The sequence below is a fragment of the Triplophysa rosa genome, linkage group LG22 (assembly GCF_024868665.1).
Source record: "Triplophysa rosa linkage group LG22, Trosa_1v2, whole genome shotgun sequence".
In the NCBI taxonomy this organism is placed as follows: Eukaryota; Metazoa; Chordata; class Actinopteri; order Cypriniformes; family Nemacheilidae; genus Triplophysa; species Triplophysa rosa.
The window spans coordinates 7,924,844-8,213,201 of NC_079911.1; the positions used below are offsets into that span (position 1 = coordinate 7,924,844).

Sequence of the window (288,358 nt, forward strand, 5' to 3'; positions counted from 1 at the left end):
CATCTGTACACCTAAAACATTGAGGCATAATGATACTGGAATATAATAGCAAAGACCCCAAAGGTAGGCTAATGTAAGTAATGTTAAACTTAACAGTACCAAAGTTATAAAACGGAAGCTTATTTTTTATTATCAGTACCAAGTTTATGAAACTGAAGCTTATTTTTATTACAGAAATATAATCCAGGAACGTTATTTTTAAAACCAGCTAAGTAATATGTTGTGTATTATAATATATTAAAATTGCAAAGATATTTGCGGATGTTTAATTAAACATACTTTCTTGCTTGCTTAATTAACTAGCCAGCTAACTTTAACTTGCAATATAGTTTACTAGGCTAACTAGGTTAAGGCTAACTAGGTTTTCTCAATTTACCTTTATCTTGCTGTTGTTTCTCTTCCTCGGTTTTCTTCCTTTTTCTTTTCTCTGCACCAGAAGGATATGTCCTTTTTTGTGACATTATGGAGTTGAAATTCTTCAATCAACTTTGAATTACGTCAGTCAGTCATATTCTAGCTGTGCATGCATCCTGCTGCAGCAGCCCGTTAACATAATATTGCGTTGTGTTTTTTTATTTTTATTGAATAATGCATTTTGTATCATTACCCATATCCATTGAAATATTATATAAAAAAACGATGTCAAGAAATGGCCCAAGAGTACATGAAATTACTTTTTTTTTTTAAGAGTCTTGGGGGCCCCCTGGTGGCCACGGGGCCCTAAGCAGCCGCTTAGTTCGCTTATGCCTTGGGCTGGCTCTGGTTCAATGTTAAATGCTTTGTTATTTGCTATTAGCACCAATACTTTAGGATTGATTTTTCAAAAAATAGAAAACAAACTTTGTACAGTAGTTCTCATTCGCAGGCCATTTAGGCTATTTACACCCTGTCTACAATGGACGCGGGAACGCACGAACCTATTAGAACCCATTATAATTTTACATTTTGTCCGCACCGGACATGGCGAGACAATCCCATTAGAACAAGCCGTGTGTCACGCCGCGCCGTCCGGTGTAGACAAAGTGTTAGGCTAACACTGGAATGGTTATCTTTAAGTTTGTTGAACAGTTTTCTTCTGTGTAACCTATCGTCCAACTGTATGCATGTTTTGTCAGAAAACTTTTGAACAACGTATTTAGCATAAAATGCACATAATTTTGTCGTTGTTCACAAGCTTTGCTCATAATAAGACGTTTGACCTAACATAACACAATTCGTCTTGACAACAAAACAAAACATCAACATTAGTAGGTGTGTACATTTTTATGCATCCTATCACGAATTGAAGGAGAAGATTAGCTGGATCTTTTAAGCGGGTGTGAAGCCCAGAGCAGAGTTCCCATCCAACAAGTTCAGTCACTTTTAATGATGTCTGTCCTCATGATCCTATTAGCCTTCATATAACAAATGAGAAATAACTCTTTCTTAATGCTTTTACATAATTAGTGTGTATGTGTATTTGCACCGAACTGAGCTTACGTGCATGGTTTTGGTGACGTGACCTACACTGTAAAAACTGGCAGCAGAGTTTCCAGACAAATTCTGTAAAATTATTTCACAAAATTACATGAAATAAACTGTAAAAACACAGAGTCGATTTTACAGTCAAAGTTTGTTAAATTACAGTATAGCACTGTTGATAATTGCTCATTAAACTGTCTAAAAACAGATAAATTATATCAAAATAGCAACTATCTCTGTAAATTTAGGAATTTTTAAGTTATTTTATAAAGCCTCTGTCTATCTACACATTTTAAATGTATAATAACCAATAAACTACTAATAAAAATCAAATGTCTGTACATTTACGGTTTTAACCAGTTATAATACAGATATATATTATTAAAATATAACAAATGTAGCTTTAAAACCTACATTACTGTAAATTAAAAGTAGCAGTTATTTACTCTCAGGTCCCAATAATTTCCTGTTAAGTTCTTTACATGTAAAATAAAAACTCTATTAAATACCAGTTCTTTACTTTGTACCTTCAATGAAACAGAAAAAGACATTTGGGGAAATGCAAAAATATTTATTTTTGAAAATGTTCATCTGACAGTGGGAATACAAGATGAGTATATGAGATTCAGAACACGAAAAATAGCTCTGTACATGCAAGGTATTTGGTAATTATCTAGACATTAATTGAGCAATGGAGTCATATAGATTACTTGGATTGTCAGAGTTTTGGTCCCGCTCACTGTCATTATATGCCTTCCAAAAATCCTGAAGTTATCTGAAGAAAGAAAAACATACATCTTAGATGGCATCAGGTTAACTTTTTTCATAAACATATTCAGTTTACTTATAGCAAAACCTCCTAAGAGTTACTTTTGCAATAACAAATCTTGCACAGTCACAGCGGACCCACAAGGACCAAACAAATTAATAATAATGGATGTTATAGGAAAATGATACAGTGTAGATCCAATTTAATTTATTGCCACTGTCAAAGCAATCGTATGGTATCAAATTACTTGTCCATCTTCTGCAATGTAGATTTTAGATTTTAAACAGTCCGAACACCTGGATTGTCATGTTAATCTGCGGTAGATTATCACAAGTAGTAGATCCACAGAACCTGAAAATAAGATATTTAAAATAAATTGTATTACATTCACACAATGTAGATTTTAGATTATAAACAGTCCAATTTTTCCCATACCTCGATTGCCATGGTCACCTGCTGTAGATTATGACAAGCATTAGAAAAGATCCACAGAACCTGAAAGTAAAATATTTAAATTGTATTACATTCCCACATACAAAGCACACATTCCACAGACAGACATACAAAACATCAACAGTAAAATTAAGATATATATATATACTGTATATATATATATATATATACAGAACCTGAAAGTAAAATATTTAAATTGTATTACATTCCCACATACAAAGCACACATTCCACAGACAGACATACAAAACATCAACAGTAAAATTAAGATATATATATATACTGTATATATATATATATATATATATATATATGTGTGTGTGTTGCTATGAAATTATAACAACATTTATAGGAAAAACTTTACATACAGGTGTAATAATCATCTATCTGGATCAGAAAATACATTTCAATAACCAACAAACTTTCATAAAAACGTCTCTGATAAAAACGTTTCATCCTCAGAACACAAATTACTGTATTAACTGTTATCTGTACTAACATTACTCCTTAGCTAACCAGAGCTAACATTACAGTAGAAGTTTATCAGGAGAATGCTAACATTTAGCTTTAAGACAAAAGGTGCAGCACATGACATGACAGAATAAAGTCATCGTTTAAATGAGAATTACTAATAATTTCTGCATTTTTACTGGGAAAATCTGTAAATTATTACTTAATTACATTTTTGGAACTGTAGAAATACTATAAGTTGCTTTAAAAAAACAATAATTCTGTAATATTAAATTATGGTTAATTTTTTGTAATTTTAATAATCATCTTTTTTATTTCAGCAAAAATCCGTAAAATAACAGGCATTAATTGTTAAAAAAAAATACAGACCATTACCTGTAAAATATATTTTTTTTCTAACAGTTAGTCATCATTTTTTTTACTTGTTTAATTCAGTGCGGAGTTTATACCGGCCGATGCGTCTCCTTCCTGCAGCACTCTTTAAGAAAAATATAGCACAGGAACTCACACAAAATCGAAGCGGTAATTGGCTGTGCAGCCGTCAGTGAATCTATCATTTTAGTCTGTAAAACCACTGCATGCCCACTGATTGAATAGAATCAATAGGAATTGCCTCAGCAAACTCGGGTGATCAATTCTGCTCAACAGGTAGAGCGTTATCTGGGAATTTTCATTTATTGGAAAGGCAGCGCTGGCAAAGCAAATGTCACCATCTCTGCTCTCCAATTCCACTGCTAATCTCTGCATTGATCTGTGCAGGTGCCGAACCTTTGTGCACACTTTGATTGTTTTCACATTTCCAGTTAGGCTGCAGGAGAGACATGAGAAGGTTAATGCTGTCCATCGAGTTCATGCCGTGGCACTGAAATGACAAACATATTAGTGTGACTTCAGCACGGCTCTCAGCGGCCTTCGTTTCACATACAGCGTTTTAACAGCAAATAGAACTACTCCAGACACAAGCAGATGCGATGACAGTAAATTGGAGATGTTAGGTTGCTGTGTGAGTGTATGGAAGATCTCAAAAAACACGTGAAAAATAAGAGCATACTACAAAATGCTTTCTGTAGAGCAGTTTATCCGTTTAGGGCTACTGTAGAAACAACATGGTGAATTCCGCTGTGTATGAAGATAGAAATAGCTCATTCTAAGATAATAAAAACAGTGCTTCATTACTGTAAGTAAGGTCTTTATAAACCTCTGAAGACATTATGTATATGATATTGCATTTCTGCCAATAGACCCTCCACAAAATTACAAACGACACCTTTAAAGGGGTCATATGACACTGCTAAAATCAATATTACTGTACATCAGGTTCCAAAGCAATTGTACTGACAGGTACGCCCATCTTACTTGCTTATACATTTGGGGCGGTCTTAGTCAAATACCACGAACTGACATTAATTTGTGGGGGTGTGGTTACACGAGGCGTTTCAGGCAGGTCTGGGTGAGCATTTGCTTTTAGATAGAATGCATCTTTTGTTCCGACACTTTCATTTTTGCAATTGTACGTGTCTGATACACACACCAAAGACACATAAAATCACGTGTTCGCGCCATATGACCCCTTTAAAGTGTAAAATGTGCATGTTTATTTTCTACTGCCTGGCATCACTGTCTTGCACTACATTTTCTCAAACAAGTCCTCATAAACTTTCCCAGTGATATACCAGTTTTTTTCTGTAACAAGAAATTGTACAGAGAAGTATGTAGCCTACTTTAAATAATTGACTCATTAATTCTTGCTTTATCACTCCTAAATATGGAATGTGCTTTGTGGATGAGAGATCGTCTTGGATTAAGTTTTAGGTCCGATTATGCAACCTCTTTGTTTCCTATAGCAAACATTATTCCACCCAACCTTTTTAAATGAATCCGTGGATCTGCGTCATTCACATCTAAAACATACACCCGTGTGTAACCATGTGATGGCAGCAAAGCATCAGGTAAGCAAAAGCATCACTTTCAATCTGCACTGCAGCATAGGAAGCATTTGAAACGTGTAAGATCATACAGTACATGCTTGTTTACTTCCCAGCACGTTTGCTTGATAATGATTGGTCAGTCGTGGCATTCTTTGTTTAATGACCTCTTACTGACTGTTGTCCCATGCAGCCAATTTTCTTACCGATGGGCTACTTTCATGTCTTGGAAATAACATAGTGTCTTATAAAATCATTTGAACTAAAAACAGTCCATTTATTTATTTGGTGCAGTATATATTGACATGAAATAAGAGGGATTACAACTGGTGATTATTATAAAGGCCCTTTAGATGTTTTTAAATTGCTTTAGCTTTTTTAACTGTAATAGGCAAATTGATCCCTCATCGGAGGATAAACTGTCTTATACTGTAAAATGACTTTTAGACAACAGGTCTGATGAATGAGTTGATTGATTGCAGCATCCTGCGAAAAGTGAATCAGACGTTGTGGTGCAGAATCGGCATCAATATGTTTTCACAGTAACAGCATGAGCTGAATTCAAATGTTCATGGCTGCGCTTGTATAAACAGTAGACAAATGCAAGTTGTACAGCGTTCACCACACAGCTTCAGAAACTTGGGTTGATTTTTATAAAAACTAACGGTTTTCAACAGTTCTGTCTTGTTAACATTTGACTGTCTTTACATATTTTACTGCTGCTGGTTCTCAGCTGTCTTTTATACGTAGTAACTGTTACCTTTCGTCCCAGATTCAGACGTTCAAACTTAAAAATGAAAATACATAGAAACAAATATGAATTTTTAATGTCTAACTATGAAAATCTCTTGTTTTTCCGGGGAAAGATTTAGAAGTTAGTCAGCCTGTTTACATAGCAAGTCAAATAAGATTTTTCCCCCAAAATGTTTAAAATTTAATTTCCATCTTAATGACGTTCAGAGAAAAAAAACCTACACATTCATTATTTTTAACTACTTTCTATTATTTTAACAGGCACTATGACTTCAAAGATATGATATGTTTTTCCAAAATAAATCATGGGATGATCAGGAGCAAAACTGTTTAATTAACTAAATTACTTTGTTAAGAGGATAGTTCACCCAAATATTATTTGGAAAAATGTTCCAAACCTGTATACATTTTGTTGTTCTGTTTAACAAAAAGAAAAATATTTGGAAGAATGTTTGTTACCAAACAGTTCCGGGGCACTGTTGAGTGGCATAGTACACACAAAAAAAACTTCTACTATGGAAGTCAATGGTGCCCCAGAACTGATTGGATGTCCACATTCTTCAAAATATCTTATTTCGTGTTCAGTAGAACAAAGACATTTATGCAGGTTTGGAACAACTTAAGGATGAGTAAATGATGACAGAAATGTCATTTTTGGGTGAACTATAGTCTTCATGGATAGGCCTTTTCTGTAAAGTGTTTCCATTACTCGCTTTCATTTGCAAACCATTTAGAATTTGGCTTTCATTAGCACGTTAGCAGAGCACTCTGGGAAATCACAGCTCATCCTCTCCCACTCTTTACTAAACACTGACAGCTGTCCGCTCGTTTCTCTTTAGAGGAAAGTAATTCTTACATCATTGTATATGGGTTGTTTTGTGTGAAAACAGCACAGGGGATGCCAGCGCAATGTTAGGTCCGAAGATTTAGCAAATTCTTAGCGGTTAATGATCCGGGTGGTTACAGAAGGGTTGTAGGTTCAAACCCTGCGAGAGGAAATCAATGAACCATTGTGCCCTTGAGCAAAGCACTTAACCTCAGTTTGCTTCCTGGGAGTTCCGTGTAATAAGTGTACAGTAAATTACTTCGGATGAAAGCGTCAGCTAAATTATAAATTAGCAAGTAAAGTTTAGCGCTCAGCTGGGAGTCGTGAACTTTCCTTTTTTTATCTATGCAGCTGAAGCTCAGAAGTGTGACAACTTGGTTGTTTCATCCTGTGTTTTCAGCTCGCTTTCATTCGAAGCGATTTTCAAAGGGTTAAAGGAAAAGGTAATGAGATTATTTCAAAACACATTACCTCCAAACCGGAGGGACCCGAGATTTCATCTTGATTTGAAATGATATCATCAAAATTGCATTCCGTCGCTTTTAAATAATGCAGAACTTAATTGCTTGAGAAATGAGAGGGATGTGCGTTGGGAACTGAGATTCGAGGGAAGCTTTCCAGCTGGTTCCTGTAAGCAAACTTCTACTTACAAATGCTGATTGAGATATTATTGGACTGATAATATACATAAACCCGTTTGCATTACAACATATGGGCTTCTGATGAAGTGAGAAATTTCTTAATCAGGCTTTGGCAGCCGTATGGTAGGTACTAACTTTTTATGCGTATTCGGTACCGAGCGCCGGTGGATATGGTGTTTACGATGGTTTTAAACAACTTCTAGACACTCATTGGATTGTGAGGTTGGAACGGAGGAAGGAGAAAGTGAAATTTCACCCATTTGCTGTTGGAAACGTGTGAAAGCACTTTCTATAGGCACTTCTCTTGTTCCTGGTGGGTGACTGCCATTGAGTGCTACCTTGGGCTTTTGTTCAAGGGCTGTGAAAGGTACTGTAGAGGAGAGATTTTCGGACAAAAGGTCCCACACAGCAACAGGAGAGCTACGGAAGGGCCCGTGACTCAGGCACTCAGAGGTAAAAGCTGAGCGTAAAGGACTATAGTGCAGAAATTGGTTTTGACGTGAATTTTTATTCTTTGGTGTAGATGTTTTTCAGTCGTTTTGCTTGCGTTTTGGTTTGTTGTCATTTGCTTCTTCTGTGCACTTTGTATTCATTCATTTTTGTATCTCAATTATATATTTTGTATCTCCTCTCATTAGAAACATCTGCTAAAAATTACACGATTTAAATGATAAACTATTTCATATTTAGGAACAATTAGAAACAACATTTCATCCTAATGAGTAATTAGCTGATAATTTAGACAAATGACAGATTTGTAAAGCAAAACAAACAAAACACCCGTCTAAACTGCACACGTATGTGCCATGGTAAGATATGACATAGACTACTGTAAACCCGACCAGGCATCATGAGTGCCACTTCACCAAAACACACCAAATTTATGATGTAAACCAGCTAAACTGATCCTACTATTCAATATATCACTTAGATGGGCTTTATACAAGGAGTTGGGCGGGGAGTGTATTATACGGTGTCCTCATTACTCCAGGTATATGAACATGACAGATGCAAAAGAATCTAATTGACTTCCTGCTATTTACAAAAGTTTGGCAATCTGGTCAGAGGGCAGGAGACACGGAACGCGAGGATGGGCTTCGCAGCGCTGCACTCGGAGAGCCGAGAGTGAAGACGGGCACTAAGTGATCTAAATGAGGAACTGCTACAGCACAGCTGTTGATCCATTAAGAGTGTCCTAAAGGAGCTCCACAAGGGGCTCCTGTTGGAAACCAAAATGGGGAAGGTGCCAGAGGACCTGACTGTTTTCCAAAGCAAACCGTTTGCTTGTAAATAAAGGAATGTATCCGTTGACGTTGCTCATGGAAAGAAGACTCTTCCCTGTCACCAAAAAGTAACATCAACATTTACATTTAGTCATATAGCAGATGCTTTTATGCAAAGGCAGGACAATAGAAGCAATCTGTTCAACAAAACTTTTAGCACATTATGCTTTATTTTAGCGCAGTATGTTCATTTAGTGTTGTTTGTGTTTTAAATAAATAAAAGGGACAACACAAGGTTGAGTTAAAGGGACAGTTCACCCAAAAATAAAATTTCTGTCATCATTTTGACTACCACAGTAGGAAAAATTTCAATGGTAGTCAAAAGTGCCCCAGAACTGTTTGCTTCCTACATTCTTCAAAATATCTTCTTTTGTGTTCAACAGAATAACGAAATTAGAAAGGACATTAAAGAAAGGACATTTTTCCTACTACGGTAGGCCATGGTGACCAATAAAATCAGAAAAAATACTTTTTGCCCTGGGATCGACTTGCAGTATATCTAAAACATGTAACCTTTTAAAACTAACCAGACGTGATCTATGAACTGAACTGCAGGAGGTGTGTTGTCCTTAACATGCCAATCATGATTGTAGCCGTGCAATCACAGCCGTTGCAGGCAGCGCCCGATCATGCTTTTCCTTCGGGTCGATACACTCTGACAGCCAGGTCAAGACTCGGTAAAGGGAAAAGGAAAGAAAGTCCTTCTTTCTGCTTTTGAAAGCGTGGTATTCATCTCCGAACGTTCTTATGCAGGCACATATCATGCTGAAATGTAACCACAGAACACAAAGAAACTCCTGGTACCCTGGGAACATTTAGAATCAGGTACTTTTCTCTGTTTTACGTCACTGTGTATTATAAGACACTGCCTTTTTGATGGGTGTCTTTTAATGTTAATACGTGGCAAGGTGTTCGAAGCGGTAATGTGTTCTCAAACCTAACCATGTTCCCGCTGGCTAAAGATATATTGGCTATGAGTCATTCTTTTGTTGCTGTTCCCTTTTGGCCTGACCAATTAGGTGTGGACATTATATCTGACAAATGTAGATAAATGTACAGACCATCCAAAGGCCGAACACAATGATTCATATATATATATAAGTGGCAAGACAAGCGTGTCAAGTGATTGTTCACCTCGAGCGATAGTATTCTGTAGCGCTCCAGGCTTAAAAATGCAATTGGCTCAAGGAATGAATATCGTCCACTTTGATTCCACCACAAGCCGGGCTCACTTTCAACCTCTGACCTCCCAAAAGAAAGTATTCTTTGAGTAATTGGATTCGTAAATACGTTTTTTTTCCTTCGCTCCCCGTCATGATGATTGCGGTCATTGCCCAGATAAACCGCGATGGCGGCGGACCTATCCTTATTTGGGGAGTGCGTTTGTGGATGATGAGCCGGATGGAGTCTCCGGGATTGCTTCGGCTGAGACCTGACCTTCCACCACAGGGCTGCTGGCAAAGCGAGATGAGTTTTCGTTCCAATCTCGCAGGCCATTTTCCTTTGAGAAAAAGACTGTGAAATTTGTAGTTCGTCTCTCTTGGGTGCAAAAGAACTCAGTATTCCGTGGATCTGTGTGCTCGTGGCAAAGCCACTGCTGTAGAATCGATAAAAATGGGTTGGGACTTAAGGACCAGTTTTTGGTGAGAGCCAGCTCACTCATTTTGTAAATAAAATAGAGTAACGGTTAAATATTAAATATTCTCTGCTGCTTTATACAGCATCACATAATCTGCTTGAATGACTGATACACTGCAAAAATCAATTTCTTAGTATTTTTGTCTTGTTTTTAACATTCATAACATTCATAAAATTCAAAATATATTTACTTGGGAAGCAAACTAACCTAATGCTGTCTTCCTCACTATATATTACTTACGGCAATAGTTCGTTATTTTGTGCAAGTTACGTTAAAAACATTGCGCATCAGGGAGTGTCTTTACGAGTCTGGAAGTGTCAAACAGTAGGTATTTCTTGCTGGAGTTGAGATATTTCAACTTGCACATAGGACACGATTGATGCACGTCACGATGCGAGTTTGCGTCTATTCACATCTTTATATTGACTTTGTATATAGTTTACTCGTGCAAATTGCTTAATTCGGGTTTGGTGTGAACGTAGCATAAGGTTTTAAGTCTTGTTTGATTAAAAAAACAAAGCAAAAACGTATCAGTTTATGAATGAATCTGCCAAAGTACAAAGAGGTGAAGTTTTCTTCTTAAATTCTTAATTCATTATAAATAAAACAATTTTTTCACTCTATTGGTAGATATAGGCCTGGTTTCACAGACACGGCTTAGTTTAAGTCACGACTATGCCTTAGTTGAATTAAGATATTATGTCGCTTTTATAAAAAATGCCTTGGAAGAATACATTACAGGTGTGCAATGGCACTGATGTATTTTAAGATATTTCTGGTCAAGTTATATTCAGTTAAGCTAAGTCAAACATTCATTTTAGTCTGGGACTAGCCTTAAGCCTTGTCTGTGAAACCGGGCAATATTTTCTCATATTAAGCATAAACCCTTTTTTTTTTTTCAGAAAACAACATTAAGTCATTTTGCTGTTGATTGTAATGTATCTTTATTTAGAATGTTTTTTCTCTTGTTTTCTAGTACAAATTCCTTTTTGTTAGTGTATAAACTGGTTCTTTGTAGTCAATTATTGCCATTTATCAAACATGTAGGACTTTTTCTATAATTTATTTTCTTTCTTTTTAAACAGTGATAGTGAATGGTGACTGAGGCTGTCAACCACTGAGATTCTGCTTGACGCCTCTTTATGTTTCCTGAAAGAATGTATTAAGTAGTAATGCTTTAAGAATCGCTCATGGAGTTGTTTAGGAACAATTAAATTCCTTACGATTCCCATGTCTACTTAGAAACGCTCAAAGAGAACACACTAGTTACTATAACAAAAGAAACAATTCTCCAACCTCTTAACGTGAAGTTCTTTGATTTTTTTTCTGTAAATTCCCAAGTTCTCTTCCTATTAAAACACTGTGGCTTCATCCTGTGCTTGCTTTCTAGCCCATATGAGGAGTTGTGTTCCCCGTGGTGCAATGATAGACATTTAGGAGCTAAGCCAGGCTAACCTAACCCCCGCAAGCACAAAGGCCCCCCACTTCCCCTGGTGATCGTTCATTGCTTCTATCTATTTCGGCCCGTTTTATCGGTATAATATAACACCTCCTGTAGCAAATAATTTTCATTACACCCTCCAGCACCATAGCTGAGCGGTTTACACATGATATGTGTTGACTGGTCCCTTTAACACAAACCACTCTTTGTGGACCGCTGTTGCTAACCGAGACACCAAACGTGTTAATTACAGGGAATGGATTTCCAGACCTCTCTGCTACCCATTACTGTCAAGATTTAACAGAGGGACTTACAGTACGTTGACAATGGTGTCAAAACAAGTGAATGTGATGTTGCATTGCAGCAGCCCGGCTGGTGAGCGTAGGGCCATTTGCTTGCTCTATTTGAGTTTTGTGTTAGCACACAGAGAGCACGGCGCTCCCTCTGGGGGTTTAATGCCTTTTAATGGGGTTTATCCTAGACTAAGGCAACCAGATTGGGAGAAATGCGGTACCTGAGGGGTAAACAGCAAAGCAGAGAATTTTGCAAATAAGCAAGTCTTTGGTTTATCATGCGTAGAGTCGTATGTGCGTTTAACACCCGAGTGTTTTCTCAATTAACCTCAGCGATTGGGTAATTCTTTGTCATATTAAGCGGATGTTCTCTGCAGTCGGGTTTGTCGGTTTAATGGTAAAGCTATTGTCAGCTTTACATTCAGATTGTACATTACTCTGCTGTATCGCTGTTTGTAACCCAGTTTATTACTATATTGTGTTTTTGAGTGAAAGAGGAAGTAAAAAGTAAAAATGTACGATGTAGGGCTGTTGAATATTCGCTATGAATTTTTACGATGCATCGCAATGGTCATGTGAACGATTACTGCATCAATGTATAAAAACGGGAGATGCACCGATACTAAATTTGTCCGCCGATACGATAGCCGATTATTCAGAGTGATATCTGCCGATACCGATAGTTTATTGGTTATATTAACTCACATTAACTAAATTCTAAAGATTAAATGAATATTTCTCAACTCTCTGAATGTTATTAATTCACCAATTTGATGTTCAATATTAATAGTCGTTATATGATGTTTTTTTTAACATTTTATATACACAAAGCACATATTCATAGCATTTTTTGTGTCCTCTTTTGATTGATCTATGTATTGGCCCTGATCATCGGTTGTTTTCAGATTATCGGCCGATTGTGTGAAATATCGCTTTTATCGACCGATACCATTATTGGCCGATATATCGGTGCATCTCTAATATAAACAAATATTTGAAAAATTAAATATGTAAACATCCACTCGTGTTATCAAAGAGTTTTTCGTTTGTTGAGCGTAGTTTTAATGCGGGGCTTTGACAAGAAAGACAAAAAAGACTTGTACAGTAACATTGAAAATTGAGGATGCAACGCATCGTGAAATGGAAAATTATAATTGTGATAATCGTAATCAAATTGAATCGTGAAACCAGTGATGCTTCACATCCCTAATAAGATGAGGTTTGGGTTCATCCATCAAAAATTGATAGAATTGATTTATATTGTCATTTGAAAAAGGAAGTTGTTTTAGACAGAAAATACCTTTCAAGTCCGCATCAGTAGCCAAGAGGGACACGCATCGACATTGCACAATAGTCCTCCCGCATTCGAGTCATGGCTTTTCTTGACTCTTATTCTCATCTCTCTTACCCTGTATGATTTCCTGTCATTTGTCAAAAAAAATTTTTTTTTAGGGGTAATGCGCATGAAGTAAGAAAATAAATAAGGTTTGTTTTGATTTCATGTTGACTATAATGAGATTTGATTACTTTCATTAAAATGAACTGAATAAACTGTTGTTTCTGATTAAATGCAGTAAGCAAATCAGAGAGGGACTTTGCCAGCAAATGAAGAGACCGGCTCTTTTAGTTTCTTGTTTTACTTTGAGATATTCAAACTCCAACACTTCAATTAAATACCAGTCTGTGTACTTGGACTCCACATTGCATTGCTGACTCACAGATGCTGCCGGCTTATTTTGACAGATATTGTATTGGCAGTATCGACCTAGATGTGATTTGATTGGATGTCCTCTAAGAGTCAGTCGACACGTGAGCGTTTAGTGGGCTGTTGCCTATCAGCTGGGTTTCAAGCTCACATCTGGCGCTGTCGAGGAGCAGGCCCGCAAAGCCTTTTAGATTATACTCGGCTAAAGAGGGTCGACACACACCAACACAAACACGGACATACACAGACCTTAGCTTGCCAGGTCTCAGGATTGGATTGTAGAGCGGGCAGTGTGGCAGCAATTTATCGAAGTGTCACTGGCGGACCGGAGTCCTGCCGGACTGTCGTCGCAACCATAGTAGGCTATCCCTGACCCGGGCGCACCTCTCCGCAATTCCCCCGATCTCCAAGCCCCTAAACGGATTAACTCAGCAGCTGGCTCGGGGAACAGTCTCGCAACCATCTCTCCATCACACCCCTCCTCTCTCCTTGCTCTATCCATCCCTCCCATAACTCCCACCCACCCTTCTCCTCCTCCGCCCCACGACGTGCCAGCCCGGCGAGGGATTTACTCGCAATTTCATTTTCTCCTCACCTCTCCGATTTATCCCGTCCTTGCTTCTGACAGAATTCTTTTCTACAGAGCCAGTGACTCATGCATTGTCTGTCTCTCTCTCTATCTGTCTGTCTCCCTTACCTCTGTTTATCTTCTTCCTCTCACATGTCTTCCAGCACAGCATCCAACATAAAGAGAGAGTGCAGAAGGTGGTTTCCCTCAGAAAAATCATTGCCTATTCTTTTTGAAACGGGAGGGCTCTTTGCGTAGCATCTCCCGCGAGGGCACTATAGGTGCGGAATATCATTTCCCATCTTCCCTCTGAGAGATATTTGACATTTCTAAAGATATAAACACTAACCCCTGTGTACGTCTGACGCCGAAATGGATATTGGGTGAAGATAGAATACCTGGGTGAGGTTTACCCCAAAGGGTGTTGCAAATGGGTTGCCATTGCGTTAAATCAAAGCAGCTGCAAATTTGGACTTGAAGATGAAGGAAGTGCCTTGGTGTAGGACAGCGCCAAAATTTTTGCTTCAAAGTTTTGCCTCGAATTGCTCTGTATAAAACTTTTATTCATGTGCTACTTGGCTCACCTTTTGTAGCTTTATTTAGTTTCGGGCCTAAAATTAATTCAACCCTACCACCGGCTACTGGCCTGTTCCAATTAGACTGAAGCAAGTCAGATGAGCTGCTGTATGTGCAGGACAAGAATAAAAGGGCAGGCGATACATTTGAGTATGTGATCTACATATTTTAGAAATATTCTGTTTTGTTTAGAAAATGTGCTTTGCTGTGCAAACTGCTTTAATGCAATGGCTGCCAAATTGTAATGAGTAGTGGTTAGCATGTTGCTGTGTTGCATTTAATGTATAGACCGTTTCATTGGACGCGCGTGCCAGGACTGCAGTTATCTTACGGTCTGTGTTTGGCTAGTGTCTAATATATCTATTTATATTTTATTTAATTTATGTTCATATTAATTTGTATTATTATTTTATTGTATAATAATTGTATTAAAGCGAGGTAATTTACGGCGTTTCTGCCATTCTCATATTAATCTTGAGTACTACCTATAGAGTAGTACTTCGTATCTTCGAAGAGTGTTTAGTTTGAGCAAATTTATAAAAGACAGATACAGCTGTACGGTTATTTCCGAAAACAGGCGACCCCCTGGAGGAGTGCGGGGGGGCGTTTGGAACTACAGCAGGAGCACACAATACATCATCGCATTATCCCTGCATTAGTGTTGGGCCGATAGATGATGTAGATGATGATCCATCGTGATGGCTGACAGACATCACGATGTTGAGCCGGCATCGTGATTCCAATGCCCAAAGTAAACTCCAGTCGTCAGCGTGCGTACAGTACTTTCCCGACACAAATGTTGACAACCGGAGCTGAGTTCACAGTATGACATTCTTTGTATTGGTCGAGATCGTCCATTCGCGCTTATCAGTGGTTGAGTATGATTTGTAAGTTGCACAACGCGTGTGTGCGCGAGACGGACGTAGAAAGTGAAAGCAAATAGTGAATCATAGTAATGCGCTCATGTTGTGTTTGTGTAAACTTGACAATGACGACCTGAACTCGCAGTTGACTAATCACACGCACGCACGCACGCACGCACGCACGTACGCACGCACGCACGCACGCACGCACGCACGCACGCACACACACACACACACACACACACACACACACACAGCCTAAACTGGTGGGCTCACGATCTACTCGTCTTTGACATGAAATAACAACTAGAAGAAATTCCAAATTTGCGTGAGTACTTGTAAAAACCAGCATCGTCTGATGCCAATTTGTTAGATATCGCCCTACCCTACCCTGCATAACTGTTGATTCACTATATGTTCGTGTTGTTTACATAATGCACATACACGCCGATTGCCAACAAAACTCAGACATTTGACTCAGGTTCACTTACCGCGTGCGGTTCATCTCCGACATCTTTTAGCGCTGGGACCGCTCCAATTATCAGTTTCAAACGATCTCCAAATCCAGCGTTATATCCACTATTTATATAACATTCCTCACCGAAATGCAGTGAACAAACAAACACAGCTGAATTAGTTGTGTACTAGACGTATATTGTTACACTTAAAATATACTTAAAAGTTTTCTTTTATAATCTAAAAATTGGATTAAATTGAGTCACAAGTAGTATTTAAATAGTACACTTACAAGTATACTACTAGTAGATTGAATTTGGTATACTTACTACATACATTTAAGTATACTTAAATTATAATCAAACTTTACTCCAGAATACTTAATGAACTTGAAGTATACTTATTTTCTGGTTTAGGACAAAATTAGGACAAAAAGGACTCCCCCTGTATGATATTGTGTAGCCTACTGTAGATCAAGTCCATCCTTCAAGTCTATGAGATTTTTTTGCTTGTTGTATCATCCGGCAGACGATTGAACATTTTTTTGAAAAGCAATAGCAGACCTTTCCTCAACAAGCTGGATGATATTAGCTATCACTCATGTCTGTACTACAGACTATGCAAGATGGGTTACACACCAAGATTGAAGGTTAGGAGGTTTGTTTAAATCCCTAACCCTAGTATGAGCAATACCAATAAAAACACATTTTCTTCTACTATGTTTCTCTCAAACGGCAACATATGATTCTGTTGGACACATAAACAGCCATGAGGAAATAGGGGGTGAGTAGGAGGGTGAGAGAGAAATAAATATGTCCTAACAGTCAGTCGTCTCATCAAACAGATCGACACGCATCACTCACACTCTGTCAGTGGTTGAAACAGGGCGAGCGAGGAAGTGAGAGAGCGAAAGAGAGAGAGATGTATTTGTGTGACGGATCAGTGGATCGCACACCGCTGCCCCAGCTGGTCGGCTTAATGAAATGTGTCCCATGACAAGACGGAGTAAAGTGATTTAAACCAAACCAGCCAGGCTCCTTCCTCCACCTCAAATGAGCCTAGAAATTGTCTATTTTCCCACTTCAACATGTACACCCCGTACTTGATTTTGCATAATATTTATATAAAGTAAATGAAAATTGCTTTTTGTGTTTGACAAGCTGCTGGATGTTTGAATACGCTCCCTAATAAGTCCAAAAAACAACGGTCAACAGTAGCGCAAACGCAGCGTTTGTAAGTACAGCTTTGATATTTTAATTCACCTGAGAAAACGTGAATTCACATAAAGTGGCATCACATTTGGCCCACATTTGAAATTTTATGTCCTCTGCTGTTCTTTCCAATGGCTTGTTCTGTGAATGACAGTCTAGAGAAGAGAAAACGTGAATGATTAAAGTGTCATTGCTTTTCAAGGACGACCAAAAAAAGAAAAGAAATGACCTTAGTTTTGCTACCTACATGCACAGTTGCATATCGTCGCTGTTCTTCCAAAACCACAGATGTTTAAATTCACTGTTTTTAAGGAAATGGAAAAAAGCACTGTACTGTATAAACGAGTGAATGCTGTGTTGTCCAAGGCGACAAGCAATTTTAAATACTTTTGATATTTGCAAAATGTGTGGGAAGGCTGGTTGTCTCTAATGGGGTGAAAGGTGAGAATTATTCTTGGAGCCCACAGAATCCCCATCGGGGCCCAAAAACACTTCGTCTCAGTTTGATGTAGATTCAAATATTTTTCTTTTAATGAAAAAAATAATAGTTACACCACACTGAACTTTGTTTTACGTTTCACTATGATTTGCTGTGGGCCACATGAGCATGTAATTCAGGTAAAATAAGAAATGGTATAAAAATGAGAAATGCCATAAGAAATGAGAGTAAAAATACAGATAAAAAATTATAACACTAGAGAACTAAATGAATAAATCACATAAAGCAAATATTAAGAGATGATAGAATAACACAACTATGATACGATTGATACTGAGAAATATTTAATTTTGGGTGGGTTCCCAAATTAGGATTCAATCCCTGGTCACATCAGGGCAACAAAAACAGGATTTGAATCTACACTGTAAAACTTAGCTGTAGTTTTGCAGCAGGTTTGCCAGTAACTTACTGTAGATTTAAGTTACAACTTTGTTTTAAACATAAACTCATATTTGATGAGTTTGGTTCCAAAATGAGATAACTTTACTTTTTTTAATTTGTCAAAATTCATGTTTTTTATTATGTTATCATGTGTTTGTTTTGTTTTATGGTGTTAGTTAGCTGTATTTTTTTGAGTTATTATGGCTTAAATCAAAACAAACCAACAGCACTTTGATTGATATTAATTGGAGTGCACAATAAAAAAAACGTGATTTTTGAAAAAAAATTAAAAATGGAGTTATCTCACACTAAAAAAATCCGTAAAAATAGTGCACAATATACTGTATTAACATGAAGGAATTTTCCATATTCATTTTTTACAGTTGTTTTACATGTATTTTGCACTGCATTAAATTGCATTTAAGCATTAACAGAAATGTCCGTAAAATAAAGGAAAATGTACTGCTAGAATTTTCTGCTAGTACTTTATTAGTTTTTTTACAGATTTTTTTTACAGTGCATTTTGGAACCAAACTCTTCATTTTATTTCATAAAACAATACTAAATATCTTACGTCACTTTTCTTGTTTTGTAAATTTATCGTAATTTAAGACGTTTTAAATATTTTTACTAGAAAACAAGACAAAAAATGCTTGGGAAGAATGTCATTTTTGCAGTGTTGTTGTGCTAATGCCAGTAATGAGACCAGTCTGTTCTTGCTCATTTTGAATCTCAAAGTATCTCACTTCATTTTGAAGTGTTCTCAAAGTAAAGTTGAACTCAAATGAAAACAGTACTAAAAGGAAAGTAATTCAATCTACAGTAAGTTACTGGCAAACCTGCTTTGACTATATTTTTGTACAGATTTTTATATAAGGGTAAAAAACCCCAAAGCTCCCAGAGCTACAGTATATAAGGTCAGGGGTCATTTTAAGTCAGTGTTTTCTTTTTTGCTTTTACAGAATGATTATTCTCATCTAACCTCTTCATTTCTTTCCTTCTAACCATTTAGGACCTTTTGCTATTCCCCTCTATCTTTCCTTCACTTTGTGTCTCTATTCTTGAGATGATGGGGTCTCTTAGGGGGCCCAAAGGCTCTGTGTGCCCTTGCGGAGGGAGAAAGGGCCAAGGACGACATTTAGGAACACTGGTGCTTACAAATCACCCCAATTCTCTTCCATAGCTCTGTGGCATAAATCCCTACTTTCCTATTTTTCCTTCAAATCTATGCTGCTTGTTTTCTTTCCTGTAGCTGTACACCATGACACACAATACCGTAAACATCACTTTTTCTCAGAAGTCTTCCCTGGTTTAAATATAACCCGGCATTTAACTGTACAGTATGTGTGTGCAAAATGCCCTCGTATTTCCCTCTTGGCATATCTGATTTAGCAGACCTCTGTGCCTGGTTGGAGGAGGAAGTGACAGGGTTTGAGGAAGGGAGTCATGAGCCAGGAGATTAATTAAGCACTTAAGTCTTCTTTATGGAAATGAAACATGTCTTACAAATTATGACCCTGTTTTCTCTAGTTCAGCATCTCAGCTGAATGTGCCCAAGTGGGCAAGGAAAATGCACTACAGAAGTAAACTTTTATGTTGACTAACTTAGGCCCAATTCTATTTTCTACCTCTTCGCCTACCCCTCGGCCCTTCTCCTTGCCCCTTGAAGCAAAGTGGCAAGGGGAAGGGTTACAAATTTTCTGCTAAGAAATGGGACACCACTATGGGATTCCTTTTGTGCCAATAAAAATGAACGCAAACTTTTAAAAAACGAACAAAAATATACAATGAGAAAGAAAAAAAACACTTTGATAATGAAAACAATAAACTCAGTTGCAAGAATGTGACATGATTTTCAAATAAACTGCTATTTTTCTTAACAATTTTCTAAGTTTTGTTTTTGCAAATAATAGTTTTGAATTCGCTGCTAGATTTTTCATTTGCGCTTTCCGAGTTTTCGTTTACGCTTCTCAATTTTTCGTTCGCCTTTCTGGCACAAATCTCACGTGTGGGCGGGACTTATGGCCACTTTACTCTCATTGGTTAGTGAGATTTGGATTGACAGCTCCCTGACCAGGAAGACGATACTGAAGACAGTTCAGCGGATTAGAGAGCAATCTGTTTGCGGTTTTCTGTATTGTATTGTTTTAGTGTTTGTACTTAAATTACTTTCTTATTTTGTTAGTATATTAGCAGGGTTGCCAACTTTCACGCACTTAAAAGTGGGACACGCTTCCAGGCTCTATGACGCCGTAACAACAAGCCAACGTCGAGCAAAAACAGGATAGATAGCCATATTCTCATGCAACTTTATGTGGGTTTAGAGGCCGTCAAGACAGCAGTCTATAATTTATAATTTCAATGATATCAGGAAAACGAGATGCCTAGTGAGTTTTGAGGAGATATACAATAAAGTGTTATGCTTCCAGTTCATATTTATAATTTATAGATTATAATCGTGGTGGCATTTTATGTATCGTTTCTATCTTTAAATGTTTGTTTATAGTTTAAGAAGTCTCTCTTCTGCTTTTCTTTAACCTGTTTTATGTAGGTGTGTAAATACATAATGAAATTGTTGTTTGCAAGAGGCAGACTAAATGAATAAAACATTATAAAGGCCTCTAATTGTGTCACCTTATGAATTTGTTTTGTTGTAGCGTTTAAAAAACATAAATGTCATTTGAATGTATTGGTAGTGTTTTATGAGGTGTAATGTCTGTGAATGTAAAGAAAGGAGTATAACATTGTACAGTCACCATGAGTTTAAAAAGAATGATACAGTACTTAACTTATAAGTGGACTTCATTCTTTGAAAGGAGACTGTATGCAAGAGCGACATAGTCATCCTCCTCCTCAGCTGGACACAAGTCACCCTCAGGTACATTTATGTAACCGAGATAATAAAATCGCTAAAAGTTTCTCTGTACAGTAACTATGCAGCAATGTTTTCATTTAGCACGTTAATTTCTCACAACCCAATAATCTGTGTCTTTATTGGATGTTATAATGCAAGTTGTTTGTTCCTTTTTAAGAAAATTATCTTAATAGACCATTAAATAATACCTGACAAAAAATATAAAGCACACAATGAACGCGCTTAGTAAAGACATAATTGCTACTGTACAGGAATAAAACTTTTAGTGATTTTCTTTATTATCTGAATTACATTAATTTACCTGAGGATGAGGAGGATGCTTGGATCCACACCACGCATGACTTACCTACTTCAAATACCAATTACTAATATACTAACTAAATAAGAAAGTAGTTTTAAGTACAAACAATAAAGATAACAGCATCTTCTCTAAGATTCGTTGCACTGTATTGTCTTCAGTATCGACTTGCTTGTCAGGGAGCAATCAATCAAAAACTCACTAGCCAATCAGCGTAAAGCGGCCATAAGTCCTGCCTACACGTGAGATTTGTGCCAGAAAGGCGAACGAAAAATTGAGAAGCGTAAACGAAAACTCGGAAAGCGCAAATGAAAAATCTAGCAGCGAATTCAAAACTATTATTTGCAAAAACGAAACTTAGAAAATTGTTAAGAAAAATAGCAGTTTATTTGAAAATCAAGTCACATTCTTGCAATTGAGTTTATTGTTTTCATTATCAAAGTGTTTTTTTTCTTTCTCATTGTATAATTTTGTTCGTTTTTTAAAAGTTTGCGTTCATTTTTATTGGCACAAAAGGAATACACCACTGCTACACTGGTATACGTCATCATACGTCGTTGCTAGCTCCTAACGTTACGTCAGAGGACATGTGCCGATGCACCGGGTATATGACATAAAAATATATTTTCTAATATCGTGCAATCAGTGCTGTCCGCTAGCAAACTTTAGCGATTTTTTTTGTAAACTTTTATATAACATCACCGTAAATACAAACACAAGATTGAATGTAACATACATAAAATGAAAAATTGTCATAAAAATCCTTATTAATGGCAAAAATTACTTACATTTGGGTGTGCTTGCTCGAGTGAGCAGCCATGTTGGAAAATTCTCTTAGCCCTTCATTTGAAGAAAAATCTTCGTTTGAAGGGCTATTTGGCCCTTCCCCTTACCCCTACCCCTCCAACCAAAAGAGAATTGAGATACCCCTTCATGTGAACGCGCCAAACGGAGGGGTAGGGGAAAGTGTAGGGGTAAGGGGTAGAATTGGAATTGGGCCTTAGTCTTCATAAGCTTTTTATTGTCTAAAACTTTAGGTCTGATGGTTTGAGAGACAGTGAAGGTTTTTTCAGTGTTTACTAAAATGTTTTTTTAACCTCAGATATTTATTTTATTTCAAGATAAACATGTTTTTTACACTTGTCTTTTTTTATAATTGTGATTTAACACAGGTAAAGAATAAATATGTGAATCCGGTTAAAGTCTCAAAATCTAATCTAAGCATCTAAGTTTTATTTCAAGCATTTATTTCACTGTGATTTCAATCTTTGGCATGGCCTTACTCAGTCAACATTATTTTCACAGAATGTTCTTTACATTATGTAGGATGATTTAATTTAGAAAACAGTAAATCATAAAAAATAATATTTACCCGTATTCTTTCTGTTTTGCTTGTAATTGGGACAAAGTAAAAATCTGTAAAGTATGTTGTTCACATACATTTTTATTGCCGTGTTTGATTTAATAAGCAAATAATGCTGTGGGTCGACCAGACCCCCTGAGTTTTTCAACACCATACAAGGATTAAACTCATAAACTTCTTCCAAAAACGGACACTTCCTCCCAAATCCAGTTTTGAAACCAAACATGCAGCACATCAAGTGAGAAATCTGCACAAACCAGATTACATTAAAGTGTACGCTTGAGTTTGAACCACACGCTCGTGAGCAATGCTCAAACTGGCATTACAGGTGACCCGGGTTAGTTCCGTCTCAAGATTCAAGAGTTTTGACCTTGTTTATCTTTCTCCTCCCCGTCACTTCCTGTCTGTACTGAAATGAAGTGCTGACAGCATTGGCACAATTTACATGCTACACTCATGCATGGGTTGCCTTTCGTGCACAACATTAAGATATGCATGCAAACCAGCGGCACAGCCCAGCCCTACACTGGCATCGTTCGTTTAAGTCACGTACCAAAAAAGGCATTTACGTGACTGTCAACAGGGTGAATTAAGGTTGAGAGAGAGCGAGAGACGCTCGTCTGGTTAAATTTATTACTCTGATCACTCAATGGTCGCTCTCATTGAAGACATCTCGGTGATTGGCTGCACGCTTCAATCCACCGTATTTCACTTATAATTCAAAGCGGATGATTGGAAGCCAAGCTCTTCCTCTTCAGACTTAATCAATAAGCCAAAAGAAATAAATAAATGCTCACTTGCCTGCCTCCTCACAGAGTGATATTTGTTTCCCCTCTTATAAGACGCCTGGCAAACATGAGTCACTCCACAGCGAACATACTCGCACAGGCAAAACACAAAGCAGACTTTCTGTTTTAATAATAGCTTTGCAAAGAAATTTATTTTCAATCTCTGCATTTCCTTTACTTTGTGCATGTGGATTTTTTTTGTGTGAAAAAAATAAAAAGCATCTTTCGCTTTTTAGCATGATCAATACATGCTTAGGGGTCCTGAAAAGATGAGATATAACCAAAGATATTCAACATACACTCTTAAAAAATAAGGTGCTTAAAAGATTCTTCACAGCGATGCCATAGAAGAACCATTTTTGGTTACACAAAGAACCATCTCTTACTTTTTTTATCATCTGAAAAACCTTTTTTTCGCCACAAAGGACATTTTTTTTGTCAGAAAGGTTCTTCAGATGTTAAAGATTCCTTATGGAACTAATAGGTTCTTCTATGGCATCAAAGACCCTTTTGAAGCACCCTTTTTTTAAGAGTGTATGTGTTGGGCGTATTGGTTTAAAGATGCATTTAATGTGCATTATTTTTCAGATTTTCTGAATTGACTATTTATAGGTATGTGTTTAGGTAAAATCATAATTTTTTGTTTCATTCTAACAATATTCCCCCCAAATTTCAAATAAAAATATTGTTTCTATTTGCATTTATTTGTAGAAAATGAAAACTGGAGAAACCGGTCAAAATATCAGAAAAGATGCTCTGTATTTTTTAGACCTCAAATACTGCAAAGAAAACAAGTTCATATTCACTGTTAAGCATAGAACAGTAATATTTGTACATGTATTTAGGAAAATGCAAAAAATATATTTTTTATGTGATAACCTGGATTTCCGTCACAGTTTTCATGTCTTGTCATGCTGTCAGTGTTTCACATTGCTGTTGGATGACTTTGTCACTCCTGAGGTTTGATTTTGTTGAAATTCAACAGACACTGGACTGGAATGGCCACAATACATCTAGAAACGCGTTGGAATTTGGAATGTTCTCTTAATATTTTCCGTGGCTGTGTTTAATTCAATTAAAATCTTTAACACAGTACATTAGGCGTAATATTAAACTCGGTGTTGTTCAAAAGGATTTCTTAATTTTTTATTTGTATAGGGTTAGGTTATCTTGCCAAGGGCACCGTGACCGGCCCCATCAAAAGAAATGGTTATTGGTGATCCCACTCCGTAGGAATAAAATCATGTTCAACAAGTTTGAAATGACATGATGGCAGGTTGACGGTAACAGAATGTTCAGTTAAAGTAAATAATCTGCGATAGGTGAGACTAAAGTTAGCCCCATGAATGGTTGATTTGACAAACGAATGGCGTTTAGACAAACACTTTCTGACTGTCACCTCGACAATTGGTCATTGTGTTACTAAAGCCACGGTCTTGTTCTTGCAGATCTTCAGCTAACTCTCAGGTAGGCGGTCAGACTGTGCATGCAAAGAGCTCTGAGAGATTGATGGAAAGAGAGAGAAAGTGAGCGAGAGACAGAAAGGCGCAAAGCTGACTGAAACTCCACTCACAAACACCTCGCCACGCCATTAATCAATGTCTGCTAGGCCACGACCTCCAAAACCCGGTGTACTTTACATAGAAGAGGACTGTTCTAGAAACTAACAGCCTCTGTCAGTCAGAATTCAGAGGGACAACTGGGTTCCTGTCCTTGCCAGATTCGTCCTTGTGTGAGGACAAGATTACTATATCTATCTTGTCAGCAAAATTACTGTTGAAAATTTCTGCAGACTTTTCGTTTCTAAGGACTAAGAATAAAAGTTGTCAACAATTACATTGTGATAATTCCATAAACGTTAACAAGCAACACACTTTTTTGAGAAAAATAAAGAAATAATTAAGTCAAATAAGCCAATCATAGTATGTCGGGATTACTCGGACGAAAGAGCTAAACACGGTAAATGAAACGGCTTTGCTAGCGGGAAAGTAGCTCGCTTAAATGCTCCCATAAATAGCAGATTAATCAGCTAAATCTTTAACAAACTATATTACAGTTTACATTTGCATAGACGATAAAACAAGAGCAAAGACTTTGTTACAGAACTTGTGTTTGTGAATAAATTCATGTTACAACGAACAAATGTAACTTAAACACAAAAATTCAGTCTCTAAAACCAAAAGAATAAAGCCCATTGCACATTGAGTCTGAAATTTCCGCCCGAAATTTCCGCACGTTAAAAAATAAATACGACCTCACGTTGTGTCAATCACATGTCAAAATTCAGACCGGGTTCGATTTTCTGCGTTTTTCGCATCCGTCAAGCATTTTGAGTGGCCTTTTTTAACAATTCAGAGACACCGTACAAACGAGAGCCAAATACGAAAAAACGCATACGAAAATTTCGTACTGTATGTGCAAAGACCATAAGAGTCATAAAACATAGCCAGTTATATTATATGCACACTATTATAAGCTATTATTTCAGGAACTCTGTGTTTTTTTTTCTTTTAGCAGTACAGTTTTTCACATGCTGTACTCCATAATTTACACGCCTGAGCCGTTCAGATGTTTGATCAATTTAAAATAAATATATTTATTAAAAAAAGGACATTTTGGTCATTGTGCACATATAAAATGTATCATATTATTACACGGCGCTCTCAAATACTTCATTAAACCAAACTGCATGTTCGTCTTGCTTGAATTTCTTGTCTTGTCTTAAAACCGAAAGGAGAAATATTCTGCGATAACAACCGGCTGGCTGTACATTATGCCTTTATTATTACACGGCGCTCTGGAATACTTGATTCTGATTGACCAGTCGCGACATTCCAAGGTATGATATTCCCAGATAACAACCACTCAAAACTAATAACACATGGCAACCCGGATGCTGCAAATAATTTGGACAGGCACAGTTTAAGGGAGCAATGTGGAGAGTTTGCTGTTGACTGGCAGGTGTCTTTTTCCATCTTCGCGGGTCACAGAATCAGTCGGACCCCCCACTCACCTCCATCCCCATTTTCTCTCTTTTCTCATTGATTATTTTTCTCCTCTCTTCTTGTTCTCTTTAAAGTAACGAATTAATCAGCCTAGAATCGTAACTGGACTAAGTAGACGTGCATGTTAACAAGTTCACTCTGGCTCGGAGCAGACCGTGTAAATTTTGAGCTTTTTACACTCCTAAATCATGAGAGGGCGTGTGTTGCTCGGCTCCGGCACTTCTGTCAGCAAGCAAACATGCAGACAGAATCACTTTAAGGTTCACAGTTGCCAAGTAAAATCAACAAAGCGTGAAAAATAAGAGAACAGTCAGTGTCATAAATAAAGCGGGGGTGATGAAAGAAACAAAGAATGTACTTCATGGTCTTTTACTTAGAGCCACGGGTCATCTGAACCATAAAAATGCCACACAATGACAGACCACAAAAACATCATTCATAATTACTTTTCTTTATTCTGTGACATCGGTCCACTTCCTGTAGCTACTGACAGACAACAGCCCTCATAACACTTAATGAAAACAATCCATCTGCTCCAAAAGAAGTTTACTTATCCTAAAGAGTGGTAAAGTTTTTACAATCTTAAAGAAATTGCAACAAATGTCTTTTGGAGGGATGATGTGCTTGCCTTGCCCTCCAGTGTCAGCAATCCTGAATGTGCAGAATTATTCACAAGCAGGGGACTTGCAACCAGAAAAGTGTGGGTTGCTTACCTGAATTTTTGCTGTTGACAGAGCCCGTGGCAGACACAGGCGTGATTTCTCAGGACACCTATTTTAGTGATAACTATCAGGCGATAGGGACATTTTATAGATGGTATTCAAAAAACATGTGACATGTCGAGCTGGACTTTCGAAGGGCTCAATAAGCAATTTTATAATGCACAAAATGTCCCTGCTTTCTGATAGATAATACAATATGAGCAATCACACATCTCTGTGACAGCAATAGACTAAACGGTGAAAAAGGATTATGAAAACTGCACTGAAAAAATAACTTGTAGATTTTACTTAATAAAATCCTCGTTACAATTTGCACAATTTTTTTTAAGTAAAATTTGCTGCTATAATTCAAGTACAACTTACTAACCAGAATTAAGTAAATTCTACTTAAGTACATTTCGTTTTTGTTAAAATATCAAGTAAATGTTACTTAAAGAAAAAAATTACGCTGAACAAAAACACGTGTCTGACTCAAACTTCATGGATTGCTTACTTTCATATTGAAATATACAATTTTTTACAACATAGATGGTCAAGTAAGAAGAGACTGGTGGTTTCTGTACTGCCGTTAGCACAGTTACGGCTCAATAAGTGAAATAGCACTTCATGACTCATATCGTGCCTCCCTCAGCCTAGGCACAAGCACCGCTCTTCTGAACAACGGTAACAACTTAAAAATAATAATATAATCATAATCATTTTTTTCAGTGAGGTTAGCTAACGTATAACATTTGGCAGATACGATCATTTGAAATTCACAATGTTTCTCGTCAACAAAAACACACCAAAAATACTGATGACTTATTTCGTTCTCAGGGTTGTACTTTTGTCCAATACAATACTTAAGTCAAGTCAAGTTTGTTTATATAGTGCTTTATACAATGTTGCTCCAATGATGTATAATTGGAGAAAAAAAAACTTGGCTGGGAGTGCCAGTTCTCCTCTGACGCATTACAGTAAATGTTTATGATTAACATGGAGTAAATACATTTTTTTTATAACAGGGAGTGCCTTTAAGTAGAAATTTATTGAATTAACATTTGTTTAAAACTGTTTAGGTGTTGAGTCTGAAAATAGGAACTGGTTTCTCTTTCAATGTTGCCTTGAAACCAATGTGCAGGGAGTACATTTTGCAATTGACCTCTTCAACGCTGGTGCATATTTTAATTTTATTTTTTATGTGTTTATGCCAGTCCTACATGTTGTAAGCTCACTCTGCTCACATGGACACTATAGATTGTGCGCATCTGCTTCATTTAATTATTTTGCTGTTACGTTACAGCTGAGTGACCCACAAATGTATTGCACACAGTTGCTCTTACATTAAGCAATGCATATTGCTATGACCAAAGAAAACTATTATTAATGATTAACGGGGGAACGTGTGTTCTAACTGGTTACTTTGGGAGACAGATTATTAAAAAACACATTTAAAACCCATTTGGAATGGCCGTGCTAATTTATCTTCCATAACTTTAATAAATGTTCTGTATTTTAAGGAGAAAAACATTTAATAATCTACTCAGCAACCCACAAGGGAGAAACAATGTCGAGTCAATACGATGACATTTTCCTTGTAAAGGGTAAAGACTGACAGTAATTGGAGGTGAATTGACTGGGGTCCACCTCTGGAAAAAGTGCGGGGTGATCCTTTTAATTGTGAACGGACTCACAGACACTCATTCATATGTGCACGCATACATGTGATCTCAACCCTGTTGCTGACTTCCACCTCATTACAGATCTCTTTATAGATTCTCTGCGGGCTAACAAGCTTGTCGAGTTGAGTTCTTGAGAGATGCCTGTTCTCTCTAAAGCAGAGACCTGCATGAACTCTCAAAGCGCCATAACGCTACCCACTTGGGTGGAAAATTCTGTGGGAAGCGCATCCAGCGATTGCTTGCCGTTTACAACCAATAGCCATATGGATGCCATTGTGACGTCTTCAAAACTAATGGACTTGTGACTTGGATGTAAAATTTGTAATACATAATATACAAGTCAACATTTTTTTGTTTTGCACAATTCTTTGTTCTTCACACTGAAATCATAGATCATAAAAAGTATTTCAATCAGTTTCCTAAACATTTGAATGGTACTGTAGTGTATATTTGATGAGAAAGCTTATATAAGGATTATGTATCAGATTCGATGACCAGCTGCAGGTCGCAGGCATCCACGACCTAAACACACATGCTCACAGTTGCATTATGCTCCAAGGCAAGAATAATGCGGCTTTACCCGGGGTATTAACTCGAATAGGGAGGTCTAATGCCACAGGATCAAGCGTTCCGCGTCACTGACAGAGGCGCGGGGACTCCCGCAGGATCATAAATTCTGTCCTGATCTTGTTACACAGTCAGGGACTAGACTTTTCTGTGCTATTCGGCCTTAGTGTGCCTAAGAGGGGCAGACTTGCAGAAGAAGCCAGGCTTATCATCTGCTTTTTGAAAAGCACTTCATTTCAAGGTTTCTGCGCATTTATTTGAGGATCTAAACAGTCCTTGATGCGGAAAAAGTTTCTTTAAACTCTTACGAAGGAACTATTACTCAATGCAGTTTACTAATAATACAACACAGGGCGGGTGTGCCGTTTTCTCCTTAATACATTTCTCTTGGTTATTTTTTATCTGTTAAAGGTCCAGTGTATGAAATTTGGCGGCATCTAGCGGTGAGGTTTTGAATGGCAACCAACGGCTCACCCTAACACTACGGCTGCTGACACAGAACTAAGATGTTGTCGTGTTTTCGCTTCATTGCCGAAGGAGATAACGTATTTACGAAACGCGCTCTGTAGAGCAGTTTGTCCCTTTAGGGCTACTGTAGAAACAATATGGTGAATTCCATGGAAGGGGACCCACTGTGTACCTGTATGTAGATAGAAATAGCTCGTTCTAAAGTAACAAAAACATAACGCTTCATTATGTAAGGTCTTTATACACCTCTGAACACATACAGAAGTTATGCATATTATATATATATATATTATACATTATACTATATTTCTGTCAAAAGATCCTCCAAAAAATGACACATTGGACCTTTAAGTTTCGTCTAACGCAACTTAATTTGTCAATTGCCAATGCTGTTAGCACAGTTAATGTCAATTATAAATGTCACAGTACATGTCAATTATGCCATATACAAATAATATGTGCATTTTAAGTTATAATTAAAGGGGTCAGATCCTCCCCATCATCTTGCACCCTGATGCAGCCGTTCATGTAGCAATTACTGTATCTTTTACATAAGAGGCATACCGTCTTGTAGGCTACAATGAATTAACAAGTTTTCTTCCATTGGTGAAGGTTTTACCAAATTTCTCACTTCAGATTGGTGGTTAGCACGGCAAATGTAAATGGCGCTGCTTTAGCAGGCACTTCACATAGCCTTTTGTCACCTTCCGTTATTAGCCGCCCACTCTCCGTCTGCGTGACTGGCTAGTGTGGACGCTTGGAGTGGCAGGTGTGGAGGCTGCCACATGATGGCTAATAATGCTGCTTTATAAAGAGGCTTTATAAAAGCCCACAAATCCCAGCTAATGCTTTCTCTAAAATAAAATCTCTGAACCCATGCTGTCCCATAATGTTTCATCAATGGCTTAAACACCCACTGATGTGATGCTGTGAAATGCGCAACTTTGTCTGATATGTTGATGTAGGTTCTACTGAAACTTGAAGTAAGGGGGAATATATTGAATGGCTCCTCCCCCTTTATTAATAGCCAATGGTGTTTATTTTACTTCACAGAAACTGTTGACATGCTTTGGTGGAAGTAAGAGATTGCATTTTAGTGCTTATACTGTTTTAAGCACACTAGTGTATAGATAAGCTTAAAGTGATAGTTCACCCAAAATTGAAAGTTCAGTCATCATTTACTCACCCTCTTGTCATTTCAAACCAGTTACCAGCATGCTTCAAAATATCTTCTTTTGTGTTCTGCAGATGAAAAAAAGTTTGAAATGAGAAGAGGGTGAGAAAATAATGACAGAATTTTCATTTTTGGGTGAACTATCACTTTAAGGCTAACAGATTTATGGGTCATTCCACCAAATCTTTGCCAATTCTGTCCCCAGGCCAAATGTATAAAATGCATGAATATTACCTTTAAAATACATTTTATATTACATTTATACTGTATGTCACTTAAAATGTCACGCAAATTAGGCTAACCTCAAATTAAAAATGTTAAATTAAAATGTAAATATAGCTACCTTAACACTGAAAATTAGCTTTTGTTTTATGTCCCTGCTCTATCGCTTTACCCTGGAACATAAAAATTCTTAAGAAATGTATATAATTATATTAGCTTTTTTACACATTTTAGTCATTCCCTGGTTTTTACTTAGTCAAGTTACCCTATAACACATCCCTCCCTTGCTATAGCTTGGTTGTTTCTCAGTTTTGAGGATGCTGGCCCAAAACACCTCTGCATGGTGTCCCCTCATACCTTTTAACAGCTTGTCAGATTTGGCCAGGGCCGGCCCAGCCTCTGTTGGTGCCCTAGGCAAGATTTTAGTTTATACTATACAAAATAAATAAATAAAAATATCCGAAAATTAACTTTTTTTAAAAGCAAAATTCATATTTATTTGAATTTAACATGAATTGTGATTAACATAAATAGGAAGTAAATAAATAACAACTAAAAAATATTTGTAATAAAAATGTTTCTAATTACATACGCATTCTTTGAAAATAACGCTGAAAATAAAATAAAACTTTCTCAATAATACTGTAGTTGAAAATTTGAGCTCATAAAATGAATATTTGATTATTATTATTATTATAATTTAGATAAAGGTCAATGAGAAAGCTTTTTTTTAACATTTTGTAAAGCTCTGCGCAAATGCTGTAGGGACACAAATAAAAGCTTATTGTATTGTTTTGGATTTTCTTAAATAAATGGCATGACCTAGTCACAGTGCCAGTAAACACTTTTTGCAGTTCACTTAGTTGAAAGCAGTCAAAAACAGCATGCAGTGTCAGTGTTACCAGTAAAATGGTTCTCCTTTACACATGCATAATTAATTCGTTAAGATTTTCAATCATAGTTAATTATAATCGTGTCATGATGCAAGAAGCTGTTCACATGTCGCGTTTTCATCTGGTGCCCCTCTGGTCATTTTGCACCCTAGGCAACTGCCTATGTCGCCTATGCCATGGGCCGGCCCTGGATTTGGCGAATCAATTTGGTGGCGTTGACACCCTTCTGTCTCATTTTACCCAAACTCTCCTTGAGCGGCGAGCTATTGTCTGATTAGCACTGTGTGGAGGCTGGGAAGGGGGTTTTAAAGGCAGTTTCCTAGCGGAACGAACCGAACAGGATGGATCTCCAAAAAACCAGAAGCGGATTGTCTAGCAGAACATCTGAAACGAATAAAGCTGCCCCTGTGACTATCAGATACAGTATAACATGCCACGAGCCGCATAATGACAGAAAGCCAGGTGAGTCTTTAAAAGTCGATGACACTGATGGGTCGTCTGCGGCATACAATACAATAAATAAATCAACCATTACAGCCCAAATCCCCTGAAGCTGGTAATAGCCTCTTCGTTTAAAATGAAAGGATTAATTTAGGTTCGGGGGGGGGGTAATTTTGTAAGCATGGATTGAAGTATTCTGTTTAGGCTCATGAGCGAGTATTCATGTGTCTGGTTAAAGATTTTGTTAAAGAGATTTTAATGGCACATAACCCCCCAAACATTCTAATTCCTATCAGCAGAATCCAGAAGCGCCCCATCAATGTCATTACATGTTTTAGGATATCAGTCGAATGTTCACCAGCAAAGCAAAAAGCCTTAGAGTAGAACTGTGTTTTTCATCTCTGATTTTAAAATACCATAATGGACTATTTCATGAATGTAAAAGAAATCAATTGATTATACAGGCCTCACAATAGGCAAAACTATTAACAGGAAAGGAAAAAAAGCAGTTTTCTATAAACAATCTGTCTAAAAGTGGTACACCAACTCTCATTAAAGTGCACAATCCTGGATATTTTGCAATCCTAACTATGCCTGATTACGGGGTTAGCACTGTATTATTATCATTGTTTTTCCCCTGCTGTCCCGGAACTTATCAGAACAGATCTGCGCCCCCTTTTTGCGACCCGCCACTAATGTAACGCGTATAATTATATAATTGCAAAATTGTGAAGAAACTTATGATCATCTGCAGAAAGCTCATCAATTCTCAGCTGATTACTTTCACTTAATAAATCATCATAATTAAGCACACATGGTACTCTGTCAACTACAAGCACAAAAACCAAATTAGTCTCAATCAACTCTAGAAGTTAATTATGTCAAATGTTATACTAATTAAGATCTCCTGAAACAGACAATAAGTTTAACTAGCGATGATGTCCGATGGCGGGTTTGGTGGCAGGCTTTGTCATGTGCCACAGGGCAGCTTTAACTTGAATAATTTGGACGATGTGCCAACACAAATGTAAACATAGGCTGTAATTAACTCATTCTCCACGACAAATATTTTAATGAGGAAACCAGAGCCTCCGAAAATTCTGACTATGACAAAAGATTTCATAATCCTGTTGTGCGAATATGAGTGTGCTATGTTTAAAAGATACAAGAATACAGCATTTGTGTAAAAATAAGATACCTTTTGTGATTGAATTATATTTTTTGTTACGTCAGTTATGGATGATGTAAAGGTATGTTACATTTACGCATTTGGCAGACGTGACTTACATTGCATTGTATTATACATTTTTTATTTCTGACTATGTGCAATCCCCTGGGATCGAACCCATGACCTTGTCATTGCTAGTGCCATGCTCTAACCACTGAGCCACAGAGTTTAAATCGGGAAAAATATAAAATTATAAAAGCATATTATCTTAGCATCTCGGTTATTAGTTCATGCACACATTTCAGCACCACGGACAGCAGCCATAAACTACAGCTGATGATTCTGTTTTTTATCTGTTATCTTGTCTCATTTATATCTCAGTTGCTTCTCCAGGAGATTGATAACAGCAAAATGATACTGTGACAGAACTGTCTTGGCCACCTAGTGATCTAGAGTCACCTTTAGTGTTTTAGCGATCTCAACATTTCACAATGTGCTACTTTTCAAAGACACCAAAGTCTGTAATAAAAAGTCTGATATTTTGAAATGAACAATGATTTATCAAATTCTTCAAAGAACACCTTGAAGCTATCCATATTAGCTCAGAACTCTGCACTGTCTTATGTTTTAATGTCCTTCATACACTAACATACAGAAAAAAACTTTTAAACACCTTTTAGTTGGCTGGGCTATAAAAGAGCATGAGGTCAATATAATTCATATAATTCAGCACTTTTTACAATATTGCATTGTATTAAAGCACTGTAGCAAAATACAGACAAAGACAAAATAAATACTGTACATCAGTAAATAAATAATATAAATAGGTGCATGAAATATATAGGATATATGGTATTATTACAAAATACATGTACATTGGCTGTACCAACCACCTAAAATGTCAAAATTTCAAAAAAGGTTGTAATTCATTAATAAAAAATATTAAATGTCATAAAATGTGTATATTAGTGATGCTTACTGTAAGAATAATTGTCCGTAGGACAGTAATTGGAATAATTGAAATGTATCAATGGGTGCTATTGAGAAAATAATAATACCAATATCATCACAAAATATATATAATGTACGTTTAGCATTATAAGATAAATATAGTTACTGTTAGGTTGTAAGTTAGACCATTATAATCTATAATCAGTTACCATCTTTTCTATTCATCATACATTACCATTCTATTCTATTCTATTCCAGAGTTATTATAGTTTTATAATTAGCTTTTATTTTTGTTAATTTAACTTAGTTTTAGCAATTATGGTATATGCTTTTGTCATTGTATAATTTATTTGTTTCTTTTTTTATGTTGCTGTATAAGATTAATTAATTTATTTTTGTTTTATTTTAGTTTTTGTTTATTATTATAATTTTAGTGCTTTAAACTTATTTCAGTTTATTTTAGAGGCAACATTTCAATTTTTCCTTTAAGTTTTTCCAATGTTTTTTAGGTCAATATTTGATTTGATTTCAATTAACAGAAATGTTTTCAAAGTTTTAATTTTAGTCAACTAAAAAAACCTTGGAGACTTTCCTTCTTGAAACAAACGGCAACAAACGTTGTTTTGCCAAAGCATTAACCTCTTTTTCGCCCCAAGATGGTAATTATTTTTTGACCACCTGCTGGTCTTTGCATATCGATGCTTGAGTCAACGAGTCTAATTTGTATGTAACAAACAGCCAAAGTTCCATACACAGTCACTCACATGCACAACATATCATAAACAGCCAACTCACGGAGACCTTCTTCCTCACAATTATGCTTTTGTGTTCCTCGGTTGCTATTATATTTGTGATTATCATTCTGCCAATGGTTCTTAAAAGCTAGAGCCAGACACAATAAAGCACACACCTACTCCCACATAAGTATTACTTAAATTCAGCACAATATTTCCCATCAAAAATGTTGCAAATCTTGTAATCATGCTATACATACATCTAGAAAAATACAGTACAATGAAATTTCAATATTACCCTTTGGAAAAACTGCTTGAACCAGGCGTTGTAGTTAAATGTTCTTTGGGCCTATCAGTCAGGTTGGCTATAATGACATATTTTTGTCCAGTGTTTGAAGGTTTGATGAAGGACATACACTTTGCATTTTTTTTCACTTTATGGCAACACCTTCCCAGCTTTGGAGGAGTATTAAGAACCTCTGACTAGGGCTGTGCCGATAAACGATATCATATCGAATCGCGATAGAATGTATTTCAAAAACGATGATAAGCTATTGGCATTTTGACTCGATATGGATTAATCTTACAGTCTAACAGAACGCAGAAATAAACGCAACAACAGTCAGTCAGCGTGCAGCTTTTAGCATGCGCGTCAAAGTACAAAGTCCATTTCATACTGCACTTGGCAAAGAAAACTCGACATGAGGAGGAAAACATGACTGGAAGCGGAAACAAAGGTGAAACTAACCTCGAGTTGTCATCACGCGGTTTATCAAGTGTCTTATCTTCTTTTCGCAATCGCCGGTTAAACAAAACAAACTTGAGGCGCAATTGCAAGCGAGTTACTTCGAAACTCAAGCACAAACGTTTTTATATCCGCATCGTTAACAATATCTGCTAACATGAGCTGGTGCATATGAAACAAACCAGCGCCGCCCTGTACAGATCAGAGATGTAATGAAGTGAGTTTGTGTGCACATTCAAATATTGAACCTTGTATGTAAGATGCTTGCATGATTAAAGAAATGTACTACAGTTTATGTGAGATGTCTTTAAGGTTCACTGAATGCATTGAATGAATCCCACCGTACTCGAGCAAGACATTACTGCAGCGTTATGTATCTGCGCAGGTGCTGATCCAATAGCGTTCGAATGTACACAGTAACGGAGCCCTTTCATTGGTTGAATGTACTGAATGAACACTCCCTTTACTTAACGAGTCAATTGAGTCAAAATGAGACTGAATGAACTGGTACATGTTGTTTATGGCCTAATATCCTCTGTGTTGCAACAGTGCATTAATTTAATTGAATTTTAACTGGTTAAAGGTTAACTTTTGTTAATAAACTGTATTTAAAATAGATTATTTTAAATACAGTTTTTTAATTAAATATATATCGAAATAAATATCGTTATCGATCAATATAGAAAAAAACTATCGAGTTTACTTTTTTGCCATATCGCCCAGCCCTACCGCTGACATCACCTTGTTTTATTTTTTTACTGTAGCATTTCTTCAAGGACTATCTGTTGTGTGTCTCGAGGCATTATTAAAAAGCTTATTCAAACATCAATTTAGTCTGTTGTGTAAATTATATGCAACTGAAATAAGAAACAACCTTCAAGCGGATGGTATTAAATTGCATAATAGGTCCGCTCTGACAGATAGATGTCTTGGAAAACATTGTGTACAATAGAGTTTCCGCCAAGAAATGATGCTAACACATTATAATGGATAATTCACCCCAAATTTTTAATTCTGACATCATTTATTCGGCCTCATGTTGCTCTGTATATGACTCATTTTTTCCTGGGCACAAAAGAAGATATTTTGAGAAATGTCCCTGTGGTTTTGTGTTTATACAATGGAAGTCAACGTGGGCCAATTTTGTTTGTTTACCAACGTTCTTCAAAATATCTTCTTTTGTGTTTGGCCATAGAAAGAAGGTCATACAAGTTTTGACTGACGTCAGGATGAATTAATGATGAAAGTATTTTTTTTGGGTGAACGTAAATGTACCTTTAAAGCACTATACTGTGAAAAATGGTTTTGCTGTTTAGTTGTTTCAATGTAATATTTTATGTTGACATGTTAAGATATTAAATGAACATTCTGCAAGTTGAGTCAATTAAAAAAAAACTGCAAAAGCATTTTTTTTGTGTTTAAGTCACTTTGGGGGAAAAAGACATTTGGATGTATTCACAATAAAAAAGGGCTAGCAGATGCCCTAGTGTTGGGTCTGTCAAAGCCGCGTGTGGCGATACAGCTTGCCAGGGAAGAGAGTGCAAGTGACAGCTGGGAATTAGGTAAGGTGTCTGGCCACTATCTCTCAGTGTCAAATGTACTAGGCTTGGTCACTGCGAACATCCCGTGGCCCCTGCTCACACCCCCTGCGGACCATGTGCAGAAAGCAGCTGTGGGACCAGGAGTCACAGCATGATTAATCACCGCCTGCTTTCCAACATAGACGCATACTGGTGCACACACGGTCCCCACAGTTCTGCTACAGCGCAGCTATCAGCCGCAGAAGGGACCTCCCTTGACACCAGAAAAAGCTCATGCCGGGCTTACACAAATTCCTCTCTCTTGCATCCTAACACAAAACAATCCATGCAGAGATCTATACGATAGCGTCACGCTCTTGACGTGGCTTTCTGCGCGATTCCATGTTCTGGAAACTATCCTCGTGCATTGTCACAGGAATAACGAAAAGGGGAAGATAGGGAGATTTCAATTTGCCCGTGCTCTGATCGGCTTTTTTTTCAAGAGCTCAATTTCCTGGCTCGCTGTGTGTGGGAGTACTGAAGCGGCGCTAGTCAGTCAGGAGGTCTTTAAAAAAACGAAGGCAGTTCAAAAGACGTCGTGGATCCTTCCGAGTCCCTTGTCGATCGCGAGCGCTTTAGAGATTTGTGTTGCTTAAGCCCGTCTGCTTAATGAGCTCGCGTTGGCTTAATTAAACCTTGCCCATCAAGATCCTTGTCAATTTGCTCGGCTTCGTTGAAGGGGAGGACTGCGTAATTAGGAAAATGGCCCGGGGTCCAGCTCCAAAAGCGTGCCGCTGACGTCTCCGGGTCCTCCTCATGAACCTTTCATGTTTTCTTGAACTTGCGTTTATCTCCGCGTCTCCTTTCTGTCTGAGTGCCTGGAAACTAATCGTCATAGCAACACAAACTACCACATTAATATCCGCGAGCAGACAGGTTGCGTTTGGAGACAAAACGCCTGGGCTGCCATGGTGATCGCGAGCGCCCTCGCACAGCGGTCACGGCCACACGCATCCACACGACAAGAAAACTCGATGGCTGGAGCTAGAGGGTTTTTTCAGCCTTTTTCTTAAAATGCCTCCGTCCAGCATTCCAGAGAGAATGAATACATTTAGATGCATTAAACCGCGATGCTTGTGGCAATGCAACAAGTAGCCCACTGAGAGGATAACTAGGCCTTTAATTGACAGCTCAGTGTCGCCTCATTATCTCTTTATTGGGTTATTGCTCCTCGGGGGAGAGAGAGAGACGTTAAGAGCCAAAGCCAGGTTAGCTTCACCGGGGTCGCCATTCACACACACGCTCTGATAATGCGATCAATTGCTTTTTCAGTTCCACAAGTTACTCAAAAGCCCCAAGGGGTTTTCGTTGGTACACTGCGGACATCCGCACAATAGCAGTTGCCATGTTATGCAAACCAGGCTTTACAGATTTCTAAAGAACACTAGCCGAAGTGCACAAGAGAAACACATTTGCATAGTTGCATTGAAGAAAAAAGAAATGTACTGTAGTGGCTGTGCTGAATAATTAGGATTGAAGTTGTAAAGGACACTGTAGAGAACATGGCAGTGTGGATAATGAGGGCTGAGATGTACAAATTCTCTTGCTTGTGAGGTGGAGAGCAGAGAGGCCACACAGGTGGGTGTGATGACTGAACACTTAACAAAATCTCGATCGGAATAATTACATATGACATGACTGTATATTCTACTGTAAACATTTGTTCATCTGTCAGGTCTTTGTGTTGCTTTACTTGATGCCTTTCGTAAGCCACTTACAGCAGGTATTCATAGGTGCTGTATAAGAAATAGTAGTTCAAACCACAGATGCTTGCTTTACATTTGTTAAATCTGGAGTATGTTATCATTTTTTGTGCTTTTATGCTAACTGGTACTAAGATTTTTTGGGACTCTGGGATCTTCACTATGATTCATGAACCAAGGCCAAAGTCACCTTGTTTTGAGCTCCAAGCTCTGCAGTAAAAATGAGGTTTATTACCTGGAGAAAGATATCCGGGAGCATTCATCTTAATGCTCAGGATCCCCTAAAAGAACTTAAGAAGCAGTGAATTCTGCCAACTTTACTCATAGGCGCTCTGTTCTGCAGCCAGATTTTATTGCCAGTTGGTTGAGTCGGAATTGGTATGCGAGTAATCCCTCTTGAGCTGCGGGGAAATGACATCATGACGGTGCTGAATTTGTATAGTTCTCCAATAGTGACAGTCTTGAGCTTGAGCTGATAAAACAGATAATAATAATGATATAGATTAGCATGATATAATAAAATAATTATGGTAAATATTTGTTGTAATACACAGTATACACAACATATACATAGATAGTAAGAGAGTTATCATTGTTTTGTTTTATTGTAGTTTTATTATTTTTGAATAAGCTTGTTATGTTTTTATATTTTTAGTTTTATAGTTTAATATGTTTCGTTTTTTATGTTAGTTTTTTTCACATTGATTACTGTAATTAGTTACATTTGTTATGTTAGTTTTAGTTTAGTTCTTACTTATGTCCAGTTCATATTATTATTGGTTAACGTTGATAAAGTACTAATTGTCGGAGACTTTAATATCCACGTAGATAGTGCTAACGATGCATTAGCAGTGGCGTTTACAGAGCTATTACACTCTTTTGGAGTAACACAACACATCAATGGACCCACTCATCGATTTAATCATACACTAGACTTGATTATATCTCACGGAGCCGATCTAACCAATATACAGTAGATATTATACATCAAAGCAACGATGTCACTGATCACTATCTTATAACATGTACACTGCGCACTGCAGAAATCAGCCGTTTAACTCGTTATTGACAGGGTAGAACAATTACCTCAACTACTAAAGATAGTTTCTCAAAGAGCTTGCCAGATCTGACTCCTTTAATAACCATACCAATAAATATAGAATCGCTCGATGACATGACCAGCAAATTGGGCACTATTTTCTCTAATACATTAGAAGCTGTCGCACCTATGAAGTCAAAAAAGATTAATGAGAAAAACGCAGCACCATGGTACAATAGCACCACTAGCGCCCTTAAAAGAGAAACACGTAAACTGGAGCGCAAATGGAAACAAACCCAATTAGAGGTCTTTAAAATTGCGTGGAAAGAGAGTGCAAACTGTTATAAAAAGGCACTAAAAGCAGCAAAGGCTGAGCACCTCCGTAACCTCATAGAAACTAACAAAAACAATCCAAGGTTTTTATTTAGTACAGTTGCTAAACTAACAAATAAACAGACTTCACCTGACCTGGGTATTCCGCCGCACCTTGGTAGCAATGATTTCATGAATTTTTTTACAGAGAAAATCGAAAACATACGAGACAAAATAGTAAAAACTCAACCTCCAAGTCTGTCCTATAAATTAGTACCAACCATCGCCCCAAAAGAAAGGCTACAGTGTTTTTCACCTATAAAACAGGAAGATTTAATTAAACTTATTGCAACATCTAAACCTACAACTTGCTTATTAGACCCCATACCAACTAAATTATTAAAAGAGTTATTACCCGTTGCAATTGAGCCCATTTATAACATTATCAACTCGTCAATTAATCTAGGCCATGTCCCAGGACCCTTTAAACTGGCCGTCATTAAGCCTCTTATCAAGAAACCAAACTTAGACCCCAATGAACTAGGAAACTATAGACCGATTTCAAATCTCCCTTACCTGTCTAAAATACTAGAAAAAGTAGTGTCCACTCAGTTGTGCTCTTTCTTACAAAATAATGACATACACGAAAAATTCCAGTCAGGCTTTAGACCGCATCATAGTACTGAAACTGCGCTCGTTAAAATTACAAACGACCTGCTTATAGCATCAGATAAAGGTAACATCTCACTCCTAGTCCTGCTCGACCTTAGTGCTGCGTTCGATACTGTAGACCATAAAATACTTCTAGATCGCTTACACAATTATACCGGTATTCAGGGACAGGCACTACAATGGTTCAGATCTTACTTATCAGACAGACATCAATTTGTCCATTTAAATGGGGAATCATCAAATCTAACGCAAGTAAATTATGGATTACCTCAGGGATCGGTTTTAGGACCCTTGCTATTCTCCATATACATGCTGCCCCTTGGAAACATTATTAGAAAACATGGAATTAGCTTCCACTGTTATGCAGATGATACTCAGCTATATATCTCATCAAGACCAGATGATTCCTTCCAACTATCCAAATTGGCAGAGTGCATCGACGATATAAAGCATTGGATGACTTGTAATTTCCTTCTTTTAAATTCTAATAAAACAGAAATATTACTTATCGGACCAAAGACACGTGAGCAGAATATTTCGGATTATGACCTGCAAATTGAAGGCTGCACTGTTACTCCAACAAATACAGTTAAAGACCTTGGCGTTATATTAGACAGCAACCTGTCATTTAAAAATCACATCTCAAATGTCACAAAAACAGCCTTCTTCCACCTTAGAAATGTTGCCAAATTGCGAAATATTTTATGTGTGGCTGACGCAGAGAAGCTTATTCATGCATTTGTGACCTCAAGACTTGACTACTGTAATGCACTGCTTAGTGGTTGTCCTGCAGCATCAATAAACAAACTACAGTTAGTTCAGAATGCAGCTGCCAGAGTTCTAACCAGGTCCAGAAAATACGATCACATAACCCCAATGTTATCAACCCTTCACTGGTTACCCATTAAGTATCGTATTGACTTTAAAGTTCTTTTAATTACTTATAAAGCCTTAAACGGTTTAGCCCCTACCTACATAACAGAGCTTCTACCACACTACAACCCATCACGCTCTCTAAGATCTCAAAACTCCAGACTTTTGATAACACCTAGAATAACTAAATCCACCAAAGGGGGTAGAGCTTTCTCATACGTAGCACCTAAACTCTGGAATAGCCTCCCCGATACTATTCGAGGGTCAGACACACTCTCCCAATTTAAATCTAGATTAAAGACACATCTTTTCAGCCAAGCATTCACTAATACATAGCTAATGAACAGCAGCTACGCTAATTATTCTCTTTCTGTTTCTGCCCTCGCCTCGGGATGCCCATCCCGAGGTAGGGAGAGATTCCGCCAGACCCAGATGAACGTCATATGCCCATCCACAACTAGAGATTACGCCAGCTACATCTGAAAATCCCGTGCCATCCTCCTGCGAGAGCCTGCGGACTGACTGACCATCCAGCTCCATCCAAGGCAATTCCATCACCACCCAAGAAAAAGGCGACCATCTGGCCGGCCCAGCTCAGACAATTCCATCCCCAACCGAGAGCAAAGACGGACTACCTGTCACATAAATGCTAAATTTACAATACTTGGTATTTAATGCTAAACTTACATCACACGACAGCAGTTTGAAGTTATGGCTGCACTCAGTGACTTTGATTGGAGGTAGCTGGGTGGGTGTTGTAGGGAGTGGGGGGGCTTGTTGGTTGTGGTTCGGGGCGTTTCATTTGTTGGGACTGTGTGGGTCTGGTCTGGTTGGTCTTGTTTTGTGGTCGATGTCGGACAACAGAGGAATAAAGTTAATTATGCCATTACTACTTTTCCCTGGTTGTCCCTCTGTTGTCTGTTGTTGACCACGGAATGGGACCGGGTTGGACCTGCACGGTTTCGGCGGGTGGGGCTTCCTGGGTCGCGGCTTGTGGGCTCTCCCTGTTCTTCGTGGACGTTGCTCGGTGGCTTTGGTCGGGGTCACTGAGTGCAGCTATGACACGTCAGAGGAGATCTGGCCCTCCCGGCTGAGCCTGGTTTCTCCCGAGGTTTTTTTTTTCTCCATTATTCAGCATTGGAGTTTGGGTTCCTCGCCACAGCAGAGCAGTGCAGTGTTGGCTTGCTCACCGGGAGACTGCATTTATTTATTTATTTATTCATTTATTTATTAAATATTATTTATTATAATGATCTTGCTTGGTCTATAAACACCATGCACTGTGCTGTGTTTTACCTTTCTGTGTTTTTCTTATTTGCTCCTGTAAAGCTGCTTTGGAACAATGCACATTGTGAAAAGCGCTATATAAATAAAATTTAATTGAATTGAATTGAATTTAATATTAGTAATAAACTGGAATACTGAGTTTAAGCTGATGTACTAGGCAACATTTTTAGTTTAGTTTATACTTTTTCAACAATATTGAAGTCAATGATTTCAATTAACAGAATTATTGACAAAGTTAAATATTTCATATATTTAATTATATAAGTTTAATGTTTTCATTTTAATTGATTTTGTAAACTATAATTCCCATGATATGTACACTCTAAAAAATGCTGGGTTATTTTCAAACTAGCGTTGTGTCAAAAAGGAATGAGCCCAACCTGTTGGTTTGTAAATTAGCCTATTGTGGGTTGTTTTAACCAATTGTTGGGTCAAACGTTTTCTTGTTTAATTTAATACATATAAACATAGAAAGTGCACATAAACCACTTCGCAAATGTAAACACTGGTTCAGAAACGTATTATTGTTATTTTAAATGTTACATACAGTATATAATTAAACCTTAAAGATATATGTTTTAAATTGGTTGTAAATATTCTGTTTGTTGTGTTTTGGTCGAACATTTATGTAGTGTTAAAAAACGGAAGCAGGAAGTTCTTCTGGACCAGCGTTAAAGGGATACTTCAGCAAATAATGAAAATTCTGTCATCATTTACTCACCTCCGAGTTGTTGCAAATCTGTATAAATGTCTTTGTTCTGATGAACACAGAGAAAGATATTTGGAAGAATGCTTATAACCAGACAGATTTTGCCTCCCATTGATTACCATAGTAGGAAAAAATACAATGGTAGTCAAAAGTGCCCCAGAACTGTTTGCGGTCCTACATTCTTCAAAATATCTTCTTTTGTGTTCAACAGAACAAAAAAAAGTAATTTTTCCTACCATGGAAGTCAATGGGGGGCAAGAAATGTTTGTTTATAAGCATTCTTCCAAATATCTTTCTCTGTGTTCATCAGAACAAAGAAATTTATACAGATTTGGAACAACAGTAACTGTTGACAGAATTTTCATTTTGGGTGAAGTATTACTTTAAACTAGTGTTGATTACGTCATCTGAAGAGGTCCATATATAGACAGATGATGTAATTAAGTTGCAACGGCAGATATGCATAGATGCCATATTCAACCACTCCAGACCCTTTGACACGTCACCACCTTGGAATAGTCAACATTTCAGTTACTGTTATCACTCACAATAAAAGTCAGTGGGTTCTCCAAGATGCCATAATATTGCCTCTGGTTATACAAAACGCTGACATTTAAATACCAGAAAAATAAGGTAACCTTTAACAGATGAGAATGAGTTGGTTTGTGTTTTTATATGTATTAAGTCAATATTGCCGTTTTTTCAACTAACACATTCGTCTTGTTGTATTGTGTTAGCTTAGCACCGATAAGTTACAATAAGGCAGACTGCTTACATATGGAAACAGATGCTAATGAGTTGAAATCTATGAGTTACGGAACCTACCTGCAGGAGACTGCACTAACCGGCCAAACCTTAAACCATTGATTTCTACTAAGTACAAATTTCCAACGTAATCCAAAATAGCAGGTGAAAGTGCACAAGGGCCTCTAACCCGAAACAAATTGCATCAAGAGCACACCCAGATCTGATTATCTGCTCCCAGACAGGCTACCAGATTGACTATAAATACTTTTTCAATTTAGACGATTAGAAGGGGAATCACACCGATGAGGCCGAGGGCTTTTTGACCACGGCAGGTAATCCCTTTTTCTGCTACAGGCTAAATACCAGGAGGAGAGATCTGTATCTCTGCCCCAGTGTCTGGAGAGAGGAGCCTTATCAGCATAACTCCCAGAATCACCAAAGAACAACTTGTTGTGTTTAGAGCACAAGAGAGGCTCGGGAGAGAGTGTCGTATCAAAGTGACACGTCAAGTTGATATTGAATCCTTGAATCAGATGTCATGGCTGTACAGAGGGACACTTGCGTCTTTTGTATGCTTCAAATAATGGAGCTCCTCTAATTGGCTGTGCACCCTGTAACCTCGTGGATTACAGGATTAAAGTAAGAAAAATTGAAGATCTATCCTGACTTGCAAACAGATGAAAGAAAAGGCCAATACCACATATGAGCCAGACTGATAACATGCATTGACTAATTTCTCATTATGTTCCCAAAATAGCCCGGTATTCCCCAGAGCATTGTGTTACTCCGAAATTGCCTTGTCATACACTCTTTAAAAATGTGCTTCAAAACCTTCTTCGATACCATAAACCTTTTAAGCACCTTTATTTTTAAGTGTATAGATCAGGACATCTAATGCCATTCTAAATTGTTTAATTCATAACATTTTATATAAAAAAAACAAAATGGAAGTGTTACATTTGTCCTAAATGTTTCTCCTAGACACAAATGCAATTGTTGGCATCCTTAAGAGTTTACATCTATCATTGTAAAACATTAGAACATTTGGTATTGGAAAACTTCAATGAGAAATCTTTGAATTCGTATAGTATTGAGATCTGACTCAAGTAAACCTGACCACAGTTTGACATTGTTGAGATTTATTGCCAAATTAAAGGTTTCCTTAAGAAATCTTAAATCATAGTTTGCTTTCATGTCATTTCTGAATAGGAAAGCTAATTCATCTATGAAAGAGATCTCGGTTGCGCTTTTTAGTTTCTGTCTATTGTAAAACTTAGATTCCTAGCTTGCAATGTAAAGGATATGTTTTCATAAACGGCTGCATGAAGAAATTGAAGATTACAGAAATAACAACATAAATTGATGGTCTGGTACAAAGCCCTGTTGTGATCTGCATACCAAATAGAATCTGCATAAAATAAAATTCGGGCTCATAAACCTTACGTTCCCTGGCATCTCTTCAGCTGTCATGTTTGGATAGATGACTGTAATCTGATTCCCTTCAACAAGTTGTAATTAATTAATGATTTGGGGCTATTTCACACTCATTGGAGAATTTACTAAGAATTGGCATGTGCTGTCTGTGGTTTTGTAGCACCCACTTAACCAAAGAAATTCTGCTTTATTATATAAGCAGAACCAAAAATATAGCTGCAAGCAGCGAGGCGGGGCCCCCCCAAAAAAACAACACAAGAAAAGAATGTATGTGGCATAGCAGATGTGTTCTGCTGCATGCATGATTTAAACTTGTGACCTTAAAGTTAGGAAGCATTCATCTTAACACATTATGCCACATAGAGGACATGTTTCAATGTCAAGGACAGACTACAAATTGAGATTAAGCCCACCAAAGCAGAGAAAACAGCAGAGAAAATGTGAGTTACTTGCATGCGTATTTATTTGCAGAAAGAAATGGTGTCAAACTAAACATGGTAAGATACAGTTTTAATGTAATGTGTTGAAAAAAAGAATGTTAAACTGTTAAAGTTATAACCAAACATATATTTATGTGCAGAGGCTTTAGCACCTGATTTAACTCTTGAGCTAGACAATGCATAAAAAACTTTAATCTGACCTCCCATAATAACTATTTTTGTATGAGGTGACGATGTCATATGAATTTGTACAATGTAAATTGTACAGAAACAGGATTAAACAAAGCAATAATTAATTTAACCTAAACCTAAATTAACCTAGAGGTCAGTGGGGTGAAATCATATCGTACTAAAACGTACAAATTAGATTGTACAAATGAATACAAATTTGCCACCTTGTAAAATAGTTATGATCTGCCATGAGATTGTGTTGGAAACTGCCACAACTGTTGCTAATCCGCCCCTTCATGTGGACAAATGAAAATGATTGATTCATGGCTGTATGTTGTGCAGTCAGTATACAGGTCATCAGAGTTATGAGTATAGCGCAGAGATTTTCTAGTGTTTTGCTAATCACCCTTAAGCCGTCCAATCACCTCACCAAGGTGACCAGTCCCCACTCCAGGCGTCCTATACGCTGCCTTTTAAAAAAAGAAGAAAACAGTTATTTGTTTTGCTGACATCATAGCGCCAGTTAATAGAACCAGCAGTCACACACCTCCTTCTGTCAAACAAGCATCAAAATAGGTCCTTTAATCAAACAAGTAACTGTTGTAACTATTACCAGCCGCTGTTGTTTATCACAGCTGACTCCTTGAGATTTCTGGGATCCCAGCTTTGGCTTGTTACAGAAAAGAAGATGGAAAACGGATGAGGAAGACTGTGTAACAATTAAAACCAATCATGGTTTATCACTTTGATAAGCACGGATGAATTAATTCCATGTTGCTGCGCTAATGTGGAACGCATGTATCTACAACCCTGTAATTAAAAGGCTTGCATCACTGAAACTCTTTGTTAGCTGTCATTTGCACTAGTGATTATTTTTCATGAGATGATACAGAACGGGTCGGTGGATTTTGTTCGAATTGTTTACTCGATTTTGTTCGCACACCACTTGTCTTTGTGTGGAATATAAAGATTTCCCATGGTAATTTAGTCTAAGAACTACTTTTCTGAACCAAGAAAAAAGAGCTTTTTAAGATGCATATATAGATATTTTATATTTTTAGGTACACAAAATCTACCAAGAGACCAAGACCAGAGGGTGTCAAGATCAAAACAAGACCAAAACCCAGGCAGGCCGATACCAAGTCAAGTCCAAGACCAGCACTCCTAAAATTCATCTAAAAGATTCACATAACACTAAAAAGTCATAATTACAAAATCATGGGTTCTTAGTGTAATTCCCACAGTTGACCAGTCTTTAAATAAATCCCAAGACAAGACCAAGACCATCAAAAAGTGCTCTTGAGACCGATCTCGATTACTACAACACTAGCGATGACTAATTTGCATATTCATATGGTCCGAGTTGGTGCGATTTAGTGGGGGCAGGGACCAATTATCATATTCATATCTACGGTCCGAGTTGTAGGCAGGGGTGTAGATCATCATCATCAGTTTTATTACAGACTCGAAGTCCAATTAAACAATTATGAACAAACAAATGACATAAAACACATAAATACATAAAAAACCTGATAATACATTGATAAGAAATCAATGTATTACATAAATACGGTGATACCAATGCCTCCACAGCCTGGACTGATACCATGTAGAACTTACACTTATATTAGTTAGGCCCTCAATAATTTCATTTTTTGACTCATTAAGCCGACAGATAAATTTAAACACAAGATTTCGTAAAACAGCCTGAAAAGTATCCCACAAACATTTCACTTGCACTATGCCACCTAGGTCTCCGCAGCAAAATTCTCATTGCATCATTATAGGCTACTTGGAGCATTTGCAAGCTTTGCAGCACTATACTTGGACCATAGGTGAGAGGTATATAATGGTGTGCAATATGCATTAAACATTAATATTTTCACTTCATCTGAACAGAAACCAAACTTACGTAAAATTATGTTAGCCTGTATATACATCATTCGATGTTGCCTCTCTATATTATCATCATCTGTCATGATTTACTTTCACACCCACCATTAGATTCTTATCAGACAGTGTGAAAACAGGGAAATTTAAACTATTTTCCTCCTTAGTGCTACAAATCATAATAGTACTCTTGTTAGCATTATATACAGTATAATATCATGTTCAAAGCTATAAACAGAACATATGTTCAAAAGCTGCTGAAGACCGCACTACTGGGACTGAACACAACAAGATCATCTGCATACATGATGTGATTCACTAAATTATTCCCAATCCTACAACCCGTTTTGCAGGCTTTCAAATATTTAGATAAATCATCCATATAGTGGTTGAACGAGACTGGGGACAAAATTCCTCCTCGTCTCACACCATTACTAACCCCGAAAGGAGCAGAGATTGTATCGCCCCACTTTACTTGCATTGTCTGGTGGGTATACCAATTTTCACTCAAAATTTTCACAATGTATTTAAGCACTCCTCATTGTGTCACTTTAGAAATAGCTTTTCATGATTTACTCTATCAAAAGCCTTTGACGCATCAATGAAACACAAAAACACTGATGAGTTTTTATCTCTGTACTTATTTACTATTTCTTTAAGAGTATATATACACACAAGTCAGTGCCATGTTTTGCTTTAAACCCAAACTGATTATCTGCTGAGTTAATAAGCATACTTATCCTATCCAACAAAATCATTTCTAAAACTTTAGATAAAATACTGGCTAAGGCTATTGGCCTGTAAATATCCAGGCTCCCTACTTTACCAGCTTTATCTTTAATAGCTGGCACTAATAAAACAGACAACATCGAGTCTGGTAAACAAACCATGAGTCATAAAACCAGTAAAACAGACAGCTAAAAGAGGGGCTATCCTCCGACTTCCATCTTTAAGATGTTCAGCAGAGATATGATCTAGACCACTAGCTTTGTCATCAGACAGCTTACTTATGGCATGATACACCTCGTGTGTTGTTATCAATATTGGATCATTTACTTCAATATTCCCAAGTTGCAATAGTACTGCCTCCATAAGTCTGCAATACTATCTGTTCCTGAAACACCGTCTACAGTACGAGGGAGAGATGATCTGCAATTGTTAAGAGATGCTGTACATATACTATTAACATCAATACACATTAATGCACCTTTGTAGAGATACATTCAAGCTATTTTAGGGCATGAAGACATTTTTGTCACAGGAAAAAAACTTTACAAATGCTATTTTAATGCTCAAAGAGGAGTTTTAAGTGATAAGATTTTTGACTACAGGGGGACTTTAAATCTGCACCATACCATTCTCATTTCACTGCTGTACTGTAAGTGTGGCAAAGAGCTCCTTAAAAGAGCAAAAATCAATGTTTGGCTCTGAACTTGCTTTTACTGTAAATCAATGACTAATTACTTTAAATACAGAATGTTGGATAAATATCCAGACATCATAGACTGTTATGATTCAAGGCAACCTACTGTCACAAAAGCACAAAAGATGCAGTACGGTGTGTTGACCTATTGGATATGATCCTCAGAACCACTGACTTCACAAGCCGAGTTTTAAAACCTGTTTTTAACCTAAAGTCACTGACTGAACACATACAGAGTCCGACAGGGCTGTAATGATCTTTCATTATCAATGAGCTTTTAGTAATTGCTGTATTGTATAGTACAACTTAACAAGCTAGCAAATGAGCTACTGAGCTTTTCAAATTCACAACAAAATGCCCGGGGCTCGTTCAAGCACCAGAGGCAACTTTATGTCTCCTGACAGCTTGATTTAACATCACTGCCTCCATACTTGCATTCCTTTTCTTTCCGAGCCGTGTAACGAGAGTTAGAATTTATAAAGAGAAATCTACATGGATCTTATCAGCTTAAAGTCAAACACAATGTACGAAACAGTTTTTTATACAAAAGCAGATGTAGTGGAAACACAGCAGGTTCCTGACGCTGCCAAAACACATGTTTCCTCTAGAGGACCCTCTTTAGGGCCCTTAGAGAGGATCCGCTGCTCGACTGCCAAAGGGGGTAGTAAAGGAGAAAGTTGGAGAACCTAACAACTCTCAGTTTTTAATTAAGACGCATGTCTTTGAGGGCAGCGCTGCAGAAGGATCGTGGCGGCCTACTTCTGGCTGGGTACGGAGGGCCTTCAGGGGTTTCTCCTCAGCGGAACGCTCAATTGATTACGACACCTCACAGCCGTGAGAAGACCTCCTCCGCTACTTTGGATTCTTGCTGTACGGGCTTGTGATGTTCCCCAGCTTGCCTGGGCTGACTTTACTGATTTCTTCTGGAGCAATTCACTAAAAAGTGTTTAATTTGCTTTTCATTTCAAGCTTGTCCCATGTGTGATGTAATCAAATGCAAAATGTTCCACTTTAAGAAAAACCATTGCATCTTATAGATGAACAATTTCTTTAAAAAATGTGCTATTTGGTTTAAGCATGCTTATGTTTTTACAGGAACAACAGGACTGAAGACACAAAAACTGATGATGATAAACATCTTATTTGAAAGTGCACCTGTTCACCAAGTGTGCATTTGCTACTTAATTTTAATAGTGATATTTACATTTAGCTATACATTTTCGTAATAATCTTTTAAATGGCCCCTCAGTACCTGACTAATCTGCTTTGTCTTTACACTCCTTCTAGTATAAACAAAAAACGCTTTCGTGGTCATGGGTCCAAAACTTTGTGTTTCAGATTTGCTTTCTCTATTTCTACTTTTAAGTCTTCTCTAAAGACTTATTTCTTTTCTTTGGCTTTCAATACTCTTTGACTATTGGTGATTATTGTTTTACTTTTGCTGTGTGTGTGTTTTATTTTTTTGTGTACTGTACTTTAGTCAGCCTCTGCTCTTTTTTAATGTGCTTTTTTAAATAGATATTAATTTTGTATCGTAATGTTTCTCTGACAGAAATCCTTTTCAGTTCTTTTATTCTAACACTATCCACCCACCAGCTGACTCCTTGTCATGTCAAGCTGCTGTATAACAATTAAAATATTTTTAAAATATTTGAAAAATGTATCTTCAGTCAGTAATAACATTGCAGCATTAAAGACAAAAGGTACAGAGCTCGAATCAACTCAGATGCATAACCTGAACAATCAAGGAATAAAAACACAGATATAATGAAATAAATAACCAATGTAAGGTTTTGTACATTTGTAATGTATCGTAATGTATGGGGTACACCTACAGTATATAAAAACAGTTTAATCTACAATAACTCTGTATATGCAGAATACAAAATATTTTTGTAGGCCAGTCAAACCGTTATTTATGTCACCTTTCATATAGCTTTTGTAAAGCTTCCTTTTTAACGTCTTATATATGGTAATTGTAGTATACAGCAGACATCTGTGTTGAGATTTCAGTTTTTCTGTTTAGTGTCTTAATCCTGCAAGAAAACAAGCTTTTGCATTGACTACAACAAAGCGACTGAAAGCCATTCATTTTAAATGAGAGTTGGCGATTTGTGATGACAGCGATCATTGGTGACAAAATTGAGCACAGTTAAGTAAATTGATAAACGACACAATGCAGTGAGTACCATTGGAAACTGACATCAGAGCTCAATTGATTTGACTGTAAAAGGCCTTCTGCTGAACAGCACTACAGAGAGACAACTGGCCATAGCTTTTAAAAACTTGATTACAAATAATCTATTACATTTACATTTTATGGATTGGGCAGATGCTTTAATCCAAAAGCAACCTACTGTACAGTGTATTGAATTTAAACTCAATAAACTTAAGCATTTTAGATCTACCAGCTGAGCTACACGAGTGTAATAACTCAGTTTTCTTTTTGCTACAATTTTTTAGCAAAAACATTTTCGGTGGGGTGGGGAAGTGGCAACTTTATAAATACTTTATACTCTTATCAAACATAAACTCTTGCTGTCTTGTTGCTGCATCTGTGTCTTGTATCTGTGTTTATCTTGTGAAGTCTTCGGTTTGTATTTGTATTTTGTCACTTCCTGTTGTAGTTCACGTGTCATTTTTTTGTAGTCCTATCACTGTTGCCCGCCCCAGTGTTTCTGGATGTTAATTGTGTTCAAATGCCATTTAAGTTCTTGTGCATTTGATCAAGTCATGTTTTCCTTGGGAATCAAACCCATGACCTTATTGTCACTATAGCGGCATGTAAGGTCACGTTATGCCGGCATCAGGCTCTACAAGTTTTGAACGCATGTAAAAATCGACGGTGTCACAGGCCCCGCCCGCATAATCTCTCTGTGTACTACCACTCAGTTGATCTGGGAATTGTGCCACCCTGAGCTGGATTAGCAGAGAGCTAACAGGATCCTCCAGTTTGTCAGGGTGAAAATGACAGGGGGATCGTGGATGGGGCATTACATTAATTACAACCTTTAGAAAGTAGGACGATTTCATGCAGTGCTGCCCGGGATTGAGCTGTGTGTGTTTGTTTTACATAGACTATTCTCTCTCTCTTTATTTTGTTTTTGGTGCATTTTTGTTCATTTTCATTAAGAGGCCATTAAGGTCATCCCTTAGTTGTGGGGGCACTGAGATCACGTTTTCTTCTACACACATACTTGTAAGAGAGATAGGAGATGAAAATCCCTTCATCCCTTTAACACAGAGGAATTTCTGCTTTTCATCTCATTGTTGGGCTAAAGACAAACCATTTTCCTGATCCCTCTTTAAAGGGTTTCTAGAGTATAAACATGGATTTTGTTGCATAATTTTGATGCTCTGATGCTTCGGTCTTTGTTCTGCGCTTTCCATAAAGTAAAGGTTTCAAATTTAGACCATCTATCTCTCAATGTGGGTAGTTGGGGCCAATTGTTTTGGAGTAATTGATGAACTTTTATCTCCAATAAAATAAAATATGATAAAATAAAATAAGATGATAATATGATGAGATAAAATGATGAGATAAGTCGGAGCCGATAGCCTAGTGAGCAGTGCTCCGACTTGTTTAAATACTTTAAATAAATTGGGCGACCCGGGTTCAATTCCCGTCTCGTGGTCCTTTCCTGAACCCACCCCCTTCTCTCTCCCACTTCGCTTCCTTTCCTCTCTATCAATAAGCTGTACACTTAAAGGCAAAACACCAAAAATAAATCTTAAAATAAAAAATTGATGAGATAAGATAAAATAAAATTATTATAATTTTTTTAATTACATTTATAAATTACATTTAAGTTACATTTAATTTATAATTATAGTATTTTAATATTTGGATACACGTCAACATCTCCATTTTAATACAAATGTTTGATGTGTTAAAAAATAGACATGCCAAATGGTATATCAACTAAATAATAAAACGACACCAGAATTTACGACAGAACGACACGTACAGTATTTACAGAAGTACCATAGACATTCTTGGAAACACAAATCCTAATGTAAATAGCTCTTAGAGCAAAAGAATACACATACTATACACATCAAGCTTTTCCTTTTCCCGTTTCATCATTCTGAGGTTCAACTGAAATGCAGTATTGTGCTTTATGTTCCAGGCCATATTTGTCATTAAACATATAGAAGAAGAGAAGTAGGCATACAGCGCCTTTACCTCCAAGAACAAAAAAAGCCTCCCACGTCTGTGAGGTTAACACATTCTGACAGTGGTCTCCGCTGGGCTCTGGAGTCTTTCAGACAAACTCTCTCTTTGTATCTGCTCAGTTAGGGGAAGATGTCTAGTTGAAATGTAAGTCTAAGGATGGGAGTGGAGCTCGAGAGACGAGTCATCACCAAACTGAGCTGGATCATTTAACCCAATGACAGACAGATCACTCCATAGTGATCATTCTGTTACTATAATCCAGCGGCAGTCAATGTCGGTCCTGAAGGCCGAACACACCTGCATGTCATTTTGAATAAGCAACTTGCAGGTGAATTGTGTGTATACCCTGAGGAGCTATTTGACACAGCTTCTCTAATTTTAACATCATGACCAGCCTCACTTGTCTACCAATTCAGCACATTAACTAGTAAGGTTGGGGCTGGACTGTTTGTTATGAAATATGCTGTATGAAAGAAATAGAGAGTTTCAAGCTGCCTGTGTCTTTCTGCAAAAAAGGTCTAAAACATGCTAAAAAACACAACCATTATAAAAGTGTCTGCTAAATAAATAAATAATAGAAATGTAAAATGTAAATGAAACATATCTTTAAAGAATACACACAGCCGCAGAAAAAACTTATGAGACCATTCCAAATGATCATGTAATCATTCTAGATGTATTGCGGCCATTCCAGTCCAGTGTCGGTTGAATTTCTACAAAATCAAACCTCAGGAGTGACATTAAATCATCCAACAGCAATGTGAAAGACTGACAGCATGACATGACATGAAAATTAAGGTTTTCACATAAAAAAATATTTAGAACTTTTCCTAAATACACGTAGAAATACATTTGAATATGAACTTGTTTTCTTTGCAGTATTTGAGGTCTGAAAAAATACAGAGCATCTTGAAAATGTGAAGAAATATTAGTTAACAGAACGAAACAAAAATGACAATTTTACCTAAACACATAACAATAAATAGTAAATTCAGAAACACTGAAAATGTTTTGAAATGGTCTCTTATTTTTTTACGCAGCTATATACTGTATGTGAAGTATGTATATGCTCACTGAATGAGCAAGCATAAATGATCTATGCCGTTGAACTTGATTACATTGCATCCTACACTATCTATGGCTTTGTTAGTGATGGGATCAACATCTGTGCTAGCGTTTTTCCTTCAACTGGCTTGTGAAGTCAAGATGAAAAAGGAGCAACTTAAAAGCCCCGAGATTTAGCAAGTGTGGGCTCTGAAATTCCCACTGAAAAACTGATTTAACATGAATCAGTGAAACGAATTCTAGTGAGGGTAACGCCAATTGGGCTAATACGGTCTTTGAGCGGAGAGTCAACTTACCATAGCAACACCAGCGAGAGGAAAGCCCTTTTAAAGAATTTCCGTTAGCTTGGATATAAAAACGGAAGTGCCTGGGTGGGGTGTTGGCTGAATAGTTGGTTAGCAAAGTTGCAAAATGTTTGGGGGTGCCTGAAAATACATTCTAGGAGTTTTACTCCAATGCAGAGGTGGACATTTATTTTGAAGACGGGATCCATTCAGATAGAAGTGCTGTTGTGATACTGAAGTGCATAGTTTACTCAGAAATGAAAATTCAGTCATGATCTACTGTATTTACCCTCATGTATTCAAAATATGACTCTTATACTTTCTGTTAAACGCAATAGAAAATATATTATAATATATAATATCAAGGTTTTTCCTGCATAGAAAAATTGGAGGCGGCCGCCTCCGTCAAATTTCGTGCCGCCTCAGTCTCGCCAAAATTATGTCGGGTGTCTTCACTAAAACACTGCGTGTATTCTGTCAACAGACTGTCATTTGTAACTGCAGTTGTTTTATTATCAGCACCGGTGAGACGCTGAATAGTTACAAGAGTTGCAAGAGCTAATAAGAGCGTTATTAGCTGTGTTTCGCGGCTTTTCAGATGAACATTGTTTGTTTTACATCCAAGTACCTTCAATTTCTTAAACTAACATGGCGTACATTGTATACTGTTTATAGCTGTGCAGCTGGCTTGTTGAATCAACGTTATACTGTACAGAGCGAGTTCGCCAGTATGAACGCACATTGCGATCAGAACGACTCGCAAACAAATGACTCATTTGAACCGATTCGTTGAAACTGTTGAAACTTTGCAATCACTAGCTAATGTAAAAAATCTGTGACTAGTTCAAAGCTCAGTTAAGCACAAGAGAACGCAGGATGTGAATGATCTTGGCAAATTTACTAAGACTGGTTAGTTTAGTTGGCTATTGAGGGCTGAAAAGTTAGTTGAAAAGGATAAAAAGCTTTATTTGATTTTAAAACATTTATGTTTGGTTGAACAAAAGTATTGTTTTATATTACTTAATAATTGTCATTTTCATCAAATTTTTTAATGTTTTAATATGTAAAGTGTTTGGTTAAGCCACTTAAAGGTACGGTGGGCCTACACGTGCGTGTGTGTACAAGATAAGAATCGTACCACCTCCGCCTCATTTTGAGCCAGGAAAACCCCGGAATATTCTATATATTATTATAGTATATACTGTATATTATAATACAATATTTTGAGAAATGTCTCTGTGGTTTTGTGAACCATACAGTGGAAGTCAATGGGGATTAATGTTGTTTGGTTACCTACATTCTTCAAAATATCTTCTGTGTTCTGCAGAAAAATTAAACTCATACAGGTCTGGAATGACATGAGGGTGAATAAATGATAAAAAAAAGAAATTGTGGATGAACTATCCCTTTAAAGCTTACACACCACAAAACACTCAAATATTTCATATTTATATTTCTCCTCAAATATATTCACCACAATATTAAAGCTACAAGTCCTAAACACGTCAGTAAAGCCGACCAAACTCAGCAGGAGCGAGCGAATCGGCTCAGACAGAGCGCACTCCAGTCGTGCTGCGTTCAGAGTGGCGTACAGCTGTGAGGGTAAAGCGTGTTCTGTGTTCTCGGCTGGGCCCAAACTTCACTTCCACTCTTTTGTCTGGGCTCATTAGGTCAGTAATGAAGTCTAGCCGAAGGGAAGCTTTATGAGTAACAGCTCATATTTGTATTTAACCGACAGGCTGCATTTGGCTTCCCTCTAACTCTGGTCCCGATGCACATTTTTAGCTGAGGCATGGAAAACTTTCCGAAAGTGTGCAGTCGCTGAATTTAATGCTTGTTGTCATTTCAGTTAAGCTTATTATCTGCGTTCCTCTGTGCCGAAGCAAAGCACAAGCAGACATCTGCCGAGCTAGATAGCAAGCGGTGTTTTGATATCTTTAGTGCAATTTTTTTTTTTTTAGCAACATTAAGTGCGTTTTAGAAACGTATTCGATTGACCTTACAGGAACATGCGTTCGGAGGGCTTAATCTTCCTCGTGGTGCTGTTGTGGCTGTCTCACAGTATATTGAAGTCACATCTGTGTGCTATAGATTGTTTAATTCCTATCAACTGTCAGTGAGTTCTATATAATGCTCTTTTATAAAATTGGCTTTTGATGAAAACCGAGAGGACACCTGTGGGATGACACTCTTAAAGGGACAGCCCACCTTAAAATGATCATCATTTACTCGTTCCAAACCTGTATGGTTTTCTTTCTTCTGTCGATCACAAAAGGACTAGTTAAGCGAAATGTTCGCGCTGCCTTGTTCACAAATTAAAGTGAATGGTGACCAGGGGCTGTCCACATGTCCTTTTGTGATCTACTATACAGAAGAATTCAGGTTTAAAACGACATGAGGGTAAGTGAATGAAGACAGAATTTACAGTGCCTCTTTGACAAATTCTGCAAAATGTAATAGCTATAAAAAAGATTTCAGCCTCCACAATAAGACAACCTTGAAACTATTGTCACTTGTGCGGGCTAAACAGAAATCCGCTCGACGCACAATTACAGTTTGCCAGAAGAGCCTACCGCATGATGTATTTTTCCTCTCGACGCAGCGTCTCCGTGGGAAGAAGTGGCTGTCAAACAATTTAAGAAAAGTGCAATTTCAAGCCACCAATTTTAACAAGAAAAGAGAGCCGGTTTTAGGCTAATCATTTTCCAAGCCGCTCTCTCTCTCTCCCTTCATATATCTTGTCTCTCGGTGACTCTTGTGCTTTTTCTCAGTCCATTCCGCCTTCCCTTTTTCGGAGGCTAAAGCGTTCCATCACCGGATAACAGTAAAACCACTTTCAGCTGAGAAAAAGGCCAAGGCTATACTTTTGTGAAGGTCAGCTGTCATGTTGGCATGTCTGAGGGAAAGGACTAACCTGATTTAAAAAATCCAGCAGCCTAAGGGGCAAAGCTGCTTCCTGGGCGAAGTGCAGTGGGTGTCCTCGGGCAAGGTGAGGGGTTACAGGGGCTGTTAGATTGAATTGTTACCCGCGAGAAGAATGCCCAAGCGGTAAACAACGGGGGTGGTTGACTGCACTGTAAACAGATGTTATTTGCTTTGGGTTCATCTCTCCATCTTCCTAACAAAGTAATACGATTGTGTTCTGCAGTTGATATGTTATGTCGAATCCTTTTGAGTATGAGATGGATGACTGTGAGTCTGCACTCTGACATCCTGACTTGAGTCTGACTCTTGATTCCGGAGATAAAAACACACCAACGCCTTATGAGTGACTTAAGGAAACCTTTATGTCCTAGGAGGATTTTAAAAGCATTTTGACTTTGTTCGTGTGCAGTTTTAAACTATTTGCAGTATGAACAGTGCTGCGCAAACGTCTTGCAAAATGTCTTAACTAGACATTAGCCGGGTTTCCATCCAAAGTTACGAATTTAGTTTATGCGCAAAATTGGAATATAGCATAAAACATTTTCGAATAAGCAGCGTTTCCATCCAACTAATCAACCGTCACTTCCTAATAAACTGCTACTAAATATCAGTATGAAATGTAAGAGAAGCCACTGAATATAATAATTTTCATATATAATAAAACTTGCGCAAGCCGACGATTACGAAACTCAATAAATGCGGTGCTTTTGTGGATGCCTGCTGTTTGGGAAACGCAGTCGTGACAGTTCTATGAGGCAATTACAGAAATACTTCACGACTTTGCTCAGGCTTTTAAGAATGACCATCACAACATTTCTGATGCTGTGTCACAAGATCATTACTCTGGTTAGTCAGGTTACGCCGTCTCATAGTGCAATTACGTGACTTGGAGGAATTTATTCGGCAAATGCGTTTACATCTCCCATTATTCGCATTAACCCTTTTCCGCAAAAAAGAAAAACCACCTCAAGCGAGCGTAAAAACGTTTTTTGCGAATTAAGAAATTTGCCGTTTCTATCACTCGTTTCTGATGCGAAACTTCAAAATGCGAATAAAACCAGAGTGATGGAAACCCGCTCATAGTCTCGCGTAGACTGCAGAGGCCTTTTGACTGACATGTCAAGTAACCAATCATAGTTCATTTTCTTCAGAGTCATGTATGGGGGCGTAAAAAACGTGAAGTCGTCGTCCCCACAAGAACAGGCTCGCTTGTTTATAACAACAATGGCCTATCAGACTAGTCCTGTCTATGCCGTGAAGCTTGCATATTTTGTGTTGTATGCTTCATACTCGCAGTCGATGGAGTGTGGGCATGATGTATCCTTCCATGTTTGTTTGAGTTTTTGTCCTAACCAACTGCAGCGGCCTTACACGATGAGTGACAGTGGATTTAGGAACGTGATGTAGTGTATAAATTCAGTATCCATCAAAATTTTGGAAACGCTTACAGGTTTCTAATGATCTTAAAAATCTTTTATCCTCAAGGTGTCAGAAATTTCCAAAATTACTTGTGTAGACAAGATTATAATTGTGCCAACATATCAGTTTCTTTCATTTAACATTTACATTTATGCATTTGGCAGACGCCTTTATCCAAAGCTACTTACATTGCATTGTACTATACATTTCTGACTATATGCAATCCCTTGAGATCGAGCACATGACCTTGGCGTTGTCAGTGCCATGCTCTAACCATTGAGCCACAGGAAAGCTAAACATTTTTAACATTTAAACATTTAAAACAAAAAATCTTAAATAAAAATATATTTTTGAAGTGGTTGACTTGGACCAAATGATGAAGAAAAAGTAGCCAATAAGAGCCCAGTATAGATGGGAACCCCTTCCATCCTCTTTAAGGTTCCCAGAGGTGAGACCTTAAAGGACTAGTTTAACTACTCCTTTAAGAAGCTGAATGAAAAATGAATGATAAAATGCCAAGAAAACGATTTAGCAAATTCTAGTCAAAGGGTCGTAACTTTGAAGATGCTAAAACATAACATAGTTTTGATTTATTTTAGATGCTTTTAGTTAAAACCTAATTCTCTCAGTTACAATTGTGCTACTCTGTTTTTGATGAGTTTACTGTTATTCTAAAAGGTGAAAAAATATAAATAAGGAAGGAGTACGTGTTTCCAAAACTTTGACTGGTACTGTATATGTATATCTTGATATACAGCTGTGTAAAAAAATAATAGCCGTATCTAGATGTGTTGTGGACAGCGTCTGTTGAATTTCAACAAAATCAAACCTCAGGAGTGACAAAGTCATCCAACAGCAATGTGAAACACTGACAGCATGACAAGACGCATGAAAACTTTGACGGAAATCGAGGTGATCACAAAACTTTTGAACTTTTCCTAAATACATGTACAAATATTACTGTTGTATTGCTTAACAGTGGATATGAACTTGTTTGCAGTATTTGAGGTCTGAAAATATACAGATAATCTTTTCTGTTCTTTTCACCCGTTTCTCCAATTTTCATCTTCTGCAAATAAATGTAATTAGAAAGAATATTTTTATTTGAAATTTGGGAGAACTGCATGATCACTTTACCTAAACACATACCTATAAATACAGAAACAACTGAAAATAATTTTGAAATGGTTTCTGAACTTTTGCCTGACTCTGTGTTCTAACCAGATGTGACGTGAGGTTGTGTGTATATATGTATCTTTATTTCAGTACATGATAAACGTTTTAAAATGGATGAAAGATAGTTTGAATATTTCAAGCAGTCAAAAGTGCCCTTAATTGAAGAATTAGCCATATGCTAAAGGTAATGAACTCTCTTTATAAAGCTTCTGTCAGGAATATGAATTCAGTATAATAGTGATTTTCTTAAACAAGCAATTGATTGTGTAGTTTAATTAATGTGAGTGATGAGGTTTGACCATGGCCTGAATCAGTGCCAATAACAGAAGCTAAATCATAATCATGTCAGAGTGCGGCACAGAAATCATTACAGAAAATCAATTCTCTCTCTCTCTCTCTCTCTCTCTCTCTCTCTCTCTCTCTCTCTCTCTCCTCTCTCTCTTTCTCTCTCTATCGTCGTCTGCTCTCTCTCTCTCTCTCTCTCTCTCTCTCTCTCTCTCTCTCTCTCTCTCTCTCTCGTTTCCCTTGTTTGTCTGCTTTCACAGGTATCTCCTTTGAAGCGTTTATTTATTGATTGTTCGCTTTGTTGTGCTTTTACTCCCTGTGCTCATCCCCTTTAGCTTTTTTGTCTCTAACGTTTTTTGCAAATTTCCCAGTGGGCTCAGTAAAGACGCCCTAAATATCTTTCTGGACATAAGGTGGTTTAAACATGAACGGGTGGATAGGCAGATGTCTTTTTAAAGTGTGAAAGTTTGAACTTATTTGATGTGAGATTCACCAGCACAACAGGCTTGAATAAGAGCGCATGTCTTTTAACGTAAGAAGGAGGGCTGGGTGGTAGACAGCAGTTTGATAAAAATGGTCAATCTTTTTTATAACGAAGAAAGTACAAATGATTACATGTAATATGTAAATTAAAATTTACTGTAAAAAATACTTAGCACTGCAACAATTATTAGAGCTGATTCTTAAAACAAGAAATGTATTTTTAAAGCAAAATGCGCATTTAAAATGTTGAAGCATAAACGCTTAAGCCAACTCTTATTAGTATTAGATTTATACTTTAAAATGGCTATAGTGTAAAACAGTTGTTTAAAAGACCTGTTATGAAAAACGAAATTAAATCTAAATATTTAAGAATTAAATAATTAAATTTAATCTAAGAAATAAATCTAATATCTTGCATCGATCAGAAACTGTCACTGTCAGAAAAAAGCACAAAACTGTACAATATCCGTCTCTGGGGTGGCACCCTTAAGGCTTCCTTTTTCTTTAGTGTTTTATCTTTTTGGGTACATAACTGCATGCCTAAGGACCTTTTGTGTAAAGGTATGGTTTTGTTTCCCTAACATTGAACTGTACCTTCAAAGGTACACACTTGGTCTTTAGGGTACACTTATGTACCCAAAGATACAACATATTATGTACTGTACATGTCAAGGAACAAAAAGGAACCCTTAAGTTTACCACCCTTTTGATGGTAAAAGGTACAGCTTTGTACTTTTTGTCTGACTGTGTAACTGAGAAAAGCAACAGTAAATATGCCTTACAGACGTGCTCAAATTTGTTGGCAACCCTCCACAAAAAACGAAGAAGGCACAATTTTCTCTGAAATAATTTGAAACTGAAAAATAATTGGCATCCACCATTGTTTATTCCATATTTAATAGAAACCAGACTTTGCTTTTGAGTTTTTATTCAACATAATATTGTAAATAATAAAACGAATTAAAATGTCATGGACAAAAATGATGGGACCCCTAACCTAATATTTTGTTGCACAACCTTTAGAGGCTATCACTGCAAGCAAACAAGACTTCTGCACCTGTTAACAGGTAGTTTGGCCCACTCTTCCTGAGCAAACTGCTCCAGCTCTCTCAGGTTTGATGGGTGCCTTCTCCAGTCTGCAAGTTTCAGCTCTTTCCATAGATGTTCCTTAGGATTCAGATCAGGACTCATAGAAGGCCACTTCAGAATAGTCCAATGTTTTGTTCTTATCCATTCTTGGGTGATTTTAGCTGTGTGTTTTGGGTCATTATCCTGTTGGAGGACCCATGACCTGCGACTGAGACAGAGCTATCTGACACTGGGCAGAATGTTTTCGCTCCAGAATGCCTTGATAGTCATGAGATTTCATTGTGCCCTGCACAGATTCAAGGCACCCTGTGCCAGATGCAGCAAAGCATTAACAAAACATAACAGAGCCTCCTCCATGTTTCACTGTAGGTATGGTGTTCACTTCTTTGAAAGCTTGATTTTTTCATCTGTGAACATAGAGCTGATGTGACTTGCCAAAAGTCACTCATCAGTTTAGACTCATCTGTCCAAAGGACATTCTCCCAGAAGGATTGTGGATTGTCAATATGAATTTGAGCAAATTCCAGTCTGGCTTTTTTATGTTTTTCTTTCAAAGGTGGAGTCCTCCTGGGTCTTCCATGCTCAAAAAGCGACGGATGGTGCGATCAGAAACTGACGTACCTAGGGCTGTCACAATTATTAAATAATCGTCTCATCGCGATTGTTTGACCTCATCGGGATGGTTTCAGATCATCGCAATTATTGCACATCTCTATAGAAGACACTAGGGGGAGCTGTAGTGCATATGCATATTGCATATTTTATTGTATATATTGTAACTAAAGCATGGTAATACTTGTCAAATGTACCACCACAACACAATCACTTAAAAAAAAAAACTAAAGCATGTACCATCAAAATAACCTGCAGTACAATTTAATATTATTTCAGTGTGAAAACCAGTCTACCAAAATCTCATTAACATGGATGTAAACTTTTATTGTAGTCTCGCAAGTGAGAAAAAGACAGACTAGAAGCTTTTCTATGACTGATAGCATTTTAATGGTGGCTTCAATTCACACCTGATCAATTTACTTAAAGCGACAACGAGCAACTTTTTGACCATAAAATAATGTCTCTAAAATTATTTTAGTGGTAGGTCAACTTTTAACTAGACAAATTTTACTGCCGTTGCTACCTGAGCAGCCTCGGCTGAAATTACACTTGTAACTTTGGTGTTCGGGCCGGTACAAGCCCCGCCTATCCCCTGTTTTACGGCATACGTCACGTTTTACTCGTAGCCTGGGAGAAGTTAGCCAACAGCAGAGCTAACAGTAAGACGAAACGAACCAAAACATCACCATGGCAGAGCCAGCCAAAAAACCAAAAAAGAGGGTTTTGTCGGAGGAAGCAAAGAAAAGAAAGCGAGAGAGTGATCGGACACGAGGCCGGTCACGAATCAATATCGGACGGGCTTACAATCGGTGGCGCGAGCAGCAAGAGGCAACGGGTTGCAAAACGGATGGAGACCTAGCGGTCCGGCTCCTGGATTTGTAAGTGTTATTTGTACATTTTTTGTTACTGTCCTGTACTTTTGAACGTATTTGTTATTAGTCTGTGTCATTGGCGCAACACCGGTTCACACTAGCTGAGAGATAATATAGAGATAATATATGGTTGCCGGTGTCGATAGCTAGCATGTTGTCGTGTCTCGTCATGAATGTGTGTTGTGCTTGTAAATAAAGACTAAACAACCACACTAAACGTGTTGTGGTAAAAAGTAGCAGATTATTTTGTTCAGACCAGTAAACCACGTGAATGTTGAACAGTTCAGTCGTTGATTAGGCTAATGTTGTCGTTATGTATATGTACATGCTATGCGCTGTTTTCATACCGAGTTGACTGTAGTTATTACATATATTACACAAAACACAATGCCTGGTCGCGATTATGTTTAGTGACTTCTGATATAATAACAAAAGAAAAGTACTATAGGTTACAAAACACATTCAAGTCCATGCGTTGTGTTTCGGGTAAATACAAATGTTCCATGTAGCTAGCACGCTCTGTGCTAACTTCTAACAATCAGCTGCTACCCCCGAGTCTACTTTGAGGTTGTAGTATAGCCCTGTAGTACAGCCCATAGTGTTGGCACCCGTGTGGTACGCAATGAAGATGAAACGCTGATTTCAAAAACAGTACAGTTACATATACAGTTTATGAATAACATAATATAACATATTTTTTTGGCCAAAGTTACCAGAATAAGTTGGTAACCTTGCTTCGAACACGTAGGGTTGACTACTTACGATACATAAATCTTTGTACTGATATACGAAGAACATATGGTAACACGGACTACTTTACCTGATCGGTGGACATAGTTTGAACGATGTATCTGGGTCCGTCGGCTTAGTAAACAAACTCACGTGTATTGAGCTGCCAGCGGGAAATCTTTGCGACAGTTTTTACGACACTGCATACAGACAATTTCGCTTATCAACCACGTGGGGCAACAGTGAGCAGAAGTTGCTCGTTGGCGCTTTAATTTACAAGTATTTGGCGGTTGTATTATTGACAGGTAAAAGCCTAAAAGTATGATGACCCATTTTTTTCCTATGTATTTCCAAGAAAAAGAACATAGTCTTTATATTCAGAACAATATGGTCGTTTCAAAGCTGAATAAAAAATGTATGAGAATTAAAAGTCAAAGCTCTAAAACAGACAATTAATCGTCATAATCACAATGATTTATTAGACAATTAATCGTCAGCTAAATTTCATAATCGTGAAAGCCCTAGACGTACCTTCACCGTGGAGTTCAGCTTGTATTACTTTGGCAGTTATCCTTGGTTCTTTTTCTACCATTCGCACTATCCTTCTGTTCAATCTGGGGGTCTGTTTCCTCTTGTGGCCGCACCCAGGGAGGTTGGCTACAATTCCATGGACCTTGAACTTCTTAATAATAATAATAATAATAATAATAACTGTTGTCACAGCCAAGCTGCTTGCAGATGGTCTTGTAGCCTTTACCATGCTTGTCTATTATTTTCTTTCTGAGCTCCTCAGACAACTCTATCCTTTGCTTTCTCTGGTCCATGTTCAGTGTGGTGCACACAATGATACCAAACAGCACAGTGACCACTTTTCTCTGTTTAAATAGGCTGAATGACTGATTACAAGATTGGATACATGTGTGATACTAATTAAAGAAACTAATTAGTTTGAAATATCACTATAATCCAATTCTGTATTATCTTTTCTAAGGGGTACCAACAAATGTGTCCAGGCCATTTTAGAATATCTTTGTAGAATAAGCAATAATTCATCTCTTTCCACAGCTTCTTTGCTTTATTCTATGACATACCAAAGGCATGCAAGTATACATGATAGAATAGCTTTTAATTTCATCACTCTTCAGGAGGAATGAAGCATTATTTCAATGAGCTGTAAGGGTACCAACAAATTTGAGCACGCCTGTGTATATTTAAAGCAATGCTGAGGGGACTAACTCACTGTATGTGCCATCAGGTGCCCAGAATCTACACTCATGTTTAGAGAAATCAACCATATAATCCCATACTTTTATTTATTCTTCAGAAATTCCACATAAATTGCTTTCTCTATATATTTTACTCCAGGCTTGAATTATATTTGTATACTCATACCTTGCCATACAGTGTAGTCAGCAGTGTTGGGTGTAACTAGTTACTAAGTAATTAGTTACTGTAATTTAATTTCTTTCCCCTTGAAAATGTAAAGTAAGGGATTACTCTAATTTTTCTGTAATTTAATTACAGTTACTTCTGATGTAATTAAACTAAATACTGTGTGTAATATACTGTATGTGTGTGCAATAGTGGAATTTACATCAAAATTCAGTCTAAATTTAAAATCTGTGCTTTAATGTATAATTCTCACATTTGTAATACTTTGGTCAGTTCATAAGAGTACTTTATGTAGTTTAATATTATTTATTTGAATGAATTAAGAGTTGTTTCATGTCTATCCTTGAATCACTTAACTAATCAAGGTTGATGTAGGATATAGAAAGTAATTAGTAATAAGTAATTCAATACTTTTTGGAGAGAGTAGTTTGTACAGTAATCTAATTACACTATTGAATATGTAATTAGTAACTAGTAATTCATTACTTTTTCAGAGTAATTTACCCAACACTGCTAGTCAGTCCTCCATTACTTCTTTAATCAGGTTTGATCCCATGACCTTGTGTTGTGAGCACAGTGTGTAGTTTACGTTATTTACAGCCTAGTTACTTGCATACGCTTTAAAACTTACAGTATACAGCACAGTACAGTAAGTACGTTCAGATCCAGATCCTTTGAGCAATTTAAGATAAAGATAAAGACAGATTCATCTCAGTATCTTTTCAGTTCATAAGTCACCCCTGGGAGAACCCCTTTGTCTAATTTTCTGCTCAAAGTAAAAGTAAAAGTAAAACTTAGCACTTTACAGATGCCAAATTCCAAATACCTTGAAAACAAGGAAACTTGGCAACAGTGGGAAGATCCGGTCTTGCGGGGCCTTTATTAATCAAAGTATGAGTTCACATAGTATACATTCAATTCATCACACCTCCATAGAGCAATGTTAGGCCACTCTAATTAAATAAATGGGGTCTAGGTCACAGGGTCTAATACTAAATCAATAGAAACACAAAAACTGTACAAAGCTGAAAAAACAGGCTGCTGTCGAGGCACCGCGCTGCTCCTCGCATGGTGAGGAAACCTATTCCTACGCCACGGGTAACAGAATAAAGGCTGTTTATTTTTACCAAGCTGGCCAGTCCTGTGACAGATTCTGGGATTTGTGTTTGAACCAAAAGGCAACTGACCCAAACTTAATTTTAGATGGAATCCAGGAGCAGGATTCTGTAATGTCCGTTTGGAAATGATACTCGTAATGTTTATGCTTTTAATGCCCGCACAGCTTGGTGGAAAAGTGACACGGTCTGCATGTTTCACCTCATGCCGAAATGAAGCGTGAGAATTGCTGTTTAACCAATGATGTAAATAACTCACTGAATTACATGCAGAGAAAAACGTACGGCAGGTTTATTAACAGTTAATATGAAACCGTTTCCCAAGATGTCTTGTTGCTGATGCATCATGCTGGACTAAAATTACATTTGTAAAAATGCTATGTATGATGTCACAGAAATGTCTTTCAGTGTTCTTTCTGTGATGCGAAATGTTTGGGAATAGAACGAAATCGATATATTTATATATATATTTATATATGATACATTTTAAAATAAGATAACTGTTGCAATGGTGCTAAAATGTTCATAAAATAATATTTCTTAATTGTATGTATTTTAAATACACACTATAAAGTATGCAAAAATGTACATTTAATAAAAAATATATATTTTTTATAATAAATGATAAATAAACAACAACAACAAAAATGCCACTAAATAACTAAAAGTGGTTATATAGTACAAAGTACACTGTAAAAAAACTAGTTAAAAACTTAAACTTAAAACTTAACTAAACTTAAATGATATTGAACTGACTTGAATTTTTTACGTCATTTCAATATAAGTAAGTTCAATTGACTCATAAAGCTAATTTCATTTAACTTAAAATTTAAGAAAGATGAAATTGATGCTTTTGGATACTCCTCTATATAAAATAAAAAATATCAAACCATGCTGCTAAATTTTTCCTAACAACTTATTTCACTTTTCTTAAAGTATGTTTTGTGTATATAATAAGTCTCCTCAAGTTGACGAACAAAACATGACACCATTTTTATTTTGAGAAACATATTAGTGTTTTATAATTTTTAAGCATCTTCTTTGTGAAATGATTTGCTATAAAAATAGATATTTTGTTGTGATATTTTGTCATATTCTGCAAAACATTCATACGTTTTATATAAAATATAAAGTTGAGCGCAATATAACATTTCTGTCAAAGCGAAGTAATCATTTTTCTGAACCGGTCTGATCAGCATCCTGAATAGTTAAAGAAGTAGAAAGATGTTGCGTTCTTTTCTAAGACACAAACTAGTGTACTGGTGAATAATGTAGAAGCTAACTGAATGTTCTGTGAACTCTACATCTAAGTTTGGTAGCTAAAATGTTTCACTGCATAATATCACACACATTGTAGTTCTTTGAGCATTACCATAGTTGACAGGTCTACGCAAGATGCCAGACAACAGCAGGGAGAGTGAGCGAGAGAGAGATTTGTTCTTCACACTTTTCCAGAGGGGTAACGAGAGACATTTTAATGCCACTATGATGAAATGGAGGTACAATTCCTCCATTTCTATTTTCCTTTTGTGAACCTGGCACAAATGAAATCATCTTTCCATCCCAAAATATTACTTTATGGCCACTTTCTCAGCAGCTTCATATATTATTTGCCTCTGTTGTCAACTTCATTCTGTTCTGGCACTCTGCACAACCAAATCTCATTGTTCTGTACATCCATTGGTGGATAAGTCTTTGGTTGTGAAGAATATACCCTTAAGAGGAATATAATGCAGTATATAAATCCCCTGCGGTAAGGCTGGGATTATCTTCTACGCGAGCAGCAGTGTTTCTGTGATATATTTGCCAGATCCGGACCTGGATTTACAACAAGCTAAAGCCATCATTCCATCAGTTATCGAAAACTACTTTCTTAATCAGACTGCCAATTAATTTCTTGTTAAATGTATTAAAATGGTTGGGACAGTTTAATCAAATGGGTAAAACTGTTTAGTTATGTCTTTTCGCTGAAGGCAAATTACATAGAGATCTAAAGATAATCTGAATGCTATAAATGAAACGATTGTAGCAACAATTTTTTTTTTTCTCAAAACACATACCACGGATTGGATTTAAAATAAATATATCAATACTTTTTATATTACAAATCTTTCAAACTAAAATATCTTGTAAAATCTAAAGGACATGCAAATTTACAAATAGAAAAATGCATTTTCTAAGAAAATGCTTAACTTTTATTTAGTATAAGTTACTTTTAAGGAGTAACTTATCATGTGCACATTTGAACAAGGTTTAACCTCTGAAGTTTCAGTGTTTTCAAAATATCTTAGTACTTTTCATAACTTAAATATAAAAATCATCACTTAAATATATTTATATTCTATAAGTATAAATAATATTGAATATAATTTATACAAATTTTATAAATAAGTTTGATTTAAATGGCTTATTTGCATTGCACAATAGACATGTCTCTCCTGTTTAACCTGAGAAATAAATAAAAATGTTAATGAAAATTAGGGCTGTCAACATTAACGCGTTAACGCATGCGATTAATTTTTTCAAATTAACGCGTGAGAAAATATTTATCGCAATTAACGCAGGATCCGTTTGTTTTGACATCCTTTGTCTAGCGTTACATTATGTAATCACGCTCTTGTTCGTGTACAGGCTTTTAAACCACTTAAGCGCGATTTGAAACAGTTGCTTTGACGCGTTCAATGAATATAGACCGCTTCTAAACTGTGGGACGCGGCAAAACGCAACGCGAGGTCCAGTCTGGTGTAAACAGTCACGGGCTGAAGGCTGCGTCGGTGAATCTCTGTCAGACAGCGCATCCGTGTTAAGTTCTCTTTCGTGCTTGAATGGATAAAACCACACAAGATTATGTCAGAAAGCCCGTTTTGTCTAGCATTTTCTTAAGCAAGACTTCAAAGTGTAAAATAAAATCTTAATGAATGCAAAGTGTTGTGAAAATGGGAGTGTGGTGACGGTCAGATCTGCGTACTGAGACAGCTCTTAAAGGGGCCGCGTTCTTAAACGTGCTGCTGTGACTCCTGTCACTAATGTTAATCAAAGAACAAAATAAAAGAAGAAATCAATGTGATTTTGTAGCTTTAATGAGAATTCTTCTGCATTTAATTTATAATTTAGCATTAAAGACTGTAAAGTGTCCTTCAATTCCTGTATGTTTCCTACTTGAGCTCTCAATTATGCTGTTGAATGGCTACAATTCATGTTAAAATAATCAATTTAATAGAGACATCAGTTACAATACTAATATCAAAATGTTAGCTTTCAGAAAATGATGCTGTTAAAGAAATATGTTGTTTCTACATCAATTTGAAGATTAAATGTGAAATTATTCAAATGTAAATGTATATTTTAAAATATAATTGTTATGTGCGATTAATCGTGATTAATCACAGAAAAATGTGTGATTAATCCGATTAATTTTTTTAATCGATTGACAGCACTAATGAAAATATTAAAATAAAATATCAAATTGATAGAAGTCCATGGTATGTCCTTATTTTGATAACTAAGAAAATCCATTAATACATTATAATGAACACATTCTATTCTGATATACAGTATTTTGCAATTGCTGTAAAGTAATAAAAATTCTACAAGGTATTAAAACTGACTAGAGCTTCATTAAAATAAATCCTAATAGTTCTTACCTAACTGCATGTGATTTTCACTCATCTAGCACGCTTGAGATATAATTCATCCCATCCTCAACAATCAAATCAAATCTAGTGCATAGCTGGAAGGTCAAACAGGGATCGCTCACGTGCACATACACGCGCACACACCCTCGGTTCTAGCAGTCTAGGTTCTAGGTTTGGGATTGAAATGAATTTTCTGTCTAATCCGTGTTTATCCTATCCTTATTTATCTCTGGATTTACACTTCAATTAGGGGTAATTCACCACATACGTTAGCCTGAGTGTGACTGACCTCTGGCATCTAGTTGATATATGTGTGTATGCTTTTATGGTTTATTTTGCTATTCAGTTTGTTATTTTCTTATATATAAATTTAATTTAAAAGCAAAATAATTCTGTGGTTCTCTCGGCTGTGCCTTAACTTCTTGCTTCCGATTATAAATACGGGTTGGCACTGAGGTTTGGATTACGGAAAGGCTTATGTTCCATCTAAAATATTTTGCGAGAGGAATCAGATCCCGAAGCAGCCGGATCCAAACACGTTCCCATCACATTTTGTTCTGCAGGGAGGGCCGTCTCCTTTTCCACTGGATCTGATATACGAACCACCCCAATTTACATGACTATCCGTAATAAAAATACCCCTTCAAGTGCGTCCTTAACTTCAGACCTATTCGCCTTTCCTTTATGGCGATCACCTTTAGTGTGTAATCCCTTTTATCACCTCAAATGCTTTTCAAAACTACTCTCCCTTTCTCACTATAGGTCGAACCGCAGCGTCTTATCACATGGTTTATTGGAACTCTCCAACTAAGGCCTCGATAAATCCATAAACCCATGAAGATGACAGAAGAGGTAATATATGATATACTGTATGCTGAGAGTCTGTCTGTGTGATAATGTGTGTGTGTGTGTGTTTGTTTGTGGCTGAGGAAGGGTTTATACCTTGCTTTCTCCTTGTCATCTCTGCTAGACGCATGACCAGTGGTGCATGAGTGTGTGTGTGTGATGTGACAATACAGCATGCCCTCCACTGTGTCCCATAGGCGTCTCAGAGCGAGAGCAAGATGAGAAGATAGGACAAAAAGAGACATCTAACAACTAATGGCTTCAGATCCACGGGGCTTTGACTTCCTGTTGTAAACAGAAAGTGTGTAATTCTTTTGATGTGCAAAGTGCAGAAACATTTATAAGTATACTATTTGTAGGTTGAGGTCGGTGGAGAAAACACCATGGATGTGTGGCGCTTTCAATATTGTTTGTTTTAGTGTCTCGGCATGGGTCTTTAAAGGAACACCTGACCCGACTAAATAAATAAAAAAAACTAAATAAAAGCACAGGTGTTGATCTAATACAAATTATTGCAATAAAATCTTAGAATAAATGCTACCAACTATACAATTGTAGATACAAATTGTTAAATAAAATTGAAGCCTTCGTAAAAAACCTGTGAATGCACATTTTTATACTAATGCACTTACGTTGCTACTCATAAAAATGGTACAACATATTTATTTTGAGAATTTATATTACTTGAGATGCACCGATATATCGGCCAATAATCTGTATCGGTTAAAAATAAGCGTTTTTTTACACTATCGGCTATGATCAGTGCAAATTAACAAAAAATTAATTTGTGCTCTGTATATAGAAAATGTTAAGAAATATCATCTCCAGTTTGATCATGAATAATAACATTTAGAAAGTTAAGACATATTAATTTAATCTTTGCTAGATCGGTATCGGCAGATATCACTCGGGCATCGGTGGAGAAATTTAGCATCGGTGATTCTCTAAATATGACTAACTCTTAATAAATGTAACGTTTATCTTTTTACTGTTTGTAGCTAGCTTTGTCATAAGTCATAGCAGAAATGTTTTTCCATTAAAATAGACAAAAGGCTGTATTTGACAGTAAATTCCGCTTCAACCACTGCTGTTGTTCACTAACTGTGGGGGCGGGGGCAAAACTGTGTTTATTCAAATAACATGCAAATCATTCTTTGACTGCTCGAGTCAAGATGTGACCAGACGTGCAGGGCCGATATCGCTGAGGTTTGTCAGCAGATGGTGGGAAGTCAGTCTGTGCTGTGTGGGAGACAAGAAGATGGAGAGAGATGCATAATTATTGTCTTATTCTGCCAGCCTCTGCTGCCTCCGCCTTAGGGGCATCTTAAGGAGCTGCAAATCAATACAGACCTCTCAACCACGCTCTCAAATTCAGTGTTGTTTATCATAAACACGAGCCAGACAAACGAGAGATGCCGGGGATGGTTCCTGGCCTCTCCCTATCGGCCTCTCATTGTTCATATCTTGACTTTGCTAATAATGCAGCAAAGCATTTCTGTGCCACTAGTGGCACTAGATGGAAGTGCAACGGCATTTAAACCTATTGAAGGTTTTTGTACGTCTGTATTGAATAAAAAATGAAAATGTGAGTTTAAATAGCTGGGATTTATACAAAGAACTCATTGATTACATGGCATAACACATGCGTCTTAACCACCTAAACATTTAACATTAATAGAGATTTATCGTGCTGCCTGTGAAAGCTATTTCAGACACAGCCTATTAAATATACAGTAAGAAATCAATATATATGAACTAGACCAGTGGCTCTCAACTAGTTTTGCTTCAGGGTTCAGATTATACATTGTACATTAAGTAGCAACTACACGCCAGAATTTTGTATTATATAGGATAAGATTACATTTTATTTATTTAATACTTTTTACAATTTTGCATTGTTGCAAAGCAGCTTTACATATAGACAGTTGTCACTGTAGTAAAGAAATATAACTATGGAAACATTATATATGGCAGGGCTATTCAATTAGTTTGTCATGGGGGCCAGTTCATGAAAAGCATCCCAAATGAGGGGCCGGAGAGATATGGCTTGCAATATGAGGGATGACACAACAACAACAAGAAATCTGCTTTATTTTTTCCCAAATTACGTTTTTTCTGTTTTAATTTTTCTGGATTCTGTGTTTTCCGTCCTTTACTATATAATAGTAATATATTTGCCCACTTGAAAAAATACTTCAGTATACTACAGTATTCACTTATAAACTATATTAAAAACCTGCAGTAGATATGTTAAAAATAGAAATAAAATAAACTTTTGTATATTTTTTATAATACGTTCTATTTTTTATAGTTTTACTAGCACATTTACTTCAGTTTACTAATTGATAAAGTAAATCATATACTCAATGGTCAATAGGGATGGTGTGGTCAAATGTGGGTGTGTTAAAACTTGTTCAAGTTAACCGGACTTTTATTTTGACAGGTCGCCACAAAGATGTTTGACAGTTGCTTTTCTGACATGAAACCGAAACAGTTCATGTTCATGTGTTCTCTGAAAGTTCCACGAGCACACAAAACACAAAACAATTGCAGATTACATATTTAATTATATTATTATTAGTTATTCATGTACAATTTGAATTTTGTTAGCTGTTCGGTGCTACTTTTTGATTAAGAAATAATACATTTGCCAGATTCTGTGCCATTCCGTGTTATACAGCAAAATCTGTTTTATGCCTGGATTCCGCAATTCAATCATAGGGCCCTACATATGGGGGAGCCCGTATGTTGCATTTTTATATGTTTGCCCCATATGACACCCAATGTTTTTTCCTACATTTAAACATGCTGATGTTGTATTTTAAACTGCACAACAACAACATCGGTGCACTGTAAGACTCCCAAGCAGGCTTTTACATTGAAACTGCATAACAAAAAAATAGAAATTCAGTGAAACAACATTAACCTACACAGGCGCTGTTCTCCGCCCTTGCCTCTGTACTTTTGAAATGGTGGTCCTACTCCTGCTAGCAAAATGTCAGAAATGAAACTAATAAAAGTTCACATCCGTCATCGTCCTGTTCGTCCTGTTCTCACTCACAGGAGAGACTGCTTGCAAGCAGTGTTGCCAGATTGGGTGGATAATTTGCAGCCCAAAGGCTAACTAAAACCCGCCCACTCCAACAAAAACCAGCCGAAATTTTAACTGCCAAAATATGTGATAGAATTTTTTTGCAATGTCAATCAACGATGATAATGATCATTTTATCTCCTTAAAACGAAGTATGACAAGATGAGGAAAACAGACCAAACGGATCAAACATAGCAAATGCATTAAAGAGAGTTAGAAAATATGACTACTATGTCCAGAAACCACTTCAAAGCGACAATCAAGAAATTAACCAATGACTTTAACCCTCAAAAAACACATGCATCACAAATTTTTGTGCAAAAAGTGCCCAATATAATTAATCGGAAAGCAACGCGAGTAGACATTTTACACTCGTTCATGAACTTCATGCACACACCACGGCAGCAAAAACTATGCAACTCATTGATACATAGCCATAGGCTACTAATATGACAGAACAAAAAAGAACAGCAACCGTGCAACATACATTTGGGCATTGTGATCACTTCAATTTACAAAATCTGGTCCTTTATCGCGCCAAAACCCCATAACTCACGAGTCAACACATCTCAACGGTGGATTGATTGACAGGTCTCCCTATCCCAGACCCAAACCTGATTGGTTAAACTGAACCAATAAGGGCTATGTGTTTATGATTGCACTACACATTATTTTCGAACGTTTTGTTTTGTGAACGGTTTTTAATTTCATAAGCAGCCCAAATTTTGTCCACCCGCTCAATGCATTTTTCTCTGGTTTAACCCGTTCAAAAGAAGCCCAATTGGGCATGAACCAGCCCAATCCCTTCCCGACTGAACTAAATTTATCCTAGAGATTCTTTTTCACACTAGGTTACTTGAAGGGCCGGAACAAATTACATCTATGGCTGCCAATTGAATATCCTGGATATATGGTATTATAATGCATATGTGTCACAATCCTGTCAGTCCCCAGCCTGTTTTACCCGTGTTTTCCCCAAAGACTTAATTTCTCCATGCTCTCTCACCTGTCCCTCGTCAATTACCCCGCACCTGCCCGTCATCAGACTCATCACCCGGACACTATTTATACTCTGCCTGTTCCTTTGTTCAGTGTTTTGTCTTACAATGTAACTCGTGTTTGGATACTCCTTCGAAGATCTTTTGTTCCTTGGTTTTTCCCTGCTTGTAGACTTTATTAAAAGGATTATTATTTGAAAGCATCTTGCCTGGGAGTGAAATCGTTACAATATGATTACGGAATACATTGTATTATAATATTGTTATATTTTATTATAATACTAATGTAGGAGTGAACAAAAATTAAAGTGACACATTGAACATGTAATCATTTCAATAACATGGGAAAACAGAATGGAAAATTATTACTACGACTACGATAATTTTTGTATACTGTATTTAGCTTTGAATTTCAAATATTTTATGTTCATAGACACTAATTCACTCCATGAAAAGCAAATTGTTGTTATTGAATTGTTTAATGTAGAAATCTGATGCTAAGGTTGTATTTTTCAACCATAGCTTTGTTTATTGGTAAAGGCAGCGAAAAAGCTATGCAACCTGATAAATATGTGCCGAAATTCCGCAAAGTTTGAAAGAACAAATTACTTATGCAAAATTCAGTCCTCTCCAACTCAAAGTTTTATTACAATTTTCTATTGACTTTTTTCACAAACGCCTGTTAAAACGACTAGCCAACAAAACAATTTAGTGTCAGTCATTAGAAAATGTTTAGTTGGGCTCTGATTTTTTTTACCTAAGATAAACAACCCATTTTCTGTCAATGCTTTATGTATTAAGAAGAAACCAATAGGGATGTAACAATATTATCAATATTAGGGTATCGCAGTAGCAAAATTGTCTCAATATTATCGTGGTCACATGACTGTATGAAATGATAGGTCTTACATTTACATTTAGTCATTTAGCAGACGCTTTTATCCACTTACAAATGAGGTAAACAATGGAAGCAGTTGGAACAACATAAGGACAACAAAAGTGCAATAAAACTGGTCTCACAAAGCCTACCACAGTATACAGAGCTAAGTTTTTTTTATATAGAAAAAGTAGAAAGAGATAGAAGTCAGAACTGATCAGGTGCTGACGGAAGATATGTGTTTTCAGATGGTTCTTAAAGATGGCCACAGAATCTGCTGTTCTTGTAGCAGCAGGCAGATCATTCCACAAATGTGGAACCGACCCAGAGAAAGTGCGTGAGAGCAATTTTTTTTAACCTTTTTGGGATGGCACCACAAGACGTCGTTTGTTTGCAGAGCGTAGGGGTCTGGTGGGTACATACTGTAAGTATGCATTAGCGAATGAAGATAAGGGGGTGCCAAACCAGTGGTGGTCTTGTAGGCCAGGAGCAGATTCTTGAATTTGATGCGAGCGACTATAGGGAGCCAATGTAACTTAATAAAGAGAGGGGTGACGTGTGCTCTCTTCGGTTCATTGAAGACCACTCTTGCCGCTGCATTCTTCCAGGCCTTTAACATAGAGAATGTGAAACAATATAATAGATATTATGTCACTGTCAAGATCCTGCCTTGCTCAGTCATGCTTTTCTAGTCTTGTGTCAGGATCGTGACAGTCCCACCTGTTTTGTGTGGCCATTGTTTGTTGTCACGTGCCAGGTGCTCTCCTGTCTCATTCTCTGATTTTCGCCCGGGAGTTCCTGGCGGCTGCGAGAGGGACAAGGTTTAATGAGGCAGAGCTAAAGCTAATCTTCAACGGCTTCCTCATTGAACCCCTCAAGTAATCATGAACTGGGACGAGCCCGGGGCCTCAGCCCAAGTCAGGTCCCCCTCCCTATTGGCCGCGATCCCGGAGGGTTGTGTCCTGGCCGTCACATCGCTGCCGGACTCTGCGCCATCTGCCTCGAACCCCGCTGATCCTGCCCCACCGACCAGCCTCTGTGGCAAGCGTGGGAGAATGGAGTCTTGGAAGTCGGCATCCGACACTTCCACCACGTTGGCAGCCATGCTCCCTGTTGCATCTCCCCAACCAGTCACAAGCCCGGTGGGTCGATCGAGGCAGAAGAAGAGGAGGAAGGGAGCTTCCATCCCTCAACCTCATCCCTCCCCTGTACCAGCGCCTGTGTCAGCTCCATCTCCCCTGTGCTGTTTACCGAGTCAGCTGCTTCCTCTCCTGTGCCGGCCACCGAGTCAGCTGCAGTCTCCCCTCAGCCAGATCCCCTGCTACGGGCTCCATGCTCTCCCTAGACTTCATCCCTCAACCTGGGAGCCTGGTCCCTCTCCTAGCCCGGGCCTGCCCACGTTTGTCCCATGTCCTGTTCCGTCCTGGCCCTTGCCCTCAGTTCTGCCTGGTCCCACCTCTCCTGCCTCTCTTCTGCCATGGAACCCGGCCCTGCGCCAGTTTGGTCCCCCGGTCATTCCCGGACCCTTCCCACCTCAACTGGGCCCTATTGTCTGGCCCTTTTCCCAGGGGACCATTCCCCCAGGACCTGCCCCCCAGGACTCCCACTGTTAAGCCAAAGTCACTGAGTGCAGCTGTGACACGTCAGAGAATACCTGGCCCTCCTGACTGAGACTGGTTTCTCCCGAGGTTTTTTCTCCATTTATTTATCATTGGAGTTTGGGTTCCTTGCCACAGGAACGTGTTGGCTTGCTCACCGGTAGACTGCTGATATTAGATATTATTTATTAGAATGATCTTGCTTGTTCTATAAACACCATGCATTGTGCTGTGTTTGACCTTTTCTGTGTTTTTCTGTTTTTCTTATTTTCTACTGTAAAGCTGCTTTGGAACAATGCACATTGTGAAAAGCGCTATATAAATAAAATTGAATTGAATTGAATTCAGTCATTGCGAAGTCTTGTATGCGTTACCTCTGCATTCTGGGCATTCTACCCTTGTTGGATTACCCTGTTTTGACCTTGGATTGTTCTTTGTTTTTGTGAACCTTGACCTTTGCCTGTGACCTCGTCTGTGATTGTTTGCTGCCTGCCCTGGACTTGTTGCCTGTTTGTATCAATAAAGCTGCATTTAGATCCTCAACCCTTTCATGTCTCCGAGCAGTACATAACATATTACCTCTGTCAAGGTCCAGCTGGTGCAGTTTTTTATTTTATAATATGTAGTTTTTAGTCATTTGACCTATCTAATACTATACCTCATACCTCAAAACAACAGTTATGATTAGAGGATAAAGAAAAGAGGACAGGATATGACAGGATTAATTTGTACGTCATTGTAATGTTCAATAATTGTTTATTAAACACTTATGGCACTTTTTTCTAAGTCTTCATTTGTGTTTTTAAATATCGCAATAAATATTGTACCGTAGATACTACACTGTGTTATTACTTCACCGTCAGATTTTGATGTCGTTACATCCCTAATAAGCAACACTAAAATGAAACCTAAATGAGAACTCTTAAATATCCAATGTTGTGAAAAAGCAGCCTCTTTGAAAGTTTCCTTTGCTAGAGACAGACAGCGGGAGCGCGAGAGACAGAGAGAGGGAGCGAGAGAGAAAATGTACCTAAAAAGCCCTATTTTCATAATGGCATTTTATGTGATTAATACCACCATTGACAAAATAGACAAATGGATTTTGTCTATTTTTTTTCTTTCTTTCTGTGCAATATCCATTTGGCTTTCTCTGTGATTATAACCAGGACAGGTCTGATCCTAATCCTCATGCCCCTGTCTGGATCAGCGCTCAGAGGTGAGGTTTTGCTGTACAGAATTGGGCTTACCTCGGACATAGTTCAGAATTCTTCACAATCTCTGTAATGGAGGACATGTGCAAGGACAATAGAACAGACAATGAATGTAAATAAATCAGGAACACCCCTAAACATATTATACCTTATTATATTCACAGCAATAGCAGTGAGTGCACAATATTGCATGAACATGATCTGTGCTGAAAGAGAACGAGACCTTTCCCACCGTGGTTTCCATTGAATCTCAATTGTTATTTCTGGCCTCCATTTTCTGCGTCTGCCGATTATTCTCTCAGTGTTCAAACATGGCTGTGTGGGCGTTCAGCCATTCGCTGTGCTTCACTGACTGCTCAGATTATCGCCATCCATCATTTGTTTACACACTCATTTGGAAAATCGAGCTGTTTTACTCCCTGAAATTATAATTTGCCCCCGGCCACATAAGGTGAACGTCAACTGTGATTTTTTTTTGTACTCATAAGATACTTTGTCGAGTTAAAATCGACCTCTCTGGTCTGTTGTATGTTTCAGATGGTTTATCGAGCTTTACTGTGACTTTACTTGCTTGTGAACATGTGAAGGTGAAGTAGCGCTGATGTCGAAATAGCTGGTGACTTGCGTCAATGTGAAAACAGCTGAATTGATGTTGCCGGGTTCGGCTGTTGATGTCTTCTGGGACCTTTGTCATTGAAACCGTTCTCTAAATAAACTCAGACTGAGCATATGAAATGAAAAAGCACCTCAAGGCGAGTTGTTGGTGTGTATCTGTGCAAAGAATTGTGCACTTTAGAAAACACAGTGTGGTGCTCTTAAATATTGCACATACACCATATAGAAATCTAATGTAAAACACATCATATATATGTTAATGTGTGGATTTCACAGATAAAAAAATGTACATACTTAAACACACCGAATACAAAAATACATCACAAAAGTGGCAGTTTTCACATCTGTAATAAATTTAGGACACTTCACTTCATGTTTGCGCATATACTGTATAATTTATACAAAAATGTCCATATATAGACTGTTTCAAAAGTGACAACATAAACAAACGTTACTGTGCATGCGCGTGTTCGTGGGCTGCAGTTAACTTCCGGTACACATTCACAAACAACAGAGTGCCTGTAGATTATTTCTGATAACAATCAAAAGAAACTGAGAAGAACCGTTACTTGCTAAACTTGTCTCTCCAATATTTTGAATTTAGACTGGGATTCCAAGATCATCCGCTAGATGTCAATGTACCATACGGTTTCTCTAAATGCGACCAAACTACAGAACCCATTCAACAAATTGTTTATTTAATAAAATGAAAATACAACAAAATTTTAATAGTTTATTCAATGCAATTATTATACAATAAAATAATAATATAAATTAATAGTAAATAAAATATGAATATTTATATTTTTAGACACTAGCAAAACACAGACCGAACTGCAGTCCCGGCACACGACCTAAAGCTCTACTGCGGCACGGGTACTTTTTTCGTGAAAACCTGTTGTGTGCAAGAAATGTGCAACACAATGCACTAAACAAACTTCCCTTGCTTAAACCTCGCTGCAACAATACTGGGGAAGGTAAATATTTAAGTATCGTCATACTTAACATAAACATGCACTGTATGGAAATGATGAAAGCAGAGAGAAATTTTTCTTGCACATCTGCATTCATTACACAATGACAACAATGAATAATTTTACATTAAGAATTTAAAATGACAACATTTCAAGAAACCAGTCGTTTTATGGCTCCAACTAGTATAAAGAACACATTTTATCTAAAAAAAAAAGAATATTTTCTGGTTTCACAGCCAAGTCCAAACAAAGTTGGTTCATTTTTTGAACCAACTGTACTGCATTAAACTGTTCTTCCTATAATAGCACATAGTTATCTCAGCCATAGGTGGACAACTTTTTATGTAATGTCCTAAACTAGAGCGAGTGTGTTAAATATTCATTTCATTTCTGAAGGTACAGAACACAAATGTTTTTCTAAGCAACAATGCAATTTTACAGATTTGACAAAGGTTTTCCTGAGACCTGACTGGCTGGACAGTAGTTTGTTTATCAAGTATTACCACCCTGCTTTGCACAGACAAATTTTGATGTCCAGCTACAAGGGCTATTAATGATAGAGTCAGAATAAGATGATCGATATTATTTAGAAACTTACTTTAGTTTTGTCAGGTTTTTATAATCTCAGTCGCGTGTCGTCACCCTTGCGTGCCTGTGTGCGCACTGCGCAGCTGCGTGCTGCAGTTGATGCAATGAAACACACAGACGTGCGCTGACATGGATTTCTGCATGAAAGTACGGTCTTGAGTTTGTGTTTTCGGACCGGTTAAAATGCGCGACTGCGTCACTTTTACAAGCGTGAATTAGGTTACTACGTTGCATATATATATTTGTTTTTTTTGCAGCTATTATCAATGTAAATGATTACACTGACAAATAAACAAAATTGTTCAAAACTTAAACTTGAAATTTATACTGGGGCACAGCAGATTTACACTGGGGCACATGCCCCAATAAAAGGGGTCTAGCAACGGCCCTGGCGCGCGTCCATTGAAACGGTCTAAAAATGACGTCCACTCTAAAAATGCTGGTAACCCAGCGTTGGGTGAAAAAGGCCATTGGATTAAATAAACCCAACAAATGGTTCATATCTGACCAAACAATGGGTTAAAACAACCCAGCATTTTGGGTTGAAACAACCCAGGCCAGCATATACAACCCAACGGTTGGGTTCATCCCTTCTTGACCCAACGATGGGTCGAAAATAACCCAACGGTTGGGTTCATCCCTTCTTGACCCAACGATGGGTCGAAAATAACCCAACGGTTGGGTTCATCCCTTCTTGACCCAACGATGGGTCAAAATTAACCCAGCATTTTTTAGTGTAAAAGGTCATACAAAAGATTTCTATATGGGGTGAAATCAATGTATAGGGTGACATCAAAAAAGTGCACAGAATCCGTCACTACAGTATCTCAACAACACTTCTAGGTCAGTCTTCCAGAGCGGTTTGTCTGGAGAACATGCATGAGATTGAGAAGATATGACCTACGTATGATATGATTTATGATGCACTTGAGGATTTCAGGTATCTGGTCTTTATGGGCTAACACAGACAGAAGCTTGTATGATGGTGATGGTAAGGCACGTTGACCTACAAGTTCTGCTCATGCATGAAACCACAGGGAGTTCTTAACAAGAGCCACCGTCTGCGGTCACCGATATTACTCGCTTGGGCCAAAAATAGAGAAGGCTCATGGGGCAGCTTTTATTTTTGAAGACAAGATTATGGAATTACATAAACCCATCATGTCCTGTCATGCACAACATGACATTTAAATGCATGGAATGTTGAACATTTCAAGCTCACGTATTGGTATATACTGTAGATACTATATGCGTGTGGACATGCCTGTAATTTTTTGGCCAGGTTCTTCTCCGAATGCAGTATTTTATCGTATGAGGTTATAGTATACACAAGGATTGTTTAGTTTATGGAACATATTGAGAATATAGAAGAGAAAGGGGCGTTTGAGCTTAATGTAACAAAACATGCAAGATTATTTATTTATACATTTAAATTCTAACCCCAAAATCTCTAATAAACAGCACATTTCCCCAAAGATCACAAACCAGAAATGTTTAACCGTTTTAAATTATTCATAGAAAAAGGTGTGCAATAAAACTGTTTACATGTTCTCTCTTTGATAGTGGTTCCTCACTTTCTCAAACCTTGAGTTTCTCAATGAGATCAATGTAATACAATAGATAAAACTCATTTGCTTAAAGGGATAGTTCACCTAAAAATGTAAATTCTGTCATCATTTATTCACCCTCTTGTCATTTCAAAACCTGTATGACTTTCTTCCTCCGCAGAACACAAAAAAAGATCGTTGCAAAAATGTTGGGAACCAAACAACAGTGGTACCCATTGACATCTATTGTATGGACACAAAACCAATGCACGTCGATGGGTACCGCCATTGTTGGGTTACCAACATTCTTAAAAAATCTTCTTTTGTGTTCTGCAGAAGAAAGAAAGTCATACAGGTTTGAAATGACAAGAGGGTGAGTAAATGATGACACAATTTTCATTTTTGGGTGAACTATCACTTTAAATTGAAAACGTCTCATCACTTTTCTGACACGAATGTCTCAGTCACAGCCAGCTGTTTATTATGAGTTCCTAAATTAAGACGGTGACACATCTTACCCCTACATGTGGGCATTAGTCACATCTACCCTTGGGAGCTGCGTTATATTCAAATAATGGGGGAAGATCCCTGCAATGACTGCAGACCAATTCAGCGCCGGAGTCTGTGCGGCTCGTTTACTGTCATAGCCTAACAGCTGGCTTATTAAAAGCTATCCCATCAGCCTCTCTGGAGGAATTCTTTTTTGAAGTTCGAAAAATAAACTGATTACACAGACATAAATATTGTTATTCATATGCTGTACATCCTTGGCCTCATCTACATGTTCTCACTGAAACTACAACAAATGCCTGCTTTTTCTGCAGAACGAAGCTTTTTATCTTTTTGCTTACAAACAATACAGATAATTCAGGACAATAAGCCAATCGGTGAAAGGATATATGGAAAAGAATATCTGTGTTTTTTCCAAGGTTATTTTAAATGTTTTTGTTTATTAAAATCAAATAAAATATTATTGTTAGAATTTTTTTTAGTTTTGCCTCAGAAATAAAATGAAATAGGTTTAAAGGAATAGATCACTATAAATTGAAAATATTACGATAATTCACTCACCAGCATGCATAATAGCCCATCCGTGTGTTTTTTTCTTCTGTTGAAAACAAATCGAGGCTTTTGAGGAAAGTTTTCCAGGCTTCTTACCCATATAATGCACTGAAACGGGAGGCTGTTGGTTAAGGTCCTAAATTTAGTTTCATCGCAGATTCAAAAGGCTCTACACGACACCAGCCGATAAATAAGGGTGTTGTCTAGCGAAACAATTAGTCATTTTTTAAGAAAACGAAAAAATGAACATTAAAAGCATATAACAAAATTGCTACAAATTTAACTAACATTAACAATAAAATGAAAATCTAAAAATAATAGCTAATTTCAAATAGTAATAAAACTTCAATAAAACTAAAAACAAAACTATAATAACTCTATTTTTTCAGCTTCCACACTGTAAAACTTTGCTGTAATTTCGCAGCAGGTTTGCCAGTAATTTACTGTAGATTTAATGTACAATTTTGTTTTAAGCATGAACTTACATAGTTTATATATTTTTCTTTCATAAAACAAGACTAAATATCTTGGGTCACTTTTCTTGTTATGTAAAAGTATCGTAATTTAAGAAGTTTAAAATATTTTTACAGAAAACAAGAGAAAAATGCTTAGGAAGAATGCCTTTTTTGCTGTGTTGCTGTGCTAATGTCTGTGTATGCCAGTCTCTTCTTGCTCATTTTGAATCTCAAAAGTCAAAGTGTTTTAATTTTGATTAAAGTAATTGAAAACAGTACTAATTGGAAAGTACATTAAGTAGTAATTAAATCTACAATAAGTTACTGGCAAACCTGCTGCAAAAAAAAGTTTTACAGTGCAGACTTGTCATGGCTCTGCCTCAATTAGTCATGTTTTTCTTGGTCCTGTGGCAGAGCCATGACAAAGCCTTTGGTTTTGTGTGAGAAAACCATGGGGTGTTTATCTTTTGACACTCCATGTGTTTTTTCGTGTCTTGTCATTGGCCCCGCCCCTCTCGTTTCATGTATTGCTTCCCTGCCGTGTCTAATGTTCCTCACCTGCCCTGTGTAATTATCCCTCGTTTGTCTTGCCTTTGTGATACCCTCATGTTTCATTGTCTTGTTGCTCGGTCATTGTATCCAGTTTGTCTAGCGTCAGCCGTCATTGCCTGTTCTTGTTCCCGTTGTTGCTGTTTCATCTGTCTTAGTAAGTGTCAGTTTAGTTAACTTGTCAAGTGTTGTTTAGTCCAGTTTAGCGTCAGTTAGTCTTCGTCCTGTTATTTATCCTGTTTGTGCTGTTCTGCCCCATCGTGGGTGTTTTGTTTGGTTTTAATAAAGTCTCATGTTAATCCCTTCCTGCGCCTGCGCTTGGGTTCTTCCTTACCTGTCGTGACAAGACTATTGCTGGACATGATCGGCAAATGGTTTATCATCCCCGACTTGCATATACTGAATAAAAATTTAACTTTAAAGGCGATAAAAGACACAAATTTGTCTCGAAATGAAAATAGTGTGATCTGACCCGCCGCTTTCTTTGTTGTTGGCCTAAGGAGACCCATCTCCCAGGGGGAATATCACGCACAAAGCTTCATATCTGGGGAAATTTGCAATGAGGCTTTGATATGGTTTTGATTCTAGTTGAGGTTACTCAGAACTGCATCATTATTGCAGATGCACAAAACAGAAAACACAAAGGGATTAGAAATGAAGAAATTCACCCAGGAGAAAACAAATTTGCTTTTTAATTGCACACTTCTTAATCCTTCCACTGAATGTGCCCAAGGCTGAGAGCTCTTCAAAATTGTTTTAAAGATTTGACACATCAAGATTTTCTGCTGAGATCCCTATCAGGGTAAACATTTTACTAATACGTAGATATATGAGCAAATCCATATCTTATTCAAGGACATTATTTGGTTGATTGCAGTTCATGGATTTGCTGATACGCTGATATTAGTTTGTACAGCTTATAGTAATCTTATTTCTTGTTTAAATGCCAAAGCCCTTTGTTTAACTTGCATCACAGCAGGTATCAGAATGGATTTACGGCGCACACTGCGTGCAGAGAGATACTGTTGATTATTTCAAAACATCAGCTTAATTAAACATGAAATAGGTGTCAATTTCAAATCAGTCAACATCACATACTTATCAATAAATGTAATTTTTACTTAACAAGAATAATGATGTTGATTTTGTCTAAATGAACATTTTAGCATGAGCTTGTTCTGATCAGAAGATTGTACTGTAGTGTATGAAAAGGTCTGAAATGCGTTGGTGAGGTCATTTCACTGTAGGCACCAAGAAGTAAGTCTGAGAAGTATTTTAAGGTTTTCTGACTCGACTAATTCAGAAGAACTTTGAAACGGAGAGAAGTAATTCTTCATGTTGAGGGCCTGAATTGGACGATTAACTCTGGAATTAAATTGTCTAAATATTTTTTCCCCATAATTTGGTGGTTTAAGGGAACCATGGAACATTTTTCAGAATGCTTATGGGTAAGATATTTATCTTATGTAGACGTACATCATTTAGTTGTAAGATTAACTGTTTTGATTTGCTAATAGATGAGGAAATATATCAAATTGTTTTTCAGAGAACACTTTGAAATAAGATTCCATTTGTACTGTATCTACATTAGCTAAGATTTAACAGCACTACACAACATTTTTTTATCCAAATGATAATTTGGTAACACTTTACCTTAAGGTTCCCTTCATAAAGCATTTATAAATGTGTTTATTAATGATTAATAAGTCATATGCGAATGCATTATAAAGCAGTTGTAACTGCATAAATAAAAAGGGGGATTCTAACGAAATACCTGCCAAATAGCGAGACATTTTTTATTTTTTTTTTTTTAATTTTTTATTTTTTTTTTTTTTTTTTTTTCAAAATAATTTGTCAGACGGGAGACTGTAGAGTGTTATGTTGGGTTTTCTTATTATTGCATTTTTCATAACTTATGACACTTTTCAAACCATGTTGCTTACCTGATCCGATACCGAATGTCTTACAGTGCCCTCCAGAATGCCTTCAGATCATGATGCTTACCCAAAGTAGTTTTTCCTGCTTACCAAGATAAATTCATCAAACTTTTGATCACTTTTTAACACTAAATGCACAAAGGTTGTTGTGAACTTGTTTGTTTATACTTTGTTTTATTAATGATTCAATTACTTCCAATAGTTAATCAAAATCAGAAAACATTATGTATTATTTATTGTAGAAACAGAGTGCTCACAAGACTACATCTCTGATGTGAATCATATATTTAGAAGTATTGACAGCCCATGAAAGTGCACTTTTTAAGAAAAGTGGATGCCTGTGAAGTATTCACATTTGTTAAGCATTTATAACGTGAGTTAAAAATGGCTCACTATTTGGCAGGTATTTCGTTAAAATCCCTTTTTATTTACGCAGTTATAACTGCTTTATAATGCATTTGTAAATGACTTATTAATCATTAATGAATACATTTACAAATGCTTTATAAAGGGAGCCTTAATGTAAAGTGTTACCGATCATTTTAACATAACTATGTTAACATTTTTACAATTACATTTCTGTAAAAGTTTCTTTAATGCACAATAAACAAGTATTATTGTTCAAATTGTACATAGATTAACAAAAAATGAATGAATGCTCTAAAAATATAAGCTTACGTAAACTAAAGAGTGATTTGACAAGAATCGAGATCAAATATGAGTTTCTGGGTGTGTTTTTTCGGCCAGATCTGTGTTAAACAGGATATGTTTTTCCTCAGTTTCCACTAGCAACTGCATATATAATTTCCCTTTAACATCAGCATTGCTAATTTCAAATCCAACGTCAAGTTGCTCGTCATTGATGTGCCATGTCATTTCTGTAAGCACAGGTCTTCTCAAACCTCTGCTCTTCAAAAGTCCTTCAGGCACGATTGCACGCTTTTTAATCTTGTGTGTCGCACCACATACACTCAAACACTTAACATACCTGCAGCAAAGCGACGGCACATGACGTGAGATCCACAGGTTGCTAACACTCAAAGAAAGAATAATGACTGACACTTACACCTACCGACACATTTATCATTTACAGCTGCTAACAGGTATATGAAGCTGCAGTATTGGAAACCTTTCAGGTAACGGCATTTTATACTGTAGCTAGACAAACTATAATCTAACCTAGCGTTAAATTATGCTTGCATTGATTTTAAATGCATGAAATGACTGCATTTCTCCTTAAAATGGTGACTTCAGCCTGTTTCATTGTAGAGGTTCACTGAATGCAAAGATTGAAAGCATACAACAACACTGTCATAAGAAAACCATCCGTTATCTTTTATTAAGTCATTTCAATCATAAAAACAATGTTATTTAGCGCTCTCTCATTTAACATGCAGTGGCATGTTTTTTCTACTTTTATAAGAAATTGAAATTGTCAGACCAAAGAAGTAATATTATTTGAACAAAGGGTGTCACAATATACTGGTACTGTATCGTCGATAATCGTAATACAAAACCTGTCAAATGCATGTTCATTTTACACGCATATCTTTAACAATTCAGCTTTTAGTTACAAACTCTCCCTCTGCCTCACTGCACTCGCTTTTGAGTGTAATTCGTCGGCCAAAAACAGAGAAAACACCTAAAAAACAAAATGGAAGATGAATTTGACTGAGAGTGTTGGTCATTTCTTTCTTTAAATTGAATATTTATCGCAGTAATACGGTCACTGCAAATTATCTTGACCACTATAACCGTGTAGTGAAAAGAATCGGATTTCGTGACAGCCGTAATTTGAACCACTAACATGATGGGAAGACGTTGAAATAAGGAATAAAAAGCTTATGTTTATCATTTATAGTGGTTTCAGTTTTAGTATCTTGAATGCCTTAAAATGAGCAAGTACTGCACTTGCCTTGAATCAGGACAATGATCTCCATCCGCCAGTTCTGCTTCCTCCACAAACCTCATGATGTCTGCTGTATCACAATATACACACTTATATTCATCCTGCATTAGCAAAGCCCTGCTTTCAAAATCATTCAAATTACTTGGCAAGAGACGCAGAAGTGGCACAGCAGATCAAAGCAAGTATTTTCATGCAGTACGCAACATTTCAGTTGGAGTTCACCTCCGTTCAGCTCATTTCCCTAATAAAGCTATTAAACTATTTCTAGTTTCTGGAAGTGTTTTTCTATTGATTTTGTCCATAAGGATTAAAAAAAACTTGAATAAAGAATCAGCTTCAAGATTAATCGCAACACTCCACACTTTGATTTTAAGTTAAAAAGGATAAAAACATGGCAAAATAACAAAGTTACAGAACTTTTGCATTTACATACTTTTTATAGATGGTTTCAAAGCAACAACATGAACAAACGTTACTGCATATGCGCGTATTTGTGGCCCAAACCTCAGGAACACATCCACAAAGAATAGAGTCCCTTTAGACTATTTCTGAAAACAAGCAAAAGGAATAACAAGTATAGTAAGTTAAAAGTATGTCTAGGCAGTATTACTTTGGGTTACCAGTAGAAAAAAAATTACCTGGTTAAACTTAAATGTGACAAAGTTACACGACCCATCCAACAAATTGTTTATTTAATAAAATTAGCATACAATAAAATTCACCAAATCGTTTATTTAATACAATTACTATACAATAAAAATAATAAATAAATAAAAATATTAATAGTTATATTATAAGCCACTAGCTAGACCGATCAACGATTAACTTCGGCCAGGCCCGTGCGTCCGAAGAAACCGTCTATACAATCTAAAAAAATCTTCTGTAGGATGTTTCAACCCATCGTTGGGTAACATATGGACAAACCCAACCATTGGTTCAAAGTAATCTAAAAATTTCCATCTTTGCTTTGAACTTGAAAAAACCCACCATTTTGCGTGAAAACAACCCAGTACTGGTTAATTTAAACCCAACGGTAGACTTGTCTTTGTTTTTCCCAACCATAGGTAAAACAACGCAATATTTAAATGAGCATTTAAAAGGAATGAATTGCTGAATCTATGAAACATTCCTAATGACATGATCAAAAGAAACATGTTGGAAATGTAGTCTATAATAATACACTCTAAAATGCAGGTTTATTTTTAACTTGCAATAAAAAATCCTGTAAAAAACAGACATCTTCTGGCAGCTGGGGCGGCAGAAAAATACTGCAAAATAACACTTTTTTTTTTTTTACATAAAATTAAGTTTTTTTTGTTTTCCTTGTATATTTGCACTCTTTTTTTTGTAATTTGACGTTTTAAGCATATAAAAAAGTAAAATCTGTAAAAATTTACAGTAAAATTCTGTACAATTCCTTTTTTTTCTTTACAGCGCTGGGTCAAAAATGGACAAATCTGGCCGATGGGTTACATTTTCTCAGCAAATGGTTTATACATGACCCGACAATACTGTAAAACACCCCAGTATTTTGGGTTGAAACAACCCAGCAAGGGTTAATTTCAGCCCAGTCTCATTGTAAATGCGTACCTCTGCCTACATTTCTGCACAACGTTGAAATATGTAGCTCCAGGAACAAATCGCTGCATCTTTCGAGTGGAATGTCCACTAGAGGCACGTTTTTTTCTCCGTTCTAATGTGTTTTATTAAAAGTTACGAAGTAGACGCATGCACAAAGTTAAAAGGTTAGAGCACCTAACCCCACTCCCACCCTAATCCTCAACCTACCCACTTTCCAACCATATAAAACACGGAACATGCAAATACAAGTCAGCCACGGGTATTTATTGCAAACACTGACCAAAAACGGTATAAAAACATTAAAAACAGGTCACGTTACATTGGGAATCTTCTAGAACCATACGATATCATTGTGTGATGAGCACATAAGGTTTTAATTACCGATGATCGCGCTCCAGAGGTTAGCGTGTGACGCAGTCGGAGCGGGACTGCCAATGCCATTTCATAACGTAGGCGAACGTAATGACGCAACCAGTCACAAGACACCAGAAGCCAATGCCATTTCAAAATCGAAGCTACGTATTTCGGGTTATGCAGAAATGTAGGCATAGTTTTTTAATTACAACCCACAACCAATGCTGGGTTGAAAATAACAGCATTTACATGTGTACATTTAGTGATTATAGGCAGGTTTGACTTAAAAATGAAAAAAGAAATAAAATGGCCTACAGAAGTATATATAAGCATGACTTAACCTCTCAATTCATGGCACTGCATGTCTGTCTTACATGATTCACACATTATTGTTAAAAATTTCTCTGTGATGAAAATGAATAGGCTTTTTTTACCTCCATACCCCCCCCGTTGTGCTCTGTTGAACATACTAATATCTCCCTGATATCGACTGCACTTTTCAATCTAAATTCATCCTCCAGCAAATGAGTGACAGCTGTACTTTCCATTTCTTTTTTTCCCTCTCTGTTCGTCTTTCCCTCCTCTCACCATTATTATCTTTCAAATTTAATAAACATCTCTCTGCATAAAAGGCTCTGCATATCTCCGTTCCTTCATCTATCGCCTGGCAACTGGGTGTTCTTGCCGTGCCGACCGCACACAGGCATTCATCACACTTTTAGTCCCAAAGAAGACGTTTAGATCCAGCACATTAATTGACTCTCACAGGGTGATTTATCAATAGGTAAATGTGCTTGGAATGATGCGGCGTTATCGCGTTCTGTAGTTCGTGTTTACATAGTTTAGACAAACAATTATCTCTATACAATTATAATGACACCAACGTTCGGTCATGCGCGCGGCGTGTATTTGGTTTTACGGCTATGAATCATGGTCACACAGAGATAGAAATAGTGTGTCTGTAGTTATTCAAATGCAGGAGAGGACAGAACTGAGTGGGCTGAGCATGTTTCATGAAGGCCCTTATCAATGTAGTTTCATATGTCGAAAGCTTTGAATTCGGAAATTACAGCCTGAGAGTCATTCATATGGAAATGACATCTCTTTCCTTTTTGTTATTCCCTGTTTTTATGCTGAGATGATATGTGCATATTCACAGTCGAACTATATTTTTTGCAAATCCTTACAGCGCACCATAAAGGCATTGATTGTTGTTTTTTTACTTGGCATTTGTAATGCTTTTTTAATCCTTATTTTCCAATGCAAATTATGTTAGTGTTGGTCTTTATTATTGTTTTTGTCACTCTTACTGTATGTTGTTGTTACGAATATGATTACAAATCTTTTCTCAAGATCTGACTGTTTTTGTGATGTTAATAACACACACAAAGTCTGTGGGTTGCCATATGCTACAATGGTAAAACATCACAGATTTCTTATGTAAGTGCCTGCTGTTTTGCTAAAGGGCTCTTTTCTATTCAACAAGACCACTGATGTGATCTTTGAGATAAACAAGTCATGAGTCATGTTGTGTTGTCTAGCATCCAGCACATAATTGATCTACAATAGCCTACTGTTCGACATCTCTAGTTTATGTCATCCAACATGGCAATCAGCCAGCAAGACTTTATTTAAAGGCATTGTAATAACAACAATGTACATTTTTATAGGGGATATATTAAAACGTGTTTACAGAACTTCAGATACTGCATTTACAGTATATTACAAAGCTATGATTGAGTTATAAACACTGCAGTAAGATCAAATGGAGTTACTTCGAAGTTATAGCATCAATTTAATTTGTCACATTTGTTGTTCTTATAGTTGCTATCTGTGGTTAAAACATCAAAAATAAGTTATTGGGCAAGTACATAAAAATCTAAATGGTCTCATGACCTGCAATGATATGCTTATAATAATGATTTACAGTGCGTATAAATTGAGCTTGGGTACGATTTTATTCAAACCACGTAAAGATATGTAAAGTGCCCTGCTATTGTATGTTTTATATAGAAATGGCAATATAAAGGCAAATGTTACGGATTTCAGCTTTAAGGAAATACTCCACCCAAAAATGCAAATTCTGTTGTGAATATTACTCACCCTCTAGTTGTTCTAGACCTACAGTATGTAAATGTATTTGTTCTGTTGAACACAAAGATATTTGATATATAAGAATGTTAGCACTTTTCCTTTCTTGGACGTCATTTACTAGCATAGTAGGAACAATTTTGTAATTCTTTTCTTCTGTTGAACACAAAAGAAGATATTTTGAGGAATTTAGGAAGGCAAACAGTTTTGGGGCACCATTGACTGCCATTTTATTTCTCTACTATGTTAGTCAGTAATGTCTCAGAAATGTCAGTTGCTAACATTCTTCCAAATATCTTTCTTTGTGTTGAACCGAACAAAGAAATGTATAAAGGTTTGGAACAACTTGAGTGCGAGTAAATGATGACAGGATTTTCATTTTTGGGTGGACTGTCCCTTTAACACTTGACTGAGGGGTGCTTCCCTTTTGCCCAATCCAATGCTAAAGTTGCTTCAACAAACTGAGACTAGAAAATTGAGTAGAAAAGAGCGAGTCATGCTTTAACATCATGAATAAAATGAATTGGAGTAAGCAGTTTAGTAAATTAAGCAGAGACTGGTTGTTCCCGTGTTGCGAATAAATGGCTTTTTACACATTTATCTGCACAAAACAGTGCTACCAAAAGCAAAAAAAGTGTTTTCTTTACCAATTCAAAAGTTCCATTAAAAACCCTTACAAATAGACCCAATTTGCCTCTTATAGTGCAAGTAAAAGCACCTCCACCTGAAGCTAGTAATTTTACAGATAATTGTGCAACAACATAATCATACTTTTTGTGCGTACACATCACTCTTTTTTGCTCAAATCACAGGCATCTCTAGAACATTTAACTCTTTCTTACCCATATTACAGGCTTTTGACTCACCTGACGTTTTACGGCTTCAGAATCATGATTGATGTCGAAACAGTGCTTGGTCTTGACAGAAATGATCGGTTTGATGCGTCGATTGATTGCCGTGAAAAAAAACAGTGGCTAACAAAAAATCATTTCTTCAGCAAGAAGGTTGAAATGTGTGATAAATAGGCAATGGTGAATTTTTCTTGTATACGGGACCGTAACGCCATGGCAACAAGGAAAGGTGATTAGAGGGTCGCTTTCTTTGATATTCCTTCCTTGTGATCTTTCGTAACCCATAGTAACGTCCCTGCTTTAAATTCTTTGCATCTGTATTTAGCAAGGACATTAAAATGCCAAACATTTTGTTGTGACCTTTGATGAAGGAAAAAGGGCTTTAAAGTTTCAGTGTCGTCTCAAGAATACATCCAGAGTATCTATATTCTTCTGCTGTTTCCGAGTAATTTGGTGAAATGTAATGGACTTTCACACTCGTGCTAACAGCTTGACACAGTGTAAAGACTAAATTTAGCGAAGAAAATGGATGTATATGGGAGGGGCTGGCTCTCATTCTGTCCAATGACTTGTTTAATGGCTGCTTTACAACTGTGGTCCCACCTAGAGATCCTCTCTTGCAAACCTAAAACTGACGCAAGGAACGTCTGTGTTCACATTCCGCAACGGGAGTCTATTGTGGCACTCTCCAGGTAATGAGTGCAAAGAACTGTAATTTCATCGACTGATTACAGATGGTAATTTAGACACAGATCCTGTAATTATTCGGAGGCAGATTTTGCATGCCGTGAATACAGTTCTTTATAACATATGATAGGATGGGGTATGTACAATCACAGAAAAATTAAGAGACCACTTCAAAATTCTGGATTTATTTTGTAGGCCTGTGTTTAGTTAAAATTATCATGACATAATGTCTCCCAAATTCCAGATGAAAATATTTTTTATTTGTATTTTCAAATTGAAATGGGAAGTTTGGGCTGAGTTTAAGCTGTTGTCTAAACCCCTGTTGTTGTGGCAGGTGGGTGAAGAAGTAGCAATAAAAATTTTTGGGTTTGTAGGATGCTGGGTCAACCCATCACTGTGTTTTCCTGGACACACCTCATATTCCCTCTAAATAAATATCTAGGGAGACAGCTGTGTCAGGAGATGAGTAACAGCGTATCCTCACTAGCACGATTGTGTTTCTCCACACCGTTTAAGCCTTTTCATGCAGTGGCCACTGATATTTGTTGGCTTGCGGGGACGTGCAAATGTTGGAGCATGTTTGCTATTGTGTTTGCTGTGAAGTGCCTTGATTGCTATGAAGCCACATTGTTTTTTTGCTCATATCCTTGTTTTTCAATGGACAAGTGTTTTAAACGGCATCATATTAGTAAATATCCCATCAGTACACACATTTGTGGCTCATTCAAAAAATTGTGAATTAAAAATAGATTTAAAGCACCCAACGCATTAAATGAAACCCTTAAAATCCCCCTGTGGTTGATCATTTCATCCCTTAAAACTAATCATATTTAATACATATACATATTTAAACGTTTTTTTCTTGTGAAAATTATTTTTCCTGTTTTAAAATAGCTTGAATGCAACTACGCCTCAGTTTCGTTAAGTATACGCAGGACATGAATATTCAAATGAGCCCCGCCTCCATTCAGACGCTGCTAAAACTGAAAGTGAAACTGAGAGCTGACACAGCAGTGCAGCGATTGTTTCAGCCCGACTCTATGCGCCGACTTTGCATATTTATGCTTCAAACTGCTGATCCACAGGGGACTAATGAGTTTATGTGCGCATTTTTTAAACGGTCTTTGATAAATGGCAGTTTCGAAGAAAATAAGAAAATTATGCTGCATCCCCATTTGCCTACTTATACTGTACACTAAAAGTATGTACTGTTTTTGTCATGTAAAAGTATATCAATTTTAGTGCATAGAAAAACTGTAGCAGTTTTGAAGCAATGTGAAAAATTGTGTGTGCCGAGGTTAAATTGTCGGTGTAATTGCAGGTCCATCGGTCAACCAGGAAATGATTGAATGCGTCAAGCAGAATGGTCATGAACATAATGGCAGCTCATGTTTCACATGCGCTAACTGTATTGATGAAAAGCAATGGCAATCATAAGACAAAACTCGCTTAATGGCAGGTGACCATGTTGATGTGCTTATTGACTGAACAACGTACAGCTCTGAAAAAGTCGCTCCACACGCCCACTTCCTGTCGCCACTGTGGAAGTCGGCGGCTCTCCATTGAAATGAATGACATCGCCTCGCTTTGTCGCTGGGTGTCACTGGCGGTGTGAACGCACAGTAAATCTAATCCTTCTAAAATCTGATTTGTTGGTAGGAATGTTATTTCAGGTACAACAAGTACAGCGTGTATTTTTAGTAGAGATATATCGGCCAATAATCGCTATCAGTTGATAAAAGTGATTTTTCAAGCTATCGACCGATAGTTTTAAAACGGCGGTAATGAGGGTCGATATATCCTGTCGATCAAAAGAGGACAGGAAAATGCAATGAATGTGTGCTCTGTGTATATAAAATGTTGAGAAACATCACCAATTTGATGTTTAATATTAATAGTTGTTATATGAATTAATAATATTCGGAAAGTTAAGAAATAAGAAAGTTAAGAAAAACACAATTTTTTAAGTAAATTGGCATTTTCAAACAATGGCTTCGCAAGTTATTTCCAATGATTCATCCAAGTTAAACAGCTTTCTTCTTCAGGTGCTCCAAACTGCTTTTCAGACAGCTAACAACATCTATGACCAATGGCGCGAAGGGACCGTAGCCTCTCGATGGCCGTCCACATGCTGCGATGGTGATTATTTTTTCCCTGAGTCATTAGACCCCTACCAGTGAAGTCCATGTCCTGCTGGGACCAATGTGTCTTGATAAATTTGCCCTATTATACTGATAAATTAGTTCATCTTCAGAATTTCGGGGGCTCTGTGCTGCTGGTGACTGGGGGAAATCATTTTGTCGTTAAGCTTCTTTAAATGTCCGTCTATTATCTTCCTGGAGCACCGGCAAATATGGGACACAAATGGCTTGGAATGAATTTAGAGGTATGAATTTAGAACAGCTTTGCAGCTAATTGCGTTGCGTGCACATTAAGCCTAAATACAACTTTTTACAGTATGTATTTAGAGTCTTATTGAGGTGTTAAGAGCGATTCCTTAATATGTTTGTCTTGTTTTCTAGTAAATATCTGATATCTAAACATTAATAAAACGAGATACACTTACAGTATAAGATCATATAGATAATATGAAAATGTATAGATAGCATGTTAACACTTTAAATAAGGTTGTATTTGTTAACATGGGTAATGCTTTAGCTTAAATGAAATGACGATGAACAATACTTCTACATCAGTTTCTATTATCTTAGTTAATGCTAATTTCAACAATTCAAAGTTGTATTTGCACATTGAACTAACATGAACAATAGTATTTGTATCAACTAACATTAATAAACATTAATAAATGCCGGAAAATGATAATTACTCATTAGCCACGTTTACATGCAACCAAATAATCCACTCTAAAAAGCCTTCATGTAAACACAATAATCGATCCGATTGAGGTCGATACGATTTAAATTTCGATCGGATCGAAAGGGGTGGTGTAGACCGAAAGCAATTCGATCAAGAGGAAAAAATGAACAATGTAAACGTTTGAATCAAAATATTCGGATTCAAAAATACCTTGTGCACATGCACAGTGCAGTTTTGCGCATGTCTTAATTATCTAATGTTTGCGTCAAATATTGAAAATCACACAAACTCACCACAAGAACATGTTTTCTCCATGGCAATGTCAAGCGTATTATTAAGGAAATGGAGACACGCGCTGTATGTTCTGCCGGGCGCGTGTGTTCTTTTATAACACTAAATAAAGCAAATAAATTTATTTGTATCTTAATAAAGTTAACTATAACTATAATGACTTATACATCCATCCAGAGACAAAGTTTGAAGTGAGATGTTAGACGCTGGGAGCTGTGTTGCCAGGTCCCGCTACATTTAAAGTACTTGGTCAATCGGGAACTTTTTAAACAGTTGTTTCTTTCTCGCAGGTCAATAATATTGTTCATCAGATGTTGATAATTGGGCTCCAGATTTATGGATGATGACAGAAGAAATGGCAAAGGCGTGAAACAGGTGGAAACCTGTGGTGGTATTCCATCTGTTTGAAATCATAATCTATTATGTACCATGTTAAGCGCTCAAGCTGGTAAGAGCAAATAAATACTGCATTATTTACCACAGCAAATTCTCCAGGGGTACCACGGAAAACCTGTTTACTTTGGGTAAACGCTGGTGTTCATCAGAAAAAAAGAGATAGGAAAAGAATAAAATAGCTTCTAACAACAACATTCTCGCAATGCATTCCTCTCATACCTTTTGTCTTCTGTTAAAGTTCACCTTTTGTTAGAGCCCCGAGCTGTTAAATGAAGCTCCTCTGTCCAACTTTCCCTCACAACCATTATGGAATTTAACAACTGTGATTGTTGCTATAGGAAATAGGAGCATCAGAAAATGTTAGACTTGGTTTTTCTCCTTGACAGTGTCTGTCTTTTCAGTCATCAGCTATCTGATGGCCTCTATTACAAAGAACCTTTAAAACAACCTGGCAACCGTGCAGCCTTAAAGGGCACCGTGAAAACACACACAGAATAATTATGAAGCTGCTGACCTCCTGCACGCACACACGTCATGGGCCAACATGAGTACCACAACACACAGACGAGTCAGGTTTGTGTTCCACACATTAAATCTTAGAGCTATATTTAAAGGGGTCATATGACACGGATAAAAAATATTAACACATATAATGCAATGTGCATACACCATTTTAGGTTAAAAAACGCTGTATTTTCTACATACCGTGTATGTTTGTATCTCCTCTTTGCCCCGCCTCTCTAAAATGCTCTTCAGCTCATTGCTCTGAAAAGCGAGGTGTGCTATGATTGCCCAGTTAACCAGTGCGTAGTGATTGGTCGAATACTGCAAGCGTGTGACGGAAATGTAACGCCTCTTACCATATTTGAAACATCAGGTTCCAANTAATGTTTGCGTCAAATATTGAAAATCACACAAACTCACCACAAGAACATGTTTTCTCCATGGCAATGTCAAGCGTATTATTAAGGAAATGGAGACACGCGCTGTATGTTCTGCCGGGCGCGTGTGTTCTTTTATAACACTAAATAAAGCAAATAAAATTATTTGTATCTTAATAAAGTTAACTATAACTATAATGACTTATACATCCATCCAGAGACAAAGTTTGAAGTGAGATGTTAGACGCTGGGAGCTGTGTTGCCAGGTCCCGCTACATTTAAAGTACTTGGTCAATCGGGAACTTTTTAAACAGTTGTTTCTTTCTCGCAGGTCAATAATATTGTTCATCAGATGTTGATAATTGGGCTCCAGATTTATGGATGATGACAGAAGAAATGGCAAAGGCGTGAAACAGGTGGAAACCTGTGGTGGTATTCCATCTGTTTGAAATCATAATCTATTATGTACCATGTTAAGCGCTCAAGCTGGTAAGAGCAAATAAATACTGCATTATTTACCACAGCAAATTCTCCAGGGGTACCACGGAAAACCTGTTTACTTTGGGTAAACGCTGGTGTTCATCAGAAAAAAAGAGATAGGAAAAGAATAAAATAGCTTCTAACAACAACATTCTCGCAATGCATTCCTCTCATACCTTTTGTCTTCTGTTAAAGTTCACCTTTTGTTAGAGCCCCGAGCTGTTAAATGAAGCTCCTCTGTCCAACTTTCCCTCACAACCATTATGGAATTTAACAACTGTGATTGTTGCTATAGGAAATAGGAGCATCAGAAAATGTTAGACTTGGTTTTTCTCCTTGACAGTGTCTGTCTTTTCAGTCATCAGCTATCTGATGGCCTCTATTACAAAGAACCTTTAAAACAACCTGGCAACCGTGCAGCCTTAAAGGGCACCGTGAAAACACACACAGAATAATTATGAAGCTGCTGACCTCCTGCACGCACACACGTCATGGGCCAACATGAGTACCACAACACACAGACGAGTCAGGTTTGTGTTCCACACATTAAATCTTAGAGCTATATTTAAAGGGGTCATATGACACGGATAAAAAATATTAACACATATAATGCAATGTGCATACACCATTTTAGGTTAAAAAACGCTGTATTTTCTACATACCGTGTATGTTTGTATCTCCTCTTTGCCCCGCCTCTCTAAAATGCTCTTCAGCTCATTGCTCTGAAAAGCGAGGTGTGCTATGATTGCCCAGTTAACCAGTGCGTAGTGATTGGTCGAATACTGCAAGCGTGTGACGGAAATGTAACGCCTCTTACCATATTTGAAACATCAGGTTCCAAAGCAATTGTACTGACAGGTACACCCACCTTACTTGCGAATACATTTGGGCGGTCTTAGTCAAATCACACCACGAACTGATGTAGATTTGTGTGGGTGTGGTTACACGAGGCGTTTCAGTCAGGTCTGGGTGAGCATTCGCTTTTAGATAGAATTCATCTTTTGATCCGACACTTTCATTTTTGAAATTTTACGTGTCTATTACATGCATGGGCAACTTATAACACACCAAAGACACAGAAAAACACGTATTTGCGCCATATGACCCCTTTAACAAAAATGTGATCACAGGCCGTGCCAATTATTGATAACTTTGTAAGGATTTGACATTAATTAAAATGCAAGATTTTAAGGCCCTGGTTCTCGTTTTGACAATGCTAATGGAAAGGCCTGAATGCCAGAAAGTACAGCAAGCTATGTCCACATGAAAGGGCATGCTACTGTTTTTCTCTGTAAGCATGACATGGAACTAAATTAATAACTACGGACAGAACGAACCAACTTAACTACATTTTGCAAAACGCTAGCTTTCCCTTTAACAATCTGTTAAGTGTAATATGTCAAAAATGCTTCAGTGCTGTTTGTCACGCTGTGTTCAGGTGTTAATGAAATGCAGTCATCTAAAAATAATTTGTCTGTGGTTTTGTCCTAAATGGACTTATTAGTTGTGTTAAATGTAAAATAAGCAATTTGTTTTAAATGCTGTCACCCTAATTAAATGACTTCCAAACACCCTAAAAATATGCCTTAAAGGGATACTTCCAAAAATAAAAATAAGTCTTTCATATAGGCTACTTACCCTCATGTCTGTAATTGTATGACCTTCTTTTTCTGCAGAACACAAAGGAAGTTAATCTGAAGAATGTTGGTAACTAAACAACCAGGGTCCCCATTGACTTCCATTGCATAGACACAAAACCACTTCTCTCAAAATATCTTCTTTTGTGTTTCACAGAGGAAAGAGTGAATGATATGAGGATAAATAAATGGTGACAGAAATGTCATTATGTGAACTATCCCTTTAAATAGGTTTTATTTTTATTATCATTATGTATTGTAGCATAACCGCTTTCATTCACAGGTAGCATATAGCTACAAAAGCTACTTTCAAAGTGGCGACTCGACAGTAGCACAGTTCAGCGATCTCATATCATAACCCGAAACGATAACATTTATTGTCCTCTTGATTAAGCTCATGGTGGCCATCCTGCAAACCAAGCGAAGAAGTGAAAGAAAGGAAATGCAGTAATAAATAAGCAGCTTATAGCTTCTCTCGGGCCCAGTTTAAGTTTAAAGGCCCCAGCGGGGTGCCTAACCTTTGAGCGGAGGAGAATTTCTAGCACACTTGTGGCCCCGCAAGCCGGACTTGAAATGTCCCCATCTCATCCCACCATTTGGGCGCATGAGGGCATATTGAATGGCAGTCCTCTTTTTTGAGAACAGGATATAAAGGGGAGATAGAGAGCAACGTGTGCTGACCTCTGGTGCCGTTTCGCCTTTTGTACTGATTCGAAAAAGGATTGAATTGAACCGGGTCTACTATGTAAAATTAGGGGACATTTTGTGAAATGCTGTCCCAAAATTGCCTTTTTGAAACCGTGAACTAGGAATTGTACTCTGATAAAGCGTTGCTGACAACAGAGGGGGGATTTTACAGGATAGTACAGCATTCAAATTTTTTTATTTATTTTAGGGCTGTCAAACGATTAATCGCGATTAAACACATCCAGAATAAAAGTTTGAGTTTACATTACATACTGTATGTGTACTGTGCATATTAATTTTGTATTTATAAACACATACATGTATACATAGGCTATTTAGGAAATATTTAGATTTAAATTATTTAAATTATATATAGACGTTTCATCATTTTTATATTTTTCTTAAATATATGCATGTATTTGTATATCATTATAAATAAAAAATAAATATGCACGGTACACACACACACACACACACACACATATATATACAGTATATATAAAATGTAGACAAACTTTTATTCTGGATGCGATTAATCATTTGACAGCCCTAATTTATTTACTAATCAGTTTACAATCCAGTGTAAAAATGTGCTGACACACCATTGTGCCATGCAGGATTTCAATAGTATTTCAATTGTTTATGACTCTCTTGCACCCATGGCTCTTGACAATCGCTTTTACCCCGCATCTGGCACAATGCATATTAAAATTCGTTCTTTTTAGAATTGAGTCATTGCGTCCTTTCATTGCAAATTAAGGTTATTAAAGAATGCGCCTTATTCACAAACCTCAATGCCACTTGCCTGGAGCAATTAACGCCATATAAAGCAGACGGGAAATGCAATTTTATTTAAGAGAGTTGTTTGTTTACGTGTGCTATTGATCATGGCAGCGGCAATTCATCAAATGACGATCATGTGATGGAGAAGAGCATTATAACCAGGCGTCTGTCCAGGGGTGCCGTGTAAACAAGTGTGATTTTGGCATGTTAAAGACTGGATTCAGGTGCCTGGATAGCAGTGGTGGAGCGATGCTGTACAGCCAGATCTTGGTAGTTTACGGCATCCTCGACAAATCCAGCTTTCAGAACCAACCGCAAGATGGGAATTGCATGTTTACACCATTGCCTCATTTGCATGAATTCTTTAGTGAAATCGGTTCCTGAAACAGCAGAAACAACACATGCAAATAAATAAAGGTACCAGCAGGCGCGATTCAGTCGAAGTGAATTCCCACCAGAATATTTGTAGTTAAAGATGTTTACTTCAGAATCAAACATGCACATGTAGACTTAATAAGTGCAGACGGACATTCTTGTACATTAGATCTTTAAATTACTTTAATTCTGGTCTCATCAAGAAAATTTTTACAAAACATTGTTTTTCTGACAATAATATACTCAAAGAGCCACATTTTTGCATTTGGAGCAGGTCTTCACACAACAGTTTTCAATCTGCGTACAGATGAAAACAAAAGAAAACAACAGCAAACTAACCAAAGGAATATAACAATGCATATTTACATCCCACAGAAAAAAATACCCCACAGCCTGAGACCAGGCGAAGCCAGAGAAACATGAGTTTTTATAGAAGTTAATGGCCTACAGGGGATGAGATGGAAGGGGAGAATACAAATGAGACAATATTGCTTTTCATTGTGTTTTTGCCCTATGTAATCCATTAATATATTGAACGGGGAAAATGAATTGGAACAAAAAAGCCAAAATTTTCCTTGAATCGTTAGTTTGAGTTCTCCATAAATCATCACGGCAATGATCATTGATATCCGCACAATTAGCAGTGATGTCATGGCTCTTGTCTATACTGTAAATTACTTCAGTAGATAGAACTGGAGGTCTTGGCTGAGCACCGGTTATTTCTTACAAAGGAGCTCTGCTTTACAATTAAAATAAATCTTCAGCCTTGAACATGCTGGATTGACTTTGAAACAAAAACCAAAAATGTCTGAAGTGTTTGGGTTTCTGTGGAAACGTGGGAGGTACTGCGACAAGTTCACTACCAGTCAAAACTCTACACACATTCTTGCATTATTATTGCTAACTTCCACATTACAAATCACAACTTCAAAACAGCACAAATGATGAAAGAATTATTTAGTTAAAAAGTCAAAAAGTGTCAAAGCTATTTTGCTGTTTTAGCATCTTTAAAGCTAACAACATGCAGGTGCATTCTGGGATGCTTTGTATACATCCCAGTGAACTAGACTTGTTCTCCACCATTACATGGTCCAACTGATCCATTAAAACTGGTTTGTCAAACAAAATATTTGTTTATACTTGTTTATAGAGAAGCACACATTCAGAAGTGTGTACAAGCTTTTGACTGACAGCGAACGTCAATACAAAACGAACCAAAACTACACAGAACGAAACCGATCAATACATTTCACCATCAGCATGAATGATGTGAGTCAACAAGCTTTATTTCAAAAGCAAAACAACTCTGTATGGTATGGAATACAGTCTGTTCACGCTATCATGTATCTGGGTGTCAGTTGTTCGGCCAATGAAACTGAAAATACAAAGCAAAATTTCTATGGGCGAAACACACCAGAAGACTTGAGTTGATAAATGATGTGATCTAGACTGTCCCTTGAACAGACTTACAGTATTCAATCTATTACAGCCTTGATCATGTGAAATTAAATATGGCTTCTACTCTAAAGTCTGTAAAGTCATGCCCTTAGCAGATTTAATCATTTATGATGTTTCATGAATGTTAAGATGCTGTCTTCAAGCATGCAGGGCAGCTCACTAGATTTTGGAACGGAGCCTTCGGGTCTTCGTTCCAATATTTATCTGGCCATTTTGTCCAGCATTCAGTTACAACCAATCACGCCACTCAATGTTTAGAGAGTTTTGTGGGCTGGAGCTCTGGCTGAATGTGGCAGATTTAGTAGACAGGGAATAAGTATGGTGACAAAGCCAAGTCCACAAAAGCAGCAGATGTTAGCCCCATGGGCCAACCCCCACAGACTGACAACGCCACTACCTAAGCCATGTGCAAGCCTGGAGATAAGCAAGGGTTTTTTTCTTCTCCAGTGTCTGCACAGATGAGCAGATGTATGTGTTTGCACGTGTGCTGCGCAGAGCTCCTCACAAGACTTTCACCCCAATTTTTTTAGTATACGGCTGAGGGGAATGAAATGGCCGATTAGCTCGGTTTCCTTCTGTTGTGGCTTTTTCTTTTCCCGTCCTTCTGGATATGTACATTAGACACGTCTTTGAGAATTAAAACAGAAGTAAGAAAGTCTGCTGCCTTCATTTAAAACCAACCCTTGAGGGAAATATGTGTTCCCAACAGACACCCAAAACACAAGGGAAATAAAAACAAACCAACCAAAAAACGAACGGGCATCTCTTTGGAGTTTTGTTTTTTCTAGCACTAGCGGTTTTTCAGCTTTCGTGTGAATGAACTGAATCGTCTTTGAATATTAGTGAATTACACCCACAACCAGTGTTATGAAGAACATCCTGCATGGATAATGAAAAATAAGCATCTGGCTTGTTTGCTCTACGCAGCGTTAATAGCATGTTTACTGACGGTTTGTTTGGAAAATGAATGTTTTGCTTTGTAAACATTAAAAACAAATCACGGTACCCAACGTTTCGAATGATCATAACGGAAACTTCAAAAATGCGAAACGCAAGCAAAGATGCATGGGCGTGATGGAAAACAAATGTTGCGTCTTACGTAAATGACCGCAGCAGCAAATTGTTACTACATTAGCAAAATTACATCCTAAAGCTCCGCACACAAAACGGCTCACCGTTGCTTGGTTAACTGATGAGTTTGTATCAAGAGACCAAAAAAGGAAACGTGGAGAAGCACATTCTGCTGGTATATTGCAGAATTACGGAGAGAGGAAATTACATAAGCGTTCAAGATTGAACATTTTGTGGAGGAGGTGAATCATTGCTTTGAATGATGGCTTAGGGGATCTAGTCAAGGTAACTCATCCAAATAGCAGATGTGATTGGATGCTATCGCAGGCATTTCTAGTTAATTAGTTTGGAACTGAAAAATCTTCAAATTATGAATTTCTGAATAGATGGCTGTGGGCCGAGTGGACAAACTGATACCCCATCAAACAAATAATCCTAGCGCGCTCAAATATATAATCAGATATGAATATAATCATTTCTATTTGATACAAATAAATATTATATCTTTGTAATAATCTTATTTTCATCTTTCCCCCTAAACCACATCGTCTACGCATGGATTTTCCGAAACAATGCCACTGAGCTAATGCTTGGCTGTGAGGAACGTTTTATGAGGTTGTAAAGTTCTCGCAACTTACTTAGAATTGAAATGCAGTGGGCAGGTAACCCTATTAGCATTTGCCTAATGACATCAAGCCAATGTACCCGATACATCACGAATGAAGCCTCGGAGCAAACTACAAGCCAGTCTCACTGAACAAGTTGATATTATTTGCCTGGGCTGCTAGAAAATTTGATCCAAGAAGAAAGATTGAAGGCCAGTGCTGAATCAGATTAGAGCACATACCAGAATCAAAGCCAATATCACAATAAAATGAGTATGGATATCCTCCTTTCGATTTTCAAAACGAATACATGACAAATATCGGTGAGGAAGGGATACAAAGAAGCTGAAAATCTACCGTGAGATGAGGAACTTAATACAAACAGCAGATAGAAAAATATCAATCTTGGAAATGAGGGGTCATATCGTTTCTCTCTACAAGCGTAATCTTTGATCAGGTGCGCGTTTAAACAGCTTGAGGATCTGTCCGTTTCACAAAACGTGTGTCAAAAGAAGCATAACAATATGTTTCTTTATGCTCTCTATTTACAAGATAAACATATGAAGAAGAGTCGACGGTTGTCGGGAAACACTCCCAAATGTCTATACGATCACGTCGCTTTTCTCGCCATGACATCAGTTTCTTGCCTCTCCACGTCTCTCGGTGGAGCTTTCCGGTTAATTCTGTTCCCATTACTAGCAAGGCTGAACACGCCAACCTTGGGGGTGTGGCCAGAGCGGTTACCACGGCTCCTGAGAAACACAGGTGATGATGTCACCACCAGTCTTCGTTCTGGAGCCTTCCACTGAACAAGTTGAGATTTGAATGAACGTAGCAGTGTCCACATTGACCGATGGTGAGGTTCCATGTCCACATTCATCGTGTGAAGTCCACACACACAGGCACGCAGGGTGAAAAAATCAGTTTACAGACAATAATTCCATATTTGTTACCTATTCGTATGTCCATGTTCAGGGTCAGAGAAACACAATTTCAAAAAGATTATTCAATGATTTGTAATGACAGTAAATTATGGTGAGTGATTTGGGAACTGTGAAGCTTTTTAAGACATGTTATGTAATGTAATGACTGTATGTAAAAGTCATACAAGCATATTTTTTGAAAAAGGTTGATGATCTTGGATTACATGTAGGTGGGGAGTAGGGACAAATAAAACAAGAGTCAATAGTCGCTTTGTAATCACAAATGAGATGGAGTGAAGAGACTTAGAAACTGGAAACAAATTATGATTTATAATATAATAATAATTTTCAGGTATGTGAGGTCAGGGGCAACTGTAACACTAAATATGAAACGAAAATTGTATGACTTAATCACTAAAATATCAGGATTATTAAAAAAATCCTGCTGGTAAAAACACAAGGAAAAAGGATTTAGACTTATTGCAAATAATTATAATGTTGGTCCCACTTAGACGTTTGCATTAAACAACCATTATTTCTAACGGCTGAATAAATTAGTACATCATACATGCAAAAACTTTTCCGTTAAATTCAAGCAATGCCATTTTTATGTAGATGTGTGCTGTTACACAGATACACATACAGTGAGTTTAATATATTTTAAGTATTAATATTGTAAGTTTAATATATTTTTAGTTGACCCCAAACCTCAGCCTCATAGCGTCCCATTTTTGTAATAGATTTAAAGTAGATATGTTAAATGTAATGCAAATAATAATGAAAATGTAATAATGTACATGTAAGAAATGTAAATGTTTAACTGTTGGCACATATTTATCTTATACCAAAATACATTTATACAAGGCGTCTAATGAAGAAAAAAAAGGAAATCATGAAGTTCCAATTGCCCCTGGTCACTTCTATTTGTAATTCTTGCCATTTCATCCAATTGAAGCAATTTCATCTGTGTAGCTTCTTTGTTAAGTGACATCTGGAGTCAGAAAATCTTTTTTTTTAAGATTAAATGACCTGAGGTTACTGACCACCTCTACATGAACTCAACTCACTAAGAAAACCAAGCAAATGCTCCTAAATACAAAATTCGGAAGGCCGTCATTAAAGGTTCAAGCCTCGTCATTTTCTTTAGATCATTGGGAAGTCATTTGAAGTTGGTTTAGGACGAGATTTTTCACTCTGAAACATATTCTACGCAAGTAAATGAACACTTTTTATGCGCGTTAGTTTTCACATACAGTACTGTTACGTTCTGAAATGTCACTTTCATTCTTAGCGTAGCCATAAGGGGCACTATAGCGGACATTGCACATTTTCTTTCACAGGTCAACTACTACCACACAGGAACAACAATTTTAAAATAATCTTGTTAGCTCAAACTCCTTAGCTGTCAACATATTTAAAAGTAGCTTCCTGAATATCAAAACATTTAATTACACCGACATTTGGCCGCTATTTTGTTAACAAAGTGACACACACTTAGAACATACAAGAACAATGTGTTCACTTATTTGAGTAGAATACCTTTCTGGTTTGAGAGTATGGTGACTCCGACATGCCCACAAAAAGAAGGTTTATTACTCTTTACCTTCACACACACACACAAACACACACACACACCATAAGTAAAACTAGGAACACAAAGTTTCTCTGAATTCTTCAATTCTGGTTTTCAGTACTAACTGAACTGAAAAATAAAACAGGCAAAATGTCGTCTGTCATAAATGGCAAAGGTCCGAACGTCATAGTACGCGTGCGTACAGATTCAGTTGTTTGATTATATTCTGAAAAGAAACGCAAGCTATATGTACATCTAAAGAAGCGTGATCTTTGGTACATGTGCACACTGAAAGACCTTGCTGTGTGAATCTTCATTTAGATTTTAATGAGTGCTTTATTTATACTCAAGATCTTCCATGCTCATGTCTGGACAGATCTGTCTTCATAATCGAATAATGTGATGCATTTATGGACGCTCCCTGGCAACTAAATGAAAATAACAGTGAGAGGCCCTAGAGCTGAACATTAATATGCTTCTCTTCATTCTCTCTCTCTCTCTCGTCAAAAACCCTGTTTATTGCACATTCCTTTTAATTCCTCACTCCGCATGGGAGAATCACCATTATCTGCTCCACAGAGGAGGCGTCCCGTCGGTACAGAGCAGGGGCTGAATGCAACCAAAACCACGTTTAACGTCTCATGCACGTTGCACCGGTTTTCAATTTGCTATTGAGCAGGACGGGGAGAGTAAAAAAGTTGTAAGGGCCTTTGAATGGGAACAAAGAAAAATGGACAAAGACATGGAATCCCATTTTCCAGGATACACTACACTCCACAATGGAAGTGTACCGTACACCAGATCCTCCGGCAACGTTGTGGGAATGTTCTTCACATCTCTATGTTCGTGAGAAACAGTAAGCACAGAAGATACCGCAGCAGTATGCACAGTTTGAGTCGCACCGCTGCGGTTACACGGTGGAATGTGGATCACCACCCAGGCACAGCCTCTTTTAAATTACCCATCATGCCTTGCTTTCCGAGATGGGCCGTTAGCGTCTAAAAGTGAGAGTGCTGGTGGAACGTTCTGTCGTTGGATAGCTAACCGAGCGTTCTGTGGTGGGGTAAGAGATGCTGGGCCCCTCAACGGGAGCTCTCTGGTTGGGTGGTGAGCAGGGCCCCGGGGGGGCCGTGTTGAGGGTGGGCACGGCGGGAAGGGCTACAGTCTGGATGGTGCTCCGCTCTCGAGGGGGAAGCTCCTCCAGCCCCTCCATGCTTTGCGGGGGACCCTCGTAGCTCATGTTTAGCCGCAGCGGTTGATGGGCCTGGCAGTAGTCCACTATGGGCTGCTCGTACCTGTAGAAGGTCAGCGTGCTCATCTGGTGAGGCACCTGTGGATGAATCGAAAGAAAGAGAGAAATATTAAACAAGACCCTCCGAGTCGTTTAAACACCCACTACCACAACGGTCAATAATAAGATCATTTACACAAAAAATAAGAAGTCTGTCATTATTTACTCATTCCAATAGAGCAAACTGCTACAGGCAATACAAAAGTGAAATAATGAATATCTTTGCTACTATGATAATTAAAGTAGATGAGACGAGGGGTGTCAAGCTCCAAAGTTACACCCAAGTGTCCTGTATCCTAAATAAAGTCTTCTCAAACCATACGAAAGCTTTGCATGAATAGCAAGCCATTATTTTCTGCTATTTTTTTTACTTTTGTCAATAATGTACATCCTATATTAAATTTGACATGCATACTTAATAGAGCAATGATTATAACAGTACATTTTAAATCCAGCAGAAAATGATTTATACAAATATGTATTGAAATATTGCTATGGATGGATGAAAATATGGATGGACGGATATGTAAGTATATATGTATGTATGGATCGATGGATGAATATAGATGGTTATATACTGTAGATGGATAGATGAATATGGATGGATGGATAAATATAGATTGATATATAGATGGATGGTTGGATGAATATGAATGATTAATGGATAAATATAGATACGTAGATAGATAGATATACATATGAAGAGTTTGGTTCTAAAATGAGATAAAATGAGATTTTTTTCAAAAATCATGTTTTTTATTATATCATGTTTTTATTGTGTTTTAATTTAGTTAGCTGTATTTTTGGAGTTATTATGCCTTAAATCAAAACAAAACAACTGCAGTTTGATTTATATTAATTGGAATGCACAATAAAAAAAACATGATTTTTGAAAAATTTGAAAAACGTAGTTATCTCATTTTGGGACCAAACTCTTCTTATATAGATGGATAGATGAATATGGATGGATGGATAGATAGTTATATAGATATAGATAGATAGTTGAATATAGATGAATGGATGGATGAATGAATATAGATGGATGGATATGGATAGATGGGTGGATAGATCAACCTTGTGTTTGACACAACGTAAAACTCGTGTGTCAATATTATAAAAAAGTGATATACAATCAATCTTTAATTTCACTGAAAATCTTGACATTTCTTCTTTGCATGTCCATGACTAATATTGAGTCAGACATACCTTAAATGAGCCAATCATTTTGGTTCGTAAAACCAGCCTGAATGATTCAAATGTACTCCTCTGGTTCTTTGTTTTTTTCACTCATCAACCCATCTACTGGCAAGGGTTAACACCCCACTGAATCAAATGATTTGGAATGTAATACATAATTTACTTGGAACAACACAAGTGTAAGTAAGCAATGACCTATTATTTTGTTATGGCTAGTTATTCTTTCAAGTCATTTTAATAATTCCAGCTTAAGTTTATGTATGTATCATTCTGCATTTCCTCCTCATTCTCAACCTACTTGAATTTCCTCTACAAGCTCTGCTTCCGTCTGCATTTAAAAACTGCCTCGTGGCACCCGTTTTCAAAGAGGCATCGCACTGGTACACGTAATAGCTTTTTACATTGAGTGCAAACCCAGCATCTGTCTTGCTTCCCAGTGTGTGTGCCGTGCTCGGTGGTGACTCACACTGTGGATACACGCAGCACACATATGAACCCCCGCATGGGTTACTGCAGCTATTCCCATGATAAGTGACACAAGCAAATATGTCTTTCCTTTTCATGCAGTGACTCCAGTAGAGTCGCAGCGAGGAAACGCGTCGCGTCTGCCTGCCTCATGTTTATCTTTCCCTCGGAAGGGACGTCAGATGCATATGGCTAAGGCAGCTGCCATAGATGGCTGCATGGAAAATGCAAAAATATGTATATATGTACAATATATGTCTAGTATTGTAGGCTGTACTGTACATCATTTCACCACCCTCCACATACACAGATGTTGGGTTTCCATGTGACCCACAAGGTCACAAATGACTGGTATTACTACATTGGTGGGGACATTTGGTCCCCACAATGTACAGTTTATCAGGACCATACACACAGTACAGTACTACACAAACACACTTTCTCTACTGACTTGCCAGTATGACTATAAGGCAAATGCAGTTGGCCGGGACAGTTGGATATAAAAGATATTAGCTACACAACATAAAGTTTACAGCTGTAAGAGCTTCAAATTATGCTTGTATATTCACTTCCATTCAAATTTATTTCCATGGTGCTTTTCACAATTCAGCATCATTGCAAAGCAGCTTTGCAGAAAATGTATTATGGAACAAACAGTAGAGACATCCTTTATGCAACGTAAATGTATTTTCCTATATATTAACACTCAATATATGAAATAATTGAATATATATTTTAAAAATATATAGAATAACACATTTTTAATTCATTAACAATATATTGAATAATACATGAGAAATTGCAGTTTTTCATAAGTAGCCTAAAAATATTTTTTTATAAATATAAGCACTTGGTTCCAATATGGGTCAACGACGAAAAAGGGTTTAAGCATAAAAACAATAAGTGTAATACTGCTATAAATTGTTGTTTAAAAAGTCTTAAAAAGTTGTCTTTAAAAGTTTTCTGTTTATTTTTATTGCATTTTTGTTTTTCTGAGCAAAAAATAAATATCATACATTTTTCAAAGATTTACAGAAGACACCCACTAAAATGTCATTCAGTGTAACAATCTTGTCAAAAAACAATTTATGACATTAAAAGACTAATTGACGAATGCTAATTAGTTGTAATTTTACATTTTTTTAAATATGCCACTATCCTAGGTTTTGCCCATTTGTCAATATTTTTTTTTACTCATTTAAATATAATTTAAACTCATTTTAATATATTGCATATACTGCATCCAGTATGTTCCCATATATTTTTAACCTATGAAATATTTTTTTTCTAAAACAACCCAGCATAACAACCCAATAACCAGCATGTTTTGTGTAGTGTGTAGAAGAAAGGAAAGAAATCATAGAAAAAAAGTGAAATATATAGAATATATGATATTTTATAACCTGTACATTAGCGAAAATAACTGTCATTGTATTTTAATCAGTCATTATATTCATAGCGCTATAAGTATGCTAGTAAGTACATGATCATGCTTTAGTTAGCCTTAATCATGGGTGTCGCTAGCACTATTTATTCGGGGCTCTAGCCCCGATTGTTTGTAATCTAGCCCCAAATGTTTTGGCCTGGAAATCTAATAATAGGAATTCAGTAACTGGACGTTTAAAATTCGCTGTGTACACAATGTTGACTGCAGCCTCTCTCACACGCGCCGAGTCTGACACACACACAGGCACGCACATACACACACCACGTGACTGATTTCATCCTATCCCTAGAACTCAACAAAATAAAATATAACAGTGTGAGGGCAGAGAAGACTACAGAACGGCAACGGCGTGTGCCAAGAAACAAACAAATCTTCTTTCATTTTGGCAGAAGACGAAGAAAGGTATTAACTTTAGTGTGCGAAAATGTACACCTATAACTCATGATATAAAAATCCGGATTATCACAACAAGCCCGCACAGTTTTTCGTGATTGTGCTATTGCGGCATAATCTTGATCAAAATCAATGCAAATAGCAAAAATGAATTTGATAAATTTGTGATGCATTATTTTTACGAGGATCGCTCATGTGAGGTCAGTGAGTGATCTGTGTGAACCTTTCTTACCTGCTGCTGCCTCACGTAAGCACGCGAATCTAGTCTTTCAGGCGTATTGCTTGAATGGTAAAATACACTTATAATTATGTCAAAGTGTCCGTCGAGTTTTTTAAACACAATCGGGTATGAAGTAAGCAAACAGTTTTTGGGATAAAACTTTTTGGGACGTGTATCACTGGATCCGCGCTTTACCGCAAGTCTTAAAGTGCCAGCAGCTCAGTCACCCCAGCAGTTATTAGGCCACTGGCTGTTTGTGTTTACTTAAAAATTTACTTCAAAACCTTTCAATTTTTATTTATATTAGGGTTAAGCATTATCACTTATAGTTATTAAGTATTTCTATTCATAAAAATACTTTTAGTATTTAAGTAATTAAAGTTGTAAAAAATTTTACAAATATTTACACAATTTACAAACAAGGTAAAATCCTTAAGGAACTGACTGTTAATTAACGCATTACAAACATTACCATATGCTTTTTTTTGCTCAAGTCAAGTCTGGAAGATACTCCACCATCAAAAAACGAACAGGAAAAATACATGGATAAAAGAATCATAAAGAACTTTGAAAAGTCCACAAGAGAATGAATTACAGTAGACATAAGTAGCTAGACATAGATAACAATGGGTCAGATGTATAAAGTTACATATGATTATTTTGTGTTTGATAATATATTGCATAAATGTGTTCATGCAAAGCATATTTTCCTTGAGAATACATTTAAATGTATGTGATTATTTTGTGTTTGCTAATAAACTACATTGCATAAATGTGTTCATGCAAAGCATATTTTCCTTGAGAAGAATAAATGTATGTGATTATTTTGTGTTTGCTAATAAACTATATTGCATAAAAAAGTTCATGCAATGCATATTTTCCTTGAAAAAAATACCCCTTACAACCTAATCCAAATTCTCTACAATAGCCCCTAATGTTTTAGGCTCAGCCCCTATTGGTTTTATGTCCTAGACACAGCCCTTGGCCTTAATGCTTTATAATATAAAACAAATCACTTCTAAGCCACAACAACATAACAGCACAAAAGCTTATAAAGTCCTCAACCTTCGTTGGTGACTATCCTGAGCTGTATTGTCAAGGGCAGATTCCTTTAGTCCATTGTATGCTTTAAAGAGAAAAAAATCAATGACTGACAAAACATCGACTATTCACTTAAAAAATCACATTACGTGTTGCTTGCAAAATGCCATAATACTAATTTGCTTTTAAACGTCCCCAAAACGCTTTCTTGCAACCAAATGGTGAAATTACAACATCCATACCCAACAGCAGGCTGACTGTACCAACCTAGCCACCTTGACTCAGGGAAGAGTTAAAGGAAATTATTTGATGTTGCCATGCAAATCATTGGAAGATCTCTATTTGACTTCTGATAAACTGACCTCGCTGTCGTTCGTACCAGCACACACTGATACGCTAAGAAATCATGATGAAACAGTGCTGAAATCCCTGTGTATTTTCACAGAACAACCAGAGTTGACTGCTTTCATAGTGCTTAATTAGAAAGTGAAGAGAGAGCGCAGAGAGACCCACGTGCGATCACCAAAAGTGCACACAGAGAACATTAGTGATGGGAAAAGTCTGCCGGCGTGACAGTGAAAGGGGTTTTACAAAGAGACTCCTGACAGGAAGTAAAATAAACAAGCTGAAATGTGGGACCCACTCTCAAGTCATAATGAGATGCATTGTGTCAGGGACTCGAGGTTTAAAGCTCGCTGCATGCTACAATTAATTCCTTCCCTGACTAGAGAAAAGGGCTTTGGGGTATCAGCAGAATGTAGATAGTAGCTACTTAGAAGACAATTTTAATGAAAGTGAAAGAGGAACTGAAAAGTCAGATCCATGGGTTAGCGTCAGAGCTATCTGTTGACCATTGTGGGTTTTGAGTTGCTTTTATTCCATATTGGTTAGCTTTGAGGTCATATACAGTGTAGGTTTGTGTACTAGCAGATATTCATTGGCTTTTAAGGTGAAGCGTGTCATTTTGTGTCACTGGGATAACCAAACGGAATTGCTAAAATAATGCATGTTTTCAAATAGGTAGGTGTTTTTACCACAATAATCATAGTTAAAAAAGTTATAAAGGATAGTTCAGCCAAAATAAAATTCATCATATATTCACCCTCATGTCATTTCAAACCTGTATGACTTACTTTCTTCTTCTCCAGAACACAAAAGAAGATATTTTGAAGAATGTTGATAACCAAACAACATTGATTTCCATTGTATGGACACAAAACCACGGAGACATTTCTCAAAATATCTTCTCTTGTGTTCCACAGAAAAAAGAGCTGTATGACAAAACAGTTATTTTTGAGTAAACAACAAAAATTTACCACAGTATTTGAAGGAAAATGACAGGAATACAAACGATAATTAATCTGCCAAAACGTTTAACTGTTATAAAATGGATAGACCTCCTTAAATCCTCCCCAAACAACCAGAGCAATGTTTTAAGTGCACCACAAACAGGGGTGGAAAGAGTACTGGAAATTTGTACTTAAGTACAAGTACTGTTACATTGCTGAAATTGTACTCAATTACAAGTAAAAGTACTGGTGTTAAAGAAGTAATTGAGTAAAAGTAAAAAATATTATTCTTTAATTATTTTAATTATTATTTAATGAATTAAGAATAATTATTAATAATCAAATTTGGAGATTTATATAGAAAATAGCTACTTTAACAAAACACATATTTACCTTACTGATAAAGCATATAACTGGATACAACTCAGACAAAATAACCATTCAATGTGTTGTTCTGTCTGTCTATCATGAGCTCAGTTTTCCAGGTAAAACCATTTATGCACTTCCAACACTGTTCAATCATGTGTACTAGGCGGAAATGCAGTCAATGCAGAAATTAATAAATAAGAGCCCCAAATACTGCATGCAAAATATGCAAAACATTTGTAACCTAAATTGCATTGGATTAGCTTTAACAGTCATATCTGTAGAGGAGCTGGCTGATCAATTACTCAACCTCAAGCCATCCAAGATGTATGTGACATTATTTCTTAGGTAGAACAATAAAGAGTTTTACCTGGAGGTGTGGTCCATAATTTTTCATGGTTCATGTCTTTAAACGTTCAAAATACAGATAGAGGCAACATAAAAGTAATCCCTGCGGCTTCTTTCGATGTAATGACGTTTTATTTAAGCGAGTCGATCGAACTGTGCAAGAAATTGAACGTTATTTACAACTTTATAACTGGTAATGCACAGTTTGCGAAACTGCTTCGCATGCGTTCCCTACGCATATGTTCCCTACTCACTTATAAGGGCAGAGCACTTAGTGTAGAGACTTTGGAGAGAGATGTATTATTTTACCTCATGATATAGCCGTTTGGATGAAACTTGGCGAACGGAGTGATACAGGAACTCAATATTTCTCCATATCTCGGACGAGCCTTCGTATTGTGTCTCTTTCCCGCATAATATGTGACAATACTTCAACATGCAGAAAAGACCCTCGACCTTTAACTGTTTGTGTTGACTGAGTGTGATTGACGTGTTGAGGCGATGTCACATTTTGCATGTATTTTTTAACCAGAGGTAAACAACGGCCAGCCGAGAAGCTATGCAAATGAATAGCCATATGAATGATAAACAAGGCAAATCCTGTACAATGAGGCGAACATAACAGTAATGTTTGTGTTAAGCCAAACCCTTGGAAATGAGCTCTCAATGATACCTTAAGCATTACCTCTGCAGTCTCTCCTGCTTAAATGACTCCATTAAGCTGGGTTTACTTATTACATTGTAGGCACTCAGTTGGATTAGTTCACCTCGCTTTCTCTCTCTCACACACACAGAACACACTCTTTCATGACTGTACCCTCCATCCTCAGATCATCACTCGTTGCATTGATTAATTATAATATATTAACTACTAACTGTTTCAGCAAATTCTGAACAGAGTGCAGGACATCAATCTAGCTTTAGCGTGTGTGTGAGTGAGAGGGAAAGAGCTCTTGTTTTAACCGCACCTTCAGTTTTAGAGAAGCGAAAACCATGCAGTGCCTCTGTGTTTCGTCTGCTTTAATGGAATTATGGGTAAATCTCAGATCAACATGGCGGGTGTGATGAACTGACTTACATTGGATTACACTGTTCTCTTTTGCTTCGCTTTAAACGAGAGAAGAGACTGTGTAAGACTGTCATTGTGCAGGGCTCAGGGTTGTTGTTATGCAATTTCTATCCAGAACAACTTTATCAGGTTTCAGGAGATGCAGGGATAGTTCACACAGAAATGAAAGTTTTTGTCATCGTTTACTCACTCATGTCATTCTTAATACAGGTTTGAAATGCCATGAAGGTAAATGATGACAGAATTTTCGGTGAACTATCCCTTTAATTTTGCTTTGTAAAACATTAATATAACCAAAAATACATAAGAATATGTAATTGGCAGAATGTACAGGACGCATACGAAGACACCATTTTTACACCATACAAAGGTGGATTTGTGCAGCTTCAGTATAATACGTACATATGCAGTATAATACTATATTCTTGTATAGTGCACCTGATCTTACAGGAATTCGTAACAATTTTACGAAGTGGCTAATTCGAATGATTTCATACAATTTGAATCGAAACGGCAATACTGAAGCCCCTCCCCTAACCCTACCCCTAAACCCAACTGTCACTATTTTACGAAGTGGCTAATTCGTATGATTTCGTACGACGTGAATCGTTCAAAATGTACGATTATCAGAAAAAGCAATACTGAAGCCCCTCCCCTAACCCTACCCCTAAACCTAACCATCACTATTTTACGAAGTAGCTAATTCGTGTGATTTCGTACGACGTGAATCGTTCAAAAACGTATGATTACCAGAAAAGGCAATACTGAAGCCCCTCCCTAACCCCACCCCTAAACCCAACTGTCACTGGCGCGAAACCAAACCGTACTAAAATGTATGAATGAGATTGTACGAATTCATACCAATTAGCCGCCTCGTAAAATAGTCAATAATTCTCGTGAGATTGTGTTGAAGTGCATCGCAGAATGTTCTATCCATTTCAGAGGCAGCCCTGAACGTATGAACAATCATCAGTATTAATCAGACAGATGGTCAAACTCTTGAGTACGAATGCAATCCCATAATGCCTTTGGTCTCATCGCAGATGAGGTCTAAATGCATTCTATTCAGTGTCTGTCACGTCTTTCTGTTCTGGTCTGGGTCCCCGGTGCTTTCATTTAGAGCGGTACATATTGTGATGTTTCTTAACACATTGTCTGCGGCCTCATTACCCAGATAACAATACCGTGGCCAACTACAGTCAAATTGCTGGGCCGTTTGTCCATTAAGGTAGACCGTGACAGCAGGAACTCATCAGTATGTGGGGAACGTCGCGTCTCTGCCATTCCTGTTTATTCCGAGCCTAACAGGGAATTCTTGTGCGCTAGCCACTAGCTATGCAAATAAGCAGGCTTGCGTGGCCGTACAGTGGAGCTAACGCTTTGATTTGTTGCATGCTGCCGGCCGCAGGAGCACGCCAAATAGATGTCAGTATCGGCTAATAGATGGCCCGCAGAGAACCGTAAGGAATCTATAGGATTAGATTTCTTCATAAGTTCAGGCCAAAACCTTTCGGTTACAAGAGATGCAATAATGCAGTGTGTCTGCGATGCGTTCGTGCGAGAGGAATTTGAGTGCAACAAATGCATTTAATGTGCCAGAGAGGCTAAACAAGGCAAATGACATTCACCACCTGCACCAATGAGTCATACTGCAGCAGCTACACGCTCACAGTATGGAATCTGCTAGCTCTTTAGTTAATCAGATGACAAGTGTGATAAGCAATTTATCGCCTATTTTTGTGAGTGACTGGTTTCCACTCACCAACCAATTATTTGCGTGTACAGGCGGCGCTGCGTGTGATGGGGGTGCCTTCCACAAAATGTTTCAGCAATGAACTTGGCTGCATTTGGGAAAAACTGAATTTTTAATAGCAGACATTTTAAAGAATTTAAATTTAATCTAATTTACATAAATGCTGTAACTTTTTTTCGTTTCGTGTCATTTCAAACCTTTGAAGAACATCGAGAAGAGACTTCCTTAGTATAGAGACAAAACCACTGAGACATTTCTCAAAATGTCATCTTTTGTGTTCGACTGAAGAAAATATCATGTATAGGTTTTGAATGACATGAGGATGACTTAATGATGGCATCATTTTTATTTTTGGGTGAACTATTCCTTTAAATAATGAGTTTAAATAATAACTGAAGTAAAAAAAAGATACGATACATGTCTTCACAACCGAAAGGCATTAGGATGAGAAGCGTAGTAAGAAACGTTCTTCACAATGGTCTTGCAGGTACATTTTTGTCACGATCAAATGCGCTTAAATCATTCCTAGAAGGGTTTAAAATCGTTTGCAATCACACATGTGTGTTGCGTCAGCACGCGTGAATATTTAACGTTGCAGTGGTGTGTGGATGCGCACAACACTGATGTCGCACGGCTAGCCTGCGTGACACTAAAGCCACCAGACACACTTTGGATAAAAACATGTCCGAGGGAGTTTGCCTGAGCAGCGAAGAATTTAAACAAGCAGAAGGGGAAGAAAACGCCTAAAAGAGAAATGGGAATTTGGGGCTGCCGCAAACCGTCACAAGTGTTTGCCTTCCATTTATATAACAGATGAACTCATGTATTATCTGTCAGAAACTGAAAGGCTTGGCAGCGTTTATCCACAGAGGTCTGCGCATTGATCTTTGGGAATTACAATAAAAATGTTGACGCTGTCAGTCTCCTTAATGGAACAGTTCATCTGAAAACAAAGGGTCGGACGCTATATAGTCACAAACCTGTGTGCTGTTGTTTAAAAAAGAAAAGTAGAAGAATTGTTAAGATATATGGTGTTTATGGTGAACAAGGGCAATAAAAGCAGAAGCAATAAAAGTGGTCCATGTGACCAAACACAATCCCTTACAAGGTCACAAATTCATATGAATTTCTAGAATCTCATTTACACAGTATGTTTTGGTATGACTAAGTTTGGTGGAGCTTCATTTCTGCTTTTTTTCTAATAGTCAAGATCAACTTTTTTGTTTGTTTTTATTGCATGAATTCATATGAAAATCAAAGCATAGTAAAAAATGTTTTCTATGAGAAAACAACTATTTTGACCTGGTCATACTGCTGTTTGGAGATTTTTTATTTTTATTTAAAGCTTGACAGTCATTGTTGTATGACAAAATAGGAACAATTCTTCAAAAATCATCCTAATTTGTGTTCCATGGATGTAAAAACAGCATATCAACAAAATCTTTAAAGAGAGAGTTTACTCAAAAAGGAAACCCATTGGCTTGCATGGGTTTTGTGTCCATACAATAGAAGTGAATGGGTACCGTCGTTGTTCAGTTACCAACATTCTTCAAAATATCTTCTTCTGTTTGTGTTTTGCAGAAGAAAGCCACACAGGTTTTAAATAACAAGAGGGTGAGTAAATGAAGACAGAATTCTTTACTTTAGGGTGAACTATCCCTTTAAGGAATGTCCAACAGATGACAAATTGAATTATACCTAGAATTATGTATCACATTTTTGTTTGACAACAATAAAATGAACACAAAATGTGATCTGCGTGCAGTTTGTGCAAAGTATCATAACACATCAGGCACTATAAATCACATCCGTATCTTGTTTTCTTTGTGGCAATGAGCCATTTTTCATCATCTTTTAAAGAAGCGAGCTCGGTCCGCACGCCCGAAACTGCTGCATCCACCGGTCCGAAACTACTCCTATTTTCACTTTGTCTGGCTGATGAATATTTCCAAAAAGTAAAAAGGGGTTTTGGCTCAGTGGCAGACGCCCCTGTCAACTTTTAATCAGGGATATTGAAAAGGAGTGTGTGAACGTGGCTTTTTAAGCTGGGGCTAATCAGACATGCTTGCGTGAATTGGAGCGCAGCCAGGCCGGTGTGAAGACCTCTCTCGTTCTGTGGTTCGCTTTCTTCTGCTCTCTCTCTCTCTCTCTCTCCCTCTGTTTGATTTCATTTCAGAGAGGCAGATTATCTGAAATGAGGTATTCTTTCTGGAAAAGAGCACTCAGGATAAGCTCGGCCTGAAGATGCTTCTGTTTGAAAAGGATCGATACGGATTGGCTCGCCCTCCTGTGAATCTAAGTCTGGGCTTTTTGCTTTAAGGTGCTGTTGAGAAAGAATTACACAGAATTTACTGTTCTTTGGTAAATGGACAAATCCTTAATTCTAAGAATGGAGCTGTACACAACAGCACAGGCCGGCGAAACCTACTTGGTAAATCTATTGATTTTATCTAGTTGTTTATTTTGTATGCTTTTGTTTTCCTTTTCTAAGGTTTCAGCCTTAGATGAACCACTCAACGGTCTCTTCGATAACCATGTTATGCGAATAGCATGCTAAAATTGGAAGGTGAATTAATTTGGGGTTTGATGTCTTATAATGCGTTAAGCAACTACCGACCAATAGTGTGGCATAATTTTATAATAATAATAGTACATTACAATAACACATTTACACAGTTATATTTACAATTACACACTGCACATTGCAATTGTGGATATACTTATATTACTGTGTATGAATATTTAACATTTTGCATTTGGAAATAGTTTATAATAGGCATAATAAAAGTTACCCATTACGTAATATCTTCCCTCCGGACAATTTTTTTAAGTGTCCATAGAGGGCTCCCTCCCCATCAACTGTCCCATTTCTCACAATACCATACAAAAATTACATTTAATTTTCGAAATCAACCCACGTTCATTTACAGATTTTGGAAAGGGTCGTGGAGGTGGAGAGTTTATATGTAATTATGTTTAATGTGGTTTAAGGTGGTTTAATATCTCTCATTCCTTGCCTGATGTGTCATTACATTAGCAAACCTGAGTTTGGTTCCTTTGACATGCTTGTTTGTGTTCTTTCGTGGAGTTCGTAGGCCACTAATCAAAATTAAAACCATAAATAAATGATTTGTCAGTAATTGAGATAGATTGTAGAGTATAAAATTAATGAAGGGGCGTATGTTTTCATCGGCAGAAATAATGAACACGCCAGGAGGGGGTGGAAAATAAATAACCTGCAGGGCAGTGCGTGGAAGGAATTAAACGTCATATTGATAAAAATCTCAAAGAATCAGCAATGTATATTTGATACCAACAAGTTTATAGAATTTAGATCTAGCTCACCTGACCTTATGGATCTTGGTTTACTTAATTTTTTGTAACTCAGGCATGTGGAAGTCTTAAACACAGGGGTGACCTTATTTGCACCCCGTAACACAAAACATTCATACTTTGCATCGCACACAGAGCACGGAAGAGCACTGCTTACATTTTCCATCAGATAATCTTTTCCATTCTGACATCCTGACATTTGAGGTCATATTTTTGTGTGTAAACCATGACACTGTATATGGATTCAGACATCTGGCGGTACAGTTCACAGCGAATGTTTGAATCGATACTGCTAATTTAGACACGCCGACTGATATTGCCTCTGACTGTGAGCTTCTTATCAAAGCCGAGCCTGCGCTACTTTGATCTGATGCACAGCAAAGTGGAAGAGATAACACGGACTGGACCTTGACTTCAAACCTACAGTTTATTTGCAGTGCCGACTTTGTATTAGCTACAGTAATGTGTAATGCCAAAAACCCCCAAACAACTTATGGTATTGATGTAGCAACTGATGATGGAGATGCTGGTTAATGAAAAGAATTAATTAATGATCATCAATAAATAACTTTGAAATAAATAAATAAATGTCGTATTTTGGGTATTACAGTAATTAAATACTAGACAGTTTCAGCGGCAACAACATAAGCGTTATGTGGCCCGAACTTAACTTCCGGTAGACCTCCGCAAAGAATCAATAACTGTTGAGTAGTTTTCATTTAATTCAATACAGTACAATAACATATTAATATAAATTCATATTAATATAAATTAAATATAAAACAAATTGTGATATTATAACCGAACACAGTCTGGAAGTTAACTTTGGGCCAGGTGTGTGCATCCGATGAAACAGTCTATAATAAGATTGTTTAGCGTTACAGTAACAAAAATACGAACATGAAAGGGTTGCTTAGTAAAAATTATGTTCACTTTCACATAAAATTATGTTCACATTCAAAACCGTCTCCTGTCGTTCATTGGTCATACAAACAGATACTGTAGTTCCGCTCTAAACTCAATGAATTGATAACGTAAAGTATACATGTATTTTTATATCAAGCTACTCTTGCATAGAAAGGCATGAAAAATACACATAACATCTATAAGCTTGTCTAAAAGTGAAACATCTGTATTATAAAGTAAACTTTCATTTGCGCTCTCTATCTTTTAATCCGCGCTTTCAGATTCTTGGCTGATCACCTCTTAATATACTGGCAGTGATACTGCTTTAGGCAGTCTCAGGGGAAATGTCACATCCATTTCCTCAAGATCAGGTCGAGGAAGTAGATTTGAGTGAATTGCCTTCTCGCTGAACTTGGCGTTTCTCTTTTGTCTGGGAAGTGCTTCCTCTGGAGGCCCGACTGCAGATATACTGATGAAAACACAAGTACTGTAGAGCAAACTGCGAGAGACAGCGGTTTCAAGTTTTCACTCGCATATTCTATTTCAGTTAGAATGATAATGTAAGACACAATAATGCATGTACTTCAGTTTTAAAAATGAATCACGTAAGTAATCAGTTATATTCATTAACATTAGAAAAGTCTTGGTTGTATTTTTTTTGTTTGTATTGTATGTGCATTAGTAGCATACATCAATACATTATGGATTAAACTTTTGGAGATAAATCATTTTAGACACATACATACTGTATAAACAGTATATTCATATTTAAGACTCCAAGACACTTTCATAAATGCTGTTATAAATTAATAATGTAGACTTTTAATGTATGGATGCATTAGGAACAGATGTTTAAAATATGTGCACTATAGGATGCATATAATGATATTCTAGAGAATTGCGTGCTTCTAATTTCATAGCAACAGTTTGGGCAGGACCCTTTTCTATTTCAACAGGACACTGACCTTGTGCACAAACCAAGGTTAAAAAAGAAATGATTGATTCAGTCTAATGTGGAAGAACTTGAGTGGTCCCAGACCTGAACCCAGCGGAACACCTTTGAGCCAAACACTCATCACTCAAACCCATCGGGTACAGTTGTTTCAAAACAGAAAAGAACCCTTTTAAAACTGTTGCAACAAAGATGGAAACAAAATCCTTTAATATGGTATTTTATGATGTAGCATTATTATTTGTTTTGATAGGAATCACTGGAATAGATAAATATGTTTATTAGAAGGGGGCGTCTTAATACTTTTGTCCACATAGTGTAAGTTGACATTGTAACCCAAATAAGGTGAGACTTGTTAAAAAACATTAGATTTCTCTAATGCTTTAAAATAAAGTTGCCGACATAATGCCTACACAGTATTGAGTTGTAAAAGCTCATTTAGACCTCAAATTGGTGCTTCAGTTCTATACACGACATCAGAAATGAAACTCAAGCTTTTTGTACTGTGAGAACCGGGTACAATCACGGAATTACGTGAGGAAAATAATAGCTGTAAAATCTTGCGTGTCTTATAAGAAAATGGCTCTTTTAGCCGCTCCCGCGGCAGTTCTGGCATTCTCTCACGGTTATCTGACGGGTGGCGCGCGAGCGCAGCAGGGTCCCATCTCCAGAGGGAGATAAATGGAAGGTTGAGTAACCCCTAGAGCTGCAATTACCCTAAACACGTAATGGTCTTTTTCCCTTTAACCCTGTTTTGACCCATCAAAGAGAGCCTGTGAGTAGCCGTAAGTCTGAACATCAGCAAGCTCTAATCAAACTTTAATAACCACCATTGACAACAGCTTGTTTGACAGCTCCAAAGGCATCATGCTGGGCTGTCCTCTGGTGACTCTCTTCTAGCAAACCCTCTTGCCTTCAAATCAAGTTTTATCCTGGTCTGAAAGAACACATTTCCTAAATAAAACCTTCTGTTCTAAGACAGTCCTTTATCTGGGTCTGAGAAATAGTTTAACTCAACTTTGAAGAACGAGGTGTTGACTTTGATGGTCTTCTCTTCAATTGCAAAGAAGAGAGCTGACTTATATACCCACCGCGGCTCGCTCGGCCTCAGTTGCTCTTGGGTCTCGAGTGTTGAAAGCGCGAATCTCTCCAGAGGTGTTCTGATTTCAGGGCGGCGTGCCCCGGCCACCCCTCCTGTCACTTCAAATCTCACAGTGATCTCGGTGGCTGTGCTTGGAGAGACGTGAGTAAATATTGGGCCTAGGGTTGGATTAAGCTGCCCAGATATGCCATCACATTACAGATGGCAGGTTTAGGTTGTGGGATTTAGCCAGAGCTCAACTGTCGTTTTAACATCAGAATGTGTTACTGCTAATGGCACAGTTACAGTCACTGCTGGAAAAGCCGATAGAAGGCGATACTTTGGCCTATATAGAGGAGAGTGGGGTAAAATGTGCCACTTTTTACTTAAGTGGTCCTCTAGGCAAGGAGGAATGAGGTATAAATAAAATGATATTTTAGGATGTATGCTACAAACTGAAATTAGAATGTAATTGAAATGTTACGGACAGAAGAAAACATATACGCTCTCATTTTCCAAAACTGCTACTTTTAGCCAAAACAAAATTTTTATTACCACTGTGTTGTCAAAGTGGACAAGCTCTTTTAAATACTTTTATTGGTTAAATATTTGCAAAACCCACAGACAAAGGGTTGTTCTGACAAAACCAACGAAACATCATTGCAGCAATTATTTTAAATATGAAACGCATAATTCAGAAACATAAAAATGACATAATAAAGATAATTGTGTTCTCTACCTCGCACAAAGAATAATTTTAACATAGTAATGAATTATTTCTGTATATTATTGCATTTTCTACTGAAAATCTCAGAATCAGAATCAGAAGAGCTTTATTGCCAAGTGTGCTTGCACACACAAGGAATTTTCTTTGGTGATGGAAGCTTCTAGTACAGACATTCAACACCATGACAATACAATATAATACGATTTACAGTCTAAAAGATTCTACATTGTGCATATATAAAATAAAGACTATTTTACAGAAAATGGGGGATAATAACATATAAGAGACATTGTACAGGGTAGTCTCATTGTACAGGGTAGTCTCATTGTACAGGGTAATCTCATTACCAAAATGCGTCCAGCTATGTTTCAGTGCATGATATGTTGTAATTTAAACATTTGTCCATGACTGTAACATTTTAAAAGAACTGTTTACACACAAGCACGCGCGCACACATGCACACACACAGATTTGTACTTTAAGCTTGATTTTGTTTGAAGTAACACACCTGCCAGATCAGATTTGTTTATATTTTCTAGTTAAAAGTTTTTACAATATTCTCTTGTTATACTGTGTACACGGCTGTATTATCATTACCTTAACATACAGTTTTCAACATTTAAAAATGATCATTTTTAAATTTCTATAAAAATATGTTTAATTAAAAACTAATTATGTGAGCTATGATGAATAAAAACATCATGGCATCATGGCTTCTCTTTTTTAGCAAAATATAACATTTTTAGACTTACGGTAATGAGAGGTCTTGTTTGGAAAAAAAGTGTTAGTTTTGAAAGTGTTTGCAAGTGTTTTTTAAATACTATTTGACATCTTGGAAACCAAGATGAACCACCCAGTAATGATTGAGAAATAAATAAAAAAGTTTTTTGCGATGATATTTTCTTATGATGATATATACTTTCTTTTTTAATAAAAAAATCTACCAATAAATGGTAACATTAATTTTTTTAGACATTTCTAACTTCATACACAAGCTACACACACACATCTTACCCCACTCTCCCGTATTAGCTATTTTTGGTGTCCTTTTTCTCTTTTTTTTGCCATCCCTCTCTCTCTCTCTCTCTCTCTCTCTCCATCCTTCTTTCTATTTTCCCTCCATTACGCCCACAAACAGTGGTTAAAAAGGTCTGGCACTCGCACAGCATCTCAATGATCACCCTTTCCAAAAATGTCAATGGATGGAAATCAGGCAACGTCAACCAGCCGAGGATTGAAGCGTGGCATTATGGGTAGCGGAAAAGCTCCGGCTGTGTGTGGGGGTTGAGCGGGGGAGGAGGGTGGCCACTCCTGCCCAGTCAGAGGCTGGTGAAGGGTATAAAGCAGCAGTTAAAAGAGAGGCGCCTCCGTCTGATTGGTGTATAATTGAGTGTCTTTTCCGGATATTTCTCAAGGCTCGGCTTCTGATCATTTTAATTTTGCGGTATGACTCAGGCTTCTGGCCTAATCAGAAGAATCTGCGCCCGGTGAGATTCGCACACTAGAGGCAGTGTGGCTGAACGGTGTTTAATATAAGAAGGCTGGTTTCTGAAGTTAGAAAGGGAAAGGAAAATATGGAGTTGAAATTTCATCTTGGGGCACTCGCCCACTAATTTGCACACACGTTTTTAAGTTCACATTGGGGACTGGGAAGGTAAGAGGTCTAAAACTAGAGCACAGTACTTTTTTCAAAGGTAACAATAACCAAAGTTTTTTGATATTATGCCTTACATTTATTTAAAACTTCCTTTTTGAACAAACAAACTTTGATGGTACCAGAACTGGCTGAATCTCACAAAGCTTGTCAAGGAAATCTTTGGTTTATATATTTGGATTTTGGGTGAAATTATAACTCATTTTTTAGTGTGAACAAAACAAAGCCCATTTAAAGAAGTTTTAGTGCGTGTGGGTGACATTAGTTTTATGACAATTATGCACATTCCCATTCTCATTACTGTAATTTGCACAGTTGTTGTTTTTTTTTGCATGTGTTTGTAGCTCTCATTAACCTCTTTGATGTTTCTTATTAGATCCTCATTATTGTAACAGTTAAAAAACCCTCCTGTGTGAATGCTCGCATTGTTTTTGTAATCATCATCAAATAAAATGCATGCAATAAAATACGTTATTTGAAATGCTATATAAGTACTTTACAATTTAAATAATGTGTCATTACATTATCATTAATGTAGTGAGGAGGGGTGGGGTTGTCATGAAATTACTGTAATGTCAGAAAGCATAGGCTTCATTTTTTTAATAGAAAATGTAGCTTCTTAGACACCCTGCTCTTTTTCATTTTTTACCAAAACATAAAAAATAGAGATGCAGCAATGCTACATTTCTTCACCTTTACCGATAGCCGATTCTAAAGATTAATTTAATATTTCTTAACTTTCTGAATATTATTTATTCATATAATGACTATTAATATTGATCATCCAACTGGTTATGTTTCTTAACATTTTCTATATACAAAGCACAAATTCATTGCATTTTCCTGTCTTCTTTTGAATGACAGGATATATCGGCCCTGATCATAGGTTGTTTTTAAACTATCGGTCAATAGACGACAGTTTGCAAAATTGCTTTTAATGACCGATACCGATTATTGGCGAAATATCGAAAAATAAATGTCTGAGGTAAACTTCAAATAGGTACCTATAATACATAACCGAGATCTCCACTAAAGGAATTGTTTTTTTAAAATATAAACTCTCATAATTTAGTCATCCTCATGCCATTCCAGATGTCTATGACTTCCTCTCTTAATTTGAACATTTATATTAAAATTCCATTATTTTATTTCCTTGTATGGTAACCCGGTAAAGCTCCCAAAAAGCACATACTGTACACCCATCATTCAAATAATCTAAATGGTCTTATGAAGCAAAACAATACATTTGTGAGAGAAAATGAGCAGACCTCAGTAATACAATCATTTTTTTGGCGGCATATTATTAACTTCAAATTTCTTTTAAAATTTCTCAATGTGTAAATCTTAAAACTGAGTTTCCTTACATTTTTTTCAAGAAGTTTAGATGGGTTTTGGCATTGTTTGACAGTCATGTGAAGCGTCTGGCTAGACTGTCTAACATCAAAACACGGGGTCCTTTTCTTACTCTTGACAGAAACCTCAGCGCTGATGAGTGACTGGGTCACCTGAAATCTCTCTGCATCTCTCTGTTCTGCCATCATACCATCCATCATTCTTAGGTGCCACCTTTCCTGCCCCTTTCCATCGCCTCCATCCTTCCAGCTTCGCTGTTTCCATAGCGATGTCTGCTTGTGCCCATAATGACTAAAAATCTCTTAAAGAGGGCCAGCAGGAACCCCTTTACATTCTCTCAGCCTTGTTCTTTTGCCTTTCTTTCCACAGCACTTTTGTCACGTTGACGCAAGCTCACCTTTTAAGAAAAGTCCCGAAAGAACAAGACGTGTCAGAAAATGCAAAGCTCGCAGCGGCACCTGCATAATGTCAGCACGTCCCTTGTGTGTAGGTTAGTCACTCATGTCAAAACAAAGAAGGTAGAAAAATGCACCTGTTCGAGTTGAATCTATTTGGTTTGCCGTGTTCTTTGGTTAAGAGATTAAAATAACCGAGTTTAAGACACAGTGGAGAAACACTGAGAGAAACTTGCAATGCATTGGTGTATCAGGCAACCGAACAGTAAAAGTGATTGATAAAATCAAATCATCAGAGACAATTGTGTGATGTTAAACAAACTGGCTGTTTAAAAATGAAAAAGGGTGTGACCTTGATACTGTATATTGCGTCCCAACCCCCCTTTTTGAGTAGAAAATATGTAAACAGGAATAAAAACTGCACTCTTAAAAATATCTATATTAAAATATGTAATATATAAAACTTAAGTTGTCTAAGTGACAAACAGATTTTCTTGTTTTTCTTATTTGAAAATAAGAGAAAAAAGTTTTATTTTAATTTCCTTAAATGTAACCCAGTGTTTTGTACACTTGTATGGTGTTAACCCTTGTTTTTGTTACTCAGTCAGTGCTCTCGGGTCTAGAATTCCCACGCATTATTCATTTTTTAAATCAATAGAGTAATAGAAATGTATTTACATATACTTTTGTAAAATCACATTTAGGATCGTTATATTTTTTAAATAAAGCATAAATGAATGCATACATAAATGCATAAATAAATGTATTTATTTTTAAATTAATATATTAAAATCTATTATCTGAGTGAAACAACGTATATTCAACTAAGAACAAGCTTATCTCGAATAAATATAAATGTCTGCGAATTTAATTGCACCATTTTTAGCAAACATTGACCCAAACACCACACAATGATACCCATACTCAGAGGTGGGTAGAGTAGCCAAAATCTTTACTCAAGTAAAAGTAAAAGTCACTATTTTAAAAATTACTTGAGTAAAAGTAAAAAAGTATGCAATGAAAAAACTACTCAAGTAGCTAGTTACTTAGTTACTTTGTATCTGATTATATAGGCCTACTACATAAAATTAATATTAACGGCAATATTTTAATATGACATTTTAATCAATATTTTTAATTATCATAAGCAGATATCTTTGCAATATACTAGAGAGACTAAAGAATAGACAAACACAGAAGAGACAAGCATTTCTGTAAATTCCATCTAGTCCTGATGTCAATGTAGTTTACACAACTTATTTAGAATAACAGACCATGTCAAACTAAAGCATGAACTAAACTCAGAGCATTTCCTAAGATGATCTACAACATCTGCAGTGCTCTCTTAAAGGAAATACACATTTTTGAATAAAGCTCATGTTTTCTCGTGTTGTGTCACGTGTGTGTTGTGAAACGCTCTTACTTGTAAACAAACAGTAAACAGTGAACCACACGCCCATCAACAAGTTTTCTTCCTTCTGTTCATCAAATGTATATTTCTGCAAGCCCATGTCTCGGTGTCTGACAGGTAACGCGCATGTTGCTGTGTCTGACGAACAGGTCGCGCGGGTGCAAGCATATGGCGGGCATTTATCATTGCTGGCAAACAATATGACACATTTGCAGTTTTGATTGTATAGATATAGATTAATATCCACTTCATCCAACGCTCTTTGTGTTCTTAAGTTTCGCGCTACGAGGAGTGAATAATCCTGCTTCAGAAGATTCAGATCGTGCTGCGAACTGAACAAATCATTTGAACTGATTCATTAGCCTATTCAAGTGGTTTTGCCCATTGTTCAATTAATGCTTTCAGAGGAATCGACTCAAAAGAATCGATCACTCAGGAATGCCCGTAAAAAGAGACTACAACCTTGAAATAAACAACGCATTTTAAAAAGCATATTTTAAAATGAAGGAACGAAGGAACGTCACGCAATGTAAGTTATGTAACGAAGTAAAAGTACAGATTTTCTATGAGAAATTTACTCAAGTAAGAGTAAAAGTACACACTTTTAATTTTACTTAAAAAGTACATATTTTCCAAAATGTTACTCAAGTAAATGTAACGAAGTAAATGTAGCACGTTACTACCCACCTCTGCCCATACTGTAAATAAGCAGAATAAAATAAAACTACCAAATTATATGTATCAGTATCCACAGATACTGATACATATAATTTATTCTAACTAATCTGGATCTAGTATCTGCAGATGTTAGTCTAAGTTAACCGAGTATCGGTTTTGGCACGTAGACTCTAAACTGCTGCATCTGGAAGTAAACCAGACAGAAACAGTGTAGAGGTTTTTGCCTGGGAAGCCGGTGGGGGAGACGACCAGCGATGAAGTACCACAACAACACTGATCTAGAGGAGGAATGTGGAGGGGGGTTCAAACGCAGAAATGCATCGAGCCGTGACCGTTGTAGCAGTGTGTAGGCTCTTGTTACTGATGTGGCAGAAAATATGTGCCGACAGGAAACGAGGATGCCAGCTGTCCCTCGATTATGACATTACCTCGCAAGAATGTGCGACAGAGGAGGCAAATGTGACTCACGGATGATAAATAATAGAGGCACGAACCATGACCTTCTGGCCTTGTGTTAGGAGCTACATACAACCTCCTGGTGTCCTCCTGAAAGGCCAAGACTGCGTGTAAACAATGACACGAACCGTCTATGAGCCACCTGAGGGATTGTTTGGACTCTCAGTAATTAATAGCAATTAAAATGAGTGCATGCTAATGCTCCACGTTTGCAAAATTGTGATTTCGGCACATCCAAAACAGCTGAAAGCTTTTCCTCCAGCAGAAAAGCATGCATTGCTAAACAGCCAACACGCAAACATCCAAACAACAACAACATCAGTGCGTGGGCTGAAATCATTATTTTGTGGATGATCCATTAGTTTGATTCTGCAGAGAATCTAGAACCACTACACACAAAACCACGCAGATTATCCTTACGTAAAAACTGCATTAACATACATTTTTACTAGGGTTGTGCATTGAGGTCATTGTGTATAAAAATAGTTCACATTAAAAAACAAACAAACACGTCTAACACCGTGTCCTAACCAAACGCGATGCGACGCCGCGACACGCGATAAAAGGTATCTTTTTCATGTTAACCAGAGGTTTTGTCCTAACCAGCCGCGACAGCGCTGCGTGACGAGCAACGGCCATTTCTATTTTAGAAAGATCGCATTCGATGCAAGTTCTGCACCTCAGGAATATTAATCGCCAAACATTTATGAGGACAGGCTATATACGTTTGATTACATATGTTTAGATTCTAAAATTATAGCATAGCGTCTGGTGAGGCATCACTGAAATCATGAGAACAGGACGCATCTCTCTTTGTGCACTCTTCAGCTGCAGCGTGCGAGGCTGCGTGGACAGAGAAAAACTGTTTGGCTGTGTCTTGTGATTGATTGTCGCGTCCCGCCCCTTTTTCGCGTTCGGTATGGACAAACAAATAGCTTAACGCAGGAATCTCATCGCATCGCGTTTGGTTAGGATGCGGTGTTAGGGTGCATTTGCCTGTTTAAAACACAAGAACATCTCTTTTTCTTTAAAGCGGCCCTAACACACGCGGTTTCTGCCAATCTCATTTTAATCTTGAGTACCTATAGAGTAGTATTGCATACTTCGTATCTTCGAAGAGTATTTAGTTTGATTGCATTTATAAAAGATAGATACAGCTGTACGATGATTTCCGAAAGCATACTGCGCGTGCGGGGGGAGGGGTAGGCTGAACTAAAGCACATTGCCAACAAAACACAGACATCAGTTTCACTCACCGCATGCGGTTCATGTCCGGCATCTTTTAGCGCTGGGACGGCTCCATATATCAGTTTCAAACGATCTCCAAATCCAGCGTTATATCCACCGTTTATATAACATTCATCACCAAAATGCAGTGAACAAACAAACACCTGAACTTCGTGAACGTATGCTCTCTCTCTCTCTCTCTCTCTCCTGCACACAAGTGACGTCTGCGCATGCTCCTCTTCCTGCTCTCCTTGCTGCCGCGTGGGCGTGCCCCGTGCTTTTCCGGGAGAATTGTCCAATAAGGGACTAAGAAAAATTGTTGTGAAACAGTTTTATATTTTCGAAAAAAACTTTCCGAAACCTGTGCGATCGCTGGGGGAGTGTATCGAGCACAGAAATACTACGTAATACGCCTGTAACACAGTTCAATGTAGGGAAGGAAGGAGGCGGGAACCGGCATCATTCAAACAATAAACTTTTAATCGTGAAAGTAAATAAACAATAATAAAACAGGCCGGCAGCCCCTCGCGGCCGACTGCCGGCCAAACAAACTGACTCCACTTAACTTCCGGGCCCGGGTCCTCTCTCTCGATGGTCCGGTCGCTCGTCCTCTTATGCTCCCGAGCTTCCCCGTGAGGCATGCGGGGGCCCCGCCTTACTCGCCCCACTGCTCTCGCCCCGCCTTCCTCGCTACATACCCCCATCACCCCTCACAGGCCGGGGGGCAGCACCGAGCCTGTGCTTACTCCCCCCCCGGGGGGCCTTCTCCCATGAGGGCCCCAGTGACCGGGCATGCACGGACGAGGCGAGAGAACGGAGCCGGGAGCTTCCCGAGCGACCGGGACGAGAGAGGGGAGAGAGGACAAAAAAAAAAGTGGTCCGGTTCCCCGACACGCTGACGCTCGGTCCTCAGCCCAGCCGAGAGGCTCTTCCTCGCGGTGCTATGCGGTGGTGCGGGGACGCTCCGGGGCGACCTGATCCTCCTCCGCCTCCTGGCGGCCGGCGATGGCTTAGCCCCGAGTGCAGCCGGCAGCGAGCCGTCCGTTCCCTGCTCTTCCCCTTTTCCTTGGTGGACAGTAGTAGGCTCCGGCCCACGGCAAATGGACCGAACTCCTCCGCTCCCTCTTCTACGGCCGCCACCCCACCTCGGCCCAGGAGCCCGGCAGGGAGGTCTTCGTCCCCTGTCGAGCTTTCTCTCTCCGGCACCACCGCTTCGGGCAGCCGCTGGCGGACCTCCTTCGTCCGTGCTGCCCGAACTCCCCAGCACCGCGAGGCCGCTCGGCGGCGAGGGCTCCTCGACAGCATGTCCCTCCTTCCTCCCGGGTTTCGGCACCAATGTAACAATGTTCAATGTAGGGAAGGAAGGAGGCGGGAACCGGCGAACATTTAAGAAACTTTAATGAAAAATAAACAAACAATAATCCAAGAACAAAAGACCGGCAGCCACCTCATGGTCGACTGCCGGTGTTCTGCCAATTTATGCTACCCATAAATTTGTGCTACCCTCGTGTTGTGATTGGGTTGGGGGAGGGGTTATTTAGGTGTAAGGGTTGGGTTGGGGGAGGGGTTAGTCCTGTTTTGTATGGAGGTAGCAAAATTTGATAGGGATGCATAAATTGGCAGAACACCGGCCACACAAACATAAACAAACTTAACAGTTTCCGGGCCCGGGTCCTCTCTCCTCGGCAGTCCCGTCGCTCTTCCTCTTATGCTCCCTAGCTCCCCGTGAGGCATGCGGGACCGGTGCACGTACAGCTGACACTCATTATCACTCACGCCACCGGCCCCGCCTTCCTGCCCCACGGCTCTCGTCCCGCCTTCCTCGCTACAACGCCCAACTCGTTTTTTGACACGTTGACCATGTTAAGCATGAGAAGACGGCACGTTTAACATTGTAAAGAAGTCAGAATGCATGACACATCGTTGCAGCACCCCTTTAAGATATAGTTCATTCAAAATATGAATTCTTTCATCATTTATTCACATCCATGTGGTTAAAAACCTGTATATGACTCAACACAAAAAGAAGATATTTTGAGAAATGTCTCTGTGGTTTTGTGTCCATACAATAGAATTCAATGGGGTCCAGTGTTGTTTGGTTGTCATGATGTGGGGTAAATAATGAAATCGTTGGTTTTCAAACCAATTGGTACCACACAAATGCCACCGTCACGTATCGCAAAATTAGCATGTTAGCTGAGTCACACAACCAATGTGCTTACCTGATCTATCATCGCTGTCACTTTCTGAACACTACTGTACACTTCCCCGTCCCTAATGTATACCTTATTAAATTACATGGCTCACCACACTCCTCTGATCAAACTCGCACCCCACCGCGAGAAGAAGATTATCATTCGTGCAAGTTATTCCAGCACCTCTATGATCAGCTCTTTTGTTCACAACGTGAACTTTTTGATCCACACTGTAATCCTCTTCTTACAGCAGACACAGTTCTGGTAATGTACTTACGAATGGGAAGCTGCATTAGATATAAAATAATAAGCTTTTGCTGTCCCTTCCTCTTTAGTTCTGGCAGCATAGTCAAAGCATTCCACCGTAAACAATAGGAGGGCATGAACCATACGCTCAGCAAGCAACCGTTACGATGCAGTTTGCATGCCGGAATACACAGCCTGCTGGTTTGATCCCTTCAGGGAAGCAGCGGTCTCCGGAGAGTAATGTTCAGCATATGAGACAAGGGAGAGCCATCAAGACTTAGCCATGTGCCCCGTGGCATTGGAGATCATGCATATTTCATGGAAATGGCCAACAAAAAAAAAAACAGACAGTGAAGGCCACTAGCGGTGCTCTTGAATGACAGTGGTGAGCTTTGGGCCGTGGCTTGGTGGGTCATGTTTGGTAAGCTATATTTGAAAATAGCATCCTTAAATGGCTTCCTATAGGCGTTTTGGACGGCCCTATGAATATCTAAACTCCTACATGAGGGAATGCCGCTCGCACCCATAATGCAATTCATGGAAGCACAAAAAAATGAATAGCCTGCCTCCAATGCTGTATTAAATAAACCAGTGTTTATAAAACATCAGTAAAACTCAAGTGCCCCTTCATCAACAGCAACCCAAAAATGAGTTTATTTTAATTCCGAATATAAAGGATGTCATTGAGGATTATCATTATTATGATTAAAACCGCCATTGTTATAATGATCTGCTTTTAAACGAAAAAACATTAATACTGTGAGTGGAAAACAAGTCACCAAGTATCCGTCTCTCAAATGAAATCTGATTAAATCTATTATTTTATAACTGCAGTTTGATTTAATTGGCCGAGACTTAAGACACAAATAGCCATTATAGGACATGAGTGACATGAATAAAAGGCAGAGTCAGAAAAAAAAACATTTATTTCCTATTAAATTAACTGAACGATATAGGCCTAGGCTGTGAATTAAAACAAATAACTGCCCAAACATTGTTATTATATTTCATCATTATAAGTTTGAAGTTAAAGGTGGCATTCCTCCGGATACGCATCACCATTGCCACACACCACGGAATCAATAAATGCAAAAGACTGGAGTCATTTAAGTCATTTAGCATCTCCACTTATGTTTTATCCATGCTGAAGTAATTGCCACAGCTGGCTTCAACCGTCCTCCCCCATCCTTTTGAAGAGCGGTAATGACTTCACATCACACATGGGAAGATAAACATTGATGGGTCATATGTGCACTGGATCGTGTGTATCTCTATTCCAGTCTTAAAATTGCATGTGGGTGACGGGGGTGTTTTTCGCCTGCTGTAAAACTGGTGGTTGGTAGATCACGTGTCAGTATGGAACGTCCCGTACACAGAAAGTTTGAACCCTTTTAAAGGTGAAGTGTGTCATTTTTGTGCTAGTAGTGCCATCAAATGGAAATGTGGGAATAGCCTGGGGACTTTGTACAATGGAGTGTAGATCAACAGAATCAACCTCAGTACTTCTGTATAGTATTCTAGACCCAAAATATGAGCTTAATGGGCTTTGGTAGACTACCCAAAGTCAAAATAGTCCACTCTTAATGTCTATAATGTGTTTTGGTCACAACATAAAGCCAAGTTGCATTTGTTGTCTACAGTCAAAATAGCAAAACACTTCATCACAAGCTATGATCTGATTCCTGTTCAAGTCACCTGTTTTTTCACCCAGTTTTTAATATCTTGACACAAAAAGTAATACTCTACCTCTGCTCAATAAACCACGATTTCAGGAATCAAATGTAAAGTAGTCCCGCCCCAAACTTACAATATATATATATAACATTCCTCACCGAAATGCAGTGGACAAACAAACAGCTAAACTTCGCGAACGCAATGCTCTCTCTCTCTTGCTCCAGCTGGTTGCATGCGCATGCTCCTTCTCCCTGGTTGACGTGTGCTCTTTCATCTCACTTTCGCGAGTTGATGCGTGGGCGTGCTTTTCCGGGAGACTTGACCATTAAGGGACTAAGAAAAGTTGTTAGGTAAGGGAATTTTATGTTTAAAAAAAACTTTCCGAAACCTATACGAACTCTGGGGGAGTGTTTCAAGCACAGAAATACTACGCCATACATCCAACTCGTTTTTTGATAAGTTGACCTTATCAAGCATGAGAAGCCAGCACGTTTAACATTGTAAGAAGTCAGAATGCATGAAACACCGTTGCACATTCCCTTTATATAAACTTGACTGTCTCGTTTTGCCTAGTACACTACAGAGCCTTTCAGGCTGGACTTAGCCATCAATCCACTTGTAAGATGTATGATTACACAAATATACCCAAAGAATACCCCAAAAATGCTCCCTTTTAACGGTAAACAAATTGTTGATGCTCCGCAGTTTGTTTGGGGCCATCTGCTGAGAGCTCTGCTTTTGCGAGTTGGATTTAAAGCTCTTCAAACAGGCTCAGAGACGATACTGCTGCCACGACGGGTTTAATCTCAGCCGTGGTACTGGCTCGGTGCCCTTTTAAGTGCGCTCGGTAAGTGTCAGCCTCTCCGAGGGTGTCAAATGCAACAGAGGGGCACCGGTACCGGTTGTTTACTCAGCAAGGTAAAATTTTGAAGCCTTACAGAATAGCTGCGGTAATGGGAACCTTCCATATAGGTGAGGCGGCAATCAGAAAAAGCTGGAAAGTTGGATCGAGAAGGTAAAAGAATGATGTGGAGGCGGGAAGGAAATAAAAGAGATGCTGAAATTCTCCTTGACATTTGAATAGACTGAAATAGTGTTGCAGAGGCTCGAAGCATGCATAAGCTTAAGAGCCGGCGAATAAAAATATCATGTCAAGACGGTGGAGAGGAGAAGATTCAGAGAGTCGGAGCTAGACAGATAGAGAGGGAGGGGGTGGAAAGAAAATCACCACTAGACCAAGTGGTGATTTTCAATTCCCCCCTTGTCATTGCAAGTGGGTGTAAAGTTCAGCCTCCTCACAAATTGGACGGGGGAATTTGTTCTCCCTTGACATTCTCTGCGGAGGTGTCACGCGGAGGAGCCGGCGGCCCGCTCTTTTGGAGGGAGATGACAGGGCCATTGTCAGGCCAGGAAACACAGGCCCCGCTGTACATCACGACACCGGGGCACTCTTTCAGACGTCGAAGCCGGCCTCTGAGAGGAAAGCAACGCAGGCGCGATCTCTTGTGCGAGGCTGTTAGGAGATAAGCAGATAAAGAGGTTGTAGATCACGACGTGTTTTGGGGAATAAGGTGAACGCACGTCTTAATTACCTCGCTGACATCACACAGCTGTCCGTGATATTTGGAGATGTCTAGAAATGCGGATGATAAATCCCTGTGGGGGCTTCTGAACGCTCGAAGACAGAGGGACCCTGTCTCGCTCTTCGCCAATCTCTTCATCAAGCGCATCATCATTTCTCACACTCAGCTTGCGACGGAGGACACAAGGGAGCCTGTGGAAACCACCGCACCCCACCCCCTCCAACAGAGTTTCGCATGCTTGGCAAAATAAATTCTGCTCTTTCTGGGGAAACAGGCGCAGACACCTTCCAAATTAACTGCGATAAAAAGAGCTCCCCGCAATCCCAACTGATGTTGCTTCTGATCACGCCTGGTCATTAGCAGATGCGCCAGTTAATATAAATGTGCATGCTCATGTTGTCCCAAAGGGACTCATAGAGGTTTGACTTTTGCATACAGCTGATTTTCAATGCAAGCTGACACCAACCCAATTACTAGTGCATGCATCTGGACAAGGTGGTATATAATAACCTGAAGAAAGCTTGCACAAAGTGTCAAATGTGTGGCTTGTTACTCTAGAGTTGCAAGACAATTGTAATGGCAAAGCAGATGGCAACAGAAAAACACGCACAGCCTTCTCTGTTAGTGATTATACTGAGCTGTGACATGAAAGGCGGTGTTATACAGTAGTGTCCGAAAGTGACGTCCAACTTTAAAATAGCTGTCTTCTCTCTTTATTCAAACATATTACTGAAGATGTATTAAAGGAACAGTTCACACGAAAATGAAAATTCTGTCATTGATGACATTAGACAACACATGGGCAATTCCAGATATATTGAACCATCCGTTAATATTTTCCTTACCCCCTGACAATCTATTCATATTTTTGATAGTTTAATCTAAATGAAGGGGGGCATCAAAAATAAATACTGATTAAATAAGGTCTCCAGACTAAGGTTGGGCCGATAGACGATGCCATCGCCAAGGGCCGACAGACATCACGATGGTGAGCCGGCATCGTGATTTCAACAAATGTTTCACTTTTGTCATGTGACTCTCACTCTGTGCTGCAAATCACTTTGTAAACAAATATGAACAAGGCTAAGGGGCATATTAGCTCGCGCTGTACAGGCTGGCCTGACTTTAAAACTGTGGACCTGTATGACCTGTATCATGCTGTATAAAGAGGACGCACAGTTTGCGCAGCCCAAGTTGTTTAAAGAAGATGCATGTTTGACTTGTGTCTGCGCATCCCGCGTTGTATAAAGAAGACTCGTGTCTGCGCAGCCAGTGTTGTATAAAGAAGACTCGTGTCTGCGCAGCCTGTGTTGTGTAAAGAAGACGCATGTGTCTGACTCGTGTCTGCGCATCCCGTGTTGTATAAAGAAGACTCGTGTCTGCGCATTGTATAAAGAAGACTCATGTCTGCGCAGCCTGTGTTGTATAAAGAAGACGCGTGTCTGACTCGTGTCTGCGCATCCCGCGTTGTATAAAGAAGACTCATGTCTGCGCAGCCTGTGTTGTATAAAGAAGACACGTGTCTGACTCGTGTCTGCGCATCCCGTGTTGTATAAAGAAGACTCGTGTCTGCGCATCCCGCGTTGTATAAAGAAGACTCGTGTCTGCGCATCCCGCGTTGTATAAAGAAGACTCGTGTCTGCGCATCCTGTGTTGTATAAAGAAGACTCGTTTCTGCACAGCCAGTGTTGTATAAAGAAGACATGTGTCTGCGCAGCCTGTGTTGTATAAAGAAGACGCGTGTCTGACTCGTGTCTGCGCATCCCGTGTTGTATAAAGAAGACTCGTGTCTGCGCATCCCGCGTTGTATAAAGAAGACTCGTGTCGTGTGCATCCCGTGTTGTATAAAGAAGACGCGTGTCTGACTCGTGTCTGCGCATCCCGCGTTGTATAAAGAAGACTCGTGTCTGCGCAGCCTGTGTTGTATAAAGAAGACGCGTGTCTGACTCGTGTCTGCGCATCCCGCGTTGTATAAAGAAGACTCATGTCTGCGCAGCCTGTGTTGTATAAAGAAGACACGTTTCTGACTCGTGTCTGCGCATCCCGTGTTGTATAAAGAAGACGCGTGTCTGACTCGTGTCTGCGCATCCCGTGTTGTATAAAGAAGACTCGTGTCTGTGCATCCCGCGTTGTATAAAGGAGACTCGTGTCTGCGCATCCCGCATTGTATAAAGAAGACTCATGTCTGCGCATCCCGCGTTGTATAAAGAAGACTCATGTCTGCGCAGCCTGTGTTGTATAAAGAAGACGCGTGTCTGACTCGTGTCTGCGCATCCCGCGTTGTATAAAGAAGACTCGTTTCTGCGCTGCCCGCGTTGTATAAAGAATACTCGTTTCTGTGCAGCCCGCGTTGTATAAAGAAGACGTGTGTCTGTGCAGGCCGCGTTGTATAAAGAAGTGCCTCACTTTATAACACCACCCAACCCTACTCCAGACATCACTTTTGGCCAATACTGTAAGTTACCCAACCCTACTCCAGACATCACTTTTGGCCAATACTGTAAGTTACTTTTAAAAAATTATTTTGTTCAAATACACTGCTAATTTTGTACAGCTGTGGCTGAAATCAAGTGCAGAATGTAACTGTCCTTGGTGCTGAAACTACTGCAGTCTGTTCAATAATTGTATTATACTGAACCCAGTGCAGCACGTAACTGTCCAGGGTCCTGAAAGAGAACACGCCACACATCTGTCCACCGTTCTGGCCAGCTTTCTGAAACTCCTCTGACATTATACAGGGTTTCATATGAGAATCAGTGTCAGTAGGTTGGCACAACATAACAGGGAACAAAGAGAACACGGGCGGCAGACGCACCCGCCGAGACGTCACGCGGCCAGATTATAGGGACAGCGACACTGTCAAGGCCCTAATCCTTATCTGGGAGATTAGAAAAACATGACACTGTGCTCATCGGATCCTTTTAATCATCCAAATGTTCTGTCCTCGCCCAACTTTACGAAAATGCTCCCGAATGAAATGAGAAATGAATCTGTCTGGAGGTTATTCACAAAAAACATATTTGGTTTGGAAAGATAAATAGAATAAGGAGATCTAATTCAGATTCAGTCTTTGTAAATAAACGCCAATGGAGCAGAAGCCGATCTGCTCGCATTGTATAATTGATACGTTTATTTCAAGCCATTTACATGCAATCTGCTCGCTAGATGGTATCAAACAATATTAGTGTCTTGCTCCGCAATCTGACAAAAGAAATTAAGTCTGGACTGACTTCCTCAGGCACCAAAAGCAGAACAAAGTAGGAACTGTGTGTGCACTGCGGATTCCCTAAAGCCTTTGAGAAGAAGGTTTTGGATGAAGTTGTAAATAGAGTGATAGTAGAGGAAGTCATGTAAAATTAAACTCCAGAGTTGGACAAATAACGAGTCATCGTGACCTTGTAGCCTAGCGAGTACTATGTGTTCTTACTTCTTGCTGTCAGATTCTTTCTCTGGATTAAACATTGTTGGAGCCGTGTTCTACCAGCTGAGCTACTGAAATGCTGACAGGAATGGGTTTGACTCCCAGGGAACATGGAAACTAATGTGTACCTTGAATGTGAGCTGCTTTAGACAAGTGTCAAATTTAAATGTTCTTCTACACCTTAGAAAATAAAAATATGTAATGTAAGTAATCAAAACTTAAACACGCAATTCAAGTCAGCTTTAAAAACGGAAAAAGTTGCTAATTATTGTAGAACTATACTATAGAAGTACTAGAATACTAAAAAAGGTCATATATTTCAGTTATTCAATTCAGTTTATTACGATTATCAATTCAGTTTATTAAGTCACGCCCAGATGCAATGAAAATGTAAGCTAAAGGTCTGTCTGCTACTTTACTGAAAAATATAGTCTACAAACTGTAATACCTCTAAGTTTTTGGAAAAAAATCTGTATTTAATTGGATATTTTTTCTGGCACACAACAAAAAGTAGAAACTGCAATATTTTAATTTAGTAAAGTACTACATTAAACTACATAAATTAATGATCCATTTTGCAGTAGACAGCACAGTAAATAATCTCAAAACACTGTCACACAAGTGCGGCTGGATCTGGATTTTTGTATCTGGCTATTGCCAAAAAAATTATTAATGTAAAGCCAAAGCAATGGATTGAATAAATACATCCATTTTGCAAATTTAAATACATCGCATATTATGTAAATGCGTCTGAAAAATGTTCAAAAATTGTGTTGCGTTAGCTCATTGTAATGAGGTAAATTTAACAATCAACAACAAGTTCGCAACTTTGCAACAGCGAGAACCCAGGAGTAACTTCTACATCACACCAAGATTTATTAATAAGTAACCAAGTTAATTTCTAACGAATATACTTTTAAATGGTTGTCAATTAAAGTCGTTCTTGTCGAATGTTGCAATATGGTATACTGTGGTTATGCTATCTAGCAAAAGGGACTATTTGCAAACGCTAAATAGCCAAACCTTGACCCCTGTTCACACTCCTACAAGCAAGTGTAAAAACCATATAACATGCCATTGAGCTATGAAGCAAGAGCTGATAAAAGCTAACCAAAAAACAATTTATTAAGCTTTTAGTACAACAGGTGAACGTTTGTGTGTGCACATGTATTACTTTGCACTGCCTCAAGGAAGACACAATTTGCAACCATAAAGCGCTGTCATCTGCAATTGTGTGATGGGACTCAGGTTCAGTCATTACTACTGTATAAGCTTTGCTGTACGTGACATCAGGGAGGAGAAAGTACTCAGTCATTCCGCTCTCGGCTCATTCTACCTACATACATGCACACTACAGAGCCCTTGTGGGACTTTCCAAGGTTTTAAAGGAATACCCTGAAAAGAAATCTGTCATTTTTACTCTACCTCATGTTCTGTATGACTTTCTTTATTCCGTGGAACACTAAAGGCAGAATGTTAGGGACTGACAATCTCATTCGCCATTCACTTTCATTTTTTTGTCATACAGTAAAAGTGACTGGTGACTAAGGCTGTCAGTCCTTAACATTTTGCTTCGCAAAGAAAGAAGATCATACAGGTTTGCAACAACATGAGGGTGAATTTTCATTTTTGGATGCATTTTAAAATTAAAGTTCATTGCTGAATTGTTTTTTCTATATTTATTAGGGCTGTCAAATCGCGATTAATCGCATCCAGAATAAAAGTTTGTGTTTGCATAATGTATGTCTATGTACTGTGCATACTAATTTTGTATTTGTAAACACACACACACACACACACACACACACACACACACATACAGGCATATGTGGTTTCTGAGGTCAATGTGACTTTTTGGTGGTTTACGGGGACACACCTTTCCCTCCATCCAATCAAGGTAAAAATAATGTTAAAAATTTTTATTTGATCTACAGAAGACTAACACAACTTCAAAAACATTATTTCACTTTCGCAACATACTTATATTAAATATGTGACATTTCACAGGCTTATGGGGNACACACACACACACACACACACACACACACGCATATATTTATGAAAAATATAAAAATTGATAAACATTTATTTATAATTTAAATTATTGCTAAATATAAATAAATACGTGTAAATATTTCCTAAATATGTATGTATGTGTTTATTAATACAAAATTAATATGCACAATAAACAGAGATATATTATCTAAACACAAACTTTTATTCTGGACGTGATTAATCGCGATTAATCGTATGACAGTCTTAATATTTATAGACAGAGTGGACCAGAATACAGAGATTTCAGGACACATTTATACACTTCATTCAAAAACTGAATCTAAAATGAGTCTACACAAGATGAACGCTTCAACATGTTAAGCGTATTGACACGGTCTTAAAATTCGCATTCCTTTCATTCAACGCGCACCAAAAACCGCCACCTCATGCGCAAAGTTTTATACATAGACACTTCCTATTCCTGTACACCTCGTCTACCCGCCGCCTCTCAAACAGCCACAAAGCATCGATGTGCACCGCTAACTCAGTCACCGTAAAAACATTCTCAAAACAAACCATTTATACCAAAGTTATTGAGAAACCAGGGAACGTGCCCGCACGAGCGCAGCCGCTGTGATAAAGTGCCCACTTGTACCCTTGCCAAGTCTGCAGCAGAAAGCCGTGCCTACAGTGTGTTTGTAATTGTGATTCTGTATCACAGTGTGATCCTTCAGGCTGCTTATTTGGTTTATTCATGACTCGGGTTGGCGACTGGAAACGCTAGAGAAGAATCTTTAATTTTACAATCAACCGGGGCCGGCGGATCCATGTGAAGACGGCTCTAATTAAAGTCAAAAGGAGCATCGACCGTTTTCTAATGGAATAATTCAGATGAGCCATGTTGGTCCATGGAAGACTTTCATCCTCCATTCCCATTCATTAGAATGCATCACACTTGTGTGATTTCTGGCAGCTTGTATTTGCTTCGAGCCAGCGCTGCCGTCAAAGAGATTCGGGCTCGCTCGCCCGCTCTCTCTCTCTCTCTCTGAATGTGTTTGTTAGTCTGTGCAGGAAGCGACCCATTGAGGAAAGCTCGGGGATTATGTGCTCTGGTTAAGCAGAGACCAGGCGGGGTATCAGAGAGCGAGCGCGGCTGCACAGTTGGCTTAGCGCATTGGTGTTGGACGGGGGCCTGGGGTTACCGCAGGTAACCGTGAGCAGCGATGGAGCCCACACTAAACACCAGGCACGGAGCCATTAATAGTTTCACAGCATCAAGGTGTGGGGGAACGTGTCAAAAGAGGCCACTGTCAGTTTAAAGTGTAAAAACGAAATATATAAAAACTGACGAACTGTAAAAACAGAGTATTAAAACATGGCGTGGAGTTGTATGTGCTAGACTGGCCTTCACGGAGTTATGTGATGAACGTGTCGGCTTTGGTGAATACTGTATGTGGGTTTAAATCAATAAAACTGTCTTTAACCAAACTTTTACACTTTTTAATCTTTGAAACCTATTTTTATGACTATGACGTATGAGTTCTATGTTAACCGACAACAAAACTGCAAACAAATCTGACCTCCCGAGGGCAAAATAAATCAAGATACTGACAGTACACTCTTAAAAATAAAGTTGCTTAAAAGGTTCTTCACTGCAATGCCGTAGAAGAACCAATTTTGGTTCCACAAAAGAACGATTCAGTCAGAGGTTCTTTAAAGAACCATCTCTTTCTTATTTTTGTATTATCTGAAGAACCTTTTTTCGCCACAAAGAACCTTTTGTGAAACAGAAAGATTCTTCAGATGTTAAAGGTTCCTTATGGAACCAAAAGGTTCTTCTAGGGCATCGAAGAACCTTTTGAAGCACCTTTTTTTAAAGAGTGTATTCAGTCAACCTGAATGTAATTAAAAGAAAAAATAAATAACAGTAATAATCCAAAAGCAATTCAACTGTCAATACCTTGCAAAAAATGCAAATATTTATCTATATGAATTGTTGTAACAGACAGGCAAGCAAGTTTCCTTTCCCACAAATGCATTAATCCAGATAAATGAAAAACGACTTTAACCACCATTTCAAAGCATCCGGAAAAATCAAAATCGGAACTCGCTGGCAGCGAGACCTCGTTTCTGCCGCACTTTGAAGCGGATGTCACGCCACACGGTTTCCTTCAGGCTTGTGAGTAAGTTCCACTGAGCCTCGGAGACCGACACGTCCCCTGTTTCCTCTCGCTTCCATCTTCATCCGGCACTGATGTTCAACCAATGGTTTTTGAGTAGGTGCAGTCAACACAACCATATGACAGGGATTCATGAAATCTGACAGAAACATTATCAAATATGCATTAAATCTCACAACTGGCAATGTGGAATGCCTTACAATATTTGTTGTAGCATACCATGTTTGGAGAGGCAGGGTTTGTTGCTGTTATGGGATGTTGGGGCGATGCATTATTCAGAAAAAAAGAATCAAAGTATCAAAGTTCTTTTGCTGTTCTCTATGGTGCACATTTGCACACGCGATCAATCAAACCCGGTTCTCAAAGTTACCACTCCATCTCTCTTGAGGTGGTTTTCTGAATTTCATACTCTGTTTCGCTACATTGTTTTCCTCTCTTCTCGGTTAACACACAGCTAAACCTGTAAATGAGATTCTTTAACCTGTGCTTAATTAGGTAATAGTGAGGTCTGTGGGAGTCGATGTGAGATTCAGTCTGCCGGGGATTAGCTTTGATCTTCCTTTAACCCAGCGCGCCTCCTCCAGGGGCTCGATCTTAGCCTGGCGCCGCCAACGTCTGCAGGTTTGAATTGGGCACGCAGCGGGAAGGGTCAAAAGTCACCGGGGCCGTGGTAGAGAATGAAAGACAGAATAAGCGATACAAAGACAAAACGAAGGACTTTGCTGCTAGGAAAGGTATGACTATTTACAGCAACGCCGCCAGGAGAGCGAGAGAAAACATGGGATTAAAAAAAGACGGCTTCGGGAAACATTTCCCTGGATTGAGGTAAAGACAAGGTGAGGCACACAAACCCAAGCACATGAAACAGAGCGAGAAAACCTTCAAAGCCCCCGGGTTGATTTGCCAAATGATCTTCATTAGCATAGTCATCTGAAGTATGCGGTTTTAAAACACAAAAGCTTCTTGTTGGAAAACAAAAACCGGATTAGACTCGAAAAGTCATTTTACGTGAAAGCGATACCGTTAAAGGGATTATTCACCCAAAAATGAAAATTCTGTCATCATTTACTCACCTTCGAGTTGTTCAAAATCGGTATACATTTTTTTGTTATGATGAACGCAGAGAAAGATATTTAGAATAATGCTTATAACCAGACAGATTTTGCCCCCCATTGATTACCATAGTAGGAAAAAATGCAATGGTAGTCAAAAGTGCCCCAGAACTGTTTGCTGTCCTACATTCTTCAAAATATCTTCTTTTGTGTTCAACAGAACAAACAAACAAAAATGACAAAGTAATTTTTCCTCCTATGGGAGTCAACGGGGGGCAAAATATGTCTAGTTATAAACATTCTTCCAAATATCTTTCTCTGTGGTTCATCAGAACAAAGAAATTTATACAGATTTGGAACAACTCGAAGGTGAATAAATGATGACAGAATTGACATTTATGGGTGAAGTATCCCTTCAAGTAACCCCAGAGATACAATTTTCATTACACTTAAAAAAAATTGTAGAACGTAGCACCCGAGTCTGTTTCTCATATACGAGAGTGTTGAACCATTAAAGGCAGTCTATGTGTTTTCTTTTCGCATTTTGTGTATGTACACTTAAGCTAAAACCTGAGGTTCTTAGTCAAATCACTGAGGCTTGAAGACCGACGAGGGCTAAATTATTTACACTCAAATTAGGGCAACATCTACACCCTGTACATACTAAACGGAAAAGCTGCGGCATACGCACTTATTTACACCGGCCCTGTTAAGCCAGCTAATGAAATCCACTCAAGGACAAGCTAAAGCATGAGGCAAACAACAACAGTGAATAAGAGCTTAACAAGGGCTAACAAAACCCGCCAACTTGCTGTTATTAAAGCTGAGGTCATACATAAGTGTCCGTTACTAAAATGAATGAAAATGCTACTGAAGTGTACATTTTTATTATTTTAATGATTATGGTAGATGTTGTCATGGTATATGTACCAAAACCTAGTGAGCTGCTTATGTAGGGAGCGTTTTAGGACATTATAGGCTACTTTGCAATTTGTAAACACTGGTCCAGAAGCACTTCTGGCTTCTTTGTTTAACATTTTTATTTGGTTATAAATGTTCTGTTGGTCTTGTGTTGTTTACACGTTTGTGTAGTGTTAAAAAACTGAAACAAGAAGTTCTTCTGGATCAGCGTTGAACCAGCATTGTTTACCAAAGTGGTATATAGGCATCTAAAATGAACAGTTCACCCAAAAATAAAAATTCAATACTGTATAAGATTTTTTCTGTGGAACACAAAAGATGATATTTTATTTTGTGTCTATACAAATGGAAGTCAATGCGGGTCAATGTTGTTTGGTTACCAACATTCCTCGAAATATCTACTTTTGTGTTTAGCAGAAGAAAAACAGTCACACGGGTTTGGAATGACAAGAGGATGAGTAAATGATGAAATAATTTTCATTTTCTGGTGAATTATCCCTTCCAATATTTGTGAGTGATGTGTATTTTTCTGCGACACGCCAACTCCAGACTCTCTTAAAATCAATTAAGAGTTTTCCATCAATTCCCACGAGAAGCGCTATTTACAGTATGTGATGCGGATTTGCTGCCTATGCAGAACGCTCCAAATCAGTCCCTTCAGAAATAGACGCCACCTTTGAAAGCACTTTCCTATGTAGGCAGCCCGCTAGATTTCTAAACAGAGCCATCCTTTAAAAATATGCTTGGGTAGATTTTATACTACAGAACAACTATTACCATTTACATCATTTACCATATTACTCCAAATACACCAGTTAAAGTTTGCAAAAATATTTCCCTGGGTTTGGTAAACTGGGTTTGGCTGTGGTTTTGTGGTAAATCGATGCTAAACGTCTGGCGTCTTTTGATCATTCGATCTCTCTGTGTGTACAGCAGCAGGCCGCATTTGACAGCTGCACATTTTGACTCAAAAGTCTTTTTTCATCCCTGAGCTTTCTAAAAGAGATGTTGCTCCCCTGCGCTCGGTGGGGGAAACGTTTCTATCCGGTACCAGACTAAGTATTATCCACATGCACCTATCTACATCAGATAGCCCAGCAAATCCAGCCCGTCTCTGGATTTTTCCAGTTCAATTTCCTTGCAGGAAGCCCTCCGAGAGGGGAAATTATACAGTCCATGGCAACACAGGTGCAGGCTGGCAGATAGATGGAACAAAGCGGCCAGGCCTCCTGCCGTCATCTCGGGGGAGGGAGGGGCCAATGCAGATAAAGTGAAAATCCAGACAGTTATTTGTGGATTAAAAGATTAGATGGGAAATACAACAATGTATATGAGACATACACCGATATAGAGTAACATGATAAAATACGGCCTTGGCTACAGTCAACAGAGATTTTTTCTTAAATGTTAACTGACAGGAATAATTGAGACGGGTGTTCGCCGACATATACATGAAAGCAAATGCGCGGCAGCAAATGCGTGTCAATTATCAAAGGCGCGGCGCATCTCACGACTGGAACTAAATGCATCGCAGGTCGTTCCATCAAAACATAACCTTGAAGCCTGCGGTTCAATAGCTCCTACTTGAGCTTCTCACTATTTACTGCACTGTCTCGCTGCGGATAAACAGAGGAATGATCGGCATGCACAATAGAAATAATAGCGTGGGAAAGATTCTGCTTGAGAGAAGCGTTACAGAAGTTTTCACCAAACTGACAGATTTTGTGTCAGTTGATGGAATTGACAGTTAGACAGAAGATCAATGGACTTCTGACAAGACTGCTGAGACGAGAGAGGCATTAATCATGGTAATGTGTTCATAATTGTGATGAAATGATCATAGGTCAGCTAACCTATGTTATGTCACTTCAGAAGACAGAAAAGACGTAGATAAAAATAGAACCATGGATGTGATTTTGTAATATTTTCTTTTTTTCTGTGCAGTTCTGTACTGTGAATGTGCCAAACTACATGTGATTAGTTGGTCGGTTGAATCGTGCCTTGTTTTTTTTTGGTGCTATTTTGTGACCTTAAAGGGACAGTTCACCCTAATATAAAAGGTCTGTCATCATTTGCTCACCCCCGAGTTGTTCCTTCATTCATTTCTTTGTTCTGATGATCACAGAGAAAGATATTTGGAAGAATGCTTGTAATCAAACAGTTCTTGGCCTCCATTGACTACCATAGTAGGAAAAATGACAATGGTAGTCAATGGTGCCCCAGAACTGTTTGCTTTCCTACATTCTTCAAAATATCTTCTTTTGTTCAACAGAAAAAATAAATTTATGAAGCAATTTTTCCTTCTATCATTTATTCAATAAAAAAAGCAATTTTGCAGTTAACATGAATGAGGTTTTTAATAGGAAAATTACGGTATTGCACACAACTGTTTCACACATGATTTTATATATATAAATATATAATTGTGTTTTTTTTGGTTGCAAAAACTGCATGACTCTTTACATACTGAAACATTTCTATTTTAGATTTTCATTTAAATGGGTTTGAAACAACTAATTTAAGGACAACTGTTTTGAAAAAGGGGTTTTACCATTTAAGACCCACTATTAGCAAACTACAGAATAAAAGTCTTTCTGAATTCTCTAAAGAAAGCAAATTCAGCAAATAAATAAAGTAAAATAAAATAAGGTTTAATCAAAGCATAACCATTCAATCGTAAATTAAAACGTAACCGCTTCAAATAAAGTTCTTTGGTGACGGTGGAGGCTGTACACATTAAAATCATTGACACCATCCTTAATTGACTCGCTGTCCGTGACAGGGCACATTATTCTGCCGGAAGTAGCCATTAGCAGATGTGTAGACTGTGGCCATAAAGGGACGCACAAGGTCAGCAACAATACTCAGCCTGTAGCATTTTAATTATGCTCAATTGGTATTAAGGGCTTAATGTGTGCCAAGAAAATATTCACCAGATCATTATAGCTCCAGCATCAGCCCGGACCCTTGACACGAGGCAGGACGGATCCAAGGATTCATGTTGTTTACGCCAAATTCTGACCCAACCATTTGCATGCTGCATACGACCAGACCCCAGGAGCATCTTTGTTTTGGAGCCTTGGTCTCATTTGGGACCCTAGGTGAGATACGTGACCAATGATTTTGGCCTGAATTCAGTTTCTCTGACTTTTCTTTGCAAACCCCAGAGAAAAAAATCCCTGGAGATCAGCACTTTCCAAGATATTAAAACCCGCCTGGCATCTTTAATCGTTACACCGTCAAAGTCACACCGATCGCATTTCTTTCGAATTCTCATGTTTGGTTTGAACGACAGCTGAAACTCTTCACCCACGGTATGTTCCAGGTGCCCGATAACGCCCAGCAAAGCGAACACGGTGTACGGAGTGCATCGATACATCACTTCACAGGAAGCGGGCAGGAAAATTTACCCATCTGTCACCGCACACCACCTCAGCACTGCACGAGCATGGCTAAAATAAATCTGGTGAAAAGGAGCTGAGCCTCTGGCATTTTGATTCGTCTTAATTCACCTCGGGAGTGGTTACTGTGCAGAAAAGCAGACAAGAGACTGTTACAATGACCATGGGTAACATATCAGTCAAAGCGACACATATTGTAAATAAACCATCACACATTTCATGCATTTGTATTTAATCTGTGTTTCTTCTACAGATATTTTCTTCTGAATGTGTAGGCAAGCAGTGTCTCTGCGCTTTTGTATATTGAGTTCCAGACACATGATTGGCTGTTGGTATTAACCAGCAGGTGTGCAGGTGTCTTTAATAAAGCCCCCATTGAATGTACACAACACATTAAACAACTCGGAGTGTAATGAGAAGACTGAGCTGACAAAAAGCCTCTTGAAACTTTTAAACAGAAACACATTTACTGAGCATTAAGCAGATGCTTTACCCTTACAGTGAATACAGTTCATTCAGTGTTCAGTATATGCATTCACTGGGAATCAAACCCACAACCCTGTTGTTGTAAGCAGCTCGCTTTACACTTTTAAAGAAAGGTGCTACGAAAGGTTCTTCACGGCGATGCCATAGAAGAACCAACAGTCAAAGGTTCTGAAAAGAACCATTTCTTTTTTTCTTATAGACCACTTCGGAAGATGTAAACAATGCTAGTTCAGTGACGGTCCAGAAGAACTTCCTGTTTCAGTTTTTTTGTTGTTGCACAAACTTTGAACAAAATACAACCAACAGAATATTAATAACCGAATCAAAATGTTAAAGGAATATCTAAGATTGAAAAAAGTACATCAAAAATGAAACCGGAAGTGCTTCTGGACCAGTGTTTACATTATGCAAAGGGGTCTAAAGTACATTTTCCCACTTTTAATAGCCTAACCTTTTGTGAAACAGAAAGGTTCTCGGATGTTAAAGGTTGTAGAATGTATGGAACCATACAGCCACAAAAAAAGTTCTTCTAGGTCATCACATACCACCTTTATTTTTAAGATCGGTCCAGCCACAGTAAAAGAGATTCAGTCAGCTCAAGCTATCTCTGTGGATTAAAGTAGTGTTAGACATGTCCAGGGACTACAGTTTTAACATTTACCTAGAGTGTAATGATATTTAGCGCATTTAAAATTTGGCTTGCATTAATTACAAAAAATCTAAGGAGTGACATGCTGTGACATTTACTTTCCATTCCCTCCGTACCTCTCCAGTTACATATTAGATACAAAGAGGCCAGTCCAGTTTCTTCAAGGTTACGGGTACCAAAAATAATATATGCATATTAATTCCACTGACCTTTATTCATTTCTGTCGGGCACCCTGCGGTCGGTCTTAAGACCGCTTTCCAGGATAGCAGAAGAGTTCAGGTCGTATTTACAATTTGTGACGAGGCCTGTTCTGCAGATTTGGGAACAACCTGTGCAATTCTTGGACTTAAAACGTGTAAAATACATGAGCCCAGCAGAATGCGATAGGAGACTGGATATGACAGTTCATGATGAATTGGTGAAATAGTGAATTTTTGGAGGGGCTTTTTTAAGTGTAATGCCCTGCCACATAAACCGGCATGGCAAAGCTGTCAGTAGTCTAAAAAATAATGTTCCTGTTCTCGATGTACTTTGTTATGCATGCTAAAAGCTAGAGTTGCTATTTTGACTAAGAAAAAACACCTCAGGTGTACGCGAAAGGTATAATATACATATCTCTTCCATTTTTCAAAACACATTCAAATAAAAGGACAGGCGTCAAATCCTCTACAAGGGAGAGGAAGGTAAATTATTCCGAGTATTACAAAAACTACACTCTTGTTCAGGGACTTTAAAATTCAGCAATAGTGGATTCAATATAAAGAGATATTTATCCTTAGATCACAGCTAACGCGTTCGGCGGGGTGCCTTAGCATTCAAAGAGAAAAGATAAAGAAATAAAAACACATCTTTGTCATTTTCAGTCTCCGTTAACTGATTCGTTAGCAGGGGGCCACCGAGTGGAAGGCGGCACAGGATTTTAGCTGCGGGTAACCCCCGCAGAGCTCAGATTTATCTTCTGACTGTCTGGCACAGCTTTAGAGCAAGGGTGGAAGAAAAGGCCATCAGAGGGATTTTTCCCAGCCGACAGAAACATGTGGTCGTGAGACTGTCTCGGACGGCCTCAGATGTGAGTTCCGGGCCTGGTGAGGCGCTCTCAGGGGAGGATGCTCCAGGGGAGCGTGGGGACGGCAGCCAGAAAGCGAGTCAATCTGTTGTCAGTCTGTCAACACGAGACAACGAGACAGGCAGGAGAACATCACTGCTCCTCCGGGAGTCTCTTCAGAAGCTTGGCGGTTACAGGCGGATGTGGCAAAACAAATGGCAAAGGTTGCGTTTTGAATGGAAAGTCATAACTGACGTCCCTGCTGCGGCAGAGGATGGGAGAACACTCTGACCCGGTATTTTGCAAATATCCGTCTTCACGTTTTCACGCAGAGCGGGTTTAGACACGGACCCCCCACAGCTATGACCGTCAATTATTTTTTCTCCGCATGATGTACGCAGTGCCATCAGTGTCGGGGGACCGCGCCAGATTTATGTTCTCGCTCGAATGATTGAAACGATTGATTCCTTGGCTGGAAGTTATGTTGTGTTAAAAAAGCGAGTTTGTTTTGTAGCCATGACAACTGCAAATGTGTCATTTTGTGCCAATAGCAAACAAAATCGGCTGTTGTGAAAAATGTTCGCTAAAACTTCTTTAATAATCCCAAATAAAAATTCTGTCATCATTTACTCACCCTTATGTCGTTCAAATCCTGTGACTCTTTTTATTTTGTCTGTGTAACACAATAGAAGATATTTTGAGAAATGTCTCTGTGGTTTTGTGCCCGTACAATGGAAGTCAGTGTGGTTACTAACGTTCTTCAAAATATCTGCTTTTGTGTTCTGCAGAAGAAAGCAAGTCATACATGTTTGAAATGACACGATGGTAAGTAAATAATGAAAGACACGTATTTTAATATTGAAAAATCACCTTTAAAGAACCATGCTTAGGAAAAAGTAATCCCTGATAAAGGCAGCCAATAATGTTATATATTAGTATTTTCTGCCTACATATTTCGAGGAGAATGTATCTTGGATGTTCCACGGTACTTGACAGAATGTTCCAGGTAAAGGTGAGTCAAATCTTTACTCTTGGTCTCTCTGCCCTACTTAGAGCCTGTGTTATTGGTCTTCATAGCCCAAACTGAACGTCTTTGTACGACTCCTCTAAATTCTCCTCTCTCTTGAGAATCTGTGTCTTTCTACTTTCTCCCACTTTAAAAGAAATAATTTCCATTTGTCTCTTCATATGTCTTTTCCTCGCATCCCTTTCCTCAGTATATGTAAATGACTGGCCTAGATAAAAGTATAAAGCGCCCATTCGTAGGGATTATACGCCTAATCTCAATACTTCATCATAGCGCTTTCAACGGTACGGGCTCATGAAATCCACAGCAACCCATGAAGTTAAGAACATGTACTGTTGGATAAAAAGCTGTGCTTCTGTAACTGTCCTCTGAAGAAACAGGCACTATAGATGTGACCGTGTGAATTGTTGATAAGTGAATATCTGGTTATTCTGTAAAATTCAATATAATTTGCTCAAAAAAGAATAAAATTACAGTTTAATCAAGCTTAAACTGGTCTCCAAGCCTATGAAGCTTATCTGCGTTCTGGTTTTAAAGAAGTTTAACTGGCAAGGCTGTAAAACTAAGTAGACCAGCTCGGTCTGGCCAAAAACCCAGGCCTGAATCATCTTGTATAGACGGTTTAAAAGCATAACATAACTTTGTGGCCCAAAAGGCATGGTTAGTATTTTTTCAAAAACGCTTTTTTTTGGGCCAAGTACCAAAACAAACTTGTAGCCAATCAGCAGTAAGGGGTGTGTCCGCGCATGTTGACGGAGGGAAGAGAGCAAGCAGGCATTAGAAAGACTGTAGAAAGAGCAATGTCTTATTTATTACAGAACATTTTTTGAAGTATAAAAAGAAGGATAAAAGTCAGGCAGGTGCTAGGAATCGTGTAAATATTATAAAGACTCTCCAGCGGATACGCATTGGGACCCGCGATATGGCGAAGGCTTTTAGCGGAGATACGTTAGCACGTGCGATATGAAGGGTTTCCAGCAGGGAGACGTTGGAGAGAAAGATTGTCTAAAAATCACCCCCGAGGAGGTTGCTTTGATTCGGATCAGTATATGAGTAACTTTGGTTTTGCTGTTTGTCAGAACCAAGATATGTTGTTGTTGTGTTAGCTGTGTAACGGGACAGTTTTGAGGGTCATTGTTTATTTGGAACCAGTGTGCTGCTAGTATACACTCGTGTCGTCTTTGCGTATTTTATTCATTTACATTATTATTCGCGTGGAAATAAGTAAATTACATTAGCTAGCAAGCTAAAAGTATGTCTAGCCAGTATTATTTTGGGTTACCAGTAGAAGGACCGTTACTTTGCTAAACTGAAATGTGACAAAGTTACACGGCCCATTCAAATAAATAAATAAATGAATATACAATTAAATATTAATATAATTAATAATATAAATTAAATGAAATATAAATAGTTATACTTTTTGCCACTAGCTAGACCGGTCAACAAACAGAGACTGGAAGTTAACTTCGGGCCAGGCGCTTGCGTCCGATAAAACCATCTATAAGCTAAACTGTGATGTTGTTTTTTGTAAGCATGGTAGACGAGATATTAATAAAATTGAAAGAATGATGTGTAGGGATGTCGAAACCATTGATACTTCAGTGTCATTCTCTTAATTAGTAGTTTTTAAACTTCTAAAATCAAGTACCACTTTTGATAAAATTGTACCACCTACGTATTCACCACCATAGTAAATCACACGCATACGCTGATAAAATAATTATTATTATGCATGATTCTTTAATTGCTGTTATTGTGAATTGATTACTTTTATTCCTGATGTAGCAATTTTGATAAGATTGAATAATATCACGAGATATTAGACTTTTTAGACATTAGACAATTGTTGCTATGACTTACAATCATAAATTATTATACATTAAACTATATTAAAGGTCCACGTACTGTATATCAGAAATTCTATTTTCATTAAACACAAATTTAATGTAAATCCATTTAAAATATATAAGCATATTATATTTTCAATTTCCAGTCATGCCACGTACCACACATATACTGCACTGTTGATTTAAATCAGTGGTTCTCAAACTAAGTCGATATTAAAACAATAATAAAAAAGCTATGACCATACTAGTCTCTCTACGGTATTGGTAGTACAGAGTACTAACTGAATTTAACTCGATGTGCTACTGTACCTGACTGACAGGCGGCTGTGTTTGAATGCTCAGATGCACGCACACCCTCAAGTGCTCACGCTTCACAGCTGGTGCGTGAACGATCAAATGCACTCCTCGGTCAAAATGCCAGCCTGTCGAGGTATTCACATAAACACAGTCCGTGAAAATGTAATCTGGGTGCTAGCCCTTGCCATGTAAATGCAGTCTAATAAACTGCTGTCTATTATATTATTAATATCAAGCACAAACACTATTCACAAGAAAAAAACATATTTGCTCTTCACAGTGTAATTCATACTTCATACAATTAAATAGTTCATACACAATAAACAGAAAATATGAACTTCATTATGAAATACATGAACACATGACGTTGTGTAAATGTAATTTGTGAAATGAATGTGTTCAGTAGAATATTAGTTTCTGTGGTATATTGCTACTGGTATCAACTACTGAAAATATTGCATCTTGACAATCCTAACACAGTGTAGTACAGACCCCGGGTCATTAGAAAAGTAGGGGTCATGCTAGTGCACACTATCTTTAACCAACCTCATTATCTTTCCTCAAAGCACAACTTTAACAGGGTAGAAACACAGCGCAAGTTTCTTTTTCTTTCATGACTAATTAAACTAAAGATATGCGATGCTGTTTGAATCCTCTTCTACAACCTTATTAGCCACAGCGCTGAAACCTGTCTGCTCGTGTGACTCCGCAGAACAAACCCTACACTGGTTTGCATAGCTTGTTACTGACAGGCCGAGAAGGCTAAAAGTCAGCTTCAAAGTGCTGGAGAGCCCGTGCTATTGCTCCGTGTAGGATTAGCAAGGTTGCGCTTGACATATTTAGTCATATTTTAGAGCATGACATACATTATTATAACAACAGGGAACTGACGATATGTTGTGTTTTATCAGACTTTTTATTTTCCATCTCCATGGATACATAAGATTAGGGTTAGCGCTGTTTGAGTCATAAGTTGTACCACAATCACAAAAGTGGGCGTGGCTACATACAACGAATTGACTGGTTATAGAGCTTGTTAATTGACGTCATGCCACGTTGAATGTTGCGCCATCTTGGGAGGATGTCTGCTAGTGCGTTCAATGCAGTGTTTTGTTTTTCTTATTTGATTAGGAAATATAACTATGGTTGGTCGGTCTTGCTGTGTTAAAAAACTGCAATAGCATTACGCAGAGTCGTTCAGGAAAAGCCCATGGTAATTTCACTTTCGATTTCTCCATATATCAAACAAAACAAGTAACGGTACATAAAAAAACAATAATAGCAGTGGAGTATGATCCTTCCAAGATGGCGGCGCCACCGCAACATAGGGTGCGACGTCAGCTTCACATTCTCTATAGGCGTTAGTCGCAGCTATCAAGAGAACCTAATATCAACTTAAAGTTAAGGTCTTAAGAACGCAGCTGTCAAATTACATTTGCACAGTCATTCCATTTCTTCACCCTTTGCATCTTTTTAGCGTTAGCATCTTCCGCACGTGCATTCCTCAGCAGTCAGCAGCATTTACGGCCATTGACCGGGCAGCTACATTTGATTAGCAGTTAATGACACTCAGTGCAATCTCTTCGAGACAACCCGGTGCTGTTTAGAGCGGAACAGATGTTTTGGCGAAGCGATCCGGAGGTTTAATTAACCATTGATATGAAGTGCATTAGCGCAGAGAAACGCCACAGCTTGAGATATGGCTGTCGCTCTGCACGTGTTTACGCTAATAGGGACTCTTGAGGATGCTGGACGGCGTTGAGATAGGAGAAGATGAGCAGCAGGTCTGAATGGAAGTCACCACCATTGAGTAGGAGCGTTCTTGTCGCGGGCTGCTTAAGAACGTGTTTTATGGCTGCTAACATCTGGAGCTTAAGCAGATGCGTGTGACAAACAGGAGGATTCCTTAATAGGTCTCTCTAGGTGAAAGTCATTACTGCCCATTACACAGTCGACTGAGAATGCTATCCACGGTGTTCGGATGATCTTAATAACTCAATTAAACGCTTTGATTGATAATACAAGCATATATTGTCATCAAGCTGTGATTATAAGAGCGGAATGTGAGATTGTCTTATGCAATTTGAACCCCCTCCTTCCTCCGTGGTGTTACCCAATGGCAATTATTCAAAACCATTCATTATGCACGGTGCGTTATGCGCACTTTCGTAAACACGGATTAGTGTTTGAAAGTGTTGCGCTCGAAGTCATTCAAAGTCACAAGGTGAGCGTTTCCATTGACAATACAATGCCACTTTTCCCAGCCAAACTAAGCATTTGCCATTATTTCTAGCTCGGTGTCACACGAGACGACAAGATTGCTTCATATCCACCATTGGTGGCTGTGCCACCTGGGCTTCGCCGGCTTCCAAAGTACCTCATCATGCTTGTCGCAGCCCCAGCTGTGGCATCGTTTAACCTCAAAGACACTCGTAGCCGTTTCCCTAGAGGCATGCTGTCCTCCCGCAACTCGACCCACCTTTCTGGGCAATCCGAAATGTCAGGTCACGGGCTCTATAACGACACCCGCATCGCCCCTCCCAGCCTCCTACACTCCACTGACCACATCGCTGGTAAAAATGACCTTTCAGAGATGGTCGGACGCCATTTTCGTGATTTTGGGGGAACGGTACAGGTAGGCACAACCTCCCGAAGCGGCTCGTTTACTTGTTTCATCCACCCCAAGGCTGGTAACTATGGGTGATGTAAAGGGCTACATCCTATTAAATGACACCAGAAATGAATTTCCAGTTAGAGGTTATTGTTGCGTGTAACAGGCCCCATGCCGGCGGGCTTTAAAGGCGTTTAACGAGGTTTAACGGGTCTCCGTGTTGACGGAAGAAAGCGGCACATCCGAATTGTATTAGAGATGATACGTAGGACTCTTCATGCAGTCATAAACACCCACACAAGATTCAGCGCCCATAAAAAAAAACATAAAACAGACCGGAGCCTATAATCTGGTTCTTCCTGCAGTACGGGGCATCAAATCTCAGCAACACACAAGCATATATTCACACTCACAAACAGATAATGATTTAAACTAAAAATGTATATTTCCAAGCATATAATTATAGGATGGTTTATGGTGCCCCTAAAAAGATAACAATGAACCAAAGAAATTGAATTCCGAGTGATAAACCCCTTAGGGGTGCATCTGATGCATGCTGGGAATAATAGGAGGATTTGGGGATGCTGAAAAACAGATGCAGCAATTAAAACATGTATTTACATGAACCTTTTGAGCCAGACAAATCATACCGTAAGTGCAAATAGAAAGACAAGCTTTTACCTTTTATAAAGTCACAGTTTAGACTTGTTTCATTAGCATTTTCTTTTCAAAGTGTCAGGGTTTGGTTACAGACCTGCAAACTCGGAAGAGGTGGAAAAGGTGACACACATACAATTTAAATCCCTGTTGGGAGGTGTGGGGGCATCCTCCCCCATAAGAATTCATGCATTCTGGCGCCCTCTGACAAGAAAAAAGGCAATATCTTCTTCAACTAACTTGTCACACCAGCCACAATTTGCTGGTCAAAATGTATTGGCCTGCACAAGTTTTTCAAGTGAACCAAATGACATCTACTGTAGCAGCAGCTAATCACATGACGTATGACGGAAGTACATACAAACACCCAATTGTTATTTCGCAACAATTTAAGAATAAATGCATAACTTCTATTATATATCTAGCAAACAACAATGATGTTAACACGTAACCATGGTCAGCACAATCATTCATTAAAATGCAGTGATTGTTTCATTGCGTGTAGAGAGCAGTTGGTTCACGTAAAAATGAACATTTGTTGTTAATTTACTCGTACCATCTTTAGATCTGAGGCCATCAACTCCTTAGGTGCCATGTCGTTGAAAGTGCAACAAGCAACATAAAAGTATTCCACGTGGCTCCAGAGGACATATCAATGTCATTTGAAGTGAATCGATCGGTCTGTGCAATAATGATTTAATAGTAGCGGTAATCTACAGCGTCTGTATTCGAAAATTCGTACAAATATCAATCGCACCCAAGTGCTTTACTCACTTAGAAGGGCACAGCTCTTGAATTTGGGAATTCTGAAGGGAGATTGGCAATTGGTTATCTCACCACATAGCCGTTTGGATCACACTTGGCAAACTGAGTAATAAAAACAACGCTTTGCATTGCGTCCCCTTCAGCAGTGCCTTTCAAGGGCGCAAAAATGACATTTGGAACACACTCTTCCTGACGCATCCACGGACCGATTACTTGACGCTATGATGTTGCCCGTTTCTGTGTTTTGAATCTTCAAAATATGGCACCTGAGGACTTACATTTTATAAATCACCAATGCCCCCCGCCTCCACTCCGAAACAAAAACTCTTCAGATTCACAAGAATGTCATATTTTGATTCAAAACAGCTTATTTTGCAGAAAAGCGACTAGTTTGCAGGTATGTGGTTGGTCCCGCGTAGCCAGACCTTCATACTTAAGGTCTTGGAACTTTAGCCACTTAAAGCAACCAATCACGTTTCGGTTTGTGCCGCATCATGTTTAAAGGCGTGGACAGTAACAGACCGGTGTACATTTACAAACGTTTTAAAAGTTAACAGCAACAATCGAACTTGCAGAATTTTCTCACTACAAATAATAATAATAATAATAAATAAGTAACTTGAACATAGAATTTTTAGTTAAAGGAGTCAAAATATTGTTTTGCATATACTAAGCAAAATTAGCCTAAGCATGTTTCTAACAAAGATTATGTTGTTGACTGGACTTAGATTCTCAAGTTTTGGAGTATTCTGAACAACCAATATTGCAACAGTTTGAAAGTTCCCAAGATGCATTGCAGCATGTTCAATTCTGTTTTTCTTGTTTGTTTTTCTTTTAAAGATTAGTGTTTTAGTTCTTGCTGGCTTCATTTATGCTTTAATATCATTATAACTGTTAGTTATCTGTTGTGTTCAGAGTTTTTTTTAATGAATAGTGTTTTTTGATTGTTACCATAGTTGAGGTTTGTGTGTTCAATGTTGAGGTGTAAGTGCATGACACAATGGCACCACTGGCACAAATGCAATCAACACAAACTGTTACACAGTTATTTGATCAAAGTTTTGATCTGTCTGAGGCAGAAAACATGTACAATTACAGTTATGTAATGTAAACACGATTAGACGGCTTTGTGTTGTTTCTAGGCGGACCGTTAAAGAACGCAACATGCACGTCTCCCGGAAACCCTGTAGAATTTAACCAATCAGATGACGACTTCGAACTTGCTGAAGTGTTTCCAGAAAAGTGTGCCTTATGCATCAGAAATTCAACCAACGGTCCATGGGCGTGACGTCTGAGGCTGAGACTAGGGTTTGGTTGACCATTTAAATTAGCGGTTTACACAAAAAAGTAACACAATGATAAAACTAGATATAAAACATCTTATTCCATAAATGTTACTATATGAATATTTAATTGTAGGCCTATTTTATTATAGTACTTAATATTGCATTAATATGACTCTATAATTATTTATGAATAATATTTAGTATTATTATTATTATTGTTCTTGTTATTATTATTTATAATAATATTACTGTTATAATACATACAATTCCTTCATTAGAATACGTATCCATTTCATTTGTGTATTCCTACATATATAATATTAAAATAATATATAAAATATATTATAATACTAAAAAATAATTAAATATTAAATACACAATTCACAAATGTTTCATAAATACCTACTGCACAGTTTCTGTAATGGCCATTCAAAATTAGCTGTGTACTCAAAAATTACAAAATGTAATTACAAAAAATTACGAAAGTTTTACAAAAATGTATATTCTGTTTATGAAACATTATTCCATGAATTTTACTATTACTAATTCTAATAAATTATATTTTATTACATTACTAAATATTTTATTATCATTTATAACGATATTAATATTTTATTACATTTATCCATTAGAATACATATCCATTTCAACTGTGTATTCCTAAAACTACAATATTTAACAATCATAAAATAATAGTAATAAAATAAAATAATATTACACAATACACAGAATATCCACATTAAATACATTAGTATCAGTGTTGTAGAAGTCTCTAAAAACATTACACAGACTTATTTCCCCTGTCTGTTCCCTTTGACACCAATGATATCATAAATTGGAAGGATAACTGTTTGTGAAGGGCTTGGGACTATGCTTGCCCAGCCAATGAAAACACTGTCTTAAGGCTCCGGAGTAATTCAGTCACATGACAGGCCAAACACCGTCACCTAAAATAAACGGGAATGCTAACGTATTGCTCCCTCCTAGTGTTGTGGACCCCAAGGGTCCACTACGGATCACTTTAAAAGCATCTTTGTTACATTTAAAAGCAATTCACTCTCAGATGTTGTCAACAAGCATATTGGCAGACAATTCATTATTGTAGTGACAATCTATATGATTACAGTATCACAGCATTACGCAGCTAATAGGCCGATTTGCGGGGCAGAACCTTGTGAGAATCACTCAGGGCCGTATTTTAGAATAAACCACTAAAGGCCCTTTCTGAATTTCCATAATGGCTCTTGTGGGTTGCGTGTGAGGTGACAGATTAAAGGAAAGGAGAATCAGGGGTATAATATCGGCTAAAAGCAAGCCAGCCGAGTGTATTTTTGATGCGGGGCCCATTGTGCCAAGTGCCATTGTGCGAGTCCATGAATGCGCGTGTGTGTGTGCGCAGTGGATGCAGAGCATGTGGGCATTAGGGTTGTGTGTTTGATGTGAAGGTAAAGAGGCTGATTGTGTTTTCTCTCTTTTTCTCGTCCCCAAGGAAGCGATAGGTTTGCATTGTAATTCCACTCTCATTTCCAGCTCCGTGGCGACCGCGGTTCTGTCAGTCACACGCGTGAGAGAACGGGCATGCCAATCAATCAAGCCTCCATCACACGGCACCTTTCAAAACCTGCGCCTTTTCTCCTGTTCCACTTAAGCATAACTAAATTTGAGTGCTTTGTCATTGCCGACCACGTATTGTGATTGGTGTCGTATGTTAAGAGAACATCTCTGGGAATTGAACCCACAACTTTTTTGTGGCTAGGAACATATTGCTGCTGTCCTTCCTTCTGAAACCTTGTATCCTCATATTTTAAGATTTTTATTTTCATTTAAAATATATATTTTTATACATTATACATGATTTACTTTAAATCATTATCAGTAGTGACACTTTATGTTTGTCACTGTGTTTTGCAAATATCTTACCAATAAAAAGTATTTAAAAAGTGCTTGTCTTGACAACAGTATTTAATCATTTAAAAAGGACAGTGTTTCTTTTCTATTTCCTGAAAAACAACGAAATAGATATTCAAGGTTTTGGAAGGACAGCAACGATATACATGTTACAAATACAGCTAGATTTGACTACTGTAAAAACAATATTACGCTGTTAAATACACTATGTTTCTAAGTTAAACATAATAAAATCTAAACGAATTAAATCATGATGAACTGAACAATGCAGCCTTCATTAGTTCTTAAGTGAACACTGCTTTAAGTATTTCCAAGAGTCAATAATAAAGAATATAGAAATGCATTCAATTCAGTTTTCTGCTTATTTGTCAAAATTATCTTTAATGAATATTAATGACATAATAGACAACAGAGACAGCAGCAGATCCATTAGGCTGCACAGATTTAATATTTTTATGAATTGCTTAACATTCATTGGACCACACACACACGCACACACACACATATTATCACAATGCATAAGCACTCTTCATAAATGCAGGCAAAGGTTTGAAAGCATCCTTCGACCAGTCAAATAGCACAGTACTGAGGTAGAAAGTGTTTTTTTTTAACAGTCACTTTGACATACCTATGGGGGATATTGAAAACCATTAGCATGCATTACCTCTGCATCCATCCAAATGACAGGAGATATAGAAGTACAGGTTGAGAGTGTGAAAAGGGAGATTTATGTCTCATCTATGAATTTCGAGAAATGGTGACGGGACATTTCGGTATGAAAGTGTCTGCTAGGGAAATAAATGTAAACAAAAGTGTGACAGCCATTTAAATTGATACTTCTCAGTTATGCAAACCTGACAGATATGCAAAACGTACTCCCTGTAACGTCTATCTCACCTCCCCGAGCAGTCTGAATGACGAGAGAGAATTGGGCTTTTCTGGAAAGCAAACAGATGGGAATGTGACACTAAAAGGGGTTAATGCAAGACAGATGAAACGGCGATGAAAAAGATTCTCTGACGGGGGTTAAGCAGTCAAAGGCTTCTGTGTAGCGTTCAGACAGAGTGAAACATTACACCTTTTCCATATCCAACAAAGACAAAAAGTACAACATAACACGCGCCACACGTTGAGAGAGAGAACAGAGGCAGGAAAAATTAAAAGCAACAGACAACCTCCAACCTGTCAGCCGGTCTAATTTTCTTCGGTGCACGTTGACAAAGTCTGCCGCATTACGTAAAGTGAATTCGGTAACACTTTAAGACAACCCAAATTGTTCCAAGCTGTGATATTTAATGTTGTCCTGAAAAACATATTCCTTCTGAAGTAAACATCCTACCAAGCCCCCACATTTATCATAATAATCATGTTGGTTGTGTTCCAGTTGGACTGGATGGCACAAGTTTAATGACTTTGAAAGCACATTGTGACCATATTTTCTCCGAAAACTACCAGAAAATTGTTTTTTTTTGGACTATGGTGCCATGGTATAGCCACAGGTTAAATAGAGCTGGAACATTCTGTACCCTCTGGGACATTTGACTCGTTTGTCAATTCATTCGATTTCTGTATGTTAAGACTGGAACATTAACTGGTCTTAAATGGATAGTTCACTAAAAACATTAAATTATTAAATCATTTATTCATCCTCATGTTTTTCCAAACCTGTATGACTTACTGTCTTCGGCAGAATACAATGGAAGATATTTTGAAGAATGTTGATAACCAAACAACAGCGGTACCCATTGACTTACATTGTATGAACACAAAACGACAGATACATTTTTCAAAATATCTTCTTTTGTGTTTCACTTTTGTGTGAACTATCCCTGTAAATTGTTTATCATTGTACATGAATACAGGCATTGTTACATATAAATCAAATGACATTCGGTTACTATGAGACTGTAACTGTACCATGGTAACACCACTGTGATTGTTGTAAGCAAGGCAATATATACAGTATGTAACACACTGGCATTATATTTTAGCACAAAAGTATTTATTTATTTGTAACAAATCAAACTAACACACACGCATACACACACCTACTGTAGTAGTTATCATAAACAGTCAATGAGGTTTCTTTGTCACGCTTATGTCTTCTGGGCATTTCCAAAGACAGATATCTTCAGAAGCAAAAAAAAAAAACTTGAAAAGTAATGAATGTCCTTTAAAAAAAGTTAATGATATTCCTCTATCCCACACTAAGTAGGCTTTAGGCTAGTCATACAAACCTGAGGGTGACATTTGCAGACGTAGGATATAAAATGTCACCCCTCTCTGACAGCATTTTAAGCTTTTCCTGGCACGTTTTGATGCCCCTCTACGCTCCACACCCCAGCGTCGACCTACGATGAGGTTTGATCTTGTTCACAAAACAGCGGGTCATGGAGGCTATTTTCACAACAGATGTAGTGCCGTTTTAGTCTTTAGTTATTCGCAGTGGTTGTCTATTGAGTCTGCGCTCTGTTTTAAAAGGGGTCAGTGGCATACGGAGGGAGGCAGATGCTGTAGCCACCCCAGGATCAACTCTAATGTTAAGTGCCCCGCTCAAGGGCGCTCGGCCACAGGACAGGGAACAAGCATCGAGTCCTTTTGTGTGTTAGTTGACATCACTGACCCCATGAGGAGGTTCAGTGACCTTACCTGAAGCAACTGAGCTAGAAACCTATTTCTTAAAACCATAAGTTGCGGTATATAACTAAAGCATAGCCATGCGTATACAGGGGTGCAAAGGCTTGAAAATAAATCAGACTGTCGTGATTGGACCGTAAAAGTCATGGGGTTTATCCCAGTGGGGATAGTTCGACCAAAAATGAAAATTCCTTCATCATTTATTCACCCTTATGTCATTCCGAACCTATGACTTTCTTCTGCAGAACACAAAAGATGATATTTTAAAGAATGTTGGTAACCAAACAACATTGGACCCCATTGACTTTCATCATACTGACACAAAACCACTGACACATTTCTCAAAATATTTTTCTTTGTGTTTCACAGAAGTCATATACAGGCTTACACTGTAAAAAAAACTGTAATTTTACAGAATTTCTACATAAAATGTTAAAAAATGAAATTTTACTGGTTTTTTTACATTTTAATGTATTTTTGAAAAACGGTCATAAACGTAAAATTACAGAAAAAGACAGCAAATTTACAAGGAAAACATGTTATTTTACAGTTTATTTCTGACTCCCCAGCTCGCCCAGTTTTTCTTACAAGATTTTATTTTTTACAGTTTATTTTTGAAATATGCGAAAACAATTTATTATTTACCAGAGGTCGCGTTTACCGAAAATTCTCCGTCATTGGCGGATTTTCTATACCAGTGACGGAAAGATCTGAAGGCCGTCCGTCATTTTGACGGATAACATTGAGGGCAGTTTGTAATTCCCCTCTTTGTCTAGTTGGTAGCATCCAATCATTTCCTTTCATCAGAACGTGATCGTAGGGACGCGAAGGAACCTATTTCCTATTCATTACTCATAAACGCCTCGTCCATTCAGGAAATCCACACGGGATCAGTGGAGACTCGCGGTGCGGAGCCAGGGGCGTCTATAAACAAGACGACTATGACGGCCCACCACCTTCTAATTTATTTCGCCATAGTTTCATAACGAACTGAAAATCCTTTTGCACTTTTTTTAATAACACAGCGATCTCTCTAATGTTGTTTGTGGTGTTGATTCTGGATCTGATTCTGCAAAGCGTGCATCTGCCATTCAATCAGACTCTCTCGTCGCGTGCTCTCATACACACACAGGTGCGCACAAACCAGTGGTGCGGTGTTTACAGACTTTTTTCCTTCAGAGAGCGATAGCAACTAGCGTCATTTTGGATAAACCTTAACTTTCAGTGAGTGGAAAAAAGTCTCTCTGCGTCTTTTGCTTTCCTTTCAACCTCTGATTATTTACATTTACATTTATGCATTTGGCAGACTCTTTTATCCAAAGTGACTTACATTGTATTATGTATTGTATTATCATTTGTTTCTGACTATGTACAATCCCCTGGGATCGAACCCATGACCTTGGCGTTGCTAGCGCTATGCTCTAACCACTGAAAATCTTCAGGTTTTTTTTAGCGTAGAATGACATTAGGGTGAATAAATGATGAAAGAATTCTTATTTAGCCCCCCATCCCGTACGCCAAGGGGGTATGTCTTTTTCTTGCATTAGGAAGCACTGTAAACCGATGGACACCGTCATTAATCAAAAATGATTGGCCAGTTAAAACACTTTGTGCTTCCCCTCTCAACCTAGCACGGCATCCAAATCTGCCTCTCTTTTAGTAGTTCTCCTTCTCTCCTGTGCCAGAACGAAACCGTTGGCACTAAACACACACGGGTCCATAAGGGACAAGCAATCGATCGCTCTGAGTCAGCTCTGTCCACTTTAATTCATTAAAACCCCCTGTCAATGCCCTTTGGGTAATTCCAGTAATGTAAAAGAACGTGGGAGTGCCTGCGCTTGCACACGTATAGTGTATACCTATTTTATTATGTAGAGCCTCAGATGAAGAAGGATTTATACGGCAATAAAAACAATGTGGTTGATGAAATTCATCGTATCAGACACCAAGGGTAGTTAGGAGGAGGACAAGGAACGTGCAAAGGAAACGCTTTTAAAACGCCTATATCAGGACGTCACGTGTTTGTCGAGCGGTTTTAGTTCAGCGTGATCTCCACTCCCCAGCCATTACGAGCCAAAGGAGCGGAGGGTACACAATTTGGCGACAAAAAACACGCTAGCGATATGCCCGCAATCACATTCCACACTTGTCAACTTAAAAGGTCAATGTATTAGTGTGGGCCCAGCTCGCACGCCGGTGGCTCATTTCCCATGCGCTGTTCGTTCTGTGCCACTTGATGGGGAAACGTAGCGTGGAAAATAATTGGACGCGTATTTTGATGAATTCATGAGTCGAAAAATAATCTACGTCTTTAGCTTGACATTAAAAACTGCTGCTTCATACAACAGCTGCAGTGGATACGAGTCTGGAATGCAAATTACGGGCGGGTAGGAGTTGTGTAATCTGACAAGGCCCGGGATCGTCCATTTGTTGGAGCTTTTTAGAATAAATCTTTAATTTGCAGCACTTAATGTCGGTGGAAATGTGCTGGGGCTGGGCAGACAGTGTGACAGTAGAAATGTGTCAATGGGGGGAGATGAAGCTGTGCTATGCAACGGTAGATATATTTGGTATGTAGTTATGTAAAAATACAAAGGGGGTGTGTCTTGATCAAGTCTTGTAAGATGAAGAATAATTTGTTATTCGGGGTGTTGTGAGGCACAACAGAGTTAACAGTGAAGTTTACATTGTTTCTCAACCGCACTAATACGTTTGTCCACCCGCAGTGAAAATCGCGTTTGTAATGTTGTTTACATGCAGGGCTGTTTCTGTTTCTAGTGATGCCCCCTGAAAATAAATATAAATAACATCAAAAACTGTTAGAAAACACATTTTATAACAATCTAACATGCCTAAATGTAAGTTCACAAATACTGTATATTAAACCAGCACAAAATAAAATTCTCATTACATTTAGATATTTTTACACATTTTCACATACATAATTCTTGCGAATATACAGCTGGGGAAAATTTAATAGACCATCTCAAAGACCATTTTGAGTTTTTCTGAATTGACTATTTATAGGTATGTGTTTAGGTAAAATGATAACTACCAAATTTCAAATAAAAAGTTTATTTTTGCGTTTATTTGCAGAAAATAAAAACTGGAGAAACGGGTCAAAATAACAGAAAAGATGCTCTGTGTTTTGTAGAAAGAAAACAAGTTCATATTTACTTTTAAGCAAGACAATAGTAATATTTGTACATGTATTTAGGAAAAGTTCAGAATTATTTGTTTGTTATAAACTTAGTTAGAGTTAGGGTTATTATTTTTATTATTAGTTTTCATGTGTCTTGTCATGCTGTCAGTCTTTCACATTGCTGTTGATTTACTTTGTCACTCCTGAGGTTTGATTTTGTTGAAATTCAACAGACACGGGACTAAAATGGCCACAATACATCTGATTGAATTAAAATGTGAAAGATCTCTTAATATTTTCCACAGCTAAATGTCTATGTGGCTTTAGGACAAAACATGTGCAACAGTCAACGGAATTTCCGATGTTTTATTGACACACAGTTGTGTCTTTATCAACTGCTGTATTTTCCAACCTATGCTTTAAATGGGTCATATGGCGCGAATGCGTGTTTTTCTGTGTCTTTGGTGTGTTATAAGTTGCCCATGCATGTATTAGACACGTAAAATTGTAAATATGTAAGTGTTTGAACAAAAGATGCATTCTATCTAAAAGCGAATGCTCACCCAGACCTGCCTGAAACGCCTCGTGTAACCACACCCACACAAATCTACATCAGTTCGTGGTATGATTTGACTAAGACCGCCCAAATGTAAACTATGTTTATATTTAACAAAATGCAAATAATAGTTTTCAATTGCAAGAATGTAAGTACATTCACACCTTTTTCAGGCTGCGAAGGTGTTACATGTAAGAGTCTTAATATGATTCCCACATATCCCTCACCATCCCAGCATTTCCACCACCCACACATCTAAATAAAAATCATGCATACACAGGTCTCCAAAAGGGAAGAGTCTTTTGAAATATTGAAGGCTTCAACCTCTTCATTTTGCTCTTTTCATTTAGACAAAAAACGCTTTTGGATTCTGGCAAGGGCTCTTACTTGTAGCACCGTTTGCCGACCACTTAATTTGCCGTTTATAGTGTTACCATGGCAGTAATTTAATCTGTATCCTGCATAAAATATCTACCAATGCCGATGTGTATGCGTTGATGTGACAGCACCTAATGCACGGATCTTTAAAGGGACAGTTCACCCAAAAATAAACATTTATATTCTCTGGAATTATTTCTTTGATGTTATTTACTCGCCCTCAAATGTCCCAAACTCATATGATTTTCATTCATTCGTGGAAGACTAGCAAATTCATTTTGCTTAATGTCCTGGTCACTCTTCCATTAAATGAATAGGGAGTAGATCTTTCAATCTTCAAAATGGAGACAACAGCACTATAAAAGCAGTGTTGGGACGAATTTGGCACTGGCTCTGATAAAATGTTCACCTGGGTACATCAGTACAGCACAAATCAGATTCTTCCATACGGAAGAGCTGAAGCCCAATTGACGAAATGACGTAAGTAACCAGAAATTTTATGCTTAAACCAGTAGAGGGCCAAACGTTAAATAACATTCAAATTATGTCAGAATATTTTTTTTTTGGGTGAACTGTTCCTTTAAGACGACATTTGCGTTAAAACGTTTACGGATTTGTGGATATTAACATATAACCATGATTGTTAAACATATGTTTCGATTACACATAGTACCACCGCTGTGCTCCAATAAACATTTTGTGTGCAAGAATGCATCTTCTTTGTGTTTGTGAATGTTACGCCAGTAACCCTCGTGAGATGAAGCAGCGGTATTCAGATCCTCTTATTTAGATGCAAGTCCAGGCGTAGTTGAACTGTTGAACAGAAGTGGGTGGTGGTTAGGGGGTGTGGGGAGGTTGACTGTCCTTGTCTCCAGTCTCCTGCCCTCTGCACTTCCCAAGACCTATCAAACTCTCTCTACAGGCATAAACAGTATAAAAATTCCCCTTCATGGCATTATCGCTGAGAAATCCCCACCAAACAAAATATTTAAAGAAACGTTTTTCAGACGGCACCTGGAAACTGGGCTTAAAATGGCAGCGGGCCAGTTAATATCATACACATCTGTGCAGTATAATAAATCACAGGCGTGGCGTGAAAAACTTCATCAACATATATTGAGTTGCCTAGAGAGTAAATCACGAGCTTTATCTTCGCCAATATTCCCAATGACCTTTTACTGTGTTTACAAGCAATCATTATTCATTCATAGGTCAACGAGGGTCTATTATAGACAGCGGACATCATACTTACATGCTCATTTCTTTTAAAGGGATAGTTCACCCCAAAATGCTAATTATTTCGTTATTTATTCCCCCTTATGCCATTGCAAACCTGTAGGGGTTTCTTTCTTCTGCAGAACACAAATAAAGAGATTTTGAAGCATGTTGGTAACCAAACAACATTGGTCCCCATCGGCTTCCATTGAATGGACAATAAACCACTGAAGCATTTCTCAAAATTTCTTCTTTTGTGTTCAACTGAAATATTCAGATGAACGCACCTTAATCCATTTGTGACGCAATTCACATTTAATTTCACATTTATCTGCTCAAGCTCGCTCGTGCACCACCCCTCTGACCACTTGGGATAAAGGTAACAATTTTAGAGGTTAAGGTTTGCATCTACCCAGACTGTTAGAGACTATTGTATCTAATGCATGTGTTTTCAACAACACTTACATCTCATCTCAGTTGTATATTGCATGCGTTGCAGCATCGGAGTGCAGACGCCCTCTGGCCTCCCTCTTAAAATCCTGAAGTGCCTTGAGGTTCACCACTAAAACTGTCTGTCCCCAAAGGCCTATTCAATTGTTTATGGTCTCACTAACCTCCTTTCTCAGTGCTAGCAAATGTCCGGATTTAAAAAAAAATTACAGCCTTCAAGACTTTCACTCTTCTCTGCCTTCTGCCTCGACTACAACGTCGCTGCACACAAAAGCCCCACCAGAAATCAAAAGAATATTCACTGAAAACTTAGTTTTATCTAATTTAAACCATCTTTACATTTACTTTAATTATGCTTTTAATTTCAATTAAAGGAAAAGTTCACCCAAAAATAAAAATTCTGTCGTCATTTACTCACCCTTGAGTTGTTCCAAATCTGTGTAAGTTTCTTTGTTCTGATGAACACAGAGAAAGATATTTGGAAGAATGTTTGTAACAAAGCAGTTCTTGGCTACCATTGACTACCATAGTAGGAAAAATTACAATGGTAGTCAAAAGTGCCCAAGAACTGTTTGCTTTCCTACATTCTTCAAAACAAAGAAATGTATACAGATTTGGAAAACTTGAGGGTGAGTAAATAGAGACAGATTGTTCATTTTTGGGTGAACTGTTCCTGAGTCTTTATATACAATCGTAAGTGATTGAAACAAACGTATGCCGATTAATTTAACCAGTCACAATATTTAGGTTAGCGTTTTTTGTGTTGTGTTTGGAAAAGGTAAATATGTTAAATCAATTAGCCATTTCAGGGTATTTCACACAAATGCATAAACAAAATGTAGGATGCCTGAAAAGCACAAAATCCTGCATATTAAAATAACCTCTTAGTCACCATGAAATGGCTGCTTTTCAAGGGCTTCATGACAAATGTACAAGTCAGCCAGCTTTAGCCTAGGAGCCCCGAGATCTCCAACAGATCTAACACTACTTCTGAATAAGTGATTTAAGCGTTACACTCGTTCTTTCGGGCCCTTTGTCAACGTGCCGTGAGATCAGAGACTCACTGTCTTTCCTCATCTCGTTCGCTGACTTCAACCGCACCCGCCACTCGACGGAAAGCGGGCCTTGAACTTCAGAGCTTAATGAATATGTCGGAATTCAATGAATTCTAATTTGCCTGTACTTTTGAAAGAGCTCGGGAAAAAAAGGGGAGGAAATTTATTAGAGAGAAAATTGAAAAGGGGGCTCATTCTTGCTGCTTGATTTCCTGCACACGTTCCAGGAAATCAAGGGTGGCTGAAAAGCAATTAGCTCTCCGGCTAAGATAGTAAATGAGCGCTATGAATGTCCAGGACAGATAGCTTTCCAAGAATGAACATTCCGCAGCGGGATGAAGATTATGTTGAAAAGTTCTCAGAGGGTGAAGACAACAAAAACGAATGCATCGTGGCGCCAGAACAAAAGCTCGGTTAGGTACTCCCTTGAGGCCAATTCCGATATTGATTATTTGAAAAGGATAAAAGGAAACTAGATTTACAACGAGCATGTTTTATACGTAAATGCATGAGTGACCAGAAACCTGCTGAACTTCAACAATTTGAACCGGCAAAAAAATCGCAAAGTGAAGGCGGTGGATGAAAGGTGTTTAGAACCAATTTGTTTTGGCAGCCTTTAGTGAAGTAGCTAAATTACACAGCTCTGACTGTTTTGCATGGTTGTATGGTATAGAGATGCTCTCTCTAAACACTTAATTAACAGCCAGATTTGTACACGCTGCCCTGAGTCAGTCCAGCCTCTAGCTCTTCTCTGCCAATCAAAAGGGAACAGACTGAACTGAGATGTCAATCTCTGTAAGAGTCTCTGTGCTGAAAGAACCCAAGTGTCAGATTCACTAATGGGAGATATGGTGATGCTACATGTTCAGTACAGCTCATTTATATGCTATATAATTAGAGATAAATATACAATACCATTTAGTTTAGGGTCACTAGACGAAAATGTTTCTCGTAATCTTTAAAATCCTTTAATCTAAAGGTACATGCTTACATGTTTGAATATAATTTGACATAACTGTGCAAACATACTAACGTCTTACATTAGAAAAATGCAATTTTATCTACATTTTGACTGAATAATGAAAAACAACCAATAAGAGCCCAGCATAGGTGGGAACTCCTTTAAAACTATTTATAACGCATCTTGTTATATTTTAAGTAGTCTCGCGTAGCGGAACTTATCACCACTTTCTTTGGCCAAGGCCCGCCCAAGAGGCCATGTGACTGACAGGTAAAGCAACCAATCACATTTCGTTTTGTGCCGCGTCATGTTTAGAGGCGTGGAAATGTCCCCGCAGTAACAGACCGATGTACTGTATACTCACGAACGTGTCAAAAGTTAACAGCAACAAAATTATTATAAGTTTATGCCTTTAACCTCGCATACTTTTAAGAATTAAGCGTTTAGTCGATCATGATGAATTATAGCAACCGTTGTAAAAAGGACAGCTTACTTCTTAGATCAGACGGCTTCTTGTTGTTTCCAGGCGAACCGTTAAAGAACGCGACACGCACGCTACCAAGGTCATGGGTTCGATCCCAGGGGATTTTACATACTCAGAGACAATGTATAGTATAAGGCAATGTAAGTCGCTTTGGATAAAAGCATCTGCCAAATGCGTAAATGTAAATGTATGACCGAATTTTCATTTTTGAGTGAACTGTTTTTTTAACCATGAGGAAAACGTCCAACATTACAGTTAATCCATACCATATTTCACCTGTTTATTTGTGATTACAGGGCTTGCTAAACAGCTTTTATTTTAGTCCAAAAATGTGCACATCTAGGGAATTATAGATATACTGGCACACATTTACATCACATTTCTTCAGACAGATGTCTCCTGGGTCCTAAAGCACACTCGATTTCTGACGACATAAGCAGACAGATGAGTTGCGGATTTGCGTTGTGTTTATATGAACGTCTGATGTACTTAAAGTTGTGTTCAACCTGAACAAAAGAAACTTATACCTCACTGTGCCATGATTAATGTAAATGGTATTTATTTGATGGTTATGAAACAAAAGTGCATTTAACATGTGAAATCAATATAAAACTTGGTGTGAATCAGTACTTTTTGGTCATTTCCAGGACGTTTTAACACAACCATGATAATACTGATAAGCATGATGATTTTGGTCACTATAGGCATGATTTAAAAATTGAATGCCATTACATCTCTAACAAAATGTTTTCTCAAATTTAAAACAGTGTGTGACGACTATGACGAACAGATTGTATTTATTTATAATTTCTGTAGTCTAAACATAATTCCCATATTTATATGTGACCCTGCCTGCATGTGAAAATCAAGCTAAAGCCTCATAATCTAATTATGAGATAATAAGCATCAAAGTTTGATTTTGACCATTAATTTCACTGTGATTTTAATCTTTGACATTGCTTTACACAGTCAATATTGAAGATATCAAGATTACAGGATGATTTTATGTGGAAAATCACCAAAAAATACTTTAGTTGGGCTTTCACAGGCAGGGTCACATATGTGTGCTAATAGTTTTGATGAGTTTACTACTATTCAAAATGTATGAAAAATCTACATCATAAAGGAGTAAGTGACCCTAAACTTTAAAAAGTGTTTATTAGTATAGAGTGATCCATTCATATGCAAATTCATACAAGGGTTGGCATTTGATATTCCACACTACTCATTAAAATACAATCAAAAACATAATTATCTCTTAATTAAGCTTGTGGTGTCTTGCATAATTCATGAAATATTGAAAGCGCACAAATATATATATGACCATGTGGTGACACGCCACTACGTAAATCAATAGTGTATATCAAAGCATTGAAGCAGTGCATGCAAAACAAAAGTATAATGGAAACATTTCATAATAATGAAACAAAACTTAAAAAAAAAATGTGTGGCTCGCCAGTCTCTATTTCAAAAGCAGTTATTAATGAGGTCTGATGCTGACCTTAATGAGATCCTCTGAAGTGTTACGGTAGTTTTTCAGAATCAAAATCTTTTCTCCGATGAATGTAACATGTAACATGTGCCCCATTAAAATGTGCAAAACAAATTGCAAGCTTAATTACTGTAAGGGAATTCCAAGCTTGTATACACAGTAGCTACGGAAAGACTTTGCAATTTCCCTACAGCTTTAAAGAGACTGTCAGATTATTTAAGTCATTAATTACTTCCAAGCAAACATACATTATTTATGAGTGCTATACTACATATGCAAATGAGCAAAACTCTCCAAAGCTTTCACAATGCCCCGGTGTTCATGCCATAAGACCTGCACACCTGCACCACACAAGCTCCTCTAACTAACACTTCTCCCACTGGTGATTTATAACACTTAAAATAGATGACAGGATGACAATGACCTCTGTCATCGTATATCTCTCCATCATACATGTTGGTCACATGAGAGGCCCGGTGCGGACACCCCTGTCATAACCTACAGTCACACATCTCTCAAGACTGACAACTTCATCACTCTTCAAAATCAGAACCAGTCACACCCAACCACTTGGAAAAACATGCTGGATCCAAAAGAAGTCAACTTTTAATTGACAAAATAAAGGTTACGCTTTAGACATTAAACTGATTATAAGTCACTTTTGCAACTACGTAGTCCATTCCAACTACAACAGAAATAAGGCTCAAATAAAATATTGTTAAACATGAAATAATTTCAATGCCAGTCTTTATATCAAAACAAAATACCACATTGTCAGAAGGGATACGAACTCTTTACTCAATTAAAATCACACTGAAGGCCCACAAAATTGTGTTTTGTTTTGTAAACAAAGAATAATTGTTTTACTGGAGTTGTTTCGACATTTATACTTTTGGTATAAGGAGGGAGTCACCATTTGTAAAGTAACCTGCACTTTTATGTTTCAAACAGAGATGAGGATACAGAGGCAAAAGTCTTTCAATCGAACACACTTTTACATACACAATCAAACTCTGCTTGCAAAAGTGTTAAAAATACAGTATAGTTGCACTTACACACATCTGAAAACAAAAGCACCTTCAGCAAATTCCAATCCACGTCTTTACTTTTTGTCTGTTTGCTTTTATCATTTGGGATCAATTGTGTTCTTTCTCTGTGTTTACTCTTCGTTTAAAGCAACACACAGGACAATAGTCCATCTTCAGCACAATCTCTATTCTTCAGCACAACGATAAACATAATAGAAACTATTTTATATCCTGACATAACAGATCATTAAACACTAACAAGTCTAACATTCTTCATCTCACTAAGAAAACACATTAAATAACACTTAATTTACTCATTGTTTACCCTTTCCATCCAGTCCAATGCAAAACATGCTGGGAAACCATGATCAGTTTCAGGTTTGGATAGACACAAAATTGTGTGTCTTAAAATTATATTACAATGAGGTTATTTGACTCAACCATACTAATTTATGTTACAGCAATGGCAAAAAAAAACCTATAATAATATGCATCTATACACTGCTCTTTAAAGTCATGAAAACCTGCCCTGTTGAAAAAAACAGCATATGCTGGGTTAGGTATGTTTAGATGCTGGTTTGACCATCTTAAACCAGCTGTGGACCAGCACATGACCAGCTAAGGACCAGCTTAAACCAGCACAAGACCAGCTTAAACCAGCACAAACCAGCATCAAAACATACCAAACCAGCATATGCTGGTTTTTTCAACAGGATGTGCCGAGGGAGATCTGGGTATATATGTTTTATGTAAATATCTTAACTTTCGTAAGAGAAGAGAGAGAGTGAGAACACGATAAGAGGAAAACAATAGAGCGCTATGTGGTTTTGCAGTTGCCTGGTGACTGACTCCATCTAGCTCTCATGGCTCATTGGCCATGTACAAGTACGGCTAAATTTCCGTGCAAAGAGAGAGAGAGAGAGAGAGAGAGAGAGAGAGGTGCACTTGTCATGCCATTTGCATGAAGGGTGCCGCAGAAAAGCTCTTTCTAGCCTTTTCTCAACCCCCTCCCACTTTTTAAGGCCATGTTTATCTAAAGCTCATTTTTATACCGTGGACCGCATTGAGGTTATTTGTATTCACGTAGTTGTGGCGGTTTAAACATAAACTCTATTAACCCAGCTTAAAGAGCGTTCAGTACAGCTCAGACGCGCGGTAGGGACTTTTACTCGTGAACGCGAACGTTTGTACTCCGCATTACATTCTGAGGTATAGCGCTCAACAATTCAGTCCTATTACAATTCCCCGCGCAACTGGAAAATAGACAGTGCTATAAAATGCTGAGCTCGGTAATGAACTAGGGATGAAATGAGTGAATCATTTATGGGAGGTAAGGAAAACATTAGGGCTAAACAGATTAACTCAACTCTCCCAAGCAAACAAATAAGCAAATGAATCCCTTGCAAAGCTCTTCGACAGAGCGAAAGTGAGGGAAACATTTGCCGAGTGTCTCCCGAATGCTTGCAACCGGAGCCCGTACGAGAGCACTGTACCTAATTACCAGATTTGAAAGATTTATGAGCTATTTTGGAGCAGCATCACCATTCCGTACACTGTTTGTGCATTTGTAGACTTCGTTGTTTATTAAAGGGGGAAATTAAGTGATTAAAAACAAAGGTAATGAAGGCTTTTGTGGCTCCCAGCGTGAGCCAAACCGGGTGGTTAAACTCTGTGGATAAATGGCGCCGTTGGAAGAGAATTCAATACTTATTCTTGGTGTGCGGAGGGGCTGCTTAATGCTGGCCTGAGCCCCGGAGACTCCACGGGGCCATTTATTTCCCTCGGCGTTCAACAAATCACCACTTTAAATCTCAACTGTCATAATGCCATTTACTCAAAATGGGACCGCAACAACACGTAATTCAATCTGACCCCCATGTTAATTCAATCAGGAGCAAGAGTTCAGAAGCACAGCTGTGCTTTACTGTTACTGTGTGGAGCCGTGGTCAGGGAGGAAAGTTCTGTTTGCTTATTGGGTGGAGAGGGATGGGGGCGGGAATTGAGGGGAGGCCTCGCGGGGGCTTCGCGAACTCAATTTTTTGAGGGTGAACTAGTGGCACACTTGGCTCCTTTGATGTCATAGGTAATATTAGTGGTGTTTTATAGTTTTTTTTAAAAGAGAAAACTATAAAATATAACAAAAAATAGGCGCTAATATTGATAATTTAAACAAAGATGGAGTACCTAGTTATGGGGATGAAAGATAGAAGTACTGAAACAAAGCTAACAAACACATATAGCACTGGTTGTTTTTCTAGATTTAACCAACATTTCAAGATAAAATTGCAAGATACAAATAAAATAAAATATTAAAACTGACTAAACCCGAATATCTAAATGAAAATGAATATGCATTTGCATGAACATGACATTTGTGAAGCTATTTTCCAGTGTTATGGATGTGCCATTTTCAGTCAAAACTTGAAATCTAAATTCTGACAGAATGTATTTATTACCAAAATATTGAAATATCTGTTAATATTTTACTAAACTCCTGGTGATAGACTGAAATTTTTCTGATGTCTGGACTCTTAAGCATGAGTTTTCTATTTTAAAAAAGGAAATAAACATGCGGGATGTGACAAAAAGGACAGTTTTTGGGAGACAATGTACTTTCTAGGATTTCTGTGAATTAAAATGTACAAACCAGAAGCAATAATACCCAACAAATAGAGAAGGGATGGCTCTTCTGTCATGATCCTGCCTCTTCTTGTCTTGATATTCTAGCCTTGTGACAGGGTCATGACAGCCCCACGTGTTTTGTGTGGATACGCATGGTCATTGTTTGTTTATGATAACAAAGTCCTCCTGTCTCGTCTCTTGACCCCGCCCCCTTGTTTCCTCATTTAGCTTCCCACCAGTGTTTGATTCCTCACACCTGCCTAATGTAATTTCCCTTGTTAGTTCCTATATTTAATGCCCTTGTGTTTGCTGTCCTGTGCGGTTTCATTTTGTACCTTAGGAGTTTTGTGCCTTAGGAGTTTTGTACCTTGTACCCTTGTGAGTTTGTTACCTCGCCAAGTTGGATTCTGTGGCTCTTGTCTTGATGTCGTATGTATTGTTTAGTCTTGTCTTAGTCGTTTGAATTGTCAGTTTAAGTTATCCTGTTTTCTTGTTTTGCCCCCTTGTGGGAAGTTTTTGTTTCTAGTTTTGATATTAGTTATGTTCTCGTTTTTCTCCCCATTGTTGGTTTTTGTTTGTATTTAATTAAAGTTTAGTTTTTCATGTACGCTGCCTGCAATTGGGTTCTTTCCTTGAACAATCCTGACATCTTCATAAACTACAAAATAGTTATTATATTTTAATTTTCATGTGTCCATTTATGAGGAATATGGACCGTAAGTTACGGATGTGACAATTCACTTACTTGACAATGGAAAGCTATGCTTGAAAAACTGAGAGAGATTTCACATGAGATTTAAAACTACCAAGTATTGTCATCTGACCCATAAGTATGATGTAAAATGTATTTAGTTTACCTTTGGTAAAAACTTTGGCATTATGCCACATGGTATATCAGAGTGTCTGCGGGGTCTTAAAAAGTATTAAAAGTTGATTCCATTTTCCAAGGAATTACATTTTCATCTTTTCTTATTTGTCCAAAGAGGTCATATGCTAAAGTTAGCCTGAATTTAATAATTGCGTAGGCGACTAGTGGGAGGTCCATTTACGCCCAGTTACATCATTGAAAAATGGGGAAATGCAAGTTTTCATGCAAATGGTTGGAGAATAAAGAGTTGGAGCCATGGCTGAGGGCCATGTCTGGGAATAACCGTGAGGTGTACTGCTCTGTGTGTCGGAAGGCGATTAGCATAGCCTTGTTTCTCTTTCTAATAAACCTTACATTGGGTTATTCACTCAATTTATTCTCTGGGGCTTCGTTCCCACCCTTCTGAATTATGTTGCATTAATAAGGAGTTATCACAAACTAAGACTGTTTAGTTGTGTTATCTTACAATCAGTATATAGTAAATGTAAGTTAAAGTGTCGCCAATGTACGATTAAAACTTGAAGTGGTGATGAGGTCTTAAAATGAATGGAAAGAGTCTTAAAAAGTATTACAGATTTCTGTCTGTACCCTGTATATTGCAGATACCTCCGCCTGTCACTATGATCCAGAGGGCGTGCATCGAGAGAGGGCAGAAGTGAGCAGTGACAAAGGACCAAATAAGGAGAGCGATGAGATGGCTGGAGGATTGCAGTAATGGGGGGGCTACAGCGGCTGGCAGAGATGTGTAGAAGAGACGAAAAGTAAATGGAAACGAGAGACAGGCGTAGGGAGGAAGATAGAGCGGTAGGAGGATAAATGGATGACAAGCTGAAGAGAATGAAAAGACGTCAGGCTGTGGGAAACAAATGGCTGGATGAATGCTTACAGGTGAATTTAAAGAGGAATGAGTTGGTGTGTACATGGGGAGGAGGGAGGGAAAGACACTATGCTCCAAAATCGAGTGAGATGCCTAGGTAGACAGCATTTTAAGACACTGTCCTGACTGCAACTTAATTATTCTGCTTTCTAAAATAACTTCACTGTAAAAAAAATGCCACTTTAAATTTTTAAGTACAAGCAGTTTGGCTTTACGGGTCGTCTTACTTAAAATTTTGGCCAGTGGTGAGTTGTATCACTTTAAAAAAAATTGCAGATGAGGCTATCCCAAAATGCACTGTAAGTCCTGTAAAACCAATTTATACTATACTGCAAACGAAGTGAGATGTTGATTCGCTATTCATTCAATACAAAATGTACAGATAAAATGATATACACTGACTATTCACCCAAATCCCCACCCGCCGAGTATCATGTGCGCTTCTCGTGTATAGAGAACTATTTGTATGATGCATCGAGTTGCTGCCTATGTAAAGCGTTCCAATCGGTCACCATTTTGGTGAAAATGTCGCAAAAAGAAATGAGCTGTCTACGCAGGCAACAGGCCATGTGGCAGCTCCCTAGATTTTGAAACAGTGAGTGAAAGAGGGTGGCTAAGGTCTGGCATGAAGAAATGTGGGAACGATGAAGAGCAAAGAGATATGCATGTCCTAACTCTGCTGGGTTCTCATGGGGAAGGTCTTAAATTACACTCGAATGCGGACAGCTTGTCAATTGCGGGGCCGGAGCCCCGGCTCCAGAGAACGCTGGCTTGCCCTTCATTAGATTGTGATATCAATGGCTGTCTCTAAATCTCAGGACTTTTATTTATTTATATATATGCACTTATGTTTTAACCTTTCGCTCTTTCCCCTTTCTTTGCAATGTGGGCTTTATCCCCCAGGCTTTCTTTTGAATGAGAGACAGTGACAAAGCTATACTAAGCAATAAAGCATAACAATATACCAGCCTCTATGCTTATCTGTCTCTTGGCAGCTCACGTGTGCCAACAGATACACTTCAATTTATTCAAATTATCCAGTCAAATTTCTTTGTGTACTCGCACTGCAAAGCATAATACTGTATATAGTCTAAACCAAAAGTAATGTCCAACTCTGCACAACTGACGTCTTTAATCAAATATATTATTAAAAATGACTGGTCAACTGATATGTTATTTTAATGGCCGATGCTGATATTAGAAAAGCACTGTGGCCGTTTGGCCGAAAAGAGGGAGAAATAACACAAATGCAATTACAGTAAATGAGAGACATTCAGAAAGTTGGTCAAAATAAATGAACAATTATTATGTATTATGTGGCTAGTTAGTAACAGACTTGAAAGCATGAAAAGCTGCACACATGACATTACTTTAAAGGTGTCATGAACTGGGCTTGTTTCTTGTTTTATATTGTTGTATGAGGTCTACTTGTGACGTTTGCGTTATTTTAACATTAAAAAACATAAAAACCAATAAGCAATAGGTTATTTTCTACCCGGGTTTTGAGGCCGACTCGACAAACTCTCGGTTTTAATGGGCGTGCCGCATTGAAGACTTGGAAGTAAACGCCCACTATTATGATTGGATAGCAGTTTGCGTTGTAAACTTAGTTGGAGCCTTCTGTGAATTTGGTTAGAGACGTAACTTTAGGTTACACATTCGCCCTATGCGCACGGGATTAGTATTATCTGGGGACCTCTTGTGATTTATAAATTACCTCCCCACCACATCTGTATTTCATGTGGCGCATTCGCACGGGATAAATGAAGCCTGTGATTTTACTCAAATTTATTGACTTATTTTTATTATTATTATTTCCCGGATGTGATGGCAAGGCTTTGCGTATAGTTTGTATAGCCTATAGTTGTATGGTGTTTAATGATATATGACCGTATTTGAGACCCGTGATCGCGAACCGGACAGAAGATCACCGCGATCGCGGGTCTCAAATGTTACGAGAGTTTCCATGATAAATAAACAAACGGGAGACTCCCGGTAACTTATAGATATGACCCAGCACCTGAAATAATACCAAAACACTTCAAAACAGCCTCCATTATTCGAAAACGGTGGATAAAACCTTGAAAAATCATATATGAGCCTGCAAAATCACAGAGATTTGCTCGGGACTAATATTATCACAGGACCTCCGTGTTTGTCAAAATATGGCAGGTAATTTGTGGGGGATTTTTTACTTTACAAATTACAGACATGGCCGATTCGCACGGGATTAAGATCACAGACAACCTCTGCAATAATACAAATGACTAGAGGTCCCCAGGTAATACTAATCCCGTGCGAATGGGGCATAGTACAAAAATGTTTTACTCACATAAGATTTCTGTGCTATTCCTGTTGGATCCAATATTGATGGACGGCACTACTTTTTAATTTTAGTCTCCCCGCCAATCCAGCATCGACCTGTGCCTTGTTCACAAAGGAATCTGCGGTAATGTTTTACCCAAGTGAGCTGGAATGTCTTTAAAAATAAACTTCAACCACGCAATACTAATGTCGGAATTCGAAGGAAGGTTATGCAGCAACTGTGTTCTTCCAAAACCAGGCACTGACTCCACAATATTTTGCAATCTTTAACGGCATGTTTATTGCTTGCTCGCTCTATCTGGTTCTGCGCAATTTGTGTTACTTCAGTACTGTCATGCGCGAACCAGTGGGAGGGGCTAGACAAGTAGTCATTGATATTCTTTTGTGGAGGCGGTGTTCAATGACGTCATAGATAGGTGCATTCCAGAACCTGCCGTTTGCAAATAACAGTTGTAATCTCAGTAACAAGGGCGTTTTCAGTTCTGACACCTACAGGATGTTTGCTTGAATACAATTCCCTCTTATATAACAAAAGCTCAGGTTAAAAGTGATTTCTTAATTCATCGCTCCTTTAATCTCTGGCAGCCAAATGTGGCTAAATAGGAATAAAACATATAGGAACTTGCCATACAAAATTGGTATCTCATCCACCTCACATGACCCACACTCTAAAAAAATAATTCAGTGGTTGTGTATATATTTTATTTAAGTTTATTTAAGGAAAAAAGTATTTAGTATTTAATATTAACTTAATATTTTTGGTGAATTCTAATAGTTGAGTTACTCAGATGTACTTAACGTTTTTAACTTACATTTACTTTTTTATTTGACTGATTCAGATAATTTAATAATTCCAAATACCAACCGAATATATCGACCATGGCTATACACCATTCGATCACTATTAAAGATGAATTAAAAACGTGTTGATGTTGCAGTTGTATAAATTGAAGCTCAGCTTTGAGAAGAATTTAAGGAGGCTTGGCAAAAAATTACACAATGAGCAAAGTTTATAAAGACAGCTCAAGAAAATGACTACAAAATATTTCAACACGAGAGAATCAACAGATATTAATAACAGTTTATGTTGCAGTCAATATTTGCTTCACTTACTTGCTTTACATTTTTTTTGTAAATTTGAATTAAACCCATATTCCCTGATATGCTGTCGTTTGTTTTTTGTCAAATAACGTTGTCCAAACAATACCTTTAAAAATTTGTGTTTAGTGCATTGCGTACCATACACCTCATATTTTGATGGTTTAATCATACCTGAGAAAGCATTTAAAGTTAATATTGTACAAATATAACCATCAGACATTACTTTTGGCAACTACTTTATGCAATGTTTCTGTAAGAACTGGCCAAGAGAAAACATATCCTTATTCTTCCCTCCTGTTTGGACACAGGCATCTTACTAGGTTGTAAAACATGTAACGTATGTAATATTGCTGTATTCTAGTGTTTATTTTTGTTGTATGTCTAGTGTATTAACACATGGGGAACAGTATGCAGTGTGTCTTGGAGTGTCCTGGTTTTGAAATGTAAAACATAACTAATGCAAATAAAAAAGAGGGTCCCATTAGGTTGGACTCTTTCTGTCTTTTAGCTAGTCTCTCTGTTAAGATTCGACCCTCTTCAAAGAACGCGTAAGATCCATTATTGACAAACTATTCCTTTGATTCCTACTCTAAAATAAGAAACCCATTTCAATGGGAGAGAGAAAACAAGGCCATAATTTAGTGGGTTGTTAGTTTTCCGGTCCTTCTTCAAAGAGACCACTCAAAGCAGCAGTAGTCTCCCTGCAGGTATACATCTCTATTTGTTAAATAATTTACCAACAAAAATGTCTTATTTAACAACCCGTTTTGAGAGCTAGCTAGACAAAACAAGTCTTGGAAGCTCAAGGTTGCGAAAATGCAGTAGGCACACATTAGCAAAAAGTTACAAGCTAGCAAAACAACAACGGAATGTTTATTGAGTTTTAAAGTCGAAATAACAACTGTGAGATGTAAAATGTACGCCATGGAGGCATTTCTGCCTGATATTGCAAGAACTGTCATTTCTGTTTGATTTAACAAGCCCAGATATACGCTAAGCACTAACCAATGGCTAGTACCGCTACTCCCTACCTTGGGCTAGTCTCAAATTCAATGATTTATCAGAGGACTGTTAATTAGCCTCCTGCGTTGAGATATCTGCAGGCGTTGTCAAGGGGCCGCCCGCAGATCCATCAATCCTGACGCCTGTCAATCAGAGTTGGCGGCTGAGCCCCTAAAGCTAGTAAAGCCGCTGTTAGTTCCACGTAGCACAATCAGTTTAGAACGGGAGGAGAATGCTGTATACGGCTGGACTGAGGTGAAATCATGAAATAAGGCATTCACAAGCAGTTCATCTCTTATTTCATTGTCTCACTCTTAATGCACCTGCAGAACCGTCTCCTACTGAGACGAGTTATGTGAGATTCCCTGCTGGCACGAGCCAAGACGCCCCGTTGGGCGCGTTTCACCGTAAAGGACAGAAAAGGCCTGTTTCCATGTGACAAGTCGAATGTCGCCAAAGTTTCTGCTCTGGATGAAGTCCTTAACGTATCACCTTATTTCTCAAAGGTGCACAGTAAAATCGCCAGTGTTAAAAAAGGTCAAATTAAAACGCACAGTGTATATATAATCCAGTGTGGATTATATAAACACTGTGAGTGTTAATTTGACCTTTTTTAACACTGGCGTTTTTGCTGTGTGAAGCATGCCTTTTTTCATAGTTAAAATACTTGCTCCTTGTGATGCCTGTATGAGTCAGACTTTCGTAGGTTGATTCTCCCCTGAAATGTGTAAAAACAGTGACTCAAACAAAATACGGCTTTGCTTGTTTGAGCATCTTGAAAGCTATTGAAATATGTTAATAAAAAAAACATAAACTTGATATTCTCAGATTTGTTACTTTTTTTGTCATCTTGACATCAAAATGTTTAAAAGACACGACTTGCATGTGCTGAGTAAACTGACAGAATGTGAACAGAGAAAAATGGAGCTAAGAAATTATTCAAAGGGCCAGTTCACCCAAAAATAACAATTCTGTTATCATTTACTCACCCTTGAGTTGTTGCAAATCTGTATAAATGTCTTTGTTCTGATGAACACAGAAAAAGATATTTGGAAGAATGCTGGTAACCAAACAGTTCTTGGCAATCATTGACTAGGAATTATTACAATGGTGGTCAAAAGTGCCCCAGAACGGTTTGCTTTTCTAAATTCCCCAAAATATCTTCTCTTGTGTTCAACAGAACAAAAAAAACATAAAGCAATTTTTCCTACTGTGGTAGTCATTGGTGTCCAAGAACTGTTTGGTTACAAGCATTCTTCCAAATATATAAGACATTTATACAGATTTTAAACAACTTGATGGAAAGTAAATGAAGACAGAATTGTCATTTATGGGGGAAATGTTCTTTAAGAGTTTTGATTTGGTTTCAATGTTGATGACCTTTTTCTGACAAAAAAAAACAAGAACCAACAAAAAGGTAAGATGTCACAGTCTATTCATCCTCACACGACAATCTTTATTGATTAAAGCATCGCGAAACACACCACGCTCGAGTCCTTGAAGCGAGCGACAAAAACAGGATTAATTGGGAGCTTAATTTGCGCAAACATGCATTATTCTTGAAATGTTCCAAAATGGATTTACTCATTGAGCATCTTATCGCAAAAGTGTTCATTTAGGACAGGGGAGGGAGACGCCCTCCCCTGAAGCGAACGCACATCCATGAGAAAATTTTGAGAGAAATAACAGGGATTTGTGAAGCTTAGCCGAGAAAGAATGTGGCTGTGAATCTAAACAGGCTTCGCGAGAGAAAAAGCATTACTGAAAAGGTAAAGCACCGGCAGAGCCAATACCCTGAGCCTCATATCTGTTCTCCATATTCCTGAGAACCCTTCCTCAATAAGAGAGGCTTTCAGTCTTCTCCCCTCCAGTCAAAGCGAATGAGCTGAGGAATAATCGCTGGGTTTGAGCAGGAGAGTCTGGGCTCACCCCTCGGGGCACTGCAGCAGGTGATGGGATGAAAAAAGGAGGGGGAAATAGGATTACACTGTGAGAAAAACAAACAGTGAAAAAAGAAAGACTGAAGATATGAAGTAAAGTGTCTGGTTGAATCGAAGACGATGTCAAAGGTGGGATGTCGACCGTACGTTCATTCTGTTTCAGTATCTAAGTCAAGGGATATGAATTATAAGGAGTTTAATAAGTTGGTGAAAGAAAGCACATTCAATTCCTATTAAATAAACCAAAATTCATAAATATATTTCAGTTTACGTGTTTGAAATATCCATCCCTATTCAAAACCATTTTAAAAAAGGAAGCCATTGCCTACTGTAGTTTCTTGTATCTCCAAAAAAACGATTTCATTTGACTTCTCTTAACTTACAGCAATTCCTTAGGTAAAGACTGCCACATTTTCATTTGACTCATTTCAGCGCTAATGGAATCTTCAGATAAAGACTGCCATATGAAATTACCAAACTTGCCCCATCAGCGCAGTCATTTCCACTGCGATTTGACGCTCCGCAGTGCATTTGTTGAATACTGCTTTATTTTGACAAGGACGTTAATGCGGCAGGATTTTATTTATAACTGGGAGAAGGCGTGAGGAAGAGCGGGGGGGATTCAGCCAAAGACATTCATCCAGAGGCTCGTTAGGCCAGCATCAGGTTCCAGCCTGTCAAAAACGGGTAGAGCACACCTCCGCACAACCTGATGCCCTGAGCTTCCAAAAATCACCTCACATCTTGGTAATGGGAGCCTACGATCATTACGTTATCCCGATGAGTCATTCTGCTCGATTGTAGGCTTCCTGTTGTTTTGAATTCTCCAATGTGCTGCCGTTGGTAATGTTGCCAGCGCAGCTGTTAATATTGACATTTCCTCTAGCGCTTACAACTGTTTGGAAAAAAAAATGATATAGACCTCCTTCCCTTGAGGTCAATACCAAATTGAGGGTGTGAAACAATGGCGAACATCCCCGAACTCTTAACCTCTTAAAAGGGTTCCTCCTGTCAGATTTGACCTTGCTTGATGCTAGCTGGTGGGGCATCATTTCGTTCCCGTCCAACTATTCAGGGGCTCATTATTTTTCAGCCCCATTGTGAATTAGATTCCTCCGGGTAGCCCTGAAAGTCCGGTCCATCATAAAGGCCACCGCTGGGCCATTTCAGCGCTCCGTATCCTCGACGATGGCTAATGCACCGTAGGCGAACGGCCTGCCGGTCCCCTGGCTTCGTACGTGTCTAGAAACTCCAGCTCTCCGCCCAAATGAGTTTGCGGGTATATAAAACCACATGCGAATGAAGAACTCAAGATGTTATTTGACTTCTTGTGATTTTCCACGGTGTTTGGCGAATACAAGATGTATTGTGCTCTGTTGAGCTACGCTAGTGTGAGCACATGGGGAGATGGCTATGGGAGTACAATAAACGGTGGTAGAATGCAATTCTTTGCCTACAAACCAGTGGGCTCAGCACAGTATGCCTTCGCAAAGTCGCCAATTTTACCGCTCACCCACTGCTCAATAATTACACCACCCGTCAAGACCAAGACGCAAATGCACAATAAAGAAATACCAGAATATAAATGCACAAACTAGGTAATACAACTAAACAGGGACAAAAAGCCAACATCTTCCACCGTCCCCAAGCGTCTCATTTCTTTTCAAAGGAAAAGCACAAGCTTTCTCTAAACATCCATTCATCTGTGAAATCATAACTGCAGACTTTTCAAAAGCAGACTTTCTTCGTTATACACATAGTGGGAAGCAAGGAAAAACACAGTCACAAGTGGAAACTGGAGCTATCGTGTCCTCTCTAACTGCCCATATGGTCCAGCCTGCTGGAGATACCAAGCTCTCATGGGACTCGGCAGCTAAAACAATTTGCTTCTCAGATTTCGCCTGCAATGTATCTGAAACTATCCACCGTCCGGGCGATGAGGAAAAACCAGGCATCTGAGCCATTCCGTTTGAGATTTTGGGACCAAAGTTGTATACGGTAACTATTGTCTTATGCCGCTTTCACATCTAGTTCGATTGCCTGGACCGAACCCTAGTTCGATTTCTCCCTCCTCCTCCCTCCCCCGCTGGTCTGTGTTCACATTGTAATTTTTGCATACGAACCACGGTGCTTTGCGTCATCAAGCGGCAACATGTACTCATGTTGCTGGGTTACCGCTATGAAGTCGCGACAAGGCGCCAAAATGGATGTAGCTGCTCGCATCACTTTTGTTGTTCTTTTTTTGAACCTTTGGATTTGCTTGCAAAGAAAAGATACAGAAACACATTTGCATTTGTCTGCCGCAAAAGTATTACGATTGTTCCGAAGAGAGTGGGCTTTCCGCCAGAGATTTTTTGGGTGGAGGCAAGCAGAAATATTCACTCTGCTTACAGTGCGTCTCGCCTGTCGTCAATGTAAGTGAGCATATACAGTATACACACACACAAGCATACGCACGAAAAGCATGCGTTTTACGTCATCAATAGCGGTTCACTTCCTCGATTTGGTACGATTGCGTTCATATCAGCAGCGAAACGTACTGGAGTTCACATGAACCGCACCCCAGACCTCCCTTTTTAAGCGGACTCGGGTACAGTTCGCGGGAGCGCACCCGGGTTCGAAATTCACATCACCCAAACGAACCGAACTCTGACGTTAATCGAACCCGGGTGCGCACCAAAAGTGCTAATGTGAAACCGCCCTTAGTAACTGTAAAAACTGATGAACACTGTCACAACCAAAACAAAGCATATTGTCATTTTTCTGTGATGGAAATAACCAAGTATCCAAGTATCAACTCTGAGCCCATCAGTAGAAAAGGGCCATGAGACTTTTGACATTTTACTCACTTATTTGTCTTATTTGTTCTCCAGCAAAAGGGCTATGAACACAGAGCTCATCTGTATCTCTCTTTCGCTCAGTGGAGAGGAGCCATTGATAGGCGCAGGAGCAGATGGGGATTGACAGAGCTCCTAGGCCGAAAGCTAATTGAAGGAGACAGGGGAGGACTTTGACGGCACTCAAATGCCAGCAATGATGGGGAAATCAATGCGAGCTTATAATGTACTAGCCTCAATGTAATTCAAGGAACTCTTGCGGTGCTAAAAATGTAGTTTTTGTGGTTGGAGCACAGAAATAAAAACTAATCCAGAGTGCCTCCATGACATTTTCCTAATATTTTTCCATATTTAGGAATATGTGGCACTAGCGCAGAGCATGTGAGTGTGTTGGAGCAACAGTGATTTCACCTTTCTGTGTTCTGATACCACTAACTGGCCAATTCTAGCTCCCTATTTAATTCAAGATTTTTGTCACATACGTAAATATACAACTATACAAATACACCTCCAGCAGTAGCAAATGTTTGCCATACTTTATAAACTGTGCAAAGAAGAAACATAATTATTAATAAAATATATATATAATAAGTATAAATTAATATAAAATAAAATAGAAAAATATAGAAAAATATATATTTGTACATGCATGTAAATATGAAGAGTTTATTTAAAACTTTATTGAATATGTTTTTATTATGTTTGATTGTTTTAGTTAGCGGTATTTTTGAGTTATTATTACTTAAAACAACACAACTGCAGTTTAATTGATATTAATTGGAATGCACAATAAAGACATGATTTTTGAAAAAATTTAAAAACTGAATTATCTGCTTTTGCAATAATGAACTTGTTGAATTTATTAGACCACCTGTCATAATAAAGAGAAAACAAAAATATTTTTGAAATTCGTCACAAACTTTTGACTATTGTCATTTATTAGGCAAATAAAAAACTGAAACAATTAAACAGTCTTTATTCATGTTTTTATACCCAAATTTGAGCCGGCACATTCAACTTTTCTCAGACCATTAAACTTTATTTTTCTGTAAAGGACTGCAACTGTAACTGGGCATCTGAATAAAATAATAATTAAGTGTTTTACTATTTTATTCTGCCTTCCTTTCAAAGCAGTAAATTTTAAAATTCATGGATAACAACAATAATTATATTTTAGCATTAAAAATACTACTGTGACTAAAGAGCACACACACTGGAGAATTAACATTACCAAAATCTTTTTTTTGTTGCATTTCTGTAATGACTGGTAATGATTTACCAAAACTGACAATGTGCAGGGGAATGAAACATTTGACACTGACAATGTGCAGGGCACAGTAACATGCAGCATAAGTAGAAAAAAACTGGTTCTATTAGATCTTTTGCTTTTATTGTCAAATGTACCCTTTTCTTACATCTGTAATTTTATATTTTACCTATCTCTACAACTACATTTTCCCTTTTCATCATTTACTTTTACTAAACATTTGTATTATTATCATCATCATCCCATGAATGCTTCACAAATAGAATCTTTATTTTATTTTGACTGGTAAGCCTCTATTAAGACTGTGCTAACAGCTTGTGATGGAGCGGTTTTAAAGTGATCTATGAGCAAGGGAGAATACAAATGCAAAAAAATCCCTATCGCTCCAGGCAAAACTCCCGCAACTCTGCTCACTGTTCTGCATACTCTTATCTCAAGCTGCAATAGGTAAATGCATCATCCTGTTGGGAAATGAAATGGATTTATTAACGGATGCTCGCTGCAATACGACTCCCAATAAACTCTATGCGAACGAGCGGAGACGTGGACCGCTGCCACCCTGACCTTCAGCCACAATGATGTCCACCAATAAATAATCTCCGATTATCAGCAGATATCGTTCATTTGTCATGTGTAAGTCAGTCAGTCTCGATTAGAGTTATAGGTCAAAGCAGCCCGTCGCGGGCAATTGATGTGTTGTGTGACTCACCAGCATAGATGGTCTGGTTTCATTTCACAGATGGCAGGAGACAGATGACCGAGTAAAGAAACTTCAGATCTATAGTGGGAGAGAGGACGGTGCAGGCTGGAATGGCCTCCACCAGATTGGCTGCCTTAGGTTTTCAGTGGAACGAGAGAGGAAAGCGAGCTCTATCGATGATTCATAACTTCCTTCTGCTGCAGACAGGTACTGCCTGTCAAATTTAGGTATGGCGACTGAAATGCTGGAAACATTTATCTGGGGGTATTCTTTAAGAATGACGAATGAATGAAAGTTTAACCAGGCGATAAATGCGGCGTGACTATTTGAAGTCATTTCAGGTGGTTGGTGAATAAGATGCATGGTTTTGTGGCTGAAAAAGGTGGCACTGATTTTAAATCAAGAGTTTTCCAATCATCGCTCTTGAGACCCCCTTGTCCCGCAGCTCCAATCTGTGTCAAACAGTTGACGAACAATGAAACATTCATGTGGAGGCAAAAGTGCAGATGATGTCATCAATAGCAGGCACTTGATACAAGACAGATAACACGCAAGTTAAAAATCGAAAGTAATAAAATGATAAACAAAAGCAGCATGAGTCTCGGCGCAGAAGATTTTGGCCATGTTATATATTTGTGTTGCCATGACGACCAGCTAGTAAAACCAACACTAAAGTTGTGAGAGTATTCGACCCACATAATATGTGTTTTTCCTTATTTAAATCTCTACAATTTCTGTACACGTTAATCACAACAATACACAATCACAGCTAATCCCACAAAGATCCTTTTCAATTGAAACTGACTGCGTTGCGCACAAGACTCATCTTCGCACATCTCTCTTGATGTTCAAAGGCTCTGTTTCAGATGCTCCGCATGAAGCAAGTTTACGCAACACACGAGCCTCCCAAAACATGACTCAGGCGTAAAAAGGGGTGCATCACACATTTTAGATAAGCACAAGCTTTCTTGTTGCCTTTTTGTTTCTTCCTCTCAAAAAAGATCAACCTCGGTGAGCGAGGCAGGGCGGTGGGTGGTTGGTGGACTTATCTGACAGAAGCAGAGTTAGCCTGAAGGCTGCTACGCTAAAGCCATAAATTTGAGCTCGAATCGAGCGGCGCGGTACCGGAGGTGACATTAGGGCTGAGCGATTATGACAAAAATCATAATTGTTTATTAGTTCCCTCGATATGGGATCGTGAAAATGAATTACGATTAATAGAATTTACATTCAAGTACTTTTGTCTGGTGTAAGTAGGCATATAGAAACTGAGAGCCCTGAATCGTTTAGTGCTGTATTATGCATAAGTGCGTAAACGGTCATCTTCACATTGGCCCTCTTTCCTGATAGCATGTACATACATCTCGTCATCTGCGTTGACATCTGCGAGTAGGGGTGGGCGGAATGACCAAAAATCTATTTCACGGAATGAGTCATTTTTATTTCACGTTAACTATATATTTCACAGTAACAATCTCCCATTATAACAATATATCTTATACCTAATTTTTCTTAGATTGATTGAATTAATTTATTTATTTATTACAGTTCATTTAATTGCTCACTGTAGTTAAAATGTAGGCAAGTTATGAAAATGGGTCACACTTCAGAATAGGGGGCAAGTCTCGCTATTAACAAACCATTAACTACGACTTTTCCCCCAATAAACTCTCAATTTGTTGCTTATTAATAGTTAGTAAGGTAGTTGTTAGGTTTAGGTATTGGGTAGGATTAGGGATTTAGAATATGGTCTTGCAGAATATGTGCTTTAAAAGTACTAATAAACAGCCAAAATGCCAATAACAGGCATGCTAATAACAACTAGTTAATAGTGAGAATGGCTGAAGTGTTACCTGAAAATACACTAAAGATATCAGATTAAGTTCTGATAATCAGATATTATTTATTTATCTTCTATATCATATGTTTTCAGTGGGAAGATAGACATGTGTAACAATTAAGTATGAATATATGCACAAACAATGAGAGAACATGTGTATGACAGGTGTAGGTCTTCATCGATCTACACTCTCTATTAGATGCACGCTTTTAGTGTGTTGCGACTCACTGTGTTTAGGTTTGTTTATTCTCGCGCTTGTTTTTGAGTGTGGAGTCTCTGGTGACTCCACACGCATCTCCCAAAAGGGGAGTTAGCGGCGTGTCATGTCATAGCGTTTACGCGGCGAGCATCATCGCGCGCTTCAACGCAAGTTTCACCTTGGCTCGCCTAATTAAACTTTATTAAAACTATTAACACCTTTACAAAGCGATCTGACTTCTGAAAAACGTAAGACTTAGCATTTTTTTTATATGCACGAGCAGATCACTGCACCCCTGCACGAGCATTGTGACAGGTGAGAGAGAAAGCGCCGCACTGGAGTGGATCACGAAACGACAGACTGAAGGGAAGGTCAAAAGAATATTTGATTTGTTCATTTGTAATGGGTGGATTAATTCACATGTTTTTTTCGTCATAACGCCCAACTTGCAGAGCGCCAATTAACCACGCCTACTTATTTACGTTCCGCGGAATACACGTAATTCGGTCGATAAGTGGTGACGTTAGGAATACCTTTTCGGGTCCAAGCATCTATTCATTTTAAAGCGGGCTACAGCTTAAACTGCTGTTTATGAGCGTTTACTCATATTGCATATTTAAGCAAAACATTTTATAGCTCAAAGTATACACTACAGTCACCAAGCTCACGGAATCTCCGACATCAATATTTGAATAAATTATGAAAAATAAATCGCTGACTGGCCATGTGGGATTTCGTTATGAAGATCGCGTTTTTTCCGATAGTTTTATTGCTCGCCATGAGCGTATATACGCATTTTTTTGTTGTTTGCCTATAGCATCTTATTGAGCGTTTGGACCTGGAAACAGTAAATGACCTTCCATACGTGGTGGTGCGTGACGTAAGGCTTAACAAGCGGATAGAAAAATATCTTACGGTGGACATTTTATTCCGCGGGAATGGCATATTCCGTCATATCGCCCAGCCCTATCTGCAAGACATATTTTTTTTGATTGTTTGCTTATCTGCAATACATCTCCGAGACGTTTCTTGTCAGAGGTCATATAGACATCTAGAAGATGTCTGTAAGATGTTTATAATTTAAAAACTTTTTCTTACACGTCAATCAGATGTTTGTACACAGCAGATGTTTTCCAGATCTTTAGCAGACATCTTACAGACGTACCTGCGCTATCTGGGTTAACAGAATGTTAAAGCCAACTGCTAATCAAATTCTGGATAAATCATACAAATAAAGAGAACGACTGTTTGACTTCAGATTTTAGGACGAGCTAACATCACAGAGTTCTGCACTCTGACAAAGCGTTCTGCATGGCACAATGAATCTTTTACACTGTGTCCATGTCTTGTTAATCATTACAAGAGTGTTCTACTTTAGTTACGTCGGTCGCTTGCAATGTGTTTTGGGTTTATTTTTGTGCACCACATATGGATTCCATAAAACTTGGTCAATGGAAGTGGATGTTTTTCTTAAAAAAAACATCAACGTTTAACTGTAACTTTAAAGGTACACAAGAGGTCCTTAGTGTACAATTATGTACCCTAAAAGTTACAACATTTAATGTTTTGTACCTGTAGGGGTACAAATAATGGAACCCATAGGGGTCCCACCTCAGTGACGGATATTGTACCTTAAAAAGTACAGTTTTGTACTTTTTTCTGAGAGTGTAAAATCATAATATCACAGCTCATGTGGTAGCGCAAAGTCATGGGTTTAATATCTATGGAAAGCATAAAAAAGTGCAGAATGCGATGTAATTCGCTTTGGATTAGAATGACTGCCAAATGTAATATAACCATGATTGCTTATTCTACTTGCATTAAGTTACAACAATGCTTTTACAAGCTTAACACTTCATTCCACACAAACTAGAGCTAAAGCGCAAACAACTGCTAGGAAGTGCAAAGAAATGCAATATGTAAAGCAAACAGAGAGCATCTTGAATGCATAGGTCCCATGAGGCAATATGAGATGGTAAGCGATACCGTAAAAAGGTCTTTTATATCACCTTTACGATTAGGAAGGGGCATGTAAAAATTACAAATGGAAAGTATGGGGCTCTTGAGGATGCAAGGGGAACGGGCAAAGTAAATCAAATGTGGATCATTTCATTTGGGACGGCCGCTGGCGTCGGTGTTGAAAGGAGTGTTTACCACTCCGCAGCCCCTCGATGGAGGTATTAAGCAGCCCACTTTAAAAAATAGGCCATCGGTGGAGCGCCAACCGCCACGTTAGAAAAAGGCTCTGCGTATGATCTAAAAACTCACATCTGAAGATTTGAAGGAAAATAATTATCTAATGCATTCTGGCTGACAACCATTATAAGGGTCCTACAGAGGCTCAACGGTCATCGCTTTGTTCTTCAGAAGATGAACACAGGTGTGCCTTTGAACGTGGCACTGCAATACAGATGAATTGACGCATTTGACTTTTTCTGAACTGAGAACAGCTGCTTGGTCGATCGAAGGGTTAAAGGAGCACGTTTGCACAGAGGTACCTGGTTTCAGACAGGTTTGCTAGGAACCGTATAATGTCACGTCTAATAATCTAAAATCAAGTAAGACTTAGAGAAAGGCAACAAGCAAAATACAGGTTTAAAATGACACGAGTATGAGTAAACGATGAAAGAATTTTCATGTTTGGGTGATCTGTCCCTTTAAATGCCTTCTGTCGAATAGACGGTTTCATCTTAACAACATAAACAAACGTTACTGCTCATGCGCACTTTTGTGACCCCAACTGAACTTCCGGTACACATTCACAAACAACAGAGTGCCTGTAGATTATTTCTTATAACAATCAAAAGAAACCGAGAAGAAACGTTACTTGGCTAAACTTGTCTTTCCAATATTTTGAATTTAGACTGTGATACCAAGCTCAACCTCTAGATGTCAATGTACCAAACGGTTACTTTAAATGCAACAAAACTACAGGGCCCATTCAACAAATTGTATATTTAATAAAATTGACATACAACAAAATTCAACAAATTGTTTATTTAATACAACTGTTATACAGTAAAATAATTACACAAATTAATATTAACATAAAGTAGATAAAATAAAAATAGTTATAATATTAGACACTAGCCAAACACAAACCGGAAGTTAACTGGGGGTCAGGTGCTCACGCGTCCGATGAAACGGTCTATCCGGCAGCAGTTTTGTACCCAGTCATTGCCTTCAAAACTGATTTTTACAGTGTTGTGTGCAAACTGCACACGGAAGATCAAACAATACTAATTACATTCTGCTGTTCCGCTGTTATAATTAACCTTGGGTTAAATTAGCCTAATTTCGTCACTAATAAAGCTGTTTAAATAATTGTAGCTTACCATTCAGACGCATTCAATCAATCACCCACTGTAAAATGAAGTTAGGGTTTCGTTCTACCCGCAGAAGCTAATAATAGTTTAAAAACCAGCTAATTAAAATAAAACTCAACATTGCATCTGGGGTCGAAGAATTGCAGGTGCCATAGAAATTACACGTCAGCTTGGCACTATACTTCGAATGGTCCGCAATGGGACCCGTGAGACCTGCCAGACACTGAGTCACAAGGAATAGTCATTACCAGCGAAACCACACTTGGTTATCTCACCGTTCTGACAGGAAGCAGGATATACTCCCAGGGATCAGTTAAGTGCAGGATCCCAACGGCAGATGGGACTCGGCTGACATTGAAATGATGCATGAAGGATTATATGGCCGCCAAACAACACTTCCAGTGATGGCTTAGTCATGTCGGCCTCCCACTCTGAGCAGGGACTGTTTTTCGACCTCATTGCCATTGAGATTGCTCTCTGAGCTGCAGTCCTGATGTGAAGTCACCCTAGGAATAAGGGCTTCATGAGCTTGCTCTCTTGTACTTGCATCTTTCTCAAGACAAGTGGAATGTACGAGATAAACCCTGAATGCCAATGAATGTGTTCTGGGACTAACTTATAATTTTTTTAAGCAATAAATGAAACTTTGGTCACCGTTTACACACCCTCATGTCATTAAGAATGCATGATTTTCTCTCCTTAGTGAAAAATAAAAGAACTTGCTCTTTTTTAGGTTATGGCAATGATGATGACTGACACAAAATTGACTTCTTTATTAATAATATGAAGTCTTATTATTTCATGAACTGTAATGAGTGTCAATGAGAGCAAAGAGCATGATGTGATGATGACATTTATACACCCTAATATTTTTTTTTAATCTGTATGACTTTCTTACGTCTGCAGAACACAAGTGAATAGATTTTCAAGAACGTTGGTTACCAAACAACATTGTTTTCCATTGACTTCCATTGTATGGACACAAAACCACTGAGACACTTCTCAAAATATCTCCTTTTGTGTTCCACAGAAGACAGAGTCATATACAGGTTTTAAATAACACGAGTGAATAAATGATGACAGAATTTTTATTTTTGGTTGAGCTATCCATTTAAACTCACACGGCAAGCCGTCCATCACAAACGTGTTAAGGCATCAGGGTAGAAATGTCTGAGACAGAACTCGAAAGGTCATTTCCCACATCACCTCTCCTCCACAATAAAGGCTCCACCGTACTCAGCGTGTCATTTCCTCAACCTTCCTGAATCTGTCTCCTCTAAAGATAAAAAAGTATGCGTGACGATAAAGAAAGAAAAGGAGAGATATCGAGAGTGCCCTGGTGGTGGAGGGGGGAGGTAAGATGACCTTGTTACGCAAATAGACCTCCTTTAAAAAAAGAAAAACTGTCTGAAGATATTTATCATGCAGTGGACCATTGGCAGAGATGTAGATAGGGTTCTGCTTCTTAATTATCTTCATTATCTATTAGAAATTATTTTCCAATTATTTCCTCGTGCAGAAGACGAAACGTTTTTAAAAGAGTTTGGACTTCATGGACCTCATGAAATAGCTTCTATTTCTTTAATCAGACTAATCTCTTTTTGAAGCAAGCTGTTGTAAACAGTTCTCATACCAAAGGCCTTTTTTGTTGAAATAGCCAATTTTGTGTTAGTTTCTATCACAGATGAGATCATGATTTGCTATTTGTTATTGACAGCCAATAGCAGGTGGCATTAGAGAGAAGGGGGGAGTTAACAGAACAAATCGCGAAACAAATAGAAATCACGAAATAACTTGTTTTTGTAGCAAGGTTCTGAATTATTAAAAGATGATCAAATAACTCTCATTTTCATTTTTTATATCCGCTTTTCATTTGAATATTAAAGGGCCAGAAGGTACACAGACCATTTAAGCCATAAAACTTCAATATTAATTCCATGATTTCAATAATAAAAATGAATTATTTGCTCAACCTCGTGTCATTCCTGCATACATTTTTTTATTTTTTTAGTGAACAAACTGCAAAAACGTATCGATTCAGCTCACAAACTGGACCGAACGATTAATTCACAATTCGAACAAAGCTGGTTTTCAAGTTTAACTGATCATAACTAATCATAAAATAATCTCGAACAAATCAACTGCATCATATGACTTACATGTGGACTCCAATGAAGATTTTGGAGTGCGACTTTTTGTGTGTGCTCAAACTGAGAAAAAGCTATTAATTTAACAATACAGACAAAATAACCCAAACCAAACTGTACAACAAAATTAAATTACTTTGAAATTTAACCCTTGTGTGGTATATGCATATGTGGGCCCGTTTTCCATATCAAAAAGATGTGATTGTTTTTCAACCTCAACCTGAACATGTTTCGTCACCCCATATAACAGATTTTTCGGTAACACTTTACAATAAGGTTGTATTTGTTAACAAGTTCATGCATTAGCTAACATGCACTAACAATGAACAATGCTTTAACAGCATTTATTCATCTTAATTTCAGCATTTACTTATACATGTTTAAAATCCAGTTGTATCTGTTAACATTAGTTAATGCACCATAAACTAACATGAATAGTTGTATTGACATTAATAACATTAACAAGGATTACTAAATGTTGAAAAACTATACTGTTCATTGTTAGATCATGTTAGTTAATGCATTTACTAATGTTAACAAATGCCTAAATAAAAAACGTATTGTAAAGTGTTGCCGATTTTTCTTTTTTACAAAAGAACAAAAAGGGGCTTCTTAATAAATGTGATCTAACAGAGGAAAATGTCTAAAATTAACCTTAAGCTTGTTAAGTAATTGGAAAAAAAGTAAATGTGTAAAGTATTTTACATAAATTTTATGGCTGTATAGATTCAAACACTGAGTAATGCTGCTGAACATTGGCTGAGTAACAAAAACATGACCATCATACAAGAGTTATTATTCTTTCTTTCTTTTGTGTAGTATGTAGTCCTGCCATTTGAAATTCCGCTAATTCCAGCCTTTATTTCTTTCCGGGACGGCTGCACTATAATCATAATCAGACGTTTATTCATCTTTTGCTCTGTGCCGAGCCTCCAAATGGGAAACATGCTCCAGCCCACCATGTGCCATGTTCTCGAGAGCCGAAGGCCCCGTGTGTGCCCACTGGGCCAAATGCCTGCTCAAGCTATGACATGATCCTAATCGACACGAGCACACGGAGGTCTCCAGCCAAAGGGCCGAGAGCCAGACGGAACACAATGACCGCCTCTCCCGTTCCACCGAGCTCCTTACGAAACAATGCGCGGTCAGAAAAAGCACTCGATATCGTTCCGCAGCTGTGCTTTTGTTTCTCTCTCCTTCCGTACGTGGAGCGCGGGGCTTGGGCGCCTCTGCCGTCGGCCTCCGTCGCCCTTTCTGACAGAGAGAGCTTGTTTATCACACCGAAGCATATTGCCGACGTCCTCGCAAAGCAAGGGGAGAAAGAGAGGGAGGGAACCTGGGAAGGAGAGAAACGGAGGGACAGATACAGGCTGTGAAAAAAGAAAGGGAGAGGAATAAAGCGAGAACGAGTGCATTGGAAAGCCCATAATGAAAGGGACAGAGGCTAATTAACGGAGGCTGGATTAATTAAGCTTTCTGTCTGCCTCTCGCACTGCCAGCATCACCCTCCATCCCCTCATAAAACACATCGCGTTGTTGTTGGACACATTTCCCGGCTATGGCCTTTGGAACGTAATTGCAAAAGCGTGAAATTCCGCTCTGTGCTAGCTCGGTTAGCAGCGCAAGTGAGCAGAAGGTAAAGGGATAAAATTAAATAGTTACGATTGCTATTGACTAGACTTGTTAATGTGTTAAGGCATGCGATTAATTAAATGTGTTTAGTGCCGATAATGCGTTTATTCAATTTGGCTTCTATCTGTTCTCTGTGATTTATAAAAACTGATCGGAGATGATTTGAGCTGCGGTGCAAATGTTGCATAAATACACACACACAAAATAAACAATACACTGAGTTCCACAATATTGTGCCCGCAAAAATGTTTTTAAAGGGATAGTTCACCCTCCAAAAATTAAGTTCTGGCATCATTTACTCACCCTTAAATTGTTCCAAATCTGTAAAAAATAGTTGTTCTGCTGAACATTTTTGGAAGAATGTTTTTAACTAAACAGTTCTGGGGCACCATTGACTACCATGGTAGGAAGAAAGTTTATATGGTAGTCAATGGTGCCCCAGAGCAATCTGGTTTGCCACATTCTTCAAAACATCTTTTTTGTGTTTAGCAAAACAAATATACACATATAGATATATTTATACAGAGAGAGAGAGAGAGAGAGAGCAGATATATATATATACATATATATACAGGTTTGGAACAACTTAAAGGGTGAGTAAAGGATGATTGAGTTTTCATTTTTGGGTGAAGCATCCCTTTAAATAATATCCATTTGTGTAATTTTTCTCTTTTCTCAGTCAATATTAATGAATGACATTAATTTTAATGAATAAAATGCTATATCATGTAATTCATTTCAATTTAAAACATTTATTTACATATATAGCCATAATTTCATAGCATTGTTAATTTCTACAGTAATGCTACAGACGCCCGGCGGTCAGTGATTCACGCACAGCTCAAGAACCGCTACTTCAAAGTGCACGTTGAAATTGTAAATGAACCATTAGCAAAATACATGATGTTTGCTCAAGTCTAGTGCTTTCTCAGAACGCTGAAGGCATATGGAACTTAAAGGTCAAACGTGGATGAGCCATCAAATTATCGCGGTTCCTCGCGTTCTTTTCTGCCAAAGACGCTTGTACATCTCTGCTCAGACTGTCATTTGCGAAAGCCTCTTAAACAACATCTATGTTTTATAAAGACAACTCAGTCCAAACCCTCCGTTCGATCTAATTAAGCATCACTTCAACTTGTTTTCCATAACAGTGAGTTACAACAAGCCATCTGGGAAGGAAAACAACCCTCTTTAACAATCCCAATAACCAACCACCCCTCCAAAAAAAAGAAACACTCACGCCTCAATTGCACCGGTCTTCGCTAACACGAGGGGCCACTTTTGTCGCAAGAGCCCTTGTTGGTTGTGTTCCTCCTCCCTGCTCAACAGAGCAAACTCCGTTCACTATGCAGGGTCCTTGGCCAAAAACTGGACATACATATTTATCGGGTGCCAAAGCTTTGCCAACCTGAAGATGGGGGGACAAAATCAAAGAGGTGGGGGAAAAGCATGGTTATCCGGTGATGATTGACGTCAAGGCCTGCTGTCAAAAACTCATTTTGACACGGGCGGCCGGAATGCCCTTGTGCCAAGATGCAGGCCAGTTTATGATAATCCCTATAAATTATAATGCACTCCACAGACGTTAAAAACCATGATTGGTGCTAAATTAAATGGGCTGTGACTATCAGGTCAGAGTGAGATGGATCTGTTCTGCTAGCTTTTTCTCCATTAGAGAAGATTCTTGTCTTTTTAAACAGCGTCATCTGCAGGGTGATGCTTTCTACAAGTGATTTCCATCCCTGTTCCTGGAGGACCTCCAGGATTAAACATTTCGGATTTCTCCTTAGCCAAACACACCTGAGTCAACTCATCAGCTCATTAGTGAAGCTTCAAGACCTGAAATAGGAACGTCAGCTATAGGGAGACATCCAAAGTATACTGGAGATCCTCCAGGAACAGTGTTGGAAACCACTAGGAAGCACAGACTGTATTTTTCATTTTTCGGGGCACTGCGTTCTTTCAAACTACAGTTTTATTGAGAAGTGAAACACGCAAGGCTGGATGGTTCAATACACACCCATATCCCAGTTTAATGCACAGAGCCATCTGTAAGCAAGGCACTCGTGTTGAATTCCCCCCAAAATGTGCAAACACATTGAAAATTGCTGTTTGAATGCCAAACTGACTTGACGCATCACCCATGGCAAGTGTTTCAGGCGGGACATCTGTCTGTGGACCAATGGAGTAAGAAATTTCTGCAATTTCATTTGGTGCGGCAGAAATTGGACGCTTAACTGCTTATTTAGAAAATGAACACAGTTTACAACTTGTTCCTTGGCGCAAAACGGTTTATTCTTTTTTTAGTGATCAGCAGGCAGAACTTAATCGTGTTTGTTTTTCCTTTACCTTTCTCCCTTTGAGTTCATTTCACTAGTTTTGAGCCCGTTCTGAACCGCTAACTAGATTTGTAGCAAAACCGTTAATCTCCGTCTCGCATCTTTGTCTGTTGGGAGGATTAGTGCATTTTCATTATTCGGAGAGGTCAAAGGTACTGTTCAACACCATTTGTTAACTAAAATTTGTTGAGTCTAATGATGATTAATGCCCTTGTTGTAGGCTTACCACTGCTGTACTAAAGCAAACTTTTTTTCCCCCACAAAAGCAATTAGAGCAATTTAAAATCCACGGAACACATCACGGTCTGACAGGTTAAGCTTTTAATGCAAATGTGACGGCAACGTAATGTACGAAAAGCCAAAACGTGACGCCGCTGGCCTAATTGCTCACAACTAAAAGATTAATATTGAATGAGCAGCCTTCAAAAACATGCCCAGTGATGCACCTCTATTTCTGCACATACACACGATAGTCCCAATGGGCCTGACAGTGTGATGGCCTTATAACATCCTGTTTATTGCGAGTAGGAGATGTATGATTTATAAGCTCACAACGCCACAATGTAAAGATGTTGCAGCTGCAATGGGGTCATTTCCTTGATGCAGTGCATTTTCACGTCCCCATCAAATGTCTTGATGTACTGGGATTAATAAAATATTAATCTCACATTAAAAAATAAATTAAAATCCTATTCGTTTTCTTTTATCACTGCTTCACAATTAAGTGACCGAGATGATTTTAAAGTTATTTCACGAGTGGGGTTTGGACAGATTTTTGGCCTGACCTTATGCGAATCAAACAGATAGTAATTTATTAATAAATATTGTAGGGCTGCAACAACTAATCGATAAAATCGATAATAATCGATAATGAAATTCGTTGTCAGCTAATTTCATTATCGATTAGTTGGTCTGTGACGTCACTTGCGAGCTGCGCAGTTATAAATCAAGAGCGTCGTCTTCACTTTTAAAATGACCGTTTTAGATGTGTCTCTCCGTGCAGCATGAGCTGCGCAGTTTTAAATGCAGACGTGGTTTTCCGTGGATGCGTCTCTTCGTGCAGCGCGAGATGCGCAGTTTGAAAGTCACACGTGTCTCTCGGTGCAGCGCAAGGTACGCAGTTTTAAAGTCAGACGTGTCTCTCGGTGCATGCGTCTCTCCGTGCAGTGCGAGGTGCGCAGTTTGAAAGTCACACGTGTCTCTCCGTGCAGTGCAAGGTACGCAGTTTTAAAGTCAGACGTGTCTCTCCATGCGGCACATGTTGCTCAGTTTTAAAGTCAAACGTGTCTCTCCGTGCAGCGCGAGGTACGCAGTTTTAAAGTCAGGCGTGTCTCTCCGTGCAGCACGAGGTGCGCAGTTTTAAAGTCAGACGTGTCTCTCGGTGTGTGCGTCTCTCCGTGCAGCGCGAGGTGCGCAGTTTTAAAGTCAGACGTGTCTCTCCGTGCGGCACATGTTGCGCAGTTTTAAAGTCAGACGTGTCTCTCGGTGTGTGCGTCTCTCCGTGCAGTGCGAGGTGCGCAGTTTTAAAGTCCGACGTGTCTCTCCGTGCGGCACATGTTGCGCAGTTTTAAAGTCAGACGTGTCTCTCGGTGTGTGCGTCTCTCCGTGCAGTGCGAGGTGCGCAGTTTTAAAGTCCGACGTGTCTCTCCGTGCGGCACATGTTGCGCAGTTTTAAAGTCAGACGTGTCTCTCGGTGTGTGCGTCTCTCCGTGCAGTGCGAGGTGCGCAGTTTTAAAGTCCGACGTGTTCTGCATGCATCTCTTCAAGCTGCGCAGTTTTAAAGTTTAAAGGGGAGAGGTGTTTTAAATGACAAAATTAAAGATTATATTAGTAAAACCCAATTTGTGGCGTTTGCACTTTGCAAAGTACATATAGGCTAAATACCCTTATTTGGTGGTTTATTTAGTTCAGAGGTGGGTAACGAAGTACATTTACTTGAGTACTGTACTTAAGTACACTTTTTGAGTATTTGTACTTAAGTATTACTTTTTCTGTTTACTTTTTACTGTACTTCACTACATTTGAATGACTAATATCTCACTTTTCATGGCACAAAAAAAAATATTTCCTTGGCCGACCCTCCCCTCGCTCCCACGTTTGGGAGAGACTATTGTCAGCTGCTTCTAATATGACACACATGAATCAACTCACCAGGTGTGTTAATTATGGAGACATTCACAACATTTTGGGAGAAGGCTAATGAGTTCAGTTGTGTATACTTTCCCCATATCTGATTTACTTATTCTAAGCAAAAGATGTAATTACATTTTATATGATTAATCGAAAAAGTAATCTTAAAAGTAATCGATTATCCAAATAATCGTTAGTTGCAGCCCTAAAATATTGCGGGTTTCTCTAAAATAGAAAAACAACATCTAAACAAAATGCTGTAACACTTTACAATAAGGTTGTATTTGTTAACATTACTAAAATCCAAAAACGATAAGCAATGGTCTTTTCAGCATTTATTAACCAACAAACTTTGTTCATGTTAGTTAATGCCGATATAATTGTTCATTTTAGTTCATTGTGCATTAACTTATGGTACAAATTACAAATAATGGTACAAATAAATAAACATAAACTAAGATTAATAATTGCTGTAGAAGTATTGCTCATTATTAGTTCGTGTGAGCTTTTTTTTACTAGTCTTAAGACCTTAAAATGTTAAAACCCTTTTTGTTAACAAGGGCAACCTTGAAGGGATGGAATAATATAGGGGGCTACTTGTTGGATATGGGTAGTTGACAAATAAATCGCACGTGTCCTATGGTGTGACAGCAAAATTTAGAAAACAAACTGTTTATTCCATTGTCTTATATTATTAATATTTATATTTTCATATATAACAGCATAAAAAAGATTTATCTTCATTGTTAGTTTTTTTTTCTACATTTTTGCCATCACACCACAGGACAAAATTGTTAGTCTATCTATATTATATATATTCAACATATATTTTACAATATAAACATGTGATGCTGTAAACTTCTAAATATTTTGAATGACTTATTAAATGTTTCACAGTTATATGAAATGTGAACGTTTTTTGCTTTTTTCATGGACGTATTATTAAAAAATACATTTAAATGTTTATTTTTAATTTTATTTGTTAGCTAATGCATTAACTAATGAATAAGTCAAGAACAAATACAACCTTATTGTAAAGTGTTACCCAAAATGTTTAAAACAAAAACAAAAGCAATCTATAAATATATTTTTATAAAGACAAGTATAATTTTTTTACTGTAGTTTATATGTTGTTTATAGCTTACAATTATCCATAAAGTAACTTTTAGTAAAGAAACAAACAACAGATCATACTTCAATACATATCAGCAATGGATTTTTTTATGGAAGTTTGTGATCTTGCTCCAAAACACGCTTCCATCATGTTAGACAACATATGGATACTATATTATGAAAGTATCGCTCTTTTTCATCCTGTTCAGCATAATTTTCTTGCTATTGTATAAATAATCAAGCTATAATTAATCAACTTTGTGTTTGTTCTTGTACTGTATAAAAAGACTTTATGTACAACATGAGCATAATTATGTTTTTATAAATCACAGAGTTCAAACAGAACTGCATGACAAGAATGACCTAATAATAAATATAAAAAAGACATATAACCTATAATATACAGTATGTTAATCATCTATTCTTCTATGAGAGAAGGAACATCAGTGGCCAACACATCACTGACAACTAAATGAGATATATCGGGAAGCCTCATCACTGAAATAACTGAATTCAAGGGGCAGCTCATCCTCAGTCGAGCCTTTATTAGTGCCGTCGATAAAGGCCCTTTGCCGTTCCAAATCGATTGAAGAAGACATTAGATCTTGGCATTATATTTTACGATGAAAGATGTCCAAATGGTATGTCAGTTTAACAGAGAGCCGCTCTCAAGGTGAGGTCACGGGACAATCTCTCTTAGCAGTCTCTTCCACACCTATACTCTGTTTGTGATTCGCAACAGAGGCAATGTAAGGCATCAGTAGAACACTGGTTTTCCAGACAGGAGCAATCTGAACTGTGTGTTTGAATCTAGTCTGTTGGCTTGATGTGAAAAGCCCGTAAATCAGGTGCGCACGCAGAATACCAAATCACCGGAGAGAGAATAGAAGTCATCAATCACGGGTGACGTGCGCTTTGCTGCACGGGAGGGAAGCCAAACCACATTAGTGTTGATGCAGCAATGCTGTGGTGTGGAGGACAGCAGGGGGAAACGGAGGAAAACAAATCAGAATTATAGATTATTAATGGAAAATATTACCGAAACGGGTCAGCTCAGATTTTCCAGCAGGAAAAGTTCAAACTTCTGTAGCTACCGGCTTCAAGTCATCAGATCTTTTTTGTTTCTAAGGCCCAATTCACATTTCGCGTCTAAAACCTCGCGGAATACTCGAGCCGCACCACTTTCTCACTTCAAATGACCCTTCTTAAGACCAGTGGCGTTGCTAGGCCCTTTTTAGGGGAGCTAAAGCCCCCCTAAAGTTCTAGCTTAGCCCCCCTAAAATATTGTGAGTAATAATGTAATCTGTACAAGAATTCGAGATCGCTTTATAGTCCCCTTTAAACCTCTTATTATGAAAACGGCGTTAGGCTGCGTTATTTAGCGCATTCTTCTGTTCACAGCAGCACATTTGAGTGGACGTCATAAGCAGAGTAACGTTACAAGGTGTGTGCATTAACATGACATCTGCATTTTTGCCATTCTTTGTTATAAATCCATCTTAATATGATGCGGGAGCGATACAAGACCCTTTCCCATCCACTTTTAAAAAATTTTTGTCTGCGTTCACCCCTCGTTAACTAACGTTAGTTGTTTACGTTACCTCCAGCAAAATGAAAGCATCACTTCACACCAATGACGGCATACTTTAGAAAACGATCATGATGATATTGTAGCGCACAGAAATGTGTCATTCATGATGATGTGCTGTTTGATTTTTCTGCACCTAAGTTATAGAGAGTTGACGGTAGTTTTGAAAGCCCCGGAAAGACGACGACGGGCAGATAGAGTTACTGTAGTTCAGCCTGGTGCGGCTGTGTTATTCATTATTCTGAGTTCCGAGGAAACAAAAGTGTACCTAGAACTCTGCCGTTTTTCAGACGCTTCAGTATTTTTATTATTAATTTAAAACATATTGTGGATGTAATAGATGTCATGCACATGAGTGACAGTGCTCATGCTAATCAGAATGAATGGCAGGGAAACATATCTTTTATTATAACATAATTTATTATATGTATTTATGGCTGTTGTTGTCACTTTGAATTATAAATGTTGCAGATTGACCGATTAATGTGATATTCATTTGAAAAACAATAACTTGTCTTTATGCTTTTCTGCATGTTCTTTCTTAATTATTTATTTTAGTAATGTATACAGTACGTGGTGCTTAGAGTGTGGCTATATATATATATATATATATATATATATATATATTTATATCCTCATTGGAGGCTGAGCCCCCCTAATATTGAAAACCTAAAATCGCCCCTGCTTAAGACCCTTTAAGATCCTAAAACTTTATTTATCTATAAGTTGTCTTATATGAAACATGTTTACCCCTTATTTTATGGAAGTATTATGAAAAATAAATAAATATTAAAATTAAAAAATATAAAAAGGCAACTCAGACTTCACAAGGGCTACCAGGTGCCCGCGGGTACCATGTTGGAGACCACTGCACTAAACCATTCAAATTACAACTATCCTCTTGAGACGATTAGACGAGAGGAAACCAGTATTTTATTTTATTTGATTTTTGTATACATATTGGTAAGACCTGTCATCACACAAAAGTAAAAAAACGTTGCTGCATATGGGGCGTACTGCAGGGATTTACACGTAATATGAAAAAAGTTTGTTTCTTGACTTGAAGCCACAAAGGAAAACATGCCAATCTCCTGGACTCTGATGTGCACCTCTGATCTCTCCAAAAGCGCTTTGAGGTGGCACATCAGAGAGTGGACAGGGACCCATGCGGAGAGGTCAGCATGGCTGTCAGAATGTCATTCTGTCTCTCTCTCTGTTCTTGCCTCCTTTATTGTCTTCACTTCCTGTGAGTTGATTTGACTTACCTGTTTGCCTGTCCAGCATCATGCCAATCGGTCTGCTGGCCTGTCTACCAGCCTTTCTTGTTTCCCTCAAGCCTGTCCCACTTGCCACCAGCACATTCGCCCCTATCATGGCTCTGCCAGAGGCGCCGTCTGCCTCTAATGACACCTTCCTGCACTACTGACAGGTTTCGCACCCCTGGAGAATAAATGTAGCGGCTACCCTTTGGGACAACAACGAAGGCATGTAAATATAGCAAACCTGTACAAACCACAGACAAAACCGGCTCCTTAAACAGCGTCAATTGACCCCGGCTGTCAACACGCACACGCGTCAGCAGAGCCCTGACTGATAGACTGAAGAATCTGTGTTTTGTACATTTCTACTGCAGAATCTGTTGTAGAATGAAAGAAAATGTGAGAAAGATGAGTCACGTGGAGAGGAAGAGTGTGAAGCGAAGATAAGAGGGTGAAAAATAGAAATAAAGCAAAACATAGAGAAGTAAAAAAAGGCTCTTGGAAGTGGGGGTGTCATTAAAAACGTTCTCATTGCCTCGGGAAGATCTTGAGGAACAGAAGAGAGGAAAAAGAGGAAAGAACCATCATTGCTGTCTTTCACTCTAACTGAGCATGGATCAAACCGTGCTCAAAGAACCAGTGATTCAGAATTAGAAGGATGCTAAAAAGGTTTTCTTTAGTAGCGGGATGCATTTGAAGCTCCTCAAAGACTATTCATTTGAGTTTTGGGAGTAGTTCAGCACACACGATGTTGGACTGAAGAATGAGGATTGGTAGTTTGAAAGAAAGTCAAAACTACAATAAAAATATAAAAACATCGGTATTTCAACAGTATTTGTCTCTGTAGAATAGAATACTGACTCTGTTCGGTAGTCATGCAATATTAGGCTGATGTCTATCGAGCTTTTATATGCTCATGCATATATGTGCAAAAAAGTGCAGTTCCTCGTTCACACAAAGCTGCACCGTGTGAACGAGGAAATGCACTTTTTTGTTGAAATGCAATTTGCAGTTAATTGTAAGAATGCAAGGTGGGACTAAAAAGTGTATGTGTAAAATGATCAATTCTGTGCATTAGACCTTGTAGTTTAAATGCAGGCAGCTTTGTGCTTTTTCCCAAAATTTTGACTTTTTATTGTGTATAATTTTTCATTTTTCAATTTATTACAGTTTATAGCTAATAAGAAGAATCAAGACGTGACAGAGTCTGACAAATCACAAATACTATAAAATGTCCTATCAACTTCAGGAAAGTGCCTTACAGGTAGAGGAAGGCATTTAATTAGACATGTCAATGTACAAGCGCATCGTGTCAAACCACAGCACAAAAAAATAATCTTGTCTCTCAAATTGCTTGCACTCATGTCACCAGTACTGCTCTAAAGAAGACTATCACACCGCTATCACACAAAAATATCTGAATTAACAAGACCTAATAGTAAGTTAATTAACACCTCGTCAAGAGGTTAAACAAACCACATGCTGTGCCAGAAAACATCTCAACACATATCCCTGCCAAAAACATATCCCTCCCACACATACACTTCTATCCAAACAAATACGATGCCCCATAAAGGGCATCAAAACACAGCACATGCAACAATTTCCATAAAAGCAGTTGAAGAATTTAGTAAAATGAACTTATAGTAGAAGAAAAATACAGGTGTGGAGTCATACCTCACATTCTCTGGAGCCGGAGATGGTGTAGGTGCACGGTCCGGTACCGTTGACCAGCACGTCCGTGGCCTCCGAGTTATTAGGCTTGTAGTCCACATAGTACTCCTGCAATGGCGTGCTGAGCGTGCGTTCCGTCTCCCGTGACTTTTTTCGACGTTTGCGAGCTGCAGCCGAGTTTTCCTGCAGCTGCTTAACACTGCTGGGGTAACGCTTCCAGGAGACATAAATTACCAAGAGTATCATGGCAACTGACAGGAAGAGTGCAACGCTGCCTGCCACTATCTTGTGGAAGGAAACTGGCTCAAAGTCTTGCTCGGGAGGTGGGACAGCAGGCTGAGAAGGCGCTGAAGAAGTTGCGTCTTTCGAGGATGTGCCTTGGCCCCTTCTACTATCTCTGGCTTTGAGGGTCGGGACAAAAGAGCTGGCTGGGGTTTGAGCAAAGGCGATGAACGGAACGGAGGGAACGATTACCGTCGATGGCGTAGCAGAGGTAATCCTGCAAACTCCACTGGCGTCGACGGCGTCCATAACCTTCTCGCCTTGAACTTCTTTGGGCGATGCACATATCATATTGATCTCCTTGTTTCCGCGGAAGGTTCGTAGCCAGGCTGCTAGAGGACACACGACCGATCCGCAGTCCCACATGTTTCCAGCCAGACTAATAGTGGTGAGAGAGGCCCAGGCATCCACGACCTCTTGAGACACATTGATAAGCTTGTTTGAATCCAGGTTAAGCGTCTGCAGGTTGGGAATGGCCCGGTACACCTCTGCATCTATCTCCTGGAGGTCGTTTCCTGAAAGGTCCAGTTTCTGCAACGACGTCCAAATCCACGTAAGGCCTTCGCTCATGGTCCGGATGCGGTTCCACTGCAGGTAAAGAGCACGCAAATTAGAGAAGCGAGGAAAGTTGAAGAAGTTGATTTTGGAGAACTGGTTATGCTCGATATGCAGCTCCGTCAGCTTGGTCAAGCCCGACATTGAATTACGGGTGATGCTGCGGAGGCGATTGTAGCCGAGGTCGAGGAACTCCAGATTACGGCAGTCCTGAAAAAGGCGAGAGGGGAGGTTCTTAAGGGAGTTGGAGCGCAGGTGCAAGCTCAGCAGTTTGCGTAGTCCCTGGAACTGCCCCGGTTGTAGAGCTTGCAGCTTGTTATAAGAGAGATCCAGGTTTCTCAAATTTGGTACCAGGTGAAACGTGGTGTTATGAAGCAGCGTGATCTTGTTAGAGCTCAATATCAGCTCTTTAAGTCTCCGTATTCCTTGGAAGGCGCGGGCATCCACGTTGGCAATATAGTTGTGGTCCAGGTACAGCCAAATGAGCTGGTTGAGGCCAACAAATTGGCTGGCTTTTAAGCTTGCCAAGCTGTTATATCGCAGGGAAAGGCCCTGACAGCCACCGGAGAGGTTTTTAGGGACATCACGGAATGCGCTGGACTCACAGTATACGATCTTGCCATCGCATCGGCAACTTCGAGGGCAAGGACGATCACCGAAGCAGGGGGTGGCGGAGAACCATGCCTGCATTAGCAGTGGCACCATAAACCAGCGGTGCCTCATGGCAAAGCCTGGAATGGACAAGAAAAGCAAAATTAAGTAAGCATTTTGTTAACTTACAACATAAGCGCATGAACTCATCTGATACGATTTGAAACAAGTTGGTTAACCCAAAAAGGAAAATTCTGGTGTGCAATTCCAGCATTATGGAGTTGAAATCCTAGAGAATGTTATTATTACAAATACATTGATCCACCTGTTTATAGTTTACTAAATCCCTGTTGAATTTAAACATTAGAAAAATATCAGTCTATACATTCTTTTTTAAATAGCAGGAAATAAACATGTTATGGATGTGACAAAAAAGGACAACATACTTAAAATGATTAAAATGCACAACCCAGAAGCAATGAAATCCAACAAATGAAGAAGGAATGGGCCTTCATAGAACATAAAAGTCATTATATTTTAGTTTTCATTTATTTACTTCATTGCCCATTTATTAGATATATATATGGAGCATTACGGAGTAGACACATTTGAAAGCTGCACTTACCTGTCTATGGAAAATTATAGAAATCTTACGTGTGGTTAAAAACTTGAAAGAGACCTCACATTGGTAATTAAACTGCCAAATATAAAAATATTAGCTATCAGTATGGTGAAAAACATTAGTAAAAACCTTTCCCACTCCAACTCACTGTTTCAAACTCTATGAATTTTATTCGTCCATAGACCAGAAAAGCAGAATACTAGTGACTGACAGCCTCGGTAAGGTTTTACTTCCATTCTAAAGAAAAACTATTCAATGAAAAGCAAATGGCGACTGGGTGTCAGTCACTGACATTCTTCTTCTTGACTGGCACGGAAAAAGTCACACAGGTATGAAACAACCTGAGGGGGGTAAATAATGACAGAATTTTCCTATTTGGGTGAACTTTCCATTTGAAGATGGATTAGCTCGGCATTCAATTCAACTTCAGAATGTAATGTATACCATAGTGCTTAGAATATTTCAGAGAAGTTTCAAAGCAGGAATTAACATGACTAATTAAAAGGGAAATTCTGTAATTGTTCAGCGATTATACACCCTTGAAGTATTACATTTACACTGGAATATGATACCGCACGGGACCCAATTAACAATGGTGATTGTTGAAATCAATCCAGTCATGGCTTGTTGTTTAATTCTCCTTTCTGGCAATAGTAAACATGCTATCAGTACAAGCCAGTGTTACAATAAGCTTGGACACAAGCCCACTACAGCATGAAAGCAAGTATCCTGAGAGATGCTTCGGCCATCCTATTACACCCTAATTATAATCTAAATGATTGTCAGTCAAACAAATCTGCTTTTACTGCCAGCCTTTATCCATTTTTTACCTAATGCAAATAGGAAACATTGGTGTTGCGTTTGTGAAAATAAAAAGGTGTGGGCATGTGATGTCTTAGGGTGTTTTCAGATTGGGCTTGTTTGCTGCAGTCCGAACTTGAGTGCGATTGTTCCCGGCGCCCCCCGCAGCGTTGGTTTGGTTTCAGACTCAACTTGATTCAGTCGAACCCTGGTGCGTTTGCGTTCGTCTTACGTCATCAAAAATGTGCACTGCGCATGACAGAAAACAGAACACGCATCAATAGATTGTGTTTTTATTAATTTGGTGCTATCATGCGCAGCAGAGTAAATGACTTTTGGGTTTACTGTATGCGCGTTGCATGCAGACGGCTTTCTGCTGCTTGCAAACAGACTATTTTGAGGAAACGGTGGATTACCATTGACCTGCCGCTCTGATTCCACTCGCAACCCTGAAATATGATGCAGCCTGCACTCTCGCTCCAATCCAAGGTAAAACATCAACACTATCATCTCTTACATGTGTTTTATTGAAGGAAATGCATCGTAATCGGAATAAACGCATGCGCAGGTCACTTTACTTCCTCATCAAGTGCGCACCCGGGTCCGTGTTGCTTTCATAATCATGCGAACCCCCCCACAGTTCGAGAGCAACCGAACTCAGACCACCTCCTTCAGGTAGTCTCGGGTTCGGTAGCCAGGTGCACACCCGGGTTCGCTTGACAGCTTCACATTAGCGATTTTTCATGCGAACCACGCCCCGTTCCGAACTAAACTTCAAGTGTGAAAGCGACCTTATATCAGCAGTGAATCCTCAACCAAACATTAGCGGTCAGAGGTCTGGGTAAAATACACATTCTCTGTGCTTGAAGGTCTCAGTATATGGGATTTTATCATTTGTGCTTGGTCTTTCTGGCCTTCACAGCTGCACTGTTTTGTTATGAAAGGGTTTCGATTCGGTGCCTGACATAGAAACATACCAAACACTTTTACAAAGCTATAGTTAGAAATAACTTCTGAAATCATAATCCTAAGGCATTATCTGTCTGTATCAGCAAAAGATGTAGGCACGGCACATTAATATTGCCATAACAAGAATTCATACAGGTGGTTATGAAATATCACAGCAACTATTTTGCTTTTAGGCAAAACGATTTCAAACCCATCCAAATAATATTTTCAAAAATGCCACGTTCTGTGGAATCTATACCTTTAAAGCGTTTCTGCCAGAAACTGTTCTCTAATTTTGAAAATGAGATATTCACAGGACAACATTAAAAGCTTATTAGTACCAACATGTTTGAATAATCATGAACCTTGCAATACACAATAATGCCGAAAATCACTCGGACACCTAAGTCACACTTAAAAATGTATGAATATGACATAAAAAAGCATAAAAACATAAAATTGTAATTTTTAAAAACATAACAGAGTGAATTTAGCTATTGTTATACTGTAAGTGTAGTATGCCATAGGTCAAAGAACACACGAATCACAGGACAATGTAAATGGATGTGGGATAATGTGTCTATCCTACACATCATTTTGGATGCATTTTGTATTAATGGTTAAAAAGTAATTTATTAAAAGCAGTGCCTGCTGCAGCAGTACACAAATTAAGATGCCAAAAGCGGCCTCTGCTAAACCCAAAGTGATTTTTAATGAATGTTTCCCACAGGTTGATGCAGGTGTTTCACTGAATATCTACAGGTGTGCTTCCAATTATGTCCCAACAACCAAAAAGTGTTTAACTTGTCAACAGTATGTCGACTGTTTTATTGTTTCCTTGCAACAAATGTTTTGTTGTTACCTACTGGAATGATATTCATACATTTGAAACTGTATGTAATAATTTCTTTACACGATCAACGACAGTGGTCCACAAATTCAAAGAGAAAACAAAGGTGCTGTTATCCATGCAAACCACTGGCACGCAGGTAAGCTGCACCCACATAAAAGCAATTGCGTCACTAGCTCAATACATATCAACTATATAATCAGCCTGAATAAGTTTAATGACATTTACTAATGAAACGATGCTGATAAACTTAATGACCCAAGTGAGATCTAATGAAAACGAATTTGTTTCCAAACCTGCGCTGCCACTTTTCTTATTTTAGAAGCAACTGTATATTTTCTTCTCTTGGCAAAAAACGATACGGCCCCTATAGACCTACACATATAGCCTTTGCGGAGAAGCTCCAAAAATTTGCCAGGTTAGTTATTTTATGTTTGCTGTCAGGTTCTCCCTCTACAGTGCCGCAAAGCAGCGAGCATAGCTCATCGTTTTACGAGCTGTGAAAGGCCATCTCGCCGCGCGCGCTGCGAACGAATAACAATCAGAGCAGGTCGCATATCTGTCAAATAGCTCCTGTAAATTGATGGAGAGCATCAAGTACCCTAATGCGGCCATGGGAAGGTCTGTAGTTTACGATTAATAGCAGTGTGTTGTTAAATAAAGGGTAAGAGAATTAGAAAAAAACATGATTAACAGCATGCGTCCTTTACAAAACGCAATAAGACCTGAAGTTACCGACACTTTAAACACTCATGCAATGCGTTCTTATTTTCTCGGCACATAAAAGCAACGCAGACAGTGCCTTCATTTTACAATGATAGAGTGCATATAACTAGAATCATGCAAACGGTACAACTACACATTCAGCTATCCAAGCGTTGCGTGCGCATTTACGCGCCCACACGGACGCACAATGATGCGTGCACGAAATGTGATCCTAACATGTTAGAAAATGTGCAGTCTAGTCAGGTTCACCATGTGATGTGGCTGGATCTACCAATGTGCCCTAAACTATCAATGCACACAGACTCGAGCTAAAAAGTTGCTTTGCTTCCAAAAATGAGGTCCGATTCCGGTGTCAATCAATTGATCCGGCATCGGTCTGCTCTTTAAAACAGTGAGGGATGGAGAAGCCAATCAAATAAACGAATGCTCAGACAAAACATTATACAACAGGATTTCTAAAGCATGCGATTACAAGGTCAGATGTGTATGCAAAATAAATGCATGCAACAAAACCAACATCGTATGCACTGCATGCCTAAAGATGAGAACATAGCCTGCATTTATATGCATCCGCAGTTTTAATATACGAACACGGCAAATAAGGTGTACAATTTAACGTGGGTTACTAAAACTACAGTTTTGATATTTTTTTCAATAATATTTTATTTGCCCTTTACTGTGTATGTCCTAGAAAAATATAGTTTTCACTTGGGACCAAGTGATCTTTCGCAAACTTACCCATCACCGCGTCTCAGTCAACTCCTGACCACAGGTTTTACAGCTTTCTACCGCCCGACACCCGAAACGGCATGGCACGCGCTCTCTTCAGATGCTTCGGTTCTAACGCGCTCGCTTCCGCCTGTAGCCTTCCACCGCAGAACAGACGCGGGAAATCTTCCTCGTATCCGTTGATGCCAGTCTCTCCTAACTGACCACTGATCATGTCTTTCAGTTCTCCTCAAAACAAAATCAGACACGCCGTGGTTTCATAATAAATATCCAGCGGAACAGAAAGAACCCATTTACATCCTAAAATTACGCGTTGAGTCGCCGGAGACGCGCGGTTCCCAATCCAAGTTATTTACCACAAGTCAAACTTATGGAAATCCCCGCAAGCCCTTTCCGACGATATTCCATCATAGCACACTGCGCAAATTCTGTCTTTCCCGAAAGGATGCTGTTTAGAGAAGGCAAACCGTTTATCATTTTAGAAAGAAATCGGCATTGTGATGTCTATGAGATTTCCATCTGCTCCTAAAACAATGCACTAATGTTATACAGTTTGGAATTGTATTGAAGTGTATTCCACTCCATCGGGAATGTTTCTCCTCATCTGTACAGTTCCCGACAGTAGAGAGAGATGCAGCAGGGTTGTGAGTGGTTAACCACGACTGCCTGTCGCACCATAACTTTGTCAGACAGAATCGGAATGCCCTCTTCTGGCGAACTGACATTTCCTGCAACAATCTCTAATCATTTTTCTCCCAGGCGAAGGGAAAATGAGTGGGTGACACTCAAAACAAGATAGAGACCAGTAGGCCTACGTATATGAGGAAAAACAAACAAACAAACAAACAAGCCAGCAACAGAGAGTAGTTATTTCCTGGCCTTATACCTTATTGAAATCTAAATGACACATGGACCTGGACTAATATTGACTGGACAACGTCCAATTACTGACTTTTTAAAATAAATGACTGGTTTAAATGTTGAACAACACCCTAACATGTCCTTTATAATTATAATAGAAATATCCGCATTGCTCAGTGTGAAAGGTTTGACTGACATTTCCGTCTAAATTCAACAATGACAATCAATTATTATGGGGTCTCACACAGAGGGGAATCTGATTGGCTGCGCTTGTCTTCCAGTGCAAGGCAAATGTTTGATTGGCACTGCTATTTCCTGCTTCATCATTAGCACCACCCTGTAATTTCTGTCCATCAAGTGTCCCCTTCAAAATAACAAGGCTGTGAACAAAGGTATTTAACCTCCTAAGGCTGAGTGAACTGATTGACCAAGGCCAATGCTTAAAAAAGAGACCATTTTAAAAATTATGTTGAGTTTTTTTTTTATTTACTAGGTATGTGTATAGGTAAAATGGTCATTTTTCTTTCATTTTGTGAACAATATTTCTCCAGCATTTCAAATAGAAACTATTAGTTTCTATTTGCATTTATTTGCAGAAAAATGGAGAAACAGGTGAAAATAACAGAAAAGATTCTCTGTATTTTTTCAGACTTCAAATATTGCAAAGAAAACAAGTTTAGATTCACTTTTAAGCAATATAACAGTAAAATTTGTACATGTATTTAGGAAAAGTTCAAACATTATTTTTTTATGTGATAACCTTCCTGAGCTTTCATTTTGCTAAAATTCAACAGACACTGGAATGGCCACAATACATCTAGAAATGTTGATTAAAGGAAAATTTGGAACAGTCTCTTATTTTTTCCGTGGTTATGGGTAATTGACAAATATACTGAACATGTGTCCTGTGGTGTGACAGCAAAAAAGTAGAAAACACACTGTTAATATATTCTTTTAATATTTTAATATTTACAATTTAAAATAGCATTTTGCTTTGTCACATAGGAAAGATAGGACACAGGACACAGGTATGATTTATTTGTTGGCTACATGCAGAAATGCTGATTAAACACAAAACTGGAGAGATATTTTATTTTCTCTTTTTTTTTTATGGACACATAGTATAAATAACCATTCATTATTATTAGAAATTTACGTATTTGGAATTGTGTATGGTTGCGTTTCAAACAAATCCTTGCTTTATTTTAAGAGAATATATATCCTTTTTTTGTCAGTAAACTGAGCCTAGGCAATTGTACAATTGCCTGGAAATCGAGGCCAGACAGCTGCAGTCTTTATCAACAGTTCAGAAAGAGGTCATGCTGCCGTGAGTGTGTTACAGAGCGCTTGGTTTAATCACCTCAGGATCACAAATGCTTTCCATGAATTTTGTAAATGTTCTAATCACACATCTTCTGTGTTCCACCTACATCAAACCAGACACTAGATTTGTGCATTTTTAGTAGTCGCCAGAGAAACGCTGTATGCGTTTGCTAGGGTGTTCTAAATGGTTTCTAGTGCGTTGCTATGCAGTTGCTAGGGTGTACTGGATTATTACTTTTTTTGGTTGGGCCTAATTGTTTTTATCATGCATGAGAAAAAACAAGTCAGATCACATTCAAACCTAAAGGGATAGTTTACACAAAAACTTAAATTTTGTCATAATTTATTCATGCTGATGTCATTTAAAAACTGTATATGACTCTCAGAAGAACACAAAAGAAGATATTTTGAGAAATGTCTCTGTGGTTTTGTGTCCATAAAATGGAAGTCAATGGGGGCCAATGTTGTCTGGTTACCAACATTCTTCAAAATATCTTCTTTTGTGTTCTGCAGAAGAAAGAAACTCATACAAGTTTGGAAAGAAATGAGGGTGAACTAATGATGAAAGTGTGATCATTTTGTGCAAACTATGCCTTATTATTATTCAATATTCATGTTTGTAGGACGTTATATAGTTTTGTTCAAACCCCCAAACAAAGTACAAATGGTCACCGCCTATAAACAGTCTTTACTGATAAATGAACATTATTAATTGAAAACACTATAAAGATTTACTCTCACCACTTACATGTATTGATCGACTGTCATTTTGGGAAAAGGTAGAATTTGGCATTTCCACATTTCGAGTCAGCGCTGTGAATATTACCACTGACAGAAATTCTACCTGGCCTAAGCACATTTTCTAGAATTGAGGCTGACACCTCGCTCTGTAATGCGAAAACATCATTCCCTGGAACTCTTACTTGCATACCAACTGGTCTCCAATTTGGCTGATGGGCCGCTCCTTGGCCAGGGTTCAACGAGCGGAGGCAATCTCGCTGACAGCGGTGAAACAATTAATGCCCTGTGAAGTTATGATGCTGGCAGCTGCCCTTAAATGTCCCATATAACGCTTTCACCCCGCTTACAGTACTGTCTTTCCTTCGCTTCACTTACTGGAGTTACGTTCAGACGGCTGTCTGGATTTACATCACGGGGATGAGGGAACATAAAACTAAATCCGGGGCTTTGGCGATAATCAAGTGCCATTAGCATTTTAAAGTATTGACTTCGCGTCAGAGTAAGCCAATGTGCTGTAGAATAACAAGCGCCACTGTGTAAGCTTGGCTGATTTAAAAAAAAAAGCGGAACAAAGAATACAATATTGGTTATTATCAAACTATAACACTTCCTTTTCAATAAATTCATAACACCTCTGAATGTTACCTGTTGCAGAGGAGAATGTTCTGTTCTTACTAAAGCACAAACTAAAATGTACATTTTCTTTATGTGGCCACCGGCAATAAAGACCTATAGATGGTTACAGATCTAATAAGTAGAGCAGATTGAATCGGGAACTCTTTGTTGCTTGAAAAACTAAGCTGTCTTCAACCATTAAAATCTGGTCAGGTTAAGACTGAGTTGAGAGTTAAGAGTCTTATCCAGGTCTTGTAGTTTGAGTAAATGGGTCTGACAGGGTCCACACCATTAGACTGTTACCACTATATCACCAACTGCTCTGTATTCACTTCTGCCAGGCTCTTTATTGGGACAGGAGGCCCTTTAAAATTCTGCTGTTCCCTAGTAAAATGTTGCTAATAAACTCTTGTCTAATCTGGGAGAATACCAAATAACGTCAATGGAAACTTGAGAATGTCTGGTGAATGGATGTGATCATTTATTATGTGAAGTAAACTGTCAAGGCAGTTGAGGTGGACATTTCTGCAGCAGTCACCTGTTCAATCACCTCTCTCTCCTTTTTTACCAAACCTACATTTTGTAATGTGTGAAATAGTACCTTTTTGCGTTCAATCTTAGTGGAACAAGTTGTTCTTACAGTATATCAAACTGTGCTTTTAACGCGGTATGGATTTTAAACCTAGGTTTCTTTCATAAAAGCAAAGCCTGCTAAGACATTTACATTTAGTCATTTAGCAGACGCTTTTATCCAAAGCAACTTACAGGAGTTCAGGGAGCAATAAGTGATATGTCAGGAGCAATAATACAATAGGTGCTAATACAAAGTTACTAGTTTCAAGACCCATCAACATCAGATTTCACAAGACAAATCTGGTGCAGAAGCACTTCCTGTTTCAGTTTTCATCAGTACACAAAATTAACAAATTACGTCCAGCAGAAGATTAACGATTAAATTAAAATGCTAAACCCACATCTTTAAAATGAAAAAATAAATGAAATGAGTATATAACAATATAATAAATTGAAAGAGGAAGTGCTTTCGGACCAGTCTTGTTTACTTTTTGCAAAATGGTCTATATTCACCAGTGATATGCTAGAAAACACGATCTTTATATAGACGTTTAGGAGGAGAGTAAAAGTCAATATTTCGTTACCCTGTAATTATACGGTTCTGTCTGCATTCGATATTGAGCTTCAAAGTTTTTCCATACCATATAGCAAAATATAAATACTGAACTTTCTGAAGGTCTGGGAACTTTGGCCACTTTCATGGGCCAAGGCCTGCCCAAGAGGTCATATGACTGACCAACCAATCACGTTTCGGTTTATGCCGCGTCATGTTTAGAGGTGTGGAAATGTCCCCGCAGTAACAGACCGGTGCACATTCACAACATGTCAAAAGTTAACAGCAACAACGTTCATGAGTTTATACTGTGATCATCGCATACTTTTAAGAATTAAAGCAACACTTTGTAGTTTTTCGACCTTAAAAAAATGTCTCTAAAATTATTTCAGTGGTACGAATTCTACTGCCGTGGCTACCTGAACAGCCTCATAGCGGCTACAACCACACGGTGTAAGTTCTGTGTTCGGGTCGGTACACACAGCCCCGCCCATCCCCTGCCTGAGGAAGAGTGCGACATGGTTTCCAAATTACGTTTCTCCATCAGCTCAGTAAACAAATTCACATGTATTGTGCTGCCCACGGGGAAGCTTATTCAGCGACATTATTTAAACACTGGTAATAGACAGATGCGCTAATCAAGCACATGGGGAACCTGTGAGCAAAAGTTCTTTAGTGTTGCTTTAAGCATTTAGTCGATCATGATGATTTCTTATTGCAACCGATGTAAACACAACAGCTTACTTCTTCGATCAGATGGCTTCGTGTTTCCAGGCGGACCGTTAAAGAACGCACGTCTCCCAGAAATCCTGTAAAATCCAGCCAATCAGATGATGACTTCAAACATGCTAAAGTGTTTCCAGAGAAGTGTGCCTTATGCATCAGACATTCAGACAACGGTTCGTGGGCGTGACGTCTGAGGCTGAGACTAGGGAACAAGTGTCTATCATACATGAAAAAAACAGAGACCCTAAATACTGTATATTCTAAATGTACAGCATCAAAATCCTCTCAAATCTGTAAATGGGGATTTTTTTTGGAATCAGTCAAATGTAGATAGGACCTTCTAATTCAAAAAATCACTTATAATGTTGTATCTTGCAAAACATGAATTGAAGCAATAATTTTCAAGCAACAAAAACAGTTCCCTATCGATACTTCACTCGTACTGCGTAGCAGGACGCTATGGGGAAAACTCCTTTTTCTCCGATGACTGAAGCTTTACAATAACGCAGTGAATACTGCACGGCCATTGGTGTGTGCACAGTAAAACTTTGAGCCAATGGCAGCGAAGCTGCACGGACCTATGGCGATGGTGCCCGCCAAAATGGGCGGGGCTTATGGCTATATAAGCAGACACATCGCCGTAGGGTCCTCAGATTTCTTCTCCTTCAGCGACGACTTCTACCTCGCTACTCGGACTGATAGCTTCGCCGTCGGAAAAGCATTGCAGCGGACTGGACCTCTCTGCTCAGCGATTTCGCTGGTTTTCTCCGCAGCGCTGGTTCCTGTTCCCTGCCAGAGTTTTCAGAGCAAATTTCCTGCGGCATTGTTGCAAATGCCGCGCTGTCACTGTCATTCATGTGGGGTATCCCTGCACGCCGCTGATGGTCACGGCGAGTATGTCTCATGCTTGGGAGTTTCCCACGCTCAAGACGCACTCAGAGAGACAGAATGCCCTCATTGCGAGAGCATGAGTCTCTCCTCTCTGCGCTCGTGCATAGCTTTCTTCTCAGAGAGCGAATCTGCTTCTCGATCCCTCCCGCTTCACTCTACAGAGACGAAGCAGCGGGGTAGAGGAACTAAGCGCTCGGGGAAGCACGAGCTCACGTCCCCTCGGCGTGCCTCGCCCTCTCCACAGGGAGAAAATTCGCCGGTTCGTTTTTCCCAGGCCGACCAGCATTTGGCGGCGTCTGCCGACGGCATGGTCTTGTTTGGCGGAAGCGAATTCGAGGAAGACGACAGCATGTCGTTAGCGGCTTCAGACGGGGAGGAGCTGTCGGGCTCGTTTTTCGACCCCGCCCCCCTGCCGTCTATAGAGCACAGCGAACCCGCGCTGGGTCTGGATTCCGAGCTTTTTCGGGTCCTTACTAAGGCTGTGGAGGAGCTGGGCTTAGAGTGGTCCTCTCCGGAGGAACCCGCTTGCAGCCGCCTGGACGAATGGTTCCTGTCGGGGCGCCGCCAAGCCCCTCGTCAGCGAAGATCACCGTTCTTCCCGGAGGTTCACGATGAACTCACCAGGTCATGGCGCGCTCCCTACTCGGCCCGTCTATGACTCTCTTCTTCCTCTGCTCTTACCTCGGTTGACGGCGCAGAGGAAAAAGGATATGAGAAGCTGCCTCCCCTGGATGAGTCCGTGGCCGCACATCTGTGTCCGCCCTCGGCCATCGATTGGACGGCTTCTACCACACTACAACCCATCACGCTCTCTAAGATCTCAAAACTCCAGACTTTTGATAACACCTAGAATAACTAAATCCACCAAAGGGGGTAGAGCTTTCTCATACGTAGCACCTAAACTCTGGAATAGCCTCCCCGATACTATTCGAGGGTCAGACACACTCTCCCAATTTAAATCTAGATTAAAGACACATCTTTTCAGCCAAGCATTCACTAATACATAGCTAATGAACAGCAGCTACGCTAATTATTCTCTTTCTGTTTCTGCCCTCGCCTCGGGATGCCCATCCCGAGGTAGGGAGAGATTCCGCCAGGCCCAGATGAACGTCATATGCCCATCCACAACTAGAGATTACGCCAGCTACATCGGAAAATCCCGTGCCATCCTCCTGCGAGAGCCTGCGGACTGACTGACCATCCAGCTCCATCCAAGGCAATTCCATCACCACCCAAGAAAAAGGCGACCATCTGGCCGGCCCAGCTCAGACAATTCCATCCCCAACCGAGAGCAAAGACGGACTACCTGTCACATAAATGCTAAATTTACAATACTTGGTATTTAATCACACGACAGCAGATTGAAGTTATGGCTGCACTCAGTGACTTTGATTGGAGGTTGCTGGGTGGGTGTTGTAGGGAGTGGGGGGGGGCTTGTTGGTTGTGGTTCGGGGCGTTTCATTTGTTGGGACTGTGTGGGTCTGGTCTGGTTGGTCTTGTTTTGTGGTCGATGTCGGACAACAGAGGAATAAAGTTAATTATGCCATTACTACTTTTCCCTGGTTGTCCCTCTGTTGTCTGTTGTTGACCACGGAATGGGACCGGGTTGGACCTGCACGGTTTCGGCGGGTGGGGCTTCCTGGGTCGCGGCTCGTGGGCTCTCCCTGTTCTTCGTGGACGTTGCTCGGTGGCTTTGGTCGGGGTCACTGAGTGCAGCTATGACACGTCAGAGGAGATCTGGCCCTCCCGGCTGAGCCTGGTTTCTCCCGAGGTTTTTTTTTCTCCATTATTCAGCATTGGAGTTTGGGTTCCTCGCCACAGCAGAGCAGTGCAGTGTTGGCTTGCTCACCGGGAGACTGCATTTATTTATTTATTTATTAGATATTATTTATTATAATCATCTTGCTTGGTCTATAAACACCATGCACTGTGCTGTGTTTTACCTTTCTGTGTTTTTCTTATTTGCTCCTGTAAAGCTGCTTTGGAACAATGCACATTGTGAAAAGCGCTATATAAATAAAATTGAATTGAATTGAATTGAATTAAAGCGGCCCATCCCTCTAAACCATGCAAAACCACCTCGGCCCTCGCTGGACACGCATTCTCGTCCGCCGGCCAAGTGGCCTCAGCATTGCATTCCATGGCAGTGCTTCAAGTGTACCAGGCCAAACTCCTCCAGGGCATGGACATGTCCGGTACAGATATCGCACCCTTCAAAGAACTGCGGAGCGCGACGGATCTCGCCCTACGCGCCACCAAGGCCACGGCCCAGGCGATAGGCAGATCAATGGCCAGTCTCGTGGTGCTTGAGCGCCATCTGTGGCTGACGCTCACAGAGATCAAGGAAGCAGACAAGGTCCCCTTCCTCGATGCTCCAATATCCGCTGCCGGCCTCTTCGGACCAGTGGTGGAGGGTTTTGCGGAACGCTTCACTGCAGCGCAGAAATCTTCACAGGCCATGAAGCACTTCCTGCCCAAGAGACCCGGGTCCAGACCTGCGTCGGCTCGCCCCAAGCCAGCGCCGACTCAGCAGGCGGTGAAGGCCACGCCCCCCGCTGCCCAGAAGGTAACAGGAGCTGAGACGCGTCAACAATCTCGCTCCGGGAGACGTTTCCCCCACCCTCAGCATCAGGGACCCCGGCCAAAGATCACACTGGACCCTGCGCCTCAGGCACCATCCTGAGACCGAGGAAAGGAAGAGGAAGGGACCGTTTCTTGCTGCGGCTGGACCTCCTTCAAAGAAGGCTCTTTTGTTCGCCCAAACACCCCGTTCTGTTCCAGGTGCTTGCGAAAATGTGTTTTTGTTTCATAATGTGAATACCGGGTCTGTTCTAACGCCCGCACAACCCACCGCTGTTATAGCGGGCACTTATATAAAACACAAACATTGTCAGAAAAAGAGCAACCTTCCTCTTCCACTCTCCACAGGAGTCAAGCAGGAGGGGCGGCATACCGCCCCAATGCATTCAACCCCTTGCCATATGGGCCGAGGCCTGGCGGGCCATCCCCGGGGTATCGGATTGGGTAATGGGAATAATATCTCGAGGATATTCACTCCAGTTCGCTCGCAGACTCCTGCGTTTCCTCGGGATGATCACCACCCGAGTCCAGAGTGCGAATTCACGTGTTCTGTGCACGAAGTTGGGGAACTTACTGGACAAAGGAGCCATAGAACTGGTTCCTCCAGATCAAACCAAGTCGGGCTTCTACAGCCGCTACTTCCTCGTACCCAAAAAGGATGGCGGTCTCCGCCCCATCCTCGATCTCAGACATCTGAACCGTGCCCTTATGAAACGGCGTTTGAGAATGATTACACTGAAACAGATCCTCTCGCAAATATACCCAGGGGACTGGTTCTTCTCCCTGGATCTGAAAGACGCATACTTCCACATCCAGATAGCCCCCCATCACAGACGATTCTTGAGATTCGCCTATGGAGGGGTTGCATATCAATACATGGTCCTTCCATTCGGACTGTCTCTAGCTCCTCGCACTTTCACGAAGTGCATGGACGCGGCTCTATCCCCTCTCTGGCAGACGGGAATCCGCATTCTGAACTACCTCAACGACTGGCTTGTACTAGCACAGTCAGAGGAAGAGCTAAGGTCCCACAGGTCCCTCCTCCTCAGTCACCTGGAATGCCTGGGGCTCAGAATCAACCTTGCCAAAAGCGCTCTGTCCCCCAGCCAACAGATTTCGCCACTTCGCCACTTCCTGCCGGTCTTACGGGACTGCCACGTCTTAGTCCGATCGGACAGCATGACAGTGGTGTCCTACATAAATCACCAGGGAGGCCTCTTCTCAAGACGCCTTTTCTCCCTGGTACTTTGCCTCTTGGAATGGGCTCAGTGCAATCTGCGCTCACTAAGGGCAACTCATGTGCCAGGCAGACTGAACCAGGGAGCAGATATGCTATCTCGGATCAACTTCCCTTCAGAGGAATGGACGCTCCACCCCAAGTCGGTTCAGAAAATTCGGGAAGTCTTCGGCAAGGCAGAAATCAACCTTTTTGCCTCAAAAGACAACACTCATTGCCCAACCTATTTTTCGAAGGACAGGGACGCCTTGGCCCACAACTGGCCCAACCGGCTCCTCTATGCCTTCCCCCCGATCGCTCTCATACCACAGAGAGCGATCGGGGAAGAACCAGCCTTGGGTTGCGGAACTGTCTCAGCTGCTCGTAGCAGCCCTGTGGCCTATTCCCCTGAGACGGGACCTCCTCTCTCAGGCAGGCAACACGATTTGGCACCCCCAGCCAGAGCTGTGGGCTCTGCACCTTTGGCCTCTCGACGGGAGCCTACGGTCCTCCCCGAGAGTGTCATGAACACGATATCACAGGCTAGAGCTTCGTCTACTAGACGACTCTATACCCTCAAGTGGTCTGTCTTCTCCACCTGGTGTACAACCCGCGGCGTAGACCCAGAACCCTGTGACATATCACTAATTCTGTCCTTCCTGCAAGAGCTGTTGGATAAGGGCCGCTCCCCTTCCACGCTCAAGGTCTATGTGGCAGCAATTGCAGCTTCTCATGCCCCCATAGCGGGCCAAGGAGTGGGAAAGAATGACTTGGTCATTTGCTTCTTGTAGGGTTCCAGGCGGCTACGCCCTCCTTGCCCCCTCACCGTTCCCATATGGGATCTGCCCACTGTGTTGAGAGCTCTGATGGGCCCTTCCTTCGAGCCTCTGCAGTCTGCGGACCTCCGTCCCTTAACGCTTAAAACCGCTCTGCTGCTAGCATTAGCATCGGTAAAATGTGTGGGAGATCTACAGGCGCTCTCTGTGAGCCCCTCCTGTCTTGAGTTTGGGCCTGACAACTCTAAGGTAGTTCTCAAACCTAGACATGGTTACATACCTAAGGTGCTCGCTACTCCATTTAGAGCACAGGTAGTGACACTTTCTGCGCTCCCCTCCTCCGAGCAGGACCCGGAGCTGAATCTGCTCTGTCCAGTCAGAGCGCTTAAGATCTACATTGAGCGTTCCGCCCCATTCAGGCGGTCGGAACAGCTTTTTGTCTGCTTTGGCGACCGCACCAGAGGGTCTCCGGTCACGAAGCATAGACTATCTAAATGGATAGTTGAGGCTATCACGCTGGCATACTCTTCCTTGGGCCTTCTATGCCCCACGGGAGTTAGAGTCCATTCTACTAGAGGTGTCGCCTTTTCCTGGGCATGGTCTAGCGGAGTCTCCATAGCGGATATTTGTGCGGCGGCCTGCTGGGCTTTGCCTTCCACATTTACCAGATTCTACAGTCTGGACGTTCCGGCCTTACAGGCCCGGGTTTTTTCTGCTTAAGACTACTGCTGGGCTGTGGTTGCCCTCAACCACACCAGCACCTAGCACACTACTGGGACGATTAACTGGATTAGGCCACCTATTATCTTGGCTTTTCCGCCTTCCGCGGGATTATACTGATTCCCCATAGCGTCCTGCTATGCAGTATGAGTGAAGTATCGATAGGGAACGTACTCGGTTACTAACGTAACCTCGGTTCCCTGAGATACGGGAACGAGTACTGCATTCCTGGCCGTGCAGTCGAAGTAACGTGAGGACCCTACGCCGATTTGTCTGCTTATATAGCCATAAGCCCCGCCCATTTTGGCGTGCAGCTTCGCTGCCATTGGCTCAAAGTTTTACTTTGCACGCACCAATGGCCGTGCAGTATTCACTGCGTTATTGTAAAGCTTCAGTCATCGGAGAAAAAGGAGTTTTCCCCATACTGCTACGCAGTATTCGTTCCCGTCTCTGGGAACCGAGATTATGTTAGTAACTGAGTACGTTTACTTATAATTTGTTTTAAAACATAAAAGAAGTGTTGTAATAATGTGTTGACATGTATACAAAAGTTACATTTAATAGTTTCCATGACATTTATTTCATATTTTAGGATGGATTTTTGTCTGGCTCAAGTTAAGCATAAGAGGCAGTGCTAAATATTTGGTCTAGTTCAGATGTAAATTTTATGTAGCAACCCAGACGTTATTCCACAGAAAGTGTTACAGGTTACATGGTTTTCTCTCTAGAGATACTGTAAGTATGACTAAATAACATGCAAACATTTATTGTTGTAATTTAGACACCATCAATCCTGTTGTTGACTGTTTGACCTTTGAGGCTTAATATTGAACATTTAAGACATTTTAAGATATTAAAAAAAAAAGGGATCAAAGAAAGCTGATCCTGATGGTTCTGTTCTGGTTGTGTGCATTTAAAGTGCTGATAAACCTATACTGTAAGTTAGAGTTCAACTAGGTAGAACCTTTGTTATCTAAAAAAGTCCCAATACTTGATAGTCCTAAAACTTGAAAAACTATTAAGTAATGTTTATAAGTTGTCAATTTTGACAAATGTCAGATAGAACCTTATAATTCTAAGGTGACGATTTTGAAAATAGCGAAGTAAATTAAGTTAATGATCCATCTGATAGGGTGGATGTTAGGTTGTAAATATATATTTAGGTTACACCTATGCAGATTAGAAATTGGTCAAATGAAATCATATGCAGCCTGTCATTACAGTAACAGTATAAAACAGAACAAAAAAACACTGCTACCAAAGTGACCAAAATTGAACTTGTGAGATTTTTCAAAAATAAAATAAAAATTCTCCCCAATCCCCTAAAAAAAGTAGTGAACACCGTTTTTACTTTTTCATATATCTGTCTTTTTAACAAATTCCTGTTAAAAAATTAAAAGCGTGAGTAATCTCCAGGTGGTGAATGCTACGCCTCCAATAAACCGTGAAATAACGTGAAAGTGGAAGCATCAGACTCGCCAAACTGAGGCAAATAAAATGACAGATGTTTTGTTGGTTTGTTGACAAGACTCATGAAGTGTGGCGGCAGTTCAGTTCAGAAGCGTCTGTATCGCTACGCTTCAGTGTGTTCACGTGTGTGCTGGGGGGGGGCACCTCTCCAACCTTTGCCACAAGCTGTGTCCCAATCTGGAGGAGTGCTATCTAAACAGAGAATCATATGATGCTGGGATTGGATTGACAGGAAAAGGACATATGGATCCCTTTGTAACTAACAGCAAAGCAAAAGACATGGATCAGTCCTATATTAGCCAGCATGTGCTGTTTGAAAAAACCCGAAAACAGTTGAGATTTTATTGAAGTATGTATATTGTTTGTCTATAGTTTGAGTTAATAAATTAAACAGGGCTAACTTTGTCTAAAATAGCCAAACATAGATGCATATTTGCTCAATTTTACAACATTACTGTAGCCTATATTCTAGAATCCAGGCCTTGTATTTTACTTGTATTTAACACCGGCAGTTTCATTTACAGCCCCTCGAAATCACACAGCATCTGAAACCAGAGCAATTTATGACCGCTGTTTCTGCTGATACAGACCTGCATGTCAACAGCATCAGTGTCCAAAGAAACGTTCATCATAGTAATGTCCAGATACACACAAAACACTCGGGTGAAACTGTGACCGAGTTAGGGTGGGGTGACATTTCGAATGGAGAGACCATCAGAGGGAATTGCAGTGTATTTGCAGCTAAGCTGCAGATGGAAAAGAGAACTTAAAATCAATTACCCTTGTCCCATCTGTGTCATGGCAATTATGAAACGGCATTAAGCGATATTGTTTCCAATTTCAATAATTAAACATTATTTAACTTACATTGGGAGATGGAATTAAAACCTGCCCGGCTTTATTAGTACACTGTGAAATATTTGTGCTTCCCATTTCACATACGTCGCTGCTTGTTGTGAGTGTGGTTGGCTTGTAAACACTGTTTTTGAAATGGGACTACTTTCATTTTGTTTAAATGTTACGAGATAAGGGAATGTTGGTGTTAAGAGCCAAATAATCACTTAAATAGCTTAAGCTTGCAGTCTGAATAGAAAGTCTGACACAATGAATCCAAGGTGGTAGAGAAGTACAGTTTGTACTATCTTGAGGTCAAAAGTGACCAGTGGCGGCTGGTCAATAGGGGGCGCTGGGGCGCTGCTCCACCCAATTATCCAGAGAAGAAGACTGTTAAACATAAGTTCAACATTTGCATTTATGCATTTGGCAGACGCTTTTATCCAAAGCGACTTACATTGCATTGTACTATAGATTTTTTTTAAGTATGTGTTATAAACATAAATTATAAATTGCAAAAATAATTTTGAAATAAATATATTTATTCACACTATATTCGCCTGGTAGTTGTGTTCGCATTCATTAAAAGTATTATTTAAAATTGTATTTGGGTTTATTTCTGTGACAATACTTTTGGCAGACAGGTGACCTGAGGCTGCTCTCTAATTGGCTAGCGTCAGAACGTCGCCAGGGCGCAGCTCTTTGCACCCCAGACCCTCCTACTTTTGCTGATAGCGTATCAATATTGTTTTTTATATGTCTGACCTCATGTGATTGGACAATTCTCAACCGTTTCACAGAGAATCCTTTACTCACCCAAAGTGTTTGATACGCGACAAAAGCAGAAAACCCACTAATCAGTGATGCTATTTGCATTGGATGCTGTGAGCTGTGTAAATAATCCCTGTTATTGTTTTTTTTCTGTTTACTCTCACTTTGGTTTTTACACTAGTAAACTGTAGTAAATTGTAAGGTGCTGTTATGTTTTATAGCTATATATAGATTTTGTAAACGTTTTCAGTAGTACTACTAACTATAGTTGTTGTGCTTGTATAGCTTAACACAAATAAATGACGAGACACCCCATGGACTGTTATTATTCTTTACTGAACTGAAGTTAACTGAAAAGTTACTCTTATATTTTGTTACAGAAGAGATGGATGGTCAATCAAACCAATAAACAGGGTTACTCTCTCTCTCTCTATGGTCATTATTAACAATTCTAGAGTTTCCTGAACACTCCATACACTACAATAGTGAATTGATAAACTGTAGAAAATACTGTATTATACCTTAATATTTACTATGGTACGGTTCAAAAACACTGTAGCATCTAGGAATGTTTCTACAGTTTACTATAATAAATAATAAAGTACACAGCAGTGTTTTTTTTACTTATTACTGTTAATAAACACCCTTTGTTAGTTAAACCATGTTTTAGCTAAGCAGTTTATGTTCAGATACAGTTCAGATACATTTACATCACGTCAAATGGTTTGTTGTGCCCCTCAAATAAACTGTGCACCAGCAGCCACTGGAAGTGACATAGACTTTTCCCAAACCTTGAGTGTTTTGTTCGGATAAGATAGTTTTTCAATGTTTTGTTGACCAACAGCAAAGAAAAAGTGCAGCTAACAAGTTTAGTTCCAAAGCTTAAAGTTATAGTTCACCCAAAAATTTAAATTCTGACATAATTTACTCACTCTCTCGTCATTTCAAACCTGTATGACTTTCTGTCCTTTGCAGAACACAAAAGAAGATCATTTGAAAAATGTTGTGATTAGCATGATTAGCTTGGCAGCACGACAACTCAAAAATCCATTAAAATGTATAGTGAGTCAAGTCGAGCTTGTTTGTATGATCCACAGAGTTACTGCCTATGTAAACGAACGCTACAAGTGACGTATGAGCGATACATGTTTGGAATTAAACAGATGTCAAGATATCACCCGAGACCATCTTGACTTTCAAATATTAAGGCTAAAGCGCTAGCAAACATCACCTCAGTTTGACATGTTGTTTTGAGGAAATGCTGTGTGATGGGGTTGTTTTCTTGTACCTGAGGATGGTTAAGGAGGAGGTGTAAGTAAGGCCACTCCTGCGGTGTGTAATTAGACAGCAAACGGCCTCGCTAAGCATGGCAGCTGTCCTGCAGATCACTACCCTGCACAAAAAAGCCACATGCACATGTTTATAATGTTCAAACAGCGCAGCTTTAGAACTTAAAACACAAAACGTTCACAGCCTCTGTTTAATTAAGGTATGCTACAGTAAGCACTACAAGTTGTGTGTTATTTATTATGCGTTTTGATACAGGAAAATGTTATTTTAATTATTTAAATGAAAGGAGACAAATATAACACCCTGACTACCACAGAATACAAATGACAAACAAGCATTTTATGAGCTTTTTGGTTGAATGTGATCTCACATTGAATTAAGTTTCCATAACATGACATAACATGTACACTTTACTTAAATGCTTCATGTAGAGAGAACATAACCAAATCAAACAGAGACAACAAAACAAACTGTTCGATTCACTTTTGATTAACTTTTAGCAGCAAAACACACTTGCACTAGCATATGGAGGCATATTGGTAGCAATTTTCAATTTGAAATGCAATACGCAAAATAGCAATGCAGTATGTAAAATGACAATGCATTTATGTTTTTAAATATATTTAAAATAACATATGTGCAACATTAGGTGGAAATGAAAATGAAAATTCAATAATATAATTTACATTTGTCAGTTCCTACCCTATAGTTTTAATGTGCAATTTAAATATATACTGTATATACTGTATATATATATTTACCTTTATTTTTCCAGGAAATCCATTGAGATCAAAGATCACTTTTGCAAGAGAGACCTGGCCATACATACTCAGATTAAGATTGCAAACAATTAACATAAATGAAAATACAAGTTATGCAGCACCCCTTAATCACACACAAGTCTTTCTAAAGGAAACAATCACATGTCTGCTTTACCACATTCCTTACAATTTTCTTTAATTCATTGATAGATATCAATGTAGTTAACTGTAAATCTTTTTGCTAATTATTCCATGACCAGGGTGCATAACATAAAAAAGCCATTTTCCCCAAGTTAGTTGGCACTCTGGGTACAGTGAAAACCTAGTAACCTTTTTGAAGAGCGCAATTCAACTCCCAGAGTTAAGACTAAAAAGGTTAAAAAGGTAGAGGGGAAGTGTCCCACATATAGCTTTATAAATGAATATATACCAGTGCTGTTTTCTATGAAAAAGAGTGCAATGATGTGTGAATGACTATACATTTGTAATAACACGCAAGAATGCATGATACACAGAATCAAGGCCCTGTAAGGTGGAGTAAGATGCATGCATATACAATATATTGCCATAATCAATCAGACGTGAAAAAAATTCTTCCACAAGTTTTTTCTTGACATTTTGCATGAAACATGATTTATTTCTAAAATAAATGCCTATTTTTATTTTGAGCTTCTCAACAAATTTAGCAATAATGAACTTTAAATGAAAGCTTATCATCTATCCATATACCCAAATATTTAAATGAGGACACTCAGTCAATGGTTCTGTCATCTGATGTAAGAAGAATATTAACATCAACTATCTGTGAATGAGACTGTGAAAAGGTCATAAACTTTGTTTTCTGTGCATTCAAAAACAATTTTAAACTCAGCAGGGTATCTTGTGAGCTAAATGCATTGAAGCTTTTGCACTGCCTGTACCATTGAGGAACAATGTGTGTAAATGACAGTGTCATCTGCATATAGGTGTAATTTTGCTTGGGTGTTCATACCAATGTAGTTTATAAAAATGGAAAATAAAACCGGTCTCAAGATGGCGCACTGTGGGACACCTGTAGTTATCTTAAGAAAATTTGATTTAAAATCCTCAGCATAAACACATTGAGGACGGTCTACCAAATATTTTTTAAACCATTCTGTGGTCTCCATTGGAGTAAGACCAGTATTCCGAAGTTTGTTCAGCAATTCAGCAACATTGAATCAAATGTGTCAGGAATGTGGCACGGGAAGAAACCAGATGCAGGCAGCGAATTAGAGACTTTAATTAATGAATAAAAATAAAAACCCACGATGGGGAAACACGGTAACAAAACAAAACACTTCCCACGAGGGGGCAAAAAATATACTAAATACAAACAATGACACAACGTCTTACAAGGAAAGGCAAGGGTAGGTTTAGGCAAGGCAAGACAAGACAAACGCATGGCACGATGAACAAGCAAGGTAACAATACAAAACAAACGAGCACAGGACAATAGACATGAGGGCATTTTAAAGGGGAACTAACAAGGGAGATAACAATGGTGTGGGTAATGAGACACAGGCGTTCACCAAGGGAGCAGACTAACGTGACAAGACCGACTGGGTAATAGACAGGATCCAACAAAACATGGCAAAAATTAACAAAGGCAAACAGGCAATGATAATGTAAGGGTTGGGACAATAAAAATAACAAACGTGGGAGGGGGGATGGGGAAACACGAGGGTCCATGGGTGGCAGTCCAAAGGGGTTTGGGCTAGGCGTGTGAATCTTAGCCCACGGGGGCGCTCGGGAACGGGACTTTATAGGGGCAGGCATGCCGGCAGAACCGGACAGGGTGCCGAACTGGAGGCAGGGCTGGGTGCCGGCTGAGTCACCGGCTGGAAGGTCGGCTGAGTCACCGGCTGGAAAGTCGGCTGAGTCGCTGGCTGGAAGGCTGGCTGCTGGACAGGACTGGACGCCTGTGGCTGGACAGTACTGGATGCCGGCTGGCTCACCGACTGCTGGACAGGCCGGGCAGGGCAGGGCTGGGCGCCTGAGGCAGGGCTGGGCACCTGAGGCAGGGCAGGGCTGGGCGCCTGAGGCAGGGCAGGACAGGGCTGGGTGCCTGAGGCCGGGCAGGGCAGGGCGCCTGAGGCCGGGCAGGGCAGGGCAGGGCGCCTGAGGCCGGGCAGGGCAGGGCAGGGCGCCTGAGGCAGGGCAGGGCAGGGCAGGGCAGGGCTGGGCGCCTGAGGCAAGGCAGGGCAGGGCAGGGCAGGGCTGGGCGCCTGAGGCTGGGAAGGGCTGGATCGCCTGAGGCTGGACTGCCGGCTGGACCGCTGGCTGAATCGCCGGCTGAATCGCCGGCTGGACTGCCGGCTGGCTCTCCGGATGCCTGCCGGCAGGACTGGATGCCTGCGGCAATGGAGGTAGCGCCCCCCTCCTCGGCTTCTTCTGTTTCGACCGGCCCACAGGACGTATGGCCGGTTGCGGCGAAGCGATGGGGAGCCCAGTCAGTTCCGTTCCGGAGGAGTCGGACGGGGACTCCCACGACTCCCTTGGTCGACGCCTGCCATGGAGGCTGATGGGGGGTGGGGAGGCTGCAGTGGGTGAGGCGGACGGTGCGGCAACGCCCCGACCCTGATCTGCATGGTATGACCCTCCGGGATTGCGAGTAATGGAGATGGGGAGCTGGGCAGCTGGGCTGGAATGAGACCCTGTGCTCCGGCCGGTTCATGGCGTATCTGACCATGTCATTGAAGCACAGCGGTCTCAGCATCCTCATCTCTGCTCGCGAAAGAGGGTCGTTGAGGCCGACGTTAAAGAGCACCGCTAGTTCCGCCCCCTCTGAAGATCATCTCCTCTGCAGCCTCCAGGAACCTGTCGACATAATCCATGAGGTCTGCGTTCCCCTGGCGCAGACCGCAAAGGAGGCGAGCCTGGCGAGATCGCTGGGAACGGTCCATTGCTGCCTGCTGGGTTCAGTGTTGGCTCGTTCGTTATGTCAGGAATGTGGCACGGGAAGAACCCAGATGCAGGCAGCGGTTAAGGGGTTAACAAACAAGACTTTAATTAATGAATAAAAATAAACCCACGATGGGGAAACACTGTAACAAAACAAGAATTCAAAACAGAACACTTCCCACGAGGGGGCAAAAAATATACTAAATACAAACAATGACACAACGTCTTGCAAGGCTAGGGTAGGGTAGGTTTAGGCAAGGCAAGACAAACACATGGCACGATGAACAAGCAAGGTAACAATACAAAACGAAGGAGCACAGGACAATAGACACAAGGGCATTTTAAAGGGGAACTAACCAGGGAGATAACAATGGGCAGGTGTGGGTAATGAGACACAGGCGGGAAGCTAAACGAGGAAACGAGAGGGGCGGGGCCAAAGGCGAGACCGGAGAGAACGCATAATTTGTCATGACCGACAATAATATGTTTCTCTCCACACAAAACACGAGGTTCTTTCATGGTCCTGCCACTAGACCAAGAAAGACATGACATGAAGAGGCAGAACCATGACACAAATGCCTTAGATAAATCCACGAACAAGGCAGCACAATGCAATTTTAACACTCTTTAAGTTGCAAAATGAAAATGAATACCCTGGATTGATTATATATGTTTAAGATAGCAAAGCAAAACTGTAGCAAAATGATCATTCAAATGTTATTTTCCCTAAATGCATTAACATGAACAGGTAGAACATTTGGGATTGCATTTTCATTTACACGCAGCGTGTTGAGTGTTGCAAAATTCAACGTGGACTGAAAATGCATTTCAAACTGGCCATGCCCCCTCCCAGATAGAGATTCGTAGAGTGAAGGCAGAGCCAGCATCGCTCGTTACATGCATTTATGTATGGCTGCAGAGTTGAAAAAAGCATTGAATCGCATGCACACAAATTGTAGCACAAAGACAGAAATATACAGAAATTACTTACGTATTTTTAAGATTACGATTATTATATTTCTGTAGATGATAGAACTACAGACTACAGAAACTCTATTTCTAAACACAATTTATTCCCAAACCTGAGAAGAATAAAGCACAATCCGCCTTTGGCAAATTAGCGTTGAACAAACATCTCTTCGATGTATGTATTTCTCATTTCTAATTTATTTTATAAAGCACAAAGAGCTTTCTGGGGATTTTCGTGTCAAATGCGAGGTCAAACGCAAAGAGGTACAGCTTCAGGTACAAGGTGGCCTTCTCTGGCCCAGTAACCATACATAATTAAAGTTATTTAGCAGGGCATGGGCTTGGTTTGCATCCATAAAGTCCTGGTTAACCTTTGAAGCCCTGCCAAGAATTGTAATCCACAAAACCTGGGTGAACCACAGCTCCAAAGAACTAATGTCCAAATATTTATTGCAAGATATGAGCTGGAATGAACTGTTTGACGTGGTCCTTTTTGGCAGCATTAGGGTTGCGAGGGTTTTCTGTATTGATGCTTAGCTTCGTTTAACCATGGTCACCCCTCTGAAATGGTCCCAGATTGTCTCGATTTATGATTCGCTTGCAGCCTCTAGCAAGCCCGGCTGAATAATTTACATTGTGCTGAGGCTGCGTGCTTGGAATGGCTGATAGCTTTGTAGCATGTATGTGTGTGTCTATGTGCAGGCAAAGGAGTAAGGCAAGAAAGAGGATGGGAATAAATCTCTGAAGACTATTTGTTGATTTATATAGAAACAGATCCGCTTAAAAAACACAATTTTTATCCTTAATCTCTGAAAATGAGATTATCTAATATATTTGCAAATATACTGTGTATTTGAATGGACAAACAGATTAATGATTATGGTTGGGTATCACTTACATTTTATCAACTCCGATTCTACTTATCGATTCCGATAGTTATTGATTCCCAGTTGTAAGTTGTAAAAATGTATATTTATGAGCACCTTTTTGTGTATATACGCATAGCAACTGGATAAAGAAGGACGCGGTCACCTGACTTCACCACAAAATTTCAAATGCTGTTAGATTATGAATGATAATCTTTAACTATAATTTACCTTATTAGTAAGTTTATTTATTTTATTTAGCCTTGTTGTGCAAGCTCTCTGGAGCTTGTGCAGAGGCAGCAGCTTTTGCCAGAGGGGAACTGGAATCCCCTGGTTGGGCCTGGGTTCTCCTGAGGTTTTTTTTCTTGATTAGAGTTTTGGGTTCCTCGCCACCATTTGCATACTGTTTTTTGCACTATTTGCCTGGCCGGGGGGACTGCTTTAGAATTTTAAAGTTTTACTTAATTAATATTACATATAGGAATTTATAGTCTGTTATATTTGACCTGTGCTTCTCTCTCCTTTATCTTAAATGTGTGCTCTCACTGAGCGTGTGTGTGTGTGTGCGTGCGTGCGTGTCTGTGTGCGTACTTGTCTGTGTACGTGTGTGTGTGTGCGCGTCCGTGTGTGTGTGTCTATGTCTATGTGTGTTAGTACATGTGCATATTGTGTGTGTGGAGTGTTTTGTATGTGGGTATGTCTGTCTTCTGTGTTTTCAACTTTTTCTTGTTTTTGCAGGTACAACTTTAATTGTTCTGCTTATAATCAATATGTCTTATGTACAGCTGCTTTGTAACAATGAAAATTGTAAAAAGCGCTATATAAATAAAGTTGAGTTGAGTTGAGTTGAGCAACCATGTAATGCGATTTCTTTACAATTTGTATTACCATATCTTAACTACAAATATCATGGTTAAACTGCTAAATTTGTGGTAACTGTGCTTTACTACAAAAACCATATAACCACCATGGTTACTATAGTAAAAAGTATGTTTACTTTTCAAAGGGCTTTCATTGAGATTTTAGCAGATTAAAAGTTAACATGCATATTTCTGAAAATTTGCACACAGGAATTGATAAGAGGAAGTGAAATTGTAAGTTTATATCAAGTATCCAATTCCTAACCTTTCGAATGGGATTGATGTTCGATTCCCAGCCCTATTAATGATAAAACAAATGTTTTAATTTACAAATTATCCAAATTTAAATGGTTATTTGTTTTTTCACACTTTTTCTCACACTTTACCTGCCTAATATTTTAAATAACATATTTTAAATAAAATATTTTGACAAAATGTAACTTTTTGATTTGTATATATTTATTTGTAATTTGTTTGCTGATTTATTTGCTAATTTACTGTTGGGTCCATGTCCGCCAATATAACAGGAGGGTTAAATAAATGCGTGTTCTGTCACTATTTTCTCACTTCTGTGTTGTTCTTAACCCATGTAGTCCAAAAGGAGAAAATAAAAGTAATTAAAGTAAAATAAAGAGTTGGGAATTATAGTTGCTTGCATCAATGACAGAAATCTAATTTTGGGGAGAACTGTTCCTTTTCATATATTAAATTACATTTAAGTAAAACTACAGAATAAAAGCCACTTTCATTCTTGTGACCCTGTCTGTGAAAACCCAGCTTAACCATTCATAAAATCATTTTACACAAAGAAAAGGCTTTGAAAATGTAAGCTTGATATTGTTAACATGGATTGAGTAAGGCCATGTCAGACATTGAACACAATGTTTAGGAAGCCAACTTCCAGTATTTTTTTGTGTCAATAAAATAATCAATTTCAGTGTTCACAACCTGTTAATTTCCTTTCATAATCTGGAACCTGTCAAAATTGACTAAATATAAAAAATAAACATTGCATCCATTTCTTAATTTCAATTAAATGAGGCACATTTTAGGATGTTGTAAAATCCCTATAAACACACACCTGTGCCTTCACATTCTATATGCAAATGTGATAAATTGCCACTTTACTTCGAAAACACGAATTGCCTATTAAACATTGCCTTGAAATTTATAGAGTGTTTCAACCTGACACTCATTTTCAAATCTTATCTAGATGTAGCTACCATCTACCAGTATTCTGGTGGTATGATATCAGGTGGCCAAGGTTGATAGGTTCAGCTCATAACATGTGAGATTATCCCACGTGTAGATGAATTCACTCACACGTTCTGCCCATCAGACCTCGGCATCTCCTTCCTTCAGTTCCCACTCGCTTTTCATGACACTTCTGCAGTGGAGGTACAGCCTAAGGGCGAGACGCTGTGAAGATCTTGATCCCTTTTCCATCTGAATGTCTTTTTCCCTCTTCCTTTGCCTTGTAATGCCCTCAATCTCCTGTCATTTTCTCTCCAGAGCTGCAGCACTTCCATTTCCAATTGAACTTTCAAGCAGATCCTGTGAGGCTCATTAGACGTTTTTTTTCCTATTTTAAACGTGGCTTCATGCCAAGCTTCCCCTGATGTTCTTTTCCGTGAAGTTCGTCATTACTCATGCCTCAACTTCAACCTCCAGTTCGGTGTCATTCAATCTCAGCATCCACCGAACAGAAGTCTAATATCTAAGATGTATAATTTCTAACTACTTGACTAAGTTAATACCAATTCATGTGATAAGGTCAAATACATAACATAACAAAATTCTCTTGTTATGTAGTTCCCCTTATCCAATTAATTTTTTCAGAAGAAGAAATATCTGCGGAATCATCACGCAGCTCTTGCAAGACAAGTCGACGGCCAAGGACAAGTTTTCTAAAGCAACAGTAACAAAAAACAGCGATGTTCTCACAGCAAACTGACATAATAGGCTTCATGTTTCCCATACATGGGTTGTCCTATGAATGCACAGCGAGAGAGAGAGGGAGAGAGAGAGAATTGTTTAATTAAAAAAAAACTTTATTAGCAATTAATACTCTTCCACAATTATCACAATTGCTCCTCTAAAGTAATACAGTCAACAAGAAACCATATTAGTTTTTCTCAGTCGCTTTGGAGCATTTCTCGAATCAGTCTTAAATTAACTAAATAATATGTGCATTTCTCAGAACAATTTGTACAAACTGCGCAACAACATGGATTTCCTGCAAAAGCGTGTAACTTGTTCAAAATCCTTTGTTCATCTCTAAAAATTACATTTTTACATCAGTGAACATGTCAGTCCCATGAAAATGGCAAGTCCTTGTGTCATTGCTCGTGAACAAGACAGTCAAAATGTTTAGCCATGTTGTCAATATAACGGGTGCTTTATTTTTTCTTTTTTTGAGTATTTTCCGATGTAAACTATGGCTTCAGCTTGTAATGACACTCATTGATAATGCACAAGACTAACTTATTTCACTTTCAATAGTACAAAGTTATACGTAACTGTATGTGCGACACTGATAGCAAAAGATTGAACAGGATTCACTTTACACTTGTTCTGTTGGTCTGTCAACAAATTACACATCAAGCTTGAAAAAAGTAACTGTGATGAAGAAAATGCAACATTATTTTACAGCACAATGGGAAATATTGCAAAAAAAAAGATAAACATAGGCGAGACCCCTCAGGCAGAACTGTATGCAGTGCTGTATGAGAAATCAAACTACATATTTTCTACTCCCCCTTTGGCTTTGGGATGTCTTACTCTATATCGATAGATATAACGATATCCGAAATGACCACATGCTTTTGTAAATCATCTTGAAACAGAGCCCTCTCCTCATCAGAGACGAGATCCTTGTGGAAAATCTCTGTACAGTGTGTGTGTGTGTGTGTGTGTGCGTGTGTGTGTGTGTGTGTGTGTGTGTGTGTTCATGTTTGTATATCCCGGTGGGGACCTAAACCTGAATACACACCAACACATGGGGACTCGTGTCACCGTGGGGACCAAAATTGAGGTCCCCAGGGGCAAAAAAGCTAATAAATTGTACAGAACAATATTTTTTACAAATCTAAAAATGCAAAAAGTGTTCTATGATCTTTAGGTTTAGGGATAGGGTTAGGGATAGGGGATAGAATATACAGTTTGTACAGTATAAAAACATTACGCCTATGGACTGTCCCCACGGGGATAGTCAACCAAAGCCTGTGTGTGTGTGTTATACATTTTGAGCAACATGACAATAGCAACTGATAATGTAGGAAACAACAGACAATTGTACATAATCAATTGCATGAATGTACTAAAGCAATTGCAACTTGTTCAAAATAATAAACTACTTCTCTGATGTGCACAAATGACAAGATGATGTGAAGGTTGAATAACTAGTTTTGAGAATTTCTTTTCTGATCTGAGAAATGCTCCAAAGCGACTGAGAAAAACTGTAAGAATTATAATGACATCTCAAAGAAAAAAACCAATTCACCTTCACCTTCACATACTGCATACAATGCACCATAACTGCCAGAGAGAGGGAGACAGACAGAGAGATATGACAGATAGACAGGCAGATAGATATACAGACAGATAGAACAGATTGACACAATATAGAAAGACAGACAGACAGACAGACAGACAGATATTAAATTAGAAAGAAAGAAAGAAAGAAAGAAAGAAAGAAAGAAAGAAAGAAAGAAAGAAAGAAAGAAAGAAAGAAAGAAAGAGCCTTCAAGTTACAGCTCCTCACCCCTGAATCACACAAAATTCAATATCAAACCATCTTGCGCTGTTTGCAACTTTGCAATACAGAAGAAAAATGAAATATGTGGTGAATATACCGGTACAGTACAGTTCCAAATTACCTTACAGGCAAAACAATACACCATAAATAATAATTCTCACAGACAACATTCCGACACTCCTCTACTTTCCATATTTTACCATCAGGGTAAATATGTTTATTCTCAGTGTCTTGCAAGCTGTGGGCAATCTCATTATGCTTATAAGATGGGATGCAGTGAGCCATGAGGTAACCTAAATATTAAAGCCTACTGGACTCATCCATTTCCTGCCAGCCACTAAAAGGCTTTTGAACAAGAGTTCTCCTCCAGGGATGGGTCATTAATTCAATTGGGGCTCAGGTGATTCTCACGGAAATCTCCCAGTTTTTAACACAGATCATTTGTTTTATGATATTACCGTTGTTTATAATAAAGCCGACTCACTGTTCCTCTGCGGATCCCTCCAGCACCAATCCCACATCTGTTCAGCTTCACATAGTTTGTGCTATTTCATCTCTGCGTGCAGCCTGGCTCTAGATTACAGATGACGGATTAAAAAAGTATTTTTGAGCCAAATGTTCAGAAATTAGTGGACAAGCCATGAGATTACACAAGAAAAGTGGGTTGAAGTATGGATGAGTGCAATGTGATGATAAAACAATGCTCTTTCGTGACATTTTACGGCTTTCCTCGCTCGCCTCTGATGACGCACACGCATCATGCATTTATGCATTAAAATCAGTGAATGTAATTTCATTATTCATGGAGAATTAGGCAAATGTCTAGTATCTATGTTAAATGTGTCCCCAGAGATACAAACAAACGGAAACTGAACCATGACTACACTCGCACACACACAAATCTCAGCAGGAACCCACTTCTCAAGTGGAGCTCTAATAAAATATTGTACCGGTCTATACTGGATTTATGAGCTCAATCAATTTTCCCCAGGCTGATCTTCTTCTCGTCCCCAGGTGTCTTTCTCAAGAGCCTTATCAATTATAAGTAGCCAAGGGAGCCTGCATCTCTTGTGTAGGTGTTGTCAGTCTTGTAAAAAGCTTGGATTTAATGGATACTCCCTTGGTGACAGTGCTGTTACAAGAGTGCCATCTCGGGGTGGGCATTTGGAGGGATTGAGAAATGATTAATAAATAAATATTTTAGATTTTTATAATTAGCTCTCAATATGTGAGCTGAATTGACCTGGCCATGACCCATAGGTTGTTGAACTGAAATGGCAAGAACTGGAATTTACTGCAATTCAAAGAAATGTAACGCAATCAGTCACACAAGAGTTCAACATTCGATTCGTACAACCCACAAACTAAAGATCTTGCAAGCCTGCTTCTGTTTTACACTTCTTTACACTGTTAAACATGCTGGCTTCTCATGCTTAACATGGTCAACTTGTTAAAAAACGAGTTGGACGTATGATGAAGTATTTCTGTGCTCGATACACTCCCCCAGCACTCCAACTTGTTTCTGAAAGTTTTTTATAAGTCTGGATTCCTGTTTCGTAACAGAGATCCTATTCCTTTTATTGGCCATTCTCCCGGAAAAGCACGCCCACGCGTCATCCACAGAGAGAAAGAGCACGCCCACGAAAGAGCACGCCCATCAATGCAGCTTCACTCGGCTGGCGGAAGTTTAGCTGTGTTTGTTTGCTCACTGCATTTCGGTGATGAACGTTACAAACCTAGCAGAATGACAGCATGCACCAATACCACAGTAAGCCCTAAGCAGTCAGTTAACCAAGGCATACTTACAAATCAGCCTAGCAGAGAAGAGAAATTAAAAGAAGAAGTAACCTGGAACAAAAATAAAGATTGTATGGTTTTCGGACAGAACAATGCTTATAAATGACCTCAATCGATAGATGTAAAATGAAGCATTGGGCTTAAAGGAACAGGGTAGTATCTGCATAAATGTCTTTGTTTTGTTGAACACAAAGAAAGATTTTTGAAAGAATGCTTGTAACCAAACAGTTTTCAGCCACCATTGACCACCATAGTAAGAAATTTGCTTTATAAATGGCTTTGTTCTGTTGAACACAAAAGAAGATATTTTGAAGAATGTGGGAAAGCAAACAGTTCTGGGGCACTTTTGACTGCTATCGTAATTTTTCGTACTATGGTAGTCAATGGGGTCCAAGAACTGTTGGTTATAATTCATATCTTTCTCTATGTTTATATTAATATTAAAGAATTTATGTTATGAAGTCAATAGTTTTCATTTAACAAAAAGCTAAATGGAAGCAGCTTTCAAAACAACTTTATGGACTCAAGGCCACACAGGGGACAACTATAGAGTAGCTGTGCTCTGCCTTTCAAAATAAAACTGACCCTGAGTGTTGTATGTGTCTGAGAAGCATTTCAAATCCTCCTCAGCCTTTCAGAAACCAGACATATTGCATTTGAAATTGCTTCATCTGTTGTCTGTATTGTTTATGATGGTGCACGTTAACAGCGGTTATTAGTCATGGCCACACGCATCAGCAAACACGATTTCTATTAAAAATCAGAAATCGAAATTTGAATCAAACATTTCCTTCAAAGTCAGTATAGCACCTGAAAGGCTGACCTGATGTACAGTGTTTGTTCATTCATTAAAAGTAATCGATCTGGGTACACTCTAATGTATACAGCTGCGGCCAAGACGTTCAGGTACCCCAAAGTCATTACTTGTGTTAAACGCTTTGCATCTTTAAATCATGCGGACAGCCTTAATAAACATACCGCGTTGCTCGCAGAGGCGATGGATTCGCGAACGCTGTGATTTCCCAAAAGTGTAAACAGATGCATAATTGTTCTTCGCACATACAGAATTTTAAGTGAGGCTACAAGATCTGCTTTCGTCGGGAATCAATGGAAATGCATTGTGATTGGTAAAGCATGAGACAAATCATATGATATTCCGATAAACGGCTACAGATGACACTAACTTGGCAAGGCAGCCGGAATGGTTTTCTAAGCTTTCATAAAGTTGATTAGTTCTGGCTTTGAATTCCCAGGCATCACTCTCTTGGTCGCCATAGAAATAGTTGAGAATGAGACAGAGTGGATGTGAAGTGTGGGCCCTGGCTCTAAGCCAAATCTACGCCCGCCGTCCGCATCAGATAATACAGGGAGACACGAGGCTTTCGTCATGTTAGCCTGTCACTAATGCAGAAAGGCATCGCGGTTCGCAGCATGTTGATTGTGGTGATGCGAGAGGGGAAGTGAGTTAACTGCTTGTCTGTGATACAGCACTTCCAAATGTTCAATGTTTTGGTTACCTGTACAGTACAATGTTTTGAGCCGTAAACTGCTAATTGGACCACAACTGTCGATAGGGTGACCACACCACCCCAACAAACCAAATGTGGGACAGGTAATACGTTTGTGTCGGACAATGTGGGAAAGCACTGAAAGGTAGTGTAAAACTGTGATATAATAAAGGAATGAAAAGATTTTCACCTACCTTTCAGCTCGTAAAAATAACCACAGAACCTATATCAGGGCTCTAGACTAACTTTTTGCACTGGTTGCACTGGTGCACCCAAATTTTCGACCGCATCACATTTAACACCGCAGTTTTACCAGTTCACTTTTTTTTTAATCGCTGTCCATAAAGGCAAAATTGACTTGACATTGTAAATGATTAACTAATATTCTGGTCAACATAAAGTTCTTTATTTGAAGCACAATTCTACAAGAAAGGTAACTTACTGAAAAAGTGTTGGTGCTTAAAGTGCTTCAGTGAACTGAAACTTACTTAAAACATCTCAAGATAAATGGACCAGGGCTTGACATAACCTGGGAGGTTGATGGCTATGTGTCAGAGCATTGCTTATGATTTTCGGACGAATCAGGCCTTAACTTAACATTATTCACGAAAAAGTTGTCAATCGTTCTTTTCATCTTCTCTCATCATCCGCGGCTACATCCAGTCTGTTTAACTGACGGGCCTATAGGCTCCTCCCCTCTCTGTCTGACCGCAGCGCACACGCATTTTCACACGTACACACCAGAGGTTGCGCTAGACTTTTTATTGTCCGTCATTTTGACTGACAGGCTCGTAAAAAATCCGTCATAATCTATTATTACCCGTCACTATGGTGCAAGGTGGCGTTAGGTGGTAATTAGTATGTTCGTGACGTCATCCCTCGCACGCTGTACTTGCGTCGGAACTTGTTGTATTTTAATACAACTGAATGCCCAATAAAGCCGTTGTTGTTTATATTCATCTATATATTTAATGTTTTAATGTTTATGTACATATGTGATTCGATCTGGGAAAACCCAACACATGGTGCAAATTTATATATTACAGTTTTTGATACCATATTCAAGCCCTTTCCAAATCAGTTTTTATGTTGCTCATACCTTGTGTATGTAACAAAAGTTATGGCTGAGGTCGGCTGAAGCGCTAGGATTTTCAGGAACGGAATTTGGAGGAAAACGGGTTTAAAGTTAAGTGATGAAAATAAAAGCACAACAGTCCAGTATCACAAGTAAAAGTTACTTTAGAGTAGTAAAAGACTTACTCTAATAACAATTTAATAAAAAAAACATTTCCCAGTGTTGAAGTCTATAAAAATACTGTACAAAACCGTTTGAATAAAACGAAAGTAAGGAAAATGGTGCAGGCACACTTAAAGAACGAGAGCTCTGCCATTATCATTCACTACACAAGGAAAGTAGCAAACATTACGGATAACAACTAATAAGCAGTGAAGCAAGTTTTACATTGTTTATCATGTGCATAGTGTCTGGACTTTTGATCATCCCTTGTATGTTTTGCGATCGGATAACTCCCTGTGCTGCAGACGGGGAGCTCTGTCATCTCACGAAAACATTGTATAAAAAACTTTGCATGCTGTAGTTTACACAGGACTGGCGGGGAATGTGCATTGATACTCCTTCATTCTTCATGTTATTTGGTTTACTTTGATAGGCGTCCCAGCGCGACATCCGACGGGTTTTCCGCATCACATATGTCTAGTCAGTAACAATGACAGGTGAAAACACGCATGTCCCTTCACGAGCATATCACGCTCTAATGAAGGGAAACAGGGAGTTACAAATTGCCCTCATTGTAATCCGTCAAAATGACGGACGGACGGCCTTCAGATTTTTCCGTCACTGGTAAAAAAAATCTGTCAATGACAGAGAATTTTTGTTTAACGCGACCTCTGGTACACACACGTACAGGAAAATCTGGACCACGGCCAATCAGAGGGGGGTCCGCCCTTCACTATCTCTGATTGGTTTAGACCACAATATGGGCCTAATGTGTGTCTGTTGTTGAATCACAGGAAGACTTTCAGAGTCGCAGAGACTTTTTTTCTCCCTCGAACGGCTGGTCGCACCGGTGCGACCTCAGATTTTTCTTAGTCGCACCGGTGCGACCTCAGATTTTTCTTAGTCGCACCATTGAGAAATAAGGTCGCATGTGCGACCAAATTGGTCGCAGTCTAGAGCCCTGTGTATACAGTTTCAAAGCCACACAGTTTTGCAATGTTTTAGTGACTTATCCGGCAAGTTAACATGGGAGGGATCACCACCCGATCTACAGTTTGATTGACGGACGTTGCAGCCACTTGATGACAGAATTCACTGCTGTCTTCTCATCCATTGGATAAAAATTAGACTTTAAAAAAAAGTTGTGTTTGTATGTGTCATGACCCTGTCCTTCCTGTCAGTAGTTTCCTAGTTCTGTGGACAGGGTCGTGGCAGTACCATGCCTTTTGTTATGTTATGTGTGGAGACATGTGGCCATTGTTTCGACTTTGCGCCACGTGTCCTCCTTCCACGCGTCTCTTCCACGCGTCTCTTAGCCCCTCCCCCTTGTTCTCCGCTATGCTCGTCCCATTAGTGTTTCATTTCCCTCACCTGCCCCATGTGATCTCCCTGTTAGTTTCCCGTTAGTGTTCATTCCCATCACCTGTCCGTCACCTTCCCTGTGTAATGATCCTTTGTTAGTGTCCCTATTTAGTTCCTTCCTGTTTATTGTCCTGTGCGGTTTGTACTGTATCCTGTCTTGTGTTTCCTTGCCTTGTTCATTTCTAGTTCTTGTTTATGCCAAGTTGTGTTTTGTGGATTACCCAAATTTATTATTTGTCACTTGGACTTCCTGTTTTTTTGCCCCTCGTGGGTTGATTTCTGTTTGCCTTGGCATTTTTCCCCCTCGTGGGCTTATTATTTATGTCTTTGTTTATGCTTAACGTTGTCTGCACTTGGGTCCCATTCCTTGACGAATCATGACAGTATGAGCTTGTTGGACACTGGTGTGCGCCGGGTTGGTGCTTTTAATGCTGTTAATTAAGCAATGGCACTAACAAGTGTCTCATGTGCATTTTGGGTAAAAGAATGTGTTTCTTAATGTAACAACTAAAAACCAACAGACTGATGAAAATGCGGGACATTTTCTCAATATGTGACGTGCAGGACAAGGGGTGAAAATGCTGTGCGACACAACGCAAAGCGCGTCGGACGGGTGGTCGATAGTGTCGATAGTCATGTCTCAGGAAAAGCTAGCTTATTTTGCAGTGTACACAAAAACTGATGCAAGACTTTGACTGGCCACACCAACTTCCTCCAATGTCCCCTAAAACACACCGGAGTGGTAAATAGAATATGAATAATGGAAATGCAAATAGAAGGGACCCGCAGGGTGGGCGTGATGCTGAGCGTGGTGCTGACTCAGCTCAACTTCCTGAGAAGCAGATGAGCAGCAGAGGTAGACACTGCCGGTAGCATCCATATCTGCCCGAGGAGAGAAGACTTACTGTGCACAGGGGGCCTCCCGCATAGGTGGGAAACGACCTGTCTGCAGCGAGCTGACACTCGTTCTATCTTCAAGCCCAACACTGGCTCCTTTTGCAATAATGTGCCTTTTCAATCGAGCACTAGCAGTCCAAATAAGGGCGGAGTCCCTAACAAAGGAACCAAACTTATCAGAATCGGAGAAATACATCATTTGTCAGGCCACTTTTAAAAGTGCTCTGGGTTTGACTGTTGTCGTCTTGATCGATGAGATTTTGGGCACATTGATCAAACAGATTTGAAGGACTTGTTCAGATCATTGTGTGTTTTTGGCTTTCTGAAAAATGCAATAGGTCAGTAAGGGGAGCTGTAATGAAAGTTTAAAGTCAGGAAATAGCTTCATAACCAAAAACGATTTAGGGCGGTAGCTGATGTTATTCATTAGTAAATTACTGAATTGTGTAAAATGTGTGTTACACACCAGACAGAGCAAGGTTGCTGGAGGTGTTATAAAAAACAGGAACTGATGATGTCTTCGAAAAAGAAAGTTGTCATTATATTGTGTCAAAAATACAAAAAGCATTTTTTTCTAAAAAAAAAACCTAAAGACCAGGAATGTGTATAGAATATAAGCACTTTATTATCACTGTACAAGCACAACACAATTTTACATGTCATCCTCTATTCTTTACATTATTTAAGTTAGTAAATCACACATATTTACAGAAAAACAAATAAAACATTTTTAAAAAGAACAAACATTTTTATATTGGTGTATAAAGATGGTAGATTTAGATTTATATGTTGACTCAGAAAACATTGCTAGGAATTGTGGGTAGTTACTACAAAATTCCAAATTTTGTTTCCATCTCCCAAAAACACAAGATCTACAAGCTGATGGCTTTTAAAGATTATAGATTTGGGGGTGTCACTGTAAATCGATATTGACAATAAATAAAAACTTTGAACTTTTAAAAACTTTTTCTCTCTCTTCCTACATGTGAGATTCATTGATCAAACAAGACAAAAGACAAAATAAACAAATTGAAAGATGAATTAGACTGATGGTATTACTTATTTTCTGTTTACTGATATTCATGTTCATTGACATCACTATGATAATATTTTCCTAAAGCACTTGGTGCTAAGTGAAGCCATAGTAGATACATTTTGGCAGAATGTTTCAATAAAGAACCTTGAACATCCAAAGAACCTTTCTGTTTCACAAAAGGTTCTTTGTAGTGGAGAAAAGTTCCTAAGAAGTTACTAAAAAGAAAACAAGGAATGGTTCTTACAGTATAAGAACCCCTGACAGAATGGTTGTTGGGGGAACCAAAAATGGTTCTTCTATGTCTATGGCATCGCTTGTAGCACCTTTTCAAAAAAGTGTAAGAATTTTAGTCAAGACATTAACCATAATGCACAGTGTAACAATTAACCTTTTTTCAAACCTTAGGAATTATTTCCCAAAAAGTCAAGGCAGCAGCCTCTGTGCTCTCGCTTTGTGCGGAAAAAGCTTGAATGTGCACCAGTGTTAATTTTGACAGCAAATTTTGATTTAGTTTTAGTCATAGTCTTTTGACGAAAATGCAATTTAGTTTTAGTCACATTTTAGTCAACCCCATCATTTTAGTTTTAGTCTAGTTTTAGTCGACGAAATATGAAAAACATTTTAGTCGAATAAATATACATTATATTTAGTCTACTAAAATCTAAATGGTTTAAATCATTTACTTGGAGTAATTAAATGTTCCATACAAAGATTCAACTGTTTTGACATAATTTACTTCACCTTAAAATGAAATTAAACCAGGTCATTACCTTTATTTTTCAGAAAAGTTCAGTAACTAGATTTGCATTGTTGGAACATTAGACCATGAAAGACATGTTCCAGTTCATTCAATCCCATTTGACTCAATTGACTCGTTAAGTAGGGCGTATTCATTCAGTTCATTCAACCAATGAAACGCTCTGACACGGCTCACACTCAAAGGCTATTGGCTCATGGCATGCCTCTTTGAAGAAAGAGTCTTTGCTTGATACAGCAATGAATGAGAAATAGCTTTCAAAGAGACATATTATATAAATTGTATTACATTTCTTTAATCATGCAAACATGTTACATACTTGGTTCGAATATACAGTTTGACTCACTTCATCACTTCTATAATCAGTAGAGGACAGCGCTGGTTTCTTTTTGCTGACTTTATGTTGTATTTCACGTTATGCAGCAGCTCGTGTTAGCAGATAAGTTAACATAGGCATAAAAAAACCTTTGAGCTTCCTTCATAATGTGTTTCGGGGTGACTCACCTGCAGTCGCGCTTCAAGTTTGCGGCGTTTTACCGGCGATCGTGAAGGAAAATAAGACGCTTTGTAACCCGCGTGGAGACACAGAATATATGTGTGTGCTTCCCCTTCTCCCAGAGACTTCTCTCTACCGTTTATATGAGATAAGCACATGCGCGCAAACTGATGTCCGCCAGGTGGGACAAGAATATTTTCGTCTCGTTTTTATTAGTTGACGAAAATGTCAGTATATTTTATTACAGTTTTCGTTATCATGCATTCATTTTTATTTAGTTATCGTCTCGTTTTCGTCAGTGAAAACATGTCGTTAACGAATACTTTTCGTCATAGTTTTCGTCAACGAAATTAACACTGATGTGCACTGGGGAATTGTGCATCAGGTTTTTTTAACAGACGAGGTGTTGTTTTATTTATCCCACCAACAGAAATAACCTTTACATCTGCTCTGTGTGTTTGTTGGGTGAGGATGGGTGTCATAGTGTGACATGTCTGAAGAGTTTTGAAGTCTATACCACCGAAGAAACAACGTAACGTCCGGACCTTCCTCCTCAAATAGGGCATATATCTCCTTTGTCGACTTTGCTCCTTTGCCAACTAAGGTTCTGTTTAATTAGCCAATCATGCGGCAGTCGCAGAAAAACATCCACGATTTCAAAGTTTACCATCCGAACGGTGTTCAGATGACCTAATTATGGCGTCACATCAAAACAGTTGAGAGGACCAGCGATGGCTACCCCATTGAGAAAGGAATGGAGGTGTAGCGCTGTTGGCTTTTCTGGATGATTAATGGACTGTGTTGTTACACTGTGAGAGTGATATAATGAAGAAAGCAAATGCCCTTTGTGTTCCAGTCTGTGTTTCTGGCTTTATCTCCCTTAGATTTAATTATCAGTCACTGGGCTTCCAAATAGATGCAGTTAAACCCAATCAGTGCAAGCTTAAAGTGCCTTGTTTCCTCTACTTCCTACTCGTTCACCACAGAGATATGGCCATTTGGCATTCAAATATATGCAATTTATCACGGTGTCAGTCTGGACACCCATTTTTCCTCAAAGCATTACGCATTATTATGTGGCAGCCAAACAAGAAGAACTTGATTACATATGCATAAAAAGTTGGATTGTGTGAGCATCCCATTTGAAAAGTACAGAACACCCGAAAATGCAGTTATTTAGCCGGCGAGCTGAATTGGAGAATTAAATCAGTCAAATTCACTAACAAATTTTTCAGACCTGTTTTGTGAACCTGATCGATTCATTCAAATGATCAGACTAAAAAAAAAAATTGTTCATGACCTCAATTCAGCTTTCATGAACTCTGATTGAACTGATGAACTGATTTGTAGTAAAATAGTTAAAGGAGTTAAAGGAATAGTTCAACCAAAAATGAAAATGTTCTCATAAATTACTCATCCCCATGCCCTCTTCAATGTTCAGTATGTAAGCAGTTTCAAGCTCTAATTTTAAATAAGACGGCATCGGCAAATTGTTGGTAAATCTAGCCATGAGACATGCAATAACCAATGAGACTAACAACATGCTGCTTATTTACATTTTAAAAGCTTAAAGGTCCAATGTGTAATTTTTTGGAGGATCTATTGACAGAAATGCAATATAATATACATAACTTTGTCTTCAGAGGTGTATAAAGACATTACATAATGAAGCGTTATGTTTTTATTTCCTTAGAATGAGCTATGGCTATCTACATACACCATGGGTCCCCTTACGTGGAATTCTTCATGTTGTTTCTACAGTAGCCCTAAACGGACAAACTTCTCTACAGAGCACGTTTCGTAAATACGTTATCTCTTTCGGCAAAGAAGCGAAAACCCAACGACATCTTAGTTCTGTGTCAGCTACCGTAGTGCTTCGAAAGGGAGGGGTCGAGTGAGCCGTTGGTTGCAATTCGCAACCTCACCACTAGATGCCACTGAAATCTCCACATTGCTCCTTTAAAGTATGAATAATTTTCTCTTTCAAACGTATTGTTTAACGTCAGAAGACATGGAGTCATTACTGATTGATGTACGTGCTTTTTGGAACTTCATTTTGAGTACCATATAAGACGATAACCATATGACATGATGGTGTTTTATTCTGAAACCGTTTGTTTTCAACTGTAAGGAAGTCATGGGACAGCACGTGGGTGAGTAAATTATGAAAATATTTTCATTTTTGAATAACTTATTCCTTAAAATTGATGTTTATTATTCGCACACAAACTGCAGCACGGCTTCCGAAGATTTCGAATATAAGTTTCATGGACTATTTGTATGGCGCTTCAACAACATTTTGACGCTTAACAACTCCAGTCCCTATTCACAGTAATTGCATGCAAAAAAATGAGAGACCTGCAGCACCAAAGGAGAGGAGAGATCGGTTCTGTTCCACAGAAGAAAGTAAGTCACAAGGTTTACAATGACACAAGGGTGAATAAATGGTGGCAGAATTTTCATTTTTCGTGACCTGTTCCTTCAAGGATCTTCGAAAGTGGAAAATATTCCTATTACAATAAGAAATGGTCCTCTTGTTCAGGTGCCCTATTTTCCCCGGTAGCAGCTGTCCGAGGTACAGCACCTGGGACACATGCAAAATGGAGTCCCATGAGCTCCTGTTGAGAGCAGGTTTGCCTACGCACAAGATTCAGGCAAATCTAACGTGTGTTCAGCTAGCTTTCACTCAGCGTTCCTACAAGCATTGTCAGATTTTTAAAACTCAGCAAGGCTTCTCTGTATCATTGTATCCACTCACGTGTCGACTGTGACCAGGTACAATAACGCTTGCCGGCAGGAGCCAAAATTTGTGGCTGGAGGCATTTTTTACCCTTTTTTGTTTGCCACTGAAAAATGTATTCAGAATGCTATAAAGTGGTACTGCAGCTAGACCTTTTCATTATCCAAATGTTGTAAAAGCCAATGGCACAAAACAGCCCTGTTAAGAAAACCTACATCATTAAAGTCAATGCGGCTAGAAAGGAGTACAAAGCACAAGGAGAAATTTTGCCATTTGAAAGCAAAAGTACATTAATGGGATCAGTTTGCAGTCTTCTGAGAAAAGCGAAAATAAGTCTACAACAGTACTTTACTTTTGTTGGGGTGTTATAGTGTCAAACAGAGGTCAGATTAGTTTCATCTGTAAAACTGCTTTAATGGCAAAGAGATTGGCTATACCAATCCACCACCTGCAGCAAAACCAGCACTAATAAACATTAGCCAATCTGGACCAAAGGGTCAAGATTTGGCAGTTAGTTCCTGACATGGACTAGTTAGTCCCAGCTGGTGAATGCTAAGTACATCATGCCAGGATGGCAGAATTCAAGTCACATACAGTACCTCTGAAAAAGTCAACGACCAGCCAAGCAACTGCCATGGAGATGAATGGACAGGAGCCCAAACTAGACACAGGGCTACTTATTGGAAGGAAGAAAAATAAAAACAAAATGTGCTTTTCTATTTTTTAGCTATTTATAAGCTATTTAATTAGTCTATAACCCTATTTGGATGGGACTAGTTTTCTAAACAATGCTGGAGTTACAGGTCTTATAACCCCATGTCTGTGATTTCATGTAGCGATTCAGACAGGACTAAGATCCCTGTGTACGTTACAGAGGTCTGTTTTGTACACCTGGGCGTTGCAGAAAATCACGTTTTTGATGTCTGCATAACGTATTGCGAAAACCAATAAAACAAACTTTTACATTTAAAATGATAAAAAATGTAAAAAGCATTTATTTATTTATTGACTTGATTATTATTATGAAGATCATCCTAAAAGAGACTTTTTATTTTAATTGGCTGCTGACAATAAACCCACTAAAACAAAAGACGTACAGTAACAACTTTTTGTGATTATAACACGTAATTAAAGGAACAGTTTACCCAAAAATAAATATTTGGTCATCATATTATTTTAAACCGGTATGACAGAATATAAAAAAATCAGGGGGAAAAATGTTATATAAAGATTTGCATTTCAATAATTATTTCCCTCACTGTATTACTTAAGTTGACACATTAAACTGAGCATCACCTGATACTGATATTAAAGTTTTTGCTTTGATTATCATATTTGTTATTTGTTCGCCAGATTTCAACAACAGAATCTTGAATATTTACATAGATTGTGTAGTGTAAAAAGGATGAAACAAATTTCAGGCAAATTGGCAGATTTGGATGGGATTAAAATCACAAACTACGTCCGTCCTTGTTTTCTCCTGTCAGAATGGGGCTTATGTCTATGTATAAAATACTGTATAGATATATACTGTGTAAAAATAATGCACAGCCAAAATTGACTGTATTTAAAATTATTTCGGAAACCCCCAATGACCAAACAACAAACCTACAGTAAACTAACAAGAGTCCTACACCTGTAATAAAGATTTAGCTCTATTCGAAATGTAAACCAGCAGTATGGCTACTCTCTCTCTGTCTCTCTCTCTCTCTCTGGTAAAAAAACGCATTTGTCTGCATTAAATCTGCAAAATAAATAAGGCAGAGATCTGTTGATGTATTTGGTATATGAACATTAATGTAGAAGGCATCCATTTACAATGAAACAGATCCATAATGCTGTCATTGCTCGGGCCCTCACCATTCAACATCAATTTTCACGTGCCAGAAATAAATTCCGTTGCCTTTTAAAGCGACTTCGACAATTAGGTTACAAATTGCCACTCCCGTGCAGCTAAAATACTCAGTACATTTCATTTGTGAGAGTGGATTTTTCAGAAATTGCAGTCATAATGGCCAGTATACGTGCTTGGCTGCACACTATTTGTCTGCATTACCTGGAGGGTCTGTGCGGCTCGGGCGACCTGACTCTAGTGCTTCGTAATGAGGGAGTTTAATTATTGCTCACTCTGTGTGAAGACTCAACAGCACTCGTAGGACCCTCACCTTGTGTCCCCTCCACACTTTCTGATCTACAAACAAGCTTAGTGTCGCCATGGCAACAGCTCTGATTTAAATATCCTCCATTGTGATATTTGACCACTTGTTTTTCCAAGAAACTTGAAGTGAAATGAAAGTGAAGTGCGCTCTGCGTGCGGGTTTATTAGATTTTTTTTAAAGCAGACGCTGTTTTCTTAACAAATCTCTGCATCATCTTACAGACCGCAATAAACCGGAACCAGGGCTTTAAAGCAATAGCTAACCTTAAACTGAAAATTGACTCGCCTTCATCCAAGATGCATGCCTTCCTTTATTCAGTTGAACAGAAACAAATAATTTTAAAGGCCTATTAAAATGCTGTCATATCTTCTTGGACGGTACTCATAATAGTGATGCACCAAAAAGCACATACATCTATCATTTATGAAATTAATTAGTGAGAAGTGCAAAGATACATCTGTGAGCAAAAACTATTAATATTTTGAGCCCAAAACCCAAAAGTTAAAGCCGCATTGGTTCCCTTGACCAAAAGCCTATTTTCCCATAGACTCTTGGAAGATCGCAAAATAAATAAGCTCCGTGATAAACAAAGGTTTTACATTTCATCAAGATCATCTTTACAAATTAACACAACATTTCTTACTTACAGTCGCCAGAAGGAAAAAGCTAACATAAGGCAATAAACAGACAACACTATGTTCGCCCGATATCATCGTCACCACCACCAAGCCCCCGACAACTCTTTTAAACTTTATTAAAAACATGTTCCCTTATAAGTAATAACTTAGTGAATGAATCCCCATCCACATTTTTAAACATTTGTGTCCATGTTGCATTATTTGTGAGATTTATATCCGCGATGACGTTTAACGACCCCGACAATGACTGTAGTCGCATTCAGCAACTTGTTAGCAACTTCTTTTTTTATTTTAAACACAATAAAGCTTTAAAAACATCATAACTGGCGTGTTTTATGTCATAGAATAAAACGAGGGAATATGGTCATATTTTGTTCACAACAGACTTGATTTTAGGAATTTAACCAAAAACCCATTAAAAAACCCATTGACTTTGGGGCAATGGAACTAGAAGTGCTAAAATGCTAACTCACTTGCGAGTTTTGCATATGAAACAGCATGTCATCACTGCGGCACTTTATTCGGTTGTTAAGTGGTGACATTAGGAATACCTTTTTCGGGTCCAAGCATCTACTGTATTCATTTCAAGCGGGGTTACAGCTTAAACTGCTGTTTATGAGCACTGTTTACTCGCATTGCAAAATTAAGCGAAACATGTTTTAACTCAAAGTATACACTACAGTCACCAGGCTCACGGATCCTCCAACATCAATATTTGAATAAATTATGAAAATAAATTGCTGACTGGCCATGTGGGATTTCGTTATGAAGATAAAGGTTAGGATCGCGGGTTTCCGATAGTTTTATAGCTCGCCATGAGCGTATATAAGCATTTTTTGTTGTTTGCCTATATCATCTTTTTGAGTGTTTGGACCCGGAAACAGTTTTTGACCTTTCATATATGGTGGTGCGTGACATCAGGCTTAACAAGCGGATATTACAACACATCAATAATTCTGACTATCACTGGTTCTTGCATGTCGTGTGACTATTTGTCATATGATTTTTCGGAGCTTCACCATTTTGAGCACTATAAGATACTAATGCTGCGTCCCAATTCGCATACTATCCGTCCTAAATAGTATTCGAAAATAGAATTAGTATGTCCCAAATCGTAGTATGTTGAAAACAGTATTCCAAAGATTCCCGGATGGTCTTCTACTTCCGGTAGAAATTCGAAGTGCAGAATGATGCACACTCTAACGGCTGATATTACCCACAACTCACCGCGAGTAGGCGGAGTTAAGTGACACTCCACTGCATTAATAAAATTAAATAACTGATGCGTCACTAAATTAATAAATATAAGCACAGACATTAAACATTACATACGAAACATTACATACGAAACAATGAATGAATAAATACTTAAATGGAAAGAAGAGCTGTATTTTGATGTGTGTGACAGTTAATGGCCACAATGTTGTCTAGGCAACAACGGCCACTTCCGTTTCCTGTTAGTATGTCCATAAAATACTACATACTTTTAGTGCATAGTATAAGTAGGTGAATTGGGACGCAGCATATATCTTCATTGTAATATAAAATGATTTGCTTGTGTTCAACTGACGGACTTGACAGACGTCAAATGTACAGTCCCAGTCAAAAGTGATGTCCAACTTTGGACAATTGACGTCTACACTTTTTATTCAAATGTTTTATTAAAGATGTACTAAAAAGTTCATGTTGCATAGTCGTACTTGGGATATAAACTGAGACTCGGCTTTGAAAATATTTAACACTTAAGCGAAGTTAATAGACAAGTGGGAATAACTACAGGATATTATTACACAAAGAAGGAATAGCAAATATTAATAATACAGATACAAATTGGAGTCAATATTTGCTTTCTTTCCTGCATATTTGTTTTTCAATAAATTTTTCGTATATACTGTATGAATAAAACTCATATTCCCAGACATGCAGTAGGTACAGTATTTAATAGCTTAATCAAACCTGGGAGATTTATTAGCATGACATCACTTTTGGCCATTACTGTATGTAATGACATGAGGATAACAAAATTATGAGAGATTTATTTTTTTGAGTGAACTATTCCTTTACGGTAGTGGGTACATTTTTACATGATATTCCAAGCACCTTTAATAAGATCATTTGTATTTTTTCTTCCCTATGGTGAGTGATGTCAGCAAGTGTTTTTGACCTTTCCCGTTATATCCCAAGTCTGTCTCTTCCAAAACACGCAAGATAATGAAACAACTACCCCAAGGCCAAAACACACCATCATAGAGGGACACAACACTTCGTCACTAGCTAACTGAGTAATTGGCCAAACTAACTGTCATTCATTAAAGGCAATTCCCACACCCCTCTGCAACATACAGTACATGATATAGAACCCACCTCCAATTCATTTATCACTGTATGGCTATTGGTTAGTTTAAAGTTACGTGATGGAGTTGTTTTTGCTTCTGCACGGACATAGCAGGTCAGCCGCTTTGGGAAAAGGGGAACGGTTTCAGGAAACATCTGCCATTAATGATGCCGCGGGCACACCTGTGGTTTTAAATACGACTGGAAATGCTAATGTTTGCCTGCCGTTTGTTATTGCTTTGCCCTGACCCCTTGCTGGTTGCGAGGTCATCACGTATTGGTCATTTTAATGAAGCAAACGGTCTTTGTGAAGTCAATGCTGTAATTAGGCTTATGGTCGAGGTGTATTCATTAAAAATAATTTTGATGGTGACACAACAAACCTCTGTGCTCAGTTCAGTAGGAGCATTCATTAGACCAGTTCACGCAGACAAACTCTCGAAATGTGGACTGCCTGACCTTCAACTCCTCTTAATAAACACATTGCTACTCCTATGTAGCTAAAAATGAACATAAGTGGTACAATTCATTTCATAGTGTGGATTTTTCAGAATGCAGTCATTCTGATGAGAAAATGTGTTGACTAGATTATTTTAACTAGATTAACTAGTTTAACTATATATTTTTGAAGAAAATGTATTACAGTTTACTAGCCTACTGTTTCTGTTTGTTTGCTAGGGTGTTCTATGTGGTTGCAAGTGTTTGGTTATATAATTGCTAAGATTTTATAGTTGCAAGTAGCTATAGAGTTTCAACAATTTTATTTATTAGTTTTTTTTTTTTTTGACACATTCCTATGTGGTTGCTAGAGTGATGTCAGTGTGTGTACCCTAATGTACCCAATGCGTTAGCTTTTTAAAAACGTGAAGTGACGCAGCGCTGGGCTTCTTGTCTGCCGTGTGACCCCCTTAAAGAGATAGTTTACCCAAAAATGAAAAGTTCTAAACCTGTATAAATCGTTTTGTTCTGTTGAAGAATGTTTGAAGAATGTGGGAAACCAGACAGCTGGGGCACGCTTGACTACCATAGTAGTTTTCTTTTCCTAGTATGGAAGTCAGTAGTGCCCCAGAACTTTTTGGTTACAAACATTCTTCCAAATATCTTTCTTTGTGTTCAACAGAACAACAAAATTTATACAGGTTTGGAACAACTTACGGATGAGTAAATGATGACAGAAATTCATTTTTGGGTGTACTATCCCTTTAACGGGCAGTTTACAGAACACATATTTGCATCTAAAAGTGCAAGATACATCGCTCAGGAATGGCTTTATAAAAGCCCAGCGTAAAAGGTGCAATATGATGCAATAAATAACCAGATTTGTCATGCCAACCTCCTACTGTAAACAACAGCCCCGCCTCCAGAGTCTTCTGATTGGTCCACAGTTCTGGAACTGACATTGATGAGCTGCACTGCTTTTCAAACGTATTAAATTATTTAGCTTCATGTACAGCATCTTAAAAAAACGTCTTTCTAGTGGGTGTTTACATAGTAAAACTATAGAGAAGTATCGCAACAGAAGGTGCATTCTGAGGGATCGGCCCTTAAGCCTCTAAGATATTTTGCCCTATAAATTTGACTCTGGACCCTTCTTCAATTTAAAGGGATACTTCACCCAAAAATGAAAATTCTGTCATGATTTACTCACCTTCAAGTTGTTCCAAACCTGTAATTTCTTTGTTCTGCTGAACACAAAGGAAGATATTTGCAAGAATGTAGAAAAGCAACTCTTAAAAACAGTCTTTTTGTCTTTTCCACCATACTGAGAAAGAGGCGGTCAGCTCACACAAGTTTACCAAATTGTCTAGCCTGTAAAAGCCGCGATGACACAATACAGCTGTCAACTGCTCCATAATTGATTCTGTCTGTTAGACATCTCTTTTTATGCCTAGAATAGCTGGGTTATGATCTCTAGAGATACGCTAACTGAGAATGTTGATTTGCCAAGTTAGCTAAAAAAAGCTTCCAAAAAGAAAAAAATCTCCCATAATTATATTTGCATATATCGCCTTCCAACGACATGCAGCGTTTCATTACTAAGCACGTCTTCACCCACACGTTCTCATTTACGGCTTTGCGATGGATCTGAGAGTAACGTTGACGATATCTGATTACTTGGAGCAAATTTTGGACATGGAGAAAATTAGATAGTACTTGACTTGGAGGCTGGAAAGGAGCAGGTGCCTTGGAAGGGGGTCCAGAGTGCCTTTTTAATGATCAAGAAAACCAAATGAGCATGCTTGTAATAGTTTTAGAGAATGGATTTAATCCACCTGGAGGTTTAGCGTAATTAAAATCGCTAATGAATGAGCCTTCAGTTCACGCGGTGCTGCCCCGAAGTCTAAGACCGGAGTGAAAACAAGGAAATTTGGGGATTTGAAACATTTTTAAACAAAGTAATGTTATGAGAGAAAAATGCATTTAAAGTTGCTTATCAAATGTAAACAATTTGATGTTTGTGAAAACACAAGATGATCTTTGGAACATTCTCATATCATGCTGGGATGAATCAACTTGTGGAGTTAATGCCAGTTCGATGTATGCTGACATTAAAGGCAGAATAGGTGATCCTGTCCAGAAACATTTTTTGTCACGCTGGTTGGAATTCTCTTTACATCCTGATAACAATCAATAAGTAAAGTGGTCCAATGATATTTTTTTCAATTATATTCTCTATATATCTCTGAAAGGCGTAGGACCAAAAATGTTCGCCCAATCATTGCATTCGGTCTGAACGCAGTGATTGATCGTGTGTACATTTTCAGTCAACGTATTTTGCATACCACTGCGCACCCTGTTCACTTAGACATGCACATCAGCGCGGTCACATTCCCTGCGCAGACACAGCGAGAGAATGGCAGGTAAACAGCTGGAACCTAACTTTCCCCTTGTTAAATGTGTGCAAGTTTGCAAGTGGCACTTGCAAAGGACGAACAAAAAGCAAGACCGACTAAAAACGACTAAAAACGTCTAATCAGCAAAGAGGTGAAAGCAGAATTCCATTCGCGAATGCATTCCGGTCCCTGGCGGTTGGTTCGTGGCCGCTTTCCGGGGGTTTACCGCTCGGTCTGTTCGCGTTTGTGTTCCTGAGGTTTCACAGGAGATGGGTGTGAAAAACAGCAAAATCCTGGCCAAACCAGGACTGCATATATTTAAGGAAAATATAAAAGTAATAAACATTTATATATAATTTAAATGATTGGAAAATAGGAATAAATACATGTATATGTATGTGTTTAAATACGAAATTAATATGCACAGACATACAGTATATGTTGTAAACACAAGCTTTTATTCTGGATGTGATTAATCGATTGACAGCCCTAAATATAACAGAACAGAGTCGAGTCGAGTAGAGTATAGCTTCACAAATATCGTTTTTTCTATATTCAGAAACAACAAAACAGCACAAAGTTCTAAGTATTTACTTACTGCAGCAATGGGCAGAGGTGCGGGCGGGTTATGGATAAGAGAGAATTTGGTATTTAAATGAAATCATTTTTAATGCAAATTCTTTGCTCTTCTTGGCATTCATTAGCACTCCGCAGATAACTGTAATCATTACAGTCGACTGTGCAGAGACGTATATGTCATCACGTCGACTAACACAAAGCTGACTATAGATCTTGATTATGCAGAAATGATGACTGCCGCACGCAGACGTCGAGAGCAGATGACAGGGTGAAGGTGAAGTGTCCTGTCGCAATTAGCGGTGACTGAAGGCAATTTTAGGGAAAGAAAGAGACTGCTTAGGTGACAAAAGACCGCCATAACATGCTTTTCAGGAGCTAAAACCAGTCGCGTTGTTAAGGCTTGGCATCAATTATTAAGCTTGTCTGCAAAAATTTGCAAGAATTTGACGTATACTGCACAGAAAACAGCCTGAAAGTCTGCCTATTTGAAAATAAAAATACTGGTATGTAGTGTTAGGATAAGCCAAATAATATTATTATGATCCTACGTGGATTCAATGAAAACCCTTCTAGGAAATACCTTTGAAAAGACAGAAATAGGATCCTAACCTATTTTTCAAAGACATTTTCTGTTGAAAGGGGCATTTCCCTAGAGACAAGGTTTTCTTTTCAGAGAATTAACCTGAAAGGCTACGCTCTCCTTATTATTTTCAGAAATAGAGACCTTCTTAAATGATTTCAGTAGTTTGCTCTATATTTCAGTGTGTCTTTTTTCATTTACGGGCTTTACAGTGCCTATTCTGCATTTACTCTTTATATCCAAAAATCTAACAAAGGTCTTTGCCTCAAGCACGCTGCTTTCACTGAGGCGTCACACCATTTCTCATTAATATAATGACATGCTTGGAATACATTATGATATTAAATGACGGTTATTTAAGTGTATGTGTTCAAAGCAGAAATATTAAAGGCCTAATATAGGCCCCCCATATGTTTTCTTGGGAAAATATGATATGCTCTGGACATCACATCTTTTAAAGATATAAAGGGGATCTTATAGTGACAGATAGTTGATATAGTGAAATTCAAGCATGTTAGCTGAACTATCACTTTTTGTGTTATTCTGAAGATTAACATTGACTGAATACAAATTACAACACTGAGATTGTAATCAGTAACCCTCGTTGTATTGTTGAGGATTATTGTAAATGACGGAGCATTTGCCTAGCAAATATAACGCACAATCCATCTCCATGTAGGCATCCTTTCCTGTCTTGTCTGAAGACGAGCTCTTGAAAACATGTGCATTGAAAAACATTGAGTTAAAACACAAACATACCGCAAACAATTTGAACCTCTGATTTAACCTGAGCCAAATGGCTTATGCTGGAAACATAATATTTCTATTTTTACTACGGCATTATTATATATGCACTATTAAACTTAGTTCAAAAGCTATGTCACTTGCCTTAAATGGTTTTAAAAAACTCAAAAACCTTGAAGGCATGTCTGAATAATTTAAATTAGTTGTGTGGAAAAATATATATAATTTGACTTCAAATATCTGAGTCGGACCAAATAATGAACAAAAAGCAGCGGATAGCTCATACAGATGGGAACTCGTTTAACCAGCCAAATTCTCTGCAAAGGATGACAAGATGCTACAATAACAGCTGTAATTTTGGATTTTCACCATAATTTCCAAAGTTTAATTTGTCCATAGTTTTATGAGTTTACTACAATACTAAATTGTGAGGAAAATATAAAAAAGGATGAGCAAATGACTCTAAGCTTTATTATTAAAGCTAATACAATTATATGCATTATATATTATAACTTATTGTAACATAACTTTGCAATTAATACATTTATAAGTGATTTTTATTATTGTTAATAATAATTATGCTTACATTACTTAATTAGGATATACTTAAAAAAATTATGTTTATATTTAATAGAAATACTAATTATTAATAAATCTAAGTTTTAATGTCTGTAGTTTTTGTTGTTCTTAGATTTGGGTTAGAAAAATGAAGAATCTCAGCTGTCAAGCATCATAATGTAAGAGCATTAATATTAGATGCTGCAGGAGCTTTTTGCAGCGGATATATAGTGATATACACATTTTTAGAGCAAAGGTTGCATCACACAGTGATATTTCTGTGTCTCTTTGAAAGTAGGTTAAGCTATTTTAAATATTAATATGCACAAAAGACATAAGAGAATTTCTTCAGTGTTCGGTGCTAACAGACTGTGATCGTGTCTGTTTGCGCACATGCAGTAATGTAAGACGAAGAGTCTTCATTAAAGAAGGCTTGACAAACAGCTTGTAAAGCAATAAAACATTCCATTCTGTACTCCAAACAGAGGCCACTTGAAGCATTGAGATAAATGTGAGAATACAATGACCCTAACCACCATTAGCGTTGCAGCACATGAACCTACGCTCGGTCAGATTCCAGGTTTGCTTATTTACATTTACCGCTTTTAAAATATGGCCTAGCCTACATATTTACAAACTATACACAATTTTATATGTCGGATATTTGGTCTGTGTTTAACGTACAGGTCAAATGTTTCAGCAATGGTAATATTTTAAATGTCATCTGAAGTGAACATTATGCAAAATCAATAAAAGTTCGTACCTGTGTTTTAAAATAGGCTAACCAGACGCAAACACATCTAGTCATGAGAACTGTCTTCTCCACCAAACAACGTCCATTAGGGCTTTAAATCCAAAAGTGTTCATATTTAAGGGAATTTGACTGTTTTTGTATGTTTGCTTAACATTTGTTTCTTGCACAGTAAAATCACCAGTGTTAAAAAGGGTTAAATTAACTCTCACAGTGTTTATATAATCCACACTTTGAGAGTGTTAATTTGACTTTTTTAACACTGGCGATTTTACTGTGGTAACTGTACGATTTGTCGAGCAGCTTTCACGTTTACGTTCATTCGCACAGCCGGGGGCGACCTCGAGCTCTTTTTATAAACTTCAGAGTTGTTGAAGCTAGAAAAATGTTCGGCAGGTATGGCCAGTAGGCCTACATGGTTACAACAATGTGTGGTTTATTTATGTTGTTTAAGTGAAGCAGCCATATCACCCTGTAGCCCAAGACTGGTTGCCCACTAAAGCTAAGCAGGGCTGATTCTGGTCAGTACCTGGAGGGGAGACCTCCTGGGAAAGCTAGGTTGCTGCTGGAAGAGGTGTTAGTGAGACCAGCAGGGGGTGCTCACTCTGTGGTCTGTGTGGGTCCTAATGCCCCAGGATAGTGATGGGGACACTATACTGTAAAAAGCACCGTCCTTCGGATGAGACGTTAAACCGAGGTCCTGACTCCCTGTGGTCATTAAAGATCCCATGGCACTTCTCGTAAAGAGTAGGGGTGTAACCCCGGTGTCCTGGCCAGATCCCCTCCACTGGCCCTTGTCAATCATGGCCTCGTAATAATCCCCACCCTCTGAATTGGCTCTATCTCTCTCTCTCCTCTCCACCTATAGCTGGTGTGTGGTGAGCGCACTGGCTGCCGTCGCATCATCCAGGTGGATGCTGCACACTGGTGGTGGTTGAGGAGATCCCCCTCATATGATTGTAAAGCACTTTGGGTGTACAGCAATACACAGAAAAGCGCTACATAAATGCCTCATTTATTCAAGTGGTCTTGTGCGTACAGTGTATTTTGTGGAGATATGCTACGCAGGTGTTAGCTTATAGCGCCGCATATTGTGACCATTAGCTATATGAGAACAGCGCTTGCCCTGGAGGTACACTATAATTTTTACAAGTATCAATTTCTTTGTCTCAGATCATTGAAATACACATACTGTAAATGAGACAATTGTTGTCAAACAGCAACAGAACAGAGCTGTTTTATCGGATGCACCCGATTCCCCGAAGTTAACTTCCAGTCTGTGTTTGGTTATTGGTCAGGCTAGTCACATAACAATTTATTTTATATTTAATATATATTTATATTCATATTTTATTGTATATTAATAGTATTAAAGAAAATTAAAACTACTCAACAATTATAGATTTTTTTGCTGAAGTTTGGGCCACATAACATCTGTTTATGTTGTTGCCGCTAAAACCATAGAAATCAAAACTAAATGGCGCATTAGCATCTGTTTCAATGGGGCGCTATTCAACTTATTTTTGAACGCAGAAGTAAACGATGTGACGTACTTCCTTTTTGTCTTGACTTCCATTTTATTAGCCGGCTGGTGGAAAACAATGGAACTGGTGTCGCGGGAGGATGCTCAAACCACCATTAAAACAGCTCTGGTGAATATTTTTCACACCCACGATGTATTACACATTGGGAGGATGAAGTAGCCTGATATATCATATGAAGATATATTCAATTATTTCGTATTTTCTCTCAGAGTTGACGAGTCTTCGATGCGCAGCAATAAAAGCACAGAAACGTAACTGTACCAGTACATGCACAGTGGGAAAGTCAGTCAAAATTTGTACATCACAGACCATGAATTTGTGTTTTTAAAAGCAGATGTGACTCGCAAACATTCCCGGATCCTTATAACTAATAATGGAAGAATGGAGACGGCTGGTTGCTCTTGTATTGCAGGTCTCCACCGAGCTGCAGCATCCATCACAACTTTCTAAAAACATTAACCAATTACTATCTGTTTTTATATCTATTAAATAAAAATTATTTCATGTTGTTTATTTTCTCCCTTGCTTACTTCAGCTTTAATCCCCCTAGTAACATGGCCTGGTAAACTAGGCTATCAGTACTGTTTAGCGTGTTGATAAAATGTTAAATGTGTTTTGGATAAAAAAGTCCATGTTATGACAGGGCAAGTCCCGTAATTTTAAGTCGTGCAACTGCGATCCTCTGGCAGGTAAGTTAGGTTTGCTTTAGCCTGTTAAGTTTTAAATGGCTAAATACATATATAAAAATACTGACAGCTAAGTTTTAATTCCTGCTAATATTATTATACAACTATTTGCATACTGTTTATTAAAGCGGCCCTAACACACGCGGTTTCTGCCAATCTCATATTAATCTTGAGTACCTATAGAGTAGTATTGCATACTTCGTATCTTCGAAGAGTATTTAGTTTGATCACATTTATAAAAGATAGATACAGCTGTACGATTATTTCCGAAATCATACGGCGCGTGCGGGGTGGAGGGGTAGGCTGAACTAAAGCACGTGCGCACCCATTGCCAACAAAACACAGACATCAGTTTCACTCACCGCATGCGGTTCATGTCCGGCATCTTTTAGTGCTGGGACGGCTCCATATATCAGTTTCAAATGATCTCTAAATCCAGCGTTATATCCACCGTTTACATAACATTCATCACCAAAATGCAGTGAACAAACAAACACCTGAACTTCGCGAACGTATGCTCTCTCTCTCTCTCCTGCACACAAGTGAAAGTGACGTCTGCGCATGCTCCTTCTCCTGCTCTCCTTGCTGCCGCGTACTTTTCCGGGAGAATTTCCCAGTAAGGGACTAAGAAAAATTGTTACGAAACAGTTTTATATGCTCGAAAAAAACTTTCCGAAACCTGTACGATCGCTGGGGGAGTGTATCGAGCACAGAAATGCTACGTAATACACCCAACTCGTTTTTTGACAAGTTGACCATGTTAAGCATGAGAAGACTGCACGTTTAACATTGTAAAGAAGTCAGAATGCATGACACACCATTGCACCACTCCTTTAAGTTGTGCTATATACACGTTTTGTTTATATGTAATCTATGATATATAATAATGATATTTTTCTACATTTATTGACTCTCCCCATAAATGCCTACCTTTAAACGATGTTTATTAGTTATTGTAGTCAAGAAGGTGAATTGTCCAGGAGAAAGGGCATCCAGTAGGCTAAAATAATGAATAATGGATGCAGATCATAAGGTGCGCGACATCCAGATTCTGCTCTAGTGCGAGGATTATGGTCAAAACAAATGCTTTGTAGACATTTTTTGAGTTTGTACCGGCTATTATGGCAACCTCTAACTACACACATTAAGCGTGTACCTTTGGGTTCCATAATAAATATTTACTAGCCAGTCAAAACAGCACATTCGTGTCACTCGCAGTACGATTGCCATTAGCTATAGTGGCTCACCGGAAGTCTAAATACAAACAGCACAAAGATGGCGGCGCCCACATTTACATCAAAAATAAGGTGAATACGTAGGTCGTCCGCCATATTGGAACGGTGCGAGCCGGTCTGTGTTGTGGAATTGGGTGACTTTGTAACTGTTGCTCCGGTTTGTTTTATCCACAGGTTAGGAGTGGAAGGATTTTGTTATAGCTGTCAATCTTAAGATGGTTTTATTTATGAATGTTAAGTTCTGTTATTTGATACGTGAGTGTTTTCATTCATTCAATTAATTAAAATGATAAATATCCTTGTCGACAGACTTTTTCTGTGCGTGTGCATTTAAAAGGTAGATAGAAAATCAGGGTCAAAGTAAATATGCAGCAAATAAAAGATTCCTCAGACAGGAGTGCAAATGGAAGGTAAATTGAACTGTTAATATTTTATGGTGGTGTGCATGAATACTTTTTCATTTTGCTTTCGAGTGTTGGAGGGAAAGACAGGATGAAAGGGGAGCAAGTCAATACATTTCACAAGTTCAGGTGCTCAACGCAAACATTTAAAAAATTCAAGCTTGCAGCATTTCACATTCGCTCAGCTTCACCCTGACATTTCCTGTCCTTTCTGTGCATTATAGATAAAATGTTTGTTTGTTTACAAACAAATACTGTGCCATGGCACTTTTGGTACTTTGAAAAAGAAAGTTGTTTTAGATTTGCAAAAATCTTGTCTGTGTGAAAGAGTATGACCTAAATAATGTCATTCTAAGAAAACGTCTTTGCATTTTTGTGAAAATTGTACAATTACAAAACTATTAATAAGCAGTTTTAAATCTTATTGCTTATTAAAGTCACATAGCACCACTCATCTTTTGTATGCTTTCATATTTTCCTTTTAAATGCCACAGTTAAAGCCATTAAAGGGTTTGTATTCAACAACCTGTTAAAATGAAAATAGTGATAAAACTGATGAAAATGATCAAAAACATTTACGTTTCATAATAAAATACAGTAGATGAACATATTACACCAAACAGGTTACCATGATGTCATTGTAATTTTTCCTGTATAGTCTAAAATTATAGCAAAAATGGCCCATAAGCAAATCTGCATATATTATATTCTAATGATATACATTAAACTGTGTATTAACCCAATTTTCCCTTCCCCAGGGTTCCCGCTTCCAAAAGAAACCATCAAGTCTAATAATTGCAGTCTGCCATTATGTGACGCACCACGAGAGATTTAAATGGATTAATGCAGTGAAGCACGCTGAAGGCTTGCCGCAGCACTTGATTTGTCATGGCAGATCAAAGGTGAGTCCGGGTTGGGTCCGCATCATCCCGTACTCTTGTACATCTCCACTTTCATCTGCTCTATAAGGCCTGGATGAGGCTCTTCGTCAGCAGGGGCAATCTTGTCATTTTCCACAGCAATCATACTCAAGGTTGAAGTCACAGCTTTTTTATTGATCTGGGCCGAGCGCGATGAGTTTCATTTCGTGGGCTCACCGCATCAGTCGGAGATAGAAAGAAACACACTCATGACTGCACATAAAAACGCACAGTATACTTCCTTATTTCAGCTTTGTTTTGACACTCTTATCCTTTATACCTCTATTAGACGATATATCATATCCTAATATATCCCATATGTCCCAAAGAATTTGTAAAAATATGATTTAATGCTGTTTCTGCTTTTATTTTATACAAGCTGTAAGCACTGAAGACTCATGAGACTTACTAAATCCATTGTTTCGAAAAAATAAGATAATATTTTATGTTGTTTTTACTTCCTGTTTGAAATGTTTAGATTATTTTAGGATCATTTTTTCAGATGGTTTCCTTCCAGTCTCAGTCAAAAGATCCCCCCACCCTAATTTATAAGCTTGCATGAAGCTGGTTTCAGTGGCAACCCAGGTTTGGGTTTAGTTTGAGCAAACTCTCAGGCTTTATTCTGGGTAAGAGCTTGCAAACCCAAACTGGACCAATCAGCGATGAGCAAAGTGATGAAAATTTGACGCATCACAGTTAACCCTTTTGCGTCAACAGGAAGAATCACTTCAGTGTGGTCTTATTTTTTTTTACTTAAAATATGTACCCAATATACTTCAACATTTTATTTAACCACTTAAACTCTGGCGGACCAGTCGAAGGGTCTGTAATCATTAACATCAAAGTGTCCAAAATGTAGGAGGTTAAATCTGCTGCCAGGATCTTTTGGAGTTGTCTACTCTTTAATTTCAGCCCTTTTCATTTTATCTTTGTCTTCCGTATAATTGGCTTGTCTTTTGAATTGAATTGTCTTTTTTTCCTGGTAAAATATCTTCAGAAATGAATACTTTAATAATATAATATATTAAACATACTTATAATAATTACATGAAATATGTTGAGATTTTAAGTTTTCGATTGTTTCTTCTCACAGTGAGACTGTAAAAATATACTGTTAAAGATTTAACACATTTTATTGCTATTTTGCGCTTAATGTTGTTACGTCCATGGATGTATATTGGTTATTTATTACTTTTATTTAGGAAGGGAAACATTGGTGAAATGTTCTATGTTTTGCATTCTGGGAAATGTTGTTTCTTTTGTGTCCCTCTCTATCCTCTCTCAGGAGTGTGATTGATGCCAACTGTCACGGATACACCAGGCTCTCTCACCACTTCCACGCCCCACTCACGCTCACCAGAGTTCTAATCATCACCACCTGCACGTCATTAGCCCTGTCATCAACGCCACTACAAAAGACTTACCCATGCACAAAGTCCGTGTCTGGTCTCGCTTTGAAACGGACTCTTTAAATGTATACTAACCAGATTGACTTACCTGAATCTCAAAGTGGTTTTCTAAGCCTTCCGAGGAATCCAAACCTTCCGAGGAATTCAGGCCTCCGAGTTTCCAAGTTTCCAAGTTCTCCAAGCCTTCCAAGATCTCATGGCTCTTCACGATCTCACCATCCACAAATGGCACCTCCTCATCTGCACCTCTCTGGATTCCTCTGCCCGCCGTCCACGATCTCCTGAACAAACAAGGACAGTATCAATACCAGTTTACTCTCATCAGTCAATATCTCATGCCAATTACTTACATGTTGTTCTCCTGTGTGTTCAATAAGCATTTTTGAAGTCTTACCTCTCGCCGTCTTAGTGGTTCTGTTACACTAGCTGACCCTCATTAGTTTTAATCTCTATTTATATAGATTTATATTTTATATAAATAGCAATGGGCAATTTCTTGCAAAAGTCAAAAAGCTTTTCACCATACTGAAAGGTCAGATGTCAATATTGGGTGGTTTAGATACCCATGTGAAGTCTTTTTTGTGTTTTTTTTTAGAGTAGATTTCCATGGTGAGCCAAGTAAATTGTTGCATCACGGTCTATATTCCTCATAAATGGGCACATGAAAATTTTAATATAGTAACTATTTTATGTTCTATGAAGAGTCATCCCTTCTCCATTTGTTGGGTATTATTGCTTCTGGTTTAATTCACAGAAATCCTACAAAATATGTTGTCTCTCAAAAACGCATCCCTTTTTTGTCACATCAATAATGCATGCATTTTTCTCTTTGAAAAAAGAAACTCATGCATAGAATAATATTTTTTTCTAATGTCTGTCATCAGGGGTTTGGCAAAATATTAACAGATGATTCAATATACTGCATTCTCTGAGAATTTGTATTTCAAGTTTTTACTAAAATTCACATCCACAATGCTGGAATTACCGGTAATGTACTTATTTTCTTCCCCTTTTTTGAACTGTGAAATACACGCATCTACTTTTTTCCATGCTGAACCCTATTGGCTATTCTCTACAGACGTCCTTTTATGTGTACACGCGTGGTGCATAATCCTCGTTTCAATGAGCTGAGGTAGAAAATTTGGTTTGTTCATCTCGCTTCGCGCAACAACCCACTGGTCCCTGCTCTTTACTTTCAGAGCAATTAATCCTTGTTCAAACCGTACGGCTTAGCTGACTAGTTGTTGCAATAAATCAGGCTCACTCAGTGTCTAATGAGGGTTCCTGACATCAAAGTTAGCCTCTCAACCTCATTAACCTCTCTAGAGAAGGAGGACACTGAACTGTGGTCCTTTAATCGCTTTCTCCCGCCTGCCTTCCCTCTTGTATCTGTGTATTGGAAGTAGAATAGGTGACACGCCTAGATATTCTGAATGATCTTCCCTTTCTGTCCGTAACGTTGACCTGCACCAGGATGACAGGTTTCATATTTACCGTAAAGGTGAAGTGTGTTATTTTTACCCTCAATAGAGACAACAGGTGATTTTTATACTTTTTTGAAAACGTGATGGATGCTTGCTTATGCAAAGACACTGCCACAAGACACAAGTATTTTCAACGTGTTTTATGTGGTTGCTAGGGTATTGTAGGATGCTCTTAGGAAATTCTGAGTGGTCTTTAGTCAGTGGTCTATACTTTTGTGGGTGGTTGCTAGGTGGTTTCTAAGGTTTTATAGGTGGTTGCTACCTTTGCAGCGATAAATACAGGTCAGAAAATCCAAATGCATGTGTATACATCTAACATGCCAAAGAAAATGAAAAAAAATTGCACTGTTACAAATTTGCATGATTTAAATGACATGCATATAGATGTCGCTGCACAAAAAACTGTGATAGAGTTCAAATATTTGTAACTTTTAATACATTGTGTTTATTTAAGCCACAAATGCATACACACTTACGCACACACTTAGCACAGGTGCACTGCAAACGTGTTGCGATGACAGCAGCTTAACACTGCCAGCTTTTTCTACCGGAGTTTAAAATGCGATTAACCTTATCTCATTCATGCCAAACTTGTATCGCTGGAACTGCTGGTGATAAAGATTTTATTTTACATTTTTCTCATGTGTCCATGCCATCTGTGGTTCACAGTTATGTACATTTGGACAGATGGGTGCTTTTAAAATAATCACATGTATTTCATACATCACAACATCTCAATGCTGAAGTCAGTTGCTGTCATCCATTACCACATACAGGGATAATCTATATGAAGGGACGTTCATTATCAAAGCTGTTTGAGTTTGAACCGTCTACATATAGGAAGATGTATCTAATCACTGTTTTTTAAATGGCATTTAGGGACAGGACTATGATTGAAAGAAATATACTTTACCACAAAAAACAACCACTCACTTTTCCATGAATACTTTCAAAGAAAATACACAGTAAAATAAAAAAAAATGTAAGCATAAAAGTACACCATATGATGCTATATATGTTTTTAAACTGTGGTCACTATGAAGTGTCATTGTATAGAGAACAGCCACATAAAGATTAAAAAGATTTAATTTTCAGAAATGAAATCTGTCATCATTTATTCACCTTATTGTTGTTTCAAACATGTACTGTGTGGCTTTCTTTCTTCTGAAGAACACAAAAGAAGATATTTTGGTAACTGAACAATGGTGGTGCCCATTGACTTTTTGTGTCCATGCAATGGAAGTGAATGGGTACCGCCGTTGTTTGGAAACTAACATTCTTCAAAATATCTTCTTTTGTGTTCTGCAGAGGAAAGAAAGTCATACAGGTTTGAAATGACAAGAGGATGAGTAAATGATGACAGAATTTGCATTTTGTGGTGAACTATCCCATAAATTTAGGTAATCTTCATTTTTTTTTCAGTTTCTTTCTTTTCTGTATCCCTATAAGAACGATTGCATGCCTATAAGATCCATTCATTCACTTAAGATGTCTTTCTTTCAAAATTCATTTCATTGAAACACATTTATAAAAACAACTGTATGACTTACTTTGACTATCGTATTGTAAGGCACGTCTTGACATCTCATTTCAGTGCTTTTTTACTGCACCTTTCATTGAACTGTCCAACTGTGACAGAAATAACAAAATGATTTAAAGCAAACGTAACCAATTGGTCTTGATTTCCATTCACTGAGGGTTACTCGATGTTATGTGTGTCTGGTTTAATGTCTAAGTAGACCATCATGAACAGCTCCATTTGAAAGATGAATTGTAGAGGTTATAGAGAAGAGAGATGTTTGTGTGTGTTAGCTAGACACAAGTATTGATTGCAGACAGCAAAATGAGACCTTGCTTGTTGTGACCAAGGATGAACTGACCAACTTAAAAGAGAAATGTATCTCAGGTCAAGAGGGAAGATTCACCTTCTCTGTTTCTCTGCAGGCTGAACATTTATCTTCAAAAGCTTTGTTACAGCATGTAAAAGCACATTTGCCACAAATATATGGTACACCTTGATGTCCCTTTACTGGTTTTTAGCACCAGAGGCATTTTGAGAGTTTACAGAAGTTATCTTTCATCAAATTTAGCCTAAAAATGGTCACCATAAAATGGCGATTTTTCTGCACAGTGTCCCCAGTAAAATGTAAATTGTTACATCCAAGAAATAACATATTTTGAACACTTTCTACAGCCGAAGTGAACTTCCAGTCTGTGTTTGGTTATAATATAACAATTTATTTTATATTTAATTTATTAATTATTAATCAATATTAATTCATATTAATATTTTGTTGTATATTAATTGTAAGAAATTAAATTAAAACCACTCAACAGTTCTAGATTTTTTTGCTGATGTCTACCGCACGATTGGTTTGGGCCACAAAACTAGCTAGATTTACGTCTTATTTATTAATTTTATTTTTTTATTAATTATTGTAGTAAATGAAAATGAATAGAATTTATATAGAACATACATATACAAAAAGCATATAATCATTTTCAATATACCGCCGTGGAAAAAAGAAACAGGTTTTATTTTATATACAAAGTTTTATTTAATTAGCATTTCTAGATAAATTGTGGTCATTTCAGTCAATTTATCAATTTCAACAGAATGTGAAAGATTGTCAGCAGGACAAGACACGTGAAAACTGATAAAAATCACATAAAAATAATTTTTGAACTTTTCCTAAATACATGTACAAATATTACTGTTGTATTGCTTAAAGGTGAATATGAACTTGTTTTCTTTGCAGTATTTGAGGTCTAAGAAAATACAGAGCATCTTTTGTTATTTTGACCTGTTTCTCCAGTTTTCATTTTCTGCAAATAAATGCAAATAGAAACAATATTTTTATTTGACATTTGGGAGAAATATTGTTAGTAGTTCACAGAATGAAACACAAATGATCATTTTACCTAAAAGCATATCTAAAAATAGTCAATTCAGAAAAACTGAATCTCATTTTGAAACGCTCCGTTATTTTTTCCCGTGGCTGTATATCATAGTCATCAGCATTTACTAGAGCAATGTCCTTACTAGAGCTTTCAATTCTTTTCATAACCTACTCTTTGAAATTGCCCAACGCAGTACACTATTTGGTATACTTTCCATGCAGCAAGATGATAAATTCAATGAATTCTGAGCAGCTTTTGGGACTTCACAAAGCACCGAACACAGATCAGATAATGAATGAAAAAAATCAATGGATGCATGAGAAAATGGGTGCAGAGGGTCAAAGTCTTTTAATACCGAGAAAGCTTTTAGATGAGACGAAAAGAGCTAGGCTGTTTCTGCTCTTTTCTTTCATCTGTAACTTACAGCGACCCCGGTTTTAGATTCTTTCACACCATAAGTTGTGAGAGAGGCATTAAATAACTGTTGGAAATGTTAAAGTACTCACACTGTCGATTGGACTGTAACTTTCGGACTGTAGGTTTGAGTAACTGAGACAGTAAAATAATGCGATGCAGTTTTTAGCCGAGCCAGATTTTACTTTTATCACATGGGGCCGAGACCCAAATGAGCCACCTGGTGCTTGTTCATCAATGGTAGAATATGTTATGAATGGAACAGTTGAAAGCTGCAATTTCTCACATTAAGGCATTTTGTCTGTGAGAAAGGAAATCTTTTTTCCCTAATATCTTATTAGTCCATTGAAGCCATGACTTTTCTTTTACTACAGCCACGCTCTATTGCTTAAGGAACACTGCTGTCGTGCTTAATAACGCCAAGGCCATCATCCTTTTGTCCCTCTCCCAATGTTTTTAATCATTTTGAAATAATTTTGCCAATATTGAGTCGAATATGAGCATGAATATTAACCGTGAAGTCAGACACTGAATCTGTCAATTATGTATGCTCCCACGCTTGTTTGATCAATGACCCCGCATGCAGCGCTGCCATTTCACACAGGCTTGTCTCCGGACGCCCTGCCAGAACCTTACTGCCAGGTCCAGAACTAATTAAGTCCCTGGACAAGGAAATACATAGTGATGTCAAGGGGTCAGGTTGTTGTTTCCTTCTTTTGCCCGGGTACAAGAACGCAAGAAGTAAACAAACATCACCTCGAAGCGCCGTGCGCCACAACCTGATGCCCTACCGCAAGCCACCGATATAATTTGGTACAAAAAGGACAGCTCGCGAGGGAACGCACATCTCAGTTTTGGAGGACCGGCTTGTTAACTGAGAAGCTAATAATGCGGCTTAATGCAACACCTCTTGTCGTGTTGACAGGCTGATGCGATACAGAGCCGAGAACAGCCCCGCGTAGATCTGGGACGTCTGTTATGAGCCTCCCAACGCTTCGAGTATTGCAGCTTCATCAAGTCATGCTGTGCACCACCGGAGACCCAACAACTAAGATGTTCAGCACCACTTCTTAATTACAAGGCAGATGTTAATGATACAATTAATTAGTTTCTGCTCCAGTAACTGAGTTACAAAGAGCTGGGGTTTCTCCACTGAGATTAAGTGTTTTTTTTTTATTAAGGGCAGCGAATTAAAGCGACAGAGGCACGCTGATTTTGGGAATGTGTTGATGACAAATAAAAGCAGAGTAGGGTTAATTGAAAACAGAATTGCATAGTGACAAAGATTTGTTTGTCGAGAAACCCCCCAAAAACAACAAGCTACATGTAATGCAATAGCATAAACCGTGTAAGACTAAATAAAGGTAAATTAGCAGTTCACAACACAGAAATGTTAAAGGGACAGTTCACCCAAAAAAGATAATTCTGTCATCATTTACTCACCCTCTTGTCATTTCAAACCTGCATGACTTTCTTTTACAGAACACAAAAGAAGATATTTTGAAGAATGTTGGTAACTTAACAACGGTGGCACTCATTGACTTGCATTGGTTTTGTGTCAAAACAATAAAAGTAAATGGTGCCGCCGTTGTTTTGTTACCAACATTCTTCAAAATATCTTCTACTCTGTTCTGCAGAAGAAAGTCATATAGATTAAAAATGACAAGAGGCTGAGTAAATAATGGGTTAACTGTCTGTCAATACCAATGTCATCGTGGTATTCTTTGATATGTTTGATATACAGTATCATTTAAAGGTTAAGGATGACTTGAATGAAATGTATTTTGTGATCTTAAACACTATTTGATCTAAAAGCATTTGCTTTTATGTGAAATAATTTTTGTGGACAAAGTATAATTTAGAAAACCCAAACTTTTTAAATTAGAAAACTGTTATTTTATTTAATTAAAATAAATAAATAAATTAAAGGTTTTTGAATTGAATAGTTTGGACTAGACAATGAGGAAAGGGAAGCCAAAAAGACCCCAGCATAGATGGGAACTTTAATACCGTTGAAAAGGTATCTCAGGGTATAAGACCTGAAAAACTGGCTAATAAAGACAAACGATAGCTACTTTAAAGACACTAAATAAGAACTAACATGGCTCTGATTTGCTTTAGATTAGTCACAACATACTGTAATTCTCAGAAAAATGTATTAAATGATTAATAAAGGAGTAAATATGTGATATGAATAATAAGGAATGAACGGTAGTGTATGTTTAAAACATCTTTTAAATTACACTTTTGGGCAAAATACCCTAATGAGTTAACAAGCAAAAAAGTTACAAAGCCTTTGTGTGTGATGAAGCCAGCAGTCATTATTCTGCATGCAATCTTTTTTTTCATATTTATTATCCAAAGTACACTATCTGGCACCAAAAAGCTCAAACTATTCATTCTGCCAGCAGCTACTCTGAACAATGGGTAATTTTAATAGTCGAGCTGTTTCAAGTGAGGTATGACAACTGAAAAAATCCTATCACGGTTTTATTAGCAGTAAAATAATGATGGTTTTATTCTATCGCATAACTCTACATGACACACTTTCTATTCTGTCTTGTATCTTTTATTCTTATAGCAAATGTTCTTTGACATTGACGTATATTTCTCACTATAATTTCAGGAAGACGTTATGGAAAAATCTAATTGTGCTTCCATATCCTTGTGACCATTTATATTCATAAACGTTCATTGCTACAAAAGGGACCGGGGCGAGTTGTCATGGACATTCTTTCACAAGGGTTAAAAATCTCAGTAACTACGAACATCTGGGGTCAGGAGTTCATTTTTTTTAATGCATGTTTTTGTTATTGCTTTTGGGTAAACCAAGAAATGACAAAGTTAAAGGGATAGTCCGCTCCAAAATGAAAATTCTGTCATGTATTACTCATCCTCAAATTGTTCCATACGTGTATACATTTCTTTGTTCTGATGAACACAAAGAAAGATATTTGTAATTGTTAGCAACTGACATTTCTACCATAGTAGAAAAAAATTATTGCATATATTGTAGTTCAGATGCAAAACCCATTTACTTTCAGCAAAAGCAGATATTTCAGAGCGGGCAGAATGTGGTATTTATTTGAATAACATATGCTGTGTGTGAAGAGCATTCATTCATTCATAATCTCATTTTTGACAAAGGTGGCTTTTAGAAGGTTTTACATCTGAACTCTTCATATCTTTTGTTCTGTTAAACACAAAAGAAGACATTTTGAAGAATTTAGGAAAACAAACAGTTCTGGGGTACCCTTGACTACCATGTTTTTGACTACCCCAGAAATCTCAGTTGCAAACGTTCTTCTAAATGTTATGTTGAACACAATCAAAGATAAAGACATTTATACAGATTTGGAACTACTTGAGGATAAGTAATTCATGACAGAATTTTCATTTTGGGGTGGAGTATCCCTTTAAGACTATGCTATGAAGGTTGATGTTTATATGATTTTGTTTTTCTGTGTGTTTCGAGAGAGAGGTAGTGAGGCCCTCATGAGAGGCACCGGCGTGTGTTGTAGAAAAGCCTGGGCTTCAATCTGCTCCTGTTGTGTGGCTTTACATTTGGTGTGCCTGCAGGGGAGAGCCAGTCCATGCTGTCACGCTCTCCATTTTCATTAGCATGCTTTGGCTGAGGAGTGACTTGTTGTCTCTGACTCAACAGATTTGTTTTCATGGATATCATGTCACCCTTGACATCTCATCTCAGGCCCTGGAATTACTCAGCGGCCCTCGCCTCCGAGTTCCCCGGCAGTTTCGAGGAGCATTAGCTTTGCACTTCAATTATTCACTGAATAAGCCCTGACTGACTCTTACCTTTCTGTGGACCTTATTCGAGATCACAACCCCTTCTTGCGATGGGGGTAATGGTGGGGTCAAGACTCACTCTATAGAGGAAAAGAGACTCTCACCCTTGAAAAAAAGATAAACCAGTCTAAGGGGGTTTGCCAGCTTTCTGGGTCTAAGGCGGTTAACCAAAACAGAAAAAATGGCATTTTGGATAGGCACGAATGGAGAAAGATGGCAACAGTCATTTTAACTTTGAAAACCTTAGCTAGACCACCTTAAGCTGGTTTAAGATTGGCTTTGTGCCAACCGAGAGAACTGGAAATGTTAAAACCATGCTACACAGCCTTGTTGCATGCTAAACCCCCAAGGAAATACATTGTATTTGTCAATCAATCTAAACCGAAAATGATTTTTTGTGTCTTATTTGCGGGTATAACTGCAAGGCTTTGTAGGAAAACCAGCAGGATGTCAGAAATTATAATCGACGCTTCATTGAAGTTTTACGAAGCAGGAAACAAGATTGCAGTCAAGCATTTGAAAATTGGCAGTTATTGTTGGTGTAATTTCACAATCGCTCTGAAGAGAAAAGGGCTTTTCGTGTTCTCATTGTCGTGCCATATCTGTTGCCATACATTTTTTCTCCTCATTTTGCTATTGAAAAGTACAGCGTGCGTGCCGAGAGCAGCCCTTGGGTCATGTTTAAAAGTTCGGTAGAGAAAGAGATCTGATGATCCATAACCACCCGCTGACGCAGGAGGTCATCCGCTGTGTAGTCCGAGGTCTAATGAATACACAACGGGACGCGGTTGCCTGCAGGACAGAGGCCTACACAGTTTCCTGTTGAGGTTTTAGTGTATGGAACATACAGTTCTCCAGCTCTGCGGCAGGCGCATCAAAGAGAACCAGATGAAGGAGAAGTGACTAGAAAGTGGAGTGTGACAAATCTGGTTTAGGATTCTCCCGAATTCAAAAACCGCATCACCGAGAGGTCACAATAGAAACGTGAAAATGTGGAGACGTCGCTACAGTTTCTCAGGCAACTTGAAAGGGTACTTGGACTGCGTTCATGGAGCTGTGTGTGGTTTTTTTCTGTGTCTGAATGGTTGAGTTGTGTTGAAATGAACTTGTAACCCTTTTATGTGTTATGTGATTTAAATTCCATGAGTTATTACACGAGATGAAAATGGGAATGTTGATGCAGAAAGGTGTGTTAGAAACAAGTATAGTGTTGATAATCTTTACTATGCAGGGTGCAAACTAAAGACGATGTGCTGTTACTTTTTCATTAGAGATTTTTCATTAGTGGCGAAAACGTGCATGATTGTTTGGGTGTCTGTGACCAAAACAAACACAATGAGCCTAAAAATAGTGTTTACCTGTACAGTATGTGCAAATAAAACACGCGTATCCAGGATGTCTCACTATCCGCTGATGATGTCACCGCTTCATCATGGTATGATATATTTACTTTAGAATCCATTACTGTCTACAAAAGTCTACATTACACCGTGACAACTTTACAAACAGTTCATCATAAAATATGCCATTCAATCTGCTGGTTGGACTGAAATGACCAGGGATCTTGTTAAAAATAAACCTCCTTACCTCCTCCTTCCTAATGCTGGGAGGCAGAGCTCCTGGTGCTTCCCCACAGCAAAACAACAACAACAACAAAATGTGTTGGAATTTACCAAAGTTTACCAAAGGCCAAAGTTTATATTTTAAAGTAATCTATGAGAGATTACTTTCATTGGTCACTATCAGGGGTCAGCTGTGTTTCAAAGTTTGGTCAATTTTGTTTACAAAACTACAAAAGAATGAATCATCCAAACCGGCATCATCACCTCTTACTAAGGCACTCATCCCAACTCAAAAATCATTGGCTGTCCCATCACAGTTGGATCTTTATCTTACTCTTGTTGTTAGTTACAGCTATACCTTATGGAATAATATCTTTTGATCTAGTATTTATACCTTATCATAACTTAAATGGGCAGGTCACAATAGGCCAAGTTGCTTATGATGCATTGTTGATGTGTAAACATCATCCATCAGTTATTTCATCCCTTGCAACATTATCGTGGAAGCCATTTGTGCAGCTAAATTTAATGAATAATGTTTTGAGGTCTGAAAGTTAAAGTATACAGTAGTAAATTGAAACAAATATCTTTGTTTTTCATTTTGAGTAGATCATTTTTGAATATTTAATTTATTGGGTAAAAAAGGTCTGTGGTTAAACATTAATTTCAGATGCTTCATTAATTTCAGAATTTTACAACATAAATTATTACCTCAAAATGTAAATTTCATAAACATTGTTTCCTTCTAAATACAAGTTGCTAACAGGTTGCTACAAAGAGACTTTTCAGATTTATCAAGCATATACACTCACATCATTGTGTTAGTTGTAGTTTAATGAAATATTTCATTAAGCAATAACAAATGTGACTGTGACTGTGTGTAACTTATGTTATGGAGAAAACTTGCTCATAAATCAAAAAGCACTAATTTAAAAACCCATTGGATTGTCCTGAGAGGACCCGTGGCTCCCTCGAATACTCTTCTGGATTTGTTAGACTACAAACTAAACAGCTCATAATTTATTTATTTTTTGTTTGTTTTTTGTAAAACTGCTTCATCTCTGAGATTGCCTGTTGTGTCATCGCTGCATTTCATAACTTAGGTAGATGAAAGTTGGTGCTCTAGTTTTGCATGTAAGACATCATCCATCACTGTGTCCGATTGTTAGAATAGCTGCAGGTAGTAAAGAGTAAGATTGTAGCAGCTGTTGCTGTGCTGCTTGAAAGAGAGGTCATTTCCAGCGGGAGCAGGTGCTATTGCTTCACTGGGGGGGGGTCTGTACTGCCCTTTACAGGAGCGACTTTATATGAGATTGACCTTAGACTTGATTCTGTATAAGCTGCTCGTGTGCTGTGTAGATTTGCTTTGTTCTACAGGGATGATGAGTGAGACTCTTGTCATATTGAATGGGTATTATCGGATAGATAGTTACGTATGAATGTAACATTTGTCTGTGAATGGCTAGGCTAAAGTGAGGCTTAGAGGAATCTTGCTCTGCTTTTACAAGGATGGAGAATATAGTTATATATAGATGAAGTTTGTTCATTTTTGAGTTTAAAGGGATAATCAGAATTTCACATCTAGCTTTATGTACTGTACAAGAGGTGTCACAATATACTGGTATTGACTTTCTCACATATAACCTAAGACTTTGCCATGGCTCTGCTACAGGACCAAGAAAAACATGACTAAAGGAAGCAGAGCCATGACAGAAGCCCCCCCATTTAATGAGCACCTCCAGGTGCTCACCAAGGGGTAGACGGACAAGACGAGGGAGACTGAGACAATGACAAGACCAGACAAAACATGGAGAACAGAATAAGTGGGAGACAAGACAAAATAACAAAGGGACTAGGGTGAGACAACAAAAACAACAAACATGGGAGGGGGGGAGGGGCCAAACCAGAGCCCATAGGGGGCAGACCATGGGGGTGGGGAGAAGTCCCCGGCTGCACCTGAGGGTGCGTAGTTAGAAGTCCTGGGGGGACAGTCCTTGACCCTGGGGGTCTCCCCGGGGCCGGCTTGGATGCCGGACTAGGGACCGGCTGGAAGGCCGGCTGGACAGGGCTTGACGCCTGCTGGAAGGACGGCTGGACAGGGCTTGACGCCGGCTGGACAGGGCTTAACGCCGGCTGGAACACCGGACTGGACGCCGGCTGCACCGGACTGGACGCCGGCTGCACCGGACTGGACGCCGGCTGCACCGGACAGGACGCCGGCTGGACAGGCCTGGGTGGTGCCCCCCTCCTCGGCTTCTTCATCTTCGACCGGCCCACAGAACGTGTGGCCGGCTGCAGGGAAGCGGTGGGGGACACAACTAGCTCCGTGTTGGAGGAGTCGGACGGGGAGTCCCACGACTCCCTCCGTCCACGCCTACCACGGAGGCTAGCTGGTGGTGGAGTTACTGCGGGGGGTGAGGCGGATGGAGGTGCCGAGTTCCCCAGGGTAAGGGTGGCCAGGACGCGATCCTCCTGGACTGTAGCCAAGGGAGTGGATACCCAGTCTGGCACTAAAGGCCAGGGATCATCCCGGTTGACCACGTACCTGATCATGTCACCCAACCACGGGGAGCTCAACATCTCCACCTCGGCCCGCTTGAGAGGTTCGGTGAGGCAGCAGTTAAAAATAACCTTGAGCTCTGCCTCACCGAACTCAGTCTCCCCCGCAGCAGCCACAAACTCCCGGGCGAAATCTC

The 288,358-nt window shown here is 38.6% G+C and overlaps 1 protein-coding gene across 1 annotated transcript; it reads right to left on the reverse strand.

The window, feature by feature from the left end:
- Window positions 1-104,106: 104,106 nt before the first annotated feature.
- LOC130546200 (leucine-rich repeat transmembrane neuronal protein 4) lies at window positions 104,107-220,851 on the reverse strand. The gene is made up of 3 exons (XM_057321332.1): window positions 220,227-220,851; window positions 214,117-215,681; window positions 104,107-110,957 (listed from the first exon to the last, which is right to left on the reverse strand). Exons 1-3 carry the CDS (start codon window positions 220,228-220,230, stop codon window positions 110,619-110,621), a joined length of 1,908 nt encoding a protein of 635 aa, XP_057177315.1. The 5' UTR covers window positions 220,231-220,851; the 3' UTR covers window positions 104,107-110,618.
- Between the last annotated feature and the right edge of the window lie 67,507 nt (window positions 220,852-288,358).

Bases quoted from the DNA above. Each gene is read 5' to 3' on its own strand.
- LOC130546200 (XM_057321332.1), bottom strand. The intron at 110,958-214,116 runs GTATGACTCCAC...ATTCATCCACAG, and splicing joins CCGGCTCCAGAGAATGTGAG to GTGCCTCACCAGATGAGCAC.